This window comes from Macaca fascicularis, chromosome 10 (assembly GCF_037993035.2).
Source record: "Macaca fascicularis isolate 582-1 chromosome 10, T2T-MFA8v1.1".
NCBI classification, from domain to species: Eukaryota; Metazoa; Chordata; class Mammalia; order Primates; family Cercopithecidae; genus Macaca; species Macaca fascicularis.
The window spans coordinates 88,518,907-88,786,009 of NC_088384.1; the positions used below are offsets into that span (position 1 = coordinate 88,518,907).

The 267,103-nt window shown below is 53.1% G+C and overlaps 2 protein-coding genes and 1 non-coding gene across 19 annotated transcripts; all 3 read right to left on the reverse strand.

The window, feature by feature from the left end:
* Nucleotides 1-3,566: 3,566 nt before the first annotated feature.
* NOL4L (nucleolar protein 4 like) lies at nt 3,567-150,987 on the reverse strand. 17 transcript variants are annotated; one of them, XM_045362739.3, is made up of 12 exons: nt 150,452-150,987; nt 91,040-91,195; nt 84,225-84,336; nt 74,425-74,534; nt 34,676-34,817; nt 16,229-16,506; nt 14,045-14,230; nt 13,772-13,963; nt 13,353-13,475; nt 12,691-12,892; nt 11,956-12,032; nt 3,567-8,289 (listed from the first exon to the last, which is right to left on the reverse strand). In XM_045362739.3, the coding sequence occupies exons 1-12, from the start codon at nt 150,770-150,772 to the stop codon at nt 8,269-8,271; spliced, it is 1,920 nt and encodes a 639-aa protein (XP_045218674.2). In that variant the 5' UTR covers nt 150,773-150,987; the 3' UTR covers nt 3,567-8,268. The 17 variants fall into 17 exon arrangements, with proteins under 17 accessions (XP_045218674.2, XP_045218675.2, XP_045218673.2 ...); XM_045362740.3 differs by having other exon boundaries at nt 11,907-12,032; XM_045362738.3 differs by lacking the exon at nt 11,956-12,032.
* A 46,470-nt stretch (nt 150,988-197,457) lies between these two features.
* LOC102126095 (uncharacterized) lies at nt 197,458-219,169 on the reverse strand. The gene is made up of 5 exons (XR_012419239.1): nt 219,052-219,169; nt 201,203-201,314; nt 200,233-200,344; nt 199,974-200,108; nt 197,458-198,607 (listed from the first exon to the last, which is right to left on the reverse strand). It is a non-coding gene; the product is annotated as an uncharacterized protein (transcript).
* Nucleotides 216,456-218,528, reverse strand: LOC141407805 (uncharacterized protein C20orf203). The gene is given in 3 exon segments (XM_074003273.1): nt 216,456-216,853; nt 216,855-217,030; nt 218,495-218,528. Coding segments are annotated over 3 exon segments (483 nt in total). The 3' UTR covers nt 216,456-216,580.
* Nucleotides 219,170-267,103: the final 47,934 nt, after the last annotated feature.

Sequence of the window (267,103 nt, forward strand, 5' to 3'; positions counted from 1 at the left end):
CATCCCTCTGAGCAGCTCGTCCAAACAGCTTCACCGAGCTTGAGGTTGCCAAGTGGCTTCCTAATGGTCAGTGGTCTTCTGTAGGTGGGTGACTAGCTCTGACCTTGGAAAACTTTAACCCCAAGCACCTCTTTCTGTAGCCTCTGGTGGCAGTGAGAGGAAGGTGCTGGCCCAGGGTGGGGTGTCTGATGCTGGTTGAGTGAGCCTGAGTAGATGGCCTGCTTCAGGGATTGACTTCTTGACTGAGAAGTCCTCAGACGTCTCTAGAGTACGTAAATACATTGACTTTGTGCTTATCAGAAATAATTTTATTAGTATATAAATAAGCCAAAAGACCAAATGATGGGAGTTTAAACATCTATTCATTTATTTTTTCCTGTGAGTTGGAGGAAACACTTCGTGGTGGGATATCCTTTGGGCAGTTCAAGCTGCCATTTTGTAGTGCTGCTGTTTGATCGACATGCAGTTTTGAGAACTGATGATTCGGAGGCCCTGTAGTGACTGAGCAACTGCCTGGTGGTGGTGATGTGTCCTTGTGTCACAGGACCCATTTGCCCACTTACGTCTGCAGGAGCTCAGAATGCATTAGGGTCCCAGATGCGGGACCTTCCTGTGCCTATTGCCTCTCCTCAGGGAGGCAGAATGATGTAGTGAGTTCTTACAGTACAGCCTCTGCGACACGCCAGCTCTGTGGTCTTGGGCCATGTTATTTAACCAGGCTGCCAACTATCATCTGTGAATGGTGTAATAGTTCCTACTTCACGAGGTTGTTAGTGCCTGCCTCCTAGGACATGATGACTGTTAGTTCACAGCAGGCCAAGACAATAATAGGTGAACTACAGTAGAAATCTAGACAGCTACTGCCACCTACTTCACTCTTGCTCCAGAAAGGAGCTGTCAGGATGTAGGCCTTGTGCCCGCTGTGCTGAGGGGTGATGCAGGGTATGAAGTCCCTTTGGACCCTGGCTTTTGGTCTCAGGCCACAGACCTGACCGAAGGTTGGTGTAGTCCTGAGTTTAGATTGAATATTTGGTCAGGAAGGCTTATTTTGCTCATGGTCCAAAGGACAGGGAAAATAATGTTTCAGAATATAGGAAAAGTGGTATTGGCCTGGCAAGGTGTCATTTATTTGCTATCCAGCCTGCTGTAAGACTGTGTTAGAGAGAGGGGTGTGTGGGTATGTGTGCCTGCTAAATAGAGCTACCTGCATCCATCAGGGGTCTTGATGGCCAAAGCATCTGCCTGCCCTGTCTCCCGGAGAGGAGGGGACCCAGGCTGTGTTGCCCTTATGTGTGGGTGTTGTTTGAAGCCATGGAAGGGGCAGGATGTGGAACTTTGGAGATTGCTCCAAAATTGGACAACATCCCCACGCTTCCTATTGTCTCTGGTAAATTTGAAAGCCTAGAATGAACATCTCTACCACAAGCCGTAGACGAACGCCTTGTAAGAACAACAGTTGTCAGTGCTGTGTTACCTGATATGGGTGGGTCTTAATCGTTTTTTTGGGAACTCTCCCCCCATGGAATGCACATACAAAGCTTTTTGGGTTTTTTTTTTTTGCAGACTCTCACTCTATTCAGGCTGGAGTGCAGTGGCATGATCACAGCTCACTGTAGCCTCGAACTCCTGAGCTCAAGTGATCCTTCCACCTCATCCTCCCAAGTAGCTCAGACTACAGGCACACACCACCACGCCCAGCTAATAAAATTTTTTGTAGAGACTGTTGCCCAGACTAGTTTTGAACTCCTGGCCTCAAGCAATCTTGCCGCCAGCACACCTGGCCTCACAAAGTTTTGCGTGCTGTGTCAGGATTTACCAGCTCCTTAGGCAGCTGGGGCCCTGTGTTTAAAAACTACCGGCTGAGAATAAACCTAATAAAATCTGTGTTTATACAAAAGATCAATTAAGGGAAGATAGGATTTTGCAAGGATTCTTCTTGCAAAGAAATGTAACTACTACGCTTCCCTAGTGCATTTTAAGTTGTTTTTCATAAAGGGAGATTTGCCTGTTTTGTCGTTGAGTACATTTTAGTTCACTCTTCTGAGGGGACATTCCCATTTGATGAAGTCTTTTATCCACTGTTAACAACAGTGGTGTGGAGCCCTGTTTAAAGAAGCCAGACTGGAATCAGCGAGCGGGAATCCCAGTGCTCCGGTGGAACAGCAGCATTTCCTGTGGAAGGAGGTAAGTGTTTGCGGGGCTGGCCAGCAGGCCAACGGGGTCTGTGTTCTGGAGCTGTTGTCCCAGGTTGTGGGTTTCTAATAGTCTCAATAGTTTGAGCAGTCTCATTGGTGATCATTTTAGGCAGGACAAGGAATTTCCGTGGTATTAACTGAGGATTTGCTGCCCCTTGATTCCCCACATCCATGGGAAAACGGAGGCATCAAGGGCCATCTTCTGTGCCCGGACCTCCTCCTGTCTTCAGTGAGTCTCAGCCCCAAGGTCATGCCCTTTTCCATTTTATATATTTGGCTACTGTACGGAATTTCTATGAGAAAAAGGATTATGTCATTATTTAAAAATCAAGGTTGGCCGGACGCAGTGGCTCACGCCTGTAATCCCAGCACTTTGGGAGGCCAAGGCAGGTGGATCACGAGCAGGAGTTCAAGACCAGCCTGGCCAAGATGGTGAAACCCCGTCTCTACTAAAAATACAAAAAATTAGCCGGGCATAGTAGCCTGCGCCTGTAATCCCAGCTACTTTGGAGGCTGAGGCAGAGAATTGCTTAAACCTGGAGGGTTGGAGGAAGTGAGCTGAGATCACACCACTGCACTCCAGCCTGGGCAACAGAGTGATACTATCTAAAAAAATAAAAAGGTTTTAATAAGTCCCATAAATGTATACACATATACACACACACACACACAGAATTTTAGCAGTAAAATGTATGCTTTTAACATGCCTAAAGTTTTTAAATCCATGATCACATTTGTTCCCAGCCATATTCCTACAACTTTTCCTTAAAGCTTAACCTAAACCACATATATAGGATGAAAAAAAATCAGCACAAATAAGTATTTTTGGAAAAAGTAGCCCTTTTGTTTCCTTCAAGGTGGGATCCAGGGTTTTGCATAGAATGGAATGTTAAGCACCGAAGGTTCAGAACCAGAGATCGTGTTTGCTCAGTTTTCCAAATTAGCACTTAGGGATTATTATGGGAATTTGGTTTCAGTCAATTGCCCACGTGCTAGGGTGAGAGGTTGTGGAAAAGCAAGTTTGTTGCTGGTCACTGAATTTCAGCAGGGCGTGTACTCCGTGTGCCTGTGTGTCTGCGTGTGGCGGGTAAGGGAACTGAGATTTAAAAGGGTGCATGAGAGCTCTGCATGTGCTCAGCAACTGAAGAGCGCCTGGGAAAGTTTCATTTCCTTCCCTTTTTAACAGATGAGGTGCTGGAATTACAGGTTTATTTGTTCTGGAAAATGTACTGAGGACCTTCTGTGTGCCATACTGTTGGCTAGTAGATTCCACTAGTAGAAAGATGTTTCAGTGCCAGACTAGATGAGGAAGGGTGAGAAGTGGCAGGTGGTGCTGCTGTTGATAGGACACAGTGGAAGCAGAGCATTCAGTTTGTTGTTCAGTGTTTATTAAGTAGATTCAGTCTTATATATGATATACAGATTCAAAAGGAAAAGGATTCCACATACTTATGAAATCAGTGCATTTAGCAAGTAATACCATGGAGATAACAGCTCGATTAACAGCTCATTGGTCTTTTGTTAAGTGAGGGAGAGAGGGAGTCGGCCTGTGCTAGTCATTCCACAAACAAAACAGAATTTAGTCGCATCACGTACAGAAGACACATTCTAAGAATTAAAATATTAAGCCACATTTACTGGTAAAACTCACTATATAGAACACAAATGATTTTTATAGAGAGCATTGAGGAGGAAGTCCTCACCTGCTTAGAAGAGCCACGTTAAGTTGCATAGGTGCATTATCTGTAAAAATATAATTTAGAGGTGAAGCCATTGATTCACCTTGAATCAATGAGTCAAAGAGTCACCTTTAAAAGTTGGTGCCATCCACTGTTTGCCTTAAGTGCTTACTATCTGGAGTCCTGTGCCCCTCCCCGGAGGTGGGACCTCATGAAGGAGCTGCCCCCGGAGGAACCCTGAAGAAATGGCTTGTACTGTCTGCACTGAAAGTCTTAACATCTCATCTCAGATACGGAACTCGTGCTCTTCCAAAACATGTCTAAATCACGCCAGAGGACTAAAGACCTCTTGGGTTGTCCCTAAATCCTGGTTGGCTTGATCCTGAAGGCCACGTGAGTCATTCTGACCTTCCCACTCCCAGGCTGCCCAGGGAAGAACTACATTCATCCCATAGCTCTGCAGCAAAGTCCTGCCCTCCCTTTTCCTCTGTCCATGCAGTTACCCACCAGCAGCCAATAGGAGGTCTCTCTTCTGACTCCTGCTCCTAAATGGACCACATAATAGAGGCATATGGGCCATCTACCAGGTGGAAAGTTTTTCAGCCAATATGAGTTCTATATGGTGTAGGTTTTTTGTTGTATTTTTAGGTGGAAACGTAGGTAAAAAGTGAGAGGTTTTTGTTTGTGGCTTTGCTAAGCAGATGAGCTTAGTGAGGTGCATCTTCCTCCTCAAGAGCAAGTCTTGCAGAACACACAGGGACTGGGGGCATCTGTACATGTAAACAGTACACTTTCACTGAGTCCAAAATTAGGAGCAAAAATACAAAGGTTCACATTGGTCTTAGGTAGATACAGGCGAAAAAGGATTGAGCTGTTTAGCTCAGAAACAACAAAAACAAAGTTTCTAAAGCACCACTAAATTATATAAAAATCAGACCATGGACGGATTGAAACTGGTATTCTGGTGAAATACTTTACTATTTTGTAAAAAGTTTTACAAAAAATTACAAATTAAAAGTATCAACCCTCTGAGTTCAAAGCAGCATTTTGAAAATGAACTGGTAGTTAATCCTATAACCACCCTTGGAGTTGTAAGTGGCCCTTGGGAATAGGGATGGATGGGTTCCACCTGTTTGAAATCCTCGAAAACCCTCCTAACTCCCTGCCTGTCCCCCTCCCTGTCAGCACTGTCCTTGGGAATAAACTGTCCTCTGTAAGAGTGGCGACGGTAAAATGAGTTTCAGATGGGTTACACACACTATCACTTGTCTACCTCATGGTCCACCACTAAGACCAATGCCCACTTCTCTGATGCTGCCCTTCTCATGGGATTAGCCCCTGCAAAGACTCTGGAATTGGAGTATCCTACTCTTGCATTTCCTTTTTAACTTAGGATCCCAAATGATTACTTTGTGCCCTGAGGCCCGTCAGAAGATTTTTAAATGGCTGCGGGACAGGGCTTTGGGAGCTCCTTTTGGGAGAAGGCAGTCTCTCTGGTGAGGGTGAGACAGCAGCGAGCTTGGTTCATCAGAACCAGCTCTTTGGTGCCCTCCAAGTCAGGAGTAGGGGGAAGGGGTTGAAGCTGTATCTTTTAAAACAAAAGCAAAACAGAACAAGTTCCCTGACTGAGCCAGCTAAATGGAATCCCGTTTCCATGCAGAAACTTGCTCCTGATTCTGCCATCTCCAGGGCTTCAGGTGTAGTTTCACTGGAAAGGAGGAGCCCACCCAAGAGATGGGGTCAACATGATGAAATCCCTTGTCCTGGAGGGGCCTGGGAGGCCCCATGGACTTTAACCACGGACATATTCTTTCCTTTCTCTTGAAAACACATTGAACCTATGCTCTTGCCGCAGTACTAAGGCAGGCTAGAGGGTGGTCAGTTCCAACAGCTTGAACTCAGAAAAACGTGATTTCAAACTGTAGCTTATGCTGATCTTTTAGATCTAATCCTTGTGTGGGTAGTGGGAGGGAGCCCCTTCCCCAGTCTTTCTCACTCCTGTCTGCCAAGAAATTCAAACGGTCCACGTCTAGCTTGGGTACTGCCTCTGGGAGGAGAAGTGACATGTTAAGTAACTGATACCAGGAATTCTAGGGTGGCGATTGTCTCTGCCAGGTTTTAACATTAAGATTCTCACAAATTGCCTGGGGTAACATTTTGCAAAAGATCTCACTGATTACTTTGTAGTATTGTTCACACACAAAAATAAATATTTACACGAATTCAAATGTTGAGGGGAGTAGTACTGAGCAGGTGGGGCTGGATGTGTGGATGGCTGGGGTGTGGGAGAGGCCTTGGGCACTGGAGGTTGTGCTGTGCTAAGGGTGAGTCTCAGGTGTCCTGGCCCTGACCAGAGGCCTGGGGATTGGTCAGATGGAAGGCAGAGGTGGTGTGGCTGGGTGGGTTGTTGGAGGCCACTTGAGAGAGACGACCACCCCCAACATCTAGGGGCCGGAAGTAAGCACGGGGTAGGCACCCTACCTTTCAGAGTTCTGGACCTGAGGCAGGATGGGGCATCTTCACTGGTGCCCCCTCCCTGTCCCTCCTCGGGGGGAGTCTGCCACAGTGCCAGGAGGCAGTGGCCACAGCTGCAACAGGCAATTGGCTGCAGAAAAGCTGGTTTGGGAAGGGGTGCCTGTTCTAGGAGCGAGTGGCTCTCTGTGGCCATCCTAGGATCCACTCGGCCCTGGCTCCCCTGGGGCCTCGCTGCTCTGAGGGAGGAAAGGCAACAGAGGGCTTCTGCCAGTTCTGGGCAGGGGCGGGCAGCAGAGAGCTGCTGTCATGGCTACGGAGTGTTGCATGGAGAGGCCCTGGGGGCCTGCTGAGGTCTGGGCGAATCCCTGGTTTAGCAGCACTGGTAGGTATTGCACTGAGCAAGAGGAAGTGCCTATCAGGGAGGAAGGAAACCAGGCCAGCTTTTTCTTTTTGCCCTTTTTCACACTCCAGGGATTATGGGTTTCTTCCAGGACTGGCCCCTCCAGAAGGGCTGGTCTTAGGAGAACCCCAAGTGGCTCCTCCACTTCCGTTGATCCCTTTACTCCAAACATGGCGCAAGGGGATGGGAGCTGCAGTCCGCCCTGGAGCTCACAGCTGCCTGACAGCCGGGGCTCACCCTGAAGCAGCGGCCCCTCTTGGCAGGAGTCTTAGGGCCCAGGCCTGTGCACAGAAGTTCAGACCGGCAAGGGCCCTGCCGACCGGCTGCCATCTCCCAGCAGTCCGTCCCGTCAAGCAGCCGAGAGGGCCAGAGCTAGAGGACTGCAGTGGCTGGTTAGGGACAGGACGCTCTCTGGGTTCAGCTCCTGAACACCCAGTCTGGACTTACCTCCCAGGCAGACACATTGTGTGGGGGAGTTGGGGTGACAGCTGTTCCGAACAGGCTCAGGGCACATCCTGGAAAAAGCCCACGCTGGAGTGTGAGGTAGAATACAGGTGACCATGGACTGGGGCTTCTGGAGAATGGGGTGGGGGTACCTCTTTTGTTTTGCTTTGCCATGGGTGTGAGTGAGGTCCTCCTGCTTGGCGGTGCCTAGGGAGGTGCCTGGTGGTGTCCCTGTGGCAGCACTGGGCTCTGCAACAGGATGGCCTGGCCATGGGATAGTGGCCACAGGGTGCGCCAGGCATGCAGAGGAACAGCCAGCCTGGCACCTGCCCTGCCCCTGGCCCCAGCCCACATCAGTGTAGTGATATGGAATGTTAGGTATGGGGATACATCCTTCTGATCAGACAGACACAGACTAGCAATCTGTACAAACACAAAAGAATCCATTTTCAGAAAAATAAATTACTAAGGGGAGAGGAAGAAAGGGTCCACTTTGTTTTTCTCAATAAATATGCAATTCTGCTCACCTAAGACTTGAAAGGTAATTATCTGGGGGTGGGATTCTAACATCAGGGTCCACGAAGGTGATTCTAAACAGAGCTGCAGCCCCAGCGCCTTGTCAGGGGAGCCCCCAACCCTTCCAGAGCTGCCCCGTTGGCCTCTTCCAAGCAGGTCAGAGCACCCGTGTGGTGAGATTCCAAAAAAAAAAGTGTCCTTGTGCCCAAAGTCTCAGGTGCTTGGAGTGTGGCTAGAAACAGCTCTTTTGGATCCCACCTCTTTCAAAAACAAAAGGTACCAACTGGTGAGGCAGGAAGCTGGGTCCAGGCTGGGACAGCCTCTTTCCCTAGGGCAGTGCGCTCCAGGTGCCGCTGGGGTCAGTTCTGCTGTAAGATGAGGTTTTCCAGTTCGTCTGCAGAGCGCAGCAGGAAGGCAGCAGACTCCCGGTAGCCCGCGATGAGCTGCCGCACGGCGCTGATCTCTGTGGGACTGAGCTGAGCGGTGGGCACGGGCCTGCTGGTGCTGGTGCTGGAGGGGGTGGGTGTGGGGGTGGTGGAGGTGGTGGAGGCCCCGCCTTTCATGCTGAGGTCCGTGGGCCCTGTGAAGAGGGAAGTAGGGTGAGGAGGGAGCGGCCACCCTGCCTGGCATCTGGGAGGTGTGTCTTCCTTGGCGCTGTCATAACCTATGGCCTAGTGCCCATTGTGAGTTGAACACTGGAGTCTGTGGCTTTGGTCCATCTCCCTGATGCCTCTATCCCTAGTGCTTAGAACGGGCCTGCGGGCGACAGGGTTCTCAGGGAATCCTCAGGGTGATCTTGCAAAGATCTGGTTTTAGGTGAGGAAGAGGAGGACTTGGGGCAAAGGAACTCCTAAGATCTGCCTCTCAGTGTGGTGAGCAGAGCGTGGGAATGGGAAATACTCCCACCACTGAGGAACTGTGGGCCAAGTGCTAAAGCCTCTGCCAGCATGCCTAAAGGAGCAGCACCCATCCGTGTGCTCTTCCCCCACCCCAGACATCGAGGCTGGAAGGGGAGATGGTGTGCAGGAAACTCTGCAGGTAGGCAGGGGCCTAACACACCTGAGAGATGTGTGTGGGGAAAGCCCAGGAGGAGTTCAGAGTGGAGCCACAAAAGGCCAGGAGAAGAAACATCTGTGTGTGCTTCTGTCCAGCTGGAGAGAGACCAGCTGCCTTGGTTGTCTGGGGGAAGAGGTACAGGCCAGACTGGCCAGGCCATAACTGCACCCCCAGGAGGGACCGTGGCAGCCAGTGGATGGAGGAAGGGGCTGGCTGTGTGAAGCCTCTTTCTGCTAAGCCTCAGCACCTCGAATACCCACTCCTGGGAGGAGTCCTGTGCCTGAGTGAGGTGGAGGGTTCATGCTGCTGGGATACGAGGGAGTGTGGGCCGAACGATCAGGACAAGACCCAGACTGGTTTCTGGAGAAACTGCCTGCCCTTTGTCCTCAGATGATGATGGCGAAGAGGGAGCCTGCCATCTTCTAAAACACACTAGGGGTGTGCGTATTGGGGAGGGGACCGCCAGGCCCTGTCCTCTCTTGGCCTTTCCCAAGAAGCTACTGGCTTTGGAGTCGGGCAAGTGTGGATTCAAGTCCTGCTCTGCTACTTCATTGGCAAATCCTTTAACTTCTGTGGGCCTCAGAGCCCTCGTCTGCCAAAAGTAAGCGGCTCCTGTGAGCAGAAGCTAATATGCCAGGTGTGAAACACTCGGCCCAGGCTAGGGCTCCTTCTCAGCCCGCAGGAGGCCTGCCTGCCTAGACTGGCACAGTAGGGAAGGGCTTCCAAACAGGTTTCACGGCTTTCTGAGTGGGCTCCCAGGAGACCTGGAAGCTCCTGGAATTTGAAAAGCATCCTGCAAGGTGTTCACAGCAAGAAACAACCAAAGAAGAGAGAATCTGGGCAGGTGCAGGCAGCGCTGCCGCTTCCCTGGGAAGCCTTCTCTGATGCAGCCAGGTCAGCTTCTCTGTTCTCTGCCCTCCCCCTGGAGTCCCTTCCCCACAGCTTTCTCTTCCACGGGGGTGTGAGACTCCCCCAACTACCCTGAAGGTTCTGATGGCCACATTCACTCATGATTGCATCTCCATGGCAGTTTTTATGGTGCTATGAAGAGGGACAAGCTCTTGTCCCTGGAGGCATCCAGACTGGAAGCGACATCTTGGGATAAACTATGGAACCTGACTGCTGCTAAAAGGAAGCTGCTGCAGCCCCCGAATGGGGAAGGAAGCTGGAGCCTAAGATGGGACAGTTTGTCACATGGGGTTATTTCCTCTCTGGCCAGAGAACGTGGACACCAAGGAGGAGGTCCTAGGAACTATTTTCTAAACAGCGTCCTTGGAATTGAGAGTTAAGGAAACAGTTAAGTCTGTTAAAGTCAAACACAGGGGGAAGGGGTTGGGGCCGTGTCTAGAAACAGCAGCCAAGCAGGTCACTGACTCCCAAGGTGTTGTCACAATGGGGGACTGAGAAGCTGGGAACAGGAGTACCTCTGCTGGCTTCTGGATATTGCAGGGGCTGGACCCAGAGGGATGGGGAGGAGAGGGTCTGGTTCCCTCTAGGGTGGCTCTGGTCCCCTCTGCATCATGCTTGGGAGTGGCCAGAGCCTCCTGGCATAGTCAACATGAGCAGTGGCCTCAGGTCCTTCCTTTTCTCCTCCTCTCCCCAAGTGCTGTCCTGTTCATGCCTGTGCTCAGAGCTTCCTCCCTTCTCTCCTGGGCGGTAGCTGAGGCTTGGAAAGGAGAAGGTCCCTGTTTCCTGTGGCCAATCTGATCTGGAGACATCCCATGCAGACTCTGGTTACAGCCAGATGCTCAGGTTGCCGAGTGACTACTGTATGGTGGGTAGAGGGATAGGAGCGAGCATGAGTTACCCAGCACTCCAGGCAAGACAGGGTGAGCCTGATTCTATCTAAGCTGATTTGCATCTCCAGATGACAACATAATGAACAAAGTGAGGAGCTCTGAGCCATTAATACGGCTGCCCAGCCGAGGTACCAAACTGATTGAACAATCACTTGAAAGTCTGAGGCTGGGGAGGCCAGTGGAGCTGGGTGGCCCTGCAACCACGTGGCTGCCTGTCATCTTCCTTCAACCGCTGGAGGATCTAAACAATGTTCTCCAGACGAGGTACTAGTGCTCACGGACAGGGGCTGCCCCAGGCGAGGAGGTAAATGACCAGATTTCTGCCTCAGTGGCCTCCCTACCCACCATGAAGGAACCAGGGTGTTCACAGATGGGAGACTGAGGCCCCAGGATGCACAAGGGCAGAGCCAGCTGCCTCCCTGAAGAATCATTATCTGGCTGCTGTTTGTGCCTCTTGGGCAGGTGTGAACGGGGCAGGCCTGAAACAGGCCCAGCCCCACCATGAGAGGCCCTTAGGAGGGTCAGGGGAACCTGGCAGCAACACCCCTGAGATAGGTCATGCTGGGTGGACACCAGATAGAGGCTTGTCACCATCACCTGCTGCTAGGAGGGAGCAGACCCCAGGCCACCCTCACTCATCTGCTGGGCCGCAGACTCCCACGTGTAGGGAGGGCAGGGCTATGGGATGGCTTTTCTTCCCGGAATGAAAGGAGCCCACCTAGGACAGCCACTCCACCTCTCACTGTGCTGGCCACTCCGGCCTTAGCTTCAGGGATTAGGGCCAGGCGGCCTCTTATTTTAGGTTAAGAGGCATTAGGAAGGGATGAGGAGTTAAGCCCAGGCACGAATCTTCCAGGGACCTGCATACACTTCCTGGTTCTAGGGGGTGGAGGGTCAAGGCGAGTGGAGGCGGCCTGGGTTTCCTGCCATGGGTGGGGACTAGCTCCCTCCCTTGCTCAGCCCAGGAACAGTGAGGGGTCTCCTGCAGCCAAGGACTGGGGCTTAGGGAATCCTCAGGCATGTTTAGCCAAGACCTCGCACCAGTGTTCCCCAGCTTACAGGTGGCACCTTTCTCCAACCTACTCAAGTTCCTCAATTCTTCCCTTCATTCCCTGGCTTCTGAACGACCCCCAAAGCACACGGCTTCTGCCTCCTGTTCTCCCCATTCAAACCTTCTTACAAGGGCAGACAGAATGACAGACCACACAATTCAAGGCCTTTCTGTGCTTAAAACCTAGCAGGGGCTCCTCCTGCACACAGAACACAACCCGAGTGCCTGGCCCAAGAGGTCCTGTGACCCACCAGGCTGACCCCACTCCTCCCCTGCTTCCCTTGGCCTCACAGTAAAGGGGTCTGAGGTTCCCCACTCCAGTTCGTGCTCACGGCAGCACCTGACTCCATGAGGAAGCCTCTGTCTCTTCGGGGGCTGTCTCCTCTAATGGTCTGTGCCCCATCTGCGCAGAGTAGCCTGGGAAGTTACCGGAAAAGCACCTACTGAATCACCCAGCTACAGCAGCGGAGCAAGGGAGCAGGTGTGCGCCATCACCCCGGGTGTCTCAGATGTAGGCTCCATGAGTGCAGGGGCAAGAACTGAGGCCTAGCACCTGGGTGAGAAAAGCTTTCACCTAGAAAGGCAGGCCCTGCGCTGAGGCCTGGGGAGGGAGCCGCCCTGCAGGCCAGCGGGGCCACAGCTGGGCCAGGCCAGCAGCCGTCTCACTGAGCCTTGGTCACTATGGGTGAGATGGGGCTGTGGAGATTCAACTCAGGTCAAGAACAGGCCCTTGGCTGGGACTCGGCACCCACAGGGTCCCTGGGGGAGCGGAATCAGTGAGAGGCGCTGGGAGTGAAGGTGGGAAGCGGCGGAGCAAGCGCCACTGGCGGTGAGAAGGGGGCGGTAGCTTTTTGCTTTAACCAGCTAAGTCTCCTTCACCTTCCAATCTAAGGACCAGCTGAGACGATGAAGTGGGAGGGTGCCAGAGCCGCCCCTCCTGCTCCCTGTGCTGTGAGGCAGTCCCTTTCCATCACAGGCCTCTGCTTCCCCCTACCCCTTGCCCTGCCGGGGGCTGCTCTGCAGACCCAACTGGGTGCTGGTCAGGGAGCCAGAGTCCAGGCCTCCCCCGACTCACCATTACTGTGGTTTCCTGTTTGGAGGGAGGCAGGGGGCTGCAGGTTGCTGCTCAAGGCCCCGTACCCGCGGTAACTGTAGTTGAGGCCGCCGTTGGCGTACACAGGGTCCTGGGAGTAGGAGGAGGCTGGCAGTGAGTAGGTGGAGTGGGTGATGGCTGTGGAGTCCCGCGAGTGCTGCTTGTCCAGGGCTATGGGCTCATCCTGCAGAGGGGAGAGGGGGGCGCTGGGGAAACCAAGGGGCAGCTGGCCCCAACTACCATCCCTGGACACAAGGTGGATAAATGCTGCGGCCCCAGGACTCCTGGGACCCAATGCTGTGGTTTGACCTGCGGGATTCTGTCTGTCCCTCCCCCGGCCACCTTCCCCGCTGGGGGCTTTTCCCGACTCTGCTCATCTCGCTGTCAGCATATTTGATCTGGGCCCTCTAGTCTCGGGATGAAGTCCAGGCTTCCATATGAGGTCTGAAGACCTCTGAGAACACCACCCCTGACCTCCACGCACCTCCTCTCCTCGTCTTTGCTCTCCTGTTCCCCCTCTGCCCCTCCCCGACTGCACCCATCACAGCTCCCTCAGTCCACACCCGTCTGAGGCCTGCCCTCCCTGCACCTGCTGTCCCTGGCTGCCCGGGAGCAGCCCCTGTAGTGGCTGCTGTGGCAGGTACCTGTGAGGACTGGTAGATCTCCAGACGCATCCGCTTGGCTGCCTTTCTCGTCTCGCTCTCACAGGCAGCTGCCAGGATGTTCTCTGCCATGGCCGAGGTCAGGTGGGGTGGCGTGGGTCTGGTCTGCAGGCAGAACGGGGATGGAGCTAGCATGGGGTCGTGGGGGCCCTGGGCTTGTGCAGAGACCTTGCCCCAGGGGTGGGTGGCACAGGGTGGGGTTTGGGCTCCAGTGCCTCAGTCTACGGAGCTATAGGACCTTTCTAGGCCTTAGTTCCCTCATTTGCAAACCAGGGATTATGGTACTTGCTTCCAGGACTCCTGGGAAGACCCTGGGTGAAGGGGCCCGGGCATCCTGGGCGTGTGGCAGGAGGTCAGTGGTGGCGCCGAGGGGAAGTGTGGGCCAGGGAGGAGGGACTCACCATCTCCATGCCGTTCTTCTTCATGCGCCGGCAGGACTTGAGGTACGTGCGGATGCGCTTGCGGGCCCGCTCCTGGAACTCGGGGAACTGCCGGCTGCAGGACTCGATGATGGCCTGGATCTTCTCCTTGGGCTGCTTGGAGATGGGCACCATGCGGTCCAGGTTCTCGTCCACAAAGAGACGCACAAACATCTGCAGAGACACGGGCCATGGGAAGGGCCGACCCTGGCACTGTTCCCATCCCCATCCCACCTGTTTCTGGCCGGTGCTCACGTTGAAGGCCTTAAGACGCTCAGGGTCCATGCCTTCAGAGTCATTCATCTTGTCATTGTCCTCATGGTCGTCATGGTCATCATCGTCGTCATCTGCCATCGGGGCCCGGCCCACTGTCAGGTCCTCAGGGCAGCCGCTGACCTCAGTCTTAATGGAATCGTAGCTCCCAGAGCTGTAGGGGGGGGACTAAAAAGAGGGCAAGAGGCAGAGGGTTGGGCCAAGCAGCTGCTCCTGCCCTTGCTGGGTCTCCTACAGGTGGTGAGCCTGGGGACCAGGGTGGCACGCACGCCCTGCTGCCACGAGAGCCACAGCTGCGAGGCCCTGAGCAAGTCACTCCTCTCTTCTGCTCCCTTCATCTGTGCAATGGGGACAGCAATGCCACCACCTCCTCCCTCCCTGGGCTGCCGAAGGGAGGACCGACTGCAACAGTATATGCAGAGACCTGGCTCCTGGGGGTGCCGAGCACTTAGGAGGGTGTCACCTGTTTCCTCAGCAGAGGTCCACACCAGGACCTGCCACGTGTGCAGGGGAAAGGCAGACACAGAAAGGACTCCCACCACCCGCCAGCCTCCTCTTGTGCCAAGATATGTTTTGGCTTCAGGGTTTTCCTCCCTGATCCCCAAGGGGCTACAACCCCAAGCTGACAACCGAGCTGTCACCAAAGCAGCGAGCATGCTGTCTGTCGGGAGGAGGAACAGATGGGCTGGGCGAGGTAGCCAGCCAAGGCGACAGGTCCATTAAGCAGGATGTGTTCCCGCAGCTCCTGGCCTGGCCTTCTCCTGTCTGCACCCCCACCAGGACAACACAGTGGCCCCTTGAGAATATATGGGTAGAAAGGGAAAGGGAACCAGATCCAGCTTCCACCAGCAGTCTCCTGTCCTCCAGCAGAGAAGGGCTCCAGCCCTCTGCTCCCACCATGAGTTCCTCCCTGGACAAGCCCCCTTGCCCATCTCCCAGCCCTCTGCTCCCACCATGAGTTCCTCCCTGGACAAGCCCCCTTGCCCATCTCTCCTTAAGAGGCAGCTTCCTCTTTTCCTCTGTGCTTCCTCCATCTTCTCATCCTTCATGGCTCAGCTCCCACACCACCTGTCTCCTGCCCCTGCCTCGGGGCACTGCTCTGGGATGGCTGAGGACCACTGTTGTCTTTTGGAAAGTTTGTGCCTTCGATGTGTCCCAACTACTCATTCAGATCCTGACTGGCAGTAGCCTGGGGACACTGTCCCTGCCCTCAAGGAGGCTGGCATCTAGCAGGTAAGGCAGGCTCAGGGAACAGGTGGCTGCATGGTCAGACCTTGTGATGTGGCAGCATGGCCATGGCACAGCCCAGGGGGAACAGCACTCACTGAGGAGCAAATCCAGGAAGAAGTGTACTGCCTGGCACCTGGTCCCACAGCACGGCCCCTGACAGGCCTCTCTCCCTGGGACTAGGCCCACAGGGGTCGGTCCCCTAGGGTCACTGGCCTGGTGCCTGTCACTTTGTCCACATACAGACTTGGATGGGGCAGGATGCCAGGGAGGGAGAAGAGTCTGGCCAGAGGTGCGGGCTCCAGGAAGGCGCCTCTGGCCCCCAGGCCCAGGTGGGAGAAGAGGCACTACTGCAGGAAACCTTTGTGGCCCGGAGGCAGCTTGTGGAAGTGTGAGGGAGGCCCCAGGAAGCAGGGGGGATGCCCATTGGTAGCGGTACCTACTGTGCCCACCCTCTATCAGCCTGGTCAAAGGAGGAGTTCCACTGCCCACGTGCCTGGGCCCTTGCCCCTTTTTTGCACCACCTATAAAATGGGGACAGGCACGCAGAGAAACCAGGCAGTGGGAGGCCTCGTACCTGGCTGTGCCAAAAGTGGCCACTTGCTGTTATCCACAGCAGATGCTGTGCTGGGGGAGGGGACGGGTCGTGGGGATGCATATCCATCTACCATCTTTACCAAGGCAGGGACCATCAGCTCCACTTCACAGATGGGGAACCAGACTTGGAGAAGGGGGCCTGGCTTGAGGGCACACTCCAAGCCATCTCCCATCCCAGAGCTCCACCAGGAACCCGATGGCATACCAGCCACAGCCACCACCCTGGCTTGGTGTCACACACATGGGCTGGCTCCAGCTAAGTTCTGGGTGTATACAATTTCATTCTCGCCTCACGACAGCCCTCTACAGAAAGAAAGAGACTGAGCCCCCAGCCCCACACACCTCAGGGGTGGTCTTCACCCCGTATTTGACTCGGCTCCGCAGCCCGTCGGCACCACAGCCATCGGAGGGGTAGGAGGGTGTGCCAAGTGCCGTGGCCGGCGGGAGCTTGTCACACAGGTTGATGGGCTGATCCTCGGCGGCCGTGGTGAAGTCCATGGGGGCCACGGCGCCGTTGCCATTCATCTCGGGGAAGGCAGGGTCGCCCTGCGTGCTGCTCGATGTGGAAGGGTTCAGGGTGGAGGAGCCATTACCGCTGCCACTCTCAGAGGAGGAGTCATCTGGAATGAGAGGCCTGGGTGTGAGGCCCCATCCCACGCACTGTGGCCACTGCAGCCACCTCGGAGTATCCCACCCTGTGTCTTCCTCATGAGTATCCCTGGGTGGGGATGAGTGCTGCTACCCCACCTCAGAGGCAACTTGCCCCAGCCCACAGCCTTAGCTGATGCAGCCACAGGGTCCCCTCTGCCAGAACAGAGGGGCCATCAGGAGGGGAGTGGCCAGGCAGGGCTGTGCAGGGCATGGAGGGTCTTCCTGCACCCCAAACTTGCAAGCGTTATGTCCAGGCTTAAGGGAGGCCCAGCTCCAGGGGTTTAGGAGTGAGTGGCCTGCCAGAGGGCCCTGGAGGCCCTCGAAGCCCGGCCAGGCTCTCCCTTCTCCCCAGCTCCCAGGACCGCACCTCCCACCCACCCTGCTCCTGCTGCCCGGCACTGCCTTGCAGCTTCAAGCTCTCAAAGCCCCTACCCACAATGGGCCCTCAAATGTCTCCTTCCTCTGCCCAAGGCAGGAAGGATGGCTCTGTTGTGACCTCCAGCCATCCACTCCCTCCTGCAAGCAAGCCCAGCTCAGCCCTGGCAGCCTAGGCACAGGCACGGTGGCCCCCGGATCCGTGCTCCGTGCAGGCCCCGTGGCCTGGGACATGCCAAGCCGGGGCTGCAGGGTCTGGGGTCTGCACGCGGCCCCCGAGTGGGCCTGCCCGGCGTCTCAGGGTGGGCAGCCTCGGCAAAGCACTGCGAGGGCGCCCCCTGCCGCGAAGAGTGCGGCACCGCCAGCCTGCGGGCGCCGGGGAGGAAACTTTAACTGGGAGACCAGACAGTTCCAGATACATTCCAGGCCTCTCTGCCCACCCAGCCCCAGCTCCAGCCCCGGCCTCCTGCTTGCTCAGCTGAGACGGCAGAGGCTGAAGCTGCACGGGAACTCCCGGGGTCACTGTCAGGTAAGCACCCGCGAGGGTCCCAGGGATGCACGGGTGACCCTGGCAGCTCCGCACCTGCACCCAGCGTGGATGGGGGAGGGGTGGTCACAGCGAACCCTGCCACCCCTTCCCCCCGGCCAGGGTCACGCTGGACCCCACCCCCACCCTCCCAGCCGGCAGATTATGAAGATTTAGTCCCCGGTGCAGGGCACTGGGCACGCGCGCCTCCAGAGCGTCCCCATGGCGACCGAGCGGCTCTAGCGCCCCAACCAATTGCTGGCTTCCCGGCTGCCCGGGGGCGGGTCCAGGCTGCCCATCAAGCAGCCGGGCCGGGCAGAGGGGGATGGGAGACCACGGTGGCGCAGTGCACCCCTCCCCCTCGGCTGCCGCAGGTCCCCTGGGCCAGGCGTCTTGTCCTCCTCCGGGCAGCCTAGCTCCACCACTCCCTCCATCCTCCCGCAGGGCAGCTCCGGGCTCTGCTCAAAGCCCGCCCATAGCTGCCCCTCACTGGCTGCATCCTCGGAGTCCCAGCCCGCGCTGGCAGTCCCCAGGACCCCACAGACTACTCGCGCCCAGTCTGGAGTGAACACATTCCTTAGCATCTTTACTGAGCACCTACTGAATGCTGGCCTGGAAACAAAGTAATGACTGCAACCAAGGTGCCAGACCTCCTGCGGGGACAGATGTGTCTTACTGAGCCTTGTGGGTAACAGGGAAGGTGAATTGTGAGAATGGGGGTGCCCACTGTCCTCCACCCGGGAACCAGACCAGCTCCCCATGCAGCCCCCGCTGGCTGCTCTCCAGCGCCCAGGCCACCCACATCCTGCCTGTGAGAGCCAGGCCTAATCCTCACTCCCCTGTCTCATGCTTTCCTGCAGCTGAATAAAAGTCCGGCCCATGGCCACTGGCACTCTCAGTCCTGTGACCTCTGCAGTCCCCCAGCCCAGCCTCACTATCCTCTGCTGGGGCTCTACAATCTGCCTGCCATGATACCTTCAGCTAAGCAGATGGCAGCCAGCCTTCAAGGTCTGGTTCCATGCTGCCACCTCAGGCTGGCACTTTTCTCCACTGTCCCTACGAAGGAGGCATTCACGCCTCCAACCCCAGCTTGCTGTCCAGCCCTGCCAGGGACCCTCGTGCTTCCTTCACCTGGCCCAGGGTCATCGTGAGGGCCATCTGCCCCACCAGGACAGACCCTGTCACCAGAGAAGCCCCTGCACCTGAGGTCCATGGGGGACAGGGATGACACCCATACTGGCTGGTTACCCCCGCTCCCATGAGCTGCGGGGGCCCATCCTTCACCCACCTTGTAGGTGTGACTTCACATACCGACACAGACCACTTGCTTGACCTTGGAGGGCCTTAGATTCCTCCTCTGGAAGGAGGGGCTGCTCCTCAGTGGGCATCGTGCCTGGCACACAGCAAGCCAGTGGTCACTGCATTCATCACAGGCACCAGGCCCAAGGCTGGCTGCAGTGCCACACCGTGCACGGGGCCAGAGGTGACATCCCATCATCCCATCACCCACCTCCCAATCAGGTTTTCCCGAGAAGATGGACTTGCCCTCCCTGGGTGTGAGCTCCTGAGACTCACACGCTGCTCAGGGTGCTCCTGGAGCCTCCGCCAGGTCAGATGCCTGACACGGGGGCCCCGACTCTCCAGCTACCAAGACCTTTGCCTCAGGGCTGTGCCCCCGGCTGCCTGGCTGGGGATTGACATGCGAAGGGCAGAACCTCCCCTAACTGTACTTAGACGCCACCCCAGTCTGGCCAGGGAAGTGGTTGGGTGGGTAAGACCCGTAAGGCACCAGGTGCTAGGACCTCGTATGGCCACGTGTTCCAAGCTGTTAGAAGAAACTGGAAATCTGCACCATTATGTAAACTGATTTTAAAATACTGGCGACTGATTTACATGGCTTATTTTTTTTTTTTAGGGTCTTGCTGTGTTGCCCAGGCTAGAGTGCAGCAGTGCCATTAGGGCTCACTGCAACTGCTGCCTCCTGGGCTGAAGCGATCCCCCCCCCAGTGCACACCACGATGCTTGGCTAATTTTTCTTTCTTTTTTTTTTTTTTTTTGAGACGCAGTTTCGTTCTTGTTGCCCAGGCTGGAGTATAACGGGGTGATCTTGGCTCACTGCAACCTCCGTCTCCCAGGTTCAAGTGATTCTCCTGCCTCAGCCTCCCAAATTGCTGGGATTATAGGCACCAGCCACCATGCTCAGCTAATTTTGTATATTTTTAGTAGAGACACGGTTTCACTATGTTGGCCAGACTGGTCTCGAACTCCTGACCTCAGGCAGTCTGCCTGCCTTGGCCTCCCAAAGTGCTGGGATTACAGATGTGAGCCACCGCGCCCGGCCTCGGCTAATTTTTAAAGTTGTTTTTTTTTTTTTGTAGAAATGAGGTCTCACTATATTGCCCAGGCTGATCTCAAACTACCAAGACTCAAGCCATCCTCCCACCTTGGCCTCTCCATGTGTTGGGATGACAGGCGTGAGCCACTGTGCCCAACCCATTATTTGTATTTTTAAAAACCCCGACAAGTAAATGAGTACACAAATGTGGTCTATTCATATGATGGAATAGTATCCAGCCATGAAAAGGAACAAAGTTTGGATAAGTCCTGCAATGTGGACGACAAAAACATGAGGCTGTGGGAAACAGGCCAGACGGGCAAGGATGGCAAGTGATTCTGCTTCTGCACAGCATCTGGAGCAGGCAAATTCACAGAGGCAGAAGGCACAGTGGGCTCTACGGGCTGGGGGAATGGGCCGTTATTACTTAATGGGTGCAGAGTTTCTGTTGGGGGGGATGAACAAGCTGTGGAAGTAATGGTGCTTCTGGAGTGTACACTTAAAAATGGTTAAAATGGCAAATTTTATGTCACACATTTTACCACACACACAAAAAAACCCAGAACAAAAACAGCCCCTTAGCCCTAGTTTATAGACTAGTTTATATCTGCCATTATCTTATTTTCTCACGCCGCACACACAGAGCCCACTCAGAGGCACAACATGGATCGCAAAAGCCTGCCTTCCCCAGTGACACCAGGGTCTCGCCTACCCCCAGGCTCCGCTCAGGCAGCCACCACCCCACACAGCTGCCCTGGCACGACGCGCTCTGGGGAGCTGCCTACAACCTGAGGCCCATGTTTTGCTGACTGGGGAGTACACAGGTTTGAGCCGTGGAGTGGCTGGAAGAGGCTACTCCACCTTCCGGAGCGTCCGTTTCCTTTCAGAGCGGGTCTCACGGCCATAAAACACGGTTCTAAGGTGCGGATGCCCGGGATGGGGCAGGAGCTCAAAAGGAAACTCCGGTTCCCTGCACCCCACCTTTTCTCACATCATGACTCACCCACTGCCGACGCACAAGGCTCTCCCAGACTGCAACGGGGGCTTCTGGGGATCCTGGAGCCCAGCATGTGACAGTCTGAGGTGGGCCCAGTGAGGGACTACTGTGGGGATGGGGGTGACTGCTACCCTCCAGGCTTGTGCTCCAGCAGTGACAAATCAAACATAAGGGCTCCAGAGGAGACGGGCCTCCAAAGGGGTGTCACCAGCTTTCTGGCCCCTGAGCCATGGTCTCTCCCTACTCTCGGTGACTGCTGCTTACCCTTCCGTGCTAACCCGAGCACCACCACCTCAGGGAAGCCCTCCCTGCCTGCCCCAATCTCCACTGTGGCACTGGCTCTGGGCCATGGCTCTGCAGAAGCCATCCCAGGGATGGTGGGGCAAGGGCTGATGCCTCCTGAACCAGCAGGGGCAGAGGTGCTGCTCGGGGTGGGGTTGGTCCAGCCTGTCCCTTGGCCCCACAAGCAGTGGATTTGATCCCAGCTGTAGCCACACAGGCTGAGTTGACTCCAACTGGAAGCCAGGTCCCTCCTTTGGGCCCACCAGGCCCTTCCAGTGAGCCCCTACGGCTCACCCACCCGCCCCAGCTGTGACCCAGCCTTGGCACTTGCTGTTCCCTCTTCCTGCTCCACTCTGTCCTGGGTGTCCCCTTGGCGCAGTCCCTCACTTCCAGGGCTCTGCGTAAAGGTCACCTTCTTGGTAAGCCCAGCTCCCGCCCCACTCTGGCACACTGACCCCTCTACCTACTTTTTTTTTTTTTTTTTTGAGACAGAGTCTCGCTCTGCTGCCCAGGCTGGAGTGCAGTGGCGCGATCTTGGCTCACTGCAAGCTCCGGGTTCACATCATTCTCCTGCTTCAGCCTCCCGAGTAGGTGGGACTACAGGCGCCCGCCACCATGCCCAGCTCATTTTGTGCATTTTTAGTAGAGATGGGGTTTCACCATGTTAGCCAGGATGGTCTTGATCTCCTGACCTCGTGATCTGCCTGCCTCAGCCTCCCAAAGTGCTGGGATTACAGGCGTGAGCCACCGCGCCCAGCCCCCTCTACCACAGTAGTATTGCAAGGAGAGGATAAGTGCTTGGAAGAAATACTACTGTGTTTATTGTGTCTCTGGCCTGTGCCCAGCCTTCACAGAAGCGGCCCCAGCCCTGGAGACCCAGAGTTGGTGCAGCTGTATTGGGTGGACCTGGATGGCTCCTGCTGCCCCCTAGATCACACCCCTCCCGCTGGTGAGGGCAACTGAGTCTTCCTGGGTGCCCCAGGGTGAGTGCATGCCCCAGGCCTGGCCAGTCAGCCCATCACAGCAACTGGTGAGAGCGTGTGACCAAGCTGGACCCGAGGACATCACGTGGGGGCTCTTGCTGCGATGGCTGGGAAGGCACTCTCTACCTGGGGTTGCTGGGCCCATGGCGCAGGGAGGCCCACGCTGGGGAAAGCAGGGCTGACAGGGGGCACAGATGATCCCCTGGAATCCATCTGTGCCTGCTACCTAGGAAGGCCCTAGAGGTTTTGGTGAGGGAACTGACAATTTCCTTATTGCTTAGGCTGGCTAGGGGCGGGCTCACACCAATGGCTTGGTCTCTGAGTAGTCCAGGGTCTTCTCCCTGGCAGAGGCCAAGGGACGGGACCTGGGGGCTGGGATCGCTCCGCATGGGGACCTCACCATGACGCCCAGCTCAGTCCTGAGGAGGCTGGTACCCACAGAAGGAGGTGGTGCCCACGGAAGGGCTGATGCCCACGGGAGGGACTGGCTGCAACCCTCGCACCCACCCCATACTGCACCTGGCCAGGAGAACGCGCCTGTCACTGGGGAAAGAAGGAATAGAGAGACTGGGGGCAGTTGGGTTTTGATCCAATTGGAATTCTGCCTCCCACAACCCTTAAAAAAAAATGTGATTTAGGCCAGGTGCAGTGGCTCACGCCTGTAATCCCAGCACTTTGGGAGGCAGAAGCAGGTGGATCACAAGGTCAAGAGATTGAGACCATCCTGGCCGACACGGTGAAACCCCGTCTCTACTAAAAATACAAAAATTAGCTGGGCGTGGTGGCACATGCCTGTAGTCCCAGTTACTCAGGAGGCTGAGGCAGGAGAATCGCTTGAACCCGGGAGGTGGAGGTTGCAATGAGACAAGATTGCACCATTGGACTCCAGTCTGGCGACAGAGTGAGACTCTGTCTCAAAAACAAAACAAAACAAAAAAACTGATTTAAAAGAGACACAGGCACACAAACCCATGCTGGATGGAATGCAGTGGGGCCTGGGCAGGGATGGTGCAGGTATAGGGTCCTGTAGTCTAGGCGACCTTGGGCACTGCCACCTCCTGGGCCTCCTCTTATCTACAATCCTGGGAGTTGCCGCTGACGCCCTCCCGGGCTCTGGCACTTTATGACTCTGTGAAGAAACCCAGCTGGCTCCATGGGCACTGAAGCCCCAGCACACAGGCCTCACAGGGTGCAGGCCTCCAGCTGGGAGGCTCAGTGGGAAGCTGGGAGTTTTAGATGGACCCTCCACACCTGGAGCTGGAAGTGGAATCTAAGGGTGCCCAGGTGACCTCTTGTCCCCACCTGGTCCCCATCTTGCTGTTGCCAGGAGGCCTCTCCAGGAGGGTCACCCCTGAGGCCAGCCTGCCGGGGCCCAGCGTGATGGCAGCAGGGTGGGCCCGCCCCCAGCCTGTGGCTGCGTGGGCAGCAGAGAGGTGTCCTGAGGGGCCTTGGGGAAGCAGCCAGGGATGGACCCCCTCTGAGCATTTCTACAAAACTAGGCCTTCCTCACTGTGGCAAAGGGTGACTCCTTCATCTGGGCAGGACCCGGAGCCCACCACCTGTGCCCAGAATGCCTGCGGGCAGGGAAGGACTGCCGTGCCCATCTATTTGAACATGGGGCAATGTGCTGCTATTCAAATGGAGGAATTAGTGATGAATGGGGAAAATTGTTCCTCCCTCTGTCCCGTCTCCAGAAGGAGACAAAAACCCCTTTTACCTCAGCAAACAATGCCCTTATGTGGGCGCCAGTGCCCCGCAGCCCGCACAAGCCCAGCTCTGTGTGAACCACCAATCGCCACACCACGCTCTGGGGCCCAAAGCCAGTGGCACCCTCTCCCGGTGGGCGACTCCCGCCAGCTCCCAGGCTAGGCTCGGAGAATGGGAAGGCCCACCATCCCTGGGACCATAGGCCAGGTACACGGCCACTGGAGGCCAGCAGGCCCTGCGTGCAGACTGCCTTCTGTGGCCAGAGGTGTGGCTGCTGGAGGCAGTGCCGCCTCCATGAGACTGTCACAGCAGCAGCCAGGCAGGGGACGGGAGGGGCATCAATAATTCACACACAACAAGGCGACGGGGCAGGAGGGGGTGGGAGACTGCTGCAGCCAAGGCCCACCATGGCCAGGGAGGCGTGGACAGCAGGGCTCTGGGCTATGGTCTGGGGGTGCTGACTCCGCTCTGAATTTGAGGCGTGCACCTCCCCAGGGCTGGCCCCCTGCCTGCTTTGACAAAGGCCAGCGCCCAGGCCGTGTTTACATGATGCATAGTTCCAAGGAGCACCAGGCTCAGGGCGGGCTGCCCAGCTCTTCCTCCGGACAGGCAGGAGGGGCGCAAAGGTCAAATGGGGGACACTAGGACCCTACCATCCTGGGTGATGAGGCCACATGGGGCACCTACATTCTCCACGTGGCCCTCAGGCCCCGGCTGCCTGCAAAGCTGCTCTCCTGAGTACCCTGCTCTGTCCCTGTGGTTCACACAGCCTGACCCAGCCCCAGCCGTGGGGCAGGAAGCCCATGCCCCCCATCTGGGTGCCACACTTGCCCCCTGATTTCCAGCCCTGGGGCGCCAGTGCCTCTACCTCCACAGCACCTGCCTCCTCTGTGTGTGCCCCTCAGTGCCCGGGCAGCAGGCATTCCTGCTGAAACTCTAGTCACTCTTTCCTCAGGCAGGTGCCAATCTAGTTCCTCACAGTCAGGAGCAGTGCTGTCCGACAGAAACAGAGAGTGAGCTACATGAGGGATTTTAGTGCCCTAGTACCCACATTTTAAAAAGTAATAAAGAAACAGGTGAAATCAATTTTAATCATCTACTTTATTTAACCCAATATATCCAAAATATTACCATTTCAATAAATAGTCGACACCGTGTTATCAGAGCTGAGGTATTTCACCTTCTTTCCTATGGAGCCACCGAGACGCAGCATGTATCGCATGCCTGTCTGCACCAGCCTTTTCCAAGGCTCGGTAGCCGTCCCTGGCTACTGAATTAGACGTCGTACACCTAGATTTTCCCCCAAAACTGAAATCATTTCTCTCTGCAGTGACCCTGGGGGTCCTCGCCCCTAGACAGGTGTCCAAGCTGCAGATGATATTCAGGCCTTGGGACAGGTGGCTCAAGCGGTGGGGCCCTGGAGACAGACACCACCTTCAGTGGAGGGGAAGGCGGACACCAATTATGCGTCAGGTCCCAAGTGTCAGGCTGTGGGTAACTCATCATGCCTGATTTGCACAACCACCCTCTGCAGCAGACATCAGGGAGGAACCAGAGGCTCCAGGGGGAAGTCACTGGCCCATCACCCGGGATGAACGGCGGCACTCAGACAGCCCCAAAGCACCACCTAGGCCACCCAGTGCTCTCAGGCATTCTGGGAACCTCCAAGGCCAGCCTTGATTTGCCCATCTGTACTGTGGGACAATTCCCTACCCCTGCTACCAGACTGCCCCATTTCCTAGAGCCCCTCCCCCAACACCCACTGGCCCCTGATGCCCCGGGGAAGCGCTCCCAGGATGAACTGCCGGGATGTGGGTGTCCTCTGGGTGTCCTCCCTGGCCCCGTCCTCCAGGCCAAGCACAGGCGGTAAGAAATAAACGCTAATTCAGTGTGCAAAGATCGAGCTGAGACACACACAGCCTGCTCCCCGTGTTCTCAGAGCAAGCAGAGCCACTCCAGGCCACCATGTGTGAATGATTCATGGGGCAGGGCCCTGGCCCCAAAGCCCCTACAGGCCTCCTCCAGCCCTCCCGGGAGCCAGTCTGGGTTTGGTGCATTGCAGTCCTTAGGTCGGGGTGATGACGCCAACGTGGCCTGGTCACTTCCTGGTTCCTAGGAAAGTCACCCTTGAACAGGCTCCCGGTGGAGGTGCCTCAGGAGGGCCTGGCCTGACAGAGGAGCCTGCTGGACAAGAGCTCTGTATGTATCCTGGGCTGAGGGGCAGCTGCGAGGGGCAAGGGCACTGATCCCCACATGGCCCCACTGGCCCAGGCTCACCTTCACCTCCATTTTTTTTTTTTTTTTTTTTTTGAGATGGAGTCACTCTGTCACCCAGGCTGGAGTTCAGTGGCGTGATCTTGGCTCACTGCAACCTCCACCTCCTGGGTTCAAGCGATTCTCCTGCCTCAGCCTCCTGAGTAGTTGGGATTACAGGCGCCCATTACCACGCCCAGCTAATTTTTATATTTTTAGTAGAAGTGGGGTTTTGCCATGTTGGCCAGGCTGGTCTCAAACTCCTGACCTCATGTGATCTGTCCGCCTTAGCCTCCCAAAGTGCTGGGATTACGGGCGTGAGCCACCATGCCTGGCTCACCTCCCCACTTTCTCAGTAGGTGAACCTCTCAGCTCGTCAGGTCCCAGAGCTTGTCCTCTGGAGACCCAAGGCCCCAGCACCCCGGACAAGGCCAGGGCTGTGTAGGCCCTGCTCGCTCCTGGATAAAGGGATCTCTCGGTGCTGTCTCCCGGCGTCTCTCACCCCTTGGCGGGCCAGGGCCCAGCACAGCCCAGCATTGTCTGTGCCGCCCGCGGCCCAGCTGATGATGGACACTTTCCTGTGACCGGGGACTGCCAGTGTGGCCTACAGCCAATCCCTGGAAGGCCTGGGCCCCAGCTCTCTGCTCCTGGGGGAGGGGAGGCCAGGAGGCCGCCGCCTGCTCATCTGTTGTGGGTGTTTGGAGCCTTGAGGAGGAACAAACAGCTCTTGCTCCTGGGGTGGGGGTGGGTGGGACCTGCACCCGGAGAATGGGGCCCAGTCCTGGTTTCTGGCCTCAGCTGTGAGAATTAGGGTTAGGGCAATGGACATGGCCATAATGAGCAGGTGTTAGGGAGAAGGCTTGGCTTAAAAGCCTACTGCAAGAGAGGCCTTTCAGAGGCCAACCCAGGGAGACTGGTACAGGGGCCACACCTCCTGCCATGCAACAGTGACCAGGGCAGATGTCTGGCCATGAGCGTTGGGTCCAGGGGGAGTCAGCAGCAGGCCAGAGTTCTGTGCCCCCTGGTGGGAGAGGGCTGCTGTGACCCAGGGATGGGCCCGGGGAGGGTGGGCATCACCTGAGGAGGGCACTAGAAGGAGCCGTGGCACAGGGGTAATGCGGGTGATGGTCTCTGAGCCCTGGTGGCCTGGCCGTTACTCCCACCAGCTCCTTCCCCACCAGCCGTATGGCCTCCTGCCTGATCCCTCACTCAAACGGCTTCACCCCTTACTGGGGACACCCCATGGCACCCTGAGTACCAGAAGCCGGAGGCACACTTCTGCCTGGCACCTTCTCCTTGGATGGCAGCACTGACTCCTCACTGCCTTAGCTGCCCATCAGTGTGGGCACCTGGGATGGGTCTGGCATTTGCCAGATTGAGAAGCAGCGTCTTGGGAACTCAGGGTCCCTGGACAGGGCCTGGCTCATGTGGGTGGGGAGGGAGAGACAGGGACTCAGGAGTGCCTGGGTCTTGTTGACACCAAGGACCCCCTAGCCCGGCTCCCTTTCCAAAGAAGCATGACCTGGACGGTGGCTGGGGGCTGAGAGTAGGGACAGGGACGCCGTTGAGGGTGGCTGTGAGGTAAGCTGCAGTCAGGGTCCCACAGGCCTCCATGGCAGAGGGGACCAAGGGAGACCAGGCTGGCTGAGGAGGCAGGACTGGACCAAGGGGGTGGTGTGCAGGGCTCAGAGAATCTGGGGGAGGTGACGAAGACTGCCCACATCCAGTCCCAGCCTGGCCCCTGGCGGGCCTCTGTGCTGTCCACATCTGGTCCTCAACCACCTGGCAAGGTGGGCCAAGATGATCACCCCTGCCTGTCAAGGGGACGGCACCGCCCAAGGCTGCCTGGCAAGGAGGGAGCTGAGCAAGAGCTGAGCTCTGTGTGCCCCCACGCTTCCCTGCAGACCCCTTGGAGGCCAGGGAGGAGGCACCCAGGGGAGGGGGCCAGGCCAAGGAAGAGAGGCCAACAGTGCTGCCACTGTAAATACCGAGCCCTGGGCACTCGAGCAACACACCTGCTCCCCAGAGGCCCGCCCTGCTGCCCAGTTTGCATTTCTAGGTGGCAGAGGGCCCCACCCGAGGGGAGCAGGGGCCACAAGGTAGGAAGCCTTGGTCTTCTAAGAGCTCCTGGGGGCATGCCAGGGTGAGGGGCTGCAGCCCACAGGCCATGTCACAGAGAGAAGCTGTGGCCCAGAGTTGGGGGGTCAGCTAGCTCAGGACCATACTTCGGGGAAGGGCTGGCCAGATCCATGGCACAGAACCCAGGACCTGCCTACAGGATGCCACATATTGGGCCCGACCACTCCATCCTCCCAGAACCCTTCCATGCCAGACCCTCCCCAGATGGCCTGGTTGTGGCCTCTCTGCCCTTCTCTCCTGGTTGGAGCTTCTCTCCTGGGTCATAGGGAGCTTTTGGAAACATGTGACCCAAGAAACCCTGGCATTGGGCACCTCCTCCCTTCCCAGCCCCCTGCTGCCACGCCTCTGCCCGGCTTCCCAGGCCACCTCGTCCCAGGCCCTTTCTCTGATCCCCCATCTATTCCAAGAGTGACTCAGTGGCCATTCGTTGAGCACCTATTCAGTGCTAGGGCCTGGGAATAAAGCCCAGGACAGGAGACTCAGGCCACACGGGGTCAGCCCTGAAGGGCACCCTGTGGCGCCTGCTTCCAGCAATAAAAAACAGGGACTTGGCCAGGCGCGGTGGCTCACACCTGTAATCCCTGCACTTTGGGAGGCTGAGGCAGGCAGATCATGAGGTCAGGAGTTTGAGACCAGTCTGACCAACATGGTGAAACACTGTCTCTACTAAAAATACAAAAATTAGCCAGGCATGGTGGCGCATGCCTGTAATCCCAGCTACTAGGGAGGCTGAGGCAGGAGAATTGCTTGAACCTGGAAGGCGGAGTTTGCAGTGAGCCGAGATTGTGCCATTTGTACTCCAGCCTGGGCAACAGAGTGGGACTCCATCTCAACAAAAAGAAAGACAAACAGGGACTCAAATGTCCTTCCATAGGAGTGGTCAAAACGCTGGCTCTGGGTAGACCCAGTCCCCGTGGTCTGGGCAAGTTACTTCCCCTCGGAGACGACATTTCCTGCCCTGTGGAACAGCGACATGTATAGCTCTGGGCTCACAGGGTCAGGCTGGGCACACAGTGGGCTCAGGAATGGGCCCCCAGTCACTGGGCTGACTGGACAACCTTCGAACTGTGGCTGGCCCACATCAGTGTCAGGGAGGCCAATGACTACGTGAGAAAAAAGGTGGTGCCAATACTGCCTCATTGAAAAGAAAACGAGGCTCTGGTTACTTAGATAATATAAAAGTCTGAGAAAAATAGGCCCCCCAGACATCATTATTTTTCATTTTCTTTTTTCCTCCTTTCTTTTTTTCTCTTTTTTTTGAGACAGAGTGTTGCTCTTGTTACTCAGGCTGGAGTGCAATGGTGCGATCTCGGCTCACAGCAACCTCTGCCTCCCAGGTTCAAGAGATTCTCCTGCCTCAGCCTCCCGAGTAGCTGGGATTACAGGCATGTGCCACCACACCCAGCTAATTTTGTATTTTTAGTAGAGACAGGGTTTCTCCATGTTGGTCAGGCTGGTCTCAAACTCCTGACCTCAGGTGATTCACCTGCCTCGGCCTCCCAAAGTGCTGGGCTTACAGGCATGAGCCATCGTGCCTGGCCTTCTCCTTTATTTTTCTACAATCATTGTAATACTTCTGAAATAAGGGGAGAAATCAGGGACATTTCTACAAAGACATGGCTCCTGCCCTCAGCAAGCTGACAACCGGCAGGGGTCCCACACTGGTGCCTGTTTGGCTTCAACCAAACCCCAGACTCCTCCAGGGAGGTGGAGACAGGGCTCATCACCCTTGAGTGTCACAAGGCCAACGCTGGTGTGACAAAAGTGGCCAAGAAACTGGAAGAGCCAAAGGGCCCTCAGTGCCTTCGTCCAGCCCCAGGCCTGCATGGTGCGGGAGCCCCAGTGTGTCCCGAGGCCCAGGCTGGAGGAGCAGCTTCATCTGAGAGGCGCACACACCAGGCCCTGACCTGCCCCAGCCAGGGCTCCACACCACTCTTGCTCAGCAATCCCCCAACTGCCCACCCTGCGGAAGGTGGAAGCAGGCCCAGCGAGCAGACCCCCGCTCTCCCCTGGCGCTGGCTTCCTGTCTGCCCAGGAGGTGAGTAATGTCCGCTCCCTGCCCCCATGCATCCCTTCTGGAGGCCAGGCGGGCCTCACATTTTCCGCTCAGGAAGGGGCAGAGTGAGAGGCCTGCTGAAGCACATCCAGGGGAAACGGAAGGAGTGGCCCCGCCTGCCCGGTCAGGAACCCAGGCCAGCCCCGGCCTGCAGGAGGCGCACTGGCTCACCTGCCTCTGTGCATGCCTTCGTTCATTTTCTTTTTTTTTTTTTTTTTTTTTTTGAGACTGAGTCTGGCTCTGTCGCCCAGGCTGGAGTGCAGTGGCCGGATCTCAGCTCACTGCAAGCTCCGCCTCCCGGGTTCACGCCATTCTCCTGCCTCAGCCTCCCGAGTAGCTGGGACCACAGGCGCCCGCCACTTCGCCCGGCTAGTTTTTTGTATTTTTTAGTAGAGATGGGGTTTCACCGTGTTAGCCAGGATGGTCTCGATCTCCTGACCTCGTGATCCGCCCGTCTCGGCCTCCCAAAGTGCTGGGATTACAGGCTTGAGCCACCGCGCCCGGCCTGCCTTCGTTCATTTTCATCCACTCATTCACTCAACAAACAGTACCCCAGCACCTGCGCGGTGCCAGGCCCTGTGCTGGGTGCTGGAGTCCTGGCTCTCAGGGTGCTTATGGTACTTGGGGAGCAGACTGCATCAAACAGATCATCCCACCAGTGGGGGCGTAATTACAGACGGATGTGCTGTTCAGCCCCCAGGCAACGCCAGACCACAGTGCCTCTGGACAAAGTATCTCAGGCAGCCAGACTCCCTCCACACCCTATGATGTGCACAGAGCCCTGTTCAGACCCAAAAGAAAGCCCAAGCCCAAGCCTCGGCCAGGGCTTAGCTGAGGGTCTTTAGGGGACCTGGCCCGTGCCTGGGCAGGAAACTATGGCAGGAGCTGGCTTGCATGGCCCTGGGCCCCAAGGAGGGAGTGCCCCAAGTATGCAGAGAGGGCCTTCTTTGGTTCCCTAGCTCCCCTGCCCATCTTCTGGTGACCCTCACACATGGCCCCTACACCTGCCAAAGGGGAGAAAGGAGAAGCACTGGCACCTCCCCAACCCTGGCTGAGTTGCCCCAAGTCTCTCCCTGATTCTAAGTTTCCTCCCCATGAGATGAGAGCACTGTGATGGTGGCTCCCTGCCAAGCACCAGCGGCTATGATCGCGGGGACCCAGGAGCATCCCAGGACTTGAGAGTGTGGGGAGCTGGTGTAAAGAGGTCTGGGAGACCGAGACTCGCAGACAGTGGCAGGGCTGGGGGCAGAAACCCAACTGTGTTTCAGGACAAGCAGACACTCACCCCGGTAGAACCTCAGAGACAAGCTCCCCGGGGAGTGAGAGCTGGCATCCGCACAACGCACTCTTGGGCTCAGTGGTTCCGCCATGGGATTTGCTCTGCCACTCAGCCTTCATCTGCCTTTAAAGAAGGGCCCCGACAAATCCACAGCTGTAGATCTGTGCTAACCGCCTGGCTCCCTGAAATCACTCCCGGCTGGATTACTCGTCAGCAGGGAGGGGGTGCTGATACGGTTGGCATCTGGGTCCCCTCCAAATCTCATGGTGAGATGTGTCCTCCAGGGTTGGACGTGGGCCTGGTGGGAGGTGTCTGGGTCATGAGGGACTTGGTGCTGTATGGAGTGAGTTCTCACTATGAGTTCGCGCGAGAGCTGGTTGTTTAAAAGAGCCTGGTACCTCTTCCCTCCCTCTTGCTCCCTCTCTCACCATAAGACATACCTGCTCCCCCTTCACCTTCTGCCATGTCTGTAAGCTTCCTGAGGCCTCACCAGAAGCCAAGCAGATGCTAGTGCCATGCCTGTACAGCCTGTGGAACTGTGGACCAAATACACTCTTCTCTTTATAAATTACCCAGCCTCAGGTATTCCTTTATAGCAACACCAAACGGACCAACACAGGTGTGTCATCGGCACAGCCTTGGGAGTCCCCACACTCCTGGCAAAGAGAAAAGGCCCAGGTGCTCGGATGGGAAGGATGTCCCTAGAAACAAACAACCCAACTTATCCCCATCAGAGGCGGAGCTCCATCTGCTCTGCAATGGTGTGCTTGGACAGGGCTCAGTAAACGTCTGTTCATTTGTTCCTTCCGGGATAACAGACATTCAGCAGGCACCAACAATGGGCCAGGTTCACAACCGAGTCCCGGGGGCAGGGCAGAGACCGAGACTGAGCTTACAGCAGGCCTCTGACTTCCACGGAGGCCTGAGGGCCACAGCCCACACACCAAGCTCACCTGGGCATCAGTGGGGTTGGGGGGCTTCTGCGATGGAGACCCTCAGGCGGGGAGTGGAGCACACAGAGGGCTAAGATGGGTGCCTCTGCTTGGGCTGTCCCTACCTAGTCCTGCATCAATAACAGGGGCCTGAGAGTGCTCTGATGGGAGCCCCTTGACTCACTCACGGGAGCTGGACCTCACATGTCTGCACCGTGAGCACCTTCAAGAGGGGCTGGCTGTGTGTCTCCATGGGGGCCGGAAGATGGCCCAGGACTCCAGGCTGGAAACCCACTGCTCTGGACAGACACCAACAGGCCCACAGGCCCAGAAGGGGCAGTAGAGGCCAGGCCAGCTGCCTGGGCCTTCCCAAGGCCTGTGCCCTGCCCGGGGTCTCAGCTGGCCAGTGGGGTGGCCCACAACTCCATGAGTGCCTCGGAGCGGACGGTGAGGCCTACGGCCCCGCGGTCAGCAGCATCCTCACTGTCCCAGCTCTGGTGTCCACCAGGAGGGGAAGGCAGTGTGTGAAGGCAGTGTATGACTACCCCAGGCTGGCCCTGCACTGGGCTCTTAGGGACCTACGGATCCCCCAGCCTCCCTGCATCTCTCAGCCTCGTCCTCATGGCCAGCCAGCGTCCGGGCAGCAGGTGCTGAGGGAGCTCCACGGACCCCACAGAAATGCCACTGTCAGCTACCTGATCCTGACAGCCCCCAAATCACCAGACCTCCCCAGGACGTGTCTCCAAGAGAGATCCCACTCTCAAATGGTGGTCATGGGGAATAACAGCAAGAGACCTGCTCGGGAATGAGTAGGGGGACCACGGCCCCTTCAGCCCCACTGCTCTGGGTTTCTGAACAACTGTCCCAGACCCTTCTTGCAGGGACCACAGCCTGCGGCCCCAGTTGAGCTCTGCAGGCACAGCCCTCAGTGTTCCTTGGGTGTGGCCTCAATCAGCTCAGTTGAGGCGGGAGGTCAGCTGCTGAGCTTGTCCCAGTCCCAGAGCCCCCCAGAGCACGTGGCTGCCCCCGCTGGGTCCCCACCACCGTGGGAACGCTGGAAGGCAGCACTGGCCTGGGAGGCTGGCAGCACGAGGGGGTCGTGCAGACCTCACGAGGCATCAGGCACAAAAGCCTTTTCTTTGCCGGCAGCCACGCACCCCACTCCTCCTGCAGCCACTCCCTGTGCTCCCTAGCCCCTGGTCCAGACACCTCCAGCTGCCTCCAGGCTGGGTCTCCTCCCAAACAAAGCCGGATTCAGGCCTGAGAAGGCTGTCGGGAGGCAGGCGCACAGGTTCTGCCATGGAGATGAACTTTGACCCAAACAGCAAGGCTCCTACCCCTTATTTACTCTTTAAGGCTGACCCGTTTCACAGAGTTAACATTACACCCCTTTTTAACCCGTACCTCCCTCCCACATTCCAGGCCTCGACCTTCAACCCCTCCTAATTGCTGGCTCCGGCTCCTACACCCCAGTTCTCTGGGGCCCAGCTTACTCATCCCCTGCCCCCAACCATCTCCTCCGCGGAAACAAAGGCGATGCCGGGCTGCTGTGCTCACAGAGCCACCTCACAATCCTGGCACCAAGGTAGATGCCAGGGCCCCAGAGCCCAACCACTTGGGGGAGTCCACATGGAGGCCAGGGTGGATCTTTGGGGTCTGATTCCTGACCCTAACTCTCCAATCCCTGAGAAGGAAGCCTCGATTCCAAGGGAGGCCAGAGTAGGCTGTCTGGCAGGCCCTGTGCAGGAGGGCCAGGACTAGGGAAGAATCCAGACAGCTCCCCAGCCAGCCGCATCACATCCCAAGGGGCTAGGACGCATGTGGACAGCTGCACTGCCTGGTCACTCACCAGGTGACCCGGGCTATAGCCTCATACATGGCTACAGAAACACAGGTTGTTTCCCTTGCTGGGCAGCGGAACTGCTCTGGGTTAGGTACACAGTGAACCTTCCCAGGCCTGCCCCTGGTAACTCTGAAACCCATATCGCAGAAGCCCATGGCATCTCGGCTATCAAGCAGACCCCCGGCCTCACAGGCTGCCAATCCCATGGGCTCCCTCCCTCATCTTTGGGAGGAAGGAGCCAGGGGCTGGGGCAGTGGGGCCCATGGAGATGCTGAGAACGCTGGGGGCAGTGCAAGCTTGGGTGTGGGCCACCCGAAGGCCTTGGCCCAGATTCCGCCACCCTGGAGTATGTCCACACCTCTCACCTGAGGACAACTGGGAGCAAGGGGCCAGGCACAGCCCCTCCTCAACCGCCACCAAGGGGCACTCACCGTCCTCTTGACTGTGGAGGTTCTGTGGGCTCCGCATCCTCTCGTCCTGGCTGGGGCTCAGGCTGGAGGCCAGGTGCGGGTCAGCTGACATCCATGTGGAGTCGCTCATATCAAAATCCTCGCTGCTCACAGAAGTCTCATCCTGAGCAGGGACAAAGAAGGTGGGCATTCAGCAGGGACGGGCTCTCATCGGCCCGAGGCAGCCTTGTGGGTGGACCCCAGGGCCAGTGGGCGTTTGCGAGTACCCCGAAGGCCTCAGGGAACCCTCAAACCTTGAAGTGAGGGCTGGGTAGTGCTCCCCCTTGCCCAGTGGAAGTGGCCCCAGCTCTGGTTCCTGTCGGAAGCCAAGGCTAAGGGCCGGTGCTGTCTGTAATTGAAGACAATTATGAGGTCTCGCATCCTGCAGGGGCGGATGGCAGGGCCTGGCTCTTACCCTTGTGAGCCAAGGTTGAAACAAGTGCTGTAAACAAGGGCTGCCGCTCCCTGCTCCCAGCCCAGGGACCAGGGCTCACTCTGCACAGGACCCGGCGGCAAGAAGCGGGCAGCAGGACATGCCGGCCACCGGGCACTGAGGCTGAGCTGAGTGCCCCCAGCAGGCCTGGCGCCCTGACTCCCATGAGGCATGCATGGAATTCCTTTCTCCCACTCCCCCAGCCCAGAGGACATTTCTGTCTTCCTCCTTCCTAACCTTTGCTGTGCTTCAAAGATACGCTCTTGGGCAGCTTCCAGGGCTGAAAGGGCCAGCCCCAGAAGTGCAGAGAAGGAAGGGGGCGGGGCAGGCCAGGGTTCGGACCAGACCGCAAAGGGGGTTCAGCTCAAGGGCCTGGGGGGCCGCCAGGGCGTTCCAAACAGCCGGATGGCCTGCTAGAGAGGACCACGCCTGCCTCCTCTCCCCTCGCTGCTGGCTTCGGCGGCCCTTGGCCAGTCATCCGGGAACCCCCGGGGCGGGGCCCCTTCAACCCAGCCCTCCAGCGGGAAGGGCCCCCACCTCCTCCGGCCCAGCCTTTCAGGAGCAGCAAGCAACTGTGCCTGGGAGCTGGCTGTAAAACCAAGAAAGATGACCCAGCAGCTCCCACACCCGGAGTTCTGGCCTCCCCCCAGCAAGACACAATGGCCTCTGTGGGCCCCCAGTGAGGACCTCTGGCAGAGCACCCCCCAAGCCTCCCCTCTGGGGCCCCTCACAGACGCCTCTTTTATAGTGAGCAAACACACTTTGGTTGGAACTTTCTTAGGCTGCTGTCCCTGAGGCAGACACATCTGCTCCAAGTGCTAGGGAACCAGTGTGGATTCGGCTCCACTCCCTCCCCCACCAGCTGGGCTGGTAGGGAGTTTCCTGGAATTTATAGCTTCTGTGCAGTGTGGACCCTCTGCTGAATCCAGAGGACAGGAGCTGGGCTGTGACGACTGCAGTCCCCACGCGGCACACCCAGGGCCTCGGGGAATGGATAGAGCCCACATGTCCTCTGGTGTCCTCTCCCCACACACAGGCACACACACACTCACTCTGCCTCCCTCCCACGGGCTGCCTGCTCCATAAACACAAGCACCTCCACCCACAGCCCTCCTTCATGAAAACTCACTCACACACCCAGACACACACACACACGTTCAAAAGGCTCTCCGCACAAAGGGTACAAAGGGACAACAAAACTCTCCCCTGTGCTAACTGGATGGAGGGAGACGAGGGGGAGGGGGAAGAGAGGCTGGCAGGTGGGGGAAGGTTCCTTGGAGCCTTGAGCAAGGCTGCAAGGGGCAGGCGGCTCCCCATCTTCCCAGCTGGTCCTGCCATGCTGGCTCCAGGAACCAGGAACAGAGCATCTCGCGTGGGCCCCTTGCTACTTCCTGGCTGCCCAGGGGGTGCCATGCTCAGGGTTTGACCTGAAGTCACAGCTGAAGGAGAAAGACTCTGGGTATTGTTCAAATGCTCATGACTTAAAAGACAGAGTATCCTAGTAACAGTTGAAAGCGCCACCTACTCCAAACTCCCCATACATCCATTCGACAGGTATTTACTGAGCACCTACTACGGGCCAAGCTCCCCTCTAGGTGCTGGGAAACTCAGCTGTGGACCAGACACACTCCTGGCCTGTCTGGCACCCCTCATCCACAAGGGAGATGGACAATGAGCAGAAAAGCATTGATGAGGGCCACAAAGCACACAGAAGTGGGGCGAGAGGGCAAAGGGACCTGTTTGCCAGGGCAGCCCAGGAAAACCCCATGGGTCCGAAACGCTGGAGCGGAGGCCTGCAAGAAGTGAGAAGGGGAGCCCGTGAGGTCTGTGTGGCTCCACGCACTTTTCAGGCACAGGCAGCAGCAAGTGGGGCACAAGCTGCTGGGTTTGAGGAGAGGCAAGGAGGCCACTGTGGGCAGGCGTGGGCGGGCACACGGGGCAGAGGAGCCACACGAAAAGGTCCCCTCCCACAGTGCACGCAACCCTGGCAGGGCCGTACCTGCCATCTCTAGCTTGGAGAAAGGCTCTTGAACTCCACTCAATACACGGGGGGTGGAGCAGCGGGGACGGCTCGCACACTCCGGCCTCACTCAGCCAACTTCAAAACCGTAACAACAGAAGGCAAAGCTTCTCAGGGGCCCAGCGCTCCCCTGGGCTTGTGGCATTTCACCCTCACTACAGGCCCACCAGGTAGGTACAGTTGTCAGCCCCGCTCCACAGATGAGGAAACCGAGGCTCCAGGAGGTTAAGGGGCTTGCCCAAGGTCATGGGCTAACATGAGGCACAGCCAGATCTGTGCAGTCGCCAAGGACTGGACACGCCCTCCTAACTGAGTTGGCCCTCGCCTAGAACCCACACTGCTGCTGTGAGCCACAATCCCAACTCCAAGCTGTATCCAGCTGTCGCTGTCTTGTGGATCTCTGCCCTGTCTTTCCCCGGAAAACCTTAGGTCCTTCCAACAGTGGGGACCAGACTGTACGTCCTCTGAATCCTGCACAAGGCAATGAGACTTGTTGAATCCACTGAATTGCCTGGCATGGTGTTGGTTGTTTAATGAGGACGTGGCATTAATTTGACAATTAAGGACTCTGGTCCCATTGCGCATAGTTCTTGAATGGAGGGCATCTGAAGCCCAGGATGCAGGCTGGTGGGCCGGTGGCAGCCGGGTGCCCTGTAATGCCTCCCTCCTGCTGCTGCCAGCCACCCCACACACAGCCAGGGTTTCTCTGGCTCACATCACTGAACTGCTCACCCAAACGCCCCTCCACCCCTCACTTCCTTGATGGGTCCCACTGGGAAAAGGTGGGCTACACCTAACCTGGCATCAAAATTACCTGATTTAGGAGGAGCACCCAGTGCCCACAGGCACGGGGCTTCAGGCTAAGGGTTTTATGAGATTTCCTCCCAAGACCCCATAACACAGGCACCCATGTCAGGCCTAGCTCCAGCTCTGACAACTGCCCCTGCGAGGCCTGCCCCGCCTGCCCCAACGGCCCAGGGGCACGGAGCCAGCAGCACAGCTGGTGTGTAAACCCAGGCGGTCTGTGCCCAGAGCCTGTATCACAGTGTCACCGCACCATGGGCCACCTCACCACATCTCCTCCCTTCAATGGGAGGAACCAGATTCCTTAACGACCAAGTGTCTCAAGATGAGGCCCAGAGGGAACTCATGGGTGATGAGGCTATATTTACACACGCACACACACACAACACACATACACACTCATGCATGCTCACTTTCTTCAATGAGTTGATGTATATTTATTGAGCATCTACTATGTGCTGGCATTGTGCTAGGGACATAGATAACCAAGGCAGGGTTCCTTCACACCAGGCCTTGTTAGCTAGGAAAAGGGACCAGCAAAAATTCTGACCCATCTGTAGGTGCAGTGGGGAGAAACTGTGGACACACTGCCTCGTTACCTAACAATGATTGTTCTCTCCCCAGCTCCCAAGGAGTTTTCCCACAGCCTCCAGGGTTCTGCCAGGTGAACCCCAGTTTTGTGAAAGAAGTTCTAAGATTCTGATATCTTCACTGCTATGGCTTTTTTTTAAAGACAGGATCTTACTGTCACATAGGCTGGAGCACAGTGGTGCAATCATGGCTAACTGCAGCCTCGAGCCCCCAGGCTCCTGCCTCAGCCTCCCAAGGAGCTGGCACTACAGGCATACACCACCACGCCTGGCTAACTTTTAATTTTTTGTAGAGACAAGGGCTCACTATATTGCCCAGGCTGGTCTCAAACCCCTGGGCTCAAGTGCCTCGGCCTCCCAAAGTGCTGGGAGTACAGGTGTGAGCTGCCACACCTGGCTGCTACAGCAATTTTTTTGTTTAAGTGAGAAATCAAGTCTATTAAGCCTAACTTTTCAAAAACACACGATACAAAAATAAGTTTTGGTCAGACTTACACAAACCCTTCAACACCCACACTTTCAAGGGCTGAGCTAGAGAAGACTTCCCAAGACCCTCTGCAACCTGTCTGGCCCAGCACGGTCCAGTTCATGGGTATAAGCCCCCCAGTCGCAGATGGGCAGACTATAGCTCCAGTCCCTCACTCACACCCTAAGCCAAGGCTGGAGAAGCAGGCTAATCACAAGGCAGTTACAGGTACACACAGATCAGAATCTGTCAACGACGACTGTGCAGAAGGGGAAAATACACCCAAGTCCAGAGGGCCATGCTGGAGGCAATGGTGCAGGTTGGAGAGTGACCAAGGCCTCAGGCCTGCTCAGAGACCCAAGGTGCTCACTGGCTCACCCAGAGGTCACAGGGTGCCTCTTACTTTTCCCTTCTGGAATGTCAGATGAATTGGGGCTAATTTCTCCCTTTCTGTTAACAAACTTCAACAAAACTTAGAGAATAAAAGTGTGGGCTGGGTGCGATGGCTCACACCTGTAATGCCAACATTTTGGGAGGCTGAGGTGAATGAATTGCTTAAGGCCAGAAGTTCAAGACCCATCTGGGCAACACAGTGAGACCCTGTCTCTATTTACAACAGAAAAGTGTGTGCAGTCTATTACTTCTGGGTTCCCTCTCCTCAGGCCCCATGTGACTGTCCAGTCAGCTACCCCCCCGGTTTCTCTAGCCTCTGCCCTTTGGAAACCCTGAAGCCCGTGGCCTTGCCCACCCAGCAATCATTTATTCCAGCACCAAAGCCATCATGGGTCACAGGGTAATAGAGCCAAAGCCAAATGCTCTTCTGAAAAGGGAACTTAAGAGTTAGGCAGGCAGATGGGTAGCACCCAGTCAGCCTCTGGGACACACCCCAACCTGGGAGCCCTGCCTCTGGGGCAGAGGGAGAGGAGCTGACCAGACCCTCCCTGCTCTTATCTTCAGTCCAAAATTCATGGGCAGGTTCAGTTTCTCTCCACCCAGCTTCTGAGGCCCTTCCTCTTCTGCAGGGTAACTAGCACAACCACTGCCCAGCCCAGGAGGAGGAGAAAACGGGAGACCAGAGGGGAAATGGTGGAAACGGGACTGTATCCATGGCTTGTAACTACGGGCAGGTGCTATCAGTAACCTGATTATTTTACAACTGGGGTCAATTTCTCTGCAACTGGGTTCCTGGTGCCTCTGAAGTTGAGCCATTTGCATCCTCCAGGACCCGGGATCCTGGGGCGTGCCTCACACAGTATTTTCCAGACCCTTCCTGAGAGCTGTAATTCTATCTCTACGGCTTGAGAAAGAAAAGGAGGAGGATTTGCTGAGAATTTAGTGCAATTGTAAGCCATGAGCCCTGACGAGGAGCCCTGGGTGTGTGTTTCAGAGGAAGGCGGGGGCAGGGGTGTGCAGGGGATGTTTCTGGGCCGAGCAGGAAAGAGACCCCTCTCTAGAAAGCCCCCAGGCTTGTTCGACAGGAGGCTAAAGCTCCCATTGGGAAGAACACCAGCCTCAGGCGGTTGCCCCAGCACCAGCTCTATCCCAAAGTGGAGTCTCTTCTCAACCCACTGGTAGGCACCACCTTCTGGGCACCTGCAGGCCCCTTCCAGGCCCTGGACATTCTTCCGCAAGAGGCGACTCTCCCCCTTGTCTCCATGTCAGCGAGCATTACACACACAGCCTTCTGAGCATGCCAAGAAGGTACTGAACCGCATGTGACCCCAACTTAACCACTTCAGTTCATCAGATGGCTTATTAATAGGAGACGAAAAACCCCCAGGATCTAAAGCATCAGGGGTTCAAATCCTTGTTGTGAAAGGGCTGCACACATGAAATGTGAGGGTGGTCTGCGCCACAGATATATGAAATATGAGGGTGGTCTGAGCTCCTGGGGGTGTGGGGTCCCAAAGCTGTTGCTTCATGGCTACAACCCAAGCCCACATAGCCACCAGGGAAGGAGGCCAGCCTTCCAGCACTCCCTGCACAATTCCACTCCTTCCTGCGAACATGCCTCCTCTGCTTACTAGCCATGCAAGCACCAGCTCTTCTGGGAAATATGAGGCAGGGAGAGCGGAGACACAGCCAATCACCAACCATACTGGAGTCATTCTCGCTGTCTCTCCCTCACACTCACTCACACACACACCGCGTCTGTCAGAAGCGTATTCCCATCTACATGTGGTCCTGTTGTCCCTGCTGTCATGGACGCCTGGATGCTGGAAGTGAGCATTTCCCACACCTTCCCACTGTATATCGAGTGGAAAACAGGCTTTTGTTCCTAAGCAAAGGCACCTGGCTGCTCCCCATCAGCATTCCTCACCACGAGGGCCTCGCTGGTACCCCAGACCCTGCCATTAACAGGGGTTTCTTTAAAGTGAGGTTGGGGAGAGGAGCTTCAGCAGACAGGGATCTTCCAGCCAAAAGGAAGGCTGGAAGGGAGCCGCTGTGAGCTAATCCCCTGCAGGGCTGTCCTTCCAAGAAAGGCACCCAGACAACACAGAAAAAGTTCTTGAGCAACTCCCAGGCGGTCCAGCTCCACAGAGCCCCAGGGTAGCCGCCACAGGAAAAGTTCCCCAAAGGCGTCTTCTCAGCTGGGAGGAAGGCCGCAGTGATCTCTGTTCCCACTGTGCTGCACGAAGGTGCTGAATAGGGTGGCGTCGCCCAGCTCTAGAGGTGCTGTCTTAAAACCCTGCTCTATTAAGCAAGCCTCAGCCTGAGCCTGGATTAGACAGGAGCTTGATATTATTCAAGGACACATTTAGGCCCTAATGGCTTTCCAATGAAGGGGTAATTTACTACCCGGGGGGTTAAACTACCAGGGGGCCTGGGCCATAAATGGGCCTTTTCCCCAGACCAATTCAGTCCAGAATCTGGCCTGTGTCAGGGGTCAAGACAGGGGCCTGGTCCCATCACACAGACGGCTCTCCCCAGAAGAGTCATGAGGTCCCCCAAACACATCTCCGCACACCCCCTTTTTGGTGTGTGTGAGTTGGGGTGGGGGCAGGCTGGGGTTGCCAGCTGATTCTGGGATAAGTAGGGCTTTATCTCAAGGGACAATCTATTTCAAGCCACAATCCTTCTCAGAAAGGGGAGGAAATCACAGAGTCCAAACACCATTTCAGGTGAAATCAGGAGGTTATTCATCTCCCCTCAGAGCAGACAGAAAGGAAAATCAATGTTTTAGAGGGGGGAAAAAAGGTTCCATTTGAATTAATGGGTTTGTGGCTTCTCCATTGATCTGAGCCTCTTCACACTTTCTTTCTGTGCTTTTGTGCTCTTGGGGAGAGGGGAGGGAGTAGGGAATGGGGAGGAGGGGGTGGGCCTCCCATAAGGAAAAGGACGGTCTAACCTTAACCTTTCTACAGGAATAATGCTAATTAGCGAGGCTTAATGAGAACTTCCCCCAGGAAGCGCAGCCCGGTAGGGACGGCCGGACTCGGGCAAACGCAGCTCTGGGTGGAAGCAGGGTCACTTCTGCTCCCGAGTGGCTGGAATAAATATGCGGATTGCACTCCCTCCTCCTCCCCACCCAAAGTGTCCAGCCTTGAGGACTAGGTGGAAGGAGGAGAGAGCGGGCGGAGGTGTAAATCCAACTTAACCCCTGCGCGCGCCCTCGAGCCGGCCGGCTGCCCCCGCCCCGCCGTGTCCCCTCATTAAGGAAGGCCCCTTCGCCAGGGGCCGCCGACGCCCGCGGCTTCCGGTCAGACGGTGCACCTGAGAGGGACACCCCGTCCCCTCCCGGGAAGGACCCGGGCCTGCCGAAGTGGGTTCAACTCTGCAAACCGCGTCTCAACTCCCCGCGCCGCGCCGGGGAACCCCTCCCTGCCACTCAACGCTTCCCGTCCTCACATCCCCAAACACAGTCCACTTCCCTTCTCGTGGCGGCCGCGGCAACCCGAGCCCGGCTCCCACCCCGCCGCCAGCGAACGCCTCCCTCCCCGGGACGCGGTGCCGAGCCCGCTGCACACCGAGCGGCCGTCGCACAATACCGCGGCGCGGCGCGCACAATCACAGCCCCCCAGGACTCGCGGCGCGCACCCCGGGAATGGGGTGCGCCCCGCGACCCCGGGCGCTCGGGGCCAGACACACCTCTCGGGCGCCCCGCGGCCCCCACAATGCAGCCTTCATCGCCCCCCCCACTCTGGGGCACACTCACCCGCCCCCCGCCCCAGCCCACTCCTCCCAGGGCGCAGCCGCTCCCCCGCGCCCCCTTCCTCAGCCCTGGCAAAGGAAGCTCCCCCTGCGCCCCCCTCCCCAGAACCGCCCCCAGCCCCCCGCCCCCCTAACCGCAGCTCAACGGCCGGCGGCAGCAGCCGGAGAAGGGGGGCGGCGGCCGGGGCCCCGGAAACGGCCCGATCGTCGGGATCCTGGCCGGACTCCGTACCTGGGCGGGAGGCGAGGCGGAGATGGGCGGTCGGGATCCGCGAGTGAGCGGGGCGGGCGGCGGTGACAGCCCCACAGCTCCAGCTGCTGCTGCTGCTGCTGCCGCCGCGGCCGCCCGGGGAGAGGGGCTGGCACCGCCGCGGCGCGTCACTGCCCGGCCCGGGGGCGGGGGTGGCTAGGAGGAGGGCCCAGGCGAGCAGCGGCGGCAGCGGCGGCGGCGCCGCGGCCCGGAGGAAGGGGGAGGGGGCACCGGGCACGGGGAGGCGGGGGAGGGGGGCGGGACCGGGCACGGGGCGGGGGCGGGGGGAGGGGAGCGCAGGGAGGGCGCAGGCAGGGGGAGTAGGAGGAGCAGCAGGAGAAGGTGGCGGAGGGGCGGGTGAGAGGGAGGAGTGGGCACGGGGGGGAAGGGGAGAGAGGAAAAGGAGGCACCCAGGGAGAGGGGAGAGGAGAAAGGAGGGAGAGAGGCGCGGGGGGAGAAGAGGAGGAAGGAGGGGGCGCTGGGCCAGGTAGGGGGGGATAAGGGCGCGCTGGACGCGCCGCCGTGCGCTTCGGTGGGGAGAGCGCTCTTAAGGGGGAAGCGCTTCGAGGAAGATCCTTGCAAGGGGCTGAGCCCGGAAAGAAGGCGCTGGGATCTGTGCCTACCCATCGCTCCCGGAGGCCGCGGTCTCTGGGTCCGGTGGGGGCTGGGGGGCGCGGGCACCCGGCAGGCTGTCTGCAGTCAGGCCAGGAGAGGAGACTTGGCCCAAAGAAAGTGACTCAGGCACCCTCAGGAACTCTCGGCGTCCGGGGCCCCTTCGGGCAGCCCTCGACCCCAGTGCGTCTCTTGGGTCCCCAGGGACGCGGGTACTTGTGGGGCGGGTCTGCCGGGCCTCGGGGTTCGGCTCCCCCGGGCGGCCGGAGCGAGACCCCGGGCTGGGAAAGCCAGGCACGTGGCCGGCTCTAGGCCGTGCCCCCGCCCCACCCCCACGGCAGGGCCCCCGGTGCTTGATCAAGTTCAAGCTCGAGCTCCTCGGCGCGCTGCCCACCGGCTGCCCCTGCGCGCCCCTCCCCCTCCCCCTCCGTACCGTCTCGCTCTTCACTCTTCCTTTGTCTCTTTCCCACCACTTAGTTTACACCCCCTCCGCCCTCCTCCCTGCCCCACGCAGGCGCCCGAGAGTCCGGGAGGCGCTCACCTGTTCGACCCAAACATCTACGCGACCCTGAGCGCCCGCCGCCCGCTCGCGCCGGCGTGCCCGCCCCCGCCCGGCTGCCGGTCATTGTGCTCCGCCAGCCCACACGGGGCCGGGTCCTGACGGCGCGCGAGCCACAGTTGTAAAGTAATAAGATAATCTCGGGGACGCCGCTCCAGCCCAGACCCGGGCACGCACTGTCCGCGGAGACTGCACCGCCGGGGAGGGGGACCACGCGGAGCCCAGATGCGGTCCCCCCGGCGGACAGACCCCTGCCCGGGGCGGAGGAGGCGGGACGGGCGTCGCGGGATGGGGGCCCTGGACCTCCGAGCAACCTCGGACTCGGCCCGAAAAGCAACACGCTTGTCACCAAACCGCAGAATTAGACCCCGATGGAGAAAATGGGTCAGGGGACCCATTCCCACCCCACCCCTACAAATCCAGACTCTCCGCTACCATAGATCAGCCTCGAAAAAAGCTTGTGCTTCATCAAGGATGGGGAGCTGCCCTCGTGGAATTCTGTGGGGAAATTGCAAAACAAAACAAAACAAAACAAAACACTAAAAAAACCCCGATAAGGATCCCACCTCCTGATTCCTCTGGTCGCACCCGAAGAGGAAGGGCAATTTCTACTGACTCTTTACGCTACCATTCATTCACGGTGGAACCAGCAGAGAAGAGAAAACGAGACAGCCACCGCAATTGTTTGCAATTTTGAAACAGACTGCCTTTAACCCTCCAACTTTTTTTCTGTAAAAAGCCTTTTTCTTTCTTCCTCTGAAAGCTTTGCATTGTGAACAATCCGTGGTAAACAAGGCTCCCTCTACAGCCGCGAGTGGGAAGTACAACCCCACAGGTTCAGAGCCCAGCGTTTACCCGTCAGGAAAATAAAACGATGACAAGACATCACATTAGCGCCACGCAGGCTTCCTTCCGCACATGCTCAAGACTCTGCTGTCAATAGAAAACTCACACTTTCTTTTTAAAAGAGGGTTTAGGCACATTTACTCATTAGCACCTTTTATTCCTGAAATCAAATGTGTTTTCAAACCAATTCACTCTCCCCGGTTTACTAGATCTTCTCATCCTCAGTGGTGTGGGGCAGGTGGGAGGCTTTCTTTATCCACACATGCTGGTGCCCAATAATGATTTTTAGAATGAACTGGTGGCCACAGCTCTTAAGTTCATCCAGGAAATGTGAGTGTTTCCAACGTGGGAACTGTCCATCCTCACTCTGAAAATGAGATAATTCAGGCTCAGGATTTCCCTCTTTCCCCACCACATTTCCAGAGACCTTTGACTTCTCCTGGCCTGAATTACTATTTCACAGCAGTGGTGGACATCTGAGCTTGAAACACAAAGCCAAATCCAACTGAAGTTCAAAGGTGGAATTGAACCCAGATAACCCACCTCTTCTCTGACTAATAAAAGAGAGCTAGTATTGCCCAGGAGGGCAGAGCAGTGATTTTCTGTAGGCATGAAATGTGAACTCATTTACTATCCCTGAGATAAAACAGCCCAGCCCTGCTCAACCCACAGAAAACAGCTGAGAGCCCTGCAGAAACCTGGCTGTTGAGCAGCACCGCAAATTAGGCGAGTTTTCATGTGTGTGTGCTGAAACCCTGGGAAATCTCCCAGATCCTTATTCCTGCAGGAGCTGCCACTCCTGGAGTAACCTTGTGTAGGTTGTTTGCAGTGTCCTTGTGCCACTCCCCCCCTCCTTAAAGTGGCCACAGCATGAGTCCCAACGAGGAATCAGGTGACCTAGTTTCTTGACTACTAATTCTCCCAGTGATGTGTCCCTTCTTCTGGCCCCAGCCTGGTAGGAGAACATGGCAAAGAAAGCTGCTCCCATCTGCTTCGGAGGGGAGGGAGGGGGCAATGCTGCCCCAGGTCCCCTCCAGCCTCTGAAGACACTGGGTGCTTTTGTAAACAGATGATTGGGGTATGCTCTGATGGGGCTTTTTAAACAGCAAACCCCTTTCATGCAGCTTCCCATACGAAGTGAGCATGTCCCACAGGTAGGGACCTGGCCATGGGACTCTGGTTTGCCACTATTAGGACAAATAGGATCTTAATGTGACCACAGCAGACATTGTTCAAGCATGTCAAAGCATTAAAAAAAATTTATCCCCACAAATGACGTATTAATGACAGAGGAGAAAATGTACCTGCACAATGGAGCGATCTGGCAGACACTTCCCAATCAAGTGATCAAATTCAGCAGCCTCCAAAGTGGGGCCACCAGACATGATGTCCTCGGCTCCTGAAGGGAGGCAGTGGAAGACACAGCATCACTTGAGCCGTGTGCTTCCCCAACGTGCTTCATCTGAATCTGCTCCTCAAGAGACAATCAGACAAGAAATCCAGAAAGAGAAACTCCACAACACAATAGTCGTGGACTCTACAAAACATTCATTGTCACTAATTGACTTTCTAAATGATGAGGTGAAAGAGAAATTACAGGTGGCTCACACCTGTAATTCCAGCACTTTGGGAGGCCGAGGCGGATGGATCACCAGAGGTCAGGGGTTCGAGACCAGCCTGGCCAACATGGTGAAACCTGGTCTCTACTAAAAATACAAAATTGGATGGGCGCGGTGGGGGCATGCCTATAATCCCAGCTACTCGGGAGGCTGGGGTAGGAGAATTGCTTGAACCCGGGAGGCAGAGGGTGCAGCGAGCCAAGATCATGCCCTTGCGCTCCAGCCTGGGCAACAGGAGCGAAACTCCATCTCCAAAGAATTAAAGAGAGAGAAATAACAACTAAACTTAATGTGTGACTCTTCTTAGATCCTGTAGAGGAGTGAGGTGCGGACAACGGGTAGGGGAGAGGCAGAGGATGGAGGTGGAGTGAGGGTGGAGGCCAGGGTGGGCTCTGGGCTGAGTGGTCAGGGAAGAGCTCTCCCAGGAGGGAGCCACTAGGTGTCCTAATCCCCAGAGGGCAGAAGTTCACATCTGGGTGAAGACCTGGGGGCACTGGAACAGCTGGTGCAAAGCTGCTGAGGAAGGGAACAGTGGCCAGAGTGGCTAGAGCAATGTGGGCCATGGGGAGGACGGGAGGGATGAGCGTCGGGGGGCAAACAGGGCCAAGTGTCCAACATCCTGAACACCCCCCCTGACCCCGTGAGGTGTGTGGGCTTTACACTGGGAGTGAGGAGAGGATGCAATGTGAATTACGTTTTTAGATCGGGGAGATGAGATTATAAAGGAGCAGAAGTGGTGACAAGGAGGCCAGCGAGGAGGTCCAATGGAAAGAGTGTCGTCAGATGGGACTAGTTCAAATTCTGGCTCTGACACTAGATGGATGACTTTGGACACCATACCTAAACCTCTCTAAGCATCCGTTTCCTCATCTACACATGATCCACAATGTTTTTGTTTGTTTGTTTTGTTTTATTTTTGATCGAGTCTTGCTGTGTCACCCAGGCTGGAGTGCAGTGGCATGATCCTGGCTCACTGCATCCTCTGCCTCCCTGACTTAGTCAAGCCATTCTTGTGTCTCAGCCTCCCAAGTAGCTAGGATTACAGGCATGCGCCACCATGCCTGGCTAATTTTTGTATTTTTAGTAGAGATGGAGTTTTACCATGTTGTCCAGGCTGGTCTCAAGCTCCTGGACTCAAGTGATCCACCCGCCTTGGCCTTCCAAAGATCCACTATGTTTAACATGTGTTTAATGTAGCATTTGGCACCGAATTTTTCCCTTTGAGATTACAAACTGTGTTAGACAGTCTCCAAGATGGCCCATGATGACCCTCACCGCCCAGTTTCATACCCTGGTACCATCACAACGCACAGGGCTGTGGAACCAGTGGTATACTGTGGAAATGAGCGTGTGTGACTGCCAAGGCTAGATCCTAAAAGACATCTTGATCTTTTCTCCAGAGGGAGTGCTTGGTAGATAGTAGCTTTTATCATCAACGGTATCAGGATTGTACATTTCATAATTGCACAGTCAGGATCACATCCCTCTCTCCAAATGCTACACCAGTTCACTCTGCCACCAGCAATATCTAGCAGCATTCATTTCGCGGCATACTTGTCACTGCTTACTATTAGCAATCTCTTTTATCTCTGTCAATCTGAGGGGCAAAGAATGCTGTCTCTTATTTTCCTTTGCTCCTCTTCACTTGGGAATGTAAGTAGATGTTTCTGTGCACTGTGTATTTATGGGGCACTTGTATTTCTTTTTCTTTCTTTTTTTTTTCTTTTGAGAATAACCTGTTCATATCCTTTGCCAATTTCTCTATTTGAATTGTTGGTCTTTTTTTTTTTGGTAAGAACTTTTTGGAAATAAGTAAAATTAATCTTTTGTCATGTATTTTGCAAATATGTTTTCCTTTTGTTGTCTTTTTAGTTTATGACAAGTTTTTTTAGCCATATGGAAATTTTACATTTTTATATCATCTGATTTTTTTTGTTTGTTTGTTTTTTCCTTTAGGGCTTTAGGGCTCCAGGTTAAAACAAAAGTTTTTTTTCCACTCTAAGATTACAAAAGTAATTCGCCCATATTTTCTTCTGGAAACTTTATATCTTCATTACATTTAAATCTTTATTCCATCTGTTATTTATCTCAATGTAAGTAGCAAAGTGGGGGATCTAGCTTATTTTTTTCTAAATGGCTTTCTAAGTGGTGTTAATTCCATCTTTTATTTTTTATTTTTGAGACAGGGTCTCACTCTGCTACCCAGACTGAAGTGCAGTGGCACGATCTTGGCTCACTTCAGGCTTAATCTCCTGGGCTCAAGTGATCCTCCTGCCTTAGCCTCCCAAAATGCTGGAATTACAGGCAAGAGTCACTGCACCCGGCCTACATATCATTTTTGAAATAACTCATCTTTATCCACTAATTGGAAATGTCATCTTATACTAATTTTCTATTATGTATGGATTTTTATTATATTCTGTTGATCTACCTATTCCTGTCTCAGTATTATGGCTTTAAAATATGTTTTCTGGGCTGGGCGCAGTGGCTCACGCCTGTAATCCAAGCACTTTGGGAGGCCGAGGTGGGCGGATCACAAGGTCAGGAGACTGAGACCATTGTGGCTAACGCGGTGAAACCCCGTCTCTACTAAAAAATACAAAAAAACTAGCCGGGCGTCATAGCGGGCGCCTGTAGTCCCAACTACTTGGGAGGCTGAGGCAGGAGAATGGTGTGAACCTGGGAGAAAGAGCTTGCAGTGAGCCGAGATCACACCACTGCACTCCAGCCTGGGCGACAGAGTGAGACTCCGTCTCAAATAAATAAATAAATAAATAAAATATGTTTTCTGGCCTGGCATGGTGGCTCATGCCTGTAATCCCAGCACTTTGCAAAGCTGAGGCGGGCAGATCACTTCAGGTCATGAATTTGAGACCAGCCTGGCCAACATGGTAAAACCCCATCTATACTAAAAATACAAAATTAGCTGGGCGTGGTGGTACGTGTCTGTAGTCCTAGCTACTGGGGAGGCTGAGGCAGAAGAATCACTTGAATCCGGGAAGGGGAGGTTGCAATAAGCTGAGATCATGCCACTGCACTCTAGCCTGGGCAACAGAGACTCCATCTCAAAAAAAAAAAAAAAAAATATATATATATATATATATACACACACACACACACACACATTACACACACACATATATATATATGTGTGTATATATATATATGTTTTCCTACTAGGTAGGGCTAGCATCCATCTCCACCCCATAAACTGTCCCTGCCTACACCATAACAAAAATAATTAAAGCAGTATCACAGCCAAGAGGTGCTCTAGGTGCAGCATATTTATGGAGAAAGGAGAGATGTTTCTCCTGGGGGACTGGGGGTGAGAGGGAAGGTTCCTGGAAGAGATGACATTTACTGTGAACCAAAGAAGGTGGGAGGCTTGCAACAGGTGGAAAGTAGGGAAGGCATCTGGCTGGAAGAGGAGGACGTGGAGAACACCAGGGTTTCACATGTGCCTAGATTCAAAACACCTGACCTGCAGGCTGGGCCGCAGCGCAGACTATCCATTTGTTCTTTATATTAACTGATTTTTGCATAGCAGCCTGCAACCTCACAGTCAGTTTGACACCTTTGCTGAAATCTAGGAGAAACAGTCCAATACTATTTCCTCATTCTTCTCCATTTAGATAAATTTTCCATTACAAATACAACTAACTGAGCCTGACTTGTTGAAATACATTCTCCCGAAAACCACGATAAAAGGTAAAAATTACAATTTCATTATTCTCCTTTTCAAAAAGTCTTGCTTTAAAATGTCATCAGTTAATTCTGGTCATGTCACTCTCCTATTCCAAAACCTTCAATAGCTCCCAGTCACGGGGGGAATCGAGTTATAGCTCTCTCTGGTCTGGCATTGGGAGGCCCCACTGCCCTGTTGGCCTTATTTCCTTCAGTTCCTCTCTGGGAACTCTATTGCAGATGGACTCACCATCTTTTGTCCCCCAGTCACCCATGTGCAACTCCTCCATGCTTTGACCACACATGTTTTTAGGCCTGTGTACCTTCCAAAAATATGTACAGAGGCCCTACCACGCACCAGGCACCATGACAAGTGCAGGTGACATGGCAATGAACAATACGGACTCAGGGTTGACCACAGGGAGCCTCCAGGCCAGCAGGGGAGACAGAAATTAAACAAGTGACGTCATGGGATCCTGACCTGCCTGTGGGTCATGGGCAGTGTATTCCAATTTGTACTGGATAGTCCTGAAACGTTCTAGGAAGGAAGTGCCCAGGGTGTGAGAAGGACGTAGCAGATCTGGGAGAGCTCCACTGAGGAGGTGACATTGAAGTTGGGCACTGAAGGATGCATGGGTATTCCTGAGGTGGAAAGGTGCCTGGGCTGTCAACAAAGACAACTTCCATCCCAGGCAAATCAACATCCCTCCACAGACTGCCGCCCAGCTGGCTCTGAACTGATGCATTTGTGGTACTTCCTGTTTCTTGCATTAAACTTCATTTTCCCAACTGGGCCATTCGCTCTGAGGGCTGGGACAGGTTCTTAGAAGAGTTACCCTGCACACAGTAGGGATGCATCACTCAGGCCCCGTTCTGCCCACTGCCAACACAGCTCTGAAGTCTTCAACAGAGCTCAGAATGCAGCGGGCCATCCTGGACACAGGCCACACTTTGTAACTCTCATGGGTAATGCACACGCCTCTTTTCCCTCCCTTCTTTTCTAGTGCCCTTGGAGAGGCTCAGAGAAAACACCAAGGCCAGCCACAACCCTGCATTTCCACTTGCAGGTGTGTACACAATAAAATGAACACAGATGTTCCCTAAAGAACACATAGTAGGCCGGGCATGGTGGCTCACATCCATAATCCTAGCACTTTGGGAGGATCACTTGAAGTCAGTTCGAGATAAGCCTGGGCAACATAGCAAGACCCTGTCTCTGCAAAAAGAAATTTAGCTGTGCATGGTGGCATGCACCCATAGTCCTAGCTACTGTGGAGGCTGAGGTGGGAGGATTGCTTGAGCCTGGGAGATCAAGGCTGCAGTGAGCTGTGATTGTGCCACTGCATTCCAGCCTGGGCCACAGAGCATGACTCTGTCTGGAAAGAAAGAAAGGAAAGAAGAAAAACACATAGCAGACTGGTAGGCTAGTCATAGCAGCACTATTCACAACACCTCCCAAATGTCTACCAATGAAGGATGGATACATTATGGGCGCTCCCATACCATGAAATACTACTCAGCCATGAAAAGAAACAAACTACTGATGCATGCCATAACACAGATGACTCTCACACACTTATGCTTGTGAGCAAATGAGCACATGCTGTACAGTTCCATTCTATAAAGTTCTAGAACAGCAAAATCAATGTATACTCCTAGAAGTCAGGTCAGTAGTCACCCTGGCCCAGGGACAGTGACTAGAGGGAGCACAAGGGTCTTTGGGGTGGTGCCGAATTTTTTTATTTTTATTTTTTTTAGATGGAGTCTCACTCTGTTACCCAGGCTGGAGTGCAGTGGCCAGAACTCAGCTCACTGCAAGCTCCACCTCCCGGGTTCACGCCATTCTCCTGCCTCAGTCTCCCGAGTAGCTGGGACTACAGGCACCCGCCACCTCGCCCGGCTAGTTTTTTGTATTTTTTAGTAGAGATGGGGTTTCACCGTGTTAGCCAGGATGGTCTCGATCTCCTGATCTCGTGATCCGCCCGTCTCGGCCTCCCAAAGTGCTGGGATTACAGGCTTGAGCCACTGCACCCAGCCGATGTTTTGTTTCTTGATCTGATATGGGTCACAGGAGGTGGGGTCAGTTTGTGAACTTGGCTGAGCTGTGAAACTGAGTGATGGGTGCTCTTTTCTGAATGTGCTTTATGCTTCAGTAGAAGTTTCAAAAGGGGAAGCAGCAAGCCAGGCCAGGTTCCATGGCTGAGCAGCCTGGAGCTCGTTGTAGTCAATTACTGCGACCCACTGGACACCAGGTACCTGTGCTGGGCAGTGTTCATGTGTTATCTTATTTAATCCACCAAATAACAAGGTTGATATTCATTGCCATTGTGCACATGAAGTCTAAGGGCTTCTGGGAGGAAGATTAAGTGACTCGCTCAGTCACCCAAGAGTGGGGAAACTGGCACTCAGAGAGCAGAGGACACGTCCACAGTCATGGAGCTAGAATCCAGTGGCTGTGCTGGACTAAGATGTGTGGGTCTCCAGGGTGTGTGGTAGGCCCTGCAAAGGTGAGACCACTGAGCCAGGCCACATGGTGCTGTGCTTCACTGACCTCCAGCAGAGCAGAAGGAGGAACCCACCAGAGCGAATTGGATGCAGCCAGAGATTTCCCTTGGGCCAGGACCTGGGAATGGGCTGGGGCTGCTGTGAGGCCCTGCCTCGGGATGGACCCCAGGGCTTCTCCATACAAGCCTTGGAAGGAGGCTGGCCTTGGAAGCCTAAGGGATGAAACTCTAGCTGGCTCTCCGGCAGGTGAGCAGAGGTAAGGACCCTCCATGGGCTGTGGGGCTGCGAGACTAGCTTACGTTCACTAGGTCCAAGGAAGCCATGCAGGGAAACGGGAGCAGGTTACCAAGAGAAGGGGGCAGGTAGCACCTCCTGCCAGGGCCCTCAGTCTCTTCGTGACAGAGCCCCCAGGTCTGGTGTGGATGATGGCCCAAGGCTCTGGGGCCTGGGATGCTGCACGGGGACCTTTCTGGGGCTGAATCTGGTATGGGGGGTCATGTTCAGGTGTGGAGGGGAGTGGGCGGCTGTGGACACGCTCTGTTTGCACTCAGGCCCTTCGTCGTGTGAACTCGGGCAGGTGAGTTGACTCTCCAAGCCCTGGTCTCCTCATCTCTAGAATGAGGCAGCAGCAGCAGGGGCTTGTTTTTGAAGGTTGCTGTGATGGCTGAAGAGGGCTGGACTGGCGCCGGGCACAGAGCACCGCCCGAATCTTAGTTATGGATCATGATGGTACTATGAAAACTAAGTAATAACTCCATCATTAGTCCACACGCATTTACTGAGCCCCTACTATATTCCAAGGCCCAGTCCAGGTGCAGGGACCGCGGTGGTGAGATAAGCAGACCTGGGTCTGTCCACGTGGAGCCGATAGTGCTAGCGCTGCTGCGGCCTCAGCTTGTCCCTACCCTGACTATTGCTTTCTTTTTCCTTTCTCTCTCCCCACCCCTTCCCTTGAGAAATAACAGCATTAAGGTTGGAGAGACTAGGGCTCTCTTTCTTACTAATTCTATGACTTCAGACAAATTACTGGCCAGGCACGGTGGTTCATGCCTATAATCCCAGCACTTTGGGAGGCCAAGGCAGGTGGATCACCTGAGGTCAGGAGTTCAAGACAGTCTGACCAACATGGTGAAACCTGGTCTCTACTAAAAATACAAAAATTAGCTGGGTGTGGTGGTGCATGCCTGTAATCCTAGCTACTTGGGAGGCTGAGGCAGGAGAATCACTGGAACCCAGGAGATCGAGGCTGCAGTGAGCAGAGATCACGCCGCTGCACTCCAGCCTGGGCCACAGAGTGAGATTCCATCTCAAAAAAAAAAAAAAAACCCACACACACAAAAACAAATTACTTAAGCTCTCTAAAGCTGAGCCTCAGTGTCCCTGTGTGCTGAGGAACTGAATTATGTGTCTGGGGGGTACCTGGCACACAGAAGGCCCCCAACAATTGCTGTTCCTGCTCCCCTGCCTGCCTCCCTCTCCTCTCTTCTCTTTCCTCCCCACTTCCCCCGTTTCCTTTCCTTACCATTCTTTTTCTCTGCCCAAGCCTTTGGCATCTCAACACCCAAAGCGATTGTCAAAGTTTAGTTGATGGTGCCCAGGCTATGGCAGAGACTGTGAACCAGTTTTCTTGATATTATACCCTGAATCAACATTCTCTCTTATCTTTTTCAGCCAGAGGGTAGAAACATGAAATTCTTTCTTTCCCAGCCTCCCTTACAACTGGGAACCACGTGACCCTCTTGCAGCAATGAGACAACACAATGCCTTGAACGTGGACAAGGTTAGAGCAATAGCAGGCAACTTGCAACCATGAGGAAAAGACTTAACAACATCACAGAGACACCAACCCAACGTTAAAAATGGCACCAGCGGCGGCTCCTCCATTCTTCTTGTTTTAGGGTAAAATAACTTCATGTTTTGCTATAGTCAGCTGGGTTTGGGGGCCTGTAGTCAAAAGCATTCCTGACTCGTTCACATGGCTCCTGTCCGCGGGTGGACTAGATGGCAAGGATCCCCGACTCCCATGTTGCCTTTTCTCTTTCAAGAGGACACAGGAGCCTCTTGACTCTTTGAAGAGGACACAGGGGTGCTACGTCCAGGCACCTGCTGTGCGTACTGTGGTGCCTGGGGAGCAGACAAGCATTTAGTTCCCTCACCTGTGGACTCTGCAGGAGGGAAAACTGTCATGGCTGCTGCACAAATGTGCCTGGGCACTTCCCCAGCTACAGGAGTATCCCAGTTAAAGGACATCTTCTGTTTCTATCTTACCTCTTCTTGAGGTATTTAGAGCCATTCTAAATGCCACAGCCTTAGAATGACCAGGGGCTGGCAGGGCATGGGCTCTGTGACTCATATCTGTCGAGGAGGCTGCTTGTGCTTGCGCTGGACCGAGCCCCTCTCCCCGACTGTCTTCAGCACCGCAGGCCAAAGCTCAGGGCTGCCCAGGCCTGTTCCTGGAGTGGTGCAGAAGGAAGCAGATGGGCTGCTGGGGACGAAAGGGGCAGGTGGGCGGGCTCTGGGCCCTGTGCCCAGCATTGCCAGCAACATGCCTGTCTGCTGCTGACCCCTGACCCACTGAACTTCCTCCCCAGAAGACAGTCCCTTAAAGAAAGGGGTTCCTCCATCAAAATGAAAAATTTGAAAGCCACAGATGTCTGACCCAAACCTGCTGATCTAGTAAGAGGGAAGCTGCAGCATGAAGAAGTTAGATGGCTGGGGCACAGTGGCTCATGTCCCAGCACTTTGGGGAGGCTGAGGTGGGTGGACTGCTTAAGCCCAGGAGTTCAGGACCAGTCTGGGCAACATGGTGAGACCCCATCCCTACAAAAAATACAAACATTAGCTGGGCGCAGTGTTGCACACCTGTGGTCCCAGCTACTCGAGAGGCTGAGGTGGGAGAATCGCTTGAGCTCAGGAGGTCAAGGCTGCAGTGAGCTGTGATCACATCACTGCACCCCAATAAAAGTTAGATGACCCGTGGGGCACAGGCACACCTAAAACCAGAGTTGCTGGACTCCCTCTCAGGTGCTCATCTCTACTTTCGACCTGAGACAGGCCCAGGTTCCTGCCCTGCTCCCCTCTGGCAGAGAAAGATCACCACTAGGCTTCATATCACAACACATGAGCATCCGGCTGGCAGGCCCTGGGAGCACTGCCTCTGAAGACGGCTCCCAGGCATAGCTCCCCCTCACTCCTCTATTCGAGCCCCACTGCTGCTCCTACCCCAGGGTCTTTGCACATGCGGTCGCCTGTGCCTGGAAAGCCCTCCCACTTCATCTCTGCAGGGCTGGCCACTTCTCACCATTCAGGCCTTGGCTCGGATGCCGCCTCTTCAGAGAGGCCTTCTCGCCCTGAGGCACAGTCTGTCATCTTACTCTATTTTAATTATCTACTCCAAATTTCTTCCTCTTGCATATTTTTTTTTATATTGCCTTGTTTATCATCTCCAGGCCTGTGAGCTCCTAGGGATGGGTGCCTCATCTGTCTCATTCACTGGGGTATCCTCTATGCTTGGAATGACATCCAGCATGTAGCAGGAACCTCAGAAATGATTTTTTGAGTGAACGAAGGAAGAAATTTCTTTCTTTCCTTTTTTTTTTTTTTTTTTGAGACAGAGTTTCACTCTTGTTGCCCAGGCTGCAGTACAGTGGCATGATCTCAGTTCACTGCAACCTCTGCCTCCCGGTTCAAGCGATTCTCCTGTCTCAGCCTCCCGAGTAGCTGGGACTACAGGTGCCTACCACCACAGCCAGCTAATTTTTTGTATTTTTAGTAGAGACAGGGCTTCATCATGTTGGCTGGGCTGGTCTCAAACTGACCTCAGGTGATCTACCTGCCTCAGCCTCCCAAAGTGCTGGGATTATAGGTGTGAACCACCATACTCGGCCTAGGAAATTTCTTTAAAATTACACGATGCTGTGTTGCAGGGAGGACAAGGGTCTGGTGGGCCGTGAGCGGAAGCTGTGCTGTGTGCCTCTCAGTCTGAAGAGGGGTGGGGGAGCTACCCACCCGCTGGGATCCACCCAGTCACCCCGAGCAAAACAAAGCAGCCAGCACAAATTCACAAAGCAACACTGCGTCCTCCCGCCCTCAAAAAAAAAAAAAAAAAAAAAAAAAAAAAAAAAGCCCGATAATGAGGTAAACACAATAATGACCAGGAAAAAGCTTGGCCATGCTTCTTCCAGTCCACCCAAAGCCATTATCTCTAATTGATCTCCAGACATCAGCTGCTGAAGCGTCTGAAACCCTCCTGCACCCTCCAGGTCTGGTTACAAAGCCCTGGGCCCACCCACCCGCCCCGTGGAGTCAGGTCTCCTGGAGCTGCTCTTTGCTGGGGGTGATGGGGCCTATCTGGGCCCCACAAGAAAAGGACCCATCAGGCTGACAAGAGTCAGGGTGGGTCAAGAACCTGTGGAAAAGCCACAACCACTAAATGCTCAGCTGCCGGGGGCTGAGCTGCCTGAGTTTCAGTGCCTTAAGCAGAAGGCTTGACAAAGCCATCAGGGGTCCTGCATTCAAAACAAAAAGCAAAGAAAACCAGGGAGGGCTGCAGAAAGCACCCTGCTCAAAATATCCCACTAGTTCTGGGTGAAAGAGGCACCCAAAAGCTGCAGTGAGGAGTTTAGTTGTGAAATGGAACAGCACTTAGCCACAAGATCACGACTCCCTTCTGGACCTTGATCAGGCTGTGGCGGTTACAAGGCGGCCATTGGTACAGGGACCATCTGGATATTTTGAGCTGCTCCTTCCTGGCCCAGCCCAGGAAAGACGTCTCCTTTCCTGTTAGGTCTCTCTTGTCCTTAGAAACAGAGCTGGAGTCTGCTCCCTGGGCTGCCTGGCAGGGGTGTTTTACTGCCAGAGCTCTGACCAGACAGAGCCACTGCCTCCCCTCATTCATGGACGCCCAGGTAGCAGCTCCTGACCACTGCAAGCTTTTCCCTTGACACACACAAAGCTACCCCAGGTCAGCCCTGCATGCAGGGTTGCTGCTTGTGGCACCAGGCAGCTCTCCTGCTTGCACCAGTAAATTACAAGTGCTTCGTACATGTTTTTCCCCAGATAATAAAGTTGAAAGGCCACCTCAGCATCCTCGCATTTGTGGGGGTGGAGGTCTGCAGCCTGGAAGGGGCTCCAGCCTCAAGGAACTGCTGGGGACAATGAGCCGTTCAGGTTTGGGGTATCTGCCAACCCCATCAGGCACTGGCTTTCCAAACAGGGTGGTGGCTGTTTTCCACTTTCCCACACAGTTTCAGGGAAGCAGGAGGAAAGAAAAGACAGACCTCTCCCAGCCCAGGTTGCCCTCACAAAACAGAAGAAATGCTCATTTTCTGTGAGCATTTGGAAACTGTAGTAAGTTTTTAGAAAGCACCTCAGGATGTTCAAGAACATACACTGATTGCAAAAATAATGCCCCATAACAAAAGATGTTTGACAATGAGCTTTTCACACCTCTCTCTGTTCTTAAAAAAAAAAAAAAAAAAAAAAAGGTTTCTGAGAAATCATTCCCTCTCAAGTTTAGAAATGCCCTAGTTTCACAGGGCACAGTGGCTCATGCCTGTCATTCCAGCACTTTAGGAGGCCAAAGTGGGAGGATTGCTTGAGCCCAGGAGTTCAAGACCAGCCTGAGCAACACGTGAAGCCCCATCTCTACAAAAAATGCAAAAAATTAGCCAGGTGAGGTGGTATGTGCCTGTGTTCCCAGCTACTAAGGAGGCTGAGGTGAGAGGATCACTAGAGCCTGGGAAGTCGAGGCTGCACTGAGCTGTGATTGCAACACTGCACTCCACCCTGGGCAATGGGAGTGAGACCCCGTCTCAAAAAAAAAAAAAAAGATAAAAAGAAATGCACTATTTTCTTTGGGAGGCCCAGAAGTCCAAGATCAGCCTGGGCAACAAAGTGAGGCACTGTTTCTACTTTAAAAAATTGTTGTTTGTTTGTTTGTTTGTTTTTGAGACAGTCTTGCTCTGTTGCCCAGGCTAGAGTGCAGTGGTGCGATCTCAGCTCACTGCAACCTCCGCCTCCCAGGTTCAAGTGATTCTCCTGCCTCAACCTCCTGAGTAGATGGGGTTACAGGCTCCTGCCACCACCCCTGGCTAATTTTTGTATTTTTAGTAGAGACGAGGCTTCACCATGTTGGTCAGGCTGGTCTCAAACTCCTGACCTTGTGATCTGCCCACCTCGGCCTCCCAAAGTGCTGGGATTACAGGCGTGAGCTACTGATCCCCGCCAAAACAAAATTTTTTAAAAAGAAATGTCCTATTTTGCGTGATACCATTTTAGGAGCATGGGGAATGCTGTGCTGTCCATGTTCAGAGCCCCCCGATTCTGACACTGGGCTCATGGTGCTCCTGGCTCACAGTCCACCTCTGTTTGTCAGTGAACAAAGCAGCCTGGGATAAAGTGTCTTCGCTTAATGCTCATGTGGGCAGATCAGTGGTGCTGCTGCAGTATTTTTCTCCACCAAAAAGGGGGTACACACATTTTCAGGCATTAAAGAAACAATTTTTGGCCAGGTGCAGTGGCTCATGCCTGTAATCCCAGCACTTTGGGAGGCTGAGGCAGGCAGATCACTTGAGGCCAGGAGTTTGAGACCAGCTTGGCCAACATGGTGAAACCCCATCTCCACTAAAAATGCAAAAATTAGCCGGGCATGGTGGCGGGCATCTGTAGTCCTAGCTACTTAGTCGGCTGAGGCAGGAGAATTGCTTGAACCCGGGTGGCGGAGGTTGTAGTGAGTCAAGATTTTGCCACTGCACTCTAGCCTGGGCAACAGAGGGAGACCCTATCTCGAGAAAAAAAAAAAAAGGAAAAATTATGTTTTTCAAAGTAATGAAAACTTGAAAGCCAGCAAAACTTTTAAAAAGAAAGCCAACAAAGGAGAAATCACTCCTACTAGATATCAAAACATGTGATAAAGTTTTCACACTTAAAACAGTTTGGTGCTGCTACACGAATAGTCAAGGAGCCCAGTGGACCAAACAGAAGTAGATGCTGTTTTGGATGGAAACTTAGTAAGTTTTAAAGGTGTCATCTCAAATCAGTGGGGGAAAGTGGAGTATTTAACAAACAATGCTGAGACAAAAGGGTTAACCAGAATCTGTATCTCAGAATATGTCAGCATAAGCTCCAAATGGATCAAAGATTAAATATAAAAAATGAAAATAAAACCATGTATGCTTTTTTCTCTGTCGGCCGGAAGGGCCTGTAAGAAAGGACACTTCGGCCAGGCACGGTGGCTCATGCCTGTAATCCCAGTACTTTGGGAGGCCGAGGAGGGTAGATCACGAGGTCAGGAGATCGAGACCATCCTGGTTAACATGGTAAAACCTTGTCTCTACTAAAAATACAAAAAATTAGCCAGGCGTGGTGGCAGGCGCCTGTAGTCCCAACTACTCGGGAGGCTGGGCAGGAGAATGGTGTGAACCTGGGAGGCAGAGCTTGCAGTGAGCCGAGATCGCATCACTGCACTCCAGCTTGGGAGACAGAGCCAGACTCTGTCTTTAAAAAAAAAAAAAAAGAAAAAGAAAGGTCACTTCAGTACCAATGAGTACACACAGTGCCCAGATCTTGTTGTTTTGTTTTGTTTTATATAAAATGTATAGAGATGAGGTTTCGCTATGTTGCCCAGGCTGGTTTTGAACTCCTGAACTCAAGAGACCCTTCTGCCTCGCCTCCCAAAGTGTTGTCATAATGGGTGTAAGCCACCATGCCCGGTCAGATATTTTGGTTTTTAATATGGTTTTCCAATAAAAGGAATCAGAGCTCCTTGGAGAAATGACTGATTCTAGGATTGGGGCAGGAAATATGCAAGATGAACCTGGAGTCTTACAGTGCCAGAAAGCAAGGAAGCACTAAAAAAACAAGAAACGAACAAACAAAAACCCCAAACACCAATGAGGTATGGCAAAAGAGCACAGGAAACAACTGAAAAAGCTCCCGATGGCCAAAGCTAGAACAATTTGTACAACAAAATGAAGAAGTATTGAATGATTACCAAAGCATAAAATAAACAGCTATGAGTCCCGACTTCTATAAATGGCTGCATAAATTAACAAGTGGGGGAGGAGAAACAAATCTCCTATGCATGAGCAATCTAAATAATTTACGTCGATAATTCACCCTAAAAAGGGCAGAGCATGACTCCCCACTCTTCAGGTGTGGGTTGCACACGGTGCCTTCCTTCCCAAGTGCACAGTGTGGAAAGAAGGAAAGTCACTTGACAGCAGAGAAACCTGACAAGCATTATCTCAACCAGGTGTGATCAAGGCCAATGGCAACAGTCACAAATCATGTTGATATTATGGACCCTTAACAGGATGTGATTAAAACAATGCCCCATGTCTGTGGTCTTCCTCCTAATAACCCATAACCCCAGTTTTATATAGAGAAAAACATCAAATTTCTAAATCCTACAAAATACATGACTAGTACTCTTCGAAACTGTCAAGGTTATCAAAAACAAGGAAAGTCTGAGAAACTGTCAAAGCCCAAAGAAGACTAAAGGGACATGACAATTAAATGTAATTAAATGTTACAATGAAAATTAAATGTTGTATCCTGGATGAAATCTTGGAACAGAAAAGGAAATTAGGTAAAAGCTAAGGGAATCTAAATAAACTATAGACTTTAGTTACAATAATGTATCAATGTGGTTCATCAATGGTAACAAATGTATCACCTTAATGTAAGACACTGATAATAGGGAAACTGTGTGTGTCTGGGAGTGGGCAATGTGGATACTCTGTACTATCTTCCCAATTTTTCTGTAAAGTTAAAACTGTTCTCAAAAATAGTCTATCAAAAAAATGAAAACATAAAACTACTAAAAGAAAACGTGGGGGTGGAACGGAATTAGCCTTTTTAAGACTCAAATGCAGAAGTGATCTGAAGAAAAAATTGATACATTTGAGTACATAAAAATAAAAATGACAACACACACAGCATAGGCAAGATCAAAAGAGAGAGAGCTATGGATGGGGAAAAGGAGGCAATGACTAACTCTGGGGAATCCAAAGAAAGGAAATGTAAGGAAACGTAATCATAGCATGCTAATTGGGTCAGCTATGAGTAATATGCACACAGTCATAATAATATAAACAATGAATAGCAATCCATCTAAATAGAGAGGTATAGATATGTTGTGGGATGGAGGAAGGAGAAATAATAAGTGTATTTATGAGAGGGTGTAAGAGTGCAAATACTTATTTCCTACAGCAAGAAATTAACAACAACAAAAGCCCCAACAGAAAAATCAAGAACTAATAGTACAAGCAGGTTATTTTGAAATAGGAGTTAAATACCAGAAGAGACAGCTAAAAGATAAGAAAGAAAAGAGGCTGTCCCTAGGGAGTAGATACTGAAGTGAGGAGGCTGGGGCAGGGTCTGCTATTTTTCTATATGATTTTAAAAAATGTATTCTAGGCCAGGTGTGGTGGCTCACGCCTGTAATCCCAGCACTTTGGGAGGCTGAGGCAGGCAGATCACCTGAGGTCAGGAGTTCAAGACCAGTCTGGCCAACATGGTAAAACCCCGTCTCTACTAAAAGTACAAAAATTAGCTGGGTTTGGTGGTGGGCGCCTGTAATCCCAGCTACTCAGGAGTCTGAGGCAGGAGAAACACCTGAACCAGGGAGGCAGAGGTTGCAGTGAGGATCATGCCACTACACTCCAGCCTAGGTGACTCAAAATAATAATAATAATAATAAAGTATTCTATCTATTAAAATAAAAATAAATGCAGGCTGGGTGTGGTGGCTTACACCTGTAATCCCAGCACTTTGGGAAGACGAGGCGGGTGCATTACCTGAGGTCAGGAGTTCGAGACCAGGCTGGCCAACATGATGAAACTCCATCTCTACTAAAAATACAAAAATTAGCCAGGCGTGGTGGTAGGCACCTGTAATCCCAGCTACTCGGGAGGCTGAGGCAGGAGACTCTCTTGAACTTAAGAGCAGAGGTTGCAACAAGCTGAGATCACATCATTGCACTCCAGCCTGGGCAACAAGAGTGAAACTCTATCTCAAAATAAAAAATAAACATAAAAAAAAATGCAAATAAATCAAAACTGTTTAAAAAGGGGTAAAGGGCCATCCAGAAGTGATTTCTGTAGGTGAGCTGCCCTAGGATTGTGGTGGATGGTCTAGGGGCACAAGGTAGAGGCTCACAGCAGCTTCTCCACCTGCATGCCCTCTCACAGCAGAAATGCGCCAAGAATCGTCCTCTGCCTAGGGAAATCACAACAGCAGGCTTGGTCAAGGACAGTATTTCAGTTGCTTTTGTTTTCTTGCTGTAGCATAAACCTTCTACAGGGCCAGGAATTTACTGAGACAGGACGAAGGTCTGGGCTATAGATTCTCAGATCCTGAAAATGTTGCCGATGGCATTTCAGGCCTTTCCTGTGGTCTCATGGTGGCAAGTAAGGCCCCTGCAGCTCAGCTACACAACAAGAGGAGGTAATAGATAGAGCAAAGGAAAGAAGCCAGAGGCGGACCAGCAAGGCTGGAAGTAGGGAAGACAGGTGGTGGGACGGGTAGGAGCCTGGGAGGCTGTGAACTGAGAGGAAAGTGGTCGCCTCAGTGGGAGAGCCCCATGGGGAAAGAATGAGGCAGACTAAAATCTAGGCAGCCAAAGCAGCAGACCCCACACCCTCACAAATGCTACAGGGTCTACCCCACTTATTGCTCCATGCACGTTTTCAGGAGCAGACACAGATGCTCAAAGTTTGAACAGTCTAGAGAAATGGCTATTCCAAGACAGTAGCAAAATCTGCAAATGGTGGAAAGAGAGTGGAGATGGCAAAGATATGCTGAGAGCTAGAAAGAAAGATTCTGCCTCTTACAGCAAAGCTTAACAGACCTCCTCACTTCCCGCAAGGGCTGACCTCCAAGTTCTGGAGTGTCACTGGGAAACTGTCTTTGATCATCATAAAATATCACACTTTTCCTTACTTAATGCTTTTTTTGCCTTGAATATTTATTTAACATTATCACTACTCCCTCTTTTTTGTTTTAATTTTCCTTTTTGTGTCATTTTGATAAATGTCTTTTGTAAATACCAAATGCCATTTAAGAAGGCCCATCGGAGCCTTTTATGATACTGTGTAATGAAATTTAACCCATTCACTCTTTTTTTTTTTTTTTTTTTTTGAGACGGAGTCTCACTCTGTCGCCCAGGCTGGAGTGCAGTGGTTAGATCTCAGCTCACTGCAAGCTCCGCCTCCCAGGTTCACGCCATTCTCCTGCCTCAGACTCCCGAGTAGCTGGGACTACAGGCGCCCGCCACCTCGCCCGGCTAGTTTTTTGTATTTTTTAGTAGAGACGGGGTTTCACCGTGTTAGCCAGGATGGTCTCGATCTCCTGACCTCGTGATCCGCCCGTCTCGGCCTCCCAAAGTGCTGGGATTACAGGCTTGAGCCACCGCGCCCGGCCCCCCCATTCACATTTTTTATATTTAGTAGTTTGGTCTTGTTTGTGTTATGTTACTTTATGTTACTTATTTATTTATTTATTTATTTATTTATTTATTTTTTGAGACGCAGTCTCGCTCTGTCGCCCAGTCTGGAGTGCAGTGGCCTGATCTCGGCTCACTGCAAGTTTTTACGCCATTCTCCTGCCTCAGCCTCCCGTGTAGCTGGGACTATAGGCGCCCACCACCTCGCCCGGCTAGTTTTTTGTATTTTTTTAGTAGAGACGGGGTTTCACCGTGTTAGCCAGGATGGTCTTGATCTCCTGACCTCGTGATCTGCCCGTCTCGGCCTCCCAAAGTGCTGGGATTACAGGCTTGAGCCACCGTGCCCGGCCTACTTTATGTAATTTATTATATATACATTTATTTATCATATTCATTTATACTTATTTTATATGTATACATAAATCTCTTTTTTGTGGTTTCTTCATTTATTCCCCATTTAATCACTCTTGCTGGACTGATTAAGTTTTCTGTGTTTCTTTTATTCACTCTACTGGTTTAGAAGTTTTACACTCTATTTCTATTCCATAGAGATTACTCTTTACGGAAACATCTCAGAACCTCTGCTGCTTCCTTTTTTTTTTTTTTTTTTGAGACGGAGTCTTGCTCTGTCGTCGGGGGGAGTGCAGTGGCACGATCTCGGCTCATGGCAACCTCTGCCTCCCAGGTTCAAGCAACAATTCTCCTGCCTCAGCCTCCGAATAGCTGGGACTACAAGCACGTGCCACCATGCCCAGCTAATTTTTGTATTTTTAGAAATGAGGTTTCATCATGTTGGCCAGGATGGTCTCAATCTCTTGACCTTGTGATCCACTCGCCTTGGCCTCCCAAAGTGCTGGGATTACAGGCTCCAGCCACTGCACCGGCCACCTCCGCTTCTTTAAGAGACCATCAAAGGTCACACACATTGAGCCACAGCAGGAGACGAGGCCATGTTTCCATTCCGCTATTACTCCTCTGAACTCCCACCTCACCTGGGCTGCAGGGCAGCCTGAGGAAGGAAAGAAGGGAGTCATCACTGCTATCAGGCCCCTAAACATGGTTGTCTAAGTCAGTACTCTTGGGTTCTCCATGGTAAGAACCCCACGAGTCAGCACTGTTTGAGTAAATGACAGTCTGTCACAGTAACCCATTAACACTCCTTCTCCTTTGTGTCTGCCCATATTTGGGGGGTCTTTCTGGGCAGGGGAGAGATTGAGAGGGTTCATAAGAAAAGAAAGAGAAAAGATAATGATTAAAAAGTAAATATAGTTAGCCAAAAAGGTGCAAACAACCCAAATGTCCATGAACAGATAAATGTAATAAACAAAATGTGGTCTAACCAAACAATGAAATATTATTGTCATAAAAAGGAATAAAGTTGGTCAGGTACAATAGCACACATGCCTGTAATCCCAGCACTTTGGGAGGCTGAGATGGGCAGATTGCTTGAGCCCAGGAGTTCCACACCAGCCCAGACAACATGGCTAAACCACATCTCTACAAAAAAAAAAAAAAAAAAAAAAAAAAAAAAAATTAGCTAGGTGTGGTGGTGCTCACCTGTGGTCCCAGATACTCAGGAGGCTGAGGTGGGCGGATTGAGCTCGGGAGGGCAAGGCTGCAGTGAACTGTGATCGTGTCGTTGCACTCCAGCCTGGGTGACAGAGTGAGACCCTGTCTCAAAAAACTAACAAAAAGGAATAAAGTTCTGACACATGCTACCACATGGATGAACCTTGGAGACATGACGCACAAAAGGACAAAAGGACAAATATTGTCTGATTCCATGACATGAGGTGCCTGGAAGAGCCAATTGCATAGAGAGAAAGCAGAATAGAGGTTGCCAGGGCTGGGGGAGGGGAGGAAGGGGAATTATTGCTTAATGGATACAGAGTTTCTGTTTCGGGTGATGAAAAAATTTTGGAAATAGATAGTTCGTGATGGTTGTGCAACCTTGTGAATATACTCAATGCCACTCAATTATATACTTAAACGTGGTTAAAATGGCACATTTTAGGTTTTATATATTTATTACAGTTTTCTTAAAAAAATGAATGTGGAGAGTTTTTCAGGGTGGCCTTGTTTCCTTCTCCATTTAGGGGGATGGAAGCCTGAGAAAGTTCCTGCTCAAAATCCGAACCTCGCTCCCCAGTGATGACTGAGGAAGGACTCTCTCCTGGGCCTGGCTTCCAAGGAGGGGGCTTCCTCTGAGTCCTGGCCTCCTTCTCCTCTGTTCCCCAAACTGGCTCCAGCCTCCCCTGGCCCCAGGTCCTGCTCCAGCTGTTACCTCTCAGCTTCCCTCATCCAGGCCCTCTCTCCTTGCCCAAATACCATTTTAAAAATAAGCCAGACCCGGCGCGGTGGCTCACACCTATAATCCCAGCACTTTGGGAGGCCAAGGCGGATGGATCACCTGAGGTCAGGAGTTCAAGACCAGCCTGACCAACATGGAGAAACCCCGTCTCTACTAAAAATACAAAATTAGCCGGGCGTGGTGGTTCGTGCCTGTAGTCCCAGCTACTCAGGAGGCTGAGGCAGGAGCATCACTTGAACCCTGGAAGCAGAGGTTGCAGTGAGCTGAGATTGCACCACTGTACTCCAGCCTGGGCAACAAGAGCAAAACTGTCTCAAAATAAATAAATAAATAAATAAATAAATAACCAAGCCAGTGTCCCTGAACTGCCTGGCACTAGCCCTGTCTGTTTTCTGTCCCAGGTGACAGCTCTGTGGCTGCTGTTTTGTCCCCTCTCCTAAGAAGAGCTCACTGTCTGTGAAGGGGTCTTCTCCTCCTCTCCTGCCCTCCAGGACCCAAGGAAAATTCTGGGCCAGGACAGCATGGTAGAGGAGAGGGAGGCAGAGGTTAATGGGGGCAAGCTAGAACCTCCATCACGTGGGCTCAGACAATGGAGCCACACCACTTCACACACTGCTGTCAGGACCATTAAAACCATTAGCGGGACATTAGCTCTGCTCCAGGAACTGCTGAGAGGGAGGCAAGGGAGGTGCCCACAGTCCTTCCCTCCAGACAGAGCCCAGAGCTGAGCCCTGAGCCTCTTTGGGCCTCGGCTTCCTCTGGCATGGAGAAGGAGCACAGTTGTCTCTGCTTCCACAGCTAATTTCTACAAGGCGGCCTCAGTTCCAACACTGTCATCTCAGGAAGGATCATGTAGACATCAAATTGCCCCTGCAGACAACGTAGCATTCACAAGGGAGGTGGGGGTGATGCCCTGTCACAGTCCGCTCCCAATATGCCCTTATTTTCCTTATATTTAAGGTGGCTCCCAGGTCCCAGGCCAAACACAGCCCTCGACCTGTGCTTGCTGCCCTCTGGCACACAGGCCACCAGCATCTCTGCCAAGGGTGTCCCTCTACGAAGCCCACGGGCAGTGGGTGGTCCTCGCAGGCAGCTTGCATTTGCAGTCAGCACTCTGCTTCTAGAAAGCACATCCTTATCCAGGTGAGTGTGGGGAGAAACAGGGTTTGGCACAGGTTTGGGGCTGGGGAGATCTGGGCTCCAATTCATATTAGAGGCTGTGTGGCCTTGAGCAAGGGCTGAGCCTTTCTGAGCCTCAGTTGTCAAATCTGTAGAATGAGGACAGTAACTCAACCTAGTGAGGGATAAAGCATGTAGCGTGCTGGACACTGAAGAATCGCCTAATTAATTACCATCTGCCTGAAACAGCACCCACTCCCTCACTCCCGTGTCCCCACTCCGTTGCTCCTCTGAGCACTTCCTGCAGATCCCAGAGTGTTGATTTGTTTTTTTTCTTGTCTCTCTCATTGAACTGGGAGAGCCCGGTGGGCAGAGACTTGGACCTGTTCACCGCTGTCTCCTTGGCAGCTGGAGCAGTGCCTGGCTCAGAGTACACAAAAGGATGTATGGACAGCTGTGTGAATGAATGACAGGAAAATCATAGAAGCAGCTCCTTCGATAGGTGGAAACAGCAAAGGGCAAAGAGACCCAGAATAATGTGGGTCAACAAAGCAGATTATACATATAGGATACTCCCCTCTTTCTTTAACAGTCTGGAAGGGTGTACACCAAAATATTCCATTGCCATGCTTTTGCTTTTTGATGACTGATTTTCCTGCTGAGTCTGTGTGTTACTTGTGTAATTAATTTTTTTTTTGTATTTTTTTTAGTAGAGACGGGGTTTCACCATCTTGGCCAGGTTGGTATTGAACTCCTGAGCTCGTGATCCACCTGCCTCGGCCTCCCAAAGTTCTGGGATTGCAGGAGTGAGCCACTGCGCCAGGCCTACTTGTGTAATTTAAAAAAAAAAAAAAAAGAGGCTGGGTGTGGTGACTTGCACCTGTAATCCCAGCACTTTGGGAAGCCGAGGTGGGCGAATCACTTGAGCCGGGAGTTCGAGACCAGCCTGGCCAACATGGTGAAACCCCACTTCTACTAAAAATACACACACAAAAAAAATTAGCCAGGCACCTGTAATCCCAGCTACTCTGGAGGCTGAGGCAGGAGAATCACTTGAACCCGGGTTTCAGTGAGCCAAGACTGTACCACTGTACCCCAGCCTGGGTGACAGAGTGAGACTCTGTCTTTAAATAAATAAATAAATAATACAAATAATAAGGGCCGGGCGCGGTGGCTCACGCCTGTAATCCCAGCACTTTGGGAGGCCCAGGTGGGCGGATCACGAGGTCAGGAGATAGAGACCATCCTGGCTAACACGGTAAAACTCCATCTCTACTAAAAAACGCAAAAAATTAGCCGGGCGCAGTGTCAGGCGCCTGTAGTCCCAGCTACTCGGGAGCCTGAGGCAGGAGAATGGCGTAAACCTGGGAGGCGGAGCTTGTAGTGAGCCGAGATCGTGCCACTGCACTCCAGCCTGGGTGACAGAGCCAGACTCCGTCTCAAAAAAAAAATAATAAAATAAATAATAATAATAAGAAGAATATGAATGAAAGAAAACTAAATGAGACAGAAAACGAAATCAGTGGCTGTGTGAAGAGACCCCAGCAGGCCTCATGGCATCTTGCTCGCACCCTTGAGAGCAAACCTGAAGGATCAGCAGCTCAGAATGGCACTTGCCGGCCGGACCTGGCCCTAAGAGCATGGTCTGCACCCCTTTCTGGAGCCTCACTTCATCAGAGAATGTTAACGGCTATTGTCTGAGAGTCTACATTTCATGAAATCTTCCTTCCCTGCCCCTTCCAAGAAGATGGCTCCTTCCTCTGCACAACTAAATACAATTTCCATTTTATATCTTTGTAAGAGTATTCCCAAATAAAAAAGTCTTTGATCAGGCCACACTCCACTCTTTTCTGCTCAGTGTGGCCACTTTGATGACAGCTCCTGTGGTCTGTGTCTTAGGCTGGAGGTCCCGAGAGGGTGGAGTCTAACCCCCATAGTGGTACCTTGTACACTGAGGACACTATCAATATTGGGTGCATTGAACCAGACTTTAAGAAGAATCTTCCGGCCGGGCGCGGTGGCTCAAGCCTGTAATCCCAGCACTTTGGGAGGCCGAGACGGGCGGATCACGAGGTCAGGAGATCGAGACCATCCTGGCTAACACCGTGAAACCCCGTCTCTACTAAAAACAAATACAAAAAACTAGCCGGGCGAGGTGGCAGGCGCCTGTAGTCCCAGCTACTCGGGAGGCTGAGGCCGGCCACTGCACTCCAGCCCGGGCGACAGAGTGAGACTCCGTCTCAAAAAAAAGAAAAAAAAAAAAAAAAAGAAGAATCTTTCTTCTTTCTGTGAATCTTGTTATTGAATTTTCAGATTATCTAACACCCTCTGCAGAGAAGGACTCATTTTCTAGCACATTAATCTGATACAACTGGCCTACAAATAACATGATTCTGTCCAGCCCTCAAGAAAATCCCACCACCTGCACATTGATCAAAGCAAAGTGAGGGAAAATGTTCTCCTTGCCTTACCATTTATCTCTTGGATACGTGATGTTGGAAATAAACAGATTATTGAGATTTTTTCTTACCCAAAGTTTGCAGACATAGAGCTTTGTTCAGCATTAATAAAATATTTATCCTGGCTGGGCACAGCGGCTCACACCTGTAATCCCAGCACTTTGGGAGGCTAAGGCAGGCGGATCATGAGGTCAGGAGTTCGAGATCACCTGGCCAACAGAGTGAACGATGTCTGTACTAAAAATACAAAAAAAATTAGCCGGGCCTAGTGGCAGCCGCCTGTAATCCCAGCTACTCGGGAGGTGGAGGCAGGAGAATTGCTTGAACCTGGGAAGTGGAGGTTGCAGTGAGCTGAGATCACGCCATTGCACTCCAGCCAGGGTGACAGTGTGAGACTCTATCTCAAAATAAATAAATAAATAAATTAATTAAATAAAACAAAATATCCTGGTTACCGGTTACTTTAGTATTGGGCTTATTTTCCATGTAACCTGCATTAGAGTTCTGCAAACACTACAGATGTCCTTTTTCGGCATTTTGTGGTCAGAGTGATGAAATGAAACCACTCTCAAAGCCTTGTCTTGGGACATCGGATTTGACAGCAGCCGAACCTGTCCTGCAGCTGTGTTTGGATGGTGGGGAGTCATTCAGCCACCCTGGCCTGCCTTTGCTGCACAAGAAATAAGCTAGTAATTCAAGTATATGTATTTTTAGTTCTAACTCAAGCTGAAGAATCAAAGATTGCTGGGTCCTTGGCCCTTCCTTGCTGCTGCAGATAAATAATCTGGTGAGCCATGTGATTTCATGTTGCGCCACGTGCCCAGCCATAAAACAGGGATAACGGTGCTGCCTAAGAGGCGGAGGCCTTGAGAGCTCATTGCTTTGCGCGGAGTGCTGAAGACTGACAAATGAAGGGCTCTAGGCACGAGGCGGTAGGCTGCTTCACCTGCCAGGCGGTGAAAGGCAGGCCTGAACTTCCATCTCCTGCAGCACTCAGAAGAAGCTGGCTACATTCAGAGGCCCCCACCTGAAAACTACTAATGAAGCTGAGGAAGTCACATCCAGCCCCATTGTAAGCAGAGGCCACCTTGATCTTGGCCCTGCCCCAACTGGACTCCCAGAGCACCCTGGAGACAAACGCCCTCCACAGTCCTTCCTTCCTTTGGAAGCTGTCAGAGCCTCACCAGGGCAATTTCTGCATCTCACGTCATGAACTTCGGTTCATCCACAGATACTCACCAGGTGCTTATGCACCCAACACTGGGCTTTCCCCCTTTTGCTTCAGCAACAGGACTCCTCACATTCTCTGCTGCAGCCGCTGCAGCCACACCAGCCCCTCAAATCTCTTGCAGTCTTAGTCTTGGTCGTCCCTTGAGCCACAAGGCCTTTGCATAAACTGTTCACTCGGCCTGGAACTCTCTTCCCTTCAGATTCCACTCTCAGCTGAAGCACCCCTTTCTGAGGCACAGCTTCCCTGATCCCTGCCTCAGCCCACCCTCCAGCCCACCCTAAGTAGCCCCAGTGCCACAAGTCCTTCTACACCATCGCAATGCCCCATTGATCACTTCCTCCATTGTTTATCACCGTCTGCTGTGAGCTGGGCATTTGTGTGCGATCCTCTGGCTGGTGTCTGTCTCCCCTAGATCAGAAGAAAATACAGGGATGCCAGCCGGAATCTCAGCACTTTGGGAGGCCTAGGAAGGCAGATTGCTTGAGCCCAGGAGTTCGAGACCAGCCTGGCCAACATGAGGAAACCCCGTCTCTACAAAAAATTAGCCAGGCATGGTGGCAGGGGCCTGTAATCCCAGCTACTTGGGAGGCTGAGGTGGGAGAATCACTTGAATCCAGGAGGTGGAAGTTACAGTGAGCTGAGATTGCGCCACTGCACTCCAGCCTGGGTGGCAGAGTGAGACCCTGCCTCAAAAAAAAAAGAAAGAAAGAAAGAAAGAAAGAAAGAAAGAAAGAAAGAAAGAAAGAAAGAAAGAAAGAAAGAAAGAAAGAAAAAGAAAGCAAGCAAGCAAGAAAGAAGAAAAGAAAATCTAGGGGTACTGCTGTTTCTGCTAATCCTGTTTCTGTGAGCCTGGCTCACAGAACAGAGTTCCATAAATATTTGTGGAATGACTGAATCCTCGTTAAAGCACCTAACCCGTAGTCTTAACTCCCCTCCTTCCATTGACACAAGTGAAGATACAGTAAGGATTTTTAACCAAATCAAATATCTGATTCTTTAGTAAGAGATCACAACTTGCACGACACTGACCACTACTGGTTCTAGGGGTGACCTGAATTTAGTGCCATTCTGTAGGAAACAAAACCCGGGGGCTGTGCGCCCCGCTGTTTGTGCGGTTCTGTGCTCCATTCTTCCTGGGCACAGATGAGCACGGTGATGACTGTGTTTACGAAGCCAGGCGCCGGGGACAGTGAGGATGGCTACAGGAAAGAAAGGCCACAGATTGCTCTTCAGCAGCAGTCAGAGGAGACCTAACGCAGAGGCCGAACAGTGGTGCTGGGATTCTATAACCAACAACAAAAGTGACACCTCATTACCGACACTCCTGCAGCCCAAACTACTTTGCCTTTGTGCATTGGAAACCCAGCCCAAGTCCATTTTCCCCACTGGAATTATTTGTGATGATGTGAAGTTTCTTGGAGATGCAACCATCCCAGAACAGGCACACTCAGATGAGAAGACACGGGAGACACAGTTCTAGCAAACAGTTCTACCGCTCAGAGCAAAGCCTATGTCACACAGCCTCTAGGGTCTAGGCACAGTGTGGGGACAGGAGGGCTGGCCGCCCCGCCTCTCGAAAGGAATACACAGCTCTGGAGGTTCAAGCCACCCGGCTGAAGTCCTCATACTGGGTATCACACCAGAGATGCCACCTGCACGTGCCCTGCTACATCACCATGGATCTGACCGAGGAGCCACCACCCCCTCGGAGCATGCATGCTGGGGTTGTCAAGGAGACCAGCGCACAGGACAGCTGCACCCAGGGCTGGAAGTCAGACTCCAGTTCTGCCCCATCTTTCAATGGGAGAGAAAGAATCCAGTCCCCTGCTAGGGCCACAAGGACATGATGGGTTTGGATGTCACAAGAGAGGAGAACACTCCAAGCCGAAGGCAAGAAGTGATTACCCTGGTTTTAGGCAGCGGCAGGGGAGTGGAGGTGGAGAGGAACTCACCTAGTCCTTCTTTGAAAGACAGTCAGGGTACTTGCTTTGCAAAGGGTTAGGAGGTGGACTGTGTGGGAAGGCAGGCGAGAGGGAGTTTCTTTTCATAGCCTGTTTCCATGGTGTTTCATGGCCCTTGGCAAACCCCAGCTGGGGAGGCTTGGACGGCCAGGAGGCCCCAGGGCCACCCTCCAAGGACTATCCTCCTAGTCCATCTGGGCCCCAAGAGTGACAGAGGCCACAGGCAGGCAGCCACTCTCTCTTGCCTCCCTAGGGGAAGGTGGCCAGAGGCCAGCGATAAAGGGCAGAGCAGGGAGAGAACAACTCCAGGGGCCAGGGCTGCGGCTCCCTCCCTTCCACGTCCCCTCCTCCCCCTCCTCCCGCGAGCCCACCCAAGGGGAAAGTTTTCTCTCTGAAGACCCGCAGGGCTGTCTGCACAGGAGACCCTCTCACGAGAAACACATTCTTGCCTGGACAGCCCAGATAACCAGATAAGGGCCTCTTTGATTTCCCATGTGTTTACACAAGCTGTGGCCCCAAGTCTTGGAAAGAATCAACCACTGCCAGGCAAGTCAGGACGCCTCCAGGTGGGGTGAGGGGACAGGGCTGCCAACGCCTCCAGGTGTGGTGAGGGGACCTGGCCACTGACACCTCCAGGTGGGGTGAGGGGACACGGCCGCCTTACCTGCTCCTGGGAATTCATCACTCGAAGCTTCATCTGCTTCAGGTAGGTGGAGGTGAGGGGCATGTTGTAATCGATAATCCCAGAGACCAGTGGAGATGGAGGCTCGTTTTCTGGCAGAAAGAACAAAAGGAAAGCTCTTTCAGTCTGTCAGTCTGTGCTGCAGGCCTGTCACCCACAGGGAGCATTTAACAGAGCCCGTGGAAGAGGAAGCCACCTTGGAGGAGAAGGGACAGGTCAGAGGTTGCAGACTCTGTGGCTCACCCGCATCTGGCCCAGAGATGTGGACTGTGTGGTGTCAAAAATATTTTCTTTATTAGATGCCGGTGTTTTAGAGATTTCATATGTTAAAAAACAATGAGGCCAGGCGCGGTGGCTCATGCCGGTAATTCTAGCACTTTGGGAGGCCGAGGCAGGAGGATCGCTTGAGCCCCAGGAAGGGCCACAGGCCCCAGGAGTTCAAGACCAGCCTGGGCAACACAGGGAGATCCCATCTCTACAATAATAAAACAAATTAGCCAGATGGGTGGTGTGTGCCTGCAGTCCTAGCGACCTAGGAGGCTGAGGTGGGAGGATCGCTTGAGCCCAGGTGGTCAAGGCTGCAGTCTCCAGCGAGCTGTGATGGCACCACCGCACTCCAGCCTCAGCAGCAGAGTAAGACTCTGTCTCTAAAAAACAAACAAAAAAACCCCAACAAACCCACCCCCTCAACACACACACTCGTATTTATATGAATTTTTGGCTTCTTTGAAGAGCATAAGGTCTGGCCACATAAGGCCCCCACTCCCGAAGGCAAGCAACCACTGCCGCTTCAGCAGCCACTTCTTTTAGGCACGGTATGTGGCTCCCATTTTGCCACAGTCCCCACCACTCCTTATAGTATTGCACAGCTTCGCTCATTTGCAAGTATCAATTATGATACTTGCCAGATCCTTGAAGGCATCTGTGTTTCCAACCATTGTCTAAGTCAGTTCTCTTCCAGGTGAACATATGCCACTCTCACCCCACCCAATCCTGCCACCCCACAGCATCCCCCAAAAACATCCTCAGGTGCCATATGGCTCCCAGGTCTGAGTCAGGCCTTCAGTAGCCCTCAAATTCTGGTTCCTCCTTCCTCATATGCAGAGGAACAGTCTCCTCCCATTTATTCCTTTGTTGTCCTGAAGATCAAAGTGATGCATGTTCTTTTTGCAGAGAATTTGCAAAGTGCCGAGAGATGTAAAGAAAAAATTTAAAAACCGTAATTGCACCACGCAGCCTGGCATATGCTTCTGTTTATTTTTTCCCTGTGATTTTTCTTTTTTACACATGATCTTATAATGCATACAGAGAATTCCAGTCTGCTTTTAAAAAGTTTTTTTTTTCTTAACATTTTGTCATAGGTATTTTCCCCAACATCAAGAATCTTATTTTGCTTTGTAAGTAGAATTTTTATGGCCATGTAATAGTTTACCATAATTTGCTTAAGTTACTATGTAATGATTGGCTTTTTAGGTTGTTTCCCATTGAGGCTCTTATAAACAGCACTGCAGGGGACATCCTTGTGCATAAATATTGCTCCGTATTTCTGATCTTATTTCTTGCCTTTTTGGAACAGATTACAAGAAATTAAAAGGTAGGGACATAATTTGATAACCATTAAAATCTCTGGCCAAGCTGCTGTAGGAATTGTTTCAATTATTTGTTATCTGGCCTCCTCCTCCTTCTTCCAAGGACTTCAGGCCAGATTCATTTTGCCCCAGGCCTTTAATCAAAAGGTGCCCCTGGTGCCTAGTCCCACTGATGGGTTGGGATTTCCGTGGCATGAGGAAAAGTGGGAGCAACTTCTAGACCAAGCGCCCTCTACCATCACAAGGAGGCCCAGGAGACAGGCTGCAGGGTGACAGGGCGGAGGTCCGGGAGGTCCAGAGGATATCCAGGGGTGACTTATACTACCTGCCCCTCCAGAGCCATAGCCCAAAAGGGTCCCTGCAACCTTGAAAATGCGATACCAAGGGCAAGAAGCCAGACATAAAACGACAACCACTGTATGATTCCACTTACACGAAATATCTAGAATAGGCAAATTCAAAGAGACAGAAAGTAACTCGAGGTTACTGGGGGCTGGAGGCTGAGGGAATGGGACGTTATTGCTTAATGGGTACAGAGTTTCTGTTTGGGGTGATGAAAAGGTTTTGGAAATAGGTAGTGGTGATGATTGCTCAACAGTGTGAATATAATATCTTTAAAATGGAACAATTAAGCCGGGCACAGTGGCTCACGCATGTAATCCCAGCACTTTGGGAGGCAGAGGCAGGAGGACTGTTTGACCCCAGGAGTTCAAGGCCAGCCTGGGCAACATAGTGAGTCCCTCGTCTCTACTAAAAGGTAAAAAAAATGTTAGCTGGGTGTGGTGGTGCATGCCTGAAGTCCCAGCTACTTGGGAAGCTGAGGTGGGAGGATCACCTGAGCGCAGGATATTGAGGTACCACTGCATTCCAGCCTGGGTGAGAGAGACCCTGTCTCAAAAAAAAAAAAAAAAAAAAAAATATATATATATATATATATATATGAAAGGCAAGTTTTTATGCTGTAAGTATTTTACCATAATTTAAAAAGAAAAAAAGTCTGCAAACAAGGGGTGAAGCTACCCAAAGAGGACAAGGGAAGTTCCTGCTTGGCAAGGATAGGAACAGCCCTGCAGAAAAGGTGGGGACCCGGAATAGCTGGGGCCTAGAGGATGGAGGTCCGCTTTGACACTGTGTACTTCTGGTGACTTTACAGATTGAATAACATTTTGAATCAAGTTTTACAGAAATGCAGAACTTAGTTTTGCTCTTTAAAGCTACCCTGTCACACATAGAATGTTTCATTCTTTGTTGAGGAAGAAATAGATGTTGGCTGGGTGTGGTGGATCACACCTGTAATCCCAGCACTTAGGGAGGCTGAGGCAGGCGGATCACCTGAGGTCAGGAGTTTGAGACCAATCTGACCAACATGGTAAAATCCCGCTCTATGGCCGGGCACGGTGGCTCACGCCTGTAATCCCAGCACTTTGGGAGGCCGAGGCGGGTGGATCACCTGAGGTCGGGAGTTCGAGACCAGCCTGACCAACATGGAGAAACCCCATCTCTACTAAAACTACAAATAAAATTAGCCAGGTGTGGCGGTGCATGCCTATAATCCCAGCTACTCAGAAGGCTGAGTCAGCAGAAGCGCTTGGACCCGGGAGGCGGGGATTGCAGTGAGCCAAGATGGTCCCACCTTACTCCAGCCTAGGCGACAGAGCAAGACTCCATCTCAAAACAAAACAAAAACTACGCTCTACTAAAACTACAAAAATTAGCTGGGCATGGTGGCACGTGCCTGTAATCCCAGCTACTTGGGAGGCTGAGGCAGGAGAACCACTTGAACCCGGGAGGTGGAGGTTGCAGTGAGCCAAGATTGCGCCATTGCACTCCAGCCTGGCAACAGAGCGAGACTCCGTCCCAAGAAAAAAAAGAAAAAGAAAAAGTAAACGTCACTAATGGAATGGCTAAGAAACTGGCCTGACAGGACCACCCCCTCCTCCTCCCTTTTTTAAGAGAGCCTTCCGCTTGGTTGGGTGGCAGGGATCCTCCGCACTGGTCGACGCGGTGGCAAACTCAAATGGGTTTCCACCCCACCATCAACCTAGATTTGACTTTCTTAACCTCAGTGGGGTTTTGAGCCCTAGCCCCATACATTGACCAGGCCGGATGCGATATGTCAGGCAGACAGTCTAGTGATGACATTGAGACGGTATCACTCAGAAGAGCCGTGGGTCCTGTTTTCAAAGGTGGATGTTTGGACTGAGAATTCTGCCATTTCTGTTTCGTCTAAGAGGAGGCTGTCTGGTGAGAAGCTGTTAAGCATCACGGTGAATGTGAAGGGTGCCCATCGCTCTCGTGGCCCCGGTCGACCCTTCGTTGGGTGTTGCAGGGATTCTCTAGGTTTGGGAGGCATGGAGGCGGGCAGCTGTGTTCTTTCATTGATGGTCACCCCTGTCCTGACTGCAGTGTCATGCTGCTCATGAGAAAGTATCTTTAATAAAGCTAGTGACAGGGTAGCTTAGGAAAAATAAAACAGTGGCCAGGACAGTACCCTTGGGAGGCGGGACAAGAGGTCTTCCTTGGCCTGTACCTGCCCCAGCATCTCCAGAGATGAGAAACCACTTCCGGTGCCTGCAGGTGAGCCAAGAGAGCTCAGAAGAGGAAGGCAGGATGCCCTGGTCTTGGGGAAGCTGGAACATCCCAAGCAGACCCCTAAACCTATCGGAGAACACCTAACATTGCTGTAAGGTGAAATGCTGGATTTTGCCGTTCCAGAATGAGAGTTCTGTGAGGACCTCGGCGGGGAGGGGACATTCTAGGTGAGGAAATGAGCCATGGAGCCACGGGTGGGAGGTCAGAGCTGAACCACACCATGGTGAGGAGAAAGGCAGGCAAGCTTTTTAGCAGTGAGGAGCCCCAGGTGTTCTGGACTCAGTAAGTGGGTGCACACTGAGAGGATGGGCTTAGCGGGAAAGAGAGACGGAGCAGGGGCCAGTGGGAACCGCAGAGTCAGATGCTCACCAGGGAGAAAAATGCCAGGATGGGGGACGAGCTCAGGTGGAAACGTGAACAAGGAAGAAGTGGGTTCCTTGGGCTCCGCTGAGACAGGCTGCCCCCCTCTCCGCCCCATGGTCACCACGGGGTGCCACACTCGAGCCTCCACAAATGACCTGACGGTGCGGCACTGCTGGACTCTGTTGCCATGGAGAAGAGTGAGCTAGGAGCTAGCAAGGGTCACGGAGCCTAAATCATCCAGCAGGTTGCTGGCAAGAGAAGCACAGGAAGTGCCCAGAGAGATGTTTCAAAATCTCTTTGCCAAGAAAAATGGAAACCAGCCCAGGCACTAGACCTAGTTTTATGCAATCTCGAGAATAATCAATGATGTGGGTGCTTGGGCCAAGCCAAGTTGTCCGCTGGCCTGTGCAGCTGGGCGCCAATGGCACTCATCAACCAATGCAAACTTCAACCACAGGAGTGACCCTCGTTTCCTCGCGGGAACACCAGGTGGTGATTCTCACAAGCTTTCACCTACAGCACGAAGAACTCTCGGTCCAGAGACAGGTATGAAAGATCTTCCAGGCAGGGGTGGGCACTGAAGGACATGTGCACGATGGGGGCCTGGCACAGAGAGGCCGTGAGACCAGCCAGCCTCAGGGGGTTCAAATTTGGAAACAGAGATCCCAGGCCTGAGGCCAGCTCAAAAGCCGGCAAAAAAATCTCCTTCCTGGGGAAGTACATCAATGAATGGGCAAGTCTTCACGGAGTGCTGACGTGCGTGCATTCGGGGCGGGGAACGTGAGGAAACTGTGTGCGGGGCAGTCCCCGGGCTCAGGAAACAAGGGTGAAGGATGAGCAGGGTGGGACGGATGTGAGGCCATTAGGGTCACTGGAGGAAGAGCTGAGAGGGCCCCGGAGTAGCTCAAGGAAGCTTCATGGAGAGGATCTGAATGGGATCAGATCCTCATGATCTATTGCTCAGCTGACAGCTCCTGAGCACCTGCTTAGGGCTCCATACACACCCTCTGGTTAGAGGCTTCCAGGAACCTTGTGAGGTGAGTGCTCGTAGTAATACCCTGACTTTACAGATGAGGCAACAGCACACAGAGGAGTTATGCAACCTTCCCACAGTCCCACAGCAAATGAGTGTGAGAGCCGGGAGAGGCCAGGCCGGCAAGGAGGAGCCAGGCATGGAGGCCTTGGAAACCATGCAGAGGAGTCTGGGCCTGGTTGCGAAGGGGCGGAGACCCAAGTGGACAACCTGCCTGCTGAGGAAGAGTTGGCATTGCTGCCCATTGGCTACTCCCAGTTTGCAACCATGCAACAATATTTTGTCACATCAAAGAAAACAGAGACATGCCTCCAAAGGTCCCTTTCCACAAGAGCTGGGCTGGTCTGAAGTCACACCTAGTTTGCATGCTCTGTCCTCAACTCCTCAGGGACTGGTGGAAGAGTAGTGTGGAGTCAGGAGGGCCTGGAATTTCCCGTCCTCAGACTTCCTGATCCTCTGCCACCTCCTTTGTTTATGCTCCTGGCACTGGGGGAGGGCACGGGGCTGTCCAGGCCCCCCCACTCTGCTGGGGAGAGACCGCTGAGCAAAGAAGGCCACTCTACTTCCTTTGTTTCTTTTTAACATGAGGCCAGGAAGTCAGGCATTCTCCCAGTAGCCCTCAAAGAGCCTCCATCCTGTCCCCTGTCCCCACTCCCTCCCACCTTCCTGGGGCAGGAACACTGGGCCTGTCTCTGGGGCTGGTGCAGGCTCTGCTTTCCCAGCAGCTGGAGAGGGAGAAGGGAGGGCTGGCAATGCAGGGGTTCCTGGGAGACAGCAGGATATAGCTGCATCCAGAGGCCAGCATGGCGGGCAGAGATAGGACCTGCAGGCTTTCAGTGGGGGCAGGAGGCGGGGAACCTGGGGACGGTCCAGGAGGCGAGTGCCTCTGGCCACTTAGCAGACAGTGGAGCCTTTCAGACTCTAAACTCTCCACTGGCAGCTTCCAGAAACCAAGACCTTCCCTTCTAACCCTGTTCAGGGTGTGGACCCAGCGTGCTTGCCTGGCAGGACTGGGGGCCACATCTGACCCCACCTGGGTAGAAGCAGACCTTGTGTCTCTGTGGGGCCACCTGGACGTTGGCAGCCTCGTGTCTGGGCACCACAGGCCACGACACGGGCTGGAGGCAGGAGGCAGGGTGATGCGCCCCAGGCACCCGCTGCATCCCAGGTGCCCGCCACAACAGGCTCACCCTCACCACCCTGAAAGGATGGCATTTCTTCCACTTTGCTGATGAGAAAATGCAGTTTCCTGCCTGCACTTCTATCTCCTGGGAGAGCCTGGATGAATGATTTCACCTCAATGCCTCTCTGTGCCTCAGTTTCCTCACCTGTAAGCCAGGACTAACACCTCATAGGATACTCGTAACTGTCATGATCAGGAGCTGCTCAGAGAGGTTCCCTGTCCTGCCGAGGGACACGTAGTGGGGAACAGGGCTGCACATCAGACCTGCCTGACTCCAAGGCCATGCCCTTCCATGCGCCACTTCCCCGGGCTCCTGCTCCCTCAGCGTCTTCTCCTCGCCCTGCAAAGGGAAGCTCCGCTACCTGGGACAGAGAGGTGGCATTGTGCCTGAGGATGGGGGAGGATGCGTGAGAATGGGCATGGTGCTCATCTTCTGTCCGGCCTGAAGCAAGCCCCAGGAAAGATAGGCTTTAGCAGCGAGCCCACAGCGCTGGTTTATATTCTAGATGGCTCCTGGCCTGTGTGCTCCCTCCCTCCCTGGCCTCTTTCTCCTCCCTGGGGGTGGGGCGTGGTGGTGGCAGCCAGTGAGGAGAGGAAGCAGGCCACTGCTGTGCTCTGCGTTGCCCTCCTGGCCACACAGAAGCCCGCAGATGAGGCGTGAAGCCTGCAGCATGGGGAGACCCAGCAGCCGTCAGTGAGGAGTGCAGGGGGAGCTGAGGAACGCCCTCCACACTGCAGTGGGATGCGTGGCAGGGGAGGGGAGTGGATGGCGCCTCAGACACCCCAGAGCAGCCCACAAACGGAGCCCCTCTTGGCTTCACCTCTGTTCCTCCAGGCAAGCAATTCTGTGTCTGACTCCGCCAGTTGCTATGGAAACAACGAGGACAGGAACGGGAGGGGACAGGCGGATGGGTGGGCAGGAACCAGGCAGCCACCACTAGGACACACACCCCTGGCCCCTGTGGCCTAGACCCCAGCAGGGTGGAGAGAGCGGCAGGGAAAGCCCTCCAGCCCATCTGCAGGTACCAAATGCTGTCTTGGCCCAAGGGTTGCAGCCGCTGCCTGGCCAGGGGCAGGCCACGTGGGTAGCAGCATTCAGGATCACTGGCTCAGGCATGCATCGTGGGAGTGTCCCACGTTATCACAGGAACCACAATAGCCACAGCTCTGTCTTCCTGTACCAATGCCAAGTACAGGGACTAACTCACATCTTGGTAGCCTTCTGATTAACCCCATTTCACAGATGAGGGAACTGAGGCTCAGAAAGATGAAGTGTCTTGCCCAGGACACACAGTAGCTGAATGGCTGTGTGGCCCTGAAGCCCTGTTCTTAACATGGGAACCAGCATTTATGAGGGATTAACTACATCCATTCCTGCCCCTCGTGCTTTGAAGTTGGCCCATGTGCCTGATGAAACAGCCGTGGCCTGATGGCTCCCAAGGGCATGGGAGCCTCTGGATTTGGTGAGTCAGCTGCTGTCAGAGGCCATTCACGTGTGTCAGGGACAACGAACACGAGCAGAAAGCCCCGATTGACGCCCATGCTCCTGATTCTTTGTTCTCTGTTCAGGCTTTGCTGTGGATTTTTCCTTCCCCAGATTCAATGGATGCTACTTGAGTGCCGCCTGGATAAACGGCGCACCCTTCATTCGAGTCTATCTCCATCCTCGGGCAAAACACCCACTGACTTCAGCACCTTCCAAAGGCCCAATGCCCAGGAGCTGGCATGATGCACCAGGCAGTCCTGGAAACCCTGATAAATTGCCCACCTGGGCACCATTTCTCAGGGCAGCGTTATAATTGTACCAGCCAAATGTGCTGGGCCGTCTCACAGTGCCAAAGCCACCTGCAAACAGATGGGCCCCCAGATTTACTGGAAGCCTCTGGGATGTTCAGTTTGAGGGGGTGTGGGGGTACTGAAGCGAGGTCCTTGCTGGTCTCACTGGGCAGGACAGAGCTGGAAGGCATGGACGTCGGTCCAAGGGACCAACTTTGGTGGTCATGAGTGCTCTGGGCATTTTATTGTATTTATTTTTTGAGATGGGGTCTTGCTCTGTCATCCAGGCTGGAGTGCAGTGGCATGATCATGGCTCACTGCAGCTTCCACCTCCCGGGCTCTAGCAATCACTCCACCTCAGCCTCCCAAACTGCTGAGATTACAAGCATGAGCCACTGTGCCCAGCCTGCCCTGGACATTTTAAATTCTCACCAGTCGGCCGGATGCCGTGGCTCACACCTATAATCCCAGCGCTTTGGGAGGCCGAGGCAGGCGGATCACGAGGTCAGGAGATTGAGACTATCCTGGCTAACACAGTGAAACCCTGTCTCTACTAAAAATACAAAAAAAAATTAGCTGGGCATGGTGGCGGGCACCTGTAGTCCCAGCTACCTGGGAGGCTGAGGCAGGAGAATGGTGTGAACCTGGGAGGCGGAGCTTGCAGTGAGCCGAGATCGCGCCACTGCACTCCAGCCCGGGTGACAGAGTGAGACTCCGTCTCAAAAAAAAAAAAATTCTCATCAGCCCCCCATGGGTTTACTGATCAAAGGCCACATGGGTGTGCACAGGGTGGAAACAAGCACCAGGGAAGACATATCATTAGCAGGTATGTGGGTGGGAGGACGCATGCACATGTCTCAGGGAGTGTACAGGCCAGACCACGGCTCGTGCACGGAGAAGCAGTGGGAGGCATGGATGGAACTTTGCGAACAGGGTAGGCTGGCCATTCCCAGCTGGAATCTGGCTGTGAGGAGAGGGGCTGTCCTGGGCCTCGCAAGGCAGGGGAAACATGTTGTTTGCTTTTTTGTTTCGTATGGTTGGTTTTTAAGTGAAACTTGAGATTTAAAAGAAGTTAAACAAAACAAAACGAGGCTCTTTGGGCAGCACCACGGACCCATACTGGCCTCTGGGGCTAGCAATAACAGCTGCTGGACACTTTTCTGTGCCAGCAAAAGCTGGCATCTTCAGGGACAGTCTACTCTCAGCCGGCCCCCGCCCTAGCCCTCCAGCACGCCACCCCCACTACCTTTGGGTTCCAGGCCATTGGAGTTAAAGTGCATCCTCTTCTGACACTCTGTACAGCTCATCAGGAACCGGGTCACAGCCTCTCTCGGGAGGAAAGCATAGGTCTCTGCGATCTGGAGGAGACAAGAGCTTCACTTGTTATATGGATCCGTGGGGAGGCGACTTGGCCATGAGGTCACCAAGGTCTGAGCTTTGGTGGCAAGCGCTTTGGCTCTTGCAAGGAAAGTCAGGGATTTCAGGAGCAAGGGGCAGGTGTCCTGGATTCTCAGCTGTGGAAATGAGACAGTACTTTCGTGGAAAACCATTTGTTTTTAAAATCTCAATAAAGGAGGTTAAAAATTGAAAAAGCAAAGCCTTTAAACATTATCCAGTCTTTAACCTATATCCTAATAAGTAACATTCCTCAGAACATTTTATTGCTGCTATGAAAAAAATGGGCTTATAAACATTGCTCTAGCATAGGGTGAGCAGTTCCCCTCTTAGAGATGGATAGACTGAGACCCACAGATAAATTCACTGCCCTGGACCCATATACAGAATCAAAGGTCCTACAAACAATCTCCTGTGATCACTCACAGGTCAAGAACCTTCTTAGGGAGAGCTGTCAAGGGCTAGTACCAGGCACCAGACTTTTCAAACTAGATAGGCACTGCAGGACCCCCATGTTCCAGGCAACTATGGCTCAGAGAAGTGAGCCGACTCCCCAAGGTCACATGGCACTTTCAAGGTAGTGCCAGACTAAACCCCATGCTCCAGGTGACACCACTCCACAGTTGTCTCCAGAGGGCCTTCCCGAGTTAAGGAGGAGGACAGGGATGCAGGGGGCTGGGGGAGAGACACACAGAAGGGAGGGAACATGAAAAAAGGGCTGGGTGGGGGAGTGGGGAAGAAGTGGCTGTGGGCCCAGGTGTCCAGCCCTTTCCTCTTGCTCTGGGTTTTGGAAAAGCCACTGACCCTGATTTAGCTGTCTGGTGGGGCCAAACAGTCCCTTCAGTCCCAGGTTCCCTGGTTTTCCATGTGCTTCCTGGAGCCTGGGTCCTCCCGCTTCTCTCCACTAAGGGGCAGCATCACCCAAGCGTTCCGCTGTCCTCGCCGCAGCCCACAGCCTGGCTGGGAAAGTTGGCCAAGGGTGAGGGGCTGCTCTGGGCTGCGCTGAGCCCCGCCTTCCCCCAGCAACTGCAGGGGTTTGCTCCTTTGGAAATGCACGAATGTCCTTCTCCATCTCTGCGATGGCTGGAGGGTAGAGATGGGCTAGGGCAGGGCTGGGGAGTGGAGTTGTGGGGGATGCAGAAGGCCTGGGGTGTCCCAGGCTGTGGCTGGGCCGTTGGAGGACCAGCTCAGGCACGGCTTCCAGCTCAGCCCACTGGCAGAGTCCAGGGGCCACTCTTGCCAGCTGCAAATGCGAAGTTAATTTTGGTGACACAATTGTTATTTCTCAGCTGATTTGATGCTCTGCGGAGCAGGCAGGCTCCTTGATGAGTTATCTCCCTTCCAAATTCCCTGTCTGATTGCCTTCCTCTGGAGGTCAGGGACAAGGGCAAACCCCAGTGTCTCTGACTGGAGCAGCGGATGGGAGGGCAACATCAGGGATGCAGCTGGTCCTTGTCAGGTGTCAAAGCCGAGGGATGGGGCTTTTCTGCCATGCACACAGAAAGCTTCATCCCCAGCCCAGGGCTGCCTGGAAGTCTGGGGGCATGTTGCTCTCAGGCCTGCTGGGTCTGGAGGGAGATGCCTGGCTGAAGGGTGGCAGCTGCAGGAGCAAGCGTGCAGGAGGGAAGGGCGTGTGCTAGGCCGAGCAGAGGGCTGTAACTGACTTGGGCCGACAGATGCCCCTCGGCTACCCTGAGACGTGGCACCCTAGGTCAGGCCTCAGGAGAGCTCAGTAGAGGGCCCGGGAGAAGGGTTGCACAGTCAGCTGGGAGAAGGGGGTCAGGTCCCTACCATGAGGGCAGCCCTACTGAGTTACCCGGAGCTTGCCTGCTCACCTGCCAATGGGCAGAGAAATATTTTTTAAAAGGCTCAGGGGGTCCTCCCGGCCTGGCTGCTCTGCTGAGGGCTGCGCACAGGATGGGCAGGGCCCTTCTTGCTGTCTGGCCTGCTGAGGGCATAGGAATGGCTTCCTCTCCAGGGGTAGAGTGGTGGCCACATTTATCCTGGCCTTGGCAGGGACCCCAGCAGTGTGCAAAGGCTGGCTGGCATGCCACAGGGATGAGGACTGCTGAGCACACACCTTCTGGCCCTGGGTCCCACAGACGGGTGGAAGGGGAGGATAGAAGGCTGACAGGTGAGAAGTCCTTGGAACTGCCTGAAGGCCAGGGAGGGAAGCCCTACCCCGCAAGGCAAGGTGGGATTGTCTGCAAGCCTGGCTTAGAGCTCCCTGGGGAGTCCAGAAAGCAGAGTCCAGCCCAGCTCTGCACCGCAGTAGGGACCCACATAGAGGATAACAAACCCTCCCCCTGCAACCTTCAGCAAGCATCTTATTCATCTTCCCGGCTTGCCTGGGACCAGAAATGGGACCTCCATTTCTGATTGAATGCATGGATGCCCAAGGCCACAGGACCACAGAATGAGTCGAAACCAGGAGGACAATCCTAGCAGATGCTCTACTTAATAGGATGGTGGTTTTCAGATGGTTTTAGAGCTGCAGACCCTGTTCTAGAAATAGACTCATACACTGAAGCCCAAAACATGAAACAGATAAAGACAGAGCTGCTGTGTCTAAGGAGGGGAAGTTCCAGGACCCTTGTCCCTGCCCAGCTGCCCTCCGCTGCCCTGGGCTGCCTGCTGCCTTGCTCCCCGGGCCTCCTGCCTAGACATTGAGTCCCGTATGTGAATTTGCCTTTTACATTTTTCCTGGTGGTAAAAAACAGGGACTTCACTGGCAGAGAGAGCAGGAGCTATTTGCAGAGTCGCTGACTTGCAAGGCCCCATTTCACTCCCCAACTCAGAGGCCGACAAAGACAGATGAGACCAATTGGGGGGATTTGCACCACTTTACAAGATCCTCCTTCTGCCCTGCGGGTGGATTAGCACGTAGTGGGCCTGGAGCAGCTGCTGACCACATCTGGCCCCAACTCCAAAGTGGCCTGGGCAGTTAGATCCGGACTGTGGAACCCGATCTGACCTACCAGCACCCTGGGAGGGAGAAAGGAAGCAAAAGGGCTTGTTCTGACCCAGATGGGTGCAGAAATCAGAAAAGCAGGAAGACCCCTTGGAAAAAGGACTGGCCCTCTGTGTGAGTTCAGGAAACTCTGCAGGACCAGCTGGAACCTTCCTCAAACCCTGGTGCTGGCGAGATCTCCGAGATCCTCTGGACCTCAGGTCACACGAGAAGCTAAGTGAGACAGGGACTTCCTGCTCAAAATGGGAATCCCTGTATTATCCCTTGCACATGGCCATCTAATTCCAGCTCGAATACCGCCAGTTTCAGACAGCTCATTGGCCGCCCTATCTGATCCATGGCTGGACAGCAGTAGATGCAAAAAAGCTCTTTTCCCCACCAAATAACGTGCCTCCTTTAGTGCACTGAACAAGTCTGCCGCCACCCTGCCAGTCCTGACTTCTATAGTATCCCAGGCCTGGAAAAATCCAGAGGGGCCCTGTGCCCTAGAGACTGTCAGGCAGTCCGAGGATTCAGCTTTGGCAAAACACAGAGATAGATCCAAAAAGTCCTTGGCCAGGCTGTGCCCCTCTACAGCCATCAGCAGGGGTTTCCTTGGGGGCTCTTTCCACAGGCATGGATGGGTGGGGGCCTTGAGTTTGCAAAGTGGGGCTGAAGAGCTAGGTTTGGGTGGAGGAAAATGGGAGCAGATGAAGAGGGGCACAAAGGCATCCAGGCACCACCTCCTGCCCCCAAAAAAGGAAAAGGGTGGCATGAGAAGGGTGACAGATGGGGAGGAGAAGGGGAAAAGGAGAGAAGGCATGCAGGGGAGGAGGGAGGTGTGCCAGCCCCCTCGGCCTCACACCCACTGCAGGAGGGCCCTGGCCTACTCAGCTCAGCCTTGGCCCTGCTGCTGAAATTCCAGCTCTGTGCGCAGCCCAGCTGGCTCAGTGCCAGTCATGTGCCAGCTCCAGGCTGGGCAGCGGGAAGTGGGGCACACGGCAGGCATATGGACGAGAAGCCAGGAAGTGCAGAGCAAAGGGCTGGATGTCCGCTTGGCCCAGGGATGCAAGTGCTGGCAGAACCAACCCAGCCCTGCTCTCCCCACAGCATGGAGGCCGCAGACCCCTTCCTTCCTAAACCGCCCAAAGAGTGCCTGTAGGTGAGGCTTGATGCTGGGCACCGAAGGGGCCAGGGAAATCACATGATCCAGCTGGCTCCAGCCCATCCGCCTGGACAACAGCAAGTCGTGCGGCTTACTAGCTGACCACAGGAGGGGTGCAGAGAGGCAGGATATGTGGTGGTCAGGGCACAGGCTCTGGGGTGGGTGGCCCGGCGCTGAATGTCAGCTGACCGACCTCAGGTAGATTATGTGTTTCTCTGAGCCTCAGTTTTCTCATCTTAAAATGGAGGTAACAACAGCACCTGCTTCATGCATGCAACCTTCATACGTGTATAGGAAGTGCTGGTGTAGAGCACAAGCTGACTGCTCGGCACAACGGTGAATTTTTTTTAATTTAATTTTTTTTTTTTTTTTTTTGAGACAGGGTCTTGCTCTGTCACCCAGGCTGGAGTGCAGTGGTGCAATCACAGCTCACTGCAGCCTCAAGCAATCCTCCTGCCTCAGCTTCCCAAGTAGCTAGGACTATAGGCATATACCACTGGGCCTGGATTTTTTAATGTATTCTTTATTGTTATTTTTGGAAACAGAGTCTCACTCTGTCACCCTGGCTGGAGTGCAGTGGCATGATCTCAGCTCACTGCAACCTCTGTTTGCTGGGTTCAAATGATTCTCATGCCTCAGCCTCCTGAGTAGCTGCGATTATAGGCATGCGCCACCACGCCCAGCTAATTTTTGTATTTTTAGTAGAGGTAGGGTTTTGCTATGTTGGCCAGGCTGGTCTCACACTCCTGGCTTCAAGTTATCTGCCTATCTCAGCCTCCCAAAGTGCTGGGATTACAGGCATGAGCCACCGCGCCTAGCCCCAATTTTTTTGTTTGTTTGTTTGTTTTAAGAGAAGGGGTCTTGCTATGTTGCCCAGGTTGGTCTTGAACTTCCAGCCTCAAGCAATCCCCCCATCTCAACCTCCCAAAGTGCTGGGATTATAGGTGTGAACTACCGTGCCCCACCCACAATGGTAAACTTAATGCTGAGAAAATGTGGTCTTCTCAGTGCCAAGGGGCCCATGTCGGCCCCAGCCTGGGTGCCTCTTCCTTCTTCTATGGCCCTCTGGTGGAAATACCCTCAGAACTCCCTTCCCACAAGCCACTTCCCAGAGCACACAGACCGAGAAACAGGAGGGGCGGGGAGACCATCACCACCTCCTGCTTCCCTGGGCAGACACCTCATCTCTCTGAGGCCCTTGGCACATGGGTCAATCCTTAAAATCCATTTAGGGCAAAAGCCATTTTCTGAGGACAAGGACTAACCGGATGGTTGCATTAAAAACAAAAACAAACAAACAAACAAAGACCATAAGGGGAAATTATAGACTTATACAGCCACCTCCATGTAGTCCAAAGCTATTTATACAAATAACTTGGGGTGGGGAGTTTCACATCTGCCTTGGGTGGGGAAGCCCAGACACAGAAGGGCACATTTCTAGAAGCTCCAGAGAAAGTCAGCATGGAGGACACCAGCTGATTGCAACTCAGCTGCCATCTGACCTTGGACAGGTGACCCAATTCTCCAGGTCTCAGTTTCCTTAACTGTGAAATGTGTCCTCAGTGCCTCGGTCACAGGACTGCCACAAGGCTTGAATGAGCACGAAGGGCTTGGCTTTACTGGCCTCCCTGGGCACTGGACAAATGGTTCAGAGCTGTGCATGAGCCGTGGATAGGCTCACATGTGGGTCAGCAGGGGATGGATCAGAACACAGGCAGGCCCCTCTGCAGGGTGAGGAGGGGCCTCTGGTTTGACCAGTCCCATCTATTTCCACCTCTCCCCTCTCCCGCATTTGTGACGCTCCCTGCCCCTAGGTTGCCTTCTCTGCCCTTATGCCTCCCCAAAGCATAGAATGCCAGCACAGGTGCCACCTTCTCCACACAGCCCCCCAGGCTCATCTGCATCTGGCAGTGCCTTTGCTAAATGCCCCTGAGCCTGGGTTCTTTCTCTCTCAAAGCGAGCCTTGGAGACACTTCTGCTTCTCATGTATCTTGTTTTTGCTCTCAGCCTCCCCACCCCAAATCCAATTGTGATCTCCTGGAGGGTGGGGAGCAGGTCCTTCGACTTCCCCTGGGAAACTCCCAGTCCTGACTTCACAGGATGAGCTCACACATAGGAAGAGCTCAGGACAGGCCTGGCATGCGGTAAATGCCATGCCATGGAGGCATTTGTTCCTCTGTTCATTATCTGCCCCCAGCACCCCAGCCCCAGAACAGGCTGCAGGGGGCTGGGGGGTCGGTGTCAGGTAGGAGCAAGTGAAGCAGAAACGGGGAAGAGGAGGGCACCTCCTGCCCTCATCCCTCTCCTTCCCTCCCTCTCACCCCCTTCAACCTGCTTTTCCTTTGTGCTCAGACCACAGATCCCCTCCCTTCGCCCTGTGAGCCATCTCTGGCTGCCGTGCCCTTGCCCTGTGCCCCCCTAGATCCCGAAAGGCCGTTTCATCACGCCTCAGCTCCCTGCCCTGCCCCCCCCCAGCCCAACATGTGCGGAGCCCATGGCCTCCTGCCAAGGCCTGGGGCTGCCAGTGGAGGCAAAGGGACAGAAATCTCACCGCTCGGTAGGTTTTCTTCTGCCCAGCGTGCTTGGGGGCTTTGCCTGGCTCTGCTGAGCTCTCCACATGCATCGAGTAGATGATGTCAAAGAAATCTTCCACCACAGCGACCCGCTTCAGAGAGATGCCCTCCGGCTCCGACAGGCCATCTGCCCCCTGCGACAGGGTGGACAAGCTGTGTTAGTGTCAGGGATGATGGCGGGGTGAGAACTGGGCCCTGAGGCCGGGGCAACGGGTCAGGACTCAGGATGGGCAATGCCTCTGACAGTGGGTCTTGGGGTGGGGAGGGGAGGGAGCCTGCCGAGGGGGCTCCCTGGAGGGGGGACGCCAGAGTCAGGGTGGCTGCAGCTATGAAATCTACCAGCGACAATGGGCAGAGAACGGCGACAACGAAAACACAAATTAAAAAACCAAGAGGCTCCATGTTCACAATTTCAGACAGATTGTGCCAGACTCGGGCGGGGAGCTCTTGAATCACACGCTGTGCCAAGACCATCCTGGAAGTCTCTGGGGAGGGGGGAGTGCTAAATAGATGCGGCCCCATCAGGAGCTCGCCAATTAGCAGTAACCTTTCACTGCGGGCCTGGGCTGGGGTCCCGGGGGAACCGCTCCGATCACCTGGGTGACTCCTGCCTCCGCCCTGGCCTTTCTGAAAAGCTTTTCGCGGCTGCCTGCCCTCCCCACTCCAGCAGCTGAGCGCCAGCAACTGCACCCGGTCTCTTTGTGTGTGGAGATGTACAGAATAACAGGCACGAGGCCACGAGGAGGTGGCAGGGCCGTGTGAACGGGGTGGCCATGGGCCCCGAGCCTCTTATCAGGCTGGCATGAGTGGTGTCAGCTGGCCCGACAAGGTGCACCAGGAGCAAGACGGGTCCTTCAATAGCAAACAGCTGCGGGGCTGACGCCTGTCCTCCCCTCCAGCAGGAAAGGGGCTGCAGGGAAACCACAGGGCAGGAGGCTGGGGGCGAGGCCAGGGCCCGGAAGGGAACAGACTGCTGGGGAACTGCTCTGCGCAGGCAGTCCCCGCAAGCGAGGTACACAGACCCAGGGACACTAGACTGTCAGCCGCCAGCTCCTTAAGGGGAGTCTTTGGGGATGTCAGGGGGCTTTGAAGATCAAGAACAAGCCGTATGGAGGGAATCTGGGGGGAAAGGAAGCAGGCTTTTCTCCAAAAGTGCCCAAAGACACATCTCCAAGAGAATTCTTCCCCAGAGGACCCCAACTCAAGGATGTCAGCAACAAGAGGATGTGGGCTTCGCCTGCTCCTTCTCAGCTGTCTCTCCAGCACTTAAATCAGTTCCTGACACATAGTAGGTAGTCAGTAAATAATGACTGGATGACTGAGTGGTTCTAAGTGGCAGCTGGGCAGGGTCACTTGGACACACTCTGCCCTGGTTTGAATACGGCTCATCATGGAAGTGGCCCTGTGACCCCAAGCACTTACTGTGCTTCGAGCCTCAGTCCCTTTATCTGTAAAATAGGGATAACAGAAGCCCCTTTCCCATGAGCTACTGCGGGGAAGAACTGAGATGTGCATGCAGCACTTAGCACTGAGCCTGGCGTACAGGGATTGCTAGATAAATATTGTTATTAAGAAGTGCTTTGCAGTTCGCCATGTTTCCCCCAGGTATGAGAGAGCTGAACACCGGGGCAACACTGGGAGGTTGTTAGGGTCAGGACCTGCCTGAGGTGCGGTGGCTGGTGGGTGGCAGAGATGGCTTCAGACCTCGGACTTTGTAGTCCAAGGAGAATACAGGCCACACTGGCAGGGGACGCTCGCTCACAACAGGTTCTGGCAAAGATAGGTCTTGGTTTCACCCAGTAGCTTTCCTGACACACCACGATGGGCGAACAGCAGTGTCTCTTCACCAGCAGCCCATCCAAGAGCAGAAAGCAGATGGGGGGCAAAGGGCATCTGGGATGTAGGGTCCCGAGCCCCACAGCTAGTGGGCAGTGTCCCTAAGTGGTGACGCTGGGAGGTGACCTCACTGGCCCCAACCAGGCCCTCTTGCCAATGGCTTCCTGCCTGGTCAGAACCCATTTCAATGGGACATCTCAGATAGTGCATATCTCTCTTTGCGTGTACAGGAGAAGCCACTTGCTGGTCCGGCTTCCTCGCTGTGAGATTGTGTGCAAACCCTTCAACCTCCCCAAGCTTCACTTATGAGATGAGCTGTAAAGTTCCATGACTTTTCTTAACCTCTCTCGGGAATCAATTTTACCTCTTTTGGGGGATATCCCACCCCCTCTGACATCTCAGGCCATCTGTACGGGCTGAACAATGACTAACTTGCTCACTATTGACCCATAAATGCCCAGCATTACGGGGCCCTTCAAATACTGCCATGACAGGTTGAGATGGGACAAATATTATGATAGGTCAGTTAGACTTTTAAAAAAATTTTACTCAGCAAAGATCTGGATTTGGGATGTACAGTTACAAGCCACTTCTAACCAGAGGTTCACATTGGTGAAAATAAATAAAATGAACCTTAAGAATGAATATAGCTGGGTTTCTATTTGTTGATCTGGGCAGTAGTTATAGAAGTGTGTTCAACTTATTAAGTCATTAAATCTTTTTTTTTTTTTTTTTTTTTTTGAGACTGAGTCTGGCTCTGTCGCCCAGGCTGGAGTGCAGTGGCCGGATCTCAGCTCACTGCAAGCTCCACCTCCTGGGTTTACGCCATTCTCCTGCCTCAGCCTCCGGAGTAGCTGGGACCAACAGGCGCCCGCCACCTCGCCCGGCTAGTTTTTTGTATTTTTTAGTAGAGACGGGGTTTCACCGTGTTAGCCAGGATGGTCTCGATCTCCTGACCTTGTGATCCGCCCGTCTCAGCCTCCCAAAGTGCTGGGATTACAGGCTTGAGCCACCGTGCCCGGCTAAGTCATTAAATCTTAACATTTGGCTGGGCACAGTGGCTCACACCTGTAATCCCAACACTTTGGGAGGTCCAGGCAGCTGGATCACCTGAGGTCGGGAGTTTGAGACCAGCCTGACCAACATGGAGAACCCCGTCTCTACTAAAAATACAAAATTAACAGGGCGTGGTGGCGCATTCCTGTAATCCCAGCTACTCAGGAGGCTGAGGCAGGAACCCAGGAGGCAGACGTTGCGGTGAGCTGAGATCGCGCCATTGTACTCTAGCCTGGGCAATAAGAGCGAAACTCCGTCTCAAAAAAACCAAAAACCTTAACATTTACAATCTGTATATTTCTGTATATGTGATAAACTTTAATTTAAAAAACAGTTTTTAAAAAGAATATCATGGGATAGTTCCACTGAATTTTTAAATTCAGGTAAAATACATACACAGAATGCACCATCTTTACCATTTTTAAGTATACAGTGAAGTCCGCCACATTTGGATCACCTGAATCCAGAGGCATAGCTCTGGAGGCTTAGCTGCTTAAAGGCCAGTAGGCCTCCCTGTTCAAAATTGTTTCAGACCAGAACACAGATATTTCTGGAAAAGGAAGGAGATAAAATTTTGTGGGAAGGAATGGAGAAAGAAGGCAATCTGATGAGGAGACAATATTTTATGTAGATGAGATAGAAATTTCCCCCTAACCAGCTTGGGGGCCTTGGGTGGGTCACTTTATTTCTATACCACTTTTTTTTTTTTTTTTTTTTGAAACAGAGTCTTGCTCTGTCAAACAGGCTGGAGTGCAGTGGTGCAATCTCTGCTCACTGCAACCTCTGCCTCCTCGGTTCAAGCGATTCCTCTGCCTCGGCCTCCCAAGTAGCTGGGATTAAAGGTGCCCACCACCATGCCTGGCTAATTTTTGTATTTTTAGTAGAGACGGGGTTTCGCCATGTTGGCCAGGCTGGTCTGCAACTCCTGACCTCAGATGATCCGTCCACCTCAGCCTCCCAAAGTGCTGGGATTACAGGTGTGAGCCACTGTGCCCGGCCTATTTCTATACCTCTTGAAAGTCAGTTTCTGCACCTGTAAAATGGGCCTAAAAAGTACTAGTTGGACATTCAAGGATCAAGCATGTATGTCAGGCATTCAGCACATACAGACTTGGTTAATGTTCATCTCTTTCCTTGGACCTCCCAAGTCTGGACATTTTGTGTTTAGGAATCTCTTCTTATCTCCAGTCCCTCTAACGCATCCAGAGGGGACCCATGACAAAATGGGTCCCCCTCAGTAACACCCACCATCAGAAGAGATGCACAGTCTTATTTAATTCCTAAATAATATGCTAAGGCTCCCACAAACTTGGAATAAGCTTTCCAAAAGTCAAAGTGTAATTGACCAACCCAGATAAAAAAGCAAAACATACTGTCCCATATGGCCCCTGTCTCTATCCCAGCTTCCCACCTGCATTCTTAGGCCAACTCGTAAACAACAGCTTTGCACCTGGTCTGATGTGACTATAAAACAGGGAAGCAGTTTTCAGTAGTTCCTTCTTTAAAAATTGATCACTTTCTCTCTTGATGTTCAAATTTGGGTTCTGTAATCCAACTATCTCTACAGCAAAGATTTACATAGGAAAGGAGAGGGCCTGGAGCGACCAGAACTCAAACCACACAAGGGCTGCAGAGCCACACCTTGAACTGTCCTCTGGTGAGCTGGAGCCACCTGGATTCCATGTGTGCTACACCCTAGGGGAAGAATGCCAGGATGTCTGCGTGGCCTTCAAGGAGAACCCTGAGAAGACAGCAACAAAGGGATCCGACAGTAGTCACGTGCCACAGACATCTCTGCTATCCCTCGCATCCATGGAGGTAATAACCTTCATGCTAAAGGCTGCGGGAGAGGCAGGCCTGCCCTGGCTAAGGATCCAGACAGTGCTGCAAGGGAAGAGCTGCTAATAAAGGGAGCAGAAAGCACCTTCCCTGTAGCCTTGGGAAGCCCCTGCCGTCCGCCTTCTGCCTGGTACCCAAATTAGCTTCATCTAATCCATTGCCCTAAGCAAACTGGGCAGTGGATTGACAAAGGAAGTTCACTTCATCTATAGGCTGGATCAAGAAGGGACCTGGAGTCTCCTGACTATCCCAGCTTCCTGGAAACACTCAGCAGGAGTAATGGAATGGAACCCTGCAGCACCCCATGGGAAAAACCATGAAAACACAGTCACTGGTGCAGGATCAACCTCTGGGGCCTTCCTGCATGGAGAACATTGCCATGGTAACACACGCCATCCTTTCGAACCATCCAACCCCCAAACAGCTTGCCAGAGCCAGGCCAACAGAATCAGACATGGCAATAGTTTTAAAAATGTATGGAGAAGCTGGGCATGGTGACACATGCCTGTAGTCTCAGCTACTCAGGATGCTAAGGTGGGAAGATCACTTGAGCCCAGGGGCTTGAGTCTAGCCTGGGCAACACAGCAAGACCCATGTCTAAAACAAAAATAAAAACAAACAAAAAAAAACTACACATTTACGGAGCTACATTCTTGGATATCACCAACTCCCTTAAAACCAGCCTATTTGGGTTCTAAACAAAAAGCTAGATGGCAAGTCGTTGACAAAATCACCAAATGTCTACTTAAATACTGCTGATATTTCAAAATATTACAGCAGTGGTCCTTAGACCAGCAGCATTGGCATCACCAGAGAACTTATTAGAAATGCACATTTTCAGGTTCCACCTTAAACCTACCAAATCTGATGCTCTGGGAGTTTTAACAGGCACCCCAGATGATTCTGATGCAAGACAGATTTTGAGAATTGCTGATTAGAATGTCTCCATGATTGAAACAGGGAGGTAACTGTAGGAAAACAGGCATTGGCTCATTAAATATAGACATGCTCTGTGCTTCCTGGCCTAATATATTAATATTTTCATTTCCAATGAAGGCCAATTTTCCTAATGGTGAGAACAAAAGAATCTTATTGGGCAACATTAGTATAAACTCAAGACATCTGCCCAGAGACTTAATGTGGATTATGGATAGAAAGAGCAGGAACGCCCCGCATCCTGACATCAGATTTTTAAGTCCTCCCTGGCAAAGTTAATTAATACTTAAGCAGGGCATCCCTTGGCAGGTCCTTTCTGGCTTCCTCGGTTTCCTCAGATGGATCTGAATGCTCAGCACAAGAAGATTGCTAAGTCCCAGGCTGCAGACCTAAGGGGGGACCGGCATGTCTTACCGCGGCATTAGACAGGCTCCTGCCGGGGCGACCTCAGGGAGCTCGTGAATCAGACTGAATCTTGCCTGTCTCCCCATATGAGCCAATTAAATGGATCCCTGCCCTTGATGGTGAAGTGAAGTCCAGTTGCTAATGGATTGCAGTTCTGTCATCTCCATTAGAACTTCGAAGTCACTTGCTGGTATGGATAAGTTACATACTTATCAAGGTGGGATCACAGTTTTAGGCCACCAGGGTGCCATTTAGTGTGCCACCATCACTATATTAGTAGAGTGTGCCTTCCAGCAACGTCGAGGCCATGTTGAGAGGATGCGGCTAAATAGCGGAGATATTTCTCAACCGGGTTTCTGCTACGGTAGAAAAATCAACAAGACTGTTATTGGAGGAGAAAGTCAGCCAGTAGAGCCCACCCCAAAGGAAGCAAATCTTTGGCTACCACTTGTGTGGGAGCCCAGGACTTCAGGAGGCTGACTGCACAGGCAAATGTGAGGATGCTGCTCCATCCCATCCAGGCCATCAAAGTGGCCGAGATCAGAGACAAAAGTTACCCTGCCTATTAATTACTAGCATGCTCTTCCCAACTTTTGCAACCATGCCATTCCTCCTGCCCCCAAACCCAGCTTCAATCAATTCAGTCAGGGCTGGGTGCAATGGCTCACGCCTGTAATCCCAGCACTTTGGGAGACAGAGGTGGGAGGATCCCTTGAGCTCAAGAGTTCAAGACCAGCCTGGGCAATATGGCGACCCCCTCCCCCCACCCTCTGCCGCCAGAAGGACTCTACAAAAAACTACAAAAAACCTAGTCGGGTGTGGTGGCATTCGACTGTCGTCCCAGGTACTCAGGAAGCTGAGGTGGGAGGATCACTTGAGCCTGGGGAGGTATAGGCTGCAGTGAGTCACGACCATACCACTAAACTCCAGCCTGGGTGACACAGTGAGACCCCATCTCAAAAAAAAAAAAAAAAAAAAAAAAAAAAAAAGTCAGCCAGAACCAGAGTTTTGGAAGCTTCTAGGGGGATTCCTGCAAAGTCTCATTTCAGCTCCTGGTGGGGCTGAAAAAAGAACCAAGGGGGAGGAGTCAGTCTCCTGCAAAGGGGCCCCAGAGGGAAAGGAAGGAGGTGGAGAGGAAATTAAAAACCACACTAAACTAAGAGAACAAAAAGAGAAGAAAACCAGAATGAAGACCATCACCCAAACACCCAGAATCCCTCTCTTGAGCATCCCCAAGAGAAGCTGTCATAATTTGTAAAGGGCAATCAGGTGATTGAAGAGAGGGTATTGCTTCACTGGGACAAAGGCAGTATTTTAATTTCTCTCGGTTCTGAATACTACCTACTGGGGACTGGAAACTGAAAAAAAATCCTCCAAAATAGGAATTTACCCCAGAATTTTAGGACCCAAAGTTCCATTGAGCTTCGTAGACCTGGATGGGGCAGAGGGATGTGACCACACTCTCCCCATAAATAAATAAATACATAAACAAGGCGCTGAGGACTCAATATAGCACCTGCCTCTTCTCCACCCTTGTGCACAATCTCCAACTGTTAGCGCGTAGCCGCCGCTGCCACCACCACCACCGAGTCGCACCTGCCATCTGGAACAGGCCTCACATATTCCAAGACCTCCTTTCTGCTTCGCTGAACCTCCATCTTCTTTCAAATCACGCCGGGGACCAAAACGCACACCCCAGGCCACAGAGAAAGGTGCCTGGGACCAGCCCCTCAAACGACAGCGCTACATTTGAGGATGCCATCTCCTCCAAGCAGCTCTGAGTCTTTTTTCTTTTTCTTTTGGGTTGTGTTAACTCTGGGATGTCTGGGATGGGTGTGGAGGAAGGAATGGGAAGAGAAAGGGGCACAGTGGGCCACAGTGCCCCCAGTTAGAAGGAGAGGGGCTGGGGAAAGGCAGATCCGAATGATAATGACTTGTGAGGGCTAGAGAGAGGGGCACTGTCCAGCGTCCCCGGCCGGCCGGACAGGACAGGGTCTGAGCCTGGCTGCAGGACTCTGGCCTGGCGGGGACTGGGAGGGGGGCCACAGGGGGTGCTCGAAAGGTGAAGTCACAGGCCTAAGGACAACCCAGCCCCCACCCCAGGCAAGGGGCTGTCCTGCCTGGGCCTCAGTTTCCTCCTGTGTGAGGTGACACCATAGGCATAACGCTTTCGCCACCTCCTAGGAAGTATGTGGGAACCCAAATGATGCACAAACAGCACCTGCCCTAGAAGACACCCAGTAAAGAGCTCTGTCAGCTACTCTGGAGACCCGCCTCCCAGAGCACCGCAGCCTAGGACAGGGAATCGGGAGTCACCGAGGCGGGTGTCCTAGGCAAAAGGAGGTAGCCCTGAGTCAGCCAGGCCCCGCGGGCGGGTCCCTCTCGGGCGGAGGAGGCGGCCCAGGAGCGCTAGAGAGCGGAGAGCCCCAGGTGCGGGCCCCACCCAGGGCCGGGGGAAGAGGTGGGGCTGGAGGGGGAGGGGAGCGGGCCGCGCTAATGACTGTTGACAGCGCGCGCTGGGGCCCGGCTGGCCGCGCGCGCCGCTGACAGCTGCTCGGGCGGGGGGCAGGGGCGGGGGCGAGGCGGCCGCACTCTCTTCACGGCGCAGGCGCGTGCGCCACGGCAGGGAGGGGCGGGGAGGGGCGGGAAGGCGCGCGCGCGTGCCCCGGCGGGGAGGGGCGGGAAGGCGCGCGCCGGGCCGGGTTCGGAGGGCCTGCTGGAGCGGCTCGCGCGGGCTCCTCGCGGGCAGGCAGGTAATGAGAGTAACCATGGCAACCCACCAGAGGAAGTGTATTCTGCAGGAGACGTTAATCCCCTCTCCCCGGAGCTGGGACAGCCTGACTTTCCATTCTCACACAGTAATTAGATACCAGCTGTCAGTGCAGGGGGGACGGCTCCGCGGCTGCAGCCCGGCTGGGGGGGGGACGCACCAACGGGGCGGGGGGGACACGCAGGGACGGGGGCGTTAAAGACACAGGGACGCTCGGCGGCGGCGGCGGGCCGGGGCGGCTGGCCTCCCCCAGTCTCCAGCCTCCAGGCGCGCGCCCGCTCACCTGGAGACCCCGCCCGCGCGGGCCCCGCCCACCCCACGCGCACCTGCTGCGCGCGCGCCCGCCGGCCTCGCGTCCCCCTTCCGGCCCCGCCAACCCGCTCCCGGCGCACCTGCACTGCCCCGCCCCCCGAGACGCTGCCCACCTGTCCTTTGTGCAGGGCGGTACCATTAGATCTTGCCAGCTCTCCTTCAGGGAGCGCCCGCTATGTGCCAGGCGCCGTGCCAAGCCTGATCTCCCGTAATCCTCACAGACCCTCCGCGGTCAGCGCTTCTGCTGCTCCCCGCCCAGGGCGCAGCGGGGTGTGGCCGTTTGCCCAGGGTCACGCAGACTTGAACCCCCCATCCCTGTGCCCATTTAACAACCAAGATACAGCGCCTCCCACCGCGTCCACATCCACATCTGCTGTGACTCCGGGGCCTCCTAACCGTCCTGGGAGGCAAAACAGTCACACTGGTGGCTGGCGTCGCGGTGCACCTACTGTGTGCCAAGCACTCATGGCCTCAGTTCACTTTCGCAACAGCAACGAGAGATCTGTTGCCCCAGGGTGAGGAAGCGAAGGCACAGAAGAGCTGAAGCAATTTGCCCACAGTCACAAGGTACAGAGTGACAGAGCTGGGGTTCAAATCCAGGGAGTCAGACCCCAGGATCCCAACTACTGGGCTCCATTAGTCCCACCCCTGGATTCGTGGTGGCTGAAATCCAGCCCACACCTCTTCTTCCTTTCCACAGTTCAGCCCACGCAGATTCTGTCCCAGCATCGTGAGTAGCTGCCTCTCCTAGCTATACCTGAGAAATCTAAGAAGTTTCTAGGCCTAAAGCCACTGCCACAATCTGCATCTCTTTTTTATTTATTTATTTATTTATTTTTGGGGACAGAATCTTGCTCTGTAGCCCAGAATGGAGTGCAATGGTGCGATCTCTGCTCACTGAAACCTCTGGTTCCTGGGTTCAAGCGATTCTCCTGCCACAGCCTCCCAAGTAGCTGGGATTACAGGCACACACCACCATGCCTGGCTAATTTTCGTATTTTTAGTAGAGACAGAGTTTCACTATGTTGGCCAGGCTGGTCTTGAACTCCTAGCCTCAAGTGACCCGCCTGCCTCAGCCTCCCAAAGTGCTGGGATGACAGGCGTGAGCCACCACACCTGGCCCACAACTCTCATTTCTGTCAGGCCTCTCAGAAGTTCCTGCTGTCAGTGCAGGAAGCTGCTTGGAAGTCATTCTAGGCCACTCCCTCCATTTCCCAGGTAGGGGAACCAAGACCATTCAGGTGCAAGGCTGGCCCAAGTCAGAGATGGCCTGGGAGAGCCTTTGGGGGACAGGGAGGGTTCAGTCCCCTCAGGCCTGGCTGTGCCCCCTGCCCCCCACCCACAATCAGTCCCAGGGTTGGGGGGTACACACCAAGGAGGGACAGGAAGTGTCCAAGAAGCAGAGCCGGCTCTGTGTCCCCAGTGGCGGCGGGTGTCTGGGGCAGGAGGAGGCTATCTGATCCCTTCCCCACTGCCCCGGCCATGACCTCCTCCCTCCCTCCCTCGCTCCCTCCCTCCCTCCTCCCTCATGGCTGGGGTAGCCAGCACCCTGGGCTGCAGCTGAGAACCCAGTGTTCCCCAACCCCGCCAGCATTCCAGTGGGAGGAGGGGTGGGGGGAGGCTGCGCCCAGAGCTTTAGGGACAGGGGCACCCCTGGGGCTGCTCCACCCTGGGAGGGCCAAGGCCAGGCTGCCTCCAACCTCACCGTTTCCTGCCTCCGCTCTCCCCATCTCTCAGTAGCAGAGCTGCCTAAATTTGGCTCCAGGAGGGAATGGGGGAGGCAGCGGCAGGCGGGTGCCGTCAGAGGCCAGGGCGTCGCTCCCGTCTAGCCGGCTGGCATTTTTGCTGTCTGGAGGAGGGCAGGGGGGCCCGGCAGCCCTCTCCCGGAAAGGGAGATGTTCGTACCTTCTGACATACACTGAGTAATGTGCAAACGACATGCAAACCGAGCTTCAAATCAGCATCTCAGCCAGGGAACAGCTTGAGAGCTGCTTTTGGGATGAGAGCAGAAGGACCAGAGCCCAGTGCCCAGGGGCTCCAGTGGGGGTGGGGTGGGGGGCGGCACAGAGTGTCTAGGGCTGAGCGTTGGGAGACTCAGTTTCTTGCCAGCTGTAGGGCTTTGTTCCAGTGGCTGGACCCTCTGGGTCCCAGCCCAAGGGCAGGGCCATGGCTTTCTCTGCCTGCTCCAGCAAAGCGCTGGGCACACCCTGTCACGTGGTTAAGCACGTGAGTTCTGCAGCCATCCTGCCTAGGTTTGAACCCTGGCTCTCCACAAGCCAGCTGAGTGAATTCCTCAACCGAGCACCCAGGAAAGCAGCTAGTGGAACTGGGTGTCCGTTTTAGAAGAGCGACTTCCCTTCCCTGGAAGTTGGGCGTGGGGGCATGACCTGAAAGAACCTGGGCTTTGGAATCAGATCTGGATTCCAGGCCTGGCTCAGCCAGTGAGACTCTCTGAGTCTCACTCCCTTCATTTGGGAAATGGGTTCAGGATCTCAAGGTCAGCTGTGACGTCCATGTGATGACCTTGCACATGGCGGGCACACACAGGCCTTCCCATGGTGCAGCTTCACTGCTGTCTGCATTCATGTGACTCCTAGCTCCATCCTGTCCCATCACTCCTCTTCTCTTTGCTCTTCTGTCCTGCCTTTTTCGTCTCTAGATGTAAATTTCTTGCAGTCTTTCCCTTCTGTCTCTCTACTGGTGATCTTGGAAAAGTCATTGCCTCTCAGAGTCTCAGTCTGCACATCTTCTAAATGGGAGTAAATGAGAGGTGGACAACGAGCCCTGTCTGGGGCCTGGGGCTCATCTTTACAAGACCATCCACCCATCATTCCAAAGGGCCATCAGGGGCGGGCTGTGCCCTCAACTCTATCAGGCATGGCGTGTTGGGGGCTCCACTTCTCGGTAACTCTGTTTAACCCCAGATAACTGCTCTCCTGCCCCTCGGCCAGGGCTGATATGAGCTGAATCCAGCTTCCTGCCACCCAAAAGCCACTTCCTGCCAAGCTGATACCAGAAGAACTTGTTTTCTGTGCACAGAGCAGTCCCTGGTGGGGCAGCCACCAGCTTGCCTCGGGTGTGAACATTTTTTTCCATTTGCCGGTCTGTCTGCTGGGCTGGGCAGGGGAGGTTGGGGACTCTGACCCCTTCACCTCTGCACCTGCCTGTCCTGCCCTGAGGTAGCCTCCGGGCCCACCAGCCATCCCAGGAAGGGTACCAAGTGTCCCTCTGGGCCCGGACAGACGTGTGTAGGCCATGACACACACTCACACACACACACAGTCAGTCTGACAGAGCCCCTGTGGCCACTGGGCGTTTGGGCAAGGACTCAGGGAGAAAATGTGTGACTGTCACACACAGTTAAGGTCACAGAGACACGGACATAGCCTCACACATGCAACCATCTGCAGTCCTTGGACAGTCTCACACACTGTTACACACAGTTACACGCAGGCCCACAGCCACGCTCAGAATCCCACACCACTCCACACAGCTTCACACATGTACACAGCAATCTTCCTCCCAGCGCCCCCACACCTGCCCGGCACCGACCTTCCAGATGCGTTCACTGATTCAACAAATCCTTTTTGAGGGTCTTCTCTGTGCAGGCCCTGGGCTAACCCATAATCAGAATGACTGGAACAGGAACAAATAATTAGCTGAGCTGTGCTGTTGCCTCCGTTTCCCCATCTGTGAGATGGGGATCCTAGCCCTCCCCAATGGGACTGTCATTGTTAGGAGTGAATGAGTGGAAAGCCCTTGGTCCGTGTTTGGCCCATAGAGAGTGTCGTCTAAGTAAGGCTATCCTGGTTAGCCAAAAACATCCTGTGCCCAGCTCCACGCAGAACACCTGGCACATTATCTCCCTGAGCCCTTGCCCAAGACCCCAGCAGCTGGGGCCATCGCCCCCATTCCTCAGATGAGGAAACTGAGGCTCAAAGAGGCTCACAGTCTGTAGGTTGCCCCACTGACCTCGTGTCATGCCACAGTGCTGCTCCAACCTGCCTCACCACCCCCTACACACACACACACACACACACACACACACACACACACACTGTTCCCTCTGGCTGGAATGCCCTTCCCACTTGCATACAGCATGTCCAGCTCCTCTGAGCTGCCTACTTACACTTCGGTGAAATGGGGATACTAGCCCGTGTCAGCCCCTGTTTATATCCCTCAGGGCACTGAACTTTAAGAGCCAAGAGTAAAGACCGTTTTGTCCTGTTCTCTGGCACACAGTAGGTGCTCGACAACTATTTCAAAACTAAAGGACTAAGCAAGTGGCCTCACAGCTACTGAGGACGGAGTCTGGAACCGAACGCAGGGCACTCTGAAGCTGGAGCTCACTTCTACGCTACTGCCTTTCTCATGCTACTAGCAGGCACTGAATGTGTCAGTGAGTGAATGAATGAATGAAACCAAGATCTCAGGATCCCAGTCAAGTGCTCCCTGAGCTTCATTTCCTGGTAGCGTGGACATGAGCCAAGCTCCAGCCACCTTGGATGGTGACGGGGCTGATGGGCCGCCTGAAGCCGGCTGTCAGGAGCTCGTCTGGCCACAGCCGCCAGCAGGGGAGACCAGCTGGCGATGCAGGGTCCATCGGCCCAGGCCTGGAATCTGAGCTGCCCTCAGAGGCCCAGCTTCTCTTTGGGCCCCCACAAACTGGCCTTTGTTCCCGGGCCGGCCAAGACCCAGCAGCTTGGGCTTTCTGTCTGCCCGCGGCACCCGCGCTGAGCTGGCGGGGGTAAATGGGCCAGCCTCTGCTCTGTCCATGCCCAGGACGTCGCTTTAGGACTAAATGGAGATGTAATTTTCTATACAAATCCATGACAATTTAGATGGAGTGATTGTAATTGGCTTTTCAATGGGGGTTTTGTCCAGAGCTGGTGGCTAGAACTGGGTGGCCTGTTTGAGGCAGGCTCCATTTAAATGACAATAAAGCAATAATATTGAGGACTCTACAGTGCCCAGCACTCCTCCCAGCCCAAGTAGAGCCTCATGTTTATGGATCTGGTCCTTCCCTGGGGCTGTCTGGATAGGCGGGTGGTGGGGGCACTGAGCCCAGGAGACGGGTGCCCACATCTTTGGGCTTCGGGACACAGAGCTTCGGAACGGCTGGGGTAGGGTCCCGTGTCCACTGGCTTACCTGCGCCCTTATTCCTGACACTCTCACTAACTAGTGCCTCCTGGGGCTGGCTGCTAGTCCAGGTTTCGGGGGCACCAAGACAATGAGAGCTGCTCAGGCAGGTCAGAGGGAGAAGGCTACAATGGCCAGTACAGCATGACGTTTGAGAGCATGACGTTTGAGAGCATGACCAAGAGATGACCAATAGCCAGACAGCCTGGGCTCAAATCCTACTCCACTTCTTTAAAAAAGAATTTTTTTTGAGACAGAGTCTTGCTGTGTCACCCAGACTGGAGTACAGTGGCAGGATCATGGCTCATTGCAGCCTCGACCTCCAAAGCTTAAAAGCAATCCTCCCACCTCAGCCTCCCAAGTGGCTGGACCATAGGCATGTGCCACTATACCTGGCTAATCTTTTTATTTTTTTTGTAGAGACAGAGTCTCGTTGTGTTGCCCACACTGGTCTCGAACTACTAGGCTCAAGAGATCCTCCCGCCTCAGCCTCCCAAAGTGCTGGGATTACAGGTGTGAGCCACTGTGCCCAGGCCCTACTCCACTTCTGACTCACCTCTTGAACTTTAGCAAGTTACTTAACCGCTCCATGCCTCAGTTTCCCCAGCCATAACATGAAGCTGCAGTGAAAGTTTTTGTGAAGATGAAACACCTTAATAGTGCCTGGCATGTGGAAGGTGCTATATATAAGTCATTGCCATGATTCATTCCAAGCTCTAGCTCTGGTGTCAGGGTGACCTTGGGCACGTGACTTAACCTCTTTAAACCTCCACTGGCTTCTCTTTAAAATGGGGCTTTTAGGAGAACCGACCTCACGGGGTTGTGAGGATTTTAGAGAATGCAGGAAAGCGCTGAGCACACAGCCGTGCTCGATAAACACGAGCTCTCTTGCTGGGGTGCTCTCGCCTTGAGGAGCTCGCCAGCGAGTGATCATTACTGTGTCGAGTGTGGGGGAAAGGGAAGAGAATAAAGCTCGCGGGAAGCCACCACAGAGCTCAGCTGGCTCTGCTGTCAGGGGATGCAATAGAAGAGAACGATCCAGAGGGCCCTCGGGAACAGGGCAGGGAGTGGGGCTTCGTGAAGGAAGGCTTCACAGAGGAGGTGATATTTGGGCTGGACCTTGAAGGATGAGTGGCACTTTTGCCACCAGAAAGGGTGATACCCAGCCTGGCCAACATGGTGAAACCCCATGTCTACTAAAAATACAAAAATTAGCTGGGGCCAGGCACAGTGGCTTACGCCTGTAATCCCAGCACTTTGGGAGGCCCAGGTGGGTGGATCACTGAAGTCAGGAGTTCAAGACCAGCCTGACCAATATGGTGAAACCTTGTCTCTACTAAAAATACAAACATTAGCTGGGTGTGGTTGCAGGCACCTGTAATCTCAGCTACTAGGGAGGCTGAGGCAGGAGAATCGCTTGAACACAGGAGGAGGAGGTTGCAGTGAGCTGAGATTGTGCCATTGTACCCTAGCCTGAATGACAGAGCGAGACTCTGTCACAAAAAAAAAAAAAAAAAAAAAAAAAAAAAGATTAGCTGGGTTTGGTGGTGCACACCTGTAGTCCCAGCTTCTTGGGAGGCTGAGGCACGAGAATCACTTGAACCCAGGAGGTGGAGGTTGCAGTGAGCCAAGATCTCGCCACTGCACTCCAGCATGGGTGACACAGTAAGACCTTGTCTCAAAAACAAACAAACGAACAAAAAAAACAAAACAGGGGCAGGCACTGTGGTTACAAAGTCAACAGGCAGACCTGGCTGCCTTCTGAACGAGTTATTTGTGCCCGTGAAAAGGGTGGTGGACAGGGAGCCTCTGCTGAAGGTGCAACGTTAAGTCACCTCTGATGGCCAACAGCCTGTGCAAAGGCCCTCAGGCAGGCAGGCGGCCGGTGTCGTGGGCAGTGGTGAGTGGGATGGTGGGGAGGCTGTGCTGAACATGCTGGAGGGACGGATGGGGTGGTGGCTGTATTCACGTGAAACAGGCAGCCATAGAGGGATTTTAAGCAGGCGGGTGACACCATCCAGAGGATATTTTTAAATGATCTCTCTGACTGCTTGTGGAAAATGGGCTATGGAGAAGAAGGGGTGAGAGAGAGGCAGGGAAGCCATGAGAAGGCAGCTGGATCACTGGGGGAGAGAAGTGGTTAGACCCAAGGTATAGCAGGGCCCAGGAGCTGCTGGAAGGATGATGGGAAGGCAGGGGGGTGGGTGGAGAAAGGAAGGGGAAAGGAGTACTAAGAGGCACGGGGCCTTTGAGGCGTGGTGAGGGGCTGTGTGCAGCTGGTACCCGAGCAGGGTTGGTGAAAGGAGATAGCAGAAGAGAGGTGAGGGCCGCCTCCCACCTCCCTACGCCAGGCTAAGGCTCTCCAGCTTTGTCCTGAAGGCAGCAGGGTGTCAACAAGGATTTTTCTCCAGGCAGGAAAAGACCATGCTGAGATTTGTGCTTTTGAAGGATCATTTTGGCTGCAGGGTAGAGGGGTGGGAGGTGGCAGGTGGGCGAGGCTGGAAGGAGAGAGGCAGGGAGGGAGGGTGGTCAGTGGGGGCTCAGAGGCCTCAGCAGGCATCCTGGCCAGCTCCCAACTCCAAGAGCAATAAACCACTTTCTTGGGGGTCTAAAACCAGCCCCAGGTCACAGAGCTTGTCAATGGCAGAGATGGATCCCACCCCGGGGTGAACCTGAAATCCAGTGCACTGTTCCCCTTTGCCATCATCAGCCTTGGTCACTAGTAAAATCCATCACAAATAGCTTTTCATCACGACTCTCAGCCAAAGAACCCGTACTATGACACCAAGAGGTGAGTACTATTATTATTCCCATTTTACAGATCAGGAAACTGAGGCTAAGTCACCTGCTAAAAGCACACAGCTGGGAATTGACAGCCAGGTTCAGATCTAGGCAGTGTGACTCCAGACCCATACCACAGGTCCTAAGCAGGAGGTCTATGGCCAAGTGGGGTCTATGGGGAACCTACAGAGGTTTATTACAATTTGAGTTTGTTGCTGATACTTAAAAGTTGGGGCTGAGCATGGTGGTGCCTGCCTGTAGTCCCAGCTACCCAGGAGGCTGAGGCAGGAGGATCACTTGAGCCCAGGAGTTTGAGGCTGCAGTGAGTTATAATAGTGCCACTGCACTCCAGCCTGGGTGACAGAGTGTGATCCTGTCTCTAAAGAATAAAAAAATTTTTTTAAATGGGACTTTTCATGAAATAAGAAAAACGTGAACTTTGGACAGGACCACTTGATGTTGACAACCCCAAGCTCCAGTCCTTGAACTTCGCCCATCTTTTGGGGCCATTCACACGTGTGCGATGTCAGGTTGGCATCTCCAGCATGGGCCTCTCCTCTGCCGCTGGACAGCCGACTGGACACATCTGAAAGCAAGTGTGTGTCTAGGGCCCCCTGGAGAGCCAGGGAGCACATCCATCCACTCATCCAACAAGCGTTTAGACCCCCTTTGCCCCACTGCCCACAGTCCTGGCCACCATCACCAAACTTCCTCCCCCAGAAGGCTTCTCCATCTCCCTTGCTCAGGCCAGACACCCTGAAGGCATCCTTGACAGCTCACTGGTTCTCACAGCCCACATCCCATCCATGGGCAAGTTCTGTTGGGTCCCCCTTTAAACTATATCCAGAATGCAGCTGCATTCTCCACTGTCCCAGGGGCTGGAGGTGCAGGGAGAGGCATGTGCCGTTAGTCTAGCGTGCTGAGTCTCAGTTCTCTTATCTGCAAGAAGGACGGGCTAGAGCAAGATATTTGGATTCCCATTATTCTTGTGTCCAGATTTTGGAGCTAGGAAGAGCCTGTTTACAAGACACTTAGCTTGTAATTCTTTTTTTTTTTTTTTTTTTTTTTTGAGACAGAGTCTTGCTCTGTCGCCCAGGCTGGAGTGCAGTGGCATGATCTCGGCTTACTGCAACCTCTGCCTCCTGGGTTCAGGTGATTCTCCTGCCTCAGCCTCCCAAGTAGCTGGGATTACAGGCAGGTACCACCATGCCGGGCTAATTTTTGTATTTTTAGTAGAGACGGAGTTTCACCATGCTGGCCAGGCTGGTCTCGAACAACTGACCTCATGATCTGCTGGCCTCAGCCTCCCAAAGTGCTGGGATTACAGGCGTGAGCCACCGCGCACGACCTTTTTTTTTTTTAGGCAGAGTTTTGCTCTTGTTACCCAGGCTGGAGTGCAATGGCGCGATCTCAGCTCACCGCAACCTCCGCCTCCTGGGTTCAAGTGATTCTCCTTTCTCAGCCTCCTAAGTAGCTGGGATTACAGTCATGCACCACAATGCCCGGCTAATTTTGTATTTTTAGTAGAGATGGGGTTTTTCCATGTTTTTATTTATTTGTTTATTTTTTGAGATGGAGTTTCACTCTTGTTGCCTAGGCTGGAATACAATAGCGTGATCTCAGCTCACCGCAACCTCTGCCTCCCGGGTTTAAGCAATTCTCCTGCCTCAGCCTCCCGAGTAGCTGGGATTATAGGCATGTGCCACCACACCGGCTAATTTTGTATTTTTAGTAGAGACGGAGTTTCTCCATGATCAGGCTGGTTTCGAACTACTGACCTCAGGTGATCCACCCGGCTCAGCCTCCCAAAGTGCTGGGATTAGAGGCGTGAGCCACCGCGCCCGGCAAGGCTGTAATTCTAATTCCCTTATGGCCTGGGCAGGACACAGGTGGGTCACAGGAGGAGAGCATGGGTGTTGGAGGCAATGACAGTCTTGACTTTCAACTCCCTGGGTCAGGAGCTCCCTGGGATGGAGGCTGTCTTGTTCACCACTGCATCCCCAGTATCTGCCAGAGCTGACCACAGAGTAGGTGCCCAGGAAACGTGTACTGGAAGAATAAGTGATGAATGAGCCCTCCTGGTCCTCCAGAGGGACCTTGGGCATTCACTAACTTTCAGAGGGCCTTGATTTTCCCATCTGAGAAACAGGCAGGACAATCTAATGCCACTGCCTTCCTTCTCTGTAACAACAGACATTTACCATGCGCTTACTGTGTGCCTCACCCTGCTCTAAGTGCTTTACATATATCAACTCATTGACTCTTCACTCTAGCCCCAGGAGGTTGGGACAACTCTCTTTTATGGGGGAGAAAACTGCAGCCCAGAGAAGAAAGTGACATACATGCCCAATGTCACACAGCACAAAGCACCTGAGCTAGAGACCAAAAGCACCTGAGCTAGAGACCAGCCCGGGCAGCCTGGCCCCAGAACTCTCATTCTTTCTTGAGAGAGGATCCCACTCTGTTGCCTAGGCCAGAGTGCAGTGGCTCAATCATGACTCACTGCAGCCTCAACCTTCCACATTCAAGCGATCCTCCCACCTCAGCCTCCCAATTAGCTGGGACTACAGGCACAAGCCACCATGCCCAGCTAATGTTTGTATTTTTTGTAGAGATAGGTTTTCACCATGTTGCCCAGGCTGGTCTTGAACTCCTGGGCTCAAGCCATTCTCCCACCTCAAACTCCCATAGTTCAGGGATTACAGGCATGAGCCACCATGCCTGGCTTTCTCATTCTTAAACAGTGTCCTAGGCTGCCCCTCAAGAAGAAATGAGGTTTGGGAAGCCTGCCCCAAGGAAGCACCTGAGTTGCAGGTGGGGACATACTGGGCAGGACTGCAAGCTTAACTATCCTTCCATGGCTCTGTACTGCCCGTCAAATGCCATCCAAAAACTCATGCCTGGATTTGAGGCCCCTGGAAGCAGCTCCAGCCATGTCTCCTCCTCCTAGAGGTCCTAGCACAAACCTGACATTCCAGCCTCCCTGGCTGCTTCTCCTCCCATGAGCTCTGGGGCCATCCTGCCTCTGTGCCTGGACACCCACTGTCCCCTCTGCCTGGAATGCCCAGAACTGAGTGGTTTCACTCAAATGCCCTCTCTTTCTCTACAGGAATCCTTCCCTGACCTTCCCCCAATCCCCAACCCAACATGTCTCTTGCCTTCAATTTCCTGTAACACTCTGCCAACAAGGATAATAATAGCCAATGTGTATTAAACACTCCTGATGTACCAGTAGGTACTATTGTCAATACTGTTTTACAGATAAGGAAACTTAGGCACTGAGAAGAGAAGCAAGTTGCCAAAGGTGCGTGGGATGGAGTCAGGATTGAACCTACATCTGCCTGACAAATTGCAAAGCTAGACTTCTAAGCCCCTAAACCAGACCACATCTCACTGGCAGGCATACAACAGATGCTCATTCAAGACTCCCTAGTAACTGACTGCCTTTGGCTTCCACACTTAATTGCCTTTTGCACACTTAAGTATGATCTTAGAGATTCTCCAGGGTGAATTGGCATTTTTCTGGTAGTTATTTCAGAAGTGGTCGGAGACACTCTCAAGGCATGGGGGCTGAATCAAATGGTGAAAAATAAATAGGATCAGAAGTCGGATAGATCATGTGAACTGAGATCTCTGTAAAGTGGGGATTTTAATTCTGACCTTCAGGGTCATTACGAGGGGATGCACAGTGCCAGCATACACTGAGTGCTCAATATACAGTAACCACGGTCATTACACGAATGGCTCACTTTCTAGACATTATTGCCGGGAGTGAAAATTGGTTCCCTGTCTGTGGAGGGCAGTCTGTATCATCTCCAAAAGCACATGCCCTCGGACGCAGCAATTCAACTCCTTGGTATAAACTCGCCCATGCTTGAAATGGCCATCTATGTTCAAGGATGTTCACTAAAGTCTTGCGAGAGCAGAATATCACAAACAATCCAAATATCCGTTAACAGGGGACTGGATAAGTAAATTACGGTACATCCATAAAACTGAATACTACACAGCTGTAAAAAAGAAGGAGAAAGTTCTTTATGTTCTGACATACTTAGGCACTGACAGCACATAGATTTACTGTTCAGTGGGAAAAACAACCTGAAGAATGTAAGAGCTAAAACTATAAAACTCTTAGAAGAAAACATAGAGATAAATCTTTGTGACCCTGGATTAGGCAATGACTTGTTAGATATGACACCAAAGGTTCAAGCAGTAGAAGAAAAATTAGACAAATTGCACTTCATCAAAATTAAAAACATTAGTACTAGAATGGACACCATTAAGAAAGCAAAAAGACAACTCACAGACTGGGCAAACCATGTATCTGATAAGGGACTTGTATCTAGAATACAGAAAAGTTCTTACAAGTCAATGGTAAAATGACAAGTAATACAATATTTTTAACGGGCAAGGATCTGAATAGATATTTCCTCAATAGAGACATACAAATGGCCAATAAGCACAGGAAAAGATACTCAACATCATCAGCCACCAGGGAAACGCAAATCAAAACCACAGTGAGATGCCACTTACACCCACCAGGATGGCTCTAATAAAAAAGACAGCTAATAAGTTTTGGCCAGGCCTGGTGGCTCATGCCTGTAATCCTAGCACTTTGGGAGGCCGAGGTGGGCAGGTTACTTGAGGTCAGGAGTTCAAGACCAGCCTGGCCAACATGGTAAAACCCTGTCTCTATTAAAAATACAAAAATTAGCAGGAGTGATTGCCTGCACCTGTAATCCCAGCTACTCGGGAGGCTGAGGCAGGAGAATCACTTGTACCAGGGAGGCAGAGATTGCAGTGAGCCGAGATCACGCCATGCACTCCAGCCTGGGCGAGAGAGCAAGACTCGGTCTCAAAAATAAATAAATAAATAACAAGTTCTGGCAAAAATATAGAGAAATTGCAACCCTCATGCACTGCTGGTGGGAATGTAAAATGATGTACTGATTTGGAAAACAGGTAGTTCCTCAAAAAGTTAAACATAGAGTTGCCATATGACTTAGCAATTCCACTCCTACATGGAAGAGGATAAAAAGCATAAGTGAACACCAAAACTTGTACATGACTGTTCATAGCAACATGATTCAAAATAGCCGAAATGTGGAAACAACACAAATGTCCATCAACTGTTGAATAAATAAGTAACCTGTGGTATGTCCATTCAATGGAATATTATTAGCAATAACAAGGAATGAAGTACAGTCAAGTGTCAATGATGGGATAGGTTCTGAGAAATGCGTCATTAGGTGATTGCATCGTTGTGCGAACATCATAGAGTGTATCTACACAATCCTAGATAACACAGCCTATTACTGTACTGAATACTGTAGACTATTGTAACACAATGATATTTGATTTTTTGTTTTTATGAGGCGGAGTCTCACTCTGTCGCCCAGGCTGGAGTGCAATGGTGCGATCTTAGCTCACTGCAACCTCTGCCTCCCAGGTTCAAGCGATTCTTCTGTCTCAGCCTCCTGAGTAGCTGGGCCACTGAACCCAGCCAATATTTGTATATCTAAACATATCTAAGCATACAAAAGGTATAGTAAACAATAATACAGTATTATAGGTCAGGCACGGTGGCTCACACCTATAATCTCAGAACTTTGGGAGGCCAAGGCGAGCGGATCACTTGAGGTCGGGAGTTCAAGACCAGCCTGGTCAACATGGTGAAACTTCATCTCTACTAAAAATACAAAAAAGTGGCCGGGCACGGTGGCTCACGCCTATAATCCCAACACTTTGGGAGGCTGAGGTGGGCGGATCATGAGGTCAGGAGTTCGAGACCAGACTGACCAAAACAGTGAAACCCTGTCTCTATTAAAAATACAAAAATTAGCTGGGTGTGGTGGAGTGTGCCTGTAATCCCAGCTATTCAGGAGGCTGAGGCAGGAGAATCGCTTGAACCCAGGAGGCAGAGGTTGCAGTGAGCCGAGATCATGCCACTGCACTCCAGCCTGGGCAACAGGGCGAGACTCCATCTCAAAAAAAAAGAAAAAAAAATACAAAAAAGTTAGCCAGGCATGGTGGTGGGTGCCTGTAATCCCAGCTACTCGGGAGGTTGAGACAGGAGAACTACTTGAACACAGGATGTGGAGGTTGCAGTGAGCCCAGATTGTGCCATTGCACTCTAGCCTGGGAGACAAAGCAAGACTCCATCTCAAAAAAAAAAAAAAATTAATACAGTATTATAATAATTTAGGCTGGGCACGGTAGCTCATGCCTGTAATCTCGGCACTTTGGGAGGCCGAGGAGGGTGGATCACGAGGTCAGGAATTCGAGACCAGCCTGACCAACATGGTGAAACCCCATTTCTACTAAAAATACAAAAATTAGCCGGTGTGGTGGTGGGTGCCTGTAGTCCCAGCTACTTGGGAGGCCAAGGCAGGAGAATCACTTGAACCCAGGAGGCGGAAGTTGCAGTGAGCTGAGATCATGCCACTGCACTCCAGCCTGGGTGACAGCATGAGACTTGGTCTCAAAATAATAATCATCATCATGATCATCATGATCATCATCCTCATCTCATGGGACCACTGTCATATATATATATGGTCCATTGTTGACCAAAATGTCCTTAAGTGGTGCATGACTGTACTGATACATGCTACAACATGGATGAACCCCGAAAATGTGAGTAAAAGAAATCCATTACAAAAGACCACGTACTATATGATTCTACTTATAGGAAATGTCCAGAAAAAGCCAATCTAAACAGACAGAAAGCACAGCAGAGGTTGTCTCCCTAGCTGGGGGAGGGAGTCAGGAGGAAATGAGGAGTGACTGTTTAGGGGTATGGGGGGTTTTTGGGGGTGATGCAAATGCTCTAAAATTGATTGTGGCAATGGTTGCACATCTCTGAATATATAATACTGAAAGCCACTGAATTATATTTATTATTATTATTTTAGGGACAAGGTCTCACTCTGTTGCCCAGGCTGGAATGCAGCGGTGTTATCATAACTCCCTGCGGCCTTGAACTCCTGGGCTCAAGTGATCCTCTCGCCTCAGCCTCCAGAGTAGCTGGGGCTATGGGTACACACCACTATGCCCAGCTAATTTTTTAAATGTTTTGTAGAGACAGGGTCTGGCTATATTGCACAGCCTGGTCTTAAACTCCTGGGCTCAAATGATCCTCCTGCCTTGGCCTCCCAAAGTGCCAGATTACAGGTGTGAGCTACTATGCCCAGCCTGAATCATATTTTAAATGGGTGAATTGTGTGGCGTGTGAATTATACCTCAAAAAAAAAAAGCTATTATATTAAAAGCAACCTATAGAACAATGTACAACGTATTTTGTGTAAAACTAGAAACAAAACCCAGAAATAGATTTGCATATGTGCATATATAAGTATAAAACATCTCTGAAAGGAGAACCAAGAAATAACAGTGATTTCGCCTGGGAAGAGGAACAGGGTAACTGGTAGGCAGGGCCAGAAAGGGGACTTTTTCTTTTTAACAGTACACTGGTACTTGATGAATTGTTTTTTTGTTTGTTTTGTTTTGTTTTGTTTTTTAATAATGAAATTCTGGCAGTGCACGGTAGCTCACGCCTATAATCCCAGCACTTTGGGAGGCCAAGGTGGGTGGATCACCTGAGGTCAGGAGTTCTAGACCAGCCTAGCCAACATGGTGAAACTCTGTCTCTACTAAAAGTACAAAAATTAGCCAGGCGTGGTGGCAGGTGCCTGTAATCCCAGCTACTTGAGAGGCTGAGGCAGGAGAATCACTTGAACCCAGGAGGCGGAGGTTGCAGAAAGCCAAGATCATGCCACTGCACTCCAGCCTGGGTGACAAGAGAGAGACTCCATCTCAAAACAAAACAAAACAAAAAAACACCTTTTTTGGCTGGGCACAGTGGCTCACACCTACAATCCCAGCACTTTGGGAGGACAAGACGGGCAGATTGCCTGAGGTCAGGAGTTCGAGACCAGCCTGGCCAACATGGTGAAACCCAGTTTCTACTGAAATATACAAAAATTTGCCAGGCATGGTGGCGCGTGCCTGTAATCCAGTTACTTGGGAGGCTGAGGCAGGGGAATCACTTGAATCTGGGAGGTGGAAGCTGCATTAAGCTAAGATTACTCACTGGCTCTCATTCGGAAGATGAGCTTGGTTGGTGGCTCTGAAAGCACAGGAGATCCCCTGAGGAATCCTACTTTACAGTGTGCCAACCAAGCCTGCTCACAACCATCCTCAGATTCCTCACACAGGCCCCACCAGAAGGTTTCAGCACCACCCCATTTCCACCAGCAAGTCCAAAACAGGCCTAGAATCGGCTCACTTCTCACCCCACCATGGGCACCATTCTGGTCCAGGCTGCCACCCTCTCTCCCTGGTTCACCTGGATCACTGCAGCAGCCTCCTCCCAGCTTCCACCCTCACCCCCGACCCTAGTCTGTACCCCACACAGATCTGCGCTCACCTCTCATCACTCACCCCCACACCCAGGGCTCCAGCCCACTCCACTGGCCTTCTCCTGGTTCTACTCACCAGGCACTTCCTGCTGCAGGGCCTTTGCACTTATCCTTTTCTCTGCCTGGAATCCTCTCCCACCAGATCCCCACATGGATGTTCTCTCACCTCCAGTGGGTCTCTGCTCCCATGTCTCCTGGGGAACAGGAGGCCTCCCCACACCTATCTCAAGCAGCAGCCCCCAGCCCTAGCCCCATTCTCTGCTTTATTTTTCTATATATTGAACATTTACATTTAGGGTTCATGGTCTGTCTCCCACTCCTGAACATATAGGCTCCATGGAAGATGGGATTCTGTTTCTTTCCCTAGCACCAAGAACAGATCAATGCACATTGTAGGTGCTCAGAAATATTTGTCAAAATAAAACAGGGTCTTATGAAACTGTCACAGACCAGAGGAGGTTAAGGAGACATGACAGCTAAATGTAACGTAGTATTATGATTGGATCCTGGGACAGAAAATGGACATTAGGGAAAAACTAGTGAAATAAAAAAAAGTATGAGTTTAGTTAATAGTGATGTGCCTGGATGGGTTCCTTAGTAATATCAAATGTTAACCACAGGGGAAAGTGGGTAAGGAGTAGACAGGAACTCTCTGGACTATCTTTGCAACTTTGTAACTGTAAATCTAAACTGACCCTACAATAAACCATTTACTGAAATGTTAAGAATGTATTCAATGTGGCCGGGAGCGGTGGCTCATGCCTGTAATCCCAGCATTTTGGGAGGCCAAGGCGGGCGGATCACGAGGTCAGGAGATCGAGACCATCCTTGCTAACAGAGTGAAACCCCGTCTCTACTAAAAAATACAAAAAATTAGCCGGGCGTGGTGGCGGGTGCCTGTAGTCCCAGCTACTCGGGAGGCTGAGGCAGGAGAATGGCGTGAACCCGGGAGGCAGAGCTTGCAGTGAGCCAAGATTGCGCCACTGCACTCCAGCCTGGGCAACAGAGTGAGACTCTGTCTCAAAACAAACAAACAAACAAAAAGAATGTATTGGATGTAAGTGCAAATGAACAAACAGGCTCAGAGGTGAAGGCACTTGTCACAGGCTGCACAGCCAGATAGAAAGTGGCTCATCGGCAGAGATGCCCGGCAAACACCTCCCCAAGAGAAGGAGGCCCTTGTCACTGAAGATTCATTTCTTTTGCAATGAAAGACAGTGTTGTGTTGGGGGAGGGTGGAGCTTTTCTTCCCAAATATCACAGGAGGCTCAGAAGCTTCATTGAGGATCCACCCCTGGTCCTGTATCACTCAGAAGCAGGCACCCTCTCCTGGGAAACCCCCCAGGAAATCCTCCTTTTCTCCTTGCCTCCCAGGAGGCCCAGAGGGCCTCGATGAGTCACAATACTGTTTTGTCAAGAGTCGTTGGCCCTGGAGCTCAGGATCTCAAGCCAGGTCATCCAAATCAGAGTAGGGGACAAGGACGGGGGGCTAGGGAGACCAAAGGTGGTCCAGGAAGGGAGGAGAAAGGGACAGCTAATTCATCTTGAGCGCCTACTAGGAGCTGGCATGGGGCAAGACATTTTAGAAGTATGTGACCTCATTCCAGCTCCCAGCCCCAAAAGGCTAACTTTGATTACTGCTGTTTCCCCAGTGAGGAAACCGAGGACTGGAAATGGATCCAGTAACAAAGCAATGGAGCAGCCAAACTCGGATTCGGGCCTCCTCTTGAACCCCGCTCCGTGGCCTCCCTGCACCCTGACCACGCTGGCTTCCCCCAACCACATCTGCACCATGTGCCCCCTCTCAGCACCTGGCCTCTGCCCAGGCTGCTCCCTCTGCCTGAAACACCCTTTGTTTCCTGGTGTACGTTAACTTCTACTTGATCTTCAGGCCTCAGCTCAAGTGTTACTGCCTGTTACGGCCTGAATTGTGCATCCTCCAATTCATATGTTGAAGTCCTGACCCCTGTTAATGTGACTGTATTTGTGGACAGGACCTTTTTTAAAATTTTTAAATTTCTTCTGAGAGTGAGTTTTGCTCTACTGCACAGGCTGGAGTGCAGTGGAGTGATCGTGGCTCACTGCAGCCTCAATTTTCTGAGCTCAAGTGATTCTCCTGCTTCAGTCTCCCAAGTAGCTGGGACTACAGGCATGTAGCACCATGCCTGGCTAATTTTTTTTTTTTTCATAGAGATGAGGTCTCACTATGTTGCTTAGGATGGTCTCGACTCCCTGGGTTCCAGCAATTCTCCTGCTGGGTGGAGAGAGGGAGCTGGCAGGCCGAAGCAAGAGACTCTGCAGCCTGGACCAGAGTAGGGGCAGTGGAGGGGCCACTGAGAACCAGTGCATGGGAAGGTGATCTGATCGCAGATGGAAAAAGTATATTCCTTCTTGGGTAGTGTGTCCTATATATCCAGATGTGTAAACTGAGGCCAGATCACAACAAAGTGCTAGGATGTCACAGGAGTGACAATGCACCTGGCCAAGACAGGGCCTTTCAAGACGTGACTAAGTTAAATGAGGTCCTTAGTGTGGCCGCACTCTGACGTGACCGATGTCCTCATAAGAAGAGCAGATTAGGACACAGACATTCACAGAGAGACCATGAGAAGACACAGACAGAAGTGACTGTCCACAAGCCAAGAAGAGAAGCCCCAGAAGAAATCAACCCTGCTGACACTTTGATTTTGAACTTCCAGCCGCCAGAGCTGTGAGAAAATGTCAGTGGTTTAAGCCACCAGTCTGTGTTACTCTGTCATGGCTGCCCAAGCAGACTCATTAGGTGGCCTCCGAGAAGCCCTCCCTGAACCCCCACTCCCAAGCTGGGACCCTGTGAATGCTGTGTCCTTCACGGCACCTCTCATGACCACAGTATTCTGTGTATTTCTGTGACCATTGGGTTAATGGCTGTGTCCCCCATAGATGGTGACAATCACAAGGGCACAGACGGGATCTGCCTTGGTCTCTGCACAGTGTCAGGTGCATAGTGGGTTCTCCCTAAATATGTGTGGAGTGAGATGAGAAGGGAAGAGCCAGAGAGGCTCTGCGGCCTCGGGAGCTCTCCTGCCTCCCTCCGTGCCTCTACTCCCTGACCAAAACAGCACCACCAAGGCTTCTGGAATGTTTGAACTTCAATCCTCTTCAGCAAATATTTCCTTCCTGGGGGTTTCTCTGGAGCCCCTCAGGTCTGTCAGGCTCAGTTTTTTCCAGTGACTTTAAATCAGATCCTTGCTGAAAAATGTGAAACTCATTCCTGAAGTCAGCAAAAGACAAGGTGCCTCCGTCCTCTGCTACTTGTGTCTGTCTTTCCTTGAACCCTGTTCTTCCTGATCCCCCATTCCAGCCCTGCCCAAATCCTGCCAGCTTGGGTTACACTCCAAACTTCCCTTTTCCAAATGCTCATCCCCAGGGGCCCAGAGACTTGAAGCGGAGGCTCAGAAAGTGGGAGAGAGTGATCCAAAGTCACACAGCCGAGCAGAGGCTAGTTGATCTGTGAATCTCAACTCTGGCCTGGTCCCATCTCCAGGCGTATCAGCGAAGGCATCTGGTGACACAAGAGTCCTCAGCCCCAGGGGAAACTGCTCTACCTCCTCCGTTCATTCCACTGGGCAGGTCTGATCTGAACTGAGGTGGGCCTGGCAGAGATCCTGGGCCACCGAGAGCATGTGACCTGCCCAAGGCCACACAGCCGGTTAATAGTGGAGCCAGAGCTGGAAGTGCCGGAGCCACAGTGGCTGGCCACACGGACACCTTGCTCCTTCTGCACCAGCGACGTGACTATGCAGGAGGCAGCTTGTGTGATATTGATCAAGCTCCTGATGCAAAGCAGGGTGGGAAATTCTAGGAATCAGATAGACCCGATTTTAAATCCAGCCATGTGATCTCAGCCAAGGAACTCTGTCTCCCTGGGACTTTTCCTCAGCTGTTACAGGGGGTTAACTGTGTCTACCAGGTGGGGATATGCGTGGGTCGAAACAATGTTTCTGAAATCCGTAATACAGAGCCTATCCACTACATAAAGCAGGGTCAAACTGCTGAGCTCATTGCATAAAGTGGGGTCCACCCTCACGCATCCCCGCCCTGGCCAGGGAGCAATCTCCCTGCCACCGTCCTGCCCTTGCAGTCCCATTGCCCCTGCAGTCCCATTGCCCCTGCAGTCCCATTGCCCCTGCAGTCCCATTGATTTGAGTCCAAGCACCAAGCCTCCTTATCACTTGTGTTCTGATGGTGCTGCAAGTGCTCAGTGCAGCTAATTAGAACTTTCTCAACATCTCCTCGGTCTCTATTTACTGCTTATACAGAAGAGACGCTCTGGAGGCAGGAGCCTCCTTGGCCTCCTGTGCAGCAAAGTCAGAGCAACCCCAGCCAGCCTCTCCGAGTCTCCTCGGTTGGGCATGCCCAGTGCTCCAGCAGGGAGAGGATGGCAGAGGGCTCTACCCACTGCCAAGCTCTGCAACCTCAGGCAAGCCCTTAATGGTGGGCAGGGGGCAAACTCAGACAATGACCAGTTCCTTCTAGCGCTAAAAATGAATTTCGCACACCGGCATTTGCCTACACATGCATCAAGTATCCTGCAAGGACAGGCAAGAAACCAGTCACAGGGGAACCTTCTGGGAAGGACGCTGAATGGCTGGGGGAAAGAAAAAGTTTGTATTTTTAAACTTTTGCATTTTAAATAATGTGAGCACAGCCAGGCGCAGTGGCTCATGCCTATAATCCCAGCACTTTGGGAAGCTGAGGCGGGTGGATCACTTGAGCTCAGGAGTTTGAGACCAGCCTGGGCAACATAGTGAAACCTTGTCTCTACAAAAAATATAAAAAGTAGCCAGGCGTGGTGCCACGCGCCTATAATCCTAGCTACTTGGGAGCATCACTTGAGCCTGGGGAGGTGGAGGCTGCAGTGAGCTGTGATCATGCCACTGAACCCCAGCCTGGGTGACAGAATGCAACCCTGTCTCAATGTAACAGTAATAATGTGAATGCACTGTATATTTAAACAAAGTTGAAATTAAAAATAATAAAATCTAGATTTCAAGTGAAGGGATTAAAATCCCCAGCTTCCCGAGTTTGCATGACCTCTCTTAAGGGATTCCCAGTGCTGCTGCCCTGTGTCATTGCTGCTGACAACTGACAGCTGGCCACAGAGGAGCTTGGCTAAGAGAATGAGCCCAGTAAGGGTCACTTCACCTTATGGGCCTCAGTTCCTCCTTACGATCAAGACAGCTGCTGAAATCCACATCGTAATCTCACCCTGATTTGCTGGTCTCTTCTTTTGATCAGATCTGGGGAGGGCATAAAACATTCTGTCATGGAGGCCCTAGGGTGTGTGTAAGGGGGTGAGTTCACAAGAGTCCAAGGGGCCTCAGCACCCTGAATGAGACTATTGAGGGCATCACCCCTGAGGCCCTCTTGTTTTACCGATGAAGAAACTGAGGCACGGATCTAGAAAGGGACTGTATGCTGAGATCACACAGCTGGCTGGGTACACGGCTGCCCCACCACCCCACACCACTCATCCCCTGACAGCCGTAACCAAGGATTCCAGCTGCACCGGCAGGTGGAGGATCTGGCCTGACTGTGGCCCTTTCCTCTGACTGGTGAGGCTGGAGGGTCAGCGGTGCTGGGTCTGGCTGGGCCTTGCAGGCGGTGGTATGGAGTCTGGTCTTTGTCCTAAGAGCCCCTGGGGAGCCACTGAAGGGTTTTAGGCTAGGAACTGATGATGTGTGATTTATGTTTCAGAAGATCACTCTGGCTGCTGGGTGGAGAGAGGGAGCCGGCAGGCCGAAGCAAGAGCCGCTGCAGCCTGGATGAGAGCAGGAGCAGTGGAGGGGCCGCCGAGAACCAGCGCAAGGGAAGGTGAGCCGATCGCAGATGGAAAAAGTATATTCCTCCTTGGGTAGTGGGTACCAATTCCTCCTTGGGTAGAGGAATGATATCTCCAGGGGGCCCAGAGACTTGAAGTGGAGGCTCGGAAAGGGGGAGAGAGTGATCCAAAGTCACACAGCCGAGCAGAGGCTGGTTGATCTGTGAATCTCAACTCTGGCCTGGTCCCATCTCCAGGCGTATCTCCAGATGTGTAAACTGAGGCCAGATCACAACATGATGGGGCTGTTGTAGAAGAGAGTTGTAGCGTGGCCATAATGCCAAGATTCCAGATCACCTCCTCCAGGAAGCCTTCCCTGGCCCCCAGGTATCCCCCACGGGACTACCCTGGGTCATAATCATCGGGTTCTGGATGTCTGTCTTTCCCTATCATGAAGGCAGGGGCCACTGCTTTCCTTTCTGGACTCCCAGTGCTCAGCAAACAGCCTGGCACATAGTAGGACCTCATACCTCAACCTCCCTTCCCTTTCCTTTTCCTTCTATCTCCACACCCCTGCCCCAGGTCTTGCATTCAGGTATCCCCAAAGCCCAGCCCAGATGCTGGCACGTAGTAGGTACTCAGTAGATGTTTCTTGAATTGGATTCTCTTCAGGTCAGAAATCTAACACACAGTAGGAAGTCGACAAATGTTCAGCCCTTTCTCCTCAAGGGCAGAGTCAATGACAAATTTCCCAGAGTTACTGGGAGCTCTCTTTGTTCCCGGCACTGCTCGGAGCACTTGAGGTAGGACTGTTATTACGTTCATTGTGCAGACCAGTAAATGGAGGCCTACACCGGGGAGGGAATTTGCCTGGACCACACAGCTGTCAAACAGTGGAGCAGGCATTGCAACCCGGGCCCCCAGGCGCCAGGACTGGAATGCATGGCCTAGTTCTGAGGGCCCAGTGGCTGCCACTGTCCCTGGCACTTAGTAGGTACGGAGGTGTGTCTGTGACAGGCCCCAGAAGGACACAGTCACCTCCAAGCTGGCTGCCGCCCTCCTCCCAGGCGTGGGCATCCCTCTCGCCTGAGTGGGCCAAGCTGTCCCAGGGGGCCGCTGCCAGCCTGGGCCTGCCCAGGCCCTGCCGCCCACACGGCCTCCCTCAGCCACCAGCAGGCCAGCAGTGTGGCCTGCCCTGGGGGACCGAGCCTCCCTCTGCCTCCAGGGTGGCCCAGACAAAGGCGGCGGTGTGCCCGGCCCCCTGGCACGCGAGCTGCCTTCTTGTCCTCCTCTTCTCACTCCAGGGCACTCGCAGAGGTTCTTTTCACAAAGGAGCTGGAGGATGGGGGGCAGGGCTGGGCAGCCCCAAGGCAGGGGAAGGGAGTGCTGGTAAGGCCACGCCCTGCCAGGCCTGACTCCTCTCCCAGCCCTCACACTGGCACCCAGTGGGCACCAATCGTGGCCTTCTGAATAATGACCTTGTGAGGGTGGGGCCCTGGCACACGTGGACACTGCTAATCCTCCTGACAAGAGATGGGGTTTCACACTTAGGCTGGGGAGGGGAGCGTGTCAAGGCAGCTATTATTTCCCCAATGTAGTCAAGAGGAAACTGAGGCTCAGAGAGGCTGAGCCACCTGTCTAAGGTCATACAGTTCAAAGTGGGGCAAACTCGCCCCCCACCCAGGTCTATCTGATTGCCACAGATGGCATGCTACCTGCTGCCCCAACTGTCACCTAACAAACAATTAATAATAAAAAGAGAAACAATGAACATTTAGCAAATTTAATATGTGGCAGGCACTGTGCCTAAGGCATTACCTATATTATGTGATTTAATCCTCACAACAACCCTGTGAGGTAAGAACTGTTATTATGTCCATTTCACAGATGAAGAAACTGAGGCCAGCAAGGTGGGGCAATGCACTGAAGGACAAACGCAAAAATTTGGTGGAGTGGGTTTCAACCCAGCCCTCCAGAACCTGCGCGCTAAACCACAGTTCTATCTTGGACGGTTGGATGGGGGATGGACAGAATGACAGATGGGACTGACGATTGACAGCTATGCCCCACGTGCACCAGGCCTGAGGCTGAGCACCTAGTAGGAGCTTAGCCAGCAGCGGCCACGAGAACACCAGGCGTTCTCACGCAGTGCCGGCCGGAGGGGCCTCATGTCCCCAGCAGGGCCGGAGCTTGGGGGCGGTGGGCAGTGTGCCTGGGCTGCCGGGGCGGCCCGACTCCCTCCGGAGCCGAGCCACGGCATGACGGATGTGCCCGCCACCATGGGGAGCCCAGGGTATAGCAGTTGCCTGGAAACAGGCTGCTCTTGTGGCCCACACTCAGACCTTTGTCACCATCTCAAGGACCTTTTTTTCCCTCTTCCTCCTTTCTCTCTGGAGCCAGACCCAGCACGCAGGTGAGAAACCGCAGCCAACCCCACCAGCAGCCCCCGTCACCAGGGACCACGGGGGCCCTTGGAGCCTGGTTGCCGGGGGAGGTAGGTGGGTGCTGGAAGGATGAGGGGAGCCTGCAGTGGGAAGACAGCACTCCATGGGCAGCCCAGCCGAGGCTTGGAAAAATCCCGACGCTGGAATGCTTCTCTCACTGGCTTTATTTTCCCCTAGCTTCCCTGACAAAAAACAAGGCTGAGTCCTTTTTCTTAATGGCGCAATACAAGAAGCATCAGCTTGCAGAGCCAAGGGTGTGCCCAAAGGATCTGGGCAGGGCTGGGCCTCTGGGGGGCCCACAGCAGGGGACAGGTGTGGTGCCCCCAGCACAGCAGGCACTAATTGGCTCTCATGCTGGTGGCCCTGAGAGGGGATTAACTGGGCCCTGGGGAACTGGCTGGGGACGGGGCCACGCCCCGGCCAGGGTTGGGTTTGGGGATAGGAGTGTGGGGGAGCAACCAGTGAGGACTCTGGGGTCACCCCAGCATGGGCCCAAATCCCAGCTTCGTCTCTTGGGCAAGTTACTTCTCTCCCTTGTGACTCAGTTTCCTCCTCAATGAATGGGGAGAACCTAAAAGGGTGGTTATGAGAATGAAACAATATCATTCGTGTAAAGTAGCTAGCACATGAGCTGGGCATGGCAGCACGTGCCTGTAGTCCTAGCTATTCGGGAGGCTCAGGTGGGAGGATGTCTCGAGCCTGGTAGGTTGAGGCTGCAATGAGCCGTGGTCACGCCACTGCACTCCAGCCTGGGTGACAGAGTGAGACTCTGTCTCAAATAAATAAATAATAAAATATCTAGCATATAGCAAGTGGTCAGTGAAAGACCACGGGCGCGCTTACTCCGAGGCGCCATAGGGTGCCTGGCTCCAGGCAGGCCATCAGGACTATTCCACTCTCACCCCTAAGCACTCAGGGAGGCAGGAAGTCCACAGTCCACTCACTGGCCACAGGCAGAACTGAGGCTCCAGGAGGAATGGCATTTGCCTAGGTGACACTGGGGAGCGTGAGATGTCAGATTGACTTCCACCCACCACCCGCCCATCAGGCTTCCGGTTTCTCTATCTCAGCCACTATCTCAACCTCCCCGACTAACAGTGCTGTACGTTGACTCTGAAAATCAGACCTCAACACCGCCTGCCCCAAACCTTCCTGGGCTCCCCAGTGCCCATATAAAATCCAGGCTGACTTGCTGAGTACCAGAGGCCTGTGTGCCACAGCTCCACCTACCTCAGGTTTAAATGACACTTCCGTGACTCTGCACAGGCTGTCTCCTCTACCTGGGACACCCACCCTCTGCTTAGCCCCTTAGTGAGCCTCAGCCCTAGGGTATACTGGCCAGAAAATCTCCCCAGCCCAGACTCCCCAGGCCAAGCCAGGGACTCCTCCCCTGCTCCACACCCTCTCTGTAGCCCTGGGAGATCTCCTCCCCGGAGTCACCAGCCAGCGGGGAGAATGCTCCCAGCCTGGTATCCTATATCCAGAATCTCTGCCCTCCCTTGACCTCCACAGCTTCCCGGCTGGCACCCTTTGCCCTAGGTCTGGCTGCCACTCCTTTTCTCACTCAGCATCCACAGCCCTCCCCATTCTGCTCCTGTGGGAGGGGCCTTTCCCTGATCACCCCAAGCCACAAGCTGACAGCCCTTCCACCATGCTATTGCTCCAGGAGCTGCTGTGTTCCTGAGGAGGGCAGGGAGGGTGGAGGGGAGGGAGGGTGGAGGGGAGGGAGACTGGAGAAGGAGGGTGGAGGTGAGGGAGGGTGGGGAGGGAGAGTGGAGGGGCAGCGAGTGGAGGGGAGGGACAGTGGAGGGGAAGGAGGGTAGAGGGAGGGAGAGTGGAAGGAGGGAGAGTGGAGGGAAAGGAGGATGGAGGGGAAGGAGGGTGGAGGGAAGGAGAGTGGGGAGGGAGGGTGGAGGGGAGGGAGGGTGGAGGGTAAGGAGGGTGAAGGGGAGGGAGGGAGAGTGTAGGGAGGGATGGTGAAGGGGAGGGAGGGTGGGGAGGGAGGGTGGAGGGAGAGAGAGTGGGGAGGGAGGGTGGAGGGAGGGAGAATGGGGAGGGTGGAAGAGAGGGTGGAGGGCAGGGAAGGTGGAGGGAGGGAGAGTGGGGAGGGTGGAGGGAGGGAGAGTGGGGAGGGTGGAGGGAGGGAGAGTGGAGGAGAGGGAAGGTGGAGGGCAGGGAGGGTGGACAGAAGGAGAGTGGGGAGGGAGGTTGGAGGGAGGGAGAGTGGGGAGGGATGGTGAAGGGCAGAGAGGGTGGAGGGAGGGAGGGTAGAGGGAGGATGGGGAGGGAGGGTGGAGGGCAGGGAGGGTAGAGGGAGGGAGAGTGGGGAGGGAGAGTGGGGAGGGAGGGTGGAGGGCAGGGAGGGTGGAGGGAGGGAGAGTGGGGAGGGAGAGTGGGGAGGGAGGGTGGAGGGAGGGATAGTGGGGAAGGAGGGAGAGTGGGGAGGGAGAGTGAAGGGCAGGGAGGGTGGAGAGCAGGGAGGGTGGAGGGAAGGAGAATGAGGAAGGAGGGTGGAGGGCAGGGAGGGTGGGGAGGAGGGTGGAGGGAGGGAGAGTGGGCAGGGAGGGTGGAGAGAGGGAGAGTTGGGAGGGAGGGTGGAGGGAGGGAGAGTGGGAAGGGAGGGTGGAGGGAGGGAGAGTGGGGAGGGAGGGTGGAGGGAGGGAGAGTGGGGAAGGAGGGTGGAGGGAGAGTGGAGAGGGAGGGTGGAGGGAGGGAGAGTGGGGAAGGTGGAGGAGAGAGAGGGTGGATGGCAGGGAGAGTGCAAGGAGGGAGAATGAGGAGGGAGGGTGGAGGGAGGGAGGGTGAATGAGGAGGGAGGGTGGTGGGAGGGAGAGTGGGGAGGGAGGGTGGAGGGAGGGAGGGAGAGTGGGGAGGGAGGGTGGAGGAAGGGAGGGTGGAGGGAGGGAGCGAGAGTGGGGAGGGAGTGGGGAGGGAGGGTGGAGGGAGGGAGGGAGAGTTGGGAGGGAGGGTGGAGGAAGGGAGGGTAGAGGGAGGGAGAATGAGGAAGGAGGGTGGAGGGCAGGGAGGGTGGGGAGGAGGGTGGAGGGAGGGAGAGTGGGCAGGGAGGGTGGAGGGAGGGAGAGTAGGGGGAGGGTAGAGGGAGGGAGAGTGGGGAGGGAGAGTGGAAAGGGAGGGTGGAGGGAGGGAGAGTGGGGAGGGAGGGTGGAGGGAAGGAGAGTGGGGAAGGAGGGTGGAGGGAGGGAGAGTGGAGAGGGAGGGTGAAGGGAGGGAGAGTGGGGAAGGTGGAGGAGAGAGAGGGTGGATGGCAGGGAGGGTGGAGGGAGGGAGAATGAGGAGGGAGGGTGGAGGGAGGGATGGTGGAGGGGAGGGAGAGTGGGGAGGGAGGATAGAGGGAGGGAGAGTGGAGGGGAGGGAGTGAGAGTGGGGAGGAAGGGTGGAGGGAGGGAGGGAGAGTGGGGAGGGAGGGTGGAGGGAGAGTGGGGAGGGAGGGTGGAGGGAGGGAGGGAGAGTGGGGAGGGAGGGTGGAGGGAGAGTGGGGAGGGAGGGTAGAGGGAGGGAGGGAGAGAGCCTCACCTTTACAGAATACTTGCCCTGGGTCAGGCCCTACTCTAGGCACATGGCCAACCAATACCTTGATGACTCCATTTCATAGAGGACCGAAAGGAGATTGGGGTTGGAGAGATGAAGCCTCCCTCTTGCCTTAGGGCCTGAGGCCTCCCTGGGCTTTTCCGCTGCCTGTGCTGCCTGCGCTGCTCGGGCGACATTACGGGGTCTCCAAGGGCCATCACAGGGCTTGCATATTCCTCATGTTCTCTCACCTGAGCCAGCCAGCCCAGGCCCAAGGCAATGGCAGCGGTGGCAACAGCAGTAATCTTAACACCGGCTGATAACAGGCACCATTTAGGCACTGGGCTCCAAAACCCACATAATACTAAATATGAAGAAACTGTTGCTCAGAGAGGCCAAGTGACTTATGTAAGGTCACACAGCTGACAAGCCATAGCGCTAGGACTTACACCCCATGATGGAAAAGTCATGATGTCCCAGAGCCCAGGACATTGCCTGGTCTCCCGGCCAAGGTGGCAGCAGCCCCCAGGCAGCTGTGGCCCCAATTCTGGTCACTAGGCCCTGAGCTTGTCCCCGGCGGCTACCCGCTAATTAGCCAGGCGGCTCCTGCCTGCTCAGTGGCTGTTTTGGAGCAATTCTCCCAGGAAAGGCCGAGCTTGCAGGAGCAGGAAAGGTAATTGCTAATTTGCACGAGAGGAGACAAAGGGACAAAGGCGCCCTTGGCTGCCTGGGTGCAGCCTGAGCCGGCTTCACATCCAGAGCTCCCTGCCACTTGCCATCCACCACAGTGGGCCCTGGGACGTCTCTCTGTCCCCATGACACATCTGCACAGTCTGTCCAGTATGGGCCACCCGGCCACGCCCCAGGAAGGCCAGAAGAGAGCATTAACATGGCCCTGTCATCCTTCAGAGCACTGCAGGGGAGGTGGACAGGGAGCTATAGAATGAAAAAGCGGATGACTCCCACGAACATTCCAGCATCTTCTGGATGCTCTGCCTGTGTTGCTTATGGAACCTCACAGCCACTCATGGGTTGATACTGCTCTCAGCCCCATTTACAGGGGAGAAAACTGAGGTACAGGGATGAAGCGACTGCCCAAGGCCACCTGCTAGGACATGAAGGAGCCAGGATTAGAGCTCAGCCCATCTCACTGCTGAGCTTGTACTATTCTCATTATGATCTAAATTGAGACTGTCTAGTTCGAGGCTCCCATTTTGCAGTGGAAGAAACTGAGGGCAGAAGGCTACAGAATGGAAGAAGCTGGGCTTTGGAGTCCCAGCTCTGCCTCGTATGTCCTGTGTGCTTCAGGACACAATCTTCCCTCTTTGTACCTCAGTTTCTTCATCTGTAAAATGGGCTAGGAATCTCCGAGTTGTGTGGGCACTGGGGAAAGGATATCTGGCCCTTTGAGGTGCTGCTCAAAGGTGGGCTTCCTGATTGCTCCTTTGAGGGGTCCAGCAGCCCAGTGCCTCAGTGGGGCTGAAGCAGGTGCAGCTAGAGTCAGGGGCTAGGAGCCCTGTGAGATGAGACTCAGGCTGCAGGAACCAAGGAGCAGAGACTTGTGGGCAGGGCCCACTGTCAAGGGCTGGGAGGCTGCGCCGTGGCCAGGAAGGCTGGCCCAGGGAGGAGGGGGCCCGCCGGCACAAAGCCCATCTGCCAGTACCTGCCCGAACTGTGACTAGCACCCTGGGGCTTGGGATCAGGCAGGCCCGGGTCCAAACCCCACCAGGCATGCGCCTCTCTGAACCTCAGCTTCCTCATCTGCAGCTCCTCACAGGGCTGTCCTGAGGCTCAGAGAAGCTGACAGGGACGGGCATCTGGATGACAAGGCACTGGGGCCAGGCTGTTGAGGGAACAGTCTGGAGACCCCGCCCTCCCAGCCCAGCCAGGCCAGACACCGGATGGACACACAGGCCGAGTGGACGGTCACGTGAGGTACCTCTTCCTCTTCTTGCTGAGACCTGCCCCAGACTCTGCCTGCCTGCGGCCTGAGCTTCCCCAGGCTCCCGGCCTTTCAACATCCTTACAACAGACCTCCTGTCCCACCAAGCCGTGCCTTACAAAACCTGGCCAGGACCACAAATCTGAAAGGCGCTATTATTGCATAGCACACATGTGCAGGAGGTGCATGCGTGGGGCTGCTCGTGGTGAGGGGTGTAAGGGCGCTAGACGATTTCCCCTGCCCTGAACCCCCCGGGCTGTCTGAGCCAGGACAGCCTGGTCCTAGCCCCCCATCAGTCCTGTCTCACTGTTACCCTGGGCAAGTCACACGTCCTCTCCAGGCCTCAACTCACCCCCTCTGTAAACTGGGGCTATTGTTTCTTATTCCGTCTTCCTCATGGGGTTCCTAGAAGATTCAAGTGATAGGACAAATTTCCAACAACTTTGAAAACAATTCAGAGTCATACCAGAATGTTAGGTTCTGGTTTTAAACATTAGGCACGGTGGCTCATGCCTGTAATCTCAGCACTTTGGGAGGCTGAGGTGTTAGAAACCAGACTGGGCAACATGGCAAGACCCCATCTCTAAAAAAATAATAATAAAAAAAAGAAGAAAAAAAAAATTAGCTGGGTGTGGTGACGTACACCTGTAGTGCCAGCCTCAGGAGGCTGAGGTGGGATGCCTGAGCCCAGGTCAAGGCTGCAGTGAGCTGTGATCGCACCACTGCACTCCAGCCTGCGCAACAGAGCAAGGCCCTGTCTTAACAAATAAGAAAATAAAAATAAGGCCGGGCGCGGTGGCTCAAGCCTGTAATCCCAGCACTTTGGGAGGCCGAGATGGGCGGATCACGAGGTCAGGAGATCGAGACCATCCTGGCTAACACAGTGAAACCCCATCTCTACTAAAAAAAAATACAAAAAACTAGCCGGGCGACATGGCGGGCACCTGTAGTCCCAGCTACTCGGGAGGCTGAGGCAGGAGAATGGCGTAAACCCGGGAGGCGGAGCTTGCAGTGAGCTGAGATCCGGCCACTGCACTCCAGCCTGGGCGACAGAGCCAGACTCCATCTCAAAAAAAAAAAGAAAAGAAAAGAAAAGAAAAGAAAAATAAACATTTACTGAGAAGCTCCTATCAGCCAGGTCCCAGGCTGGGCACTTACACACACACTTCCCAGAGTGGTCTCTCTAAGTCCCATTGCAACCCAGATCTATGGGCCTCCTGTCCCTGTTTTGCAGTTGAGGACACTGAAGCTCAGAGAGTGATCTGCCTAAGATCACACGGCTGGAAAGCAGTGGACCCAGGATTCGAATCCAGGACCATCTGAGAATCCGCCACTCATGGTGAGGAGCTAGATGATGGTGGCCTCTTTTCCGAGTCCCCATGGGTCCTCAAACCCACTCAGCACTTTTAAGATATGGGCAGCAAGGCACCTGCCCCAGCCCCACGTAAGAGGCTGGCATCACTGACTCCCGTGGGGATGGGCTATGAGGGCTCAGAAATCATTTTGTTCTGAGGCCCAAGGTCCTGCAGAGTAAAATGTGGTCTTTTGATTCCCAAATACAGGGGGTGGGAGGAGCTGGGGACACTGGCCTCCTTGCGGTTCCTCAAACCAGACACACTCCTGCCTCGGAGCCTTTGCACTTGCTGTTCCCTCTACTTCGAATGTTTTTCCACCCAATTCCTGCATAACTTGCTCCTGCACCTCCTACAGGGCTTTGCTCAAAATGTCACATTTCGTAGATGAAGGCCTCTCACTGAGGCCCTCCTGACACCCTGTTTAAAATTCTAACACCTCCCGCCCCAACCCCTCAAGATCCCCTGGTTCTGCTTTACTTTTCTCCACGCATTTACCAGCGTCGGACACAGTGGGCCTGTTCCTTGTTTATTGGGTACTGTCAGCCTGCCCTAGAACGTCAGCTCTCTGAGAGCAGGGATTTTGTTTATGCCTCCAGAGTAGGGTGTCTAAGACAGAGCGGGTGCTTGGCAAATATTTGAACAAGTGAATCAAACTGAGGCCCAGAGAGGAAAGCTGGTGGGCCCCAGGCTGCACAGGAAGAGCAGGGGCAGTATTTATGTCCTGGCCTTCTGCCCCCAGCCCTGGGCATCTGTCCCCTCTCTTTACTGGCATGGGATCAGCTGGGTCCCTGCCTCCTTCCCCTCCTGAGAGATATGGGAGCCAGCAATGGGTGGGAGAACAGCCCCTGCCCTGGGGCCTGTGTTGGGGGAAACAGCAATGTGGTTGTGTAGAATGTGTCCTTCCAAGAGACCCTGGCTTCCCACCTGCCCCACTCCCCATTCCGGTTCCCAGAGGCAAGGCTGAGAACAGAGCCTTCTTTTCTTTCTTCCTCCTGATTTAGGGAACGAGATCTGCCCCAGACACACTAGCTGCCATGGCGAGGTGGCAGTTCCTTGCCTTCCTGGTGGCCTTCATGGAGGATGGTTCTCTCCTTTCACAGACAAGGTGCTGAGGGCAGAGGAGCCATGGCACCATTTGTCCAAACTTACTTGGGCAAAACCAGACCTCAAACTCTGCTCTGGCAAGTCAAACTCACACACTTTCCCTGTGCTGAGCCTCCCACAGAAGGAGGAAACTGCCTGCTGGAAGTGGCAGGTGGCCATAGCTGGGAGTACATCTGGTGAGTGTACATCTGGGTGCTGCCCTTTGCTCACAGGGGCCCTTGGGCAAGTTGCATAAGATCTCAGCGCCTCTGAGCATTGCTGCAGGAGCCCAGTGTGCAAACACACAGGGAGCACTTAGTATAGACTGGCACTCAGTGAGTGCTCAATAAACGTGAGCTGACACACTACAGTCAACACCATCATTGCCATCAACACCATCACCATCACCACCACCATTGTCATCACCACCACCATCACCATCATCATCATCATCACCATCATTACCACCACCACCACCATCATCACTGTCACCATCATCTTCATCACCATCATCACCACCACCACCATCATCTTCATCACCATCACTATCAACACCATCATCACTATCATCTTCATCACCATCATCACCACCACCATCTTCATCACCATCACTATCAACACCATCATCACCATCCCATCATCTTCATCACCATCATCACCACCATCATCATCACCATCATCTTCAACACCATCATCACCACCACCATCACCATCATCATCTTCATCACCATCACTATCAACACCATCATCACCATCCCATCATCTTCATCACCATCATCACCACCACCATTGTCATCACCATCATCTTCATCACCATCATCACCACCACCACCATCACCATCATCATCTTCATCACCATCACTATCAACACCATCATCACCATCCCATCATCTTCATCACCATCATCACCACCACCATTGTCATCACCATCATCTTCATCACCATCATCACCACCACCATTGTCATCACCATCATCTTCATCACCATCATCACCACCACCACCATCATCATCACCATCATCACATCAACATCATTGTCTCCATCACCATCACCATCACCACCATTAATACCACTATTGTTACCATTACTATCACCACTATAATCATCATCATCATGACCGCCATCACCATCCTCACCACCATCTCCACCATCCCCACCATCCCCAACACCATCATCACCGTCAGCACCACCACTGCCACCACCACCGCTGTAACTGTGTCATGTAGCATCTGTTCCCCACAATATGTCCTGAACTCTGCCAAGGCAAGAACCATATCTAGGGGTCTCAATAGTGCACCCCAGGAGGCCCTCTCCAGGTTGCTAAATGGATAAATGAGTGAAGAGTTCTTTGTGGAGGGCAAAGCAGCTGATGAGGAGGAGACTGATTCACCCCTCCAGCCCCTTCCCCTCATTCCTGTAAATTCTGCTCCCATTTAGGGCACTGCCCCCTAGAGCCTACAGCCTCCCTGGACCTCAGATTCCAGTCTCTGCCCTGCACACACTGGACCAGACTCACTCCCTAAACACCTCCCTCCCCTTGTTCTTCCTGCTCTACAATACTCAATGGCTCCCAATCCCTGAGATCCGGCTTTCTGGGGCCCCATTATGGGGCCATCCAGCCATATCTCCCCAGCCCCGCACCTCCCTTCAAGCCAGTTTCCTTCCCTCCTTCCCACCGCCTGTGCCCCTGCCCCACCTGGGCTTCCCAACATGGCCAAGAGGAAGTGGAAATCCTCTTGATGGGGCTTGAGGCCCATGATGATTCCGCCCTGCTGACCCCACCAGGCTCCTGAGTCTCTCCATCCTGGGACTGGAAGAGCCTGCTCGTTGGGTAGGTCGGGCCCCCCTTGATGGGACTGCAGGCTGCTTGTGTGGGGGACCCTGGCCATCTCGCCAGCCCTCACGTTGGCCCCACAACAGCTCTGCTTCTCCATTTTGCAAAGGAGAAAACTGAGGCACAAAATGGATAAAGACAAGGCTTGAGGCATTCATTTAAAAAATATCCACTGAGTGCTAGGAACTCAGCAGTGAACAAGACAACAAATATTCCTGTCCTTATGGAGCCCAAGAGAAACACGCACAAAAACACAGCGTTTGTCATATATCCATAAGAGCTCCAAAGTTAGTGTAAGGGCTGGAGAGTGATGGGAACCAATGACATTTTGAAAAGACAATCAGGGAGGGCCTCCCCGCGGAGGTGACATTTCAGCAGAGCCCAGTGAAGTCCAGGGGAACAGCCAGGAGGCCAGTGTGGCTGAAGGAAAGTGAGCAGAGGCCAAGGAACTGGAGACAGGGACCAGAGCTGGGCCTTGCAGGTCATGGTGACTTTTGCTTGGAGAGTGAAGAGAGGCCACAGGAGAGTTTTAAGCAGAGAAGGAGCATGGTCAAGTTTACATTTTTAACACAGCACTTCGGCCGCAGTGTGAAGTGGGGGGGAAGTAAGAGGGAGGACAATGAGTGCTACAGCTGGGGAGGCAGTGACAAGAGCTGGGGTAGGGTGTAGCGATGAAAAAAGCCTTGCACTCTCACACTCCCTAGAGCACTACTTCCTGGGAAAGGGGGGCTCAGAGGAGCCAGACACCAGGGCAGCAGGGCTGGCATGGGGGACTCCAGGCAGAAGCCATGTCCTGGAGCTCAGCAAGCCTGGCACAACCAGGAGAGGGGCTGCCTCCCTGAGCCAACCAGCTGGAGAGCATACCAGCCCCTAGGCTGCCCCTGACCTCCAGCCAGGGGGGTACCTGGTACTCCCAGCTCTGAGAGGGCAGAGATCAAGTCCTGTTCACCACCACGGAGGCAGTACCTAGCACAGCTCCTAGCAAAGAGTAGATGCTCTGGCAATCTTTATGGAATGAACGACGGGACCTGGTACATAGCAGGCACCAGTCAAAATGTGCTGAACAAATCAATGAATGAATGGATCACCTGCAGCCCTGTATCATTTGCTGGTAGTTTCTCATGTTAGTCTGAGTTTCTTAAAATAATTACAACTGCTGCGATCACAGACCCTTGCCAGGAGCCAGGCCCTGGGCTAAGTCTCTTACCAGCATGAAACAACCCCAAACAGCAGGTTCTAGTGCTAGGCCCATTGTACAGAGGAGGAAACTGAGGCCAAGAGAGGTTAATTAATTTCCCCGAGGTCACTCTGTTACTAAGCAGCACTGCCAAGATTCCAACCCAGGGCTGGGTTCTTCTCAGCTACGTGTTAATACCTCCTGAACCAGGATCTTCTCAATGACACCGTCATTCCCAACTCAACTGTAAATCCTCCTGAGGGCAGGGATCCCTGGGGTCCCTGATGAACACTCCAATCCTCCATCACATCTTAGGCGCTGCGCTGGCTCTCCACAGCAGCTCAGAGAATGGCACCGCCTTCCTGATAAGGAGCCCAAAGGCTTGGAGCTTGGGAACTTTTCCAAGAATGGTACCGCAAAGGGGCAGCAGAGGAAGGTCTTGAGCCCCCATCTTCTGGGGCCTGGCCAAGGGCTCTTTCCATAGTCCCTTTCCCCTGCCTGTCCCCACGGACACCCTGTGTACCCAGCACAGGGGCAGGGATTGAGTTCCCAAACCACGAGCCCTGCACGAAGCAGCAGCTACTTCCTGGGGCCCAGCGGGTATCCAGAAAACCCGCCCACACCAGAGGCCCTTCTCAAGGTCTGGGGCCACTGGATTGACCCTGGGCTGACCTCTTACCTCTACCTCTCTTTTTCCTGAATAGGCAAAACCACAAAAACTGAGCATTAGGACCTGCACGGGGAGCTGGGCATTTAAAACTGCAAGCAGGGCGTGCTTAGCTATATATGCACAATAATAATTGATAATAATAATGATAACAACAGCAGCGGCAGTGATGATGGCCAACACTCACCCAGCACTCAACCACCACCCTTAAGAAGCCCTCAATGCTCACTACAGCCTCCAGGAAAGCAGGTCCCATTAGTACTCCCACTTTTTTGGATGTAGAAACTGAAGCACAGAGAACTTCAGCAAGTTGTCCGAGCCACACAGTTGAGTATGCAGTGAATTCAGGATTCAAACCGAGGAACCCCACTCCAGAGCCAAATATATCGGGCACAGAAGGGAGTGGACCCCTCCAGGCAGGGGAACCAGGGGGCAGGAAATGGGATGGGATGACCACTTATCAGGCCCTAGGGAATTGCTGGTTTGCTTTTTGTTATTTTTGGGTGTTTTTTCTGTTTGTTTTTTTTTAAGTCGGAGTCTTGCTCTGTTGCCCAGGCTGGAGTGCAGTGGCGTGATCTTGGCTCATTGCAACCTCTGCCTCCCGGGTTCAAGAGATTCTCCTGCTTCAGCCTCCCAAGTAGCCAGGATTATAGGCGTGCACCACTACGCCTGGCTAATTTTTGTATTTTTAGTAGAGAAGTTTGTTTTTTGTTTCACCAGGTTTCACCATGTTGGCCAGGCTGGTCTCGAACTCCTGACCTCAAGTGATCCATTCATCCCGGCCTCCCAAAGTGCTAGGATTACAGGCGTGAGCCACCACGTCCAGCCAACTGCCGGTTTTGGTTTGGGTTTTAAATCATGTGCGTGTACTGCTTTAAAACAAACCTCTTTCGTGTACCTTCATCCACCTTGCCCCCTCCTAGGAGGCCTATCTCCTCTCCCCACTGCATGGCTCCTTTCCTCACAAGAGGCTTTCCCTGCTTCCTCCCCAGCCACCGAGGCATGCTCTCCCTGTCCTAACCCCCTAGGGGGTTGCCCAAGATCATGTACTGGCCGCTCGTCTGCTCTTGGGGCAGCTGGTAGCTGGCCTGGGCTGGGTGTGGGGCTGCACCTCCCCATTTAGGCCCCAACCGCTGCGGCCAGAGGCCTGGTTTCCCCAGGAGCCAGCAGGAGGCTCTCCCAGCTTCGGCTGATGTGGAGTGGCCAGCAGCTGGCTGTGGGGCTCCATGCTACTCTGTACCCTCCCTGAACTGCTGAATCTCTGGGGGATCCCTGAGGGTGAACCCTACCAATAGACCCTACTTGTGCCTAATATCCCAAGGTTGGCACCCTCTGCCAGGCAGACTCACACCCGACTCCCTAGCCTGGGATGAACCACAGAGGATCCCAGAATCTAAGCCTTGCTGGCAGAAGGGCGGCGATTTAAGGAGCTGAGGACACAACCCTTCCCTGTGCGAGCTCGAGTCTGTGCTCTGCCTCTTCCCAGCTGTGTGCTTTTGTTCATCTTACTTAACATATCTGAGCCTCTGAATCTCCACTGGCGAGATAAGGATCACAGCGGTCACCAAGTTTGGACAATCACATGGGGTCGTGTGCATAAAGTGTTAGCACAGGGCCTGGCACTTCCTAAGCGCTGGACAATACTGGCTGTGTCATGACTGCTATTGTTCTCACTCTGCAGCAGACAGGGACTGAGTACTTCATGTATTCCAGATTCTCCCCACAGCAACTCCAAGAAGCAGCTGACATCGCTCTCCCCATTTTATAGATGTGAGAATGGAAGAAGTTAAGATGGATCCAAGCCAGTTGGTGAGTCAGGATTCGAACCCAGGGCTCTCGGACCCGCTCTCAGTCCCATAATGCAGAGCCTGGACTCTGTGGAGCCCACTGCCCCTCGCCCCTGCTCCCCAATGACCAGCCTCTGATTGGAGCAGCAGGACTCCCAGCCTCCGCTTCCCACCACCTTTGGCTCGGCGCCGTCCCTCTGCCCTCTGGCTTCCATCAAGGGCCCTCTCCTCCAGATCTGGGGGCTGGGGCCCTGTCAATCCTGGAGGCAAACCCAGCTGACCACCACCCTCCTGGAAGCCCCCCAGCCCAGTTTCCCTGCACACACTCTGGCTTCACTTCTACCTCTGCCCACTGCCCCTTCTGCAGTTCTCTGCTCCAGTGTCCCCTGCCCCTGCCCCGGACGCCATGTCCATAGGTTTGACTGCCACTGGCCACGCCACAGGCATAAGCAAAGAGCAGCTCTTGTTTCCCAAGCTGAGCACTCGGCATGGAGTCTCTCTTCACCTCCCCAAGGCAGCCCTGAGAGACAGGTCATACTATTGCATCCCCTTTTTTTTTTTCTTTTTTTTTTAGACAGGGTCTCGCTGTCACCCAGGCTGGATGGAGTGCAGTGGCACAACCATGGCTCACTGCAGCCTTAACCTCCCAGGCTCAAGTGTAGCTGGGACCACAGGAATGGTGCCACCATGCCCAGCTAATTTTTTTAGTTATTATAGGGACAGGGTCTCACTATATTGCCAGGGCTGGTCTCAAACTCCTGGGCTCAAGCAATCCTCACACCTCAGCCTCCCAAAATGCTGGGATTACAGGCATGAAACACTGTGCCTGGCCTGGATCCATTTTACAGATGAGAAAACTGTGGCTCAGAGAGGGGCGGCAACTTGCTTCAAGGTCATTCAGCTAATGAGTCACAGAGAGCCATTGAAACCCCGCCAGTCTGAGCTCCAGAGACCCACTCGGTGGCACTGCTTCACCTGGCTTCATCACAGCTTCTAGGGTTATTGATTCCACCACAGTCATAATCCCGATTACAGCTCCCTTTCATTGAGGGCTTGACTGTCCACACCTTGGTATAGATACTTCTATACAATAGCATACAAGGAGGATATAACTGAATCGATAGCTATTATCATCCCATTTTACAGATGAGGAAACCGAGGCTTGGAGAGGGGAAGTAACTTACCCAAGACTGCACAGCAGTAAAAGTGGCAGAACCTGGACCCAGCCCCTGGCTCCAGACCCCCACTGCTCTGCTGACCTGCAGGGGCCTTGAATCAACATAAAGCCCTTCACCCCCAGCCTGCTCCTGTCCCAACCTCAAGAGCTCCAGAGAACATCCATCCTCCATGGAGCCTCCCAGCCTAAGCCCTCTGAGCTATCTCCCTTCTCTCTCCCCTCAGCCCAGGCTTTCATATCACCTCACAGAGAGCCTCAGAGCCACCCTTAGGAGCTTCACAGCTGCCTGGCTTCGGGATCTTTGCTCTGAGAGACCCCAAGATGGAGCAGCAGCCCCTATTCTGTGGCCTGCCTGGCAGGCTTGGTTTTACACCATCTTCCCAGCTACCCCTTGGGGTATGGGTTTTATCACCCCCTTATATAGAAGGGGTCAGGGATCAAAGCAGGCAAGCCATTTGCCTAGAACCACACAGCTGGTGCCAGAGTTGGGATCCAAATGCAGGACTGTCCTTGGCCATACTGCCTTCTGGATGTCCCTACGGTGGCTCTGCCTAGTCAAGAGCCCCTGTTGCCCGGGCAGACCCCTCTCCACATCCCCATGACAATGACAATCCCACTGGTTAAACATTTCACATGGATTCTTGCCTTTAGTTTTTCCCAACAACCTGTAGGGGAGGAGCAATCATCAGACCCATTTTACAGACGAAGAAACTGAGGCATCTAGTGGTTGCTTAGCTGGGGGCCCAGCAGAGCTTGTGCCTTGGTTTGCTAACCTGTAGAATGGGGTCATAACAGCCTTTCAGGGTGCTTGAGGACGTGCAAGGCTGTGGAAGACAGGGCCTCTCGGAAGCACCCCTGCAGGCTGTCCTCAGACAAGGCCAGAGGCCTGAATGTGTTGTTCTCGACTCGCCAGCATCCAGTTAGGGCCTGGCCTGCTGAAGGAAGGGCCCCATGTCTCCTTGAACATTTCCTCAGCCTGGGGATGCCGAGAAAACGATGAGTCATCCACCCAAGCACAGGCCTCCCAGGAGCTTGTGTCGGGTCCCAGCCGGGAGGGGAGGGTTCCAAGCTGGAGCCGGGGGAGGGGGGGGCCTGGGTAACACGATGACTCCCACGCTGGCCCCACCGAGGCCTGAGTCACGGGGTCCCCTCCGCAGCCTCCCACCACCACAGGCTGCCAGCCGGGAGGACACCTTTGGATGCTGCGTCCCAGATCCTGCCCCTGTGCCTTCACCCCAGATCTGCACCCCGGTTTCCTAAACCACTCCTCCCACCCAAGAGTCCCAGGGTTGACTGTGACCCTCTAGCCTCCCTCACCCCACTCCCACCTCACCAAGCCCCAGCCACTCAACCTCTGGTCCATTGAGGAAACCCGCCATGCCTTTCTCCCCTCATCTCGCTATGCCTCCGCCTGGTTTTCCTTCTCCGTTGCCCTCTTGCCTCTCACCACAGCATCTGAGCGTTCCTTCTAAAACCCCAGCGTGACCTTAGCTCCCTCCACATAAGCACCCTCCTGCGAGCTCCCTGCTGTGTCTGATGCGATGGGCTCCTCAGATCCCTCTCCTCCATCTGGCCCCAAACAATCGTGCCAGCTCACCCCCTCAGGACCCCACTGCGGTTCTCAAGCTGACTTGGCCATTTACTCATCTCCACTCCATCTAGAATGTTCTTCCAAACATGCTTCTCTAAGAAAATTGGCCCTGGGATCCGTTGTACACAGCCCACGCTGCCCCCACCAAAACCAGTCCCACCCCCCCGGAATGAGCTTCCCCATGCTCTGCTCTTGCTGAAAAGTCCTTTTGGGCCTTCAAGGTCCAGGTGAAATGGTGAAATGTCACTTCCCCGAGGACTTTTCAGGCCCTGTCCTGAGGGTGGGTCTGCGCCCTGGAGCTCCTCAGGGCCTCTGTGTATAACTGGGCAGTTCTCAGAACCCGGCTCTGTGACATCTGCTGAACCCCCCTGCCCAGTAGGGAGCCCCTTAAGGGCAGGGGCTCGTCTGGGTCCTGGGGATACAGCAGCAAAAAAAAACAGATGCAGTCCGCCCTGCGGGTGCTCATGGCCTTGGGGGAGACAGATCCTAAGCACAGAAACTAGTGAAATACGTAGAATGTCAGGGGGTGATAAGGGCCACAGAGGAAAAATCAAGTAGAAAAGAGAGATGAGAGATGGTCCAAGGGATCTAAGGTGGTCCTCACTGGGTGATCAGGGAGGCCCACTCTGAGCAGGTGACATTTGACCAAAGACCTAAAGAAGGAGAAGAGCTGACCATGCAGACATCTGAAGAAAGAGTATTCCAAGCTAGGTGAAGGCCAGTGCAAGGGGCCTGGGGCAGGACTGTATTTGGCATGTTTGCAGAATAGCAAAGAGGCCAGTGTGGCTGAGGCCAAATGAACAAGGGGAGAGGGAATTGAGAGTGGCGGGCAGCCAGCGCCAGATCGTGCAGGGCTCTGCAGGCAACTGGGAAAGCAATGGCTCTTGCTTTGAATGAGACGAGTCTTGGTGGGTTCTGGACAGAGGAAGAAGAGAACCTGACTTGGGGTTTCCAAGGTTTCCTCTGGCTGTTTGTGGGAAGAAGGGGTTATGTGGGCAGGGAAGAGGGTAGACACAGGGGGCCCCGTGGGGAGGGCCTCTCCAGGCTTGGACCAGGCTGGAGGCAGTGGAGGCCATGAGACATGGTAGAATTTGAGATGTGCTTTGAAGGTAGAATCAACAGGATTTGCAAATGGGTTGGACTGGGAGGGAGAGGAGGTCAGAGAAAGGGGTAAGAAGTGACTCTCAGGGGAGGCCGAGGAAGGGGAAGGCTGCAGCTGCTGTGCAGGAAGGACAGCGAGGAAGTGAATGAATGAATGACCTGGGCTTGGGAACCAGAGGCTGGAACTCAGCTCTGGAGCTCAGTGGGACCTTGAGTGAGTTCCCTCCACTCTGCCTTAGTTTCCCCATCTGCAGGGGAGGAGCTCCATGTCCAGGGTGGCCAAGAGGACTAGTGCTCTGGGATCCACAACCATGTGGGTGAGAGGATGGGCCCAGCCTCCCACCTGCTCTGCCATCTCCCCACTCCCCCGCACTCCCGTCTGCTGGCCCAGCAGCCCGCCCAGGCCAGGCCTGCAGCTGCAGTTGAAATCAGAGGGGAAGAGCATGGACGAGAGGCAGCGGGGGCATCTGTCTCCCATTAGGCTGGGTCTGGCCAGGTGGGAGGGCTGCCTCGAGGTCTAGAAAGCTTAAGTGGGGGGCCCTCACTAAAGGTGAGCGGGCACCATGAGCCAGGGGTGGATGGAGAGCTAGGGCACCCCTGCTGCCTTCACTCCCAGGGGTCCTCCCGTGGACCCCGCCTCCAGGCCCTGGGATTTGGAGGGTCAGACAGAGTCCTGGAGCTCCAGCCCAGTCATGTGTTCACTGTGGGCCTTGGGGAGGTTCCCTGGCCTCTCTGGTACCAAGTTCTCATCTACTTCACAGAACCCAGGGGAGATTAAATGGAATAATGTATCTGGCACATGGCAGGGGCTTGAAAAATTGGGAGATGGGCTCAGACCCCTGCCGGAGGGAGGCAGTCATTACGCCCGCCATTATGTGTTCTCCTTACAAATCCAGACCCCAGGAACTCAGGTTCCCAGCCAGGGGGCCGGGCGGGGGTGCAGTCCATATGGAGAAGGCAGGGACCGGGTGGGGGTCGGGTCCATATAGAAGAAGGGCGAGAGGCTTGTCCCTCTACTCAGCAGGTGCCTGCCGGGCCTTGGGAAAGCCCTCCAGCGCCCTTCCTTGACCTCTGGGATCTGACACCTCGGAGGAATTCAGAGGCAGGGAGATGACTGGAATCTTCTGTATGTCAATAACTAAAGCTAAGGAGGATCACTGCAGGGCAAGAACCAGTCAGGGCAGCAAGAGACCCTGAGCCTGCAAGTTTCCAGCTCTGGGGGTTCATGCCACACCTCCATCCCTCACCAAGACTTCTGGGGCCAGCTGCAGTGTCCACCGCCTGTAAGCCCAGCTGCGTGGGAGGCTGAGGCAGGAGGATCACTTGAGCTCAGGAGCTGAAGACCAGCCTGGGCAACAAAGTGAGACTCTGACTCAAAAAAAAAAAAAAGAAAAAAGAAAGAAAAGAAAAATAAAAAGACGAAAAGAAAAGAAAAAGCTTTCTCTGTTCTATTCAGTGCAACATTTCTCAGGCCCCTGATAGTGCTGAAGACACAGAAATGACTCAGATACAACCTCTAGGGAACTCCTAGTTGCTGCCTACCTACTCTATGCCAGGGACTTGGCTGGGTGCCTCATCTCCACTGTGCCATTTAATATTCACAACATCCTTCATCACCATCCCCATTTTCCAGATGAGGAATACTGAGGCTCAGTGAGCTCACATAGCAGCTAACATTTCCTAAGATTTGCTACATTTGGGGGCCCTACGTGCATGAAAGCATTAATTTCCACATCAGTCCTAGAAGAGGAATATGATTACAGCTCCATTTTACTGATGAGAAAATTAAGGCCATGGGAGGTGGAGGTTGCAGTAAGCCAATATTGCATCAAAAAAGAAAGAGAGAAAGGAAGGAAGGAAGAAAGGAAAGAAGGAAGGAAGGAAGGAAAGAAAGAAAGAAGGAAGGAAGGAAGGAAGGAAGGAAGGAAGGAAGGAAGGAAGGAAGGAAGGAAGGAAGGAAGGAAGGACAATTAAGGCCAAACTGATAAAAGGGCAGAGATGGGATTTGAACCCAGGGCCCTGTAGCATTAAAGCCCAGGCCCTTTACCTATTCTCTACATCAAAGTGGACTCAAGAGTTCTTGTTCTAATAAGCCACTGGCCCTGGTGGGTGCTGTCACCAACTTCCAGCTGCTCCTTTACCTGCTTTGGGGCCCATAGGCCTAGCCTGGTTCTCCTTTTTTTTTTTTTTTTGAGACAGAGTCTGCCTCTGTCACCCAGGCTGGAGTGCAGTGGCATGATCACAGCTCACTGCAGCCTCTAACTCCTGAGCTCAAGTGATCCTCCTGCCTCAGCCTCCTGAGAAGCTGGGACCACAGATGCGTGCCACCGTGCCTAAGTTTTTTAAAATTTTGTATAGAGACGGGGTCTCACCATGTCCCCAGGCTGGTAGGCCTGGCTTTGACATGAGTGAGCAGGGTGGCCTCAAGCACATTCCTTAGCCACCATCCTCAAATGACAGCAGAGCCTTTTCCAGTTTGCCAAGAAATGGAGCTTTAGAGCCCATTTTCCAGAAAAGGAAACTGAGACTGAGAGAGGCGAGGCAGGCTCTCTGGGGTCATGTGGCAATTAAACAGTTGAGTTAGGACCCCATAGGCCCTGGCCCCCTCCCTTCAAGTTCAGAGCCTTTTCTCCCAGGACCTTTCCGCCCCATGCTTAGCTTTGGGCTTTGTTATAGGACCATAGCAAGAGGCAGGTAGGGGGTGGTGGTGGGAAGCTGGAACAAGGAGATGCCTTGGCTGGTCATGTCATGTGGACAGGGGCATTGCACCACCTCTTAGGGCCACCACTTGGCTTCAGCCAGCTGCTGAGACTCCAGGGATGGCAGGGGCCAGGGCTGCAGCTCGGGTGACTTGGTGATGATGGAGGACACCCCGACAGCACCACACTGGCTGGCAGACAGGGTGAGTCCGATCCGGATCTCACATGAGTGCAAGCACACACAGTCACACCCGCGGCTGCCAAGGCCCACAGCCCAGGTGCTCACATAGATGCCAACAAACACACAGAGGAGCCTCTCCACCTGTGCCCTGCACACACTCCACACACACACACTCACACAAGCATTTCCAGCCTGCACATAGATAGGAACAGCACACTCACACCCACACAGTTGCACTTTTACACACACACACACATGCACATGCATATTCTAGCCTGTGAGCACACACGTGCAGGATTCAGTCGCACAACCTCTGAGCTAAGATCTGGCTTGAAGAAGCCCAGGTATGCCTGAGGCCCTCCACCTTGGTCCCCAGACAGCCCCAGCCATAGGCTCCCCACCCCCCAATCCTCCCAGCAGCATTTCCGAGGTCCCAGATGGGCCTTCCAGCCTCCCAGACATGCAGGGACGGGAAAGCAGCCTGCAGGGGCCATAAAGGAGAGGGTTTTCCTGCCAGCTCCTACCCAAGGAAGAAGGGTGCACAGTGTCCCCACCCCTAGGCAGAGAGTGACCCAGGACTTAGAGGGGAGGCCCCAGGAAGGCAGAGCCTGACCTGTCTGCATCACCCTGGCACCGAAATGCAGCCCCCCAGAGTTACCCAGGACTATGCCACCCAAATCACAAGGCGTAACTGACAAAAACGCACGCTCTGCCACTCACGAAAAATGCAAACGGTGCCTGTGCCAGGCATCACTGTCAACCTTCTTCCCAAAGCCCCCCAGGGCCCAGGACAACAGAGGCGTCCTCTTCCTCCCCACCCATCTTCATGAGCCCTAGGAAAGCCCACAGACTTTGTGCTGTGCCAGTCCTGCCTCAGGCACAAGCCTGTGAATACAGACATCTTGATCAGAGGGATGCTTTGAAACTAATTCAGACTAAAGTGTAATGGACTGAAAGCTTGATATGAAGGACTTATGCTTTCAAATTGGATCAGGTTGCAAGACCCTTCAAAGTCAGAATGGAGAGGTATGCAAGATCCCTGGCATTGATGTGGACTAGGGGAAGTTCTGAACCTCCCTAAGCCTCAGTTTACTCATGTGAAAGTAGCAGTAATCACAGCACCGGCCTCTAGGCTGCTGTGAGAATTCCACAAGCTGATGCGTATCAGCACCTCAGCCCAGTGACAGGCACGCAGTAGGTGACCCCCGAAACAGCTGGTGTACTGATAATTCAGGGAAAACTAGGAAATATTGAGGGACTCAACCAAAGGTCACAGCACATATTACACGGTGCTAAGTCAGAGGCCATTTCCCGCCCAGACCAGCGGCCGCAGGTGTCAAAGGTTTACACAAAAGCTCTGGGGAGAAAGACTTAGGACTGAAAAGGCTTTCCACTAAATGAACGTTGTTGCAAACTGAGAAAAGACCACCATTAGTCAATTTGGGTAGCGGAACACCTGGGGTCCAGCTTGCAAAAGCCTGGTGTTGAGAGTGGAGTTTGGCAATCTCGAAGTTTCCCTTGGGGAATGGGGCTCTAATGGTGGGATTCCTGGCATGTGGCAGGTCCACGGAGAAGCTACAGTGGTGCACAGAGAACCCTGTTCCAGTCCTAGCTCCCGACAAATGGAAACTTCCTCTCTCTAGCCCTCAGTTTTCCCATCTGGAAGATGGTACAGTTGGGCTGAGCACCTCTATCTCTCCACAGAGTCTTGGGGCTCTCTGATCCTAGGAAATGACAGACAGCCCAGAGACCCACCTCAGCCATAACCTGTGGCCCTCGCAGGCTCTGCGGACGGCTCCACTCCGAGATGCCAGAGGAAAAGGAAAGGGGTTGTTTTACTTTGTGGCCAATGCCAGAACAGAATTGGAGGGTCTTGTCTCCAACGGGTTTGCTTCCCCCTCTCGGCAGCCCACAGGGGCTAGAGCAGGCCAAACGTAAGAAATAATAAATCCTCACCAGGCTTCGCCCGGCCAGGAGGCCCCCAGCTGGCTCTTGTCATAAAGAGATCTTATCCCCACCAGCACCCCTAGCTGCCCGTGGAGGACTCCGCCCTCCTCCCCTCCATACCCCGCTTCCACCTTCTACTTCCTGTGACAACCTGCAAACTGGAGGCCAACTTGCCTCTCCCCCCACGCCCAGGCTTCTCCTCGACCCCCGCCCTGCCCCACCCCCACCCGGGCCCCAGCTGCAGGAGGCCCTGCGGAGTGTAATTCCCCTCGCCCTCTCTCTGCCCTGGGCCCGTCCGGACAGATTAAGCCTTTGTCACACACACCCAGAAAAGCTCAGGGCCAGATGGGACGGGACAAGTGGTGTCAGATCATCGACCCGAGGCTGGCCGGGACTAGGAGAGGGCCCCGACCGCAGCACCGCATATGGCTGTGGGAGGAGGAAGGGAGGCCCAGGGTGGGGGCAGCCAGAGAGCAATGGGGAAGAGAGGTGACACACCATGGCCACCCTGGGGACAGAGGCTATATGGGGCCTGTCGCAGCTGGATGACCCAACTCCCACCTCCCTTCTTCCTTGGAATCTTTCTACCTGCTCTCTCTTGAAGCCCCCATGGGCTTTTTTATCCTGTCCTCAGCTATGCCCACCACTCCTGACATCTGGGTGACCTGGGAGCAGGCACAGAGCCCCACCTACCCCAGCACCCCAGTGCCCGCACAAGGCCCGTGGGTACTAAACAAATGCTTTGGACAAAGGTTTATGGCCCAATGACCTTCACAAAAACCCACCGAGGACCAAACTACAGGCTCTCTCCCAACTGACACCAGGGGCGACGATGTGTGTGTGTGTGTGTGTGTGTGTGTGTGTGTGTGTGTGTGTGTGTCTGTGTGTGTGTGTAGGCCAGGGACCGTAGGAGATGTCCTTTGCACCTTTCAAAGGAGGTCCCATTCAGCCCCTCCCAGGAAGAGGCCAATGGCTGCCCCAGAATTCCCAGCAGGATTTGTTCCTCTTGGATCAGTGAAAAGGAAAATGGAAATATAAAAATAATAACTGGGCCCCAGGAAGGAACTTGGAGATGGGGGTGGCATCTCCTGCCTGGCTCCAGCTGGCTGGGCGAGTGGCAGGTAACTAACGGGCTCTCTGGGGACCAGCAGGCCAGGCAGGCGGGCGTGGGGAGCCCGAGGGGCGGGCTGTCGAGGGAGGGCACGTCTGTTGTGTTTGTCGATCTCCTGGCAGCCTGGACTGGAAGGCCTGGGTCCCCTTTCTCTGACTCCCAGGCAGGTGGTCCCTCAGGGAGGGCTCATTATTGGTCTGAGAGCCAGGGTGGAGACTGGGGACGGTCGCGCTGCCAGGGGCAGGCAGGGCGGGTCAGCGTGGGCCTCAGGGAGCGTCTGAAGCCAGCAGCCGGGCCGGCAGGACCTGGGGTCCAGGCCTAACACCCAGTTTCTGCATGTGGCCTGGATGGGGGAGGGGGTGCTCAGCCTCTACAGCTGTGTGGATAAAGAGTGGACGACTGCTCCAGATGCCCACACCCTAGGGAGAAGTTGAGCTACACAGAAAGCCAGTGAGCCTGCTGCCAGGTTTGGGGGGGTCAACCCCCAACTCCAGGAGAGGGTGGACTCAGGGCTCCTGCCTCAGACTAAGAAGGTTGGGCCAAGGCTTCCAGCTCTTCAGGGAGGTGTAACCAGGATGGGGGGGGGCACCTACCCGGGAAGCCCTGATGGCAGAGGGCACTGACCTAGGGTAGGAGGCAGGACCCAGCCAACCATCTCGTGGGTCACTGACCTCAGAAAAACCGCACTCCGGCGGGGCGCAGTGACCCAAGATGGGAGAACCGAGGAGGGGACCGACCTGGCAGGGTGGGGAGGGCTGACCCATGCGCCCCATCTGGGAAAGTGGGCACTGATTTGGGCTGGGGGAGGGGTCCTGGACTCGATCGGGGGAGGGGACAATGACCCAGACTCGCCGGGTTTGAGCGAGAGTGCGGATTTAGGCTGGGGGGATCCCAGCCTTGCGCGGGCTGGGTCACTGCCCCAGCTTCCCCCTCGGGGAACCCGGTCCCGGCGCGTCCCTCGGCCCGGCCCCGGCCCCCTGTTCCCGGTCCGGCCGGAGGCGGCAGCGGCGCAGATGGGCTGCTGGCGGCCGCAGCGCGGTTATCAGCGCTCCTCGCAGATGGGCCGCCCGCCCTCCGCGCTCGCGGCTCCCACTCCCCGCGGCCTGCAGCCCCGTCCCCTGGGCGCGGGGGGAGGCGCCTCCGGATCTGCTCCCCGGGCCCGCCTCCCTCCCTCGCGGCCCCCTCACCCCGCGGGCCGGGCCCGGGCGGCCGCGGAGGGGGAGGGGGAGGGGACAAGTGCACTTTTCGTAACGACCGAATCAATTGTGTGTGAAGAGCCCGCTCCGGCCGGGGACGGGGCTGAGCGCGGGGCGGGCGGGCCGGCCGGGGGAGGAGCGCGGAGGGGGGAGCGGGGGAGCGGGGGAGGGAGGGAGGCCGGCGCGGGGCGGCCCGGCTCTCGTGCTCCGGCCGGGGAGGGAGCAAGAAGGGCGGGGGGAGGCCGGCGCGGCCCGACCGGGCCGGGGGCGGAACGCACTAATGGAGGGTCTCGGCGACGGAAAGTTCAAAGCTCAGCAGCGCCCCGGGAGCGGCCACCCCCCCAGCCCCCACCCTCTGCAGAACAATGAGGTCCCGGCGGGGGAGCCGCGGGGCCCGCGCCGCACGCCCTCTCCAGGGCGCCCCGGGCCAGAGGGGACGCCCCCGCCCGGCCGCCCGCCTCCTCCCTTTAGGCGGCTGCGGTTCCCCGCCCCCTCCCCCACGCCACCCCGCCCGGACCGGGCCGGCCCGGGGGACGGGGGAGGGGAGGGGAGGGATAGGTCAGGCCGCCCCCGTCCCGGGGAGGGGGGAGCGAGGGGCCCGGGGGGCTGAGGGGGCGCCCCACCCACCCGCGGGAGGCTGCTCCTGCGCCAGGCTGCGGCTCCGGCCGCCCCTCCCCGGGCTAGCCCCGGGTGGGGTCGGGGCGACAGTGCCCGGGCGGGCCCCTTCCCCTGGCGCTGGGAGGCCCGGCGGACTCCCCGTCCCGCGGCTGCCCCTGCCTCCCTCCCCCCTACCCCGCGGCACCACCCTCAGCGCGCGCACACACACACAGACACACACACACACACACACACACACACACACACACACACACCGCCCAGCCGGCCCGGGGGCGGGAGCGCGAGGCGCCCGGGACAGGCAGCCCCGGGGCGGGCGGGGGGGAGGCTCGGGCTCCAGAGCAGCCGCCTGCTGGCGGGGGGAGGGGACGGGAGGACGGAACATGCTGGGGTGAGCAGCCCGGGACAGCCTGCCCGGCCCGGCCACGGCCCGGGCAGCGGCGCGGAGGGGGGCAGGGACGCCCCGAACCCGGAGCGCTGCCCAGGCGAGCCGGGGAGGGCCGGTGAGCAGGGACGCGTGCGCCTCCGGCGGGCCCGACACACGGACAACCTCAGGGACACACGTTCGGACACACATCCACACCCCCACCCCGCCCCCGCCCGCCCGCCCCAAGCCCTGCCGCGGGACCCGCCCGCGGCCGCCGCGCGCGCACTCACCGAGCCCGTCTTGACCGGCACATACACCACTTGGCCCATCTTGGGTTCCCGGCCGCTGCCCAGGCGGAAGCCCTTGGAGCGCACCCAGAACTGGAACTTGCCTTTCTCGCCGGCTGCGGGGCCGCTGCCCGCGCCGGTCCCGCCGCCGCCCTGCAGGACCTCGGCGATCCGCTGGTATTTGCTGCGTGTCACCGTCTTGGTTTTGGCCGAGTCGCCGTAGGTGCGCAAGCACCAGTCCCGGAACTGGCGGCCCAGCTCCGAGTCCCCGGGGCTGCGCTCGCGCTCCCAGCCCCCGCGCAGCAGCAGCGTCGGCTTCGGCATCCTCCCGCCGCGCCCGGCGCCCTCGGGGGCGGGCCGGCCGCCGGGCCGCCCGGTGCCGGGACTGAGCTGGGCTGGGCTGGGCCGGGCCGGGACACGCCGCGGCCGCAGCTGTCCCGCGGTGTGGCTCCGGCGAGGCTGCTGGATGGGCGCGGGCGGCGGCCGGACGCGCGGGGCTGCGGCGCGCTCTGTCCTGCTCGGGCGGCGGCGGCGGCGGCGGCGTTGGCGGCGGCGGCTCCGGCTCGCCTCCTGCTCCGCCTCCTCCTCCCCCCGGCCGGGATGCAGGAGCGATGGAGGCAGCTCCGGGCCCGGAGGTGCAGAGGGGGCGGGCCGCCCCGCGGGCGGCCGGGGGAGGCGGGAGGCGGGGAGCGGCCCCGAGCGCGGGGAGCGAGACCGAGCCTGGGCGCGGGCGGCAGCAGTGGCTGTCAGCTTGCGCGGCTCATCCTGCTCCTGCTCCTGCTCAGGCTCCCGCTGCCGCGGATCTTCCTCCTCCTCCTCCTCCCGCGCCCGCCTCCACCACGCCGCGGGATCCCACCTGTTAGAGCGGCGCAGCCTTCGCCGCCGCCCGCCCCCCCGTCCTCCTGCGCCCGCCCGCCGGGCCCAGCCCCCGCCCGGCCCGGCCCCTGGGGGCGCGGGGGCAGCCGCGCCCGCAGCCGCCGAGAGGGCAGGAACCGCAGGAGCGTAGTGCCCAGCCCAGGGACCGCGTTCCGTCCGGCCGGGCCAGGCCCGGAGCTTCGCAGGTCCAGCTCCTCCTGGACGCGGCGGTCCTGCGGGGAGTAGGGCACAGACCCCGGCCCAGCAGCCGGCCTCCCGGCCGCCCCGCCCCACTTAGCCCGGCCGGGGAGGTGTAGGGCAGGCTCCCCGTCCCTCGCTCCCGCAACTGGCTTGACCTCTTTCCCGTGGGCCGAAGCCAGAAGAGCAGTGTGCCCCTGGGGGAACCCCACATCGCCGCCCTTCGGGGCCCCCAAACTTCCTCTCCTTTTGCCTCACCCTGAATTCCCCGAAGTTTGACCAGCTTTGCCTCTGCTTGCCTGCTCCGCTGCTCTGAGACAGGCCCGGGCCCTCTGGGAAGTCTCCTGTGGCCTCAGCCCAATCCCACCTCTGCTTCAGAAAGCACTCAACACATCCACAAACTCATCCTGAGACACCCTGCCTTCCCGGGTGCGCCTTGACCTGGAATCTCTTGCTGAGTAAACTCAGGTGGCCCCACCGCCCCCCTCCTACCTGGGCAGATCTGACCTTGGGTAGAGCTAGCTGGTCCCCTCCCCCTTAATGAAATTCCAACATAAATAAAGGCACAGGCCAAATTTCCAGGATTTCTGCACCCCTATCCCCCACTTCCTTAACAGTTCATGAGGAATTGCTGCACTTCCCTCCCAGCTGTCCCCTGGGATCCACCCCATGTCCCCACGACACTCCTGCAGGCAATTCACCATCCAAGTCCTGAGGCCCAGACTTTGGCTAGTGCAGGACCGTTTCCTGCCTAGGAACTACTGGCTTCTCCCATCCCAAAGTCCCCCACCCCAGGACCTACTACGCGACATGTCCTGGCAACTCTGAGAGGCAGAGGGGAAGGCCCCATTTTACAGATGAAGGCCTGGGGCTTGGAGAAGTGGCCTGACCTGCTCAAGGTCATGCAGGAAGGAGGGGTGGGTTTCAGCTCATGTACACCTGGCTCCTGCTGCCGTATCACACACAAAGTCTTCCCCTTTCGGCGCTCAGAGAGAGCCCCACTCTGTAAATACCTGGCTCACTTCCCCCAATAGAAAGGGAGCTCCAGATGCTCAGGGCCATATCTGACCCGTCCTCATATGCACAGGCCCTAGCACAACACCTGGCACACAGTAGGTGTCAATAAATGCTGAAAGAACCCTTGAGGTCTCCCAAGTCCCAACCTCTCTCTGCATTTCACATGGGAGATTATTTTTAGATAATTTACATTTCATGTTACTTTATATACACCAACAACTCCACAGTCATTTTTCCTCTTTATCTTCCCAAGAGCTCTTTTTGGATCTATGCTGGTATGCATGCCCGTTTTTAAGAGGTGACCACTCAGAGCAGGGAAGTCACTACCCAAAGGCCAGCCCCAGGGGCGCAGGGGCTTCTGTTATCAAGAAGCTCAGACCCTGAGTTTTTCTATGTGTCCCTTGACAGTTATCCTTCCAGCAGACAGTTCCTGAGAGCAAAGATGCTCTAGCCTGGCGATGGTAATGATAACTTGTGGCAAATATACCCTGTGCCTGGGTGATGGGGTCCTTGTATGAGCCCTGGTCTCTCCGTCCATTTCCAGGACCCACTTCAATAACCACTAAGCCGGACCACCTCTCCACCCAGTCTGGGTCTTTGCCTGCCTTTCAGAAGCTAAAAACCTGGTTGTCAGTCTTGGGCTGAGTTCTGGCACGGCAGAATGTATAGTATAATGAAAAGAACATGGGCTTCGGGTAGACTCAGATTTGGAAGTGAGTCCTGACGATTATTTGGCATGGTATTCTTCATGCTCCCAGATCCCACTTGGCTACTTCCCGGTGGAATGAAGCCATCATTCCACCTTTGCTGAGTGACCTCAGGCAGGTCACTGAGCCCCTACTTCATCATCTGTATAACGGGACAGGATGTCACAGATGTAGAGATTCAACAGGATGAGAGTGCCTGACCTGTGACGGGTGCCCAATAAGTGCCATTTTCTCCCTCAGGGGGGCCTCGAAGTATTCAAGGAGGAAGACAGGCATTGTTGACACTTTTTGTGCTTCATTCATTCAATAAACATTTGTTTAGCAGCCATTGTGCAGCAGGGGCTTGGGATATGGTCATGGGATCCCCAAGGTCCCTGCCCTACGGGAGTGCGCCAATGGGTATGGAAGATGGCTATTGAACAAACCAGCTATTGATCACAACAGCCCAGGGAATGGGCCACGAAGGAGAGAGGGAGCTGTGATAGCGAATAATGCATAGAAGGGGCTGCTTTTCTTAGGGGGATCGGGGAAGGCCCCTCTAAGGAGGTAGCATCTGAGCAGTGACTTAAATGACAGGTGCCAAGGCATGCTGGTCCTGCATTCCAGGCAGAGGGAAGAGCAAAGGCAAAAGCCCCAAGGTGGGAAGGAGATTGGCATTTTCTAGAAGCTGGAAGGCATCCAGTGTGGTGAGACTGAAGTGAGGGAGGAGGGGTTGGAGGGCAGGAGTCTTGAAGACCCTGGGAAATACTTTGGATGGCATTCCAGCTGCTATGGGAGCTACTGGCGAGTTTTAAACCAGCAAGACTGTGGGGTAGAGAAGAAGTGAGGAGCGGAGGACAGCTGCAGGGGTCCAGAGGTCTGTGGTCTTGTAGGTCAGAGGTCTGGAATTCCCCCCACTGTGTGACAGCTCACTGTACCCGGCATGTCCCAGCCTCTTGCCCTGAGGGCTCCTGGGAGAGTAGAACGGCCAAGGAGTGAGAACGGCCTACTGCGGCCCATCCCCACTTTTGCAGAAACAGATCCTGGGTCTTCGGCCTATCTGTGTCACTGGGGTCCTTTAGGAGGGGCATGCTGGGTGGGGGAGGGGGGTAAGTCTCCCACAATGCCCAGCTCCTGGGGGTATGCAATCACAGTCCCAGGGGGCAGCTGCTCCTTTTTGATTCCCATTCCAGACACCTGCCAAAGGACAAAGTAGGCTGCCCCATGAATCAAAGGCCAGGAGATCCTCTGCATTTTTTAAAATTTTGAGACAGGGTCTGTCTCCCAGGCTGAGTGCAGTGGTGCAATTGCAGCTCACTGGAGTCTCTACCTCCCAGGCTCAAGCAATCCTCCCACCTCAGCCTCCTCAGTAGCTGGGACCACAGGCATGCACCACCACACCCAGCTATTTTTTTAAAATTATTTTTTGTAGAGACAGGGTCTCTCTTTGTTGCCCAGGCTGGTCTCAAACTCCTGGGCTCAAGTGATTCTCCCGCCTCGGCCTCCCAAAGTGCTGGGATTACAGGTGTGAGCCACCATACCCGGCCTCTGGATTTTTTATTTTTATTTTTTTTAACACTTAGTCCAGGTGTCCAAGGGATACTGGAGTGGAAGCGCAGTGAGTCTAAGCCCCCAGGGCTTACTCCGAATATGGATAGTAACGCCCTGGGTCACAAGAGCTTGGTGATGAAGTGTTCTCAGAGTATACAGTGCAAACCGTGCCTCTGATAGATGGGCAAACTGAGTCCCACAGGAGAAAAGAGGCTCAGGGCCGCAGGACAGAACTAGGCACCTGGCCTTTGCCTGATTTGGCCTGGATCACTTGCCTTTCACTGAGCTCTGACCCTGGGCCCAGATGAGTGGGAATGCCTGCAACTCGACAGTGAGGTGGCCCTGACTGTGCCCACAGGAAGTTCCAGGCCTGGGGTGGGGCAGAGTGACTCAGGCTCCCACAGAGGCCTGTCCACCCAAGGGCTAGGAAGAACAGAGAGGCCCCAGAGCCTTGGGGAGAGGTAGTTTCCATCACTGGGTGCTGGTGCCCCTTCCATCAAGGGTTTGTGCCACCCCCTGCCATCCCCCTATTCCATAGCATCCCCTTGCAGTCTGCCAGCCATGCTGAGCCGCTGCTCCGTGCCCACCTCTCTAGAAAGGCCTCCTGACCTCTCAGGTTGGATCAGGGGCTTTCTCTGGTCACTCACACACAGAGCCTTGGGCTTTCCACCTCCCAGCTCTGACCACAGCAAATCATGATGGCCTCATTACCTGTGTCGACCTGTGCCCAGCACAGGAGCTGAGGCTTAATCATTATTGAATAAATGGATAAATAAGCAACCAACCAAATGAATGAATGAATGGGCTTATCCTCAAAAAGCAGGTGCTAGACTGAAGTCTACAGCATTTGCCACCATGCTACTATGCTTCTTCCATAATCAGTCCATCCATCAGCATTTATTGTGCTTCTCCTAACGGGCTCTGCTGTTGAGTGACTGAGTCCCCTAATCTCTCTAAGCCTCAGTGTTCAATGCCGATAAAATGGGAATATTAACAATTATCCCTAACTCACAGGGCTGTCGTGAGAATAAGCACTCAACAAATGCTAGCTCCTATTGTCATTATGCCCATCCATCATCCAGATGCTTGTTTGGGCATCTTCTGTATGTCAGCCGCCATGCTTGGTGTTGGGAATATAGTAATAAACAAGAGGGAGCTGACCCGTGAAGTTCAGGAACTAGCTGACTTTAAAAAGATCATGACAGACCAGGCACAGTGGCTCACGCCTATAATCCCAGCACTTTGGGAGACCAAGGCGGGTGGATTGCTTGAACCCAGGAATTCAAGACCAGCCTGGACAAAATGTCCAAACCTTGTGTCTACAAAAAAGTACAAAAAAATTAGCCGGCGGTCGTGGTGTGCACCTGTAGTCCCAGCTACTTGGGAGGCTGAGGTGGAAGGACTGCCTGAGCCCAGGCGGTAGAGGCTACAGTGAGCTATGATTGTGCCACTGTACTCCAGCCTGGGAGACAAAGTGAGACTGTCTCAAAAAAAAAAAAAAAAAATCATGACAAATGGGTTTAGAATTAAAAACAAAAAGTTGCCATGAGGCTGGGTGTGGTGGCTCACGCCTGTAATCCCAACATTTTGAGAGGCCAAGGTGGGTGGATCACCTGAGGTCAGGAGTTCGAGACCAGCCTGGCTTACATGACGAAACCCCCTCTCTACTAAAAATACAAAAATTAGCCGGGTGTGGTGGTAGGCACCTGTAATCCCCGCTACTCCGGAGGCTGAGGCAGGAGAATTGCTTGAACCTGGGGGGCGGAGGTTGTAGTGATCCGAGATCATACCACTTCACTCCAGCCTGAGCGACAAAGTGAGACTCTGTCTCAAAAAAAAAAAGTTACTATGAGAACACACGGCAGGGGAGCGGGGAGCCCAGATGAGCACCTTCAAGAAGCCCCACCCTAAGTGCCCTAAGGATCCTTTGGACCGGAGGATGGAGCACTGGACGAAGTGGAGGGGAGGAGAAAAGTGTCTCCAGTCCTGCAGAGGCCCATGCCACGCTGCCTGTGGAATTACGAATGAGTGGGAAAAAAATTCTGTGCACCTCACAGAGTTTGAGACCCCCTCGAGTCCAGCATCCCCTTTTTTCCAGAAACTAAAGCATAAAGAGATAAGGTCACTAACTTGTCGAGGGATTTCATTCAAATGTCACCTCCCCTGAGGAGCCTTCCTTGACTGCCTTTCTTAAAAGTCCCCCAGTGGCCCTCCATTCCCTTTCCTTACTTGGTTCATCCTCATAGACTCAGTGCCACCTTCCTTTATAATACATATGTATTTGTTTCCTGTCTCTGTTCATCTCACCTACTGGAATGTACATTCCTAGAGGGCAGGGCTCTGTTCTGTTCACTGCAGTATGTCCAACATCCAGAACAGTGCTTGGCACGTAGTAGGTGTCCCATATGTGTTAACTGAACAAATGAATGAATGAAAATCCCTGAGTGTGTGTGTGTGTGTGTGTGTTTTGACTATACACTGCAATGAGATCCAGGAAGATTTCTGCTGAATTGGAGAAGCAGGGGCCTTTTTGCTTATATTCATTTTGTCTTTGGCAAGTCACTTCCCTTCCTTATGCCTCAGTTTCCTCATCTGTAAAATGGAGTTAGTGCCTGCTTTGCAGAATCTTTGCAAAGTGTTGATGAAATACAGTGCAAAGTGCCTAGGTGAGGCCTGGCACACAGTAGGTGGACAACTCTCATTTTGATGGAGCCCTTGTTGGGGGAGGTGTGTGGAGGGGGATCCCAGGGCCTGAGTTTCCCTGCAGGACACAAAGGAAGCTGACACTGGATCTGTCCCGTCACCTGAACTCGCCAGTAATTTATTGATGCTGGATGCTGGCACCCAGCAGCCTGCTGGGTCAGTCTCAGGGAGCAGGTGTAGGGCCCTTGGGCCTACCCCAACCTCACCCAGGCAGGGAGGGGAGGGGAGCCTGGGTCTGCCCAGCCCAGGAAAATTGATAGGTCAGCCCTTACAAGTCCGTCCCCTTCTGTGTGCCAGGCAGTGCAGGCAGAAAAAAAACAAATGTGGTTCCTGCCTGGCCTGAGCTCACAGAGGGTTAAAGTAGACATAATTCAAACAACCAAAATGATGAGAGCTGCATGAGGGCCTGCTATGCACCAAGAACTTCGTACCTATGACCACATGTAGGCCTCATACAGGGCTTAAACGTGCTGAGGTCGCACAGCTAGTAGGGGCAGGAGGAGGGTTTGCACCCAGATTTGCCTGGCTCTAAAGCCGGGGCACATTACTGCCATCCCGCCCCACTCAGGCTGGCTGGGCCAACGGGCATAAACAACAACAACAACAACAAACGGGCCAGGCGCAGTGGCTCACACCTGTAATCCCAACACTTTGGGAGGCCGAGATGGGAGGATCATTTGAGGTCAGGAGTTAAGACCAGGCTGGCCAACATGGTGAAACCCCATCTCTACTAAAAATACAAAAATTAGCCGAGTGTGGTGGTACATGCCTGTAATCCCAGTTACTCGGGAGGCTGAGGCAGGAGAATCGCTTGAGCCTGGGAAGCGGAGGTTGCAGTGAGCTGAGATCATGCCAATGCACTCCAGTCTAGGCGACAGAATGAGACCCTGTCTCAAAAAAAAAAAAAAAACCACACACACTACAAAAAAAGCTCTTGGCTAGACCCGGTGGCTCACACCTATAATCTCAGTGCTTTGGGGGGCTCCAGGTAGGAGGATTGCTTTAGGCCAGGAGATTGAGACCAGCCTGGGCAACATAGTGAGATCCCGTCTCTACAGAAAATTTTAAAAATTCATGGGGTGTGGTGGTGTGTGCCTGGAGTTCCAGCTACTCAGGAGGCTGAGGCAGGAAGATTGCTCGAGCCCAGAAGTTGGAGGCTGCAGTGAGCTGTGGTTGTCAGAAATCTGGTCACAATCATAGTGGTCCGGGGGGCGTGGGGTGCTTTCAGTGGCCACTGCATTTCAGCCTGGGTGACAGAGTAAGATCCCATCTCAAAATAAATAAATAAATCAAAATAAAATGTAAGAGCTCTGGGAGTTGAAAACTGAGAGTAGGCCCTTTCCATGGGAGGCTTCCTTAAGGCTGAAACCTTTAACCAGCCTCCAGCAGGTGGATGGAGATACCAAAGGGAGAGTGTGTTTTAGGCCAGAGAAGCAGCTGAGTGGAGGTTTGGAGGGAAAAGGGAGCGATCTGTTTGGACTGCGGTGGGCACACCCACCTGGGAGAGCACCAGGGCCCTAGAAGCAGGCAGTGGGCAGGCTGGGGCTTTGAATGCTTGGCTAAGCCTTGGGCCTCCCTGGTGGGACATGGGTAGCCATGGGAGGCTGCTGAGCAATAAAGCCACTGTTTCCCCCTGACCTATATATTGTAAGAGGCCTGCTAGTTAGGCCAGAGGGTGCTTGGCCTTCGAGAACCTCTAACATCTAGCTTCAGCCTCCCCTCCCTCCACCAGCCCTCTGGACCTGGCATGTCACGGGCAGCCAAACACTTACAGCTCATTCTCACCTCTGCCCCTCTGTTCTCTTGGCCCCTTCTCCTGCAATGCTCACTCTGTCTACCCAGACCCTACCTAATTGCTCAGGTCTTCCTTCCAGGCCATTTCCTCCGTGAAGCCTGCCCTGACCACACCAGCCCTCAGTTACATGCCTCAGCCTCAGAACTGCCGGGAGCCTGGGCTGGAAAAGTGCCCGTCCTCCTCTCAAGTCCGCAGCACTCGCCATCCACCAAGATGGGCTGCTGCTTTTACCTGCATAGCAATTTTCTTCTCCTGGTAACAGCATCCTGAAATCCCTTTGAGAAACCGCCTCCTTCATGTTCAGAACATGTTGCTGGAGCCGGACTGACCTGACCACTGAAAGCATTGAACGACTAGGCCACTGAAAGCATCCCGTGCCCCAACCACCGTGATTGTGACCAGATTTCTGAGAACACCAGCCGGGCGTGGTGGCTCACGCCTGTAATCCCAGCACTTTGGGAGGCTGAGGCAGGCGGATCACTTGAAGTCAGGAGTTCGAGACCAGCCTGGCCAACATGGCGAAACCCCGTCTCTACCCAAAATACAAAAATTAGCCAGGCATGGTGGTGCCTGCCTGTAATCCCAGCCACCCAGGAGGCTGAGGCAGGAGAATCACTTGAACTTGGGAGGCAGTGGTTGCAGTGAGCCGAGATCATGCCATTGTACTCCAGGCTGGGTGACAGAGCAAGACTCCATCTCAAAAAAAAAGATTTCTGACAACACCCTTTGAGGCCCTGGATTCAACCACACCTAAAGGCCCTTTTCATCTCCACTTAGGTCTCTCAGTGCTGGATTTCCTGCAACCCCATGAGCCCTGACGGGTGTACCGTTTGTTCAGTGCAGTCAGACCCCCTCTGGTCTGGCCCACATGGCTGTACCAGCCTCCTCTCTGCACTCCTGGCCTCTAGGTTTTCCCCTCTGGTACACCAGAATAAAGTTCAGACTCCTTGGTGTGGCATTCAAGGCCTTTCACCATCTTATTCCAGCCTCTACTTCTCCCTGTACCAGCCACACTGAACCTTCCATTCCCCTGAACAGCAAGACTATGTTCAGACTATGTTCAGATGCTCCCCGACTTACAATGTGGTTAAGTCCTGATAAACACATTGTATGTTGAAAACATCATTGTAGGCCGGGCGTGGTGGCTCACACCTGTAATCCCAGCACTTTGGGAGGCCGAGGCGGGCGGATCACGAGGTCAGGAGATCAAGACCATCCTGGCTAACATGGTGAAACTCCGTCTCTAATAAAAAAGTACAAAAAATTAGCTGGGCATGGTGGTGAGCACCTGTAGTCCCAGCTACTCAGGAGGCTCAGGCACGAGAATGGTGTGAACCCGGGAGGCAGAGCTTGCAGTGAGCCGAGATCGCACCACTGCACTCCAGCCTGGGCAACAGAGCAAGACTCTGTCTCAAAAAATATATATCATTGTAAGTAAGTCAAAAGTCTGAGTTTGTTTGTTTGTTTGTTTTGTTTTGTTTTCTGAGGTAGAGTCTCACTCTGTTGCCCAGGCTGAAGTGCAGTGGTGAGATCACGGCTCACTATAGCCTCCACCTCCTGGGCTCAAGCGATCCTCCTTCCTCAGCCTCCCAAGTAGCTGGGACCACAGGTGTGTGCCATCATGCCTGGCTAATTTTTGTACTTTTTGTAGAGATAGGGTTTTGCCATATGGCCCAGGCTGGTCTCAAGTTTCTGGGCCCAAGCGATCCACCCACCTTGGCTTCCCAAAGTGCCGGGATTACAAGCGTGAGCCACAGCACTCAGCAAAAATACGCTTTTAACTTACCGCATTTCCAACTTATTCTAACAGTGGGTTTACCTGGATGTAACCCCTTTGTAGTCAAGGAGTATACTGAATGCATATCACTTTGGCACCGTCGTGAAGTTGAAAAATTGTGGGTTGGTCCCTCGTTAAGTTGGGGATCATCTGTATATGCTGTTCCCCTCAATCCCTGGGACTGCCCTTCCCCACCAATTCTCTTCCTGAAAAACTCCTACTCATCCTTCAAGATCCCATCTGATTGTCACTCCGTCTGCCATGCTTCCCTTGACCGCTGGGCAGGATAAGGTGTCTCTTCTCTCCTGACACCTCAGGCTCCCCGGCTGGTCTCCTTCATGCAGTGACTACCTGATGTGGCTATTCTCTTCCACCTGGATACCTTCTTCCCTGACAAAGAGCCAGGTTCATATTCCCGAAATCCTTGCAAACCATTAGGTAATGATTTTTGCTGGTCACCTTTTCCAGTTAACCACTCACTGGGGTTTCTTTACTGCAGGACTTCTCAGAGCCTTTCATGTGCTAATCATAGCACTTCAACCCTCCCTGAAAGGGAGAGAATGCCAAAGCTGGCCTAGGAAACAGTTTGAGGTCATCTGGTCCATTTTAGGAATGGGGAAACTGAGGCCCAGAAAGGGACAGACTCATCCAGGCACGCGACGGCAGATCTAGGCCCTCAGTCCAGCCTTCTGTCCCCTAGTGCCCTCCTCTCTACATCCCACTGCTTCAGGCCCAAAACGTTAAGAGTGAGGGCTCTGGAGCCAGACTGCCTGCATTTGAGTCTTGTGCCTGCTCTCACCAGCTGTGTGACCTTGACTGAATGACTTAGCCCCTCTGAGTTTCAATGTCCTCATCTGTAAGGTGTTGACAATAACAGCACCTCCTTTATGGGGTTGTTGTCAGGGTGTAAGTGAAGTGGTCCACATAAAAGCACTTAGCATAGGCCGGGGAAGGCGGCTAACGTCTGTAATCCCAGCACTTTGGGAGGCTTATGTGGGAAGATCACTTGAGGCCAGGAGTTCGAGACCAGCCTGGCCAACGTGGTGAAACCCCATCTCTACTAAAAATACAAAAATTAGCCAGGCATGGAGGTGGGCACCTGTAATCCCAGCTACTTGGGAGGCTGAGGCAGGAGAATCGCTTGAACCCAGGAGGCGCAGGGTGCAGTGAGCTAAGATCCACTTTACTCCAGCGCCTAGGCAACAGAGCGAGACTCCATTTCAAAAAAAAAAAAAAGCACTTAGCACAGTGCCCAGCACATAGTAGACCCCCAATAAATTGCCACCAGCATCTCTATAACCTTAGATTTCTCAGGAAATACCAGACACACTGAGCCTTGTCTTTAGAGAGCTGTGGTTCTCTCCGGAGAAAGATGCCAATTAAATACTAGGTTCAGGCTGGACTGAACTCCTACATGGGGCCTGCTCCTCTGGAAGCCCAGATGTTGGGCCTTCCTCCTCCCTGACTTGAAAAAAAGGTGGTTTTTGTTTAGAGGAACTTTCCCCCCATTTTCATATTGGCTCTATAAATTGGATTTTGTTGAGTGGTTTCTGACAAGCAAGTCGTACAGGCAGGAGACGCAAGGCTGCCTGTAGCCATGGGGGTGGATCTGAGGCCTTGAGTTCTGCCAGCCACTGGCCGTGAGCTCAGCCCCTGGGCAGCTGCATCCCAGGGAGAGTGTGTCCTTGGGGTGATCCAGAAGGGCTTCTCCCCTGGGGAATTCTTATAGAGGTTTCCCAGAACCTTCCCTCAGAGGAAAGGCTCACTGGCAAATGGCCTGCCACCCTCCCCACCCCACCCCAGCAAACTCACACCCTGGGTTCAGATTTGTGGTGGTGTAGTAGGGGAAGTCCCTGAGTCTCCTACCCCCAGCTCAGTCCCCTTCAAGATGGATAGTCAGGGACCATGAGGTGGAACACAGAGCTTCTCCATATCTTCAGCAAGCCAAACAAGAAGCCAAGATATGAAAGCAAGAGAGATTTCAGTTAGACAGCAGGAGGGACTTCTGCCCTGCCAGATGGCTAAAACCTGGGCTGTGCTTGACCTAGGAAAGAGCACTAAGCTAGGAGTCAAGACAGCTTTGACTGACAGATCCCGTGGGACTTGGGGTCACTGCCTCATTTTCTCCCTCCCTCGGTTTGCTCATCCACGAAATGGGGATTATAATTCCTATTGGCCACAGAGCATTTCAAAGGCGACAGTGGGGTGAGGCCTTGAGACAGTGGCAGGAGGCTGCATCAGACCACCTCTGCAGGTTCCCTTTCCTCTCTCTTTAGAAGGGATTCCTAGGGCAAGGCCTTTGTCTCAGGCCCAGGGGCCCAGAGGTGAAGCGTGTGCATGTGCAGATGCACGCAGCACTCCGACCGCACTGCAGGCGCTAAGTCGGGTTGCTTTTCTCCGCCTCTTCTCAGGCCACTCCTCAGATGCAAAAAATGACCTGGGCAGAAGTTAGGAAGCCTGGGTCCTAGCCCTGGGTCCGTCCCTGACTTTCTCTGACTTTGGCCATGTCCCTTACCCAACTGGGCCTCGGTTTCCCCATCTGTGCCATGAGGAGTTTGGATGGTTTTGAGATTCTTCTCTCTTGGTTCTGTGAAATCCACAAGCAGTCCAGTGAGGTCTGACCCGTGCTCGCCTCCCTGGCCGTCACTGGGCAGTTCAGACACACTGACTTTCCTTTGCTTCCTGGAAATTTCCAGCTCCTTCCCACCCCAGGACCTTTGCACAAGCCCTTCTCTCGCTTACTACAAATTCACTTTTTTTTTTTTTTTTTTTTTTTTTTTTTGAGATGGAGTCTTGCTCTGTCGCCCAGGCTGGAGTGCAGTGGTGTAATCTTGACTCACTGCAACCTCTGCCTCCCGGGTTCAACTGATTCTCCTGCCTCAGCCTCCCGGATAGCTGGGACTACAGGCGCCCACCACCTCGCCTGGCTAATTTTTGTATTTTTAGTAGAGACGGGGTTTCACTTGTTGGCCAGTCTGGTCACGAACTCCTGAGCTCAAGTGATCGGCCCGCTTCAACTCCCAAAGTGCTGGGATCACAGGCATGAGCCACTGCGCCCGGCCAAATTCACCTCATTAACTCCAACTCATCCTTAACAGCACTCAGCTCCATCATCACCTCCCGAACACCTCCCCAGAACCCTCCTCCAGGACGCACTCTCACAGAATCCTATGTCCCTCCTTTGTAATACTTAACCACCCCTGCATTTCACATTTATGTCGTTCCTGGGTTGAGAACTGTCCACCGCACCCCTAGCTGTGAATTCTGAGGTCAGAGACTGGATCTGTCTTGGTCCCTGCAGTGTCCCTGACACCCAGCACAGGGCCTGGCACACAGGAGATGCTCAGCTGTTGAAGATGGGCAGACGACCTCCCCATTCTTTGGGGCCAGTACAGGGCTGTCTCTGCTCACAGAAGCTCCTCCCTCCAGGCACCCATGCAGAGCAGACCTGGTGGGGAGGGAGAGGGGAGGCCGCTGAGGACCTGAGGGGCTCCACCCTTCCCTGGGAGCTGAGGTGGTGAGAGGCCCTGCCTTCAGTAGGTGGGCTGGGAGACAAGGGGAGCCCCGAGAGGCTTTTTGTTTGCAGTGCACACCCACGTCTGCACTCTCTTGGGTGCTCTCCCAGCCAGCCTAGGGCTTTACAAGGGCAGGTAGTGTCAGCTCCATTTGCCAGACAAGGAAAACAGCCCCAGAGGGATGCTGGCTGGAGGAAGGCTCACATGGCAGGCACAGGACAGGGCTGAGGTAGGACCCAGGGGTGACGAAGCTGGAAGGGTTTTCTTCTCTCCATCTGACAAAGGCAGGAAGAGACACAGAGGGCAAGGATCAGCCTAGGGTGTTCTCAGCCAGTCAACAGCAAGGTGGGGACAATAGAAATCTGTAATTCTTTTTTCTCTTTAAATTGATGGTTTCGGCTAGACTGGTGGCTCACGCCTGTAATCCTGACACTTTGGGAGGCCGAGGCAGGTGGATCAGGAGATCGAGACCATCCTGGCTAACACGGTGAAACCCCATCTCTACTAAAAATATTAAAAAATTAGCTGGGCCCGGTGGCGGGTGCCTGTAGTCCCAGCTACTGGGGAGGCTGAGGCAGGAGAATGGAGTGAACCTGGGAGGCAGAGCTTGCAGTGAGCCGAGATTGCACCACTGCATTCCAGCCTGGGTGACAGAGCGAGACTCCGTCTCAAAAATAATAATAATAATAATAAATAAAATAAAATAAAATAAATGGATAGTTTCTTGCTCTGTTGCCCAGGGTGGTGTGATCGCAGTTCACTGCAACCTCCAACTTCCAGGTTCAAGCTATCCTCTCGCCTCAGCCTCCCAAGTAGCTGGGACTATAGGCATGCACCACCATGCCTGGCTAATTTTTTAAATTTTTTTGTAGAGACAGGGTCTTGCTATGTTGCCCAGGCTGGTCTTGAACTCCTGAGCTCAAGCGATCCTCCCGCTTTGGTCTCCTGAGTATCTGCGATCACAGGCAGGAACCACCACGCTTGGCTGGGAATCTGTAGTTTTTGAACTCTGATACCTTTCTCCTGCTAGGCTGAGGCAGAGGATTCCTGGCCTTGACCCTGGATGACCCTGAGGCTTCAGATGATGGATCACACCACAGGGCAACCCGTGGGAGTGGATAATGTTGGCAGAAGTGCTCTAAGAGTTTGGGTAGCAGGATGGTGGCAGGCGGCCTGGGTTAGAACCCTGGCTCTGCCACTCGCCAGCTGTGTGACCTTGCTCGGGTGCTTTTAACCTCTCTGTGCCTCAGTTCCCTCATCTGTGAACTGGGGGAATTCTGAGTTAACTCGTCAATAGAACAAAGCACCCAGAGCAGGGAAGGTCTGAGACAGTTTCTAATAAATATGAACTCTAGAGCTCACCTGGCCAGGAACAAGGGGAGTGACTAAGTCCTCTCTCTGTACCAAGGCTCTGGAGTAAGAAGTATCAGCTCCCAGCTTCGTGCCCTCAGGGCTACTGGAGAAAAAGTCAGAGAAAGGCTTCAAAGATCACAGCGACTGTTCCTTGAGCCCACTGCTACTCCACAACCCACTAAATCCTCATAAGTGCCCTATAAAAAAACAGGCTCAAGGCCGGGCATGGTGGCTCACACCTGTAATTCCAGCACTTTGGGAGGTCGAGGTGGGCAGATCACTTGAGGTCAGGAGTTAAGAACAGTTTGGCCAATGTAGAGAAACCCCTTCTCCACTAAAACTACAAAAATTAGTTGGACATGGTGGCGGGCACTTGTAATCCCAGCTACTTGGGAGGCTGAGATAGGAGAATTGCTTGAACCCAGGAGGCGGAGGTTACAGTGAGCCAAAATCACGCCAGTGCACTCTAGCCGGGGTGACAGAACGAGACTCCGTCAAAAAAAAAAAAAAAAAAAAAAAAAAGCAGGTTCTATTATTCTCCCACTTCACAAGTGTGAAAACCAAGGCTAAGGCCAGTGCCTTGTGTAAGTCCCACAGGCTCTGACTTGCAGAAACAGGTCTCATGCCCAGAGCCTGCTCTTGGGGTCACTTGCTCTGAAGAGCCCAGGAACCAAAGGGTGAGGACAGAGTTGAGTCAGCCCTGGAAAGTGGAGTCCTGGAGAGAGGTCCTGGGCTGGGGCTGACAGGCGGGGGAGAGCTTGGGCAGAAGGCATTGGTGGGAAGTGCAGGTACAGCCCTGTCTCCGGAGGAAACCAGGCCTGAGATGTGCCCTGTTAGTCAATCACATCATTTGCCTGGTGCCTGTAGGGGCCAGCTCCGTGACAGCAAGGCTGAATCTTTCGTCCCCACTGTATACAGCACCCAGCCCAGGCCCTGCCCACTGACAGGCACTCAGTGGAGGCTTGTTGAATGACTGAGTGGACCAGGCATCCTACTTTGTGGTCACCAGACTGCTCAGTGATCACGAGCCCCATGCTACAAGTGAGGAAACTGAGGCTCAGGGCAGGGCAGGGAACTTCCCCAGCCCACCCAGGTCTGTCTGAATCTTTTGTTTTTGTTTTTGTTTTGAGATGGAGTTTCACTCTTATTGCCCAGGCTGGAGTGCAATCTCAGCTCACTGAAACCTCTGCCTCCCAGGTTCAAGCGATTCTCCTGTTTCAGCCTCCCAAGTAGCTGGGATTACAGGTATGTGCCACAACGTCCAGCTAATTTTTTTGTATTTAGTAGAGGTGGGGTTTCACCGTGTTGGCCAGGCTGGTGTTGAACTCCTGACGTCAGGTGATCCACCCGCCTCAGCCTCCCGAGTAGCTGGGATTACAAGCATGAGCCACCGCCCCCAGCCTGTCTGAATCTTTACCCTCGTCCAGAAACATGATCTCAGGAACACATCTCTCCTTTTCCAGCCATAAGTACCTGAGAGAGACCCCAGAAAGTGGATAAGACTGCAGAGAGCGGGGAACATGAAGCACCTTGCCCAAGGTCTCACCAGGCAAGAGAAGGGCAAAGAAGGGCAGCTTCTCCATGGATTGTAATTCCCAAAGTGTGCAAACCTAAGGACTCTCTTTAGGGCTCAAGAGGTCTAAACTTATCCTTTTACACACAGAGAAACTGAGGGTGCCCCAAAAGATGTGTCATCTCCAGGGCCACCAAGTGGGTGAGGAACAGACTGGAACCCAGCGTAGCACATGGAAAGGCCCTGAGGCTGGCACACAGTATGAGCTGAGGCCAGTGGGCTTAAGAGCGGCTGGGAAGGTGGGCTGGGGCCAGGCCAAGCAAGGAGTGTCGACTCCAGACCACAGCCATGGGGAGCCACTGGATTGGAAAGGTCTAGACACCATCTGGCTTGGGTTCTCAAGAGACCCCTCTGGCTACTGGGGACTGACTGGACTGCAGGAGCGTGGAATGGGAGTCAGGAGACTTGGGAGGGTCAGGCCAAAAGCCCTGGAGTCATCTCTGCCCCTGGCCCTTTTCTCTCACCCCTTACATCTGATCCATCAGCAAATCCCTTTGGCTCCACCTTCAAAATATAACCAGAATCCGACCACGTCTCACTGCCCCATTGCTGAAACCCCCAGCACCTCTCCCTGCACCTGACCTCCAACCTGGCCCTACCGCCCACCCTTCATAACGCAGTCAGAGGGAAACAGCTGAAACAAGAGTCAGGTTGCACCCCTCCCCTACTCCAAAGCCCCTGTGGCTCCCCACCTCACTCAGAAGAAAGTCCTGAGTCTGGCCCTCGAGGGCCTCATGCTCTGGCCGCCCCACCCATTCTGGCCATGTGTCCCCAAGGCTCTCGTCCAACCCCTTGCTGCTGCACACTCACAACTTCTTGGCATTCCTGCCTCCAGGCGTCTGCACATGCCGGGCCCCCGGTCTGGAGTGCCCTTCCTCAGATGTCTGTGGGGCTGGCTCCATCTTCTCCTTCCTGTTGTCAGACGCCACCTTCCCAGGAGGCCTCCCCACCCCGTCTAACATGGCCCCACATCTCCTCCCGTCACACACACATGCCATTCTCCTCTCCATTTTCTCCAAAATGTGCGTCACTTTCTAACGTACCATTTAATGAACTTATTCATAGTGTTTATTCCCAGCTGTCTCCCCCATTAGGATTTCAGCTTCCTGAGGACAAGGTTCTTCGAGTGGCCCATGCCCAAAACAGGCCTGGAGCATGGTAGATGCTTGGTAATGACGTGCTGAACCTGAGTGGTTTTCCTAACAATTCTAGGTGGGAGGTCACCCTAATCTCCTGTCACAGAGAACGAAACTGAGGTTCATGGAGGAAAACAATTTGCACGAGGTCACAAGGCCAAGACGCTGTGGGGCTGGGGTTTGAACCCCAGCCCAAGACTCCTGCTCTGTCCGGCTCAGGCTGGCATGGGCTGGGAGCAGGACCTCTGAGCTGGCATGTGGCAGGGGCCCTGCCAGGCCCCCTGCGGTTGGTACCCTCCCTGAGAGGCCATGGTGGGCCAGGCCGGGAGAAGGTGGTGGCAGCCCTGGCAGTTCCACCCACTCCAGGGTGGTGTAAGAGCGGGTTGGGAAAGGCCCAGGGGCACCAGATCCATCCTACGGTTGCCCAGTCCTCGGAGCCTGAACGGCCACGGGTGAGAAAGGAAGTCAGCAGGATCCAAAATAGGCCTGTGTTTCAGGAAGTGAAACTGGGCATCGGGGACGCCAGGCTGGAGGAAGGTCTGGGCCTCCTGGGTTGAGGCTGTTGGAGCGGGGGTCTTTCCTTGCCTCCTTGGCCTGGGGACGGTGGGTCTTGGGACCGATCCCTGCCAGGACCTTGGGAATGGGCTCAGGCCCCTCTCACAAGACCCTGGACACATCACTTCAGCTTTCTGATCTTCAGTTTTCTCATCTGTACAGTGGGACTAAGGGTAGGACTTGCCTCACTGGGGACTGGGAAGGTGAACTGTGCCCTGAAGCCCAGGATGGTCACAGTCACTCCTGGTGTTGCAGAGCCATCATGGATGCTCCTCCTCCAGGAAGCCCCCCCAGATCCTTAGATCAGAACGAATCACTCCCTCCCCAGTGACCCCAGCCCCTCTCAATTTCTTTCTTTCTATTTTATTTATTTATTTATTTTTGAGACAGGGTTTCACCCTGTTGCTGAGGCTGGAGTGCAGTGGTGCAATCATAGCTTACTGCAGCCCCGACCTCCCGGGCTCAAGCGATCCTCCTACCTCAGCCTCCTGAGTAGCTGGGACTACAGGCGTGTGCCACCATGCCCAGGTACATTTTTTTTTTTTTGTATTTTTTGTAAAAATGGAGTTTTGCCATGTTTCCCAGGCTGGTCTCAAACTCCTGGGCTCAAGCCATCTGCCCATCTTGGCCTTCCAAAGTGCTAGGATTACAGGCGTGAGCCACCTCATCCGGTCCCCTCTCACTTTCTTTTGGTTTCTGTTCACATATGTCTTTTCCACTAGAGGAGGCCAGGAGTCCGCCTGAGTCTTCTTGGTGTCCCCAGTACTCAGGATAGAGCCTGGCGGATGGGAGGTGCCGCCCATGGGCCGAATGAATTAGTGAAGGAGCCAGGGTCAGAGGCCTGTGGATGCTGTTGAGGCTGTGATCCCTGCCTGCTGACAGGCAGCTCCTCAGGGGTGGCCTGGAGTTGTGGCAAGAGTTGGCTCTGAAGGCAGGTGAGCCATGTTTCCTCTGAATCTCAGTTTGCTCATCTGTAAGATGGATGAGAAATGGGATCCACAGCTTCTGGGTCCCAGATCAATGAACGGATCACCTGAGATACCGCTCTAGGAACCTCAGAGTGTGCCTGGGGCAGGGCTGCCTCAGAGTGGGACCCTTAGGCCCAGATGACCTGCATTGTACTTTCTCCCGCCCTCTCCTGCCCTGGCAAGAAGCAGGACTTTGTAGCAGAAAAACTCAGGTGTAGCAGGGCGGGCAGGGAAGGTGTTACCACCTAATAAAATCAGGACGCTCTAAATCACGATGAAGTGCACACGCTGCGGGGGGCCTTACACCATCCAGGCTTCACAGCTAAATCCCAGAGAGGTTAGGCTACGTGTCCAAGTTCACACAGCAAATTAGGGCACAGCACAGAGGGTGCCCAGCCCTCCCGACTTTCAGCCCCAGGGTTCATTCAGGCCATCTACCCTGAGCAATCGCTGAACACTTGTGAGCACATTTCACAGGCACCACAGGTCCACAACGTGAGACTCAGAACACCCATTCTCCAGATGAAGACATCAGACTTTGAGAAGGGAAGGCTCTCCCAGGACCTTTCTCATCCACCGGAGGCCCCACCCTTGGACCTGCTTAAGGGCTCCTGAAGGTCCCCTGAAGGCTGGGACTCCAAACCCAGGACTAAACTCAGAGCTGTGTGGCTCCTCCAGGAAGGACCTCCGAAGGGTCCATGTCATCCTGAACTTCCCATCAACCTTTTCATCCTGCCAGTCTCACCCAGGAGTCAGCTGCTTGTGTACACTGGTGCCTGGAAGTCCCACTGTGCACCCAACTAGCTAGACTCAGAAATGAGAACAAACACGAGATCCCCAGCATTTGCTGTGTGCTGGGACTGACCGCAGCTCGCTTGAGTCTCACAGGATCTCTGTGAGGTCAGCTCTGCGATCAGCCTCATCTCACAGATGGGGAATCTCATGCACACCCGTGACTGAACTCAGCTCTGAAGACCTGTTCCTCTCTCAGTTCCCAGCCCGGGGAGTGGCACCGCTGGCTGAGCACCAGGAGTCACTCCTGGCTCCTCCCACAGCCTCTCCCCACACAGCCTGTTAAATCGACCTCCTAATTTGGCCACTAACCTGCTCTGTGAACTCAGACTAGTAACTAGTTAATCTGTCAAACAGGATAACAGCCCAGGCCTGGGAAGAGTTGCAGGGACTCACCACCATTGCCCGGCTGTGTGACCTTGGGCAGGAGAACCCACCTCGCTGGGCTGAGGTTTCCATGTCTATAAAGCGCGGATGATAATATTGCTCACTGTCCAGGGCCATGGGAAGGATTCAGTGACCCCTCCCTCTTGTCATCCCTAAGACTTCACTTCAGAAACTCTCCCCATACAAAGTGCTGGGTTTTCTTGAATTTTAAAAGAACCTTTCTCTGAGCGCCCCTCCCTTCTCTGCTGTCCCGTTTTTCTCTGGCCGTCCGGTTTTTCTCCAGCCCTTTGCTGGAACGCCCTGAAAACGCACCTATTCTCACCGTCTCCAGAGTCTCTCTCCCCTCTTCTCCCTTCAATTCACTCCCCACAGGGTCTCCCCTCCCCCTCCCGAGGAAACGAAGAATCTCCTCGTTGCTAAACCTGCCCAACGCCATCTCTCAGCCCTCCCAGTCGACCCATCAGTAGCATCAGATGCAGTTAACACCTGCTGCTCCTTCAAACGCTGTCCTCCCCTGGTTGTGAGAAGAACCCTCCCGCCACTTCCCTGGCTGCCCCTCCTCAGTCCATTTTCTGCCTCTTCGCCCATTTCTCTCTCACCTCTCAGGGTGGGGACCATGGACTCAATCCCTGGGCTGCTGTCCCTTTCCATCTGCCTTCCTCCCTGGCTGACTTTAAAGACCGATTCTCTGCTACTCTCCACGCTGATATCAATAACCTGGACATCGCCCCAAAGCCACACATCCACATCCTCCTGCACAGCTCCTCTGGGCTTCTCCAGGATCTCCTGATATTTGCACATGGATCGGTTCCACCCTCAACCCTCCTCATCCCAGAGAATGGCGACTGCATTCTTCCCCCGGCCCAGGCCAGAACACTGGCTGTCATCCTCAACCCCTTGCCCCGTCCATCTCTAACTCTCTCTTGTCTGTCTCTAATTCCTTCTCTCTCTGCGTCTCTCTCTCTCTGCCTCTGTCTTTCTTTGTCTCTCTCCCTCTGACTCTGTCACTCCGACTCTGCCTCTCTCTTATCTCTGTCTCTCTCTGTCTCTGTCTCTCTCTGTCTCTGTCTCTGTCTCTCTCTGTCTGTCTTTGACTCTCTGTCTCCTGTTGTCTCTCTCTGTCTTTGACTGTCTCTGTCTCTCTCTGTCTCTGACTCTCTGTCTCTGTCTCCTTCTGTCTCTGACACCCTGTCTCTGTCTGTCTCTATCTCCCTCTGTCTCTGTTTTTGACTCTCTGTCCCTGACCTCTGTGTCCCTCTGTCTCTGTCTCCGTCTATGACTCTCTGTGTCCCTCTGTGTCCCTCTGTCTCTGTCTCTGACTCTCTGTCTCTCTCTGTTTCTGTCTCTCTGTCTCTGTCTCTCTCTCCCTCTGTCTCTGATTGTCTTTGTCTCTGACTCTCTGCGTCCCTCCGTCTCTGACTGTCTCTGTCTTTGACTCTCTGTCTCCCCCTGTCTCTGACTCTCTGTCTCTGACTCTGTCTCCCTCTGTCTCTGATTCTGTCTCTCTGTCTCTGTCTCTCTCTGTCTTAACTCTCTGTGTCCCTCTGTCTCTGTCTCCCTCTGTCTCTGACTCTCTGTCTGTCTCTGACTCTCTGTCTCTCTCTGTTTCTGACTCTCTGTCTCTGACTCTCTGTCTCTGACTCTCTGTGTCCCTCTGTCTCCCTCTGTCTCTGTCTCTGACTGTCTCTGACTCTCTGTCTCTGTCTCTGGCTCTCTGTGTCCCTCTGTCTCCCTCTGTCTCTGTCTCTGGCTCTCTGTCCCTGTCTCTGTCTCTGTCTCTGTCTCTGGCTCTGGCTCTGGCTCTCTGTCTCTGTCTCTGTCTCTGTCTCTGTCTCTGTCTCTGACTCTCTGTCTCTGTCTCTGTCTCTGTCTCTGTCTCTGTCTCTGTCTCTGGCTCTCTGTCTCTGTCTCTGTCTCTGTCTCTGTCTCTGTCTCTGACTCTGTCTCCCTCTGTCTCTGTCTCTGACTCTCTGTCTCTGTCTCTGTCTCTGTCTCTGTCTCTGGCTCTGTCTCTGGCTCTCTGTCTCTGTCTCTGTCTCTGTCTCTGTCTCTGTCTCTGTCTCTGTCTCTGGCTCTCTGTCTCTGTCTCTGTCTCTGTCTCTGTCTCTGGCTCTCTGTCTCTGGCTCTGACTCTGTGTCTGTGACTCTGTGTCTCTCCCTGACATCCCACATCACTGCATCAGTGAATTCCACGGACTCTGACCCCAAACACATCTCAGTTGCCAGAGCTGCTCCCATCCCCTCGGCCTCCCCTGGGCCAGCCTCCACCATCTCACCTGCATCTTCACTCTGCCACGCCTGCAGTCAGCTCTCCACCCGGCGGCCAGAGGGCCCCTGTCCCAGGAGAGTCAGGTCCGTCCCTCTCTGTTCAGGCCCTGCAGTGGCTCCTGTGTCACTCGGAAAAGCCCAGTCCTCATAGACGTCTTCTTTGAGACTGTACATCCCCGACCATGGCTTCTCCTGCCCAGTTTCCCTCCCCCGCCAGGCTGAACCCACTGTAGCTCCTGCCAGGGGTGTTTGCCTCCTGGAAAGTTCTTTTCCCAGCAGCAGCAGCAGCAGAAACGTCCTACCTTCTTTCGGGGCTTGGCGTAGGAGTCTCCTTCTGGGGAGGCCCAGCCCGTGCCCTGTCCACCATCCTGACCACTGCCTGGCCCTTCCCGACCTGTTCCCTCCTCTCTTCTGTGCTCTCCTCACACACCACCTATTTCATCTGTTTACCATGTTTGTAGTGGGTTCTCCCAGGAGGGCAGGGCTTTGGGCCTGTGTTCGCGCTGCCTCCCCCGGGCCTAGAATAGGGCCTGGCCTGCAGCCGGGAGCCAGGCCGCTCTTGGTGAAGGAGTGCCCAGGAGGGGCACAGTGAGGGCATGCAGGGTGAGAGCTCAAGGGGCCTGGGCGCGGCTGTAGCAATGCAACCTATGCCTGCCAGTCCCTCAGCGGGGCCTGTGGCCTCCCTGCCTTCACTGCTGTCCACAGCTCTCACTGGCCCTGCCTCCCTCCAGCCCGTGGCCCCATTCAGACCCACCCCATTTCCCATAATGGATGCCAGAAAGGCCTTTAAAAAACTGAACCTAATTATGTCATCCCCTCCCCTGAGCCCTGCAGTGGCTGCTGGTGGCCCTCAGGATCATGTCCAGAGTCCCTGCGTGGCGTGGAGGCCCCTGGAGACCCAGCCCCAGCCCCTTCCCCTGTCTCTTCCTCCCCTGCAGGTCTGCCCCCATCTCCCAGGTGGCGGCCTGTTCCCCGCGCTGCCCTCACCCGCTGCCTGGCGGATTCTCCTCACAGCACTGTGCTTTCCAGGGCCCACTTGTACAGGCCCCATGCGAGAAGGACTTCAGGCCATGTATAATCCTCCAAGGGCCCATGGGGACAGCAGTGACAACTGTGGTATGAAGCACCTACTGTGTGCTGGGGACCAAGAATGGAACAAGAAGGCACGCCGTGCCCTCACCCCTGGAGGCAGCTTCCAGCTAGGGAGGCAAATACGTCCTCCCCAGACCCCTCCCATAGATCCCCAAACTCTGCCTCTCTCCTTCAGCTCCCTGCTCAGATGTCACCAGCTCTCTGTGGCCTCCTCGCCACCAAGTCTAAAATTGCCATAGTCCCCCCAGCTCCTCACCCCTCTCCCTGCTTTCTTTGTGTGTCTCATCCACAAGGATGTGCCTTCTGGGAAGGGCAGACAGGAGCTGTCTATTCTGTTCCTTGCCCTGTCCCCAGCACCGAGGACAGTGCCAGGCACGGAGGAAATAATTGCTGAATAAAGAAATAAAATTTGCACATTCTATGAATACATAAAGTACAGCTCAGACACATGGTGTGAGGGGTGGCTCCATTCTGACTGCGGTGATCCGGGTGGTCTCTCTGAGGAGGTGGCACTGAGCTGAGACCCAGTGATGTGAAGGACTAAGCGTGTGTGGAGGAAGAATATTCCAGGTGGAGGAAGCAGTAAACAGCAAAGGCTGTGAGACAGGGCTGAGCTCTGTGTGTTCCGAAAACAGTAAGTGAGGCCAGAGTTGAGTGAACCAGGGGAGAGCGGGGTGGGTGGGACTGAGCTAGGGAGAAGTTTTACTAAGCCCTTTCCCAGGAGAGTAAACTGAGGCTCGGGGAAGCTAAGTGCTAAGTCCAAGGCCACAAAACAAGGAGTGGCAGAGGCAGGCTAGACCTGGGTCTACTGGCCTGAGGAGCCCTCTCTGTGCACCCTGGAGCTCACCCATGCTCTACTCATTAATAGCTAACCCAGGTGGGGCCCCGCTGCGTCAGGAGCCCCAGGTATAGGCTCAGCCCTGTGGCCTCTGGGGCAAAGCCTAGTGAGTGAGCCAGTGAGTGGGGCCAGCTGGGGAACAGCTGAAGCCCTGGTCTCCCTAGAGACCTAGAGATGGCCTAGAGCTGGGCCATCAGCATCTGGGGGAAGCCGGATTTGCTGGGGTCAGGCTGACAGGCTGGGCCATTACCCGCTGGGGGCCTAGAGCCCACGGGGAAGTTGGGCCAGGTTGCCCCTGCTAGAACCTTCCCAGAGTCTAGAGCAGGCGGCTGCTATGCCCTGCCCTCTGCGGCTGGGACTGCAATTACTCCTGCCCTCCCCGGTTCACTGCCTGTGGGTCACTCCCGCTGCTCCCAGATGGCCATGCTCATTCCCTCCCTCCACAGGCCTTTTGCCCTGGCTGGTCCCTCTGCCAGGGACTCTTCCCCTAATCCTTGTGTGCTGGCTCCTGCTCCAACTTGCACCCCAGCTCAAGGGTCACCTCCTCAGAGGCCCCCGACCACCTGTCTCAAGCAGCCCTGCTCCCACCCCCTCTCGCTCTCCATCTGAGGGCCCTTTAAGGTCTTCCATGGCATTTAACAAAAATACCAGGCACCCCATGTGTTGTGGACCTGTCTATTGTCAATGCCCTGTCCCTTCACTGGGGTGTAAGCACCCCATGGATCCTGTTCCCTGAAGTCTCCTCAGGGCCTAGCACAAGGCCTGACACTCAGTAGATGACTGATAAATATTTGTGGAATGAGAACTTGTCTACCCCCCTTATTGTACAAAAGCAGCAGTTGAGCTTCAGAGAGGGTAAGTCACTTGCCCAAGGTTACACAGCAAACCAGAGGCAGAACCACAGCAGGAGCCTGGCTCAGCTCACTTAACTCTGCATCCAGTGCTCTTCAGCCTACACCATAACTAGCACTCAGAGCTCAACCAGCCTCACCCCAGCCTTTCAGATACAACCTCTATCCCTCATCCCCCTCTTTCGGTCCTGGGAAGAAAGAAAATGTAAGTAGAAGAGGTGGAAGGGGGCAAACAAGGGAGAGTAAGGATCACAGGTGAACAGGTGCTCAGGATTCCTGTAGTCCCATGTAACAGAGTCCAGCAAGGTTGGGTGCCTGGCCGGGGTCTCTGGGCCTCTGGGCCCATGGACCAGTCTCGTCCTTGCCTGCTTGAGCTGGAAAGGGTTAAATTTTGTGCTTGGCTCCTGCCTTGCTGTGGACCGTGGCTGGGACAGAACATCTGTCTGTTGCTATGGTTGCCATATACTTGAAGGGGATGGCTGGATAATTATGGCAAATGCCGCCGAGCGAGTGAGCGGGTGCCCGGAAGTGGCTCGGGACCCTTGCCCGCCCAGTGCAGTGGCAGGCTGTGGACCCTTTACCCACTGGTTCACTGTGGAGCCCCTGGCCCTGGACTTGAGCTCCTGAGCTAGCAGAGGAGTCAGCTGGAGCCACTTTGGCCTTTGCGTCATGAGTGAGCCTGGCTACAGAGTCCCCCAGGAATCCTGGAGCAGGGCAGACACCAGCAGCATTGGGCACCGGAGCCTGTGGGCTGTAGGTCTGCTGGCATGGGTGGTGGTCTCGGATAATGCCCTGGTGCCACTGTGTCCTCCCCCAGGGGAGAAGCCCTGTCATCTGTCCCTGGCCCGTGAATGCCCCGGAGCCCAGGAGGCCGCAGGCGGAGACTGACTGCCCACGTCCTGCCCTCTTGGCTCTGCCTGCTCTCAGGGATGCTTCAGCTTCCTCGTCTGCTCATGGAGGATGACAGGGCCTCCCTGGCAGAGCTGAAGGAGGTCTGTGTGGACAGGGCCTGGGGAAGAGGTGGCTCTGGGACAGGAAATGGTTGCCCCGACCTCGCTCAGCAGGGGGTGGGGAACCTTAAGCTGCTGTGGATTTAGACTGTGGTCCTGTGAAAGGGCTGGAGATTGCTTGGCACAGCAACCAGCTGCATGATTTGTGCTTGGATCCAACCCTTGCCCAGTCAAGCTGTGGGCAGGCGAGGGGCTTGCACCCGGGAGTGCCAGCCTTTCCACCCCACCTCCTCCAGCCCCGCCATGGTAGGGAGCTGAGCTTCCTGAAGGCTCAGTGCAGACTCACAAGCTGGCAGATCCCACAGGCCCAAGAGATGCTGGCTTCCAACTCCTCCTGTAACCACCAGTGAGACAGAGACCAGGCACCCTCCCCAAGGTCACCCTCACAGGTTCCTGGCTCTTCCCTATGCTGCTGCCCCCTCTCCTGGCAACTTCCCTCCTCCCATCTGCCTCCCTCACATAACAATTTTGCAGTCATAATAACTGACACCATGCCGGGCACTGAGCTGTATGCACATGGCTTACTTCTTTAACAACCTACAGGGAGGGTGCCATTTTTAATGCTGTTTTCACAGGGAGATTATTGAGGCATGCAGCAGTAAAGAGAGCTTCCCAAGTTCTCCTGGCTGGGAAGTAGTACAGCTCAGAAGCTCCAAACGAGGCCACTCTGGACACTGACTCCTTTTCTGTCCCCCTCCCACTAAAGATGACCTCCTTGAGAGCCAAGATGGTCTTATTCTTCTGTTTCTCCAGCTCTGTGCACAGAGGAGGCACAGATGCACATTTAACTTTCCATGCATGCATTAATTCAATATGCACTAAGCACCTCTTATGCGCCAGGCCCTGTGCTGAGTGAATCAATGAACCCTCTTCCCCACATTGGGCTATCCAGAGGCTCAAAAGACATCTGTTCCAGGGCACAGAGATTCAAATGAAGGATGAAGTTACTCTGGCAGCCATTACCTCCCAGCACTCTCCCATTGGCCTGAAAGGGGCAGGGCAGTGGCCACACCCTCATGTTACAGCTGAAGAAATGAAAGCTCAGAGATATTAGGAGCCCTGCCCAAGGTCACACAGCTATGTCTCAGGTAGGGAAGCCTCTGGAATCCAGGAATTCTGCACCCCACAGAGCTCAGTCAGCAGAGAAGGCTGCCTGCCCAGGCATGGGGATGGCTTTGGTCTTGATGGAATCCCAGTTTGCCTGGGACCATCACAGTTATACCCCTCAGTCTCAGGCAAGCTGGACAGCTGGTCATCCTAACCCAGGACCTCCCAAGTGCCACGAACCCAGGCTTTGGGGTCCAGCTGCCTGGTCTGAGGTTTAGTTTCCTTCCCTTCCAAAGACTAGGATCTTGGATAAGGGAGGACTCCTCTGAGCCCCTGGTCCTCCCTGCCCCACCCAAGGACCTGTGGGCCCCACCCCAGGCTGCCTTAACAACTTGAAGTCAGTGGGCCTATGCCAGGGGAGCCTCTAGGCCTTCCCAGTTCCTCAGGGAATGTTGGCTGAGCAAGGAGGCCCAAGGTCTCCTTAAAGAGACAGGCACAGGCTATAGCCAAACTCCACATATTTAACAGGCAGCTCCTGTGAGCCATGAATCAGCATCCCAGGGCCTTTGGGCAACACAGAAGCATTTTCCCAGCCAGGTCTCTCTTGCAGCTGTTGGGGTGAGGGTGGGGGTGGGACAAGGAGGCTTGCAAGAAGGGGCCTGGGCACAAGAAGGCCGCTCCTCTGCCAGCTGCAGGACTTCCTTGGGGATCTACAGGTGCCACGCACAGTTACCAAGACACATGGAAAAAGGGCTGCAGTGGGAGGCATGAGGCCTCTCTGGTTCCAGGCCTGACGCTCTTGCTGCCTAGTCATGTAATCTTAGATGGGCCCCTGAGCTTCCCCAGGCCTTAGTGTCCCTGGAACAATGGCATCTGCCTTCTGCAACAGCTAAGGCCCCTTCTAGCCTTGCTAAGATCCACTGACTGAAACTGGACTTCCAGATTCCCAGTGTTAGCTGGCTGAATCCTAGGCCTTCTGGTCCCTGGGTCTCAACCCTCAGCCTGATAGAGTAGATGCTGAGGAATGCACAGTAGAAAGATGGATGGATGGATGAATGGGAGGATGGATGGATAGATGAATGAATGGGTAGATGGATGAGAGGCTGGATGGATAGATGAATGGATGGGTGGGTGGATGAATCAATGGATGGATGAATGAATAAATAAATGGATGGATAGATGCATGGATAGATGGATGGATAGATGGATGGATGGATGGATGGATGGATGGATGGATAGATGGATAGATGGGATGATGGGTGGGTGGATGGATGGATGGATGAATGGATGGATGGATGGATGGATGGATGAGAGACTGGCTGGCTGGATGGATGAATGAGTGGCTGGCTGGATGGATGGGTGGATGGATGAATGAATGGATGAACAGGAGGGTGGGCAGATGGATGGATGAATGGATAGATGGATGGATGAATGGATAGATGGATGGATGATAGATGGATAGGTGGATAGATGGGAGGCTGGATGAATGGATGGATGGATGGATGGATGGATGGATGGATGGGAGGCTGGCTGGCTGGATGGATGAATGACAGGCTGGCTGGCTAGATGGGTGGATGGATGAATGAATGGATGGACAAGAGGGTGGGTGGATGGATGGATGAATAGATAGATGGATGGATGATGGATGGACAGGTGGCTGGATGGGAGGATAGATGGATAGATGGATGTATGGATGGATGAACAGATGGGAGTCTGGATGGATGAATGGGTGGATAGATGAATGGATGGGAAGCTGGATGGATGAATGGCTGGCTGGATGAATGGACAAATGCATGGATGGATGAGAGGCTGACTGGCTGGCCATTTGGCTGGATGGATAGATAGTAGGGTGCATGGGAGGCTGGCTGACTGGATGAATGGATGGGAGGCTGGATGGATAGGTGAGTGGATGGATGGATGAATGAATGAATAAATAAATGGATGGATGGATGGACAGGAGGCTGATTGATGAATGGATGGGAGGATGGATGGATGAATGGGTGGATGGATGGGTGGAGGGATGAATGGGAAGATGGATGGATGGGTTGATGGATGGATGAATGGATGGATGGATGGATGGATGGATGGATGAATGGATGGATGGACGGATGAATGGATGGGAGGCTAGATGGATTAATGGGTGAATGGCTGGATGAATGGAAAATAGATGGATGGATGAGAGGCTGACTGGCTGGCCAGCTGGTTGGCTGGCTGGATAAGAGGCTGGTTGGCAGGGTGGGTGGGTGAATGAATGGATGGATGGGAGGCTGGATGAGAGGGTTGTTGGATGAAAGGATGGATGGGTGAATGGATGGATGGGAGGCTGGATGGGCGGGTGAATGGGTGAATGAGTGGATGGGTGAATGGGTGGATGGGTGAATGGATGGATGGAGAGAAGGGCCCCTGAACTGGTAGACTGCTTAGTGCCCAGCATGAGCCCTGCCTGGTTCCACTTAGGTAAGGGGCAATTTAGTGGGCAAAGGAGCCCTTCACTCCTCCCTTGCTCTTAGTTCTCATATTCACTCTACTCCCAGGGCCCATCTATTTTACCTCTAACTCTCTCTCCAACTCCCCTACCACCTCCCAACTAAGGCCCTACCCCCTCTAACCTGGACACGACAGCACCCATCACTAGGGCTCCCCACTGCCTTCCAGACCCTACTTCAGGTCATTCTCTGAGAGCAGTAGGAGGAGTTATGATGTAAATTAGCCCCCACTTCCCACTGCCTCAAGTCTCCCACTGGCTATCCTGGAGCTCCTTACTGGGACTGAGTTACCTCTGGCCCTCGTCTTCCACTGCCTGCACACAATCTCTGATCCCTCCATGCTCTGCTATTACGTGGTCTCCTTGCAGTCCCCAACAGGCACCACGCTCTCACCCACTCCAAGGCTTAGAACACTCCTCCGCCACCCATCCCCAGCCTCAAAGCCAACACATCCACACTTTACCCACCTACCTCCTACTCCCCTTCAGATCTCAAGTCAGCAGTTGCTTCCACAAAGAAGCCCTCCTGGACCGCCAGCCTGGACTTGTATTTATAGTTCTTCTTACAGCTGCAGGCATGTGCTTGCATGATTAGTAACATCTGTCCCCCGGGACTCGAACTGGCATGGGCCTAGGGCTGTCTGTCCCATTCTTCCATAGGCCCCTGTACCTAGCACAGCATCTGGGACTAAGTCAAGCTCATTGAGTATTAGTTTATTTTAAATATAAAAGTTTTAAATAAACTGCACTCAGGCTGGAATGCAATAGTGTGATCATAGCTCTCTGCAGCCTCAAACTTCTAGGCTCAAGAAATTTTCCTGCCTCAGCCCCCCAAATAGCTGGAACTACTGGCATGTGCCACCTTGCCTGGCTAATTTTTACTTTTTTTTTTGTAGAGACAGGGTCTCACTACGTTGCTCAGACGGGTCTTGAACTCCTGGGCTCAAGAGATCCTCCCCTGGCTGGGCACGGTGGCTCACGCCTGTAATCCCAGCAATTTGGGAGGCCAAGGCAGGCAGATAACCTGAGGGCAGGAGTGCAGGACCAGCCTGGTCAACATGGTGAAACCCATCTCTACTAAAAATACAAAAATTAGCCAGGCACAGTGGCGCACGCCTGTAATCCCAGCTACTCGGGAGGCTGAGGCAGGAGAATCATTTGAACTTGGGAGGCAGAATTTGCAGTGAGCCAAGATCACACCACTGGACTTCAGTGTGGGGTGACAGAGTCAGACTCTATCTCAAAAAAAGGAAAAAGAAAGAAAGGGATCCTCCCTCTTCGGCTTCCCAAAGTGCTGGGATTACAGGTGCGAGCCACTGTATTTGTTGAGTGAATGAATGAACAAATGAACAGATGGAAGCCTGGATGAATGGGAGGGTGAAGGATGGCTGAAGAGAAGCAGAGTAAGGAGCCAGAAGGGAGAAGGTGAGGGAAAGGCTGTTTCCACAGGGTGGCTGGGGGTGGAGGAGCTTTTCTCAAAGGAGGTAACATCTGAGAAGAATCAGGGGCCATGGACTGTGTCTCATGCTTGTAATCCCAGCACTTTGGGAGGCTGAGGCAGTAGGATTGCCAGAGGCCAGGAGTTAGAGACCAGCTGGACAACATAGTGAGACCCTGTCTGTAGAAAACATGAAAAAGTTAGCTGGTCATACTGGTGCGCACCCGTAGTCCCAGATACTCAGGAGGCTGAGGCAGGAGGATCACTTGAGCCCAGGAACTCAAGGCTGCAGTGAACCATGATTGTGCCACTGCACCCCAGCCTGGGCTACAGAGCAATACCCTGTCTGAAAGAGAGAGAGAGAGAGAGAGAGAAAGAGAAGCATCAAGAGGGAAGGAGGGAAGGGCCTTGTGAGCGCTGGGGCAGAGGACACTGCATTGCAAGGACCTGCCCCACCCAGGGCCAGCACACATCTGGTACATCCAAAGGATACAGGAGTAAGTGAGGAGGAGCAGGGTACTGGAGAGGCCAGCAAGGGATCAACAGAGCCCCGGGGCCCTGAGGCTGGTCCCAAGGGTGATGGGAGGAGCCAGTCGAGGGCCTGGGACAGAGCAAGGCTTTGTCTGTCTTTCTCCCCTGAGTAGAACATAAGTTCAGGGAGGGCAGGCCCTGGTGTCCTGTGTGTGGCTGTGTATGCAGCACCTAGTGCTGAGTTCAGTGAGTGGCAGAGTGGATTCTACACTGGCATCTGAGGACACATCTGCCACCCCTACTCCCCAATACAGCCCATTTCCTGCCCAGCAGTCACAGGAGTTCTTCTAAAACAGGTGGTGTCTTTCCTCTGCTTCAAGCCCTCTCCCGGCTTCTGGATCACTCAGAGGAAAAGCTCAAGGCCTTGTGATGGTTCACAGGCCTTCCGCAGGGATTCTCAGCCCCGGTACTAGTGACACTTGGGCTGATGACTCTGTTGTGCAGGCTGTCCCAGGCACTGTAGAACGTTTAGCAGCATCTCTGGCCTCTACCCACTACATGCCAGTAGCACCCACCCTCAGTGGCGACACCAAAATCTGCAGATACTGCCAAAGGTCTCCTGGGGGACAAAATTGCAGGGATAGGAGGGATGGAGACCTCTGTCCTAGACGCCTACTGAAAACAGCACCCCCGGTGGGGCGCGGTGGCTCATGCCTGTAATCCCAGTACTTTGGGAGGCTAAGGTGGGAGGATCACAAGGTCAGGAGATCGAGACCATCCTGGCTAACACGGTGAAACCCTGTCTTTACTAAAAATACAAAAAATTTAGCCGGGCGTGGTGGCGGGCACGGTGGCAGGCGCCTGTAGTCCCAGCTGCTCGGGAGGCTGAGGCAGGAGAATGGTGTGAACCTGGGAGGCAGAGCTTGCAGTGAGCCGAGATGGCGCCACTGCACTCCAGCCTGGGTGACAGAGCGAGACTCCGTCTCAAAAAATAAAATAAAATAAAATAAAATAATAAAAAATAAATTATAAGGATAAAAGTGTCTTGAATTTACCCAGGAAACATTCTAGTTGGGGTGGGATGCTCAGGAGAATGGGGTACAATTTCCTGAAGAAGAGAATGAACTTCTCATAAATTACCAGGAGGAAAATAGTGCATATCAGAATAAACTCTGTCAAGAAATATAGCAGGGCTGTCGAACAGTTAATAATTCAGAGCTGTTCCCTAGTACGCCTCAGGATTTAAAAAATATTTCCTTGGGATTGTTGTTTAAAAATGGCCGGGAACCTTCTCATTGTATTAGATGGTCATTAGCGAGTCCAGGTGGGGCTCCTGGTGGTCCCCCAGGAAAGCACCAGGGACACCCATCTCATTTTCCTCACAGACTCCAGGATGGGTGGTGAGGACTGGCAGGCTCAGAGGGGGCAAAAGTCCAGCCCCAGACCACATAGCTAGGAAATAGAGGCTGGAACTCCAATGGGAACCGAGGTTGGGCTGGTTGACTTTCAATGACTCCACCCTGACTCTGGGCAAGGGATTCCCCTTCTCTGCACTTCCAGTTTCCTCATCTGTATAATGGGGACCCATGAATTAGCTCAGAGAACAAATATTTATGGAGTACCTGATTTTTTGTTTGTTTTTTGAGACGGAGTCTTGCTCTGTCCCCCAGGCTGGAGTGCAGTGGCGCATCTCGGCTCAGGGCAACCTCTGCCTCCTGGCTTCAAGCAACTCTCCTACCTCAGCCTCCCGAGTGGCTGGGATTACAGGCACCTGCCACCACGCCCAGCTGATTTTTTGTATCTTTAGTAGAGACAAGGTTTCACCTGGTCTTGAACTCCTGACCTCAGGTGATCCACCTGCCTCAGCCTCCCAAAGAGCTGGGATTACAGGCATGAGCAACTGCGCCCAGCTGGAGTATTTGTTGAAATCCAGGTGTCCGGATGGACGGTAACCGAAACAGAGCCAGTGCTCTCACTTCATGGAACTCGGGCTGGTGGAAGAGTCAGACAGTGACCAAATACATCTCCTCAAAAATGGTAATTGGTATATCAAGAAAACGAAGGTGAGTAAAGGGACAGAGGGGAGGGGGAAGATTTCAGTTAGGATAATCAAGGAGAGCCTCCCTGGGAAGGTGGCAATTGATGACGGACCTGGAAAAACAGAGAGGGAGCTGAGAGGCTTTCAGAGGAAGAGGTCGAGAGAACCGCAAGTGCAGGAGGCCTGGGAGGGGCTTCGCCTGCAGTATTGGAGGAGCAGAGAGGGGCCAGCATGGCTGGAGCACAGTGAGCCAGCGGGAGGGAGGTGGGAGGAGGGGTCAGAGATGACGGCAGCGGCCAGCTCCTGGGAGACCCTCTAGACGTTTTCATTTTATTCTAAGAATGATGAAGATCTGCCACAGGGCTGGTTTGCAGGGGACGGATTGGTTATCTGTTTTATTAGTTTATCTATTTATTGGATTGGTTATCTATTTTAAAAAGATCCCCTGAATGCCAGGCACAGTGGCTTGTGCCTGTAATCCTAGTGCTTTGAGTGGCTGAGATGGGAGGATCACTTGAGAGTAAGAGTTTGAGACCAACATGGACAAAATAGCAAGACCCTGTCTCTATAATTTTTTTTTTTTTTAATTAAGGCTAGGTGTGGTAGCTCACACCTGTAATCCCAGCACTTTGGGAAGCCAAGGCGGGTGGACGACCTAAGGTCAAGAGTTCAAGACCAGCCTGGCCAACATGGCGAGACCCCATCTCTAAAAAAAAAAAAAAAATTAGCCGAGCATGGTGGCGCATGCCTGAACTCCCAGCTACTCTGAGGCAGGAGAATTGCTTGAATCCAGGAGGTGGAGGTTGCAGTGAGCCATGATTGCACCATTGCACTCCTGTCTGGGTGACAGAGGGAGACTCCGTCTCAAATTAAAAAAATAAAAAATTAGCTATGTTGGCCGGGCGCGGTGGCTCAAGCCTGTAATCCCAGCACTTTGGGAGGCCGAGACGGGCGGATCACTAGGTCAGGAGATCGAGACCATCCTGGCTAACACGGTGAAACCCCGTCTCTACTAAAAAAATACAAAAAACTAGCCGGGCGAGGTGGCGGGCGCCTGTAGTCCCAGCTACTCAGGAGGCTGAGACAGGAGAATGGCCCGAACCCGGGAGGCGGAGCTTGCAGTGAGCTGAGATCCGGCCACTGCACTCCAGCCTGGGCGACAGAGCGAGACTCTGTCTCAAAAAAAAAAAAAAAAAAAAAAATTAGCTATGTGTGATGGTGCACACCTGTAGTCCCAGCTATTCAAGAGGCTGAGTGGGAAGGATCACTTGAGCCCAGAAGGTTGAGGCTGCAGTGAACTATGATCACATCACTGCACTCCAACCTGGGCGACAGAGCAAGACCCTGTCTCTACAAAAAAATAAAAAATAAAAGACCCTCTGAAAAGTCTCCAGATTAAATTGTCAAATGAAAACTGAACAAGACAGAACCACATGCACAGTATGCTACTGTAGGCTTAAAAAAAAAAAAAAGGTATGCATTGTATATGCATAAAATTATCTCTGGCATGAGAGATGAAAATAGGAGAAGCTGCCTGCCTGTGAGGAGGAGTCCCGGCTGGCTGGACTGGGTGGGAGGGATCGTTTCTACATTTTTTCTTGCACCTTTTGAATTTTGAGCCATGCAAAATTGTTACCTAGTCAAAAATAAATAAATAAATAAATACTTTTTGGAAGTAAAGAAAAAAAGAAAAAAGAAAATGAAAAAGAAAGGCCCCTCTGGCTGCCATGTAAATAATGGAGTATAGATCTGCCAGGGAGGCTGGGGTGGGGAGGAGGCTGGGGTGGGGAGGAGACTAGGGTGGAGAGGAGGCTGGGGAGAGTTGTTGGGGAGGAGGCTGGGGTGGGGAGGAGGCTGAGGTGGGTTGGTGGGCAGGAGGCTGGGGTGGGAAGGAGGCTGGGATGGGGAGAAGGCTGGGGTAGGTTGGTGGGCAGGAAGCTGGGGTGGGGAGGAGGCTGGGATGGGGAGGAGGCTGAGGTGGGTTGGTGGGCAGGAGGCTGGGGTGGGGAGGAGGCTGGGATGGGGAGGAGGCTGGGGTGGGGAGGAGGCTGAGGTGGGTTGGTAGGGAGGAGGCTGGGATGGGGAGGAGGCTGAGGTGGGTTGGTGGGCAGGAGGCTGGGGTGGGGAGGAGACTAGGGTGGAGAGGAGGCTGGGGTGGGTTGGTAGGGAGGATGCTGGGGTGGGGTAGTGGGGAGGTATTTTCAATTCCACTTTATAGATGAGGACTGTAAGGCTCAGACAGGCCAAATGCCAAGCCACAGACCATTCAACTGGGAAATGGAGGATGGGCTTGGATGAGAATCCAGGCCTATTAGGGTCCCCACTACCTCCCTTCTGTTCTCTGCTCTGTGTCCCCTTGAGGCCCCTGTACGAGGGATTTGGTTCCCTGCGTCCTGTACCGACAGCAATATCTTGACCACAATAGGTGCTCATAAATGTTTGCTGAGTGATGAATTTGTTCATTTGATCATTCATTCAACAAATGTATCAGTGACTCCTCTGTACCCGGCATGGTGCTAGGCCCTGGGATTCAGCCTTGAATAAGAGAAAGCTCCCACCTTTTTGGAGCTCACATTCTCAGGGGCAGAGGTGTGAGAGGCAATCAAGATAAGTATAATACGAGCACTAAGAAGAGAGCAGACTCAAAGAATACCAATTGAGGAGGAGGTGCCTTCAGATGGTCAGGGAGGGCTTGGAGGAGGAGGGGATGTGAGAGTAGAGACTTAAAGACGTGTGAGTTGGGGGCCTATAATCCCAGCACTTTGAGAGGTTGAGGCGGGAGGATCTGTTGAGGCCAGGAGTTCAAGATCAGGCTGGGTAACATAGAGAGAGACTCATCTCTATCAAAAAACCAGGCGTGGTAGCGCACGCTGTGATCCCAGCTACTCTTGGATGCTGAGATGGGAGGATCACTTGAGCCCAGGAAGGTCGAGGCTGCAGTGAGCTATGGTTGTGCCACTGCACTTCAGCCTGGGCAACAGAGTGAGATCCTGTCTCAAAAAAATTTAAAAAAAAATTTAAGAGACCATCCTGGCTAACATGGTGAAACCCCGTCTCTACTAAAAATACAAAAAAACTAGCCGGGCGAGGTGGCGGGCGCCTGTAGTCCCAGCTACTCGGGAGGCTGAGGCAGGAGAATGGCGTAAACCCGGGAGGCGGAGCTTGCAGTGAGCTGAGATCCGGCCACTGCATTCCAGCCTGGGCAACAGAGCCAGACTCAGTCTCAAAAAAAAAAAAAAAAGGCTGTGTGGAGTTTGCCCTGGGGACATTGGGGAAGGGCATTGTAGGCAGAGGGAACAGCAGGTGCAAAGGCATGAGGTGGGCTCATGCTTGAAATGTCTGAGTGACAGCAAAGAGGGGCAGTAGAGTGAGCCAGGGGGACAGGCAGCCAGACTGGGCCATGCCTCGTGGGTGCTGGATTCCTCCAGGGACGGCAGAAGGCTATGGTGGGCTCTGAGCAGGGGCTTATCATGCTCCAAATGAGGTTCAAAGTGAACGAAGCTGTGCCCTGTACCATCTGTGGAGTGGGAATGGTGGTGGCCTAAGCTGCACAGATTGCCTTGCAAGATTCTGGGAGAAGAAAATCTCAGAGTGCTGAGGCCAGAAGGACTGCCCCACCCTGCAAGGATCTTGGGTGTTTTGGAGGGGACCTGGCAGTGCAGACAGAGCCTGGGGTTCATGTCCTGACTCTACTACCTCCCAGGCACAGAGCTCAAGCCTGTCTGTCTGCTCCTGTGACCTCTGCTGTCTGCCTTGTCACAGGGGGACAGGGTCAGGGATGGAGAAGGATTCCTGAAGGCTGGCAATGCTTGGTGTCCCGCAGTGCAACTGCCGGTGGCAGAGACCGACCCGGGCAGCTGAGGCCCACCAGGAGGAAGCAACGGCCTGGAGGCTGAGGGGCCACTGCCACCTCCACTGCCCATCGCTGCAGTCCTGGCTCTGCCTCCGGAGGCCTGGCTGTGGCCTCCTGTGCTTTCACCATCTGTGCACTGTGCTGGCCAGGCGTGCCCTGCTCTGGGGTGCCCATCTGGATGCCAAGCTGACAGCACATCCGGCTTAAGCAGGGCATCTTACAAACCATCGTTAGGCCTGTCAGGCTTCCAGCAATTTTGTTTGGTTTTGGTTTGGTTTGGCCCCACTCCTCTCCTAGGGAAGGGAGAGGAGAAAGGAGCCCAAGCCTCCTGTCTACTCTGTCTGGGCTGGCCAACACTCACCATCTCATTCTGTCTTCTACCAGCCCCCATTGACAGGTGGGGAAACTGAGGCTGAAAATGGTGACTGTCCAAGGCCACTTGAGGGTTAAGTGGCAAAGCCAGAAGGTAAATCCAGGGCTGCTCTTGGAGGCTGAGGTGGGAGGATCGATTGAGCCCAGGAAAGGGCAAGGCTGCAGTGAACCATGGTTGCGCCGCTGCACTTCAGCCTGGAAAACAGAGTGAGATCCTGTCTCAAAAAAAGAAAAAAAGAAAAAAAAAAAGGCACTGTGGAGTTTGCCCCGGGGACACTGGGGAAAGGGCATTGTAGGCAAAGGGAACAGCAGGTGCAAAGGCATGAAGTAGGCTCGTACTTGAAATGTCTGAGCGACAGCAAAGGGGGGCAGTAGAGTGAGCCAGGGGGACAGGCAGCCAGGCTGGGCCATGCCTTGTAGGTGCTGGACCCTCTCCCTAGTCGCAGTTCCCACTGGCACCTGACCCCTGGTAGGGGCTTGGGTGTGGGTGGGGTAGAGAAAACAGCATCCTCATTCCAGATTCTGGGCCAGGAAAGGCTCTTGGCCCGGGTTCCTCTGTGGCAGTGGGGAAGAGGGCCGGCGGGCAGGCTGTGCTGTGAGCCTGGCTCCCTCCCCTGTGGAACGGCCATGACCCCGGCTCAGGTGACACAGCACCTGCAGCTCGAGCCGCCACCTGCCTGGCCTGCTGGTGACAATATTCCCAGAGCAGCGGGCAGGCCAGAGGGCCTCGGTTCACCAGCCCAGCCTCGGGAAGCCCAGAGAGAGAGGTCAAGTGTGCTGCTGCCAGACTTCTAGAAGCTTCTCCAATTTCTGCAGCCCCACCAACTTTTGGAACGGATCTAGGGCAGCCTGACTCCTGCTGGACCCTCACAAATGCCGGGTCCCATATGCACACTTGAGGGTCGCTGCCGCCACGAGCAAGGCCTTCTGCCCTCAGCCTGTTGGGGGCCTTGGAGACTCTGGAGAAAACCCCCAGTGGTGCCACCAAGCCCAAGAGCCACCAGCAGCCAGCGCCATTGTCGCCATTGCGGGTTAAGAACTGCCCTCTCCCACCTACCTTTTTAAAAAACGCCTATAATTTTACAAGGAAGAAAATGTGAAAATGTGAAGTCTTTTTTTTTTTTTGAGACCGAGTCTTACTCTCTCCCCCAGGCTGGAGGGCAGTTTGGACGATCTTGGCTCATTACACCTCCACCTCCCGGGTTCAAGCAATTCTCCTGCCTCAGCCTCCCGGGTAACTGGGATTCCAGGCACCTGCCACCACGCTCAGCCAGAAGATGTGGCCTTTTACATATCAGGGAAATAATAACTGGCTGGAAAGCAGGAAAGAGCATCAACTCGCTGTTAGACTCATTGGACCCGAACTCCGATCTCGATCTGCACTTCAGCCAGTGGCCTCAGCCTGCTCCCCTGGCCTTGCATTTGTCTCACTGTCTCCCCTAAAGACATCCCTTCCTTCCCTTCCCCAAGCATGTCCCCCTTGGGGTCAGCCCTCGCCTGGACTATTGCAGTAGCTTTCAGGCTGGTCTCAGCTACCCTGTACACCTTCCACAGAGGCCACAGAGTCTGTCTCAGACACAGGCCAGACCCCCTGCTCTTACTCAAAACCCTACCATGGGCCGCTGGTGGCCCCAGGATTAGGTCTTGACACCCTAGTCTGGCCTTCAGGATCGTTCCTGTGCCAACTTGGCCTGTCTCTCCAACCCACCCCTTACCACTCCCTGGGTCATTAAGAGCATGGGCTTTGGGGTTGCTGTGTGACCTTGGGCAAGTTACTTATCTGAACTTCGATTTCTCATCCATAAAAGTGAAATAGGTCTGCCACAAGGGGAGCAGGGTTTCAATTGTGCGATTCCAATAAGCTCGTGTGTAGCCCTAGACTAGGATATACAGTGGGTGCTCAATAAATGTAGCTACCCTTATTTGTCATTATCCCATGAAAGGACTAAAAATCTTCCGCAGCATACTCTGCTGAGCCTATGCAGATGCTGTGTCCTCTGCCTCGGCAGCCTAGTGAGCTCCTATTAATCCTTCAACACCCCTCTCAGGCAATGCCCTGACTGGCCCGGTGTCAGCTGTCCTTCCTCAGAACACTCCTCCATATTGGCCAGATTGCTGCACTAGGATTCTTCCCTTTACTTGTCAATCTTCCACCATATGACTGTGGGTTCCTAGGGGCAGTGGCGATAAATGACAAAACTGAGCCAGCCAGGGAGGGCTGGGGTGATGAGGGAGGGGGTGTGAGACAGGAAGGAGGGAAAGGTGAAGGGAGAGGGGCTCTGCGGTTGGCCAAGGCAGAATAAAGCTTTCATTCATTCAACACATACATACTGACCTCCTCTATTTAAAGCCCCTTGCCAGCTTTCCCCAGCTTCTAGAATCACTCCAAAATCTCTCAGCTGGTGTAGTCAAGCACTTTGGGAGGCCGAGGTGGGAGGATCACTTGAGTCCAGGAGTTCGAGACCATCCTGATCAACATGGTAAAACCCCATCTCTACAAAAAATACAAAAGTTAGCCAGGTGTGGTGGTGCACACCTGTAGTCCCAGCTACCTGAGAGGCTGAGGCAGGAGGATTGCTTGAGCTCAGAAAGTCGAGGTTGCAGTAAGCCAAGATCGTGCCACCGCATTGCGGCCTAAGTGACAGAGGAAGACTGTCTCAAAAACAGCCCTGTCCTCCGTGGGTGGCCCTGGAAGCCCCAGGAGCCTGGTCCTCCCTAGTGGACCTCTCCACCCTCAGTCTCCCTGTCCCTTTCTGTCCCTCCCTGTGCTCCAGGACTCTGGCTCCCCTTTGGTTCCTCAAGCAAGGCCACCTTCTAGAATGTGCTTCTTCTGACCTTTCCAGGATGACCCCAGGACAGGCCCCTATCACTCTGTATAAACAGAGTCTCATCACCCAGCGCGGGTTCTGCCTCAGCCCCGTGTCTCCTCCCTCACTCTCACCCAGCCCACACCCAGACGCACTTGTGGGATCAGGGGATTAACACCCACCTCAGTAGGCTGCGAGCTTCCCACTTCCCAGCACGCCTGTGGTGACTGGCGCCCACCTGGAGCGCCCCAGGAGACCAGAGCCAAAAGGGGCCTTGGTGAGCATCGAGGTCCGCCCCCACGTGTTGTAACAACAATAATAAAAAATAATATTTCCTACAGCAATAGCAGCTAACACTGCCCACATGCCAGGCGTTTCGCGTTCCATGCAGTTTCCTCGAATCCCTGCAACAACCCCATACAGAGAGCTCCAATTCCATCCCCATCTCACAGAGGAGAAAACTGAAACTGAGCAAGGCCGGCCGGGCCCCTGGGTCGCAGGCCGTGCACTCTTGGGTCACCACCAGGCTGTGCTGCCGGGTGACTGTGGTGGCAACACTGGACGGGGTTGGGGCTCCACAGACTTTAGCTCTGTGATCCCAGACAAGTCCTAGACCTTTCTGGCCTCAGTCTCCCCATCTGGAAAACAGAGCTAACCACAGTCTCTTCATCAGACTGAATGTTCACAGGAGGGAGGGGCTGTCAGGGCTTCCTAGTACAGACAGAGGGGATGGGTACCATGAGGGCAGGATTATGGGGGTTCCCAGGGCCTCCCCCACAGGTAAAGCCCCACCCAAAGCCAGTTCCGCCCAAGGCCTGCTCCAAGAGGACCCCTGCAAGGCAGGGTGAGTGGAGTCCTTCCCAGGGAGCGCCCAGTGCCCACACACTCCCTTCTAGAAAAAGAAGATGCCACTGTGGGCTATGAGACCAGGGGAGCCCGGGTGTGTGGTGGACCGCCAGGTGGGGCACAGCACACCCTCCACTGAACCCTGAGCCATGGGGACCCTGAGCGTTCCCAGCCCTCCTGACACCTGCTCCCCCTTGCCACATGGGCCCTGGCAGTGGGAATGGGGCGTCTGCTGGAGCCTCCTCAGGGCTGTGCCAACCTTCCTATGCCCAGACAAAGCCCCCCTCCCCCGGCCTCTAGGGAAGGGGTGGGCCGGTGTGGGAGCTGACAAAGGGAGCCAGTGGGGCTGTGCCTGGGGCTCGTGCCACCCCACTCCCCGACCTGCCCACAGCGCCCACATCCCCCTCCTGCCACTTGGCCGGCTGGGGCGCCCGGCACCGTTGCTATGGCGGCAGCTCTGGGGAAGCTGCAGCTGGGTAATTATTGCGAACATCCATCCTGCCTCCAGCCCGCTCCAAGAGCTGGGCAGCGAGCAGTGGGGCCAGGGCAGCCCCTCCTCACCCGCCGGGCAGCCGCACCCTGGCCTGGCACGATGCCTGCCCGAGGTATGGAGGGGAGGACAGTCAGTCATACAGGCCTCTGCAGCAGACAGGAGCCAGCCCAGGGGCTGGCCAGGAAACCCCCACTTTCGCCCCGGCCCGCCAGTCCTGGGCCACCCTTGGAGCTGACCAGCCAGCCCAGAACTTATTTTTTCCAGCTATAATACACACACCAAACCAGCCAGAGAGCCTCCTTTGTTCAAATAGAATCCTTCCTCTGCCGTTTTGGGGGCAGTGGAAGCCAAAGCAACCGGAATGGGCTCTGGCCTCTCACCCAGGGACAGTCCCCTCGATGAGGCGGTTCCCCTGGGGCCCCACCGTGGGCCCTGCCACCTCCTCAGCCTCAGAAGCTTGCCCTGGCCCTGGTGTCTAAATATAGCTCTGCCGGGCCAAGCCTGAAGTCTCACACTCCCAACTGCCCCGGGTGGCCGGCGGAGGGCATTCATTCAGGCGTCCAGGAGCATTTCAGGAGCCACTTAGGGCCGAGCTCAGGGCCCCTGCTGTGACACAGGTGTGCCTCTGCCTGTGGGGCTCGCGGACCCCCTCAGGAGACATACAGATAGGATTTGAGGAGCTAACTCCATTGAGGAAACACAGACCAGGACTCCCCTTACCCAGCCTGGGAGCAGGATGCGTCAAGGCAGAGGGAAAGGAAGGGGTCTAGGCTGGGGAGGGGACGCACCAAGGGGAGAGAGAGGAAGCGTGGTCTGGCGCTGGAACAGATCTGTGTGGTAGAATGTGGGATGCATCCCAGCAGGACATGAGCTAGGAGCAGTGGCTGGGGGTTAGCAGGGTACAAAGCTCAGGGATGCCGTCTCCTCTCCTTTTGGCTCCACTGCCCCTGAGGGCCCTGCACAGGCTGGCACTCGGCAGGAGAGACTGCTCAAATCTTATTTTCCAAAGACTCCCGAGGCCAGGCTCGGTGGCTCACGCCTGTAATCCCAACACTTTGGGAGGCCAAGGCGGGTGGATAGCTTGAGGTCAGTTCAAGACCAGCCTGGCCAACATGGTGAAACCCCGTCTCTACTAAAATACAAAAAATAGTTGGGCGTGGCGGTACGTGCCTGTAATCCCAGCTACTTGGGAGGCTGAGGCAGGAGAATCGCTTGAACCCAGGAGGTAGAGGTTGCAGTGAGCCAGAATCACGCCACTACACTCCAGCCTGGGCGATAGAGCAAGACTCCATCTCAAAACAAAACAAAACAAAACACACACACACACACACACACAAAGAATCCTGGTGATCAGAGTGGAAGTGGGGAGAGCACAAAGGAGGAGGTCAAGGTGGCGGGGGTAGCAAGGGGCCACGGGCGAGGCAAGGGTCCCCTGGGGCTGCAGTTGAGAAAGGAAAATGAAAGAGAATCCACAGGACACGAGGGATGAGAGCACGGGAAGGATTCAGGCTGCTTGTGCCCCTCCCCAGGCCTTGGTCATCGAGCCGCTGACCAGGGCCCTGCTTGGGGGACAGACGCTCTAAAATAAGAGAGTACATATCTGTTGAAATAGAGCCCAGCCCCTGTCCCCACCACCAAACATTAGGGCCTCAGGGAGAAGGCCTTCTGCTCAGCTAGTGCGGGTGGAGAGAGAGCAGCCCGGTCCCTGGTACAGCCTTCTAGGCAGGGACTGGCTCGGCCTCGATGGCCTTTGGACCTCGCACTTACAGTCCCAGCAATAAATCTTCCCAACAGGCCGGCGTTTTCTACCTGCAAAGTTCTTTCCACCCAGCATCTTCTGCTAGCTTCAAACAGCCCTGGCACTGAGCCAGGCAGGGAGGCACAGCCATTTCAGAGGTAAGGAAACTGAGGCTCAGAAAAGTGAGGGGATCTGCCCAGGCAGGGAAAGGAGAGGGACCATGACTAAGCACCCACGAAGTTACAGGGGCCTTTGCAAACATCACCTAGGGCTGCAGCTAGAAGGCAGACAGTAGAACTTCAAGTCAGGAGTAGAACTTGAACTTCCGACTGACTCCCTGGTCCTCGGGTCCCCTGCCCTCCTGAGACAGAGGCTAACAGGAGCCAAGACTGGGCCATTCCTTTTAGCAGCATGTTTTCTGAGACGATAAGCTGGAGAGGGTGGGGCAGGAGGTCCAAGACAAACAAAAATGCACTTTGGAATTATCCAGTCTGACTGCAACCACCTCTATCTTACAGATGGGGACACTGAGGCTCTGGCCTGGCCCAGGCCCAAAGAACCCACTGTTTCCCAGAACTTGGAGTAGCTGAGACTGGGTAAGTAAGTCCCACTGATCCCAGAACTCTTTTGGATCCAGCTGTCCACATAGCACCTGGGGTTTTCATTGGGAATATTGGGGAAGGATTCTGGATACAAATTTGGGAGACAGCGCTCTGAGCCAGCCCTGCAGCTAATGTCAGCCATGGGGACTCATAGGCCACTGGGTTAGAACGATGCGGATCAGGCGTGATGCAGAGGAGCATGTGAGAACCAGCACCAGCCACTGGTAGGACTCGCATTAGTGCAAGTGACGACGATGATGTGTGTCAGGCACCATAAGGGAGAAGATGGTGGTGGGCCTCCAAAGAGTGCCTGGAGCATGGCGAGGCTTCCGGGCGGCCTGGCGAGGCTTCTGGACATTGCACCACGACTGTTATTATCCTCGTCCCTCTGCACCAGATCTCCATCCTGGCTGTTTTTCGCAGTGTCCCCAGAATGACTGTGAGGGAAGCTCTATTATTATCTCCATTTTCAGGTCGGAGGGCATTTAGATGGGAGAGAAATTTGGGGACTGGGCGAGTTCTTCCCCTTCTCTCTGAAACTGCCCCAGGCCGGGAACCCTCTCTCCCACCCACCAACAGGGCAAGCCAAGATGGTTGAAAAGTTCTCCTTGGCCCAGCTTTAAAAGCCAACCCAACAGAGTGATTGGAACTCCAAGAATAAGGAGATCTTAGTTTGGACTTCCAGAGGGCAAGTTTTTAGTATAATAGCGATCACAAATTTGGTACTCGTCCTCTTTAGTAGTGCCAGGGGTTCAGCTGGGTACCTATCCTGGAGAAACTGCTAGAGTGCACAGTGAGGCCTGCTCAGGGCTGTGTGTGGGCGGGAAACAATGGAAATGCCCATTCATAGGCCAGGGGGCAAATAAGGGATGAACCAGTTCCCATACAGAATACTGCACAGCACAGAGGAGGAGGCAGGTCTGTATGCACTGGCTCAGAAATGTCCATGACACATTGTTCAGTGAAAAATAAGGCATCGGCCGGGCACGGTGGCTCATGCCTATAATCCCAGCACTTTGGGAGGCTGAGGTGGGTAGACCACTTGAGCTCAAGAGTTTGAGACCAGCCTGGATAACATGGTGAGACCCCCTATCTCTACAAAAAAAAAAAATACAAAAATTAGCCAGGTGTGGTGGTGTGTGCCTGTAGTCCCAGCTACCTGGAGGCTGAAGTAAAAAGATCGCTTGGGCCTAGGAAAGCAAGGGTGCATTGAGCCAAGATCACATCACTGCACTCCAGCCTGAGGAACAGAGTGAGACCCTGTTTGAAAAAAAGAAAAAAGGAAGGAAAGAAAGGAAGGAAGGAAGGGAGAGAGGGAGGGAAAGAAAAATAGCCCGGGCATGGTGGCTCAGACCTGTAATCCCAGCACTTTGGGAGGTCAAGGCGGGTGGATCACTTGAGGTCAGAAGTTCGTGACCAGCCTGGCCAACACAGTGAAACCCCGCCTCTACTAAAAATACAAAAATTAGCTGGGTGTGGTGGCGTGCACCTGTAATCCCAGCTACTCGGGAGGCTGAGGCACGAGAATCGCTTGAACCTGGAAGGCAGGGGTTGCAGTGAGCCGAGATCGACCCGCTGCACTCCAGCCTGGGCAGCAGAATGAGTCTCTATCTCAAAAAAAAAAAGAAAGCATCTTGCAGAACAAAACATACAGAATGTTACTACTCATGTGAGAAGCACACTTAAACACAATATGCACATCTAAACAGATATAGATGGTCTCGGTATAGGTGTCAGTACAGGCATGATACAGGTGCGGGTAGTGGCATAGGAATAGCTACAAATATTGGTACAGGTATTGGTATAGGCATGGCATAGGTATAGGTATATACACTGACCAGCTGACAACAATGGTTTAAATAGAATGGGGCTCAGGACGTAAAGAAGAATTACTTGGCCTTTTATTCACTACATTTTATTACTGTTTGAGATTTTACAATGAGAATATTTTCTTGAAATATTTGTGTGATGGTAAAAATTAAAGAAGAAAAGCGGCTGGCCACATGGCTGGTAGCCTGAGGCAGGGCTGAGTCTGGGCGCTCACAAGAGGCAGGGTCTGTGGGGGTCAGGCCTGCTTGGTAGTCTCAGGCTGCGTCTGGAGCCTCTTCCTAAATCAACTGTGGCTCCCTCTCCCCAAGGGCAGAGCCAGAACTGGTTTCCGTAGCAGCAGCAGCATATGCAGGTCCCTGCAATCTGGAGGTATGTGAAACCGGGACATTTACCCAGCACGGTGGGCCCAACTCTGCCACCTCTGCTCAAGGCAGGGCAGGACCTCAGAACTGGCCAGAGGGCGACCTGAGACATGCAGGCAGAGAAGGGAGTCAGGGACCTCTGGGACACCCAGGGCTTAGGCAGGATGCTGCCTGGAACCCAGAGCAGTCTCCCCAGCCTGAGCTTGCATTTGAGCCTCACAAATACCGCACTGGGGGAGTTGCCCCTGCACTCCCAGCAGTCAGCAAGGTCAGGAGTGGGAGAGGGGAGAAGGCCTTTCACAGAGCACTCCTTAGATGCTGGGCCCTGAGCTAGACACAGTTCCTACTCCTTAACTTTGGCCTTTTAATCTTGTTCAGTGAGTTCTTTTTGACACATGGAAGCTTGGGAAGTTTTTTGGCCAGCTACTGAAAACAAAGGGTTAAAATAATTCAAAGAAGGCAAAAGGATGTATAGTGAAAAGCAAGTCTTTTCTCCTCAGCCCCCAGTCCCCTCCCGGGAGAACCCATGTGTGCACTGGAGCACGTGCATGTGTGTTCCTGCCTCCCCCAACTTGGTACTAACAGAAGCGCTCCCCACAAAGATGCCTTTTGCCCCACAAAGGCCAGAAAAAGGTATCTGGCCTTTTTCACACACACAAAAAAAACACATGTATCTCAGAGCTTCTTCCACAGCAGTACACGGGACCGCCTCGTTCTTTTTCATGCCTGGAATTCCATGGCATGCAAAAGTCTTTAGTATTCATGTAACCAGACCTAGAATTCTGGCTCCATGGTTTTCTGCCTTTTCCGTAGGCTTATTTCTGTTCTGCACAACAGCCCTGGGAGGCAGGTGGTCCCTGTATTAGAGATGAGAAAACCAGGGTGACTGGATTAGTCCATTCTCACGCTGCTATGAAGAAATACCCGAGACTGGGTAATTTATAAAGAAAAGAGGTTTGATTGACGCACAGTTCTGCATGGCTAGGGAGGCCTCAGGAGACTTACAATCATGGTGGAAGGCACCTCTTCACAGGGCGGCAGGAGAGAGAGTGATGCTGAGCAAAGGAGGAAGTCCCTTATAAAACCTCAGATCTCGTGAGAACTCACTCACTATCATGAGAACAGCATGGGGGAAACTGCCCCCATTATTCAATTATCTCTGCCTGGTCCTGCTCTTGACACGTAGGGATTATTAAAATTCAAGGTGAGATTTGGTGGAGACCACAGAGCCAAACTATATCAGTGACCCACCATCCCAGTTTGCCTGGGACTGTGCCAGGAAAACCCTCAGTCTTGGGAAAACCAGGATGGTTGGTCACCATAAAGGTAAACTGAGGCTTGGAGGGATAAGGACATTCTCCAAGATCTTGTGGTTGAGCTGTGGAGGCCTGGGATGGCCACTGAAGTCCACCTGATGGTGATGATACTCTAGGAGGACAATGATCATATAGTAAGTGTCTCCTCTGTGCCTGCCCCTTCTTCAGCCCTCATAACAACCCCAGGAAGCAGACAATGGGGCACAAACAGAACTTGTGACAGGCAAACTGGGGTCAGATCTCAGCTGCAGGGCTTAGCTGTGTGACCACGGTGGTCAGCTCCCTCTCAGCCTCCTGTCCTGGGCCCACAGCAGACATACAACAAATGTTTGTTGAGGGGAAAAAAAAACGAATGAATGAAGTATTAGTATCCTCATTTTACGGGAAAAACTGAGGCACAAAGAAGCTGCCCTGGCACAGGGTCACAATTTGAACCTGGACAGGGGCTCCAGAGCCCATGACACATTTCTCTCTTGTAGAATGTCCTTGTCTATAACCCAGTGGTGCCTCCTCCCTCTGACTCCTCGGGCCAGTCCCCCTGCCAGCCCCCTTCCCTCATCGCATTGCACTACCTGGTTCCCCAGTCCCAGCCTCCTTTCATGGAAGGAGGTCTTGCCGTCCCTGCCTCCCCACTCCTGACTTGGGGCCCCTACTCTGAACCCCTCCACCCCGTCCGCCTGGACCGGATGCTTCTCCCAGGTCCCCGATGCCTGAGCTTCAGCTTCCCCACTCGGGCTGTTTCATGCGTTCATTCATTTGTCCAACTCTTCACTCCTTTGCTCAACAAACATTGACTGAAATTGAAAAGAGCCAGTTCTACCCCTGGTGGTGGGAATTCCGAGATGAATCCAGCCTGAGCTTTGTCCTTGGGGGACACAGAAAACAACAAAGAAATGGCACTTGTTACCCAGAGACCCAGAGAGATTCAGCTCTGATGGAGATGGTGCAGGCACAGGCTGCTGGGGCTTGAGTTCAGGGGTTGCGGGGAGGTTCCTAGCCTGGGGGCTCTGGCAAAGCTTCCTGGAGAAGGTTATGCTGGAGTCTGGAAAGATAAGAAAGAATTAGCAAGACAGGCATTGGGAGGGGAGGCAAGGGGTACTGTGACATCATGGACAAAGCAGTGGAAGAGAGAGTGAGACATTGAAGAAGTGCACATTGTTCCTTACAGCTGGGTCCAGGCTGTCCTCAGGTGTGGACATGTGGCTCTGGGAAGCCCAACACCCTCCCTTGAGTACCTGGCCAGCTCTGGGCACAGCAGGGCTTCCAAGCATTTCATGTCTAGAAATGTATCAGAAAATAAACAAAACAATCAGCAATGTGGACATGAGGTTACACAGGACGGAGGATGTTTACTACGGTGTTTTTATCACAGAAAACGAGTGAAACGGCCTCTGTGCCCAGGTATGAGAAGGGGCCATACTTGCCAAGGGGCCATGACCGGCTGGAGCCATCCAAAAGGCTGAGAAGTCAGATTTCAGAGACTACTTAAAGGCACCAGACAATGCATCTGATGTAACTGTAGGTAAAAGACAGCAAGAGGCAAACTATTTTTTATTAGGAGATCTACATGCGTATGTATATATATGAAAATATATTAGGAAGAAATGTGTCAAATGCTTCACAGTGGCTATCTCTGGTGATGGACTAACCTGGGGGTTTTATTTCCTTTTTAAAAATAATTTCAGCCGGATGCAATGGCTCACACCTGTAATCCCAACACTCTGGGAGGCCAAGGTGGGCAGATCACTTGAGGCCAGGAGTTCTAGACCAGCCTGGCCCACGTGGCAAAATCCTGTCTCTACCAAAAATACAAAAATTAGCCGGTCGTGGTGGTGCACGCCTGTAATCCCAGCTACTCCGGAGGCTGAGGCAGGAGAATCACCCGGGAGGTGGAGGTTGCAGTGAGATAAGATCATGCCACTGCATTCCAGTCTGGGCAATAGAGTGAGACCCTGTCTCAAAAAAATAAAAAATAAAAATGGGCCAGGCACGGTGGCTCATGCCTGTAATCCCAGCACTTTGGGAGGCCAAGGTTGGCAGATCACGAGGTCAGGAATTCAAGACCAGCCCGACCAACATGGTGAAACCCCATCTGTACTAAAAATACAAAAATTAACCAGCCATAGTGGCACATACCTATAATCCCAGCTACTCAGGAGGCTGAGGCAGAACTGCTTGAACCTGGGAGGTGCAGTGAGCCGAGATCGCGCCACTGTACTCCAGCCTGAGCAACAGAGTGAGACTCCATCTTGGAAAGAAAAATAAATTAATAATAATAATAATAATTTCCTCAGCCGGGCACCATGGCTCATGCCTGTAATCCTAGCACTTTGGGAGGCTGAGGCGGCTGGATTCCTTGAGCCCAGGAGTTCAAGACTGGACAACATGAGGATACTTTGTCTCTACAAAAATACAAAAATTAGCTGGGCATGGTGGCATGTGCCTGTATTCCCATACTCAGGAGGCTGAGGTGGGAGGATTGCTTGCCTAGGTGACAGAGCAAGACCCTGTCTAAAAGAAACATTCCTGTGTTCTCTGATTTTGTAATGGTGGGCCAGTCTCACATTTTCATTTTCAGAGACGGATTCTAGGAGGCAACTCCATGAGGCCACAACTTCTCTTTCCAGCCTCCTCCCGAGCCATGCCTCCTGGCCCAGCACAAACCCCCAGGGAGCCACCCGGAATGACGTGTGGCCCTCCCGTCCTGTGTACAGTGAGCCCACGTGCTCTGACTCCTGCTGTTTCTGTCTGAATGCCCTCTGCTTTCTCTCTCCATCTGGCACAGTTCCCCCAGCCCCCAGGCCCGCCTCAGGGTCCTTCCACTGGGGAGGTCATGCACACAAAGCACACTTGCCACTGAACAACGGGTGTGCACGCCCAGATACTTGCCTGGATGGCGAGCTACTGGGGGAAGGACCGGCCTTACCTTTCTTCCCCAGGGGCTGTATAGGTCCCAGGATTTATTTCTATTTGTTTCCCACCTCCAATACCTTATTCTGAAAATGTCCAAACCAAAGATAATGGTATAATGAACACCCTTCACTCAGATTTGCCACAATTTGCTTTTTCTCTCTTACTTTGTCTTGCTGAACTAGTGCAGACATCTGAACACTTGGCCAGGGCTGGGGATTTGGAAGGTGCTTAACGCCTGCTGGAATCAACGAAAGGGAGAGCAAGGACACGGCGCTGCTCCCTCTGCCTTTGGCCCCAGTGGATAACCTTGCACAGCAAAGCGCTGGCCTTTCTAAAATGCTAACACAGAGGAGCTGCCCACCTACTTGGAGGCTGGCTGCCAACAGTCAGCACAGCCCCTCTGCAGACACGCAAGGCCCCTGTCATCCCTTCCTGCCTCATCGCTCACTGAGCCCTGGAAGACAGCCTCGTCCTCACATCCACCTGCGACCCCCATGTGCTGTTGGACTTGAGCCATGGAACCTCTGTCCTCCCCGCTCACCCAGGGAGGCCTCACTTCCCTTCCATGTCCCTTGCATGTCCCTTGCATCCTCAGAGAAGTGGAGGACTCCCCTGATAGTTGGTCTGACCCTTGGCATCAAGGGCAGCCTCTGTTGGGGTGGCCCATTCATGCCGGTCTGCCCAAGACTGCCCAGTTTGAGCACTGAAAGTCCAGTGTCCTGGAAGCCCTCAGGCCTGGGCAAACCAAGAGGACTGGTCACCCTGGCTTCTGTTGACTCTCACTGGGTGGGCAGGACATGTTCACATGCCCACTGCTGGGAGACAGCAGCCTGAGAGTCACCCGGGGCAGGGGCTGGGCTGCTCTCTACCTCCCCAACCCTGCCAAGGCCAGGCCACAGAACAGGCCCAAGGACAGGTTTGCTGACGCTGGCTGACTGCCTAGAGGAAAGAAGAAATGAACGAGTGGACAGGGCTGGGTGCAGTGGCTCATGCCTGTAATCCCAGCACTTTAGAAGGAGGGCGAGGCAAGTGGATCTCCTGAGGTCAGGAGTTCGAGACCAGCCTGACCAACATGGTGAAATCCCATCCCTACTAAAAATACAAAAATGAGCTGGGCATGGTGGCAGGTGCCTATAGTCTCAGTTACTCGGGAGGCTGAGGCAGGAGAATCACTTGAACCCAGGAAGAGGAGGTTGCAGTGAGCCAAGATCACACCACTGCTGCACTCCAGCCTGGGCGACGGAGCGAGACTCTGTCTCAAAATAAAAAATAAATAAATAAATAAAAGAAAGAAAGAAAAATAGGCCGGGCGCGGTGGCTCAAGCCTGTAATCCCAGCACTTTGGGAGGCCGAGACAGGCAGATCACAAGGTCAGGAGATCGAGACCATCCTGGCTAACACGGTGAAACCCCGTCTCTACTAAAAAATACAAAAAACTAGCCAGGCGTGGTGGCAGGCGCCTATAGTCCCAGCTACTCGGGAGGCTGAGGCAGGAGAATGGCATGAACCCCGGAGGTGGAGCTTGCAGTGAGTGGAGATCCGGCCACTGCACTCCAGCCTGGGCGACAGAGTGAGACTCCGTCTCAAAAAAAAAAAAAAAAAAGAAAAGAAAAATAAATGAATGAGTAGACAAACAAACAGTAATCTTGCCTCCTTCAAATCTGCTCAGATGTCATCTCCTCCATGAGGTCTTCCTTCCCTGACTGCTGTCTCAGATGACAGCCTCCCCACTCCCCACCCGCACTTTATAGGCTTCCCCGGCATGTATCACCGACTGACATTCTCCATGTCATTTGCTCACTTTCACTAGGGTCCATCTCTTGGACCACCGTGCCAGCTCCACATGGGCAGGGGTTTTTGTCTGTTTTGATCACTGAGGTATTTCTGGTGCTTAGAACAATAGGTGTTCGGTAAGAATTCATTGAATGAATGAATCCTTGCTTTCCTGCAAAAGGTGGAGCCTCCTGGCCTTCTTCTCACACATTTCGTCTTTTGTTTAATTTGTTCCACAGACATCAGTGCCCTCTGCGTCACTGTGCATGCATGCATGTGCATGTGTGTGGGTGTAGGTGTGTGTGCATGTGCCTGTGTGTGTGCCTGTTTGTGTGCGGGTACATGCATGCACGTGTGTGTGCATGTGTGCGTTGTGTACATGTGTGTTTCCGTGTGTGCGTGTGTGTGTGTGTGTATACAAAGCAGAGTGCCCAATCTGATGGCAGGAGGGGCAGAGGCCAGGGTGAGGACTCAAAGAGCCATCATGCCTGGTTGTGTGTGAAGCCAAGGACCTGGCATTTGGGGGTGGGGTCTCTGGGGCAGGACCCTGAGCTCTTTGCAACAGCCTTAAAAGAAAGCCTGGATTGTAATAACCATGGCCAACATATATTGAACACTTGCTATGTCCCAACCACTGTTCTGTGTGCTTTATGTATGTTTTCTCAGTTAATTCTCAAATCTCTGAAGTATAATTGTCTCCATATTGCAGATGAGGCTGGGGAGCCAGAGTGACTTGCTCAGGGCACCACAGCGAGAAAGTGGGGGTCACAGTCAGACTCTGAAGGGTGCTGCTAACCCTGGCGCTGGAGACTCCGTTTGCAGAAGAGGAAGGAGGATCAGCGAGGTGAAGTCACTTGCCCAGGGTCACAGAGGTGGTCTGCTGAGATTTTCAGCAGGTCCAGGATGCCAGAGGAGGCTGAGGTCCCACTCAGTGGCCACCCTGGAAGAGGTGAGGGTAACCAAAGGGAAGAGGACAGAGACCCAGGGCCAGGCAGGAGCTCTGCTTGAATGCAAAACAGCTGCCCAGAACTTGAGGACAGGAGGGACCAGGTCTGGCTGGGGAGATGGAGGCCAGCTTCTCAGCAAAGCTGCCCTTGCTTCCTCTTCTCTCCTGAAAAATGGCCACAGAAGCCGTGGACCACCTGTTTCCAGGCCTCCACATGGGCTAGCTGCCATGCACTGGCCCTAGAGAGAAGCAGGGGGCGGGCAGCGGCCCCTGTCCCAGGCCCCTCCTCCCGTACTCGGCAACATCGGCCTGACTCACCTGGTGATACCAAGTGTGTATTCTGTGTCAGGAGCTGTGCTGTGCAACTGAAGATGCTCTGACTTACTTAATTCTTACACCCAACAAGTTCAGACAGGGAAACAGAGTTCAGGCAGCGAGGTAGCTGCCCAAGCCACTAGCAGAGGGAGGGTACCAGCCCTGACTATCTGGCTCCAGAGCCTGTGCCTCTAGCCCCTACCCAGGATGCAGGGCCCTGGTTCCCCTGGCTCCCTGCCACGAGCCTGTGTAGTCCCTGGCAGCAGACACCACCCACGGTGTTCCACAGCCCAGCAAAGGGCTCGGCACACAGCAGGCTCAGCTGAAAACAATCCTTGCTCTTTGAGCTATGGGAACAGTGACTTCTTCCTTTGGATGTTTCTCCCTCTACCCAAGTCTGGGAAACAATAACACAGTCTCTCAATTGGACAGTACACACACCTTTCAACGCTGCCCCTCCTCGGAAGGCCAAGAAGTGGGCAGAACATGGGCTTCCAACCAGGCCAACCTGGAAATGAACCCCAGCTCCACTCTGCAAATCACTGCACCTCCCTGAGCCTCAGTTTCCTCATCTGTAATATGGGGTTCATAACTGTCATTATGAGGAGCATGGTGGGGTCAGCCTGTAGTCCCAGCTACTCAGGAGGTGGAGGCAGGAGGATTGCTTGAGTGCAGGAGTTTGAGTCCAGCCTGGGCAACACAGCAAGACCCTGTAACAATATTTTTTTTTAAATAGTGAAAAAAAAAAAAAAAAAGCTGGGCGCGGCAGTTCACGCCTGTAATCTCAGTACTTTGGGAGGCCGACGTGGGCAGATTACTTGAGGTCAGGAGTTCAAGACCAGCCTGGCCAACATGGTGAAACCCCATCTCTATTAACAGTACAAAACTTGGCCAGGCGCGGTGGCTCACACCTGTAATCCCAGAACTTTGGGAGGCCGAGGTGGGCGGATCATGAGGTCAGGAGATGGAGACCATCCTGGCTAACACAGTGAAACTCCATCTCTACTAAAAATACAAAAAATTAGCCGGGCGTGGTGGTGGGCGCCTGTAGTCCCAGCTACTCAGGAGGCTGAGGCAGGAGAATGGTGTGACTATTGGAGGTAGAGCTTGCAGTGAGCCAAGATCGCACCACTGCACTCCAGTCGGGACGACAGAGTGAGACTCTGTCTCAAAAAAAAAAAAAGTCCTGGTGAGGATTAAAGGAGACAACAAGAGCTGGTGCCAGGCACACAGTGGGTATGCTCAGCGAGGGTGTATCTGTCCACCAAGCACCGTAGCCACCCCCAGGGCTCTCCCAAGGCCACCTTGGCCACTGCCCCCCTACTTTGAAAGTACGGCTATATAAACCATGATATGTTTGAAGCATACAGAACACACAGAAATGAGCTGTCCCCGGTCGGAGCACTCCACTCTGGCACACATGCAATCATAACAGGCCCTCGGATTCCTGAGTGTTTTCTGAGGGCTGGGGTCTGTACCATGTGCTGTACGTGGGCGGCCTCCTTCCTTTCATCCTCACGACTTCCTGTGGAGGTTGGTCCTCAGTTACCCCAATTTATAAATGGAGAGACTGAGGCTCCAAGAGGTCCCACAGCCAGGGAGTGGTGGAAGTAGAATTTGTTTTCATGTAGATGTGTATTTATTGACATCAAAGATGTTTACAATATATTATTAAATGAAAAGCAGTCCACAGGCCAACAGAGTATAATTTGGGAGAGTATTATTAAAATATTAACAGTAGTTATCCCTAGGTGATAGGATTGAGGGCCTTACAATTCTTTTCTTTTTTTTTCTGCTTATCCATATTTTCTAATTTTTTAATAACAGCTTTATTGAGATAGAATTCACATCACATACAATCCACCTGTTTAACACATGCAATTCAGTGGTTGTTAGCATGCTCACATAACTATGAAGCCATCACCATCATCAACTTTAGAGCATTCTCAGGCCGGGCGCAATGGCTCACACCTGTAATTCCAGCACTTTGGGGGGCCAAAGTGGGCAGATCACTTGAGGTTGGGAGCTTTGGGACCAGCCTGGCCAACACCGTGAAACTCCATCTCTACTAAAAGTACAAAAATTAGCTGGCCATGGTGGCGTACCTATAATCCCAGCTACTCAGGAGGCTGAGACAGGAGAATCACTTGAACCTGGGAGGTGGAAGTTGCAGTGAGCCGAGATCATGCCACTGCACTCCATCCAGCCTGGGCAAAAGAGCGAGACTCTGTCTCAAAACAAAAAACAAACAAACAAAAAAACCAAAAAACAACAAACTTTAGAGTATTTTCATCATTCCCAAAACAAACCTCCTACCCATTAGCAGTCACTCCCCATTTTCCAGAACCCACCTCTCCAGCCCTAGGAAACCATATTCTGTCTCTATGGATTTCTGTGTTCTGGACATTTCATACAAATGGATTCACACAATATGTGGTCTTTGTGACAGGCTCCTTTCACTTAGCATAATGTTCTTAAGCTTCATCCGTATTGTAGCATGGATCAGTATTTTATTCCTTTCCATGGCCAATAATATCCATATTATATCTGTCAATTCATCATATTGAAAGACAGTCAGGCTGGTGTGGTGGCTCACACTTGTAATCCCAACCCTTTGGGAGGCCAAGGTGGTCGGATTGCTTGAGGCCAGGAGTTTGAGACCAGCCTGGGACACACAGTGAGACCCCATCTCTACAAAATGCAAAATAAAAAATATTATCTGGGTGTTGTGGTGCATGTGTGGAGTAGCCTTTAGTCCCAACTACTAGGGAGGCTGAGGTGGAAGGATCACTTGAGCCTGAGGGTTCAAGGCTGCAGTGAGCCGTGATCACACTATTGCACTTCAGCCTGGGTGACAGAGCAAACACTCAAAAACTCAAAAACAAAAACAAACAAACAAAAACAAAAAAGAAGAAGAAGAAGAAGAAAGAAACAGACATTCAGGACAACCGGGTTGTTTTCACATTTTGGCTATTAGGAATAATGCTGCTATTAACATTTGTGTAAGTCTGTGTGTGGATATATGTTTTAATTCTCTCAATTATATATCTAGGAGTGGAATTTCTGGGTCAAATGATAATTCTATGTTTAAACTTTTGAGAATGTGTCGGACTGTTTTCCAAAATGACTGCACCATCTTACATTCCCACCAGCAGTGCATGAGGGATGCAATTGCTCTATGTCCTCACCAACACTTGTTCTTATTTGTCTTTTTTATTCTAGTCATCTTGTGGATGTGAAGTGGTATCTCACTGTGGTTTTGATCTGTATCTCTCTGATAGCCAATGATATTGAGCACCTTTCATTTGCTGATTGGCCATTTATACATCTTTTTTGGAGAAATATGTGTTTAGATCCAATTGCCATTTTTAAAATTGAGTTATTTGTTTTGTTTTGTTTTTTTTGTTTTTTTGTTTTTTTTTTTTTTGAGACAGAGTCTCACTCTGTTGCCCAGGCAGGAGTGCAGTGACATGATCTTGGCTCAGTGCAACCTCTACCTCCCAGGCTCCAGTGATTCTTCCACCTCAGCCTCTCGAGTAGCTGGGACTACAGGCACCAGGCACACAACACCATGCCTAATTTTTGTATTTTTTGTAGAGATAGGTTCTCTCTATATTGCCCAGGCTAGTCTCAAACTCCTGGACTCAAGCAATCCTCCTGCCTCAGCCTCCCAAAGTGCTGGGATTACAGGTGTGAGCCACTATGCCCAGCCAAAATTGGGTTGTGTCTTTATTATTGTTGTTGGAAGTAGGATTTGGAGCCAGGTCTGGCCCTTGCTTTACTATCAAACGGTGGACACAGCACACACCCCCATGGCATACACCCCACCGCCAGGGACATCTCGAAGCCCCCTGTGGACTTGGCCCTGCTCTGAGCAGGTAGAAGAGCAAGTCCTACTAGGGCCTGGCCCACAGGAAGTGCCCAGTGAATGTCTATGGATGGACAGACAGACAAGTATATCTCCAGGAACAAGTAAGCCAAAGGGGAAGAAAAAACACACAGACCAAGAAGTCCGCACCCCAGGAGGAAGAAACTGCTGAGGCCTGGCTCCAGGAGGTAGAGATAATGCTCTTGGCACGGCGAGAGGCCACCAGGCAACTGCCTCTCGCGTCCTTGGTGGCAGTAATTTATCTCGCCTGTTTTTACATGACTGACTATTGGCCTGTCTGAGGCTGGGAAGGAGAGGCCATGGAGATTAGCAGGGAACCCGTGAGCCTATCTGTCTAGGGACTTGTAAGGGGGGCAGCTGGTCAGAGGCGGGCAGAGAACTGGTGGGGTATGTCCCTGCCCGCCTCTGGCCCCAGAAACTCACTGCTTCATCACCAAGGGTGCCTGCATCTTGAACATCCAGCTCTGGATTCTGACTCCCTGGGTTTGAATCCCAGCCCTACTATCTCCTTGCTGTGTGACCATGGACAAGTTACTCTCCATCTCTGAGCCTCGGTTCACTCACAGCCTCACCTGTAGAATGGAGACAACCAGAGTGAGAACGAAATGAGACCCTCAGGCTGTGTCTTGGTGGGGCCAGGCTGCCGGTGGGAGGCTACAGACAGTGGGCAGGAGGGCTCACCCACAGGGCATCCCCAGACCCTGGACTCAGAGCCTGTCCCCCTGGGAAACGGAGTCACAGACTCCTGAGAACGACTGAGACCAGCCACCGCAGGAAGGTGCACCTCGGCCCAGTGCTGTGAGAGTGTGGCTGCTGGCGGAGGCAGCTCCAAGAGCCTGCGCGGTAAAGACAGGCTGCGAGGGGGTGCCAGGGCAGCCTCTGACTCAGGCAGCCTGGGATCTGTGTCCCACTCTATCTTTTACTAGCTGTGAACCTTGGGCAGGCACTTGGCCTCTGTGCCTCAGTTTACCGTTTGGAAGACAGAGATGACAGTCGTGCTTACTTTATAGGGTGGCTGTGAAGATTAAATGGGTTAATAGAGGTAAAATGTCAGTTAAAATCTCAGCCTTAAAATAAAGCCCAGAGCATCTCCTGCATTCATTTAACTTCTTTGGACCCCAGATTCTCCCATATTCCCCCGGATTCTTCCAGCTGGGCTCTGTGGAGGATGGGGAAGTGTTAGACTATTCTGGCATTTCCCAAAATGGATTCCGTAGACTTCTAACTCACGGGATGCTCTAGGAAAATAAGAAAGGGTACCATTGTCACGTAGGCCTGGGTGCTGGTGTAGACCCAGCCGCTTCCTGGAACTAACACACACACACACACACACACACACACACACACACACACACACACGAAAGGTTCTGCAGAACCCTGCAGTGAAGAGCCCTGTGGATGTCTGCGTTGTTGTTTCCCAAATTTATTTGACGACGAACACCCTTTTCTGCCCAAGGTCAATTTAACATCCTCCTGGAAAACAGTGACGGTCAAGGTCATTTCTATCTTGCAGCTTCCATGAATCACAGAAAAGACGGGAAGATTTGCTAAAACTCAACATCATCACCTAGAAGAAGTGCCTTCCTGTTTTTAAAACCCTTTCACACTTACCACCATGAAAGCATCATGGCCCTGTGGGGTGCTGTCAGCCCTGCCACAGGGATCCGAGAGGGTCAGAGTGGGAAGGCCACCCCAGGGATACCCCACGCCCATGACTGCCCAGTCAGGACTGGCCCAGGTCCCCTTCTACCCCGTGTAGCTGCCTCTGGCTCCCCCAAACCAGACAGAACACCCAGAAGGTTGTCAGGGCAGAAGGTGGCATCTGTGAGGAACCTTCTAGAACAAGAGTTGCAGCCAGGCACGGTGACTTACATCTGTAATCCTAGCACTTTGGGAGGCCGAGGTGGATGGTTGCCTGAGCTCAGGAGTTTGAGACCAGCCTGGGCAACGTGGTGAAACTCTGTCTCTACTAAAATACAAAAAATAAGCCAGGTGTGGCGGCATACGCCTGTAATCCCAGCTACTCGGGAGGCTGAGGCAGGAGAATTGCTTGAACCCGGGAGGCAAAGGTTGCAGTGAGCTGAGATTGCGCCACTGCACTCCAGCCTGGGTGACAGAGCGAGACTCCATCTCAAAAAAAAAAAAAAAAAAAAACCAGGCCGGGCGCGGTGGCTCAAGCCTGTAATCCCAGCACTTTGGGAGGCCAAGACGGGCGGATCACGAGGTCAGGAGATCAAGACCATCCTGGCTAACACGGTGAAACTCCGTCTCTACTAAAAAAATACAAAAAACTAGCCAGGCAAGGTGGCGGGCGCCTGTAGTCCCAGCTACTCAGGAGGCTGAGGCAGGAGAATGGCGTAAACCCAGGAGGCGGAGCTTGCAGTGAGCTGAGATCCAGCCACTGCACTCCAGCCTGGGCGACAGAGCCAGACTCTGTCTCAAAAAAAAAAAAAGAAAAGAAAAAGGAATTGCCAAAAAGAAGACCTGTACGTTGAGCCAGCCCAGCCTCAGGCAAGGGAGATGTCAGAGGATCAGGAGTCCCCTGGGGGCACCTGCAGAGGAGGCCCTGTGACCCCGAGCCTAATTAATTGGGAAAGTGCCTCATTCAAGTAGCCCCTCACACCTCCCTGTAAACATCTCAACAAATCTAACATCCAGCCACCAGATTATATCTCCCAGACAGCAGCCTCTTGAACGTAGGACAAGGGCCAAAATTCTTCCCTAGGCCTTTCGAGGTTTGGAAAAGGAGCTTGATCAGCTAGTCAATGGAGGAGACTGACATTTATTGAGCACCAATGATGTCTCATGCATGGTGTACCTGTATGGTGAGATCTCAATTCTGATAATAATCCCTCTTCACAGATGGGGGAAACTGAGTCTCTCGGTGGTAAATTAGCATGTCCAGGGATGCAGCAGGGCTAGGATTCAACTCCAAGATTGGGTTTGGCTCCCAGCCCCAGTGCCACCACACGCCCCGAACCCCGTGCCACATCCCACTCTCTGGGCCCCCTTCCCATTCCTAAGCTAGGTTCTCAGGTCCTCAGATATGAAAGGAATTGGAGGGGGGCTAATGTGATCTGGTCCCTAACACCCTGGCCCACACTGTGGATGGAGAAACTGGCACTTGGGTTTGTCACTCGATGTCCTGGAGAATCGAGCTGTTTCAGCCCCTAGTACACTGATCATCCGTTCAGGGAAGGCAGGTAGAGAAATTCATTTTCTGGGTATGCTAAGCCAAAGGCCATGCCTAAGTCTTTGTGTGAACACTGTGATCATTCCCAGCTGCCCTCAGGTGCAGCCTCCTACCCGGCATCCCACCCGGCTCGCTAACCTTCCAGAATCCTGGCACTCAAGCTGGGGGTATGTGGAGGGGAGGGGGGCCCATCACACAAACCTCCGCAAAACCCCTATTCCTCTTCTTGATGACCCTGCCCCCCGGGGGGATATTCTCCCAAACTGGGACTTCCCAGAATTTCTGGGTCAGCAAACAGAGTGGCTGAGTGGCTGAGTGGCTGAGTGGCCGCGGGCAGGGGCCAGGCCCCCCCACTCCTCTCCTGCGAGACCTCTCCCCTGCACTGCTGCACGTCCTCCTGCCCGGCGCAGAAGCAGACATTGGACAGGAGAGAGAGCCAGCGCCAAGCCCTCCGAGCTTTCCCACCACACCACCCATCTTCAGGCTGTCTGAGAGGCACGCTTTCTTTCCTCCATCCCTGGCAGCAGATCCAGGTCACAGAGAGGGGCAGCTGTTTGCCCAGGGCCACACCGCGAGGCGGCGGTGGGCGTTACACCCGGGTCTGGCTGACTCCAGAGGTGGGGTCCTTTTTCCCAGTCCAGTGCAGTGGCCAGCAGTGTGGAGGATGGGGAAGTGTTAGACTATTAGTGTGGGATCTGGAGCCCGGGCTCCCCAGCTTCCTCTCTGGGTCACTTGGGGTAGACGCCTCAACTTCTCTGTGCCTCGGTTTCCGCATCTACACAGTGCTATCAGAGAGTCCCTGGCTTCAAATTCTGGGTAAGCTGTGTGGCCTTGAGTGAGTCACTTAACCTGTCTGTGTCTCTGCTTTCTCCAATTTAAAACAGAGTGCTTGTATCCTTAAGGCAAGGGTCAGTATGAGGATATTTTTTTTTTAGACAGTCTCGCTCGATCTTTTTATTGAGACAAAGTCTCGCTCGATTTTTTCAGACAGAGTCTGGCTCGATCTCAGCTCACTGCAACCTCTGCCTCTTGGGTTCAAGCGATTCTCCCACCTCAGCCTCCCGAGTAGCTGGGATTACAGGCACGTGCCACCACATCTGGCTTATTTTTGTATTTTTAGTAGAGATGGGTTTTCACCATGTTGCCCAGGCTGGTCTCGAACTCCTGGCCTCAAGTGATCCACCCATCTTGGCCTCCCAAAGTGCTGGGATTCCAGGCATGAGCCACTGTGCCCGGCCCTAGTCCTTCATTTTAATCCTTACAGTTACCCTGAGGGAGACATGGTAAAACCCCGTCTCTACTAAAAATACAAAAATTAGCCAGGTGTGGTGACACATGCCTGTAATCCCATCTACTGGGGAAGCTGTGACAGGAGAACTGCGTGAACCTTGGAGGCAGAGGTTGCAGTGAGCCGAGATCCTGCCATTGCACTTCAGCCTAGGAGACAAGAGCGACTTTCTGTCTCAAAAAAAAAAAAAAAAAAGAAGAACTAGGGCTTGGCTTGGTGGCTCATGCCTGTAATCCCAGCACTTTGGGAGGCTAGGGTGGGAGGATCACTTGAGGCCAGGAGTTCCAAACCAGCCTGGGCAACATAGTAATACCCTGTTGCTACAATATATTAAAAAATTAACTGGGTATTTTAGCACACGCCTGTAGTTCCAACTACTCAGGAGGCTGAGGTGAGAGGATTGCTTGAGCCCAGGAGATTGAGGCTGTAGTGAGTCAAGATTATGCCACTGCACTCCAGCCTGGGTGACAGAGCAAGACCCTGTGTCTAAAAAAGTAAAATGGAGAACTAATGTGTGGAAAGTGCTAGATATAGTTCCCCACCCAGAGTTGAAAGGGTGAAACTACCACAGGTCAGGGGATTGCTCAGGGTCAGGTGCATAGCCTGGAGTGCAGGAGTGTTGGTCCCAGCTCCTTCCTCAGCCCCACCACTCACAGCAGGGGGCATCGCCTTCCCCCACCCTTCCAGGCTCAGAGGGCATCAGGTCCCTCAGGGTATCTCCCCAATCCATTGATGGCACCTACAGCACCCTAGGCAAGCTAACCCCTACCCACTTCTCCCACCGTCTGTGCCCTCTGAGGAGCAGGCTTTCTTCCACCATCCCTGGCAGCAGATCCAGGTCCCAGAGAGGGGCAGCTACTTGCCCCAGGCCACACAGCGAGGCAGCGGTGGGTATCACACCCAGGTCTAGCTGACTCCAGAGTTGGGGTCCTTTCTCCCAGTCCAGGGCAGTGGCCGGGGTGTGGGATCCGGAGCCCAGGCTCCCCAGCTTCCTCAACAGCCTAAGTCCATCCTGCCTCCAGGCCTTTGCACTCGCCATTCCCTCCTCCTGCCCTGCCCTTCCCATCACTCACGTTCTGCTCAGCTTTGCCTCCCTCAGAGGCTCTCCCGGACCACCCCTCCTGAAATGCCCCGATCCCTATTCTCTCTGTCTCTTGCCCCTGATTATTTGCTTCATGGCACTAACCATTGCCTGAAACTGTCTTTTCTTTTTCTTTTCTTTTTTTTTTTTTTTTTGAGACAGTCTTGCTCTATTGCCCAGGCTAGAGTGCCGTGGCGCAATCTCGGCTCACTGCAAGCTCCGCCTCCTGGGTTCATGCCATTCTCCTGCCTCAGCCTCCCGAGTAGCTGGGACTACAGGTGCCCACCACCACACCTGGCTAATTTTTTTTGTATTTTTAGTAAAGGCAGGGTTTCACTGTGTTAGCCAGGATGGTCTCGATCTCCTGACCTTGTGATCTGCCTGCCTTGGCCTCCCAAAGTGCTGAGATTACAGGCGTGAGCCACTGTGCCGGGCCAAGAAACTTTCTTTAGGGAATAATTTAGAAATTATTTTGCAACAGAAAAATTGCACAGATGGTACAGGGAGTTCCTGTTGGCCCTTCACCCAGTTTTTTCTTATGTCAACCTATTACCTAACCATGGTAAGTGGTCAAAACCAAGAAAGTGACATTGGTACATTATACTGATGAGCCGCAGGCTTTACTCCAATGAAACCGTGTTCTTCCTTACTCATTTGTTCTCAGCTGCCTCCTCAATGAGGAGGCAAACTCTGAAAGGCAGGGAGGTTGCCTCTTCCACTGACATCCATTTCCTCATACCTGGCAAGGAGTGCTGATTGGATAAAGGAGGGAAAAGAATGGCAAAAACAGCCAATGACTATCAAGCATTCCTGCCAGTGTTCCTAAGTGCTTTAAACACTGTAAGTCCCAGCCGGGGCAACACAGTGAGACCCTATCTCTACAATAATTTAAAATTAACTAGGTACGGGAGCACGTGCCTATAGTCCCAGCTACCAGGGAGGCTGAGATGGGAGGATTGCTTGAGCCTGGGAGGTCGAGGCAGCCGTGAGCTATGATTGCACCACGGCACTCTAGCCTGAGCAACAAAGTGAGACCTTGTCTCAAAAAAAAAAAAAAAACAAATCCAAACAAAACCAAACCCAAACACATTGTAAGCCATTTAATCCTCACAACAGCCCATGAAGCAGCTATGAATCATAGGGAAACTAAGGCATGGTACGTTTTGGAGGCTGGCCCAAGGCCACAGAGATGGACAGTACCAGAGTGGGTGGGTTCTAGCACACTCCTCCTGCCCCTGTCACAACACGCCGACGGCACCACGGGGTAACACAGCAAATGCCAGTCCCTCCATGTTCTCAGTTCACGAAACAGTGGAAGGGTCGCACCTCCCACAGCCCAGCAGGAGTACAGGCTTGGGATGGAGGCTGAGCCTCTGCATCTTGCTTCTGCCCACCGTGACTAGTGGCTACCCTGGCCCTGCACAGAATGACACAGGGGCTCTGTTCCAAGGGCCCTCAGCCTCACCCTTCTTCAGGGAAACAGAAGGGGGCTGGTTCGGCCCCAAACCGTGGGCTCCGGCCAGTGCTCCCGATTCCCCAGATCCTGCAGGCACAAAGCAGGCCTGAGTCCGCCCCCCTCCGTTGGCCCACAGCTTGCACTGGGACTCTAGGATCTGGCTGCTGAGGGCTGGGTACAGAGCATGGGCCCCTCTCCTGAAGTCCAGTGTTCTCAGAGGAGCTTTCTGGGCTCTGGAAGAGGAAAGAAGAGGAAGACATGGTGTCCCTTTCCGGATGTGGGGTGCAGTGACACACAGGAGTACTGCAGCCTCTTCCCAGCACCCAGGGACCAGGCCAGAGAGACGTCCCAGCACCTCCCAAGGGAGAAGCCACTCTCCAGCAGCTGGACAGGACCAGAGCCTGCCCCACATGGCCGGCCGGGGTTCTACCCAGAGCCAGCCTGGCGCAGCCTCGGTCCCTAATCATGTTTGCTGGATGCCTTGAATACAAGCGCCGGTGCCCAGAGTCTCCTTGAGGTTTCAGCTGGGCATGCCGGGCCCATCCCCCATTCTGGGGAGCAGAATAAGTATGGGGAGTGGTGACAGGGGACACCATGAGGTGGTGGTGGCCTTGGTGAGACAAGCAGGCAGAGCTGGGGGTGGGGGCGCCCTGGGCTTGGCTAATTAAACAGCGACCGTGATGAATCGGGGAGAAACTGCTGCTTGCTAATTAAAGGTGCAGGCAACTTGCCTGGCAAGGATGGGAGGCAGAAGTCCTGGAACCATGTTGAGGGCCAGGCCAGCGAGGACAAAGCTTGGCCAAAGCACCCCACCGTGCCCATTCTGGGCATCCCTCCCATTGCCCTCCCCCACCCAGCAGGGGCCCACAGCCCCCTCCCCACTTCCCTATCTCTCCGACCCACCTTGCCAAGCCTGGGGCCTCCAACTTCCCCCCTGCCCCTCCCCACCAACCCAAATCCTTTCCTGATAAGGGCCTGGGTGTTGCGGAGGAGGAGACTGGCTCTGGTGGCTGGGCTGGGGGTGGACTCGCTGAGCCTTTGAGGTCCTCCTTCCCACCCCACCGCCAAAGTCCCAGAGGTGGGCAGTGAGTCCAGTCAAGGCTGACGTGACTTATTGGGAACAAGACCCCCAAGAAGATCATAGACTCTTAGTACCTGAGACTCGCAGGGGGCTTCAGGTCTTCCCTAATTTCCCAGCAGTCCCCAGTGTCAGCCCAGGTATGAGAGACAGGGACAGCACCTCTTTCCGGGCTCAACATTCCAGTCTTTGTAAAGGGAAAACTGGCCAGGCGAGGTGGCTACTGCCTGTGACCCAGCATGTTGGGAGGCTGAGGCAGGAGACTCACTTGAGCCTGGGAGTTCAAGGCAGGCCTAGGAAACACAGGAGACCCTATCTCTAAAAAAAAATTAGCTGGGTGTGTTGGCTTGCGCCTGTGGTCCCTGTTACTCAAGGGGTTGAAGTGGGAGGATCACTTCAGCCCAGAAGGTCGAGGCTATAGTGAGCCATGATTGCCCCACTACACTCCAAAGTGGGTAACAGAGTGAAACCCTGTTCAAAACATAAATAAATACATAAATAAAGGAAAAGAAATGAGAAAATTGGAGCAAATGATCTCTGAGCCTTGAAGATTCTTACGGGGTGGACAAGAAAACTCCCTGAGGCTGCTCATCCCTGCCCCAAGTCGGTTCAAAGCAGGGCTATAGGCTCAGACACCTTTGCCAACCAACGTGACCTCAGGCAAGGGAGCTCATGGTCACATGCCTGGGTTTCCCCATTGGTAAGGCTGGAGATGGCAACAGTGCCCACCTCAAAGAGCCTCTGAGAAGACTGGGGGAGATAACAAAGCTGAAGTGTCCAGCACAGTATCTGGTCTGACCTGAGTAGCCAGCCACTGCCATCTGAAAGGTCTGGGGAACTGGGGGGTAACCTGGCACCTAGCCTGCCTGAGTCTTACCTCTTCATGTGGCAGCTGCAGTCTGGCACTCTGAGGAGAAGGATTAGAGAGCTTAAGTGTCTTCCGCAAAGCCACACTGCTATGGAAGAGGAAGAGGCAGCCCTGGATCCTTTGAGTGAGGAGAGGATGGGATCTGGATTCCTATGTTGACATTTGTGGAGCATCTGCTGGATGCAGGGTCCTGAACAAGACCCTAGGAAGGGACTAAGATGAATCTGAGATTCACTCTGCCTTTAAGGGGACCCCAGTCTAGAAGGGGAGAGAAAACACACATACAAACAACTGGAATGCAAAGCAAATGTGGCTGGGTGCGGTGGCTCACACCTGTCATTTTGGGAGGGCTAGGCAGGAGGATCACTTGAGGTCAGGAGTTTGAGACCAGCCTGGCCAACAGGGCAAAACCTCGTCTCTACTAAAAATACAAAAATTAGCTGGGCATGGTGGTGCACACCTGTAGTACCAGCTACTTGGGAGGCTGAGGCACGAGAATCGTTTGAACCTGGTGGGGCAGAGGTTGCAGTGAACTGAGATCGCGCCAGTGAGCTGAGATAGTGCACTCTAGCTTGGGCGACAGAGCAAGACTCCGTCTCAAAAAAAAAAAGAAAAAAAAAGCAAATACCCCTGGCATCAGAGGGGGCCCAGTAGCCCTCCATGCAGGGGGCTGGTGAGACTCTTGGGATGGTAGGGAGATGCTGCTGTGTCTCGGAGCTCAATTTGCAAAGCAAAGGTTTTGATTTTATTTGAAGGGTAAAATCAGCCCTGGGGGGTCATGGGGGTGCTGATGGAGCCTCCTCTGGTTTTTTTGGGAAGTTCTGGGTGGTTCCTGATGTCTGTGATTTCTGCTTCTATGGTTCTAGGATCTATCCTGGAGGTATCTAGGAGTCCCAGATGCTGTGGTTTTGGAGACTACACTGTCCAGGCCCCCAGCATGAATACATTCACATCCACAAAGGACAGTGAGGTCCTCATTCCAGGTGGCCAGACACCCACCAGTTTGGGGGGCTTCCTGCTGCTGGGCAATTTGGTGGGGAGAGGATGCAGCACCAGTGAGAGGCCTGCTCAGAGATGGTGGAAGCCTCCCAAGGCTGAGAGACGCAAGGCTGCTGGCCCTGATGCTGCAAAGCCTGAGTCTCAGCGGCAACCCAGAGCAGGCAAGGTGAGTGCTAGGTCACTCACCTTGGGGATGGTGCCTCCATTACTCCCTTCCTGGAGATCAGAGCTCAGCCAGAGGAGCGGGCGGGTCTAGTCACAGGAAGTCTGTGCAAGCACAGCTAGCAGCTCCTGGAAAATAGGCACTGCTCTCAGCCTCCCCAGGGCACCCTGCACCCAAGCTGGGTCAAATGATGGTCTGGGGCGCCCTCTGGTGGCTTCTCTGGGCAGTGGTGGATGCTGAAGCCACTGTGAATTTAAGGGTGGGTGGGGCAGAGATGGTCAGAGTTGGAAGATTTCAAGGTGGACCACTCTTTCCACTACCCAGATGGGCAAACCAAGGCCCGGAGGAAAGTGACCTACCTACAGTTGCACAGCCAGTGACTTATACAAGAACAGAGCCCAGAAGTTCCTCTGTACCAGTGCTTTTTTTAGGGGGTCTCAAGGCATCCCACCCCAGGGGAGGGAAGGCTGAGTGTCCGGGGCTCACTCCCAGTGCATGTGGACAGCTGAACTGTAGGTCGCTGAGTATCTGTGTGACATAGCACGCAGCACTTCCCTCCCAGGCTTGGGTTCTTCGCCTCTAAAGCCTGGGGTTACTGTGTTGGCAAGGGATGGGGGACTAGGCCTCCTGCTTGTATACTGCTGGAACTGAGGATGTAAACCAGCCAGTCTTTCGGGGAGTTCTAAGAAGAGTGTTCCTACAGCTGGTATCATACTTCATGGTGAGAGATTGGGGGCTTTCCCCAAGACCAGGAACAAGACAAGGATGTCCACTCTTACGGCAAAGTTGGATTCACAACTCGTATTCAACATTGTACTGAGTACAATGGCAAGAAAATAATCATTCAGGTTGCAAAGGAAGAAGTAAAACTATTCCTATTTGCAGATGACATGATCTTATATATAGAAAATCCTGGTTGGGCACGGTGGCTCATGACTGTAATCTCAGCACTTTGGGAGGCCAAGGCAGGCGGATCACCTAAGGTCAGGAGTTTAAGACCAGCCTGGCCAACATGGCAAAACCCCGACTCTACTAAAAATACAAAAATTAGCCAGGTGTGGTGGTGGGCCTGTAACCCCAGCTACTCAGGAGGCTGAAGCACAAGAATTGCTTGAACCTGGGGTTCAGAGGTTGCAATGAGCCAAGATCACACCACTACACTCCAGCCTGGGCGACAGAGCAAAAAAAAAAAAAAAAAAAAAAAAAAATTCCTAAAGATTCCACTAAAAAAAATATTGTAACTAATAAATGTGTTTGGCAAAGTTGCAGGATACAAGATCAATATACAAAATTCAATTGAGTTTCTACACATTTGCAATGAACACTTCAAAAATGTAATTACGAAAATAATTCAATTTATACTAGCATCAAAGAGAATAAAATGCTTAGGAATAAAAGAAGGAGGCCGGGCGTGGTGGCTCACGCCTGTAATCCCAGCACTTTGGGAGGCTGAGGTGGGCGGATCACAAGGTCAGGAGATCGAGACCACGGTGAAACCCCGTCTCTACTAAAAATACAAAAAATTAGCCGGGCGCGGTGGCGGGCGCCTGTAGTTCCAGCTACTTGGGAGGCTGAGGCAGGAGAATGGCGTGAACCCAGGAGGCGGAGCTTGCAGTGAGCCAGGATCGCGCCACTGCACTCCAGCTTGGGCGACAGAGCGAGACTCCGTCTCAAAAAAAAAAAAAAAAAAAAAAAAAGGAATAAAAGATGTACAAAACTTATAATCTGAAAACTACAAAACATTGTTTAAAGAAATTAAAGATGCCATAAATAAATGGAAAAATACCAATGTTCATGCATCTAAAGACCTAATATTGTTAACATGGCAAGACTCCCCAAATTGATCTTCAGATTCAACACAATCTCCATCAAAATTCCAACTTGGTTCTTTACAGAAATTGACAAGCTGATCCTAAAGTTCATATGGAAATTTAAGGGACTCAGAAAAGTCAAAACAGTCCTGAAAAAGAATAATGGTGGGCCAGGCGTGGTAGCTCATGTCTGTAATCCTAGCATTTTGGGAGGCCAAGGTGGGCAGATCACTTGAGTCCAGGAGTTTGAGACCAACCTAGGTGATATGGTGAAACCTCATCTCTACAAAAAATACAAAAATTTATCTGGGTGTGGTGGCATGCGCCTGTAGTCCTAGCTACTCAGGAGGCTGAGGTGGGAGGATCACTTGAACCTGGGCAGTAGAGATTACAGTGAACCAAGAATGTGCCATTGCATTTCAGCCTGGGTGACACAGCAAGACCCTTCCCCAAAAACAAAAGAAGAAGAAGAAGAAAAAAGAGAACAATGCTGGAGTGCACACACTTCCAATTTCAAAAACTACTACAAAGCTACAGTAATCAGGACAGTGTGGTACTGGCATACGGACAGACATAGAGATCAATGAAATATAAACAAGAGTCCTAAGAGTCCAGAAATAAACCCTCACATTTGGTTCACCTGCAAGAGCTGAACATATTTAATGGTGGAGTTCAATGGGCAAAACACAGCCTTGCAAAAGAAAGAGGTCAGACCCCTGCCTCACACCATACACAAAAATTAACTCAAAATGGATGAAAACAAATGTAGGAGCTAAAGCTATAAAACTCTGAGAACATAGACATAAATCTTCATGACCTTGGATGAGGCAACAGTTTCATAAATATGATACCAAAAGCACAAGCAACCAAAGAAAAAATAGATAGACTGGGCTTCATCAGAATTTAAATTTTCAGGTCAGGCATGGTGGCTCACACCTGAAATCCCAGCACTTTGGGAGGCTGAGGCAGGAGGATTGCTTGAGACTGGGAGGGCAAGGTGGCAGTGAGCCAAGATTGCATCACGGCACTCCAGCCTGGGCAACAGAACAAGATCCTGTCAAAAAAAAAAAAAAAAAAAAAAAGGTGTTTCAATGGACACTATCAAGAAAGTGAAAAGTGTCCCACAGGATAGGAGAAAATAGCTGACAATCATATATCTGATAATGGATTCTAACCAGCATATATAAAGAACGCTTACAACTCAATAATAAAAGACAAATAGCCCAGTTTAAAAATGGGCTGAGCCAGGTACGGTGGCTCACTCCTGTAATCCCAGCACTTTGGGAGGCTGAGGCAGGCAGATAACCTGAGGTCAAGAGTTCAAGACCAGCCTAGCCAACATGGTGAAACCCCATCTCTACTAAAAATACAAAAATTAGGCAGGAGTGGTGGCAGGCGCCTGTAATTCCAGCTACTCAGGAGGCTGAGGCAGGAGAATCACTTGAACCCAGGAGGCGGAGTTTGCAGTGAGCCAAGGTCGTGCCACGGCACTTCAGCCTGGGCAACAGAGGAAGACTCCATCTCAAAATTTAAAAAATAAAAATAAAAAAGGGCTGATATGGTTGGGATGTTTGTCTCCTCCAAATATGCTGAAATATGATCTCCAATGCTGGAGGTGGGGCCTGTTGGGAGATGTTTGGGTCATGGAGGTGACTCCCTCATGAATGGCTTGGTGTCCCCCTCGCAGTAATGAGGGAGTTCTTGCTCTGTTACTTCACAAGAGAGCTGGTTGTCTGAAGGAGGCTGGCACTTCCCACTCCCTCTTTTGCTCACACTGGTTCCCCTTTGCCTTCTACCATGACTGGAAGCTTCCTGAGGCCTGCTCCAGGAGCAGGTGCTGGTGCCATGCGTCCTGTACAGCCTGTAGAACTGTGAGCCAAATAAACCTCTTTTCTTTACAAATTACTCAGTCTCAGCTATTCCTTTATAGCAATGCAAACAGACTAATGCATAAGCATAGGATGTAAATAGACATTTCTCCAAAGAAGATATACAAATGGCCAATAAGCACATGAGAAGATACTCAACATCATTAATCGTTAGGAAAATGCAAATCAAAACCACAATGAGATACCACTTTGTACCTACTAGGTTAGTTATAATAAAAAAGACAGATGTAACAAGTGTTGATGAGAATATGGAGAAATCAGAAACCTCATACACTGCTGCTAAGAATGTAAAACGTTTTGGAAAAAGCCTGACAGTTCAAAAGGTTATATATAGAGTTATATGATCCAGCAATTCAGGTATACTAAATATACTAAAAGGTATATATCCAAGAGAAATGAAAACATATATTCACATAAAAACTTACATAAGGCTGGGTGCAGTGGCTCATGCCTGTAATGCCAGCACTTTGGGAGGCCAAGGCAGGTGGATTGTCAGAGTTCAGGAGTTCGAGACCACCCAGGGCAACATGGTGAAACCCTGTCTTTACTAAAAATAGAAAAAAAAAAAAAAGAAAAAAACCAGCCAGGCATGGTGGCATGTGCCTGTAGTCCCAGCTACTCAGGAGGCTGAGGCAGGAAAATCACTTGAGCCTGGGAGGCAGAGGTTGCAGTGAGCCAAGATCGACCACTGCACTCCAGCCTGGACAACAGAGTGAGACTCCATCTCAAAAAAAAAAAAAAAAATCTTGACTATTCATAGCAGCATTATTCCCCCAGAATAGAAACCACCACAACCCAAATGTCCATCAGCTGATGAATGGATAAATGAAAGGTGGTATATTCATACAATGGAATATTATTCAGCAATAAAAAGGAAGACTAAAGTGCTGACACATGCTGTAACATAGATAAACCTTAAAAACTGCATGCTGGGGCCAAACACAGTGGTTCACACCTGTAATCCCAGCACTTTGGGAGGCTGAGGTGGGAGGATTACCTGAGGCCAGGAGTTCAGGACCAGCCTGAGCAACACAGTGAGACCCCATCTCTACAAAAAAATTAAAAATTAGCTGAGGCCGGGCATGGTGCCTCACACTGGTAATCCCAGCAGTTTGGGAGGCTGAGGCAAGTGGAACACTTGAGGCCAAGAGTTTCAGACCAGCCTGGCCAACATGGTGATATCCTGTCTCTACTAAAAATATAAAAATTATCCAGGTGTGGTGGCAGGCATCTGTAATCCCAGCTACTTGGGAAACTGAGGTAGGACAATCATTTGAACCCAGGAAGGGGAGGTTGCAGTGAGCTGAGATCGCACAACTGCACTACAGCCTGGGCGACAGAGCAAGACTCCATCTCAAAAACAAACAAAAGGCCGGGCACGGTGGCTCAAGCCTGTAATCCCAGCACTTTGGGAGACCGAGACGGGCGGATCACGAGGTCAGGAGATCGAGACCATCCTGGCTAACACGGTGAAACCCTGTCTCTACTAAAAATACAAAAAACTAGCCGGGCGTGGTGGCAGGCGCCTGTAGTCCCAGCTACTCGGGAGGCTGAGGCAGGAGAATGGCGTGAACCCAGGAGGCGGAGCTTGCACTGAGCTGAGATCCGGCCACTGCGCTCCAGCCTGGGCGACAGAGCAAGACTCCGTCTCAAACAAAAAAAAAAAAACAAAACAAAACAAAGGAGTTTGAGACTAACCTGGCCAACATGGCAAAACCCTGTCTCTACTAAAAATACAAAAATTAGTTGGGCATGGTGGCAGGTGCCTGTAGTCCTAGCTACTCAAGAGGCTGAGGCACGAGAATTGCTTGAACCCAGGAGGCAGAGGTTGCAGTGAATCAAGATCATGCCACTGCTCTCCAGCCTGGGAGACAGAGTGAGACTCTATTTCAAAAAATAATAAATAAAATAAAATAAAAAATGAGCTGAGCATGGCAGCATGCACCTGTGGTTCTAGCTACTCAGAAGGCTGAAGTGGGAGGATCACTTGAATCTAAGAGTTGGAGGCTGCAGTGAGCTATGACTGCGCCACTGCACTCACTCCAGCCTGGAGAAGAGAGCAAGACTCTATCTCTGGGGAAAAAAAAAAAAAAAGCTTTCACTTTTTCATTTATATGAAATGTCTGGAATAGGGAAATCTATAGAGACAGAAAGCAGAAAACAGATTAGTGGTTGCCTAGGGCTGGGGAAGAGGGTTCAGGAGCAATGGGTATAAGGTTCTTTGGGGAGTGATGAAAATGTTCTAAAATTGTTGTGGTGATGGTTGTACTTTGTGAATAAAAACCTTGAATTTGTGAATTATATGGTATATGAATGATATCTCAATAAAGTTGTTATTTTTTAAACGCCTGTCCTTTGGACCCATGACTCTATTTCTAGAAATTTCTTCTAGAAATCATTCAAGTGCACAAGGACATATGGATAAAGTTTTTCATCCACGCATGGTGGCTCATACCTGTAATCCCAGCACTCTGAGAGGCTGAGGCAGGCAGATAAAGCCCAGGAGTTCGAGATCAGCCTAGACAACATAGCAAGACCCCATGACTTAAAAAATATATATCTAAAATTAGCCAGCCGTGGTAGCACACATCTGTAGTTCCAGCTACTTGGGAGGCAGAAGTAGGAGGATTGCCTGAGCCCAGGAGCTCGAGGCTACAGTGAGTTGTGGTCATGCCACTGCACTCCAGCCTGGGTGACAGAGTGACACCTTATCTCAAAAATAAAAATTAAAAAAAAAAAAAGGTTTTCATTACAGTATTGATTGTAACAGCAAAAGTATGAAAGCAATCTAAGTGTCCATCAGCAGAGGACAGGTCAGTTATATCCATCCCTTTGATGGAACAATGGAGTCATTAAAAATGATGGAGAAACTTATAGCCCCAACTACTCAGGAGGCTGAGGAGGGAGGATTGCGTGAGCCCAGGAGTTTGAGACCAGCCTGGGCAACATAGTGAGACCTCATCTCTAAAACAAAATTTTAAAAATAAATAAATAAAAAGGAATCACATTTACTAACATCGATGAGGTCCAAGATATACCACCAAGTCAAAAGAAAAAAAAAAAAAAAGCAGGTTAAAAAATAAGTAGGCTAGGCGAGGTGGCTCCCGCCTGTAATCCCAGCACTTTGGGAAGCCAAGGCAGGAGGATCACTTGAAATCAGGAGTTCCAGACCAGCCTGGCCAATATGGCAAAACCCCGTCTCTACTAAAAATACAAAAATTAGCCAGACATGGTGGTGGGCACCCCTAATTCCAGTTACTCAGGAGGCTGAGGCAAAAGAATCCCTTGAACCTGGGAGGTGGAGGTTTTAGTCAGCCGAGATTGCACCACTGCACTCCAGCCTGGGCAACAGAGCTAGACTCTGTCCGCCCCCGCACCAAAAAAAAAAAAAAAGAAAGAAAGAAAAAGAAAGAAAAAGAAAGCCTGTAGATTAAAACAGGTACTTAAGAGACTTTAAGAAGAGAAAATTTCAGCCGGGCACGGTGGCTCATGTCTGCAATTTCAGCACTTTGGGAGGCCGAGACGGGTGGATCACCTGAGGTCAGGAGTTTAAGACCAGCCTGGCCAACATGGTGAAACCCCATCTTTACCAAAAATACAAAAATTAGCTGGGCGTGGTGGCAAGCACCTGTAATCTCAGCTACTCGGGAGGCTGAGGCAGGAGAATCACTTGAACCCAGAAGGCAGAGATTGTAGTGAGCCAAGATTGTTCCCCTGCACTCCAGCCTGAGCCACAGAGCAAGACGCTGTCTCAAAAAAAAAAAAAATTTTTCAACATCTAGGAATGGACATTTGAGTAATAACAAACAAGAAAGTGATCAACTTAAAAGGATAACTTTGTGGGGACAGGGAGCTGTGAGTGAGGTGGGCACACAGGGCTCTGGGGTGGCTGGCAAAGCTCTAGATCCTCATTTGAGTGGTGGTTCCCAGGGGTGCTGCTTTGTCGTAATTCATGCCATTGAACAATTATTTTATAGGTTATTTCTGTATGTGCTATATTTTATAATAAAGGTGATTTAAGAATAAAGTATACTCATTCTGATTTTTAAAAAGCAAGTATAGGCAGGGCGTGGTGGCTCACGCCTGTAATCCCAGCACTTTGGGAGGCCGAGGTGGGCGGATCATGAGGTCAGGAGATCGAGACCATCCTGGCTAACATGGTGAAACCCCGTCTCTACTGAAAATACCAAAAAAATTAGCCGGGCGTGGTGGCGGGCACCTGTAGTCCCAGCTACTCAGGAGGCTGAGGCAGGAGAATGGTGTGAACCTGGGAGGCGGAGCTTGCAGTGAGCCGAGATCGCGCCACTGCACTCCAGCCTGGGCAACAGAATGCGACTGTCTCAAAAAAAAAAAGCAAACATAATAGGATTCCATTCTTATGAAAAAATCTGTATCTATATGTGTATAACAAAAATACCTGGAAGTTTACGATTTAGGGTACTCTTTTTATTTTTGAAGACCAGAGCTCACTCTGTCATCCAGGCTGGAGTGCAGCAGCAGGATCACGGCTCACTGCAGCCTCAAACTCCTGGGCTCAAGGAATCCTCTCAAGTAACTGAGACTACAGGTATACACTACCATGCCCAGCTAATTTTTGAATTTTTTTTTTTTAGACATGGGGTCTTGCTATATTGCCCATGCTGGTCCCAACCTCCCGGGCTCAAGCAATCCTCCCACCTCAGCCTCCGAAAGGGCTGGGATTACAGAAGTGAATCACCACACCCAATCTAGGATACTCTTAATTTATGTTTTACTGAATTTTCCAATTTTTGTTACTGCAGTGGACAATAATTACTTCTACAGCCAGAAAAAACAATGAAGCTTTTTGCTGTGTTGCAAGCATTCCTTTGGCCCTGACATTGTGTGAGCAGAAAGGGTAGGTGGGGAACGACCCTGGAGCCACCGGCAGATGGAGCAGGAGAAGACCAAGGCTCAGTGTCCTCCGGCCTTGGTGTCCAGGGCCAATTCAAGGCCCAGCCCCCACTGCAGCTTCCCAGAGACTCAGACCTGCTTCTCTTTCTTTTCTTATTTTTTTTTAAACGGAGTTTTGCTCTTGTTGCCCAGACTGCAGTGCAGTGGCGCAATCTCAGCTCACTGCAACCTCCGCCTCCCGGGTTCAAGCAATTATCTTGCCTCCGCCTCCCACGTAGCTGGGACTACAGGCATGCGCCAATACACCTGGCTAAGTTTTTGTATTTTTAGTAGAGATGGGGTTTCTCCATGTTGGTCAGGCTGGTCTCAAACTCCCAAACTCAAGTGATCCACCTGCCTTGGCCTCCCAAAGTGCTGGGATTACAGGCGTGAGCCACTGCGCCTGGCCTAAGACCCCTTCTCTTTCAGGGCAGCTGGTGCAGCTGCTGCACAGCTGACCCCCTTGGCTCATGCTCCAAAGGCACTGGGAATGCAATCCTGGCTTGATGAAGGTCACCCTGTTTCGGGCTGTACAATTCACCAACAAGGAGAAGCCCTAGGCAGGAGGCCTGGGGCTGGGGGCAGGTTATCATCCTGCCTACTACTAGCACAAAAACATTATCACAGCTCAGTAAACATTCTCTACGCATTAGGCAGTCAGACTAGGTAAAGTACGTGATTTCATTTTATTTCCTCCTCCCAATGACCTGAAGTGACGGGTGGGATCACCATCTTCATTGTACAGTTGGGCAAACTGAGACTCAGGGAACCTACATGAGTAGACCCAGGTGCTCAAAGCAGAGGTGCCTGCAGCAGCCACTATCTTTGAGACTGGACGTGGCCAGACCCCTCATGGGTGGACCTCGGTGAATTCTGCCAGGATCCCAGGAAGGGTGGCTTCCCTCATTTCCCAGATGAGGACCCTGAGGATGAAAGGGGAAAGCCACTTGTCCATGTCCCACAGTGACTGTGTGGCAGGAACAGGTGCAAGCCAGGGCCTGTGCTCTCAGCTGCCATACCAGGCAGCCTCTTTCACCTACAAGAGGCCATGGGCATGTTCCCCACCTCTGTGGCTGACACTAGTAATATCAATTAATAATAATAGATAATAGCAATAATTATTACGAATTGTATGAAACATATATTAACATCATCATCATCATCCACATCAACACAGTTGTGTTGTAACCTGGGGAGTGTGTGTCAGTGACCAGTGTGCTGTCCTGTATGCCAGAGCATTTGCTCTTCTCAGCAAATCTATAAGTCTTCATTCTGACTTTATTTCCCCCCATTTTAAAGGCCCGGGGAGCAGAGCACATGGGGACCACACCTCTGGTGCACGGTTGCCACCCCTGTCCTATACAGGGCAGCCCAGTGGGAAGTTCTCCAAGGCTGTGTGGTAAGCACCTTTCCCATTGCAGGGAGGTGGGGGAACAGCTCTCCAGAGGATCTGGGTCCATCTCCCAGCCGAGCACTTAACCGCAGGATGTGCCCTTCCCAGCGAAAGAAAGCTCACTGAATGACAGAGCCAAGGGCCAAGGTGCCAGGAACAGCAACCATGGTTTCAGGGGATCTGTAACTGCCTCCTCAGCCAGTCCAGGCGCAGGGTTACTCCATGCCCTTTCACTAGTCAATCAGTTGGCCAGCTCATGCCAGAGAGCTCACACCTTCGAGAGGCCACACTGCTGCCAACAAGAGGGGTTGCTTCTCCCTGAGTGTCCATGGCCTGCCAGGCACTGACTGTGCTAAGCCATCAGCACTGAGCCTCACAAAACCCTTTCAATGGCCCCATTTTACACAGGAGACAGCAAAGGCTCAGGGAGGTCAAGTGACTTGTCCAAAGTCACATGGACAGGAAGCCTCATCGTTTCCTGGTGGCCAGTTTCTACCAAGAAGGAGTGGATTAGTCCATTGTCCCGCTGTTAAAAGGACATACCTGAGACTGGGTAATTTATAAAGGAAAGAGGTTTAATTGACTCACAGTACTGCATGGCTGGGAAGGCGTCAGCAAACTTGCAATCATGGCAGAAGAGGAAGCAAACATGTCCTTCTCACATGGTAGCAGGAGAGAGAAGTGCCAAGCAAAAGGGGAAAAGCCCCTTATAAAATCATCAGATCTTATGAGAGTGAACTCACTATCATGAGAACCGCATGGGGGTAACTGCCTCCATGATTTGATTACCTCCCACTGAGTCCCTCCCACGACATGTGGGGATTATGGAAACTATAATTCAAGATCAGATTTGGGTGGGGACACAGCCAAACCATATCAAGGAGGGAAAGAGGAAGGGACAATCAAAGGTGTTCAGAGGGAGGAAAGACCCACTGTACGGGAGGCGGCAAGAAAGGAGGGCCCGCATCACCAGCTCTGACTCTCTCAGGGCCCAACTTAGTCATCAGCCCACCTATTCTCCACTCATTCATACATGTGTGGACCTTCTCCAGGTGCCAGGCTCTTTGCTGGGCATTGAGGGCTCAGAGGTGAACCACACTCATCTCTGCTCTCACAAAGCTCATGACAGCAGGGCAGAATGGAAAGGGAAACAGATGGGCAGATATCACTTGCCTTGGTCTGTATTTATTAAAGGTCTAAGTAGGCCAGGCTCAGTGTTGGGCACTGAAGGCACCAAGTAAGTGAGAAGCTCAAGGTCCCTGCCCTTCTGAAGGATATACTCTAGTGATGTCCAGCCCTGGCCCTCCAGAAACCCTGCTTGCATGATCCCTGAGCCCTGAACAAAAGGCAGAATTTCTCTGGAAAGACTGGGAGAAGCAGCAAATCTAGGGGTTCTCCATGAATCCTCCTTGGGCCTGGTTCTGGGTTACTGAGCAGGAATTTATCTGGGAGAGCAGGGGACCCTGATTAGTGCCTTTCCTGGGGACTAAATCAGGGCCCTGGGAGGCCAGAGCTGTGCAAAGGGGTCATCTGGACTACAGGATGGTCAGCAAGGGCCAGCCATTCAGGATGCAGCTACAGACCCATGGGGCAGGAGATCCAGCAGAGGATCTCAGTCAGGATGGGCCACGGCTCTAACAGAAGGGAGGTGACTTGCCCAAATCCCCCGACTCCACACCTGTGCTCCCCATGGACAGAAGCATCAGCTCAGAGGTAGCACTACCTCACTCCATCCTAGCCCCAGAGGAGGCCGATGTCAGCGTTAAGACCCATTTCCCAGCCCAGGAAATGGAGAAACAGAGCCGCAAAAGGACTTGCCCAAGAGCACCACCCACTCAAGACACAGGTAGAATCAGAACTGGGGGTTGTCCAGCACTTTCCATCACCCGCTCACAACCCAGGATGGCAGATCCAGCCTGGTGGGGGCGACACAGGATGGCACCCAATCTTGGGGAGCAGCACGAGCCAGGGCCGCAAAAGGAAACTCTTTTCCTAAGCTTCCCCTGGTGGTATGGGGGTTTACTCTTTGTTTTGGGGGCTTGTTCTAAATGCTAAACTTGGCTGACTCTGGGCACCCTGCCTATGGGTTAACCCTGCTCTGCAAGGAGCAATAGAGTTAAAAATAAACAAACAAGCTGGGCACAGTGGCTCACATCTGTAATCCCAGCACTTTGGGAGGCCAAGGGGGCAGGTGGATCAACTGAGGTCCAGAGTTTGAAAGCAGCCTGGCCAACATGGTAAAATCCTGTCTCTATTAAAAATACAAAATTAGCCGGGTGTGGTGGCAGGTGCCTGTAATCCTAGCTACTCTGGAGGCTGAGGCAGGAGAATCAATTGAATACCGGAGATGGAGGTTGCAGTGAGCCGAGATCATGCCACTGCACTCTAGCCTGGGCAACAAAGTGAGACTCTGTCTCAAAAAATTTAACAAACAAACAAATATATGTTAAACCTTTGCAATCACCCTGAGATGTTAAACTGAGGGGCCCTTCTCAGTGTGAATGGCTGACAGGAAATCCCAGAATTGCCCCCATCTCAGCAGTCAGGAAGGAACAGCTTGGCCAAGAGTGGTGGCTCACGCCTGTAACCCCAACACTTTGGGAAGAGGAGGCAGGAGAATCGCTTGAGCCCGGGAGTTCAAGGCTGCAGTAAGCTATGATCGCACCACTGCACTTTAGCCAGGGTGACTGGTGAGACTCCATCTCTAAAAAGGAACAGCTATATATATATATACACACACTTTTTTTTTTTTTTTTGAGACGGAGTCTCACTGTCTCTCAGGCTGGAGTGCAGTGGCTCAATCTTGGCTCACTGCAACCTCTGCCTCTCGAATTCAAGTGATTCTTCTGCCTCAGCCTCCTGAGTAGCTGAGATTATAGGCGCCCGCCACCATGCCTGGCTAATTTTTTGTATTTGTAGTAGAGATGGGGTTTCACCAGGATGGCCTCGATCTCCTGACCTCGTGATCCACCCACCTCGGCCTCCCAAAGTGCTAGGATTATAGGCGTGAGCCCCTGCGCCCAGCTAGATTTATATTTTTATGTGGAATTTTAAAAACTACTGAATTCCCTTGGTAGAAATGAGAGTCAAAATAAGAGAATAAGAAAAAAAAAGGAAAAAAAAAAAGAATGGCTAAATAAATTATTAATAGAATATTTTACAGTCATTAAATAACTTCAAAGAAAATGTTAATGCTATGAGAAAATGTTCACAATGTAATGTTGGGGGAAAGCCAGCTACAGAGTACGACTACAATTAAAATGCACACATATATACATATATGTATGATCTATATAGAAAAACAGGCCTGGAGAGAAACATAACAAAATAGCACCATAGTTATCTCTGGGCAGTGGGATGACGGATGATTTTCATTTTCTCCTTTCTACCTTTTTGTAGTTTCCAAAGTTTACAATGAGTACAAATTGCATTTATAATTAGACATAAACCAAAAAAGCACGAGCTGGGCTGGGGCTGGATGGCAGGGTAGGGGCTCCATCAGCCCAGGTTTATCCCCTCCACAGCCAGGATGGAGCTGCTTGGGCACTGGGCTCTGTCCTCACCAGCCGGCCCAGCCAGGCCTCCCGGCCTGCACCAAGGTTACAAGATTCACCAGGCATTGCTGTCCTCGGAGGCCCCAGCCATGGGACACTGCCCTCGAGGAATCCAACCCCTGCCCGGGGCCCTCTGGAGAGTCACTTGTAGGCCATAAATGTCCTGGCTGGGGACACTGGGAAATGAACCGCTCAGGGCTGAGAATCAGAACATTTATTATCTGCTGTATGAGAGAAGCCATCTTCTTTGTTCCTTTTGTTTGGGACGGCTGAATATAGCAGGTGGGCTGGGGAGAGCTGGCCTTTGTCACCCTCCCACTGTGGCCCCACAGGCTCTCAACCTCCCCATGTGGGAGTGGAGCACCCAGCTGGTCTGTTCTCCCTGGCCTTTCTGATCCCAGCGCTCTGGGTTTCTTCTAACCTGGAAGGTGAGGGCCCTGGGTGCTGACCTGCAGCTTAGGGAAGACAACCGAGTTCACTTAAAAGCAGTGTTGGAAAGGCACTGACAGTGAGATCCAGGCCGGCCTCCTACCTGGGACTCCTCATGCCCCCAACTCTTTGTCTCAGCACAGGGTGAGAAGCCAGTGGTCTCCAGCCTGGACCCCAGCACAGGTTTCCAGGGAAGGGGCTCCCTGCTTGCCAGAGCCAGCCGTAGAGTTCGGCAAGTTCAAGAATGGTGCCCTCACGTCCTTCCAGCCCCAGCCCTGCCACTCCACCTTGGGATCCTGGAAGCTCCTGCCCTCCTCCTGGGCTATTTTAGCAATCAGGTCACCTGTTGGCTTGCTGTGAGCTTGAGGATGATGGAAACCCACAGGCCTTTTTTACAGAACTGGTGGTATCTCCCCCTCCTCCAGATGGCAGCCACAGGCAGGCTCCTCAGTGTAAGAGAGGGCCAGGCAGTGGCTTAGCAGTCCCCCACAGTGTGGGGCCCCTCCTCTCGCAGGAACTGAGGCCACGCGCTACCACCCACACCATCCCAGCCAGTGGTCCTGCAGATGTGGCTGACAGCAGGGAGGAGAGCCAGTCACAGGGCGTCGGGTGCCTGAGCACCCACACATGCCCACGCTGTGCTCCATGGGTGCTGTTCACAAGGCCCTCAATCCAGTCTGCACGAGCCCCAGGCAGTGAGTCGATCGTCATTTAGAGCAGAGCTGAGTGACCGGCCAAGGTCACCATGCTAGTGTGCAGCAGGGCTGAGACGGACTCTGGAGCTGCCCCAGCAAAGCCCAAATCCATTCTGGCTGCACTGGTGTTTACCCAGGGCCCTGCCCTTGGTGGCCACTGGGTGTCTGGTTCCTGATCCAAGCTGCCAAATAAGTTCCCCTGATGGAGCTTGGGGGAGACTTTGTGCCCTGGTTCTACCCACACAGCAGGGTCCCAGGTTCCTAGGACCACGCAAGGCCCAAAGCCCCTGTCTGATGACCCGTGGGTTCTGCTCAGAAGATTCTGATCACCTACCCTTGTTTGGACTAAATCCTAAGTAGCAGCAGATAGGTCCCTCTGGCTGAAGGCTGCCCCAGGCTCCAGCTGCAGAATGCCGGCCAGTTCCCATCCACCCTCCTCCAGACACCTGACAGGGAGCAGGTGGCCTTTCTGGCCAGCCCCAGCCAGGTGCCAGACCAAGAGCAGAGAGCCTGTGCTCAGGAGCCTCCACTCGACGCAGGGAAGAAAGACATAAACATGCAGGGGAAAGGGCTTTTGGCGACAGTGCTGGGGAGGCCCAGTGACCGGGCCGGAAACACTGTAGGAGGTGGGAGGGAGACAAGGCCCTGCCCAAGGCTGGGAAGAGCAAGGTGCGGTCCAGGAACCAGACAGAAGCTGGTGTGGCTAGAAAAGCGCTGCCCAGGGGAAAACAATGCAAACCACAAGTGTGAGCCACACAGGGAATTTGAATTTTTCCAGGAGCCATGACAAAAACAGTTTTTTAAGGCTGGCCGCAGTGGCTCACACCTGTAATCCCAGCACTTTGGGAGGCTGAGGAGGGTGGATCATGAGATCAGGAGTTCGAGACCAGCCTGGCCAAGATGGTGAAACCCTGTCTCTACTTAAAAAAAAATTTTTTTTAATTAGCCAGAGGCTGAGGCAGGAGAATTGCTTGAACCCAGGAGGCAGAGCTTGCAGTGAGCCGAGATCACGCCACTGCACTCCAGCCTGGGCGACAGAATGAGATTCCTTCTCAAAAAAAAAGGTTTTTTAAAAGACGAAATGAAATTAGCCGGGTATGCTGGTGCATGCCTGTAGTCCCAGCTACTCAGAAGACTGAGGCGGGAGGATCACTTAAGCCCAGGAGGCAGAGGTTGTAGTGAGCTGAGATCATACCATGGCACTCCAGCCTGAGCAACAGAGCGAGACCCTGTCTCAATAAAAAATAAATAAATAAAATTTAAAAAAATAAAAAGATAAAGTTTGTTGGGTGTGGTGGCTCATATCTGTAATCCTAGCACTTTGGAAGGCCGAGGCAGGAGGATCTCTTGAGCTCAGGAGTTCAAGATCACCCTGGGCAATATGGCAAAGCCCCATCTCTACAAAAAATACAAAAATTAACCGGGCATGGTGCCACATGCCTATAGTCTCAGCTACTCAGGAGGCTGAGGTGGGAGGATCACTTGAGCCCAGGAGGTTGAGGCTGCAGTGAGCCAAGATCATGTCACTGCACTCCAGCTTGGGCGACAAAGTGAGACCCTGTCTCAAAAAAAAAAAGAAAAAAAAAAAAGGCCAGGCGCAGTGGCTCACACCTGTAATTCCAGCACTTTGGGCGGATCACAAGGTCAGGAGATTGAGACCATCCTGGGTGACACAGTGAAACCCTGTCTCTACTAAAAGTACAAAAAAATTAGCCAGATGTGGTGGCACGTGCCTGTAGTCCCAGCTACTCAGGAGGCTGAGGCAGGAGAATTGCTTGAACCCAGGAGATGGAGGTTGCAGTGAGCCGAGATTGCACCACTGCACTCCAGTCTGGGCGACAGAGCGAGACTCCATCTCAAAAAAAAAAAGATGAAATTAATTTTAATTATATATAATTAAACTATATACAACTATATATGTGTGTATGTATATACATATGTGTGTATGCATATATACACACACACACATATATATATAGTTTTGTTTTGTTTTTTAGAGATGGGGTCTTCCTTTGTTGCCCGAACTCCTGGCCTCAAGCGATCCTCCTACCTAGGCCTCTCAAAGTTCTGGGATTACAGGCATGAGCCACCACGCCCTATCTGATATATTTTATATAATCCAGTGTAATTAAAATATTATCATTTTAATATAGTCAATACAAAAATGAATGAGATGATTTACATCCGTTTTTAAATACTCTGACTTCGAGATCCGGTGTGTATTTTATAGACTGGCCACATTTCAAGTGCTCAGCAGCCACAGACAGTCATGACCACTGGCTGGGACTGCGCTGGGGCAGAGCACAGCAAGTGAAGGGGAGGAGATACGAGGTAAGGTTGAAGCAGTGGGAAAGGGTCACCTGGGATTTTATTGCAAGAGCTTCGAGAAGTCATGGGAGGGCTTTAAGCAGGGGCATCATGTGATCTGACTGCTGTCTTTGAAGCTGACTCTGGCTGCTGCCTGGAGGGCTTCGGAGCAGGTGAGATTGGCTGCCCAGTGAGATGCCCAGATGGGCGGAAGGTGGCCTAGAGCTGCGTTGATGGCAGCCGCAGAAGAGCTTCAGGGAATACTGACAAGGCTGTGGACAGGCAGTGAGACAGGGAGGAAGGCCTGGCCGTCTGCTTTTCCTCTCCCTCTCTTTGACCAAATTTCCATTCATGTAACCCTGTTCCTACAGCTGCCTTCCTTCCAGGAAGAGATCTGCACAGTTGCTATTTAGCAAAGCCTAGAAGAACCCAACCAGGATAATTTTGCCAAGGGCTAGAACTGAAATATCTGCCACCTTCTGTAGCTCACAGAATCACTGTATTTCTGAGCAAGAAGTCTTTTTTTTTTTTTTTTTTTTAGACGGAGTCTTGCTCTGTCGCCCAGGCTGGAGTGCAGTGGTGCAATCGCAGCTCACTGCAACTTCCGCCTTCCCAGGTTCAAGCAATTCTCCTGCCTCAGCCTCCTGCGTAACTGGGACTACAGGTGCGTGCCACCACTCCCAGCTAATTTTTTTCTATTTTTAGTAGAGACAGGGTTTCTCCGTGTTAGCCAGGATGGTCTCGATCTCCTGACCTCATGATCTGCCTGCCTCAGCCTCCAAAAGTGTTGGGATTACAGGTGTGAGCCATGGTGCCAGGCCTAGAAATCTTCTAGCCACTCAGTATCATACAGTGATTAGGTGGTCTCTGGGGCTAGCCTGCCTGGTGTGAATCCCTGCTGCCCCTCTAACTAGCTGTGTGACCTTGGACAAAATACTTAACTCTTCTGGACTTCCATGTCTTCATCCGGACACCAGAGCATTAATCATCTGTATCTCTTGGGGTGACTGGGAGGGGTAAATGGGTCTGTAAGAGGCACCAAAGGCACTCCTGTTATCTATTATTGTTGATGTTGCCACTGTTATTAACCTATGAGAACACTGAGCCCTAGGGATAGGAAGGGACCTATCCAATGTTACACAGCAAACTTGAAGCACGACAGGAAGCAGAATCTAAATTTTTAACTTCTGAGGCAGGGCACCGTGGCTCTCATCTGTAATTCCAGCATTCTGGGAGGCCGAGGCGGGTGGATCATTTGAGGTCAGGAGTTCGAGACCAGCCTGACCAACATGGTGAAACCCCGTCTCTACTAAAAATATAAAAATTAGCCAGGCATGGTGGTGGGCACCTGTAGTCCCAGCTACTTGGGAGGCTGAGGCTGGAGAATCGCTTGAACCCGGGAGGCGGAAGTTGCAGTGAGCTGAGATCACGCCACTGCACTCCAGCCTGGGTGACAGAGCAAGGCTCTGTCTCAAAAAAAAAAAAAAAAGTACATCTTCAATTTAAATAGCTTTAGTTCTGCGGGAAAAACCATGAACCACAGTGTGCCTGTCCCTATTTCTTACTCTTGTTCCCTTTTACTCCCTCCCGAATTTCTCACCACACCTGGCCTTTGTGTTCTGGGACTCTTCCTTCTCTGCCCTCCCCACTCTCTCCCCTGCTCCCTGTGCACCCGCATCTAAACAGACCTAGCGCAGGAGAGGGGCCTGGTGAAGACGGCTGGTAGGAAGGCACTGGACTCCGGCTTTGAGAGCCAGAAGGCCTCAGGGAGTGAAGAATATGGGACCAGCAGGATCTAGGGGCTGAAATGAGTGGCCATAAAAGAAGCCCCCTCAAGCCCCAAGACTCCTTGGTAGTAAGGGCTGGGCATCTCTCTGTGTCCCACCTCACATCCTGGGGTGGGTGGGGAGAGGAAGTAGGGAGGTGGGGAGGGGGGACAAGCGACAAGCCCGCCCTCCTGAGGAGGCCCAGGGCTGAGACAAACGGCAGGAAGAGGCTGAGCCGGGCCCTCGGAGCCACAGAGGCAGGAGGGAGTGAAGAGGCCCTGCGGCTGCCGTGGGGACAGTCCAGCAGCCTCCTCCTGCTCCCCTCAAGACTGGCCGGAGGTGTCTCAGCCCCCAAAGCCAACCACAGAGAGAGCACAGGGCGGAAGTGGCTGGGGCCTCAGCCATAGCTGCCGGAGATGGTCTCAACGGCCACACGGTCCCCACGTTCGGGGAGCCTCACCGCAGCCCGGTGGGCACAGAGACCCAGGTGGAGCTCCAAGAGACACATGAGGCACAGGGAGGCTAGGACAGCAGCTTCAAAACCACACACTGGTCTTTCTGCTGGCTCTTTTGGTCACCCCACGCTTTCAGCAGACACAGGCTGCATTCCACCCACCTGCAGGCTCCTCTGCCCAGCACTGGTCTGTGCCACCTGCCCCTGGCCATTATGGCTCCGGTTGCAATGACACGTTTGTCTGGGAGATTCTTCAAGGGCACATAAAATATATCTGCCTTTGCTCACTGTAGCGTCCCTGAAGCAAAGCAGAGAGCCCGCCAGGGTAACCACTCAGAGCTGAGTGGTGGTGGAATGAGTGAAAAGGCTGCAGCTGGAAGGGCTGGGAGGCGGGGGGCAGAGTGGGGGCAGCCAAGGGTTTTGGGGATCAGACAGACTTGGGAAGAAAAGCCGGCTCAGACCCACTGGCTATGTGACCTGGCCCTGCAGGCCCACCTCAATGGTCTGTGAGAGCTGAGCAGGGGAGACACTGTTCGGAAAAGACTGGGTCCCTGAAACTGTTGTCGTTTAATCCAGCCATTTTTTTTTTAAGTTTAAGAGATGGCGGTCTCCCTATGTTTCCCAGGCTGGTCTTGAACTCCTAAGCTCAAGCAATCCTCCCACCCTGGCCTCCCAAAGTGCTGGGATTACAGGCGTGAGCCACCGTGAGCTCAGCCCCAGCTCTTTCATTTATGGACAGGACACTTCAGGGGAGGGATCCACCCTGTCTCATCTTGGTGTTTAATATTTAAATGCACCAAAAAAGGAGTGCAAATTGGTGCAAGCTTTTCTGGAAAGAGACTTTGATGTAATCTGCCTAAAAGTAAAATGTTCATGTCCAGCAACTCAGCCCTTCAGCTTCTAGGAATTTTGTTCTGCAGGGAAAAAAAAAAAAAATGCTGTAATTTGTGATTAAGATTGTTACTGGGTGGCAGGCAGGGGGAGGAAAGTATTCCGCGTTTCCAGAACCACCCACCAGGAGGCGCTTTGGGTCAGGGGCCCAATCAGGTTAGCCTAGAGCACCTGGATTTAAGTGGCAAAAACAAATGACAATCTCTAGCCCAATGTCTCAAAGAACATTCCAGTGTTTTACTTCATCTCACCCTCGAAACTTTTTTTTTTTTTTGAGACAGAATCTCACTCTGTCACCAAGGCTTGAGTGCAGTGGTATAATCACAGCTCACTGCAGCATCGACCTCCCAGGCTCAAGCAATCCTCCCACCTCAGCCTCCTAGGTAGCTGGGACTAGGTGCACATCACCATGCCTGGCTAATTTTTGTAGTATTATTATTATTATTATTTGTAGAGACAGGGATCTTGCTATGTTGCCCAGGCTGGTCTTGAACTCCTGGGCTCAAGCAATCCTCCTGCCTCGGCCTCCCAGTGCTGGGATTACAGGAGTGAGCCACTGTGCCTGGCCATGACCAAAACTTTTATTAGAGACAATATCTACTTGCTTGGTGTCCTCTCTGACCTTCCTCCTAAAGAATCCCCCTTCAAAAGGAAAAAAAGGCCATTCCAATTTGAGAGAGACTGTGGGGTCCAGAATAAACTAAGTTAAATGAAATCAAACCTGGACCATGGGCTTCAGGTGTGTTATTAACCCCCTCCCTCCTGTCCTGCTGCCTCCTCAGCTCTGCCCTTTCACTTACATCCACGTCTCTAAACCCAGGCATTCTTCCTTCTCCCTTGGGTCTCTGTGTCTTCTGTCTGCCTCAGGTGTCCTTTCACACACTTATCCACCTGCCTAGGGAATACTCCTTCTGGGTTCCTGGGCAAACCACCCAATTCTCCTCCTGAACCCTCCCCCAAAAGGCTCCCTGCACGTTCCATCTCGTGAGGGCCAGGCTGTGCCCAGGTGAGGACACTCATCACCTCCACTTTTCCCATCACACTGGTGTGTGGAGCGCCCACCCCCACCTGGGATGTGGAGGGATGCTCCTTGCCCGGCAGTGCCTCTCCCTGGGCCTCAGTTTCCAAGTCTAGGGGACCCCCACACCTCTCTCAGATCTGGCGTGCTGTACTTTACCCCATGTCAGCAGTTCTCATTCAGCTAGTCTTTCAAGGAGGAAAAAATAATTAAAAATCATCTTTCTTTGTTCTGGCCTCTGGTCTGTTTACAATGACAGCTCATGAGGAACTGGGTTCTGAGCGAAAACAAACAAAATGCCTCCATTTTGTAGGGGGTGAGGTCTGGAGGGGAAAGAGGGAGATAGGAAAGAACCTGTGGTGGCCTATTCTCTCCCCGTGACAGGAAGGCCTTTGAACCACAATTCTGATTGTGCTGTTGCTACCTCATTTCAAATCCTTCTGCCTGCCCCACCCTCCAGAAGCAGTGCCTGGCATGGTAGGGAAAGCCCCATCAGCTCTGGCCTGCACGACTGGCGCTCCAGCTTTGGCTGTCCTCCCGCAGCCCTGGGATCCCTGAGCCTAGAATACGCCACGCCCATCCCCCACCTTCCCCACCAGCCTAATTCCCCTTCTGCTAGCAACGCTCAGGTTGGGGGTCACATCTTCGAGACGCCTCCCTGCCCAACCCAATGAGGCAGGTGGCTTCAGGGTCAGGGCTCCAGGTTTCCCCCATGCCCACCCCACTACACACACACACCTGGGAGTTCCAGGGAGTACAGCTGCGAGGGCAGCAAGGACCACAACAATGCTGACCACAATAGTGGCTCCAGGAAGGCCTGTTCTTGTTCTGGGCGGGAGGCCCAAGGCAGTAGTGCTCCCCAGCAGCCTCCGGAAGCCCAGGGGAAGCCAGTTTCTATGTGGGATTCCCTGACTCTGGCCCATGGGCTTAGAACACATTGTGTCCCTCCCCTCCCAGGGCACTGAGTCCCAGCTGTGGGGTCATCTGAGTCCCACAGCACACCTGCTCATTTGTTCATTCATTAGTTCATTCATTCATTCAACAAATATTTATTCAGTGCCAGGCTTTGGCCCAAGAAAAGAAAGACACTAAAAAGGGCAACAGGTAAATACACTGTTGCACGTGATGCCAAGTGTCATAAGGCATGATGGGGTGTGAGAGGATGCAGAGCCAGGTGGCCAAGGAAGGCCTCCTGGAGATGATGCTTGAGCTGAGACATGACTAATGAGGAGGAGTTAGCCTGGGAGGCCACTGGAGGCCGGAGCAGCAGAGGGAATGCAGGCATGGAGAGGCTGGCCAGACACGAGGCAAGAGGAGAAACAGAGGCTGGATCATGCAGCACTGTATGACAGGTGGGGAAATCGAGGCATGGAAACAGGTGACTCGCACATGGCCCTGCAACTAGTTAGATGCTGGCTTCCTAAGTGCCACCCACCCCAGGAACCAGGCCTTCCCATCTGAGCATGGGATGCCTGCACTGCTCTTCTTCGCAGTGGAACAAAGGAATCCGGGTTTTTTTTGTTTTGTTTTGTTTTGTTTGTTTGTTTGTTTTGAGACGAAGTTTTGCTCTTGTTGCTCAGACTGGAGTGCAGTGGCATAATCTTGGCTCACTGCAACTTCCGCCTCCTGGGTTCAAGCGATTTTCCTACCTCAGCCTCATGAGTAGCTGAGATTTACAGGTGCCCACCACCTTGCCCAGCTAAGTTTTTGTATTTTTAGTAGAGATGGGGTTTCACCATGTTGGCCAGGCTAGTCTCGAACTCCTGACCTCAGGTGATCCACCTGCCTCAGCCTCCCAAAGTGCTTGGATTACAGGCGTGAGCCACTGTGCCCAGCCTCAAATGGTTCTTAACCACCTGGTGTCTGGCACGTGTCCACCTGGGGTTACCCAGGGCAGAGGCTGCATCATCTCCATCTCAGATGCCCAGGGCCTGGTGTATTGTAGGTGTTTAATAAACGCTTGCTGAATTGGATCTTGGTATCTCCAGGATGTAGGCCCCGGCGCTGCCCTTGGCCACATGGCTCCCTGAGTGTTAACTGAACCAGCAGGGTTGGTCTTGCGGCACGTGCATCTCATTCAGGCCCACTGTGTTTTCTGGCTCTCACTGCTAAGAGTCCGTGCAGAAATGTGGAGTCTCAGCAGTGCTGAGAGCACTGTGTGCCCCCAAAGAGCCCTGACTCTCAGCTCCCCACATTGGTTTCACCTCTGATTTGTACCCCTCTAGCTCAAACCTCAATGGTGGAAGCTTGACATCACCTTTGGCAATTCAGAGGCTATTACTTGTCAGCTCTATCTACCTTGTCGGTGCCTGAGAGAAGCAAACCCCACCTCATAAGCATATATCAAGCAATCACTTATCAAGTACCTCCTAGGTTCGGGATCTTTTAGAAAGCCCCGCTTGGAGAGGTGCCATGGGGAATGGCTCTGGGCCTTCCCATAGGCCGGTTTATCAGCTCTCACAGAGCACAAACCACGGGCTCAGGAAGTGCAGGTGCAAATGAGAGAGGAAGGGCGTGGTTGGCAGCCCCTCTTTCCCTGAGCAGTCTGAGTCACATTCCACCTCTCCCAGTGTTACAGGGTTTGTGAAACAACCACAGCTCCCCACTCTTCTGAGGAGAAACCAGAGGTAGAGGAGAAACCACGGAGTAGTGCAGGGGGAGGAGCTCTGCCTCCCCTCCACGCCCTTCTAAAACTGTTAACATGTCCTTCTAGCAATCACCGGTGTCAGCTGTGGGGTGTGTCAGAATTCTGGAAGCCCAGAATTCCAGGAATTCACCATCCAGACGGTGAGACAGATGCATAGAGAAGTGCAGTGCAGGCTGGGTGTGGTGGCTCACACCTGTAACCCCAGCACTTTGGGAAGCCGAGGTGGGAGGATCACTTGAGCCCAGGAGTTCTAGAGACTGCCTGGGCAGCAGTCTCAATAGTGAGACTGTCCCTATTTAAAAAAAAAAAAAAAAAAAAAAGAAGAGAGAAAGAAGTGGCTGGGCACGGTGGCTCCCGCCTGTAATCCCAGCACTTTCGGAGGCCGAGGAGGGCAGATCACCTGAGGTCAGGAGTTCAAGACCAACCTGGTCAACATGGTGAAACCCCATCTCTGCTTAAAATACAAAAATTAGCAAGGTGTGGCGGCACATGCCTATAATCCCAGCTACTCGGGAGGCTGAGGCACGAGAATTGCTTGAACCCGGGAGGCAGAGGTTACAGTAAGCCGAGTTGGCGCCATTGTACTCCACCCTGGGCAACACGAGCAAAACTCGGTTTCAAAAAAATAATAATAATAGAGAGAAGTGGCCGGGCGCGGTGGCTCACGCTTATCATCCCAGCACTTTTGGAGGCGAAGGTGGGCAGATCACCTGAGGTCAGGGGCTCGAGACCAGCCTGGCCAACATGGTGAAACACTGTCTCTACTAAAAATACAAAAATTAGCCAGGCATGGTGGCGGGCGCCTGAAATCCCAGCTACTCAGGAGGCTGAGGCAGGAGAATCACTTGAACCTGGGAGGCAGAGGTTGCAGTGAGCCGAGATCGCAGCACTGCACTACAGCCTGGGGGATAGAGCAAGACTCTGTGTACAAAAAAAAAAAAGAGAGAGAGAGAGAGAGAAGTGCAGTGCAGGCATCCGGTGCTCAGATAGGTAGGCCTGTCAGGGCACTGTGTCGGGGACAGAGATGGTTGCCTCCATCCTGGGACAGTGTCCAACATAGCGCAAGAAATGGGCTGGGTGAGGCATAATGCCAGCGATGACAGCAACCACCCCGAGTGGCGCTGGCTGTTGTAGACTGTGGCTCACTATGGGTGCCAAACACACATACTTTGCTGCATTTACTCCTCTAGCCCCAGAGTTGCCACTGCTCCCATTTCAGAGATGGGGAAACCATGGCAGGGAGGCAGCAACTTGCCCGTGGGCCCCCAGACAATAAGAGTAGGGCTGGAGGGAGGAACCTGGCAGGCTGGTTCCAGAGACCTACCTCTTAGGTATCACTGAGAGGGGCTTCCAGGCACCTCTGTGTGGTTGAACTTGCTGATCTGTTCAAACTGCTGTCATATAAGGACGTTCAAGCTTATTTTCAGCATCGCCAGCCACCTTGCTGCTCCTTACCCCTCTGGGCTAGTAGGGTGAGAGCTCTTCTCAGAGACAAAGACCAGGATGCAGGAGCAGGCATGGCTTGGCCTGTAGATAAGACTGGTAAGAGGAGGAGACCTGGACCCAGTTGCTCCAAATCTAGCAAAAAGATTTTCTAGGCCCTCCAGAGGCTGCCTCCTCCCCTCAGCTCCCACTGCCTGCAGCCGCCTGCAAATTGCTTCAAAGTGTTGGTAATTACAGCAGGCCAAATCTCATCAACACCTGAGAGGGAGGGAACTGGAGGGTCCTCCTTCCATAAGCTTATCCCAGAGCCCACTAACATCCATTGTCTCCCCTGATCCCCTAGGATGGAGGCAGGACGTAGGACATGGTCCCCGTTCTCTGAGCAGGCTGGTGACTTGCCCAAGGACATGCAGACCCTTCCAGGGAATACTGGGATTAGGGCTCAGCTTTTCCTGCTCAGCTCAGCACCCACCGATAACCAGCAGCGCTTTTCCTTTTCCGAGCTGAGCAAGCCTCAGAGGGCGAGTGAAAGAGGAGCCACCGGAAGGTGCTCTGGCAGGTCAGATTGCCCACGCATGCCAGTGTCCAGCCCCCTGCAGAACTCTGGGCCTTGGTGAGGTCATTTCAGAAGGAAAGAACATTGGCACTAACAGGGATCTCAAAAGTACCTGGTGTAGGCCAGGTGCATTGGCTCATGCCTGTAATGTCAGCACTTTGGGAGACTGAGGTCAGGAGTTCAAGACCAGCCTGGCCAACATGGTAAAACCCTGTCTCTACTAAAAATAGAAAAATCAGCCTTAGCCAGGCATGGTGGCACGCGCCTGCAATCCCAGCTACTCCAGAGGCTGAGGCAGCAGAATTGCTTGAACCCGGGAGGCAGAGGTTGCCGTGAGTCAAGATGGCGCCACTGCACTCCAGCCTGGGTGACAGAGTGAGACTCTGTCTGAAAAACAAAAACAAACCAAAAAAAGCACCCAGTGTAAGCCTTTCGTGTTATAGATGGGGTCATAGAGGAACAAAGGATGAACAAAGTCTGCACAAGATTGTTAGCAGGTTAGACCCAAACACCTCACTCCCCATCCCCCACTTCTCTTCTGGTGCCTAACAAGAGAGTAGCTTCCTACACATTCACCTTCTTCATGGGCTTGGCCTCCAGGAGCCAGGGAAGTATACAGAATAGCTGTGGGGCTGGGCAGACTTGGTTTAGAGCCACATCCCCCTACTTGGTTGCTGTGTGACTTTGGGCAAATGAATTTCCCTCTCTGGGTCTGTTTCCTAATCTGTAAAATGGGGAAAATAGTAACTGCTTCTTAATGTAAGAATTCAATGAACTAAGGTGTCCACAAGACAGAGAGCTCTGCAAAGGCCCTGGGCAGGCAAGGGACTGAAGACAGGCATTCCTGAAGCCTAAAAGGTGGTCAGACATTCCACAAATCCTCCTCCCTCTTTCACTGTTTGATGCCAAATACACCCAAGCTCAGAGACACATCTTCTGCCTGGGCTTTGAGACAGGCCTGAAAACTCTCCCACACTGACCACAAGCACAGAAGAGCCTCTCTCTGGAATGACTGCTCTGACCTGGAGGAGATGACAGAGCCAGTACTAGGAATTTCTGGGGAGAGCACTCCAGGAGCTGGTTCATGGGTGGAAAGGTGGAATTCCTCCCCACTGCTGCCACCCCCAACACTGCCCACCTCAGGAGCCTCCTGACTTCCAGGCTGGCTGCAGAGACCCACCGGATGGAGGGGTTTTCTCAGGGAGCCGTCACCCCCTCCCACAGACACATCTGCTGAAGGCAGTGCAGGCAGGCATGAGGCGGGCAGTGGAGCTGAAACTGGCTGACAACAGGCCAGAGAGGGGGGTGAAGAAAGGGAAAGGGAGGGAGAAGGGGGAGGGGAGACGGGGTGGGTCTTACTCTCTCCCCCACGGCCCACCTCGACGAGCTAAGAAAAGCTCTGGGGGGAGAAAAGCTGCCAAGATGCACAGTTGGCCTCCCCTCTGCGGGAGGCCCTTCCTTCCCAGGAGCCAGCTGCCCCAGGCAGATTAGCATTGGGCTCCGGAAAAGCAGGCCCGCACCAGCCCATGGGAGGCCACCGGCTGAGTCAGCTCCTCTACCTGGCAGGAAATCATTCATAAAAATGACACCTGCCCAGAGCCCAGCGCCCGGCCTCACCAGCCAGAGTCTTCAGCCACATAGCCACACTGCCTCCTGCCGCCTCCCTCCCACCTCCTCCCAGCCACTGTACAGGGCAGACCTTGTTCTCTTTCTCCTGGGAAGAAGGAGACTGATGTGAAATAAGGCCAACTTGGCCTCTGTCAATCAGTATTTACTGGACACCAGCCCTGGGGACAATAGCACAGTCAAGAAGAGCAACCACTTCACTCGATGATGAACAAACATCTGCGACACAGCTTCCAGAGGTTCTCACTGCCCCAGCCACATGCGTGATGGACACTCTTTTTTTTTTTTTTTTTTTTTTGTTGTTGTTGTTGTTGTTGAGACAGAGTCTCGCTCTATCGCCCAGGCTGGAGTGCAGTAGCCGGATCTCAGCTCACTGCAAGCTCTGCCTCCCGGGTTTACACCATTCTCCTGCCTCAGCCTCCCGAGTAGCTGGGACTACAGGCACCCGCCACCTAGCCCGGCTAGTTTTTTGTATTTTTTTTTAGTAGAGACGGGGTTTCACCGTGTTAGCCAGGATGGTCTCGATCTCCTGACCTCGTGATCCACCTGTCTCGGCCTCCCAAAGTGCTGGGATTACAGGCTTGAGCCACCGTGCCCGGCCAATGGACACTCTTTACATTCAGTTTATGTGTGGAGGGCCAGAGGCTCCTTAGACACAGTTAGACACAGATAACTGGGCCAGTCCTCCCACAAGGGGGGTCCATAGAATTGTGACTTACACAGGTCACACATGAGGTCAAACTTTAAGTCCATGTCCCTAAAACGTAGACGACTTTCTATCTTGTTCTTTTTTTTCAGAGACAGGGTCTTGCTCTGTCACCCAGGCTGGAGTGCAGTGGTGCCATCACAGCTCACTGCAGCCTCAACCTCCTGGGCTCAAGTGATCCTCCTGCTTCAGCCTCCCTAGTAGCTGGGGTTACAGGAATGAGCCACCACACCTGGCCCATACCGTCGTTCTTACTTCCCTTCATTCAAACTCTGATGCACTCTCTTATCTGGGAGATAAAATGCAGGCTGCTCTCCTGCTGAAGACGTTACATCCTAATCACAGCCCTGCATGTCCGGGCCTGTGACCTCGGCCCTCATATTGCTCCCCCTTGATCTCCTTCACCAGCCACTCTGGCCTTCTTGTTTCTCAAACTCACAAGACATGCTGTCACCTCAGGGCCTTTGCACATGCCTTCCCTTCTGTCTTCCATCATTACATGTCAGGCTCCTCTGCATCATGCAGGACTAGGTCACCTGTCAGCTCCTCAGAGACCTTCCCTGACCACTTTAAGGATCTGCCTCCCCCCCCCCACACACACATTATTCCCTATCCTTGCATGAAGGCAGTTCCCATCCTAACTCACAGAACAAGTTCATTATGGACTTCTTTACCCAGCTACTGTCTGTCTCCTCAGGCAGAGTCAACCCACAAGGTTGATTTTGCTCACCCTGGTGTTCCCAAGGCCTGGTACAAAGTAGATCCTCAGAAAATATTTGTTAAATGAAAAATGAAATGACTTCTCACTGTAAGCAATTGGCACCACTTAGGCTGGCACTCAAGCACTCTATCTTCTGACCGTACCACAAAGTTAACCAGTTACACGATCAGAACACCTCTTCTTCACTTGTTCCTTCTTACGATGTTCAGTAGAGAGGCTCAGAAGAGCACTGCAGGGTGAGGGTGGAGCTAGGAGTTTGGAGTACAGGTGAAGGGCTGTTCTACCCCACCACACAGGTAAACTCCCTGAGGGCAGGGGCCTGTTGATGGTGGATGGGAACATTCAGTAAAACATTCCATAAACTGCCACCTTTTTTTTTTTTTTTTTTTTTTGAGACAAGAGTCTTGCTCTGTCGCCCAAGCTGGAGTGCAGTGGCGTGATCTCAGCCCACTATAGCCTCTGCTTCCCAGGTTCCAGTGATTCTCCTGCCTCAGCCTCCCAAGCTCCCAAGTAGCTGGGATTACAGGCGCACACCACCAGGCCTGGCTAACTTTTGTATTTTTAGTAGAGATGGGGTTTTGCCAAGTTGGCCAGGCTGGTCTCAAATTCCTGACCACCGCACCCGGCCTTGTCATCATTTCTATTCCCCTCTGCCAAGAGGAGAACGAAGAGTGTCAGAGGTCCTCAAACACTTGCTGCTTCATAAGGAGGGTCTCACCCTTCTTACCAATCTCTAATCAGCATTTACCAAGCACCCACCAGGACCCAGCCCTCCATTAGAAGCCCAGGCAAATATAACCAAAGTATATGATCTAGGGTTCTCAACACATACACGCACATCAGTCACCCGGGGAGCCTGATAAAAGCACAGATGGGCTGGGTGTGGTGGCTCACGCCTGTAATCCCAGCACTTTAGGAGGCTGAGGCAGGCAGATCACGAGGTCAGGAGATCGAGATCATTCTGGCTAACAGGGTGAAACCCCGTCTCTACTAAAAATACAAAACTTAGCCGGGCATGGTGGCATGTGCCTATAGTCCCAGCTACTAGGGCAACTAAGGCAGGAGAATCACTTGAACCCGGGAGGCAGAGGTTGCAATGAGCCGAGATTGCGCTCCTGCACTCCAGCCTGGGCACAGAGCAAGGCTCCATCTAAAAGAAAAAAAGCACAGATGCCCTAATCACTACCCATTCCATCCTATTTTGATTTCACAGGTCCAGGTTGGGGCAAGGAGAGCTCCCAGGGGATTGTGTTGTGCACCAAACACTGAGAACCCTTGGCCTAGGTCAGTGATTCCAGATGCTGGCCATGCAGGGGAACTCCCTGAGGAGCTTCTGCAAACAAGGATGCCAGGCCTCTCTGCTATCGGAGATCTTCATCTTAAAGAGCCTGGGCTGGAGACCTAACAGTGAAATTTTTCAAGCATTCCCCAAATGCTATTGTGCAGCCAGGGTGATGGGCCAGGGCACTGGCCCAGATGCTTGCTTTCTAGACTATTCCAGCTGACCCAATCAGAAGATGGGTCCTTTTTTTTTTTTTTTTTTTTTTTTTTTGAGACGGAGTCTCGCTCTGTCACCCAGGCTGGAGTGCAGTGGCACGAACTCAGCTCACTGCAACCTCCGCCTCCTGGGTTCAAGCAATTCCCCTGCTTCAGCCTCCCAAGTAGCTGGGACTACAGGCATGCGCCCCCATGCCCGGCTAATTTTTCGTATTTTAGTAGAGATGAGGTTTCACCATGTTGGTCAGGATGGTCTTGATCTGACCTCGTGATCTGCCTGCCTTGGCCTCCCAAAGTGCTGGGATTACAGGCGTGAGCCACCGCACCTGACCGATCTGGGTCATCTTATGGCATGGCAGGTGGATGTTTAAGGTCAAGACCACCCAACCATGTCACCAGTGAACCCTCAACAAGCACTTACACTTCCTGCTCTGCCCTTCAGTCCTTCGCTCCCCACAACCTGGGAGCAGGAGGGTAGAACCAGAAGGCAGGGGATGGATGCTTCTGCTACTACCCTGCTGCACAGCCTGCCATGACTCCCTTTAGAACCATGGCCTAAGGATCGTCTGGTAGGCTCTGGCCCCTGACTATCTCCCTGGCCTCCTCGCCTCTTACCCAGCACTCACCCCCAGCCTCTGGGCCATCCTCCTTCTCACTCCCTGCAGAGGTGAAGGCATCCCACTCAGCAGTGCCATGTGCCGTCCCCTGCCATGCCGGCTTGCCTCACCCCTGCAGGTGCCTCATGATCCACTTATGCCTCACTCCGCTCTGGGTCAGAGGGAATGGGCGTCTGTCACACAGCGCTGGAGTTACTGTCCACCTCCCTGAGAGCAGGCTCTGCACACCCAGCATCTAACACAGAGCTTGGCATGCAGGCTGGGGAGCAGGGGGCAAGCAAGGCCAGGCTGTGTTTCCAGAATATTACTTTGTGGTTCTTTTGTTTGTTTGTTTTTGTTTTTTTTTTTTTTTGAGACGGAGTCTCACTCTGCTGCCTGGGCAGGAGCGCAGTGGTGCAATCTCTGCTTACTGCAGCCTCTGCCCCCCGAATTCAAGCAATTCCAGATTACTTTGGGTTAGAAAGATTTTGTAGTGGATTCAGGCAGGGCTGAGAGGAGACTATTTAATACCAACCTAGACACTAGAAGGAGTGGAAATTTAAGAGCTGATGGGCTAGAAATCATGAGAAGATCTTTACCACTTGGTTAAATTTCAGACTCTACCATGGACCAGCTGTGGACCTTTGGGCACACTAACCTTTCTGAGCCTCAGTTTCCTCACCTGTACAATGAAGATAATTATAGTTCTAACTCGGGGTTGCTAAAAGCAGTAAAAATAAGCTAATGTACATAAAGCATTTAATGCAGTGCCTAACACAAGGAATCACTCCATAAATGTTGGCAATTATTACTTTTATTATTACTCATGGAACACCAGTACTGAAAAGGCCTTTAGAGATTATCTAAATCAATTCCTGCATTTTGCCCGGGCACGGTGGCTCAAACCTCTAATCCTAGCACTTTGGGAGACCGAGGCTGGGGAGGGGTGGATCACTTGAGGTCGGGAGTTCAAGACCAGCCTGGTCAACATGGTGAAACCCTGTCTCTAGTAAAAATATAAAAATTAGCTGGACGTGGTGGCAAGTGCCTATAGTCCCAGCTACTCGGGAGGCTGAGGCAGGAGGATCGCTTGAACCCGGGAAGTGGAGGTTGCAATGAGCCGAGATCTTACCACTGCACTCCAGCCTGGGCAAGAGAATGAGACTCTGTCTCAAAAAAGAAAACAAAGAAAAACGATTCCTGCATTTTATCATCAGGAAACTGATGCAGGAAGAAGAAAGGTCTTGCCAGCACCTTCTGTCCAGGCCTTGCAAACCCAGAGTGGCCCCAAGTCAGTGGGGGTCTCCTTCAGGCCCCCCAAGGCGAGCTGGAGAGCTGCTGGAAATCAGCTGATGTGCTGGCGGAGCTCCAGCCCAGAGTTTCTCATGACTTGGAGCCGACATATTCCCAACATCTCAGCTCATTTCAGAGAAAATCGTCGAGCATATTTTAGGATCAGCAAAAACCCACAATGCCTTTGGCCGGGCACTTTCCCTCTTCTTGTTGAAGCCCAGGGGTATTTTCTAGGAAATTGAGTCCATCTGTTTCTGATTCATTTGTACTTAACTCATCACCAGGCTGTTTTGTAAGAGCCCTTTGATGTGAAAGCCGCCTTATTCCATAAGCCTCTCTAAGCCTTTATTTAGTCAACAGTAGGTAAACGGGTCTCTCCAAAGAGGCCAGAGGCAGCATATTGATCTCCTGCTACACAAAGGCCATGTGAAGGGAAAGTGTGGCCCAAACGCCTGCCTGGAGACACTGAGACTCCCCGTCTTTGGGCCTACCAGGGCAAAGCAGACCACTCCCTAGCCCTGATCCAGCCCTGTGGGGCTCAGCCATGCAGAGGGACCTCCTCTGGCGACTCACTAACTCTCCTCCCCAGGCACTGTAACCCAGTGTCCTCTATAACTCACAGCCTTGCTACATAGATTTACGATTTCCTGTATGTTGCCCAAGAGTTCTTTTTTTTTTTTTTTTTTTGAGACAGAGTCTCGCTCTGTCGCCCAGCCCAGGCTGGAGTGCAGTGGCGCGATCTCGGCTCACTGCAAGCTCTGCCTCCCGGGTTCACGCCATTCTCCTGCCTCAGCCTCCCGAGTAGCTGGGACTACAGGCGCCCACAACCGCGCCCGGCTAATTTTTTGTATTTTTAGTAGAGACGGGGTTTCACCGTGGTCTCGATCTCCTGACCTTGTGATCCGCCCGCCTCGGCCTCCCAAAGTGCTGGGATTACAGGCGTGAGCCACCGCGCCTGGCTTTTTTTTTTTTTTTTTTGAGACAGAGTCTTGTTCTGTCGCCCAGGCCAGGTTGGAGTGCAGTGGTGTGATCATGACTCACTGCAGCCTTGACCTCCCAGGCTCAAGCAATTCTCCCTTCAGCCTCCCACATAGCTGGGACCACAGGTGTGTGCCGCCACACCTGGCTAATTTATGTATTTTTTGTAGAGACAGGGTCTCGCTATGTTCCCCAGACTGGTCTTGAACTCCTGGGCTCAAGTGATCCACCCACCTCAGTCTCCCAAAGTACTGGTGTTACAGGTGTGAGCCACCGTGCCCAGCCCCAAGTGTTTTTTTTTTTTTTTTTTTTCAAGATGGGGTTCAAGCGATCCTCCTGCCACAGCCTCCCAAATAGCTGGGAGTACAGCTGCCTGCCACCATGCCCAGCTAATTTTTGTATTATTAGTAGAGACAGGGTTTCACTGTGTTGGCCAGGCTGGTCTCGAACTCCTGACCTCAGGTGATCTACCCACCTCGGCCTCCCAAAGTGTAGGGGTTACAGGCATGAGCCACCGTGCCCAGCCAATAAAAATTTTTTTTAAAGAGAACCATTGGTCTAGCCATTCATTTAGTCCTTGGGTGGAACTTGCAGGGGGATCCGGTAGCTACCTACCACCAATACATTTGCTTGGTTTATCATTTTCTCCAAAAGTACTCAGTACTATGACTTAGTACTAAGCACCCAAAGATGAGTGATAGAGTTGATGATGTACAACTCTGAAGCAGGCACTGCATTCAATCCTCAGAATCACCTTCGGAGGAGACACTATCTCCATTTTACAGATGAACCTCAAAGGTATGGAGAGGTGACACAAGCCTCCAGGTTACGCACTGCTTAGCACAGGGGCTGGTGCACAGTTGGCGGCTGACATATTCTCACTGAACTGCTGCATCCATGAATATAAACAATAAGAGGTGGATTTAGGTCGAGCACGGCAGCTCACGCCGGTCATCCCAACACTTTGGGAGGCTGAGGCGGGAGGATCACTTGAGCCCAAGAGTTTGAGACCAGCCTGGGCAACAGAGTGAGACTTCATCTTTGCAAAAAATTTAAAAATTAGCCAGTCATGGTGGTGTGCACCTGTAGTCCTGGCTACTCTGGTGGCTGAGGCGGGAGGAGCTCTTGAGCCCACGAGTTTGAGGCTGCAGTGAGCTATGATTGTGCCATTGCACTCCAGACTCAGTGACAGAGTGAGACCCTATCTTTAGAAAATAAATTAATTAATTTTTTAAAAAAAGGAGGTGGGCTGGGCGCAGTGGCTCATGCCTATAATCCCAGCACTTTGGGAGACCAAGGCGGGAAGATCACCTGAGGTCAGGAATTCGAGACCAGCCTGGCCAACATGGTGAAACCCCATCTCTACTAAAACTACAAAAAAATTAGGTGGGCGTGGTGGCATGTGCCTATAGTCCCAGCCACTCGGGAGGCTGAGGCACGAGAATTGCTTGAACCCAGGCGGCCAAGGTTGCAGTGAGCCAAAACCACGCCACTGAACTCCAGTGTGGGTGACAGAACGAGGCTCTGTCTTAAAAAGTAGAAGAAGAAAGAGGTGGATTTAAGTCTCAGGCCAGGCACGGTGGCTCACACCTATAATCTCAACACACTGGGAGGCCGAGGCAGGCGGATCACCTGAGATCAGGAGTTCCAGACCAGCCTGGTCAACATGGTGAAGCCCCATCCCTACTAAAACTACAAAAATTAGCTGGGCATGGTGGCACGTGCCTGTAATCCCAGCTACTTGGGAGGCTGAGGCAGGAGAATCGTTTGAACCTGGGAGGCGGAGGGTGCAGTGAGCAGAGATGGCGCCACTGCACTCCAGCCTGGCAACAAGAGTGAAACTCCATCTCAAAATAAATAAATAAATAAAAATAAATCCAAGTCTCATTCAAAGTTAAACACATTCTACCACATTAGCAGGAAGTGTTAAATGAGGTAACGCACACTGTGGGAGAGAAAGGACCCCCTCCCTTCTTCCTGCCTTCCCTCCCTTCCTCTCATTTGAGTTCATGAAAGCAGTGATGCAATCAAAGCTTTTCGGAATCTAACGTACTGTCAAGACATGCAGGGCCTGACTTAGGAAGCAGCGACGAACAGAGACGGTAACGAACTGGTTCCACAGGGGCCGTGACATGGGGGACCACCTGCGAGAGGAACTGCAGATGACTCAGGCCACGGGTTCAGATCAGCACAGGGAATCACCACAGTCTGGACAGCGACAAGGCATCTAGAAATAATCGAGGTGGTCAGCGGGGAGGAATTTCAGTTGTTTTGGCTGGAAATTTTTTTTTTTTTTTTTTGAGATGGAGGCTCTCTCTGTCACCTAGGTTGGTGTGCAGTGGCCTGATCTCAGCTCACTGCAACCTCTACCTCCTGGGTTCAAGCAATTCTCCTACCTCAGCCTCCCAAATAGCTGGGAGTGCAGGCACACGCCACTATGCCTGGCTAATTTTTTATTTTTAGTAGAGATGGGGTTTCACCATGTTTCCCAGGCTGGTCCTGAACTCCTGAGCTGAAGCAATCTGCCTGCCTTGGCCTCCCAAAGTGCTGGGATTACAGGGGTGAGCCACCATTCCCTGCTTGAAAAAAATGTTTTCTTTAAATGATGTTCTCAGTATCTATGTTCTTAGCAACTAAGATGATGGATCTTAGTTATAGAACTCACAACTAATAAAATCCTCTAGGACTACAGTTCATACACCAAAAAATAGAAGCTATAATGATCTTGTATAAAGGTAAGAATCTAAAACAGAAACTATGGACAGTGGCTACCTCTGAGGAAGAGGTTGTTTTTACTTTTCATCTTTTTCAGTTCTATAACATTTGAATTTTTATTATGTATATTTCATGTATTGTCTCTATAAATAGAGCACACTAATTTATATTTAAATTGAAAATTTTGGAAACTATAAATAAGCAAAACATTTAAAAACCTATAATTCTACTGCCCAAAAATAACCACTGATAACATTTTTGTTTATATCCATTTTATCCACTTAGTTTGTTTCTATGTAAACATTTTTTTAAAAGAGAAGTTTCACCCTCACCTTACTATTTTTTGGCTTTTTTTTTTTCCTTTGAGATGAAGTCTCGCTCTGTCGCCCAGGCTGGAATGCAGTGGCGTGATCTCAGCTCACTGCAACTTCTGCCTCCTGGTTCAAGCAATTCTCCTGCCTCAGCCTCCTGAGTAGCTGGGACTATAGGTGCTTGCCACCACATCGGCTATTTTTTGTATTTTTAGCAGAAACAGGGTTTCACCATATCAGCCAGGCTGGTCTCGAACTCCTGACTTTGTGATCCGCCCGCCTTGGCCTCACAAAGTGCTTGGATTATAGGCGTGAGCCACCGAACCCGAACCCGGCCTGTTTTTTTGTTTGTTTGTTTTGATTTTGAGACAGAGTCTTACTCTGTCGTCCAGGCTGCAGTGCAGTGGCATGATCTCGGCTCACTGCAACCTCCGCCTCCCGGGTTCAAGCGATTCTCCTGCCTCAGCCTCCTGAGTAGCTGGGATTACAGGTGCCCACCACCACGACCAGCTAATTTTTTTTTTTGTATTTTTAGTAGAGACAGGGTTTCACCATCTTGGCCAGGCTGGTCTTTAACTCCTGACTTCGTGATCCACCTGCCTCGGCCTCCCAAAGTGCTAGAATTACAGGCGTGACCCATGGTGCCCAGCCTTTTTTAATTTTTAATTTTTTATAAAGGCAGGGTCTCACTGTGTTGCCTGGGCTTGTCTTCAGCTCCTGGGCTCAAGCAATCCTCCCACCTGGGCCTCCCAAAGTGCTAGGATTACAAGCGTGAGTCACTGCGCCTGGCCCTCACCTTACTGTCTTATAACCTGATTTTTGTGTCTACACATCATAACCATGATCCTCTTCATAATTTGTGTCTACACATCATAACCATGATCCTCTTCATAATACTCTCTTCAATATTAGTTATTTTCATATTAAAACAGGGGTCATTTACAATGGTAAACATTTTAAAAACTGGGATGTATTCATGCTTTGAAATGCAATGCTGGCACAGTGATTCATGCCTGTAATTCCAGAACTTTGGGGGACTGAGGTGGGAGGATTGCTTGAACCTGGGAGTTCGAGACCAGCCTGAGCAACATAGTGAGGACCTGTCTCTACAAAAAATACAAAAAAAATTTAGGTGAGCATGGAGACCAGTAAAAGGCAAAACAGTAGGGACAGAAACCAGGCCAGTGGCTGCCAGGACTGTGCTGACGGGAGGGCTGAGCATGGTGGCACGTGCCTGTAACCACAGCTACTTGGGAGGCCGAAGCGGGAGAATCACCTGAGACGAGGAGTTCCAGACCAGCCTAGGAGACATGGCAAAATCCCGTCTCTACTAGAAAATACAAAAATTGGCCAGGCATGGGCCATAGGACTTTTAGGCTCGGCCGGGCTCAGGCGGCTCCATGGTGCTTCCAACAAAAATTAAAAAAAAAAAAGAGAGACAGAGAGAAAAATTAGCCAGGCATGGTGGTGTGCACTTGTATTCCCAGCTACTCGGGAGGCTGAGGTGGGAGGCTCTCTTGAGCCCGGGAGGCGGAGGTTGCGGAGAGCTATGATAGTGCACTCCAGCCTGGGCAACAGAGTGAGACCCTGTCTCAAAAACAAAACAAAAACAAAAACAAAACAATCCAGCCATATAAAGGAAAGAACTACAGATGCACTAGTAATATAGATGAATCTCAAAAACATTATGCTAAGTGGGAGAAGTGGGGCACAAAAGGCTAAATAATGGGCTGGGCACAGTGGCTCATGCCTATAATCCCAGCACTTTGGGAGTCCGAGGCAAGTGGATTACTTGAGGTCAGGAGTTCGAGACTAGCCTGGTCAACATGGGGAAACCCCATCTCTACTAAAAATACAAAAATTAGCTGGGCATACTCGGGAGGCTGAGGCAGGAGAATGGTGTGAACTTGGGAGGCGGAGCTTGCAGTGAGCCGAGATCACACCACTGCACTCTAGCCTGGGCAACAGAGCAAGACACCGTCTCAAAAAGAGAGAAAAAAAAAAATTAGCTGGGCATGGGCATGGTGGTGCACACCTGTGGTCCCAGCTACTGAGGAGGCTAAGGCAGCAGAATCACCTGAACCCGGGAGATGGATGTTGCATTGAGCCAAAATCACACCATTGCACTCTAGCCTGGGCAACAAGAGCGAGACTCCCTCTCAAAAAATAAAAAAAGTCTCCATAATGAATGATGCCACTTATATGACATTCTGGAAAAGGCAAAACAGTAGAGACAGAAACCAGGTCAGTGGCTGCCAGGACTCTGCTGATGGGAGGGCTGACTCTAACCACACACGAGGGCACTTCGTGGGTTAATGAAAATAGTCCATGTCTTGACTGTGGTATTGATTACACTACCATTATACATTTATCAAAACTCACTGAACTGCATACTGAAGAAGGGTAAATTTCACTATATGTAAGCTATTTGACGCCCCCTATTCCCTGCCAAAAAAATAAATGAAAGTGCCGTCCAAATATAAAGTATCATTAGACATTATCTGTAGCACTTTTCTCAGAGATTCTGAAATACCTTTGTGAAATGTGACAAATGTTTAAAAAAAAAAAAAAAACCCCGCCAGATTTGGTGGCTCATGCCTGTAATCTCAACATTTTGGGAGACCAAGGCAGGAGGATCCCTTGAGCCCAGGAGTTTGAGACCAGTCCCGGCAACAGAGTGAGACCCTGTCTCTACAAAAAATACAAAAAATACAAAAAAAAAAAAATTAGCTGGGCATAGTGGCTCATGCCTGTAATCCCAGCTACCTGGGAGGCTGAGCCCAGGAGGTCAAGGCTGTGGTGGGCCGTGGTCACACCACTGCACTCCAGCCCAGGCAACAGAATGAAACTCTGTCTCAAAAAAAATAAAGCAACTTGGAAAAGACCAAGTATCCTTTAGAAAACTATTTGTTGTTGAGTGTTCTGTCTTTCAGAAAGGCCATTTTCCACTCTGGCAAATGCTCCTGTTGAGGTTGCTGGTCCCACAAGGGAGCAGTTGACCACTTGGGCTATTTGAGGACTTTCCGCAACATCATCAACTTCTTTATTTTTATTTCATGAGAAATGGTCTTGCTCAGTTGCTCAGGCTGGAGTGCAGTGGTGTAGATCACGGCTCACTGCAGCCTCTAACTCCAGGCTCAAGCAATCCTCCCACCTCAGCCTCCAGAGCAGCTAGGACTACAGTCACATGCCACCACACCTCGCTAATTTTTTTTTTTTTTTTTTTTTTGAGAAGGAGTCTCGCTCTGTCGCCCAGGCTGGAGTGCAGTGGTGCGATCTCAGCTCACTGCAAGCTCCACCTCCCAGGTTCACGCCATTCTCCCGCCTCAGCCTCCTGAGTAGCTGGGACTACAGGCACCCACCACCACACAAGGCTAATTTTCTGTATTTTTAGTAGAGACGGGGTTTCACCGTGTTAGCCAGGATGGTTTCGATCTCCTGACCTCACGATCCGCCTGCCTCGGGCTCCCAAAGTGCTGGGATTACAGGCGTGAGCCACCACACCAGCTCTAATTTTTAAGTTTTTCGTAGAGACAGGGTTTTGCTATGTTGACCAGGCTGGTCTGGAACTCCCGGCCTCCCATGATCCTCCTGCCTTGGCCTCCTAAAGGGCTGAGATTACAGATGTGAGTCACTGTGCCAGGCCCAGCTTCTTTTTTTAATGCCACTATAGTAAAAATAAACAATAGTGTCAGAACTGAACAGTGATCGGAAACAAGCATGATAGGTCAAAAAATGGAAAAATGAAAGAAAAAAAAAGGAGCTGAACAGTCAACACCCCCTCCCCCGCTTGATCTTCCCATCCCAGCCAAGCCAGTCCTCTTCCCTCCAGGGAAAGAATACAGGTATTTCTGGCTCATCTCCTCTTGGGCCAGACCATTACCATCCTAATGAACACTATACTCCAAAAGCAAACAAAATAAACTGCAATCAAAAGTGAGATTACCAGACAGCAGATTTCTAAACAGAATTGGAACAAGAGTGAATCGATGCAAAGGTGCAGTGCTAACAGTAAGAAAAATCCTGCCCAAATCCCCCAGCAATGCAGCAAAATCCCCCTTGACAGTCTGCAGAGCCTGATCAATGCTCCTAATTCAACAGAGTATATTCGTAACAAAATTCCAATCCAACAAAGGAACTGGAGTACTTCTGGAGTTCATAATGGGCTCTGAACTATTGTAAATGGGAGTGAGGATATAATCTACTTTTACATAGAAAAAACAACTTGGCCAGGTGTGGCGGCTCACGCCTGTAATCCCAGTACTTTGGGAGGTCTACGCGGGTGGGTCACAAGTTCAGGAGATTGAGCCCATCCTGGCCAACATGGTGAAACCCATCTCTACTAAAAATACAAAAATTAGCTGGGTGTGGGGACGCGTGCCTGTAGTCCCAGCTACTTGGGAGGCCAAGGCAGGAGAATTGCTTGAATCAGGGAGTCGGAGGTTGCAGTGAGCCGAGATCGCGCCACAGCATTCCAGCCTGGCTACAGAGCAAGACTCCGTCTCAAAAAAAAAAAAAAAAAGAAAAGAAAGAAAGAAAGGAAAAAAAAAGAAAAAACAACTTGTCAGTTATCTGTGTTCAGGGCTTATCACTCCCTCCCCCAGGGCCTAGTAAAGCCTTTGCCCATAGGAGGTGCTCCAAAAATGTTGGTGGAGTCAGGCAGGGGGACAGTCAACTGCTCTGGGAAGAGGGCCCCTTACACTGTGGAGCTATCTGTGATCTATGGATCTATGTTAAAACTGACCCACAATCAAAACAACTTCCCTGGACTTCTTTTTTTTTTTTTTTTTTTTTTTTTTGAGACAGAGCCTCACTCTGTCCCCCAGGCTGGAGTGCAATGGCGTGATCTCAATTCACTGCAACCTCCACCTCCCAGATTCAAGCAATTCTCATGTCTCAGCCTCCCGAGCAGCTGGGACTACAGGCACGAGCCTCCACACCTGGCTAATTTTTTGTATTTTTAGTAGAGATGGGTTTCACCATGTTGGCCAGGCTGGTCTCGATCTCCTGACCTCAGGTGATCCACCTGCCTCGGCCTCCCAAAGTGCAGGGATTACAGGTGTGAGCCACCACACCCAGCCTGGATTTCTTCTAAAGCCAGGGACGTTTGTTAACATTGCTTCCATGGAGGCTCTATACTCAGCCTCATTTCATTTCAACAAAGGGAAGGAACTGTTATGAGGCTGGCTTGGGGAGGAGGAGTGGGGCTGAATGATGCTGAATGTAGGGGTGATTCAACTAAAAAGCAAGTCTCCTATCAAGAAGCTCATGGGATGGGCATGGTGGCTAATGCCTGTAATTCTAGCATTTTGGGAGGCCGAGGAAGGCAGATCACTCGAGCACAGGAGTTTGAGAACAGCCTAGCCAACACGGCAAAACCCTTGTCTACTAAAAATACAAAAATTAGCTGGGTGTGGTGGCAGGCGCCTGTAATCTCAGCTACTTAGGTGGCTGAGGCACAAGAATCGCTTGAACCCTGGAGGTGGGGGTTGCAGTGAGCCAAGATGGCTCCACTGGACTCCAGCCTGGGCAACAGAGCAAGACTCTATCTCAAAAACAAAACAAAACATATACGCGTGCACACACACACACACACACACACACACGAAATTCAGGGGCTAGTGGCAAAGAGAATCCTGGGAACAAATAATTACAACGATTGATAATAAGTACCTCACTGGTTAGTTAAGCACGCTCTGTGTGAAGTGATCTACCCCAATAACCTTGTGAGGTGAGAATTATAACCCTTTTACAAACGGGGAAACTAAGGTTCTCAGATGTTAAGGAGTTTGCTCAAGGTCACACAGTTAATAAGCAGAAAGGCCAGTGTTGAAACTCAAGCAGGGCTTGAGGGCTGGGTGTAGTGGCTCACACCTGTAATCCTGACGCTTTGGGAGGCCCAAGGCGGGAGAATCACTTGAGTCCAGGAGCTCAAGACCAGCCTGGGCAATACAGTGAGACATCCCCTGTGCCCTACTCTCTACAAAGAAAAAAAAAAAGAAACCCCAGGCAGTCTGACTTCAGAGCTTGCACTCCTAACCCCTGAAGCAGAGGAATGAAGGCCCAAGGGGTGTTTATTATGGCCAAGAACTATCAGGAGAGGCCTTTAGAAATGTGGGGCAGCACTGTAAGCCCAAGGGGAGAAGAGGCAGATGGCATCATGGCTCGGCGGCTGTAAGCAGCCTGGTATAGATGCTCCAGTAGGATGCCTGCCAGCAGGCAGTGGAGATGGCGCATTGGAGGAGGTCGGCAGGGCCAGGCTGTCAGGGCTGGGTGTTCTAGAGTTCAGACTTTGCTTTGGACACCTGGCAGAACCCTGAGCAGTGGATCTGTTGGGTGACATGAGACTTGTGTGTAAGAATAGTCACACAGGAAATGGGCTGGACTGTGGAAGCTGTGAGGCTGAAGACTCTAGTGGGGCCATCAGGAAGGCAACGTTGTGATCCAGGTGGGGCAGCAGCGGCTGAATTGGGTGGGGCAAGGAGCTCCCTGGTCAGAATCTGTCCGGTGGCCAGCTCGGTGCAACTCTTACACAGCACCCAGACTTGGACCTGCACCAGATGGCTTGGCGTGCTGGAGGCCCTTCTAGTCTCAGGAGCCCATTTCTGAATCAAGCAGGACCCCATGGATCACAGGACAGCACTGTCTGACCCCTGGCCAGTGATCACAGTTTCAGTCTCCAGGCCTCAGTTTCCCCATCTGTAATATGAGTGAGTTTTAAATAGATTGTATTGGCTGGGCATAGTGGCTCACGCCTGTAATCCCAGCACTTTGGGAGGCTGAGGCAGGATCACCTGTGGTCAGGAGTTCAAGACCAGCCTGGCCAACACAGAGAAACCCTGTCTCTACTAAAAATACAAATCTAGCCGGGCATGGTGGCATGCGCCTGTAGTCCCAGCTACTCAGGAGGCTGAGGAAGGAAAATTGCTTGAACCCAGGAGGCAGAGGTTGCAGTGAGCCAAGATCACGCCACTGCACTCCAGCCTGGGCGACAGAGCAAGACTCCATCTCAAAAAATAATAATAATAAATAAATAGATTGTATTTTAGGTACCTTCCCGTTCTTTCTGTGAACTTTTTTTTTCTGATTTTTTATTTTTACTTCTTTTTTGGTGAATTCTTTTTATTAATACATTAGATTATCATGGTCTCAAGCACATGAGGCTCTCTAAAAATTCATGATCACATCTGGACACTGTTCAAAGGCACTCATCTGTTCTTTTTTGGAACTTCTGGACAGTAAACTTGCTGGTGGAAGCATAAATTGAAAGAATGTAGAGGTCAATTTGGCACTGTGAGGATTAATTTTGTGTCAGCTTGGCTGGACCACAGTGCTTAGAGAGTTGGTCAAACATTATTCTAGATGTTTTTGTTAAGGTGTTTATGGATGACACTTTTTTTTTTTTTTTTTTTTTGATATGGAGTCTCACTCTGTCACCCAGGCTGGAGGGCAGTGGCACGATCTCAAGCTCACTGCAACCTCCGCCTCCTGGGTTCAAACAATTAGATTCTCTTGCCTCAGCCTTCCAAGTAGCTGGGATTATAGGAGCCTGCCACTGTGCCCGGCTAATTTTTGTATTTTTAGTAGAGACGGGTTTTCACCATCTTGGCCAGGCTTGTCTTGAACTCCTGACCTCGTGATCTACCTGTCTCAGCTTCCCAAAGGGCTAGGATTACAGATGTGAGCCACTGTGCCCGGCCGACACTAACGTTTAAATCAGTGGACTTTTAAGTGCAGCAGCGGCCCCCCTTATCCATGTGGGATATGTTCCAAGACTCCTAGCAGATTCCTAAACCCACATAGTCCCGAGCCCTATACATATGTTTTTCTCAATCTGACAACAGTGCCTGCTACTAAGTGATTAACAGCGTACATAGTGTGGGTACCCTGCAGAAAGGATCGATTCTCAACCCAGAACATGAATTCATGTCCAGGATGGAGTGGGCCAGCATGAGATTTCATCATGCTACTCAGGATGGTATGCAATTTAAAGCTTATAAATTATTTCTGGAATTTTCCACTTCATATTTTCAGACTGTGAGTAAATGAAACCAGGGAAAACGAAAACATGGATACGGGGGGACCTATTGTATTGCAAATTCCTCTCCGTAGTGTAGGTGGGCCTCATCGAATCAGTTAAAGCCTAAAAAAAAAAAAAAAAAAGGCTGGCATCCTTTCTCTTTCTCCCTAGTGAGGAATTCTGACAGCAGACAGTTTTTATTTTCCTATTTTTTTTAGAGACAAGGTCTCACGCCATTGCTCAGGCTGGTCTTGAACTCCTGGGCTCAAGTGATCCTGCGGCCTTGGCCTTCCAAGAAGTTGGGAGTACAGGTGTGTGCCACAGTGCCTGGCTAGCAGATACCCTTTGAACTGCAACTCTTCCTGCATCTCTTGCCTGCTGGTCTACTCTGAAGACTGATCATGTGAGCCAATCTTTTAAAATAAAAATCTCTCTTCCCACATACATACACATATACATCTAGATATGTGCACACACATCCTGTTGATTCTGTTCTCTGAGAACTCTGATTAACACTGGCACCATTTATCAAAACTGCTCATACTGGACCAGGCGCAGTGGCTCACGCCTGTAATCCCAGCACTTTGGGAGTCCGAGGCGGGTGGATCACCTGAGATCAGGAGTTCGAGACCAGCCTGGCCAACACTGTGAAACCCCGTCTCTACTAAAAATACAAAAAAATTAGCCGGGTGTCGTGGCATGTGCCTGTAATCCCAGTTACTCCGAAGGCTGAAGCAGGAGAATCGCCTGAACCCAAGAGGCAGAGGCTGCAGTGAGCCAAGGTTGTGCCACTTCACTCCAGCCTGGGTGACAGAGCGAGACTCCATCTCAAAACAAAACAAAACAAAACAACAACAACAAAAAACTGCTCATGCTGGTTATGATCCATCCACAAAACAGAATATGCTACACCCACAGGGAAGGATGCAGACTCTTTATGTAATGATATGGAAAGATCTCCAAGATGTATTAACAAAAGTATGTAGAGTGTGCAATTATCTGTGTAAACAAAAAAAGGTGTAAAAATAAAAATTCCCATTGTTTATATTATTATTTTTTATTTATTTATTTATTTTTTGAGACAGAGTATTGCTCTGTCGCCCAGGCTGGAGTGCGGTGGCGTGATCTCGGCTCACTGCAAGCTCCGCCTCCCAGGTTCACGCCATTCTCCTGCCTCAGCCTCCTGAGTAGCTGGGACTACAGGTGCCCACCACTGCACCCGGCTAATTTTTTGTATTTTTAGTAGAGACGGGGTTTCACCATGTTAGCCAGGATGGTCTTGATCTCCTGACCTCGTGATCCGCCTGTCTCAGCCTCCCAAAGTGCTGGGATTACAGGCGTGAGCCACCACGCCCGGCCCTGTTTATATTATTTTATTTATTTATTTATTTATTTGAGACGGAGTCTCACTCTGTCACCCAGGCTGGAGTGCAGTGGCGCGATCTCGGCTCACTGCAACCTCCGCCTCCCTGTTCAAGCGATTCTCCTACCTCAGCTTCCCGAGTAGCTGGGACTACAGGGGACTGCCACCGCGCCTGGCTAATTTTTTGTAATTTTAGTAGAGACTGGGTTTCACCGTGTTAGCCAGGATGATCTCGATCTCCTGACCTCGTGATCCGCCCGCCTCCACCTCCCAAAGTGCAGGGATTACAGGTGTGAGCCACCGCACCCGGCCTCCCATTGTTTATTTTTTAGTTTTTGACACAGGGTCTCACTCTGTCACCCAGGCTGGAGTGCAGTGGTGTGACTGATCACAGCTCACTGCAGCCTCTAACTCGTAGGTCCAACTAATCCTCCTGCCCCAGCCTCTCAAGTGCCTGGGACAGCAGACATATGCCACCAAGTTCAGCAATTTTTTTTCTTTTCCCAATACAGAGTTTTGCTCTGTTGCCCAGGCTAGAGTACAGTGGTACTATCTCGGCTCACTGCAACTTCTGCCTCCCGGATTCAAGCAATTCTCCTGCCTCAGACTCCTGAGTAGGTGGGATTACAGGCGCCTGCCACCACGACTGGCTAATTTTTGTATTTTTAGTAGAGATGCAGTTTCACCATGTTGGCCAGGCTGGTCTTGAACTCCTGACCTCGTGATCCACTTGCCTCAGCCTCCCAAAGTGCTGGGATTACAGGCATGAACCACTGTGCCTGGCCACATTCGGCAAACTTTTAAATTTTTTGTAGAGACAGGGTTTCCCCATGTTGCCCAGGCTGGTTTCAAACTCCGGGCCTCAAGCAATCCTCCTGCCTTGGCCTCCACAAATGCTGGGATTACAGGTGTAAGCCACCGTGACTGGCCCTATTCTTTCTATGTGGTGGTTTGGGGGGGAACCTCTGGAAGGGTACCTAAGAATCTAACAACAGAGGTTACCTATTGGAATAGACTAGTGGGGGAATTAAGTAAATGGGAGACAAGAGAGAAGAGACCTTTTGTTTTAGACTTTTTTTTTTTTTCTTGCGATGGAGTTTCACTCTTGCTGTCCAGGCTGGAGTACGGTGGCACGATCCAGGCTCACTGCAACCTCTGCGTTCCAGGTTCAAGTGATTCCCCTGCCTCAGCCTCCCGAGTAGCTGGGATCACAGGAATACACCACCTTGCCCGGCTAGTTTTGTATTTTTAGTAGAGACAAGGTTTCTCCATGTTGGTCAGGCTGGTCTCGAACTGCCGACCTCAGGTGATCCACCCACCTTGGCCTCCCAAAGTGCTGGGATTACAGGTGTAAGCTACCGCACCTGGCTTGTTTTACTCTTTTTTTATACTCTGATAAATGTACATATTCTATGACCCAGCAGTTCCATGCCCATGTAATTACCTTATAAATACACCTCCATATGTGCAAAACAACACATATACAAGGATATTCTGTTGTGGCATTATTTGTAAGAGAAAAAGAATGGAAACAACCTAGACACCCATCAGCAGGAAACTGATTAAATAAATCATCCATTTGAAATAAAACGGTACATTTGTTACTAAGAATGACGCAATTCTCTGTGTTCTGATATGGAACGATTTCCAAGTTGAATGGAAAAAAGAAAGGTGCAGGACGGTGTGTACATAATGCTACCATTTGTGTGGGAAGAAAAGTGAAACTATATGCATATCCGTTTGCAAATGCAGTTAATGTCTCCAGAACACAGAATAAACTAATAACAGTGGCTGCTTCTGGGGAGGAGAACTGGGTAACTGGGAAACAGTGGTGGGGATGGGTTATTACCTTACACTATACTTTTTGAATCATGGGCATGTTTTATCTATTCAAAACTTTATAAAATTTCTGAGAAGGTATTTGCCGGGAGCGGTGGCTCATGCCTGTAATCCCAGCACTTTGGGAGGCTGAGGTGGGCCGATGACGAGGTCAGATCAAGATCATCCTGGCTAACATGGTGAAACCCTCTCTCTACTAAAAATATAAAAAATTAACTGGGTGTGGTGGCAGGCGCCGGCTGAGGCAGGAGAATGGTGTGGACCTGGGAGGCGGAGCTTGCAGTGAGCTGAGATCACACAACTGCACTCCAGCCTGGGCGACAGAGTGAGTCTGTCTCAAACAAACAAACAAACAAAAAAATTCTGAGGAGACGTATTGGAGGAGGAGGAGCAGGAAAAGTCACATGCTAGGGTGGGGGCTAAAGCCATCTGTACACAAAGCATTTCAATTTCACATGTTATGCTTTTTCCTGGGGCTTTTAACCTGAGTTTTCCCCGGAATTGCTCTTACGAATTCCAGCACTGGAACAGACACAATTTCACTGGAGACCCAGGATCTTCACAAAATCAGGGAGATAATTTTTTTTTTTTTTTTTTTTTTTTTGAGGCGGAGTCTCGCTCTGTCGCCCAGGCTGGAGTGCAGTGG

What these genes read in the sequence shown, in the direction of transcription:
- NOL4L (XM_045362738.3), bottom strand. Translation starts at nt 150,772, where the DNA reads ATGCCGAAGCCGACGCTGCTGCTGCGCGGGGGCTGGGAGCGCGAGCGC. An exon ending in TGCCGGTCAAGACGGGCTCG is followed by an intron (nt 91,196 to 150,451) that starts GTGAGTGCGCGC and finishes ACCCTGTCGCAG; the next exon opens with GGGGCAGATGGCCTGTCGGA. An exon ending in AGATCTACCAGTCCTCACAG is followed by an intron (nt 12,893 to 13,352) that starts GTACCTGCCACA and finishes TCCCCTCTGCAG; the next exon opens with GATGAGCCCATAGCCCTGGA.